The sequence below is a fragment of the Halichoerus grypus genome, chromosome 9 (genome assembly GCF_964656455.1).
Source record: "Halichoerus grypus chromosome 9, mHalGry1.hap1.1, whole genome shotgun sequence".
In the NCBI taxonomy this organism is placed as follows: Eukaryota; Metazoa; Chordata; class Mammalia; order Carnivora; family Phocidae; genus Halichoerus; species Halichoerus grypus.
The window spans coordinates 81,755,387-82,043,744 of NC_135720.1; the positions used below are offsets into that span (position 1 = coordinate 81,755,387).

At 41.2% G+C, this 288,358-nt stretch overlaps 8 protein-coding genes, 1 long non-coding RNA gene, 1 other non-coding gene and 3 pseudogenes across 20 annotated transcripts in view; 7 read left to right on the forward strand and 6 right to left on the reverse strand.

Moving 5' to 3' along the window:
- Positions 1–20,000: 20,000 nt before the first annotated feature.
- Positions 20,001–69,234, forward strand: SLC17A5 (solute carrier family 17 member 5). 5 transcript variants are annotated; one of them, XM_078055092.1, is made up of 12 exons: positions 20,001–20,195; positions 26,821–26,841; positions 27,632–27,828; positions 29,556–29,789; positions 33,640–33,727; positions 35,997–36,083; positions 38,116–38,234; positions 43,215–43,373; positions 45,517–45,649; positions 47,039–47,186; positions 64,236–64,326; positions 67,821–69,234. In XM_078055092.1, exons 1-12 carry the CDS (start codon positions 20,102–20,104, stop codon positions 67,956–67,958), a joined length of 1,509 nt encoding a protein of 502 aa, XP_077911218.1. In that variant the 5' UTR covers positions 20,001–20,101; the 3' UTR covers positions 67,959–69,234. The 5 variants fall into 5 exon arrangements, with proteins under 5 accessions (XP_077911218.1, XP_077911220.1, XP_077911219.1 ...); XM_078055094.1 differs by lacking the exon at positions 43,215–43,373; XM_078055093.1 differs by lacking the exon at positions 26,821–26,841.
- On the reverse strand, positions 39,726–113,307 carry LOC118519962 (uncharacterized). 2 transcript variants are annotated; one of them, XR_013441218.1, is made up of 7 exons: positions 113,162–113,307; positions 110,870–110,948; positions 104,896–105,055; positions 103,287–103,467; positions 86,376–86,509; positions 46,258–46,336; positions 39,726–39,764 (listed from the first exon to the last, which is right to left on the reverse strand). It is a non-coding gene; the product is annotated as an uncharacterized LOC118519962 (long non-coding RNA). The 2 variants fall into 2 exon arrangements; XR_013441217.1 differs by lacking the exons at positions 39,726–39,764; positions 46,258–46,336; positions 86,376–86,509 and adding an exon at positions 101,733–102,287.
- Positions 113,308–116,853: 3,546 nt separating this feature from the next.
- On the reverse strand, positions 116,854–117,812 carry LOC118519961 (RNA transcription, translation and transport factor protein pseudogene; annotated as a pseudogene).
- An 8,497-nt stretch (positions 117,813–126,309) lies between these two features.
- EEF1A1 (eukaryotic translation elongation factor 1 alpha 1) lies at positions 126,310–130,940 on the forward strand. Its single transcript, XM_036067704.2, has 8 exons — positions 126,310–126,333; positions 127,321–127,498; positions 127,770–127,949; positions 128,065–128,361; positions 128,462–128,612; positions 128,706–128,962; positions 129,049–129,283; positions 129,376–130,940. Exons 2-8 carry the CDS (start codon positions 127,355–127,357, stop codon positions 129,498–129,500), a joined length of 1,389 nt encoding a protein of 462 aa, XP_035923597.1. The 5' UTR covers positions 126,310–126,333; positions 127,321–127,354; the 3' UTR covers positions 129,501–130,940.
- Positions 130,941–142,152: 11,212 nt separating this feature from the next.
- MTO1 (mitochondrial tRNA translation optimization 1) lies at positions 142,153–173,483 on the reverse strand. Of its 3 annotated transcripts, none has more exons than XM_078055089.1 (12): positions 173,143–173,482; positions 167,677–167,876; positions 167,475–167,592; positions 160,436–160,725; positions 158,234–158,346; positions 157,956–158,146; positions 157,595–157,725; positions 156,213–156,417; positions 155,960–156,131; positions 150,679–150,797; positions 146,870–147,030; positions 142,153–145,899 (listed from the first exon to the last, which is right to left on the reverse strand). In XM_078055089.1, the coding sequence occupies exons 1-12, from the start codon at positions 173,357–173,359 to the stop codon at positions 145,738–145,740; spliced, it is 2,079 nt and encodes a 692-aa protein (XP_077911215.1). In that variant the 5' UTR covers positions 173,360–173,482; the 3' UTR covers positions 142,153–145,737. The 3 variants fall into 3 exon arrangements, with proteins under 3 accessions (XP_077911215.1, XP_077911216.1, XP_077911217.1); XM_078055090.1 differs by having other exon boundaries at positions 173,095–173,227; XM_078055091.1 differs by lacking the exons at positions 167,475–167,592; positions 167,677–167,876 and having other exon boundaries at positions 173,143–173,483.
- Positions 173,484–178,542: 5,059 nt separating this feature from the next.
- CGAS (cyclic GMP-AMP synthase) lies at positions 178,543–207,734 on the forward strand. Of its 3 annotated transcripts, none has more exons than XM_036101103.2 (5): positions 178,543–179,649; positions 187,648–187,867; positions 193,190–193,432; positions 203,208–203,310; positions 204,113–207,734. In XM_036101103.2, exons 1-5 carry the CDS (start codon positions 178,999–179,001, stop codon positions 204,462–204,464), a joined length of 1,569 nt encoding a protein of 522 aa, XP_035956996.1. In that variant the 5' UTR covers positions 178,543–178,998; the 3' UTR covers positions 204,465–207,734. The 3 variants fall into 3 exon arrangements, with proteins under 3 accessions (XP_035956996.1, XP_077911223.1, XP_035957002.1); XM_078055097.1 differs by having other exon boundaries at positions 204,240–204,428; XM_036101109.2 differs by lacking the exon at positions 193,190–193,432.
- LOC118541656 (small nucleolar RNA U13) lies at positions 187,955–188,057 on the reverse strand. Its single transcript, XR_004920211.1, has one exon. It is a non-coding gene; the product is annotated as a small nucleolar RNA U13 (small nucleolar RNA).
- On the forward strand, positions 207,683–208,369 carry LOC118541445 (sororin pseudogene; annotated as a pseudogene).
- A 10,299-nt stretch (positions 208,370–218,668) lies between these two features.
- DDX43 (DEAD-box helicase 43) lies at positions 218,669–235,098 on the reverse strand. Its single transcript, XM_036101137.2, has 17 exons — positions 234,849–235,098; positions 232,990–233,045; positions 231,240–231,369; positions 229,936–230,067; positions 228,722–228,803; positions 227,617–227,773; positions 227,054–227,172; positions 226,310–226,417; positions 225,786–225,927; positions 224,891–224,991; positions 223,350–223,437; positions 222,011–222,138; positions 221,700–221,809; positions 221,065–221,203; positions 220,466–220,553; positions 219,715–219,870; positions 218,669–218,751 (listed from the first exon to the last, which is right to left on the reverse strand). Exons 1-16 carry the CDS (start codon positions 235,096–235,098, stop codon positions 219,754–219,756), a joined length of 1,947 nt encoding a protein of 648 aa, XP_035957030.2. The 3' UTR covers positions 218,669–218,751; positions 219,715–219,753.
- A 7,943-nt stretch (positions 235,099–243,041) lies between these two features.
- OOEP (oocyte-expressed protein) lies at positions 243,042–264,703 on the forward strand. Of its 2 annotated transcripts, XM_078055098.1 has the most exons (6): positions 243,042–243,400; positions 244,108–244,158; positions 260,722–261,421; positions 261,646–261,825; positions 262,183–262,324; positions 264,140–264,588. In XM_078055098.1, exons 3-5 carry the CDS (start codon positions 261,232–261,234, stop codon positions 262,281–262,283), a joined length of 471 nt encoding a protein of 156 aa, XP_077911224.1. In that variant the 5' UTR covers positions 243,042–243,400; positions 244,108–244,158; positions 260,722–261,231; the 3' UTR covers positions 262,284–262,324; positions 264,140–264,588. The 2 variants fall into 2 exon arrangements, with proteins under 2 accessions (XP_077911224.1, XP_035957044.1); XM_036101151.2 differs by having other exon boundaries at positions 262,183–264,703.
- Positions 264,704–274,504: 9,801 nt separating this feature from the next.
- On the reverse strand, positions 274,505–276,150 carry KHDC3L (KH domain containing 3 like, subcortical maternal complex member). Its single transcript, XM_036101086.2, has 3 exons — positions 275,982–276,150; positions 275,645–275,824; positions 274,505–275,386 (listed from the first exon to the last, which is right to left on the reverse strand). The coding sequence occupies exons 1-3, from the start codon at positions 276,148–276,150 to the stop codon at positions 274,587–274,589; spliced, it is 1,149 nt and encodes a 382-aa protein (XP_035956979.2). The 3' UTR covers positions 274,505–274,586.
- LOC118541468 (myb/SANT-like DNA-binding domain-containing protein 4 pseudogene) lies at positions 276,149–284,137 on the forward strand (annotated as a pseudogene).
- A 4,087-nt stretch (positions 284,138–288,224) lies between these two features.
- The window catches only part of LOC118541507 (developmental pluripotency-associated 5 protein), a 1,114-nt gene continuing 980 nt past the window's right edge, over positions 288,225–288,358 (forward strand). The window contains exon 1 of the mRNA XM_036101169.2: positions 288,225–288,336. Coding sequence (XP_035957062.1) covers positions 288,225–288,336 — 112 coding nt within the window. The remainder of the gene's footprint in view (positions 288,337–288,358) is intronic.

The following is a 288,358-nucleotide window of genomic DNA, read 5'->3' on the forward strand; positions in this document are numbered from 1 at the left end:
TGACATAATTCTGCACAATGATACATAAAAAGAAGACTGCAGAGAATGCATTCTCTCCCTGAATAAAAAAGCAATGCCTCAAGAGAACAGGCCCTTGGCTCATCTGCTTCCATTCTGCCCAAAACACAGGCATTAGACCTTGCAACTCAGAGGTGAAGAAAGCAGAAGAAAAGAAAGGTAGAAGGTACCTGGATCTCGGAGTGCACTAGTAAGCAATGGAGCAGCCCTGAACGGCTCCAAATGCCCACTTCCCCATCAGTTCATCTCCCTGTTGGAGGGAACTCTGAGTCAGTGCCAAGCTGTCAAGCCTTTCCTATCTGGGACTCTCCCCTTGGGTGAGTTTAGCAAGCTGTATGGCGAGCCTACTATTGCCTCAAAGCTCTCCACTCCCCCTTCCCTCTCATTGCCTTTCCAGAACACAAAAGATGATCTTCCGCATCTTGTCCTGCCCTCACAAAACCAACACACCCTTCACCAAGGTTAAGCCATCTTAGAACAGAAGGCAAGTTCTCCACCCATTCTTCAATATTTTTTGAGTATGGCAAACCCTTCCACTGTCATGTTTTAATCATAAGTTTCATCCAATCAAGCTTCAGGGGCTGTTATGAGTATATTTACCTCCAAGTGCTAGAATGTGTCTGCTTGTTGACCTTCTGTCAAATCACAGATTTTTGCAAAAAGGAATTGTAGAACAGAAAGAGAAGAAAAAGTATATAAATAGTACTACATAAATCTGTTTCTAATATATTTAGAATATAAACCAAGTATTCAGTGTACAAAAATAAAAATGACTTGAAATGGAAACAAACAAAATAGAAATGAATCATGAATCCACCCATATCCTTGGGTTTGTGGTGCCCAGTTTTACTCTCTTTGCTGACCTGCCTCCAGATCTTTGACTCAATTCATCCATCATGGCTTGATTTGCTTGCCTCCAGACTCACCCTGAGCCTGTGTGCATTCATGCGTATTTAGCTCATTTAGGCTTCTGCTCCCCTCCCAGGGTGAGCTCGCCCCAGAGCCACACACAGTTGCTTTTCTCAGTCCCCTGCTTTCAAGGCACCAAATACACACTTTGACTTCTGTAGGGCCCACCACCTAACTAGTCTTGCATGTGGTCTCTCACAGAAAGGCGATGTTTTCATTTTCAATATGTTAAGAAATCAGATATTAAGGAGGACTTCATATCAGATGCATCTTTCAGTTACTGAAATAATTTATTATTGCATACTGCCTTTTTTTCCTCTTAATTTTTCCTTTTCTTTTAAAATAAGCTAGGCACAAGCCATGGATCAGGACCATCGGATACTTCGGATACACCAGATACTTGGGCTTTAGCTGGGAGAACAGCCTGCCAAGAGAAAGAAAATAAATTGACTCAGGTATCCTAAATGTCCCCAGGAGCCAGAGCTTAGCAGAAGCTTATTGAAGATGACAAGGAAAATGGCATGCTCTCCTTTTGCAAAATTAAGGAATGAGCAGGGGTCTTCCTCAAAAGTCAAGATAGGATTCCTGCATTTTCCTTCATAGAGATATGGCAGCAAAGAGAACTAGAGCTACAGAATTTTGCACAAATAATGGGCCACCCTCCTTAGCCATGGACTTGTAAGGGACCAGGACCAAGACAAATGCAGGGAGGACTGTCCCCTCTACTCTCTGTCATGTACACAGGGACTAATGGGTAAGCAGACCTCAGTACATCCCATCCAAGAATAGGCAAATGAAGTTAAGAAAAACTCAACTGAGAGGGCTTTGTGATTCGGCTTTGTTCCTTTCTTCTTTTTTTAACTTAAAGACTTTTTTTAACTTAGAGGAATTATGTGACAACTCCTAACAAGTGCAATGCCTCTTTGTTCTCTCCTCCATCCTCTTCCTCTCCCTCTCTAGATATTTGATATTGTCTGTCCAGAAGCAACCATCATTGCGATTTAGAATACATCCTTCCACTCAATACTTGTACTAGCAAGGTTGAGTACATTTTCACATATTAATTGCCATTCTATTTTCATCTTCTACAAATTGCCCCATGAGATCTTTTGTCCAGTTTGTATTAGGTTGTCCTTTTCTCACAGATTTGTGGGAACTTTATATGTTCCAGATTCTAAAATGTTATCCTAACACATAAGTTACAAATATCTTCCTCAGTCTCTGGTTTTTGTTTATTCTCCCCTTTGTGGTACAGAAGTTTTTAATCACGGTATGGGCAAATTTGTCAGACCTTTATTTAATGGGTTGCGCTCTCTGTTAAAAAAAAAATCATCTCTTCTGGGGCACCTGGGTGGCTCAGGCATTAAGCGTCTGCCTTCGGCTCTGGTCATGATCCCAGGATGCTGGGATCAAGCCCCGCATCGGACTCCCTGCTGGGCAGGAGGCCTGCTTCTCCCTCTCCCACTTCTCCCTGCTTGTGTCCCCTCTCTTGCTCTCGCTCTCTCTCTCTCTCTGTCAAATAAATTAATTAAATATTTTTTTTTTAAAATCATCTCTTCCTACTGCAAGGTCAAAAAGATGTTCTCCTATATTTTCTTCAAGTTGTCTTAAAGTTTTTTCACATTTAGATTTTTAATCCATGTAAATTTTTCTTTATGTACAGTGTAAGCAAGGTATCTGATTTTACTTTTCCATATGACTCCACTGTCCCAATAAATGTGTTAAATAATGAATCTTTCTTCAACTTATTTGTATTGCTCCCTGAGCAGAATCTTCTAGTTCTTCAATATTTTTTCTCCATTGCCTTCTATAGTAACAAAAATTTTAACTGGAAACCTGGGCACTCAGAATTAACCACATTTCCCAGCCTTCTTTGCAACAGAATATGGCCAGGTTCTAGCTAAAGAGTTGTTAGAGGAAGTACCGTATGCAACCTTCAGGAAATGTCCCCAAGGGGAGAAGACATACTTTTTTCCTTCCTAAACCTCTTTCCTTCTGGCAGAATACAGACAAGTTGGTTGGAGGTAGAGAAGCCATCCTGAGTCATTAGTGTAGTTTAGAAAAGTTGGCCATGAGCAATGGTATAAAAAGTTAGAAGGGGGCACGTTGGAGCCTCAGTCGGTTAAGCATCCTTCTCTTGATGTGGGCTCAGGTCATGATCTCAAGTCTTGAGATCAAGCCCTGCATGGGGCCCGGCACTGAGCATGGAGTCTGCTTGAGATTCTCTCTCTCCTGCTCCCTTTCCCTCTGCCCCTTCCCCAAGGGTGAGAGAGTGCTCACTCTCTCTCTAAAAAAAAAAAAAAAAGTTAGAAAAAGTCTAGGTTCTTGACTGCTCTGCATTAGTAGGTGAGAAAGAAATACACATCTATTCTGTTTAAGCTATTGCCATTTTGAGTGTTCTGTCACTCATAGAAAGAAATTCTAATATATGTGTATCGTTTTGCCATAAATGCTTCAATCTATTTCTAAGCTCTCGTTTCTCTTATATTGATCTATTTATCTATCATTGGACCAGACACCACATGCTTTATTTAATATAATTTTATATTAAGTTTTGATGTCTAATAGGTAAATCGCCTCTCCTAGTTCCTTTTCAGAATTGCTTTGGCAGTTCTTTGACTATTACTCCTCCATATTAACTTTAGAATCTGTCTAGTTCCATAGGGGAAAGTGTGATGGCATTTTTATTTGACTTTCCTTTAACATATAGATAATTTAAGGAGCATCAACACCTTTATGAAATTGAATGTTCCCATACATGGTCATAGTATAGCTCTAGATTTATGTTTTTATGTTTTACAATAACATTTTTCACTTTTTCTCGGTAAAGTTTTGTATATCCTTTGTCAGATTTATAGTCCTTGATGTTATTGTAAATGGTATTTTTTATTGCATTGCCTAATGGGTTACTGATAAAAGATACCATTAATTTTTGTATGTTGATCTTATATTCAGTAACCCTGCTAACTCTTATTTGTCCTAAAAGTTTGTCTACAGAGTCTCTTGCATTTCCTTTAATTAGCTTCCATCAAGCAACCACAGGGACGTGGAAAAAGCAGAGTTGAATTGACTCAACGGTGACGGCATGAAGAGTCTTGAAATAGAAGAGCAGTACCGGCAGGAAGTTTGGGTACTAACAGTGGAGACTAGCCAGTAACATGGTAACAGGACAAACAGGGCAGAGTTGGAATTTTGAAAAAGGGTACAAGCTAGCACACTTCAGGGGGATATGCTAACCCTGGAGCCAGATGTAGGGCCGTGAAACAGCGGAGCTGAGGGAGAGGAGAGTGGGTCTGGGAAGATAAGATTCAAGCATCAGAGACAGTCACTGAACCAAATAAAATCACGCCCATGGAGATCATTTAAGGCAGATCCATTTGGGCCAAAAATAGACTTTGTCCAATCTGAAGAAACTTGGGAGTAAAAGTTGCTTTGTCTTAGGTGAGACACTGCATACCACTACTGGAATAAATATCATTGCAATACACGAAGAAGTACGGTGAAAGAGAGAAGAACTGGATCCCAACCAGGCATGGACCACTGGAAGCCACCTTAGACTGAAACCTTTTGACTTCTCATAAACACTGAAAAGAAAGGTAATTTTGTCGGGGCAGCAGTGTCTCTCCGGGGATTGCAGTTAATAAGCCCTTCCTTACAATTCTCATCACCACTTCTGAATTCTGTGGTGTTTTTACATTTTCATTACAGGGTTATATGAGTTTTAATACAAGGTTCAGAATGTTAGAACTGCGACCCGTCTGAGTTCTAGGTGTCTGTCTAAGGGACCCTGAAATCCCATTAAGATAGGAAATAGCTCTATTGTCTGGAATAAGACCCTTAAAGGTCTAAAAGCAGAAATCAGAAGGAATCATAGGTCCATAAAGTGACAGATGCCTGAATTCACTTGACTTGCATTCTGAATCTAGGAAAAGCCTGCTGCAAATGGTCATCATCATCCCGCCAGTGGCCAGGGAAGTAGCCAGACTTTTAACAATGTCCAGGTACCCAGGGTGCCGCCATTCTGCCTCAGCCTGCCACCTAGTGGTCAGAGCAGTTGATGCAACATGTTCCTGGGGTCATCACACGATCCATATATAGCTTCATCCTTTTCTGGGCCTCTGAGTCCATGCTTACCGGGTCAAACCAAGGGAGAGAGGGAAGTAGACACTCCTGTTACAATGTGACAAGATAATGCAGTTAGTGATAAAATTATTATGAAAAGATATTTCCAATAATAAAGAAATATAATTCTTACACTTGTTATATAATTTGGAGTTTCCCTAAAACAATTGTTTTAATGTCACTTGCTTAAACATCAGTGAAATGGATCATCAATAACCTCAGCTTATGCCACAGTTAGATGATTGGATCAGCTATGTAGAATGCTAGGATGCATGAAAATAAGACCTCAGGGGTTTCATGATTACCACCCTGATCTTGAGTAGCCTTGTATTCATCACTGTAGACATCATGTGGACAAAAGAATTTCAATTTCCCTCAATAAAAATTGAAGATAATCTCAACTTAATGCCAAGCTCAATCTTAGGACAAATGCCATCCATCCTAAAACTACCTTTCACTTATACTTCTTGGAGAAGAGTTTCTCCAGGACCTAAAAGTAGGACTAGGTTGCTTATTCTAAAATATTTTCCGTTGTATTTAGACCTTTGCTCTGAAAAGAGGTTACTCTGAACCAACACAAAGACTCTCAGCGTAGACTTGAATGATCTCCCAACTTGAGGTTATCTCCAGAAGTAGCAGCTTTGGAGGACAGCAAGCCACCAGGCAGACTCTGGAGTAGAGCTGAGTAGCAATTTCAGGCCCAGGTCTAAATCTGGAGCCCAGTTCATACAAAGTCATCTGTGGCAAGGACCATTCACAGCCCATTCATAGCTCTACCTCTAGTTTATATGCATTCAAAAGGCATCATAACCCAAAACTCCATGATGATGCTAATCTCTAATTTGGAATTAATCAGTGCTATCCTCTCATATATTAAGGTTTTGTTTATTTTTACTTCTTTGTTTTGGTTTTAGACCATTAAAGTTCTTTACTTCTTGTTGACTCTAAATCATTTATTAAAATAAGCCCACTTTAGGATAATGCTGAATAACAAACTGATCTTACACCTTTAAGTGCAAAAAGAGGAGGAAAGGAAAATGCACATAAAGAGGACATTCCTCCTCCCCATAATTTAGGGGGATAGGAAAGGAAACAAATCAGCATTCAAGGAACACTACCCTGCTCCAGATATTTCACCATCTTGTATATTACTTAAACCTTCAGACAAACTTAGGAACTTGAGAAGATGGTACCTCGGTTCAGATCCTTTCTCTACCGCTTGTCGTCTGTGTCCATGAGCAAATTGCTTACCATCTCCAAGCCTCAAGGTCCTTGTGTGTCAAATAGAGAGAATACCTTGGAAGAGCCATAAAAATTAAATGAGAACCTGGCACAGAACAACCACATAACAAACTGTAGTAGCCATTCAACTGAAGCCAGGTATTAATTCCACTTTATGGGTAATAAAAAATCACTTCTAAATTGTTTTAAACTCACTGCAACTTAAAAAAAGAAGAAGAAGAAGAAGATGGGGCGCCTGGGTGGCTCAGTCGTTAAGCATCTGCCTTCGGCTTGGGTCATGATCCCGGCGTCCTAGGATCGAGCCCCGCATCAGCCTCCTGATCCACGGGAAGTCTGCTTCTCCCTCTCCCACTCCCCCTGCTTGTGTTCCCTCTCTCGCTGTGTCTCTCTCTGTCAAATAAATAAAATCTTTTTAAAAAAAAGAGGAAGAGAAGAAGAATATCAAAAATCTACAACTAGAGCCATTATCTAGAAACCATAACAGCTAACGTTCCATTGATTACTACAGAAAATAAAAAGAAGTGCTAGTGCATTTCTTTCTTTTTATATAGATTTATTTTTTTAAGTAATCTCTACACCCAAAGTGGGGTTTGAACTTACGACCCCAAGATCAAGAGTCACATGCTCTTCCAACTGAGCCAGCATTTCTAAAATCTACTTTCAGGAGACTCAGGTTTGTTCATTTGTTTTACACATACTGGGTTTAGAATGAACTATCAGAAAGGAAAAGATTTATCTTCTTTCTATTTTTCCCCAGCTCCTATCAGAAAGTTTTAAAGATTCCTAAACTTTGAGGAAATAATTGCTAGTACAATTTTGTTTCCTGAAGATAGCTAAATTCTCTCTAAATATCTCCAGCAATTCCACTCATTCCCAAGGATCCAATTCCAGGAATTCAGGGTTTCCTTAAGCAACGCTGAAGTCCCAAGTATATTTCTGTGAGATGCTCTGGTACTGCCTTTGTATCCCTTTTGAATTTACACAAGGTCCAAATTATTACATTGTTAATAAATTAAGTAATATACATCAACCCTGGTCAGGACATAGCAGAATGAAGGAGTTCTATCATTTGCAATGGGGAAAAGAACTTAAGACCCCTCATGTGTAGGAATTGATCTGAGCAGCACCAGCAAGTTTGCCTAGACTGAGGGACAGTTTCCATAGAAATACCAGGCATCTTGATAAAAATTTGTCAATCCCCAAAAATACATATGACATGGGAAGTTTGGTGATAAAAATAAACATTAGATTTTATGGTTTTCACCAAATGAAATCTTTTTTTTAAAGTAATTTGTTGCTTCCAATCAAATAAAATGTGTACTATTTAAAACAGAAAGTTTGCTTCTTGATAACTCCATTTTCAATCTATTATATGCATCAGTCCACAGATCACCAACAATACTGACAATTCTTTCCACATTGCTGTTTAAAACATAGGAATTAAAAGGGTAATAAGCCACAGAGGAGTAGTAGATTATTTTTTTTTTTTTTTAAAGATTTTATTTATTTATTTATTTGACAGACAGAGAGACAGCGAGAGAGGGAATACAAGCGGGAGGGGGGGTGGTAGAGGGAGAAGCAGGCTCCCCACGGAGTAGGGGGCCCGATGTGGGGCTCGATCCCAGGACCCTGGGACCATGACCTGAGCCGAAGGCAGCCGCTTAACGACTGAGCCACCCAAACGCTCCAATAGATACTTTATTTTTAAAAATTGCATTAATCAAGAGAAATTATTGCCTCAAAGGATAGAAGCATCATGGCCAGGACACAAACTATAAACCAATAAGTAAAACATTCTAAGAGAACATCCTTGAATCTATTCTTAATCAGATATTTCCCTTGAGTTCTCATTATTCCTGAAAAGAGCTGGAACATGGCTTCTTCAGAACATATACTTAGCCTAAAGCAATTTTAGAAAATTATATTTTCAAAATGTTTGTTGTTGTGCACTTTATAAAAGTCCTGGAAATGGACACCATTGAGTAGAATTGAAAAGCATTAACTCTGCGTTGGCCAGGGAATTTATTAACGTGTTTGAAGTTTTTCATAACAAAAAAGGGTTTTTGGCATGTACTTTGAAATGTTTTTAAGGATTGTGCAGATCTGTTCCCATCATAAATAAAGGGCATGGGAGACTGGATTAGAACACAGGCTAGGTTTTCAAATAGGACCATCTGCTGCACAGCAATGAAGGGGGACAGGGTGGGGATGACTGAGTGGTAACTAGAATACCCACTGGAACTAGGTAGTTACTGGAATTCCTTTTCAAATTTCACGTTGTACTTGCAATCTCATCCAAACGTAGGGGAATTTCCTTAAACCTGAGTCATAGCATTCAAATTATACCTTCCCTTGCCGAAGTAATCAGAAAAAGGCCAACAATAAAAAAAAAAAACAGTGACTCTGGGACACAGCTGAAGCTATCCTAAGAGTTCCTTCAAAGATTTACAAAGTTATGATAGTGTTAATTTCCTTAAACCTGCATCATAGCATTCAATTTACTCATTCCTGTGCCTTAAGTAATCAGAAAATGTCTACAATAAAAACAATGACTCTGAGATACAATTAAAGCTATCAGAAGTAATGAGGTCCGAGGACAGGCACCCTATCCCAGTCCAAACCTGCACCACTTTCGGACAGCCCTCTACATGTGAAGACTGAGTTTTGTTTCCAAAAATGTCCTTGCCACTTGGTACTTTTTAGGAGAAAGTGTCTTCAAAAGTTCTTTTATCCTTGTTTTTTTCTTATTTGTATCTATCTGCCTTCTAATCCTCTGGGGTTCCCATTTCCAACCCTTGGACTTGATAGAATCTGGCCTCCTTAGTTCTAAGGCTGTGCCTTCTCTAGCATAACAATTAACCCCATCCTCAGACCTTTCCCACTGATGATGGGTTCAGATCCTGGGCCAACAAACTAACCAACACCTAAGCCAGGCAAATTTTAGCACCCTGCAAATAAGGAGTTACATAGATGATCCACTGGAAGACAGCATGGGATCTGGAGTAAGATGAACACACGTTCTAATCCTTGTGCTTAAGAAAGTTACCCTCTACTGAGCTCAGGTTTCCTTAGCTATAAAATGGAAATATTGATACCAAGACCTACAAATGTCTTGATCATTAAATAATATGTGTGTTACCATCGTGTCTGACACATAACAGGTACTAATATTTTATTTTAATTTATTAATTTCTTCTATTTCCTATTACACTGGTCCAACGTGGGCGGGGGGGGGGTATGTTTTTACCAACAAGTTCTAGCTTGCAAGCACTGTTGGCACAGAGTTATTTCATTTCATTTTATTTTATTTTATTATTTTATTTTCAGAGTTATTTTAAAGAACTAATAACCTTATGGGTATTAAAGAGGGCACGTTCTGCATGGAGCACTGGGTGCTATAGCAAACAATGAATCATGGAACACTACATCAAAAACTAATGATGTAATGTATGGTGATTAACATAACATAATAAAATTAAATTTAAAAAAAACAGCAAGCCATTGAAGGGTATGGGCTCAATATTTAATGCTTGCTTAATTAAAATAAATCTATACATTGAAAACAAAAAACAGCTCTGCGGGAAGCCTGCTTCTCCCTCTCCCACTCCCCCTGCTGTGTTCCTGCTCTCGCTATCTCTCTCTCTGTCAAATAAATAAATAAAATCTTTAAAAAAAAAAGAAAACAAAAAACAAAAAACAAATAACCTTGGGGTGCCTGGCTGGCTCAGTCAGTAGAGCATGTGACTCTTGATCTCAGGGTCATGAGTTCAAGCCCCATGTTGGAGGTAGAGCTTACTTAAAAATAAAATTTAATTTAATTTAATTTAGCTTAATCTAAAAAGAAATTAATAACCTTAGTTTCTGGCTTTACTCTGATCATCTCTTCTCCTTCAGGCAAAAGTGCTCTCCACAGCCCCACCTTGTAATCTCTATGAAGGATAATTTTTTCCTTATCAACTCACTGGTGCCCTTCTCCATGAAAAGCGTTGTCTGGGGTCTGCCTCTGTTGACATCACTGTAGCTAAGCTGACAGCTTGGCTACATGACAGGGATTATGTGACAATAATGCAAGAGACTACTGGGATTCTTTGTTTCAAATAAACACACATTAATGGAAAAAGAAAGGTAAACTTTTCACAGATTAAAAACTTTTCTTCCAGTTTTTCTATCCCTCAAAACACTTTGGGAACTTTTCCCTAAAACTATCTTAAAAGCCTATTAAATCTTTCTCCGGGGGCGCCTGGGTGATTCAGTCGTTAAGCATCTGCCTTCGGCTCAGGTCGTGATCCCAGGGTTCTGGGATCGAGCCCCGCATCGGGCTCCCTGCTCCGCGGGAAGCCTGCTTCTCTCTCTCCCACTCCCCCTGCTTGTGTTCCCTCTCTCGCTGTGTCTCTCTCTGTCAAATAAATAAAATCTTTAAAAATAAATAAATAAATAAATAAATAAATAAATAAATCTTTCTCTTTCACACAATCTCATTAGTTTATAGCCACAACTTGTAAGTTAAACTGAGACCTGGTTTAAGTGCTTTCTTTGATGTGTAAAGATGATATGACACAGCTCATTAATTATGTATCTTACTGTGGGCTTTTATTTGGGGCTGGGGGAGTAAATCAATCACATCCTGTAGATGGGTTTTCTTTTTGTCGTTGGATTTCTATTCTTTGTTGTTTGTTTGTTTGTTTCCACAAAAAGGGGACTACTGACGGAATTGGAATCACCTCACCAACATGAAGTAACCAGTTCTTTCGGAACATTTTTAAATAGGAAGGATTGAATTTTAATATTCTGATTTATTAGCATTACAACTGATTTGCCCATTGCAATTTTTACTCCTGAGGAACTCAATTGGAAAGATAATCTAAACAAAACTGCTTCCCACCCCCCCCCCACCCGCCTTAAATTTCTGGAAGAGAAAAACCAGTGTAAGTGTTCCCTATTAATAGAGTACATAAAAAAATGAAAAGTCAGCTATCCCTCAACAAAAGGATTAATCATAGTTTCTCTAAAAATAGCAAATTCTCATGTGTCATCTTAAATATGGTTGACTTTGTATAAAACTTTAGAAATACATCCATTGGAAAAATACAGTATTGCTGTATTAATTAGCAGGTTATCACGATGCCCTAGCACTTTCTGCTACCAAGATTCCATTGATCTCAGATTTTCTTTTCTCTTATGAAACAACAAGTTATTTTCTAAGCCAGCATATCTTTCCTTAGTCAGAAAATATGAATGTATGTGTGGACAGAATTCTGACCAAAAGGGTTACCAGGAAGGGCTGACTCAACAGAGCTGTGGCTAGACATCTTAGTTAGAAGAATAGATTTGAACCTTAATCTTCTAATCTGCCTGAGTCATTCAATTTTAAGTTGCTTTGCATGCACTTTTAGCTTATTTCTGAAGGTCGTTCTGTTTCTTGTGCTTCTTGTGTGTTTAGCCAGCTGATTTATTATCTGCTTCACTGGTATTTCACAACATTTGCAAAATTTGGTCTAATTTCCCTGAAGTTAAAGAGACAAACTACGGCATATCTTCTTTCCATGTATTTAAATTTTATCTGTCAGTCTTTTCCAGGCTTTTCCACAGAGGCAACATTACTTATATCTTTTTTTTTTTTTAATAAGGCTGCTTTTTCAGCTCCCCTACAGCAAGTAAATGAAAGATTGATAAAGAAAATGTCATATAATTTGTAATCAGCAGTTGACAACTTCACATATTATATACTTATCATTGAAATGGCTCCTACAGGGATGCCTGGGTGGCTCAGTCGGTTAAGCATCTGCCTTCAGCTCGGGTCACCTGAGATTGAGCCCCACGTCCGGCTCTTTGCTCAGAGCACAAGCAGGGGGAGCTCCTCCCTCTCCCTCTGTCGCTCCCCCTGCTTGTGCTCTCTGTGTCAAATAAATAAATAAAATCTTTTTTTAAAAAATGACTTTTAGAACTAAGTGAAACTGTACTCAAAAGCTTTTTTTTTTTTAAGATTTTATTTATTTATTTAATTGACAGAGAGAGAGAGACAGCGAGAGAGGGAACACAAACAGGGTGAGTGGGAGAGGGAGAAGCAGGCTTCCGCGGAGGAGGGAGCCTGATGCGGGGCTCGATCCCAGGACCCTGGGATCATGACCTGAGCTGAAGGCAGACGCTTAACCGACTGAGCCCCTACAGGGGCACCTGGGATGCTCAGGTCATGATCCCAGGGTCCTGGGATCGAGCCCCGCATCGGGCTCCCTGCTCGGGAAGCCTGCTTCTCCCTCTCCCAGTCCCCCTGCTTGTGTTCCCTCTCTCACTGTCTCTCTCTCCGTCAAATAAATAAATAAAATCTTAAAAAAAAAAAGTTTTAAGATGCAAAGTTAACATACAAAGTATAGAAAATTAGGGAAATTATGGAGATACAATATCCTAGGATTTGAATACCTGAAAAGGGAATAAACTGGAATTGTAACAGTGGCTTTCACTGATCTTAAACAAATCATTTCATTCGATTGCCATCCGCTAGTTCCCCTCTTTAAAAGTGGTTATAATAATACCCACATCCTTGGGGCGCCTGGGTGGTTCAGTCGGTTAAGCGGCTGCCTTCCGCTCAGGTCATGATCCCAGGCTCCTGGGATCCAGCCCCGCATCGGGCTCCCTGCTCAGCAGAGAGCCTGCTTCTCCCTTTCCCTCTGTCTGCCGCTCTGCCTACTTGTGCTATCTCTCTGTCAAATAAATAAATTCAAAAAAATCTTTAAAAAAAAATAAATAACACCCACATCCTTGTGGATATGTTCCAAGAATTACCCAATTATTAGGTTATAAAGCACTGAGGAAATTTTAACTCTGCTGTGAAAACAATTGAGTGCATACTAGCATATAAACATGACAGAAAGCTGCACATTTACCTATCTTGTTTTGTTTATGTCTTGATCACTATCCGAGGACATCTGATAGTACAGCTGTTTAAAGTTAACAGGATATGGGAAAGTATGTCCAGACTATCCATTTTTTAAATTCCTTCCTAAAAATATTATTGCTCTTCCCCTGGAATATATTAATCATATACCACTTGCTCTCTAGAAAATATAAATAAAAACTATGTCCTCTAACTTCCATAATTGTTAGAGAAATATTTATACTTGTCTTGGACGATAATTAAGAAATGTTTCCTTCAAGGTACATTTTACTCATAAACTCCTTGAAGGCAGAAACCGTGTTTATACATCTTGTATACCCCCTTAGCAACCCGGACATAATATGAAGCTCCATAAATATTTTTTTCATAAATATTTCTTAGGCTGTTCTCTCTGCTAAGGGCTGGGAATGAAAAGTAAGTAAGTCAAGGTTCCTGTTCTCAAGGAATGACACACACTAGTAAACTTAGATAACTCTAGTACAATTTGCTTTAATAAAAAAGTGGAAAAGGGAGAGATTGTCAAGGAATCTTTAAAGAAAAGATGACATTTTAGTCTAAGGACAAATAAGAACTCATTATACACAGAAGAAGCAAACAGGTAGAGGGAACAACACAAGGTTCTGTGAGTAGTCTGATGTGTAAAGCACAGAGCAGATGGCGAGAAGTGCTGGAAACTGAGACTGGAAACGGGGCCAGTTTGTAAAGGTCTCGTGTTCTATACCAAAGAATTTGGATTTTATCCTAGAGACAAATGGTCTCCAAAGTGGGGTGCACTCGCCCCAGAGCATATGCAAAATTATTCCAGGAAAAATCATAACATCTCTATTTACCTTTTCTCATCCTTTTACATTTTGAGTGTTTGATGAGTGTAGCGTGTGTGTGTGTGATTCATAAAGAAAAATACAGGGGCTCCTGGGTGGCTCAGTCGGTTAAGCATCTGACTTTGGCTCAGGTCATCATCTCGGTGTCCTGGGATCAAGCCCTGTGTCAGGTTCCCTGCTCAGCAGGAAGTTGGCTTTTTCCTCTCTTTCTGCTCCCCGCAGCTCATGCTTTCTCTCTCTCTCTCTCTCTCTCTCTCAAATAAATAAAATCTTTTTTAGAAAAAGAAAATGAAAAATACACATGTTGGGTGCATATTCACAATTTTTATTGATGGAGTACACAATCAAAAAATGTGAAAGACCTAGGCAATAAGCTGCCATTGAAGAGGTTTTTTTTTAAAGGTAATAGTATCAGATCTATATTTTAGAGAGATAACATTGGGGTACATACAGATGATACAGGGAAAAGGAGAAATTTTTTTCAGCTTCATTGAGATATTGACATATATGTAAGTTTAAGGTGTTTAATTTTGATGATTTGATACATGTATATGGTACAGTTAGTTAACAGTTCTACCCTCTCACATAATTACCTTTGTGTATGTGTGTAGTGATAACATTTAAGATCTACTCTTAACTTTTAATTATATAACACAGTATTGGGTTTTTTAAATATTTTTTACAGATTTTATTTATTGGGGCTCCTGGGTGGCTCAGTCGTTGAGCGTCTGCCTTCGGCTCAGGTCATGATCCCAGGGTCCTGGGATCGAGCCCCACATCGGGCTCCCTGCTCCACGGGGAGCCTGCTTCTCCCTCTCCCACTCCCCCTGCTTGTGTTCCCTCTCACTGTGTCTCTCTCTGTCAAATAAATAAATAAAATCTTTAAAAAAAAAAAAAGATTTTATTTATTTAAAGATTTTATTTATTTATTTATTTGAGAGAGAGAAGGAGAGACAGTGAGAGATTACAAGCGGGGAGGAGAGGGAAAAGCAGCCTCGCTGCAGAGCAAGGAGCGTGATGTGGGGCTCAATCCCAGGACCCTGGGATCATGACCTGAGTTGAAGGCAGACGCTTAACCGACTGAGCCACCCCGGTGCCCCCACAGTATTGTTAATTATAGTCACCATGCTATACATTAGATCCCCAGAACTTATTCATCTTATAACTGGGAGTTTGTACCCTTTGACTGACATCTCCTCTATTTTCCTTCCTACCCCCAGCCCCTGGCAACCAACATTCTACTATTTCTAGGAGTTCAACCTTTTTAGATCCTGAATATATGTGATACAGTATTTGTCTTTCTCTGCTTAACTTATTTCATTTAGCATAATGCCCTCAAGGTCTATCCATGTTGTCACAAAAGGCAGAATTCCCTTCTTTTTACGGCTAAAAAATATTCCATATTCTTCCATATTCATATTCCATATTCATATTCCATATTCTTTTCCATATACCATTATATATACATGAGATAGATGATAGATAGATAGATGATAGATAGATAGATAGATAGATAGATAGATAGATAGATAGATATCACATTTTCTTTATTCATTCATCTGTTGATAAACCCTTAGATTGTTTCTAGATCTTGACTATTGTGAATAACACTGCAAAAAAAAAAAGCTGCAATGAGCATAAGGGTGCAGATATCTCTTTGAGATAGTGTTTTCACTTTCTTCAGATATACACCCAGAAGTGAGATTTCTGGATCATATGGTAGCTTTGTTTTTAATTTTTTAAGGAATCTCCATACTGTTTTCCACAGTGGCTATATCAGTTTGCATTCCCATCACCAATGGTGCATGAGGGTTCCTTTTATCTCCAATCCTCGCCAACACTATCTCTTGTCTTCCTGGTGATAGCCATTCTGATCAATGTGAGGTGATATCTTATTGTGGTTTTGATTTATATTTCTTTCATGATCAGTGATGTTGAGCATCTTTTCACGTACCTGTCAGCAATTTACATGTCTTCTTTGGTAAAATGTCTACTTAAGTCCTTTGTCCATTTTTTTTTAAGATTTTATTTATTTATTTGACAGAGAGAGACACAGTGAGAGAGGGAACACAGCAGGGGGAGTGGGAGAGGGAGAAGCAGGCTTCCTGCAGAGCAGGGAGCTGGATGTGGGGCTCGATCCCAGGACCCTGGGATCATGACCTGAGCTGAAGGCAGACGCTTAACAAATGAGCCACCCAGGCACCCCCTTTGTCCGTTTTTTAATCCTATTGTTTGGTTTCAGTTTTGCTATTGAGTTATATAAGTTCCTTTTATATTTGGATATTCACCCTTTACCAGATAGTTGGTTTGCAAATATTTTCTCCAGTTTCATAGGTTACCTTTTTATTTTTCTGATTGTTTCATTTGCTGTGCAGAGCTTTTCAGTTTGATATAGATCCACTTATTTAATTTTCTTGTTGCTTGTGCTTTGGGTGTCACATCCAAAAACCATTGCAATGACCGATGTCAGAGTTCTTCAAGGAATTTTACAGTTCCAGATCTCACATTTAAGTCTTTAATTCATTTCAAGTTAATTTTTACAAATAGTGTAAGATAGGGGTCCAATTTCATTCTTTTGTATGTAGTTATCTGCTTTTTCCAAAAACATTTATTAAACTATCCTTTTCCCCCTGAGTATTCTTGGCTCCCTTGTCAAACAGTAGTTAACCATATACATAAGAGCTTATTTCTGGGCTCTCAATTCTTTTCTATTGGTCTATGTGTCTATTTTTAATGCCAGTACCATACTATTTTGATTACCATCACCTTGTAATAAAGTCTGAAATCAGGAATTTCAAAAAGATAATGAAAAAGAGAAGTATTTAAAAAAAAAAGAAAAAGAGAAGTATTGAGAACAGAGTGGAGAGAAACCTTAGACTTAATGGAAATTATCTTTTAAAAATATTTTAACATTCCCCCTTAAATAATTACACTAAGTCATTGTTAATACTCCTGTATAAGTTACAAAGATGTTATGAGAAAAAAAAATGGTCAGTGGAATTTAACTCACATAACCATGAGGAAAAGATCTCCAGATGGAGAAGAGTCTCTTTACAAATAATGATGGGATACAATTTAAAGAAAATAATTATTAAATCCTAGAGATTCAAACCCATAAAATGACAAAGAATTTATAAATTAATCCACAGAAATCAATTCTCAGGTGATTAACTGTCAAGTTTGGCAAAAAAAAAAAAATTGAATAAAATATCTCAATAACCATTATAGCTCAATAATCATTATAATTTCTGATTTTTTATTTTAGAGAAAAATCTAGGATAAAGAAAGGATGATTTTGTAGGATCACATTGTTCATCCAAAAATTCCATTATTAGTTTTAATATTTCCAAATCTAGTGATTCAAATATTTGTCCTTCCATTCAGGTTTTTACTCCCTATATATTCCTGTCTATTTGAAATTCTCACCTTAGTAGTCTCACCAAGGCCAACATGATAAGACACTGTGAAACATGATAAGCACAGTGAAAGAACCAATGCTAGGAACTGCTCAGCCTGCAAAGATAAATAAGACTTGGTCCCAGGGCCTAGGAAACCCAAAGTCATAAAAGGGAACCAAGACAGTTACATAGCCAACTATTAACTACATAATTCCAAATAGAATGTGATATGTATTTTAAAAGAGGTATAATGAAAATCAAAAGGGAGTTCCTAACATGGGTAAGCTCATTTTGCAAAACAAACTTAACAATAAAAATTACAATAGCTGGGGCATCTGGGTGACTCAGTCGGTTAAGCGTCTGCCTTCAGCTCAGGTCATGATCCCAGGGTCCTGGAATTGAGGCCCGCATCGGGCTCCTTGCTCAGCGGGGAGCCTGCTTCTCCCTCTGCCTGCCATTCCCCCTGCTTGTGCTCTCTTTCAAATAAATGAATAAAATCTTTAAAAAAAAGAACTTTAAAATTTGAAGTATCTTTAAAAAAAATTACAATAGCTAACATATATTGAGACTTACTACCTACCATGTACTGTGATTTACATGCATTACATTATTTAATCCTTACAAAAACCCTTTGAGGTTGTTTCTACTATTATCTTCATTTTATGGAGGAGGAAAACAGCTAGAATCTTTCGAACTTGGCACTCTACCCACATGCTTTTTTTTTCCATCCAAATACAGGATTCTGGGGAAGAGAAATAAACCTTCCCATGGTCTAGAGCTGTGTCGTCCAATATGGTAGCCCACCGCCACATGTGGTAATTGAACACTTGAAACATAGCTGGTCCTAATGATGACGTGCTGTAAGTGCAAAATACACAGAGGTATTGAAGATTTAGTACTGGAAAAAGAATGTAACACATCCCACTAATAGTTTTATATTGATTAGATGTTGAATTGATAAAATTTTATATTATGTGTTAATTAATATATATTATAAAATTCATTTCACCTTTTTTTGTTTGTTTTTCAAGTTTTAATATTGCTACTAGAAATTTTAAATTATATATGTAGCTTTCACCATATTTCTATTGCACAGCATTGTTTTAGATTGTTGGTAAAGCAAAGAATTATTAACCAAAAAATAATAATGTCAACAACAATCTTCTATGGTAGTGAGCCATCAGGAAGTAAATGCCAGAAGTAAGGGCAAAAAAAGGTATCATCTTATGCTTTAAAAAAAAAAAATCCTCTTGGGACACCTGGGTGGCCCAAAGACCCAGGAGAGCACGTGGTTGCAAATCAAGTCTAAAGGCAGTCGCTGGACAACTCCCCCTTGGTTGGGGAGGGGGTCTTTTGTTCTATTCAGGCCTTAGACTGAATAAATTCAACCCACATTATGGAAGAGTTCTGTTAACCTCGTCCAAAAACACCCTCCGGGTTGTCAATGCCAGACCTGATAAATCAGAACCTGCATTTTGAAAAGATCTGCTGGGTGATTTCACGCATATTCAAGTTTAAGTGGCATTGCTGTAGAAGACTCCTAAAGGGCCAGAATCCCTCCTTAAAGAGCTTAAAATATACATGGTAATTTCACTAACTCAGAAACTAGGCTTGATTTGTTGTTGTTTTAACTTGATAACTCTCCTAGCATTTATTGATCCGGAAGTGAGGGATGCCTTCAGAAATCTCCACTCTCCGTGCTGGGTGAGGGTAACCCTCCCATTTGTTCCCACGTGGACCTCAGCAAGCTTCTGACCCGGTTTTTTTAAATTACTGTCCTGTGAGTCTTCCCAGCTACAATGAGCTCCCCAAGGGCATCTACCACATCTTATTTTTCCTATCTCCAGGTCTCTATTACTCACGATAACAGCCAAACTGAAGTCTGGCGTCAGGACTGCAGGCCCACATCTGTCCCGTTCCCACTGCCCCATCCCCCAACCCTCCCAAGAGAGACTGTACATTTTCCTCTTTCTCAGGCAGCACATGCCAGAAGTTACTATTCGAACTAGACCTGGGGAGACATTACACACAGATTACTCTATAGGTTGAAGCATATGAAAATGACAATAGTGGCTTTTTTGACCCACAAAATCAGCGATTTCCTAGGACTGAACAGTATGTTTCCATTTAGTGTTTTTCCTTCGCAAAAACTACTTTAGGGACAATATGGCTGCCACGGGTAGATAGTACCAGGATTGCTAATATTCATGACAATTTACTATTGATAAATTAACGTCAAATACACACCATCCACTTCCCAACTTCGATCCCAGCCCTCCCCTTAATTATGCGCGATTTAAGTCCTCGCAGCCGCCTCCAGGGTCCCACTCATCCCGGAGGGGCAGCCCCTACGCTTTAGAAGGGAGCACAAGAGGGGAGAGCGTTGTTCCTCAGAACGACGGCGATCTGGCATGCCCAGAACCCAAGGGGCGAGATAACTCAACTCCCACCGCGCCCCACCAGGCCACAACGCCCCGAATTCTGCCTTGCCCCGCCCAACCCCTCCACAGTTGCCCGAACCTAAGATGGCGGCGGGGGCGGAGTCGGTGCGGCCGCCTCTAGGCGGGACCGCGGTGACAGAACGCCGAGGGGCGGTGCCAGCGGCGCCACCCCGCCCCGCCAGCGCGGCCCGGGCCTTCGGCTGTCCGGCCCCCGCTCTCCTTTCTGCCGGTATCGCAGTCCTGCTTTTCGGAGGCGTCATGAGGTCCCCGATTGGGGGCCTGGCCTCGAGCGATGGCGAGGAGGGCTCAGATAGGACGCCCCTCCTGCAGAGCACCCCGCGGGTTGAAGCCGGTGAGAAGCGGAGCTGTCCCAGGGCGGGGGTGGCCAGGATACCCGCGCCCTTGGCCGATGGGACCAGAGCTGCTTAGGCGTGAGGGGTCTTGAGGAAGGGAAGCGAAGGCGCGAGGGAACTCGAGGAGGGGAGTCCGTTCAGGGCCCCGCTTAGCCCCCGTCTGCCCCGGTGCCCAAAAGCCGTTCTGGGGTCTGGCGGGGACCGTGAGGCCGGGCCGGGCTGGAGGCTTGGGTGGGGCCTCGGCAGGTGCAGCTCCGCGGGGTCTGGGCGGGAGCAGCTGGGCGCTGCCCGCTCTGGGCTCCTGGCAATTCTCGATGATATCGAGCGGGGAACCCCATGTTAGAATGTATTGTAGGAGAACCTGTGAATCAATGGGCAAAGGGCCGAGCGGAAGACCCGGAGTAAGAGCAAACTGGGAGAAAAACCTGCAGATCGGTGGGCAAAGGGTTGGACGGAGCTGCTAGCTCTTTCTGTCACCGCCAGGTTTCCTCAACTGCCGCCCGCCGGCATGTAATCTGGTAGCGCCTTGGGCGAGGAGCTGAGACCGAGGAGGACTGAGGTTAATTAAATTTGTGTGTATGTGGAGGAAAACTATTGCATAAGCCAGCGAATATCTTGAATTTTTTTTTCCGTATGGTAGTCTATGGTTACATCGTAGCAGGTCTACGATTTAAGTTAGAAAACAGTTATCTTCAAGATAATATCTTCAAGGTAATATCTTCAAGATATCTATAAAGTTCTAAGATAATTTGCCAAAGGTCTTGCAACAAATAGAAAAGGAAGTACTTCACAACGTATCTTCCCTGAATTTGGAGAAATTAAAATATATTGCTATTTAATACTTTTATAAATGTAACTTCTTTAAAGTAATTAAAACTAAAGAATAAATCCATTTGTACGCATTCTATAGTTTCAAAGATGTGTGCATGAGAAACAGTTGAATTAGAAATTTGACTTTTCCTGACCAAGAACAGGATCGTCCTGTGGTATCTTTTTTGTTTTTAACATTACCAGATGGTGGCAGTAGATGTGGCAACCTAAGAGCTCCATCCGGCAGCTGGGAGCTTATTTTAGAGGACGCTCAGTGTAAATACTGTACCAGTGACGTTAGACCTGGAAGTTGGACTTAGTTCCATAAACTGAGCTTTTTCTGTGGCATACACTGTTAGATTTCTAAAATCTTCTGTAAAATAATCTAGTATGGAAATACAGAAACAAATGCCATCAAGATATTCCCTAGAGACTACCATATTCTGTTGCAGTTGAGAAAATATATATAGCTGTACTTCATCCATGCCTAAGTGTATAGTTTTGATTTTTCAGGAGAGAAAGGCCAACAAAATGTCAGTGGTAACATTTTACAGTAGTAAAAAGACCTTAGAAACTAACCACCCTCTGGTGGTGCATCATTTTATACATAGACAACCAAGGGCCACAGAGATTACATTCCCAAAGGTTGCAGCATGTAGCCACATTTGTGTTACATTTGAGAAATTCCTATTTGAAAAATGCTTAATCGTTTTTACTTGATCCATTACAAATTTGAGAGTTCCCCATTCCATGGTGAATACGAGGACATGGTTTTATGTTTCTTTACTAAGAGCTAAACTTAAGATATATTTCTTTAGTGTTAAGAATTAATGCCTCTCAGGTTGATGTAATATGATGGAATTTTCAGTAACCCAACTATGGTTGCCCCTCAAGCATTTGCTTTTACTCAGCCTGGTCGATTTCAGAAATGCACACCAAAATGATGGGAGAAGGCTGGCTCAACACTGATAAACAATAGGAAGTCTATAGATTTTTCTGCCTAATTTAGGTAGGAGGAAGGGAGGGAACTAAGCAAGGAAGAGCAAAGCTTCCCCTCCCACACATAAAAATTCTTCATTCCTCACACTTTATACCAGTTGAAGGTTTGCTTTTGAATGAATGACATGTGTCTTGCATTTGATTAAGTGGATTTTCAAAATACTGTTGCACCAAAAATGTACTCATTTGTGTTAGGAAAAAAATCAACTGTAGGGCTTCTAAGACATTTCTTTGTGTTTAAAAACAGAGCATAGATTTGAAGCCAGAGTCCCTAACTGCCAAACCCAGCTCTACTAACTAGGTGTGTGAGCTTTAGCAATTACCTAAGCTCTCTGTACTTTCCTTATCAATAAATCAGGGAAAATAATATACCTAATTTACAGGGTTATTGTGAGGATTAAATGAGCTAATAGGAAGTGCTTAGAAGAGTTTGGCACATAGTAAATGTTAGTTACTATTACTATTATTATTATTATCATTATTTTCAACGAAGGCCATTTAGATTTTGCATTCCTCAGAGAAGCTGGGCATGGCAAAATGAGGTCCCCATTCTTCATGGTCACACTGTATCGGAACTTGTGATTTCTAGCTTGTAATATAGGTCATTCTGTGCTTTGTTTTCATTGATGGGGTGTTTTGTTTGTTTGGGGTTTTGCCTCTACTACTCTGTTGGGGATGTTACATTCAGGATTCAGTTACACAAGCATTGAGTTTCACAAATACACTTCTTGTGTGAATATAGTCTTAAATATAAGATTCGGAGTGCTGGTAGAGAGCAACCACATTACAGAACAAAGGCAAATGGCCTTGGATCATTGGATCATTTGGTCATATCACAATAGTAACTGAATCCATTTTAAGGGAATTTGGTGTTTTCACATAAACGGGTATTAATTTGGGAGCTAAGAATACATAAGGATCTATCAGGAACTAATTATCCATAAGACAGAGTAAGACTAGTTGAATATTACCCTTTCTTTTTAAAAAGATTTTTATTTTTTTTATTTATTTATTTGAGAGAGAGCGCACACAAGAGGGGGTACGGTCAGAGGGAGAAGCAGACTCCCTGCTGAGCAGGGAGCCCGATGCGCGACTTGATCCCGGGCCAAAGGCAGTCGCTTAACCAACTGAGCCACCCAGGCGCCCTGAATATTACCCTTTTTAAACACAAAACATATTGTATTCATGTTAGATAAGAAATCATTTTTCTTTTTTGGAAGATTTTTTTTTTTTTTAAGTAATCTCTATGCCCAACATGGGGCTCGAATTCACAACAGAGATCAAGAGTCACATGCTAACTGCCTTCAGCTCAGGTCATGATCCTGGAGTCCTGGGATTGAGTCCCACATCGGGCTCCCTGCTCAGCAGGGAGTCTGCTTCTCCCTCTGACCCTCCTCCCTCTCACTCCCTCTCATGCTCTCTGTCTCTCGTTCTCTCTCTCGCAAATAAATAAAATCTTAAAAAAAAAAAAAAAAGAGTCACATGCTATACCAACTGAGCCAGCCAGGCGCCCCAGTAGGAAGTCTTTTTTAATGCAATTCCTGGGCCAAGGGGGCTCACTATGTCCAGTGCCCACCCTCCTCTAGGAAAAATCATCATCTGTGTGGGTCAGTGCTCCTAACCATGGATTTTCCACCTCAGTCTCAGCCCCTCACTATTCAGTACTCCTTTCTCCTCCCCACTGCCAAACCCTTCCACAATGAATAAATACCCTGCATTCTAGGGTTTTCACCAGCCTTCCCTCCACCACATCATTGCTTCAACAGAAACCTGGCCTTCTGGGCATATCATTCTCACTCCTCACTGCTGCCTCAAGGGGTGATTATTTTCTCTTGCCCTGTGCTAATTGATGAGAGTGACTCTTCCTTATTCCACATGGATGATGCTTCCAGACAATTACCCCTCTACTCTCAATGCCTGGTGACTTCCTACTCATTGATGAAGACTCTATATAAATGTTCTTTCTCCAAGAGGCCTTCCCTGACCCCCACCCCACACATACACACACACAAGCAGTTTAATGTGACTCCTTTGCCCCTTGTTACATACATATATAGTAGTATTTTATCTTATTGGTATAAATTTCTCCAGGGTGAACAGGAAAGGAATTCATTTTTGCTGAGTGCTTATCATAACTGCCCTAGAGTATTTCATTTAATCTACACACAACCCAGTGAGGTGGTTATTGTTTGCCTCATTTTAGAGCCAAGAAACCTGAGAATGAAAACTATTTTTTTAAGATTTTACTTATTTGTTTATTTGAAAGAGAAAGAGAGGACGCGAGTAGGGGGAAGAGCAGAGGGAGAGGGATAAGCAGACTGTGTGCTGAGCAGGGAGCCCGATGCGGGGCTCGATCCCAGGACCCCGAAATCATGACCTGAGCCGAAACCAAGAGTCAGATGTACGCTCAACCCACTGAGCCACCCAGGTGCCCTGAGAATGAAAACTATTAAGTAACTTCCCCCAAAGACACATGGCCAGTGAGATTCAGGACTGAGATTCATTCCCAGGTCTGCTTCTCTCTAAATTAGCCTGTGTTCTTTCAACTACACCCACTCCACATTCCTAAATTTAAACCATATTTTAGAAGCTGATGTTTGTTTTGATGGGTGCTGTTCGTTATGCAAGCATGATTTTGCTTTGAACTTGATTTCAGTGTGACGGATGCTTGATGGATGTTCTCTGTCTTCATAATGCAAGCATTCTTTTGTTGGACCAATTTCAAACATTATCCAGATTCACTGGCACATTTTGTCTTAACACCATGCTTTTTTGAAATAAAATTTTTCTGACTGATTCTTAAGCAACAGCCATTTTTATAAAGTAGTGACCATATATTTTTAATATCTCTTACAGCGTCATAGCTATATACTTTGTGACATCTGTGTTGGCTTTTTATTTTCTGATTATTGACTGTGCCCCAAAAAGTTAAAATTGCCTGACCCATAACTTCTAGGTCAGTTTTTCAAGTAATATCAAGCTGCTTGCCCCACATCTTCATAGGGTAAGGTATAATCACAGTCCAATGAAGCATCTCATGGGGAGAAGCTGATTACAGTAAAATAAGGTAACTACAAATAGGATAGAGAGAAGTAATAACATTACAGGTCAGAATGGCATAAAATAAAGTTGTCTAGACTAGTAAATTGAATTACTAGTAACTTTATCCCTCCCTTTCACTTACTCCCACATCTAATAGGTAGGCAAGGCCTGTCAGTTCTGTTTTTAAATTTATCTCAAATCTGCCCATTTCTGGGGTGCCTGGGTGGCTCAGTCAGTCAAGCATCTGACACTTGATTTCAGCTCAGGTCTTGATCTCATGGGTCCTGGTTTGAGCCCCCGGGCTCCTCCTTGCTCAGTGCTTCTCCCTCTCCTTCTGCCTCTCCCCTGCTCATGCTCTCTCTCTTTGTGTATCTGTCTCAAATGAATAAATAAAATCTTAAAAAAAAAAAAAAAAAAGGACCTGCCCGTTTCCCGGGAAAACAATAGTCCCATAAATGATCTTTCTGAGTCTACATCTTCCACTACCATTCACACTCCTCCCCCTTTGTAATCTCCACACGGCAACCAAAGAAGCTCTTGAAACCATAAATGACCTACTGTCATTCCTCTGCTGAAATAGATAATGAACTCTGTCAATAGTACCTTGGCAAAGCACACAGTACATGTATCTGGAGTTTTCTTGTTCCAAGTTACTCCAAGTAACACACTTTGGTTGTCCAAATTTGGCAAGATTATGAGTCCACCATCCAGACTTCTGTGTATTACTCTCCCACACAGAGCGATGATAAAGAAAACACGCCTCACACTATCCAAAAGTCTCTTAACTAGACAGCAGCCCATATGGTTGGAACAGAAAGCAAATGTATCTAGATTCAGTTAACAGAGACAGCACAAATGGAGCCTTAGAAATACAGTTCTCACAGGTCAAGATCTCACTATGGCAGTGGTGCCATAATTCTAATAGCTGTACTCCTCCAAAAGGAGTCGAGAATGCCGCATGACAAGTTCTCTGGTAAATGATGTAAATCCTGCACAGAGGAAAAATTGATTGCAGTTGTTAAGTGTGTGAGGGCTCCTCGAAAAGTGAGGTGGATCATAATACGTTAATATATCCCTAAGTAGAGCTGTGCCATATTCACTAATGCTTCAGTCTGAATCAGTACTAAGACCTTTGTACTCTGAAAAACGTACTGTTGCTTGAGGTTGGGTCAATGAAAGCACCAGGATTCCTGAGCAGGGGAAACACACACACATATAGAGAGTTAGTAGGTCATTACCAAATAAAAGCATACATATATTCATGCATATGTATTTAACTTTAGATTGTCATTACCAAGTAAAATAGACATTCGTGTCTTTCGACAGCTATTTAGCAAACACTCAGTGTTTGCCAAATTTACAGGTGTAAAACCCTGGATTAGCCACTCTCTTTCTCTGTCACTAAGGGACCAATCAACCTTAACTTCCTAAATTCCTGTCCCCTCTCCGATTCTGCAACTCAGCAAAAGAAGAAAAAGACCAAATAATGTGCATACGCCTGTAATTAAAGTAAAAAATAGATCAAAACGCCTCCTCTCACATGATCTTTCATTGGTTCCTCCAACCAATTCCGCCTTCCCTTTTTTTTTTAATCCCTGTGTTACATTCACTTGCTTACTTTTTTTAAATGTGGGCCCTTTAAGCATGTTCAACTGAGCAACTGTCACAGATGCTGCAACTGTCATAGATTCTGCAAGTTTGCTTCTGGATTCTTAAATACATTTAGTTTAGGAGGGCCTTAAGTATTAATCATGGCTTCTGATTCAAACCCAGCCTCCGAGGATACTTTTCAAGGTAAGAAATTTATCAAGAGGGGTTTCATACGCTAGCCTTGGCAGGAAACTTTTCGTGCCGTGCTACACTTACAGTGAGATGGCTACTAATCCATAGTCCACAGTTTCGGTGCTTTGCTGTAGTCAGTACTCTAGTACTGATTGGCCATATTTTAGATAGTTTTTCAGAAGTAATGTACCATTAAACCCCTTAACTGTTTTTCTTGAATCTTTGTCAACTGACAGGGATTAGGGATTCAGTTTTGACTCTGTAATGGAGATTTTTCTTTTTTTTAGAGAGAGAGAGCAAGAACGCATGTGCACACAAGCGGGGGGGGGGGGGGGGGGGGGAGGGAGGTGGGGTAAGGGGAGGGGGAGGGGCAGAGGGAGGGGAAGAGAGAATCTCAGGCGGGCTCTGCGCCCAGTGCAGAGTCAACATGGGGCTCAGTCTCACAATCCTGAGATCGTGACCTGAGCCAAAATCAAGAGTCAGATGCTTAACCGACTGAACCACCCAGGCGCCCCTGTAATGAAGATTTTTCTGAGCAAAGTTGATAAAGCTATTGCCTTCATGTTTTAAGAAACTGTCTTACAGTTCAGGCTCTCACGTGTTAAATGTTTATCAAAACTACAGCTACCGAAGACAAATTCTCTTTGATAAATGTTTTTAGATATGCTTAATCTGAAAATATTCTCAGAAAACTATTCATGATTCATTAATTTGTGTACTTCTAAAAAGTAACCTTTTCAGTAATTTAGACAATATCATCTAAGTCATTCTACTGAAACCTGTCTCCCAATATCTGTTTCAGCTCCAGCGTGCTGCTCTGCTCGCTACAACTTAGCAGTTTTGGCTTTTTTTGGTTTCTTCGTTCTCTATGCATTACGTGTGAATCTGAGTGTTGCGTTAGTGGATATGGTAGATTCAAATACAACTTTAGCAGATAACAGAACTTCTAAGGAGTGTGCAGAGCATTCTGCTCCCATAAAAGTTCTTCACAATCAAACGGTAAGTGCTACTTTTTAAACAATCTTAATCCTTAAATACATCCAAGTAAAAATATTGAAAGGTCTTTCTTCATCCTACAGAAACCACAAACACTTTATGCATGGAAGCTCTGAATCTTTTTCTTTTGTGCTTTTTTCAGGAACTGGTTGAACAGTAAGGTAACTACAGCTACTGCTTCTTGGTGTAATACACTTTGATCTGTCTGAAAAGTAGTTTCTCAGTTTCCTCTATAAACATACCAACCATCCTTGAAGATAATTTGGAAAAACCTGTTTAGCATACCAGGAAATTTGATTGTTTTTGATGTTGCTGAATAGTTTTTATGGGACTATTCTGCAATAGCTATTTTACTTAAAAGGTTATGGTTGCAAGAGAGCTTAGGTCATCTGCAGGCTGAAGAATCAGGTCAATTTCTTAGGACGTTATTTTCCAAAGTTTATACATGCCTAACATAAGCTGCTTGAGTCACTTTGCCTGCTTCATGTTATAGTGGAATTGATAAGTATGTGTTCATCATTTGTTCATAATTGAGTTTTACATACATTAAATATTTTGTTTTGCTTATGACATGGGGAGATAGAGAAGGAGAAAAGGCTGGTGTCCTTTTTATGACTATATCTTCATCCATTTTCAGCGCTCACAAAGGAGCCAGATCACACTTGGGTTAGTCTCCTCTGCCGTTTATACACAAGAGCATCCAAGCTCAGAAGAGGGTTTCTGCCCAAACAACCAAACATACAAAATAATGACGTACCAAAATAATTTTTTATTTGACTTTAATAACGTTGCTGAATACATATTTGAGCACACATCACCCACTTTCCCTACTTCAACCTGTGACTTATAACTGCTGGACGGTTCATGAGGTCCAAGAATTCTACAGATAAGCCACAAATTGGTACTTCAAATAAGGGTAATTAGAGGGGTGCTTTGTATCTTTCCTTTTGGCAAATGCTTTTGTTGATCTAGCTAGTTATCTTCATCTGCCTTATATCAGCAGTAAAAAGAAATCCTGAGATGGTTCTTGACACATTGGCTCAGTGATACAACTATGTGAATTAAAGATGTCAGATATTCAGATGAGTCACTAAATCTTCATTATGACCTTACTATGTACTGCTACTAATTAAAAGACATCTCCTACTCACATGGAGTCTATGGCTTGGTTTAAATTCTTGCTCTTTTGTCTTGTTTAATATGCTTGTGCAAGTACTTGTTCTGAACCAGGGAGATATTAATGATCTATATTTGTGCATACTAATAACCAACATTAAGTGTGTGTCAGGCCTTTTTCATTTAATCTTCCCAGACCGCAAATCCAGTAAGTAATAGAGCTAGGCTTGAACCCAGCCATGGCTCCAAAGCCTAGTTCAGCCACTACAATATTCTGTTTGGTAGAATTTCTGGATTAAGTCTGTGCCTCTTTTTTGAGCTTTCTTAGTTATGATCATTACAAAGCCTCTACAACTCATCCTATAGTCTAGTTTCATAAAATAACAGGCCTTCTTGAAATTTATGGCTTTCAATTATTTTCCATTCACTTCTAGAAATTGCATGCCTATGCTGTGGTGACTCACCTACCTGATAGAAAGTTTGCAAGTTCTTCCGTCTAAAACAGTGGTTCAAAATTACATTTATATGTACTAACCTGCCAATTAGACAAAGGAGCTATTTAGTCAAGGTCTTAAAATGTTGTTGTTGTTGTTTTTTCCTCCTACTCTTTATAGGGTAAAAGGTACCAGTGGGATGCAGAAACTCAAGGATGGATTCTCGGTTCCTTTTTTTATGGCTACATCATCACCCAGATTCCTGGAGGATATATTGCGAGCAAAGTGGGGGGGAAACTGCTGCTAGGATTTGGGATCCTTGGCACTGCTGTCTTCACCCTGTTCACTCCCATTGCTGCAGATTTTGGAGTTGGAGCCCTCATTGTACTCAGGGCACTAGAAGGACTGGGAGAGGTAATTTTTTTTCTCTCTTTTATTTTTCCTCTTACCCTGTATCACTTTCTTGTCTTCTTAAAGATATCATTCTTTGGTATGAATATAAACCAAAAATTGACATCGGAAGATAATAGGGATTTATTTTTTAATTAGAAAGATCATTGGGGTGCCTGGGTGGCTCAGTCAGTTAAGCATCTGCCTTCAGCTCAGGTCATGATCTCAAGGTCCTGGGATGGAGTCCCGCATCGGGCTCCCTGCTTGGCTGGGAGTCTCCTTCTCCCTCTGCCTCTCCGCCTTGCCCCCTCTCGTGCTCTCCCTCTCTCAAATAAATAAATAATATTCTTTAAAAAAAAAAGAAAAGAAAAGAAAAATGATTAACTAGAAAATAACCTGAGTAGATTGCATATCAGTGAGGTCAATGAGTTCTCTAATGGGAGCATGCAGAAAATGGAAGATTTGCTAAAAGATCAGAGAAAACATTTTCCAGGGGACACTTCACAGCCCCTCCTCCTACTCACTCCTACTTCAGGAGATAAGAAAATAAACCACTGTTAAAACGGTTAAGATGGACAGACCATCCTTACCTTTGGAACTTGGCCACAGTTTATCTCTGCCTTATCATTGATTGCCCAGATCTAAAACACATTTTACACAATGGATTGTCAAGTTGCCTTGTTTTACTTTAGATGTGTTGTTATTCATAGAGCTTCCTCTTTGTTCTTTTTTCTGGTTCCCTAGCTTAGAGACAAATAATTTATCATTTTATATAACTATCTTTCTTTACTTTTGTGATTCTTCTGACCTTTCTGCTGCTTTGGGAATTGTTATCAATTTTTGTCTTTTTTTCCTCCCTCCTAAGATTTTTATCACTCGAAAATTTTAATTCCTTATCTTTCTTTTCCTTCCCACTTCTCTTTTGCATTTCATAATATGATTTCATTCATTTATTTATTTATTTATTTATTTATTTTAGAGAGGGAAAGAAAGAGAGGCAGGGAGGTGGGACAGAGGGAGGGAGAGAGAGAGAGAATCTTAAGCAGGCTCCATGCCCAGCACAGAGCCCAACACGGGGCTTGATCCCACGACCCTGAGATCATGACCTGAGCTGGAATCAGGAGTTGGACGTTCAACCGACTGTGCCACCCAGGTGCTCCCAGTATCTCTATCTTTAAATAGTGATCTCTTTTTGTTTCTGACTTTGAGCTTTACCTTTGAAACTGAGACATAGGTTAATTTTGCTCTTAACATTCCTGTAACCCAAGCAAATTGTTGTCCTCTGGGTTTGGTTTATAGCATTAAGCTTATGTTAGGTAGCAATGTATCATGCTGTGCTGGAAAAACACTGACCGGAGTCATAAGATCAGAGTTTGAGTAATAACTCCCCTGTATCTAATGGTGAAACCTTACATAAATCTCTAGACCTCAGTTCCATCATTTTTAAAATTGGGACTAAAATACCTGCCCCATCCTCAGTCACAGCTCAGATGTGATAATGATTGCTAGAATACTTTGGAAATTGCCAAGTACTACTTTTTTTTTTAAGCTTTGATCACTCATCCGAGCATTCTTATTTTGTTCTTATCAAATAGAGATGTACTAAATAAACTCTTTTGACTACAAAATAAAAATTACTCCCTTATTACCAGGTTCCTCTTATGACATAAGTAAAATATACTTAATTGTAGTATATTTTCTCTGATCCAGATATTGAATCTCCTTGCTGAATGTATTCCCATATATTAGCTTCCTGTTGGTTTATGCCACTAATATAGCATTATAGTATATTATCTTACTACTGCTATCTCAAGTAACTGTGTTACTTCTGAATAGAAGTTAAGTTGTGTTTATTCTTCTTTTATCTTTCTCTGTTCCTCCAGTATGTGTCACATGTACATTGCCTCATCCATAAACTTAGGTCAGCATCTTTCATCTCTAGCATCTGATTCACCATAAATATATCTACATGATCCCTAGGGTTTTATAATAAATTTTTTCACAACATAACCTCTGTGCATATTTCCCAACACCTTAATCTTTATTCTGTAATGATTCATCCTGTGGATGTCCCATGATACAGATTCTTATCAACTTGCAATGCTGCCTAAATAATTTTTTTAAGATTTTATTTATTTAGGGGCGCCTGGGTAGCTCAGTCGGTTGAGCATCTGCCTTTGGCTCAGGTCATGATCCTGGGGTCCTGGGATCGAGCCCCGCATCAGGCTCTCTGCTCATTGGGGAGTCTGCTTCTCCCTCTCCCTCTGCCTCTATGGTCTCTCTCGCTCTCTCAAAAATAAATAAATAAAATCTTTAAAAAAAAATTTTATATATTTATTTGGGAGAGTGAGAGAGAGCTCAGCAGGGGGGCAGAGGGAGAAAGAAAATCTCAAGTAGACTTCCCACCAAGTGTGGAGCCCAGTGCAGGGCTCCATCTCACGACCCTGAGATCATGACCTAAGCCAAAATCAAGAGTTGGACCATTAACCAACTGAGCCACCCAGTTGCCCCTGCCTAAATCATTTTTGCCCTCCGTTGGTATTTCTTTCTTTCTTTCTTCTTCTTCTTCCTTTTTTTTTTTTAAAGGAATCAGCAGAAGATACAAAGTGTCAAAGCATTTATTCTTGTCTCCATTAATAATAGCACTAGCTACCCTTTAGCTTTACAACAATCATGTGAGATAGGGAGTATTATCTTTGCTTTACAGATAAAAAAACTGAAGTTCAAGGAGGTTAACTAATCTTTGTTAGGCTGCACAGTTAGTGAGTAGCCAAAGACAGCTGTGAGTCCACTGCTTTGAATCCACCAAAATCTATTCCCTCCCACCTCTCCTCTGGCATCTCCTCCTCTCCCAAGTCTCTGTGACCCTCCTGCCTCCACAGCTCCGTTGACTCTTCCTATCAGTAATTGACATTTACTAAGCTAGCTATCACCAAGAAAAGGAAAAAAAAAAAAAAAAGACTATAAACACTCTAATTGAATTCATCAGGTTTTTGAAGGACAATTTTTCTTATTAAAGTCAATTTGAATTTTCTTCCAGTATCCCAAAGTATTAGCTCAGCATTTTTTTAAGTTATATATTGGTAGTAATATTCCCATTTCATTCAGGCTATTAATAAAGTGAATGAGTAAAATTGACCTTGAGAGAGATTCCTTTATGTCATCATGCAGTGTATTCTTTTAGATTTATTGTAAATCCTTACCTTGTAGTCCTCAAACCAGCTGACAGAACCCACAAATCTTTGTTCAGATTTTGGAAGTACTTCACTATAAGGTACTTTTACTCAGCACTGTGTAAACATCTCACCTCATGGAACCCAATTCTAGTTTGGTTCTTATCCAGAAATTTCTCTTACAGGGACACCTGGGTGGCTCAGTCGGTTAAGCATCTGCCTTTGGCTCAGGTCATGATCCCAAGCTCCTGGGATCAAATCCCGCATTGGGCTCCTTGCTCAGTGGGGAGCCTGCTTCTCCCTCTGCCCCTCCCCCTGCTTGTGGGCTTGCTGTCTCTCTCTCTCTCTGACAAATAAATAAGCAAAATCTAAAAAAAACAAAAAACAAAAAAACCACCAAACTCTAAAAAAAACTTTAAAAAAATTTCTCTTACAACAAAAGACTCAACTGAATTAAAACATTAACAAAACTACCTTGGGGCGCCCTGGTGGCTCAGCTGTTAAGCGTCTGCCCTTGGCTCAGGTCATGATCCCAGGGTCCTGGGGGCTCCCTGTTCCGCGGAAAGCCTGCTTCTCCTTCTCCCATTGCCCCCGCTTGTGTTCCCTCTCTAGCTGTGTCTCTCTCTGTCAAATAAATAAATAGAATCTTAAAAAAAAAACTACCTTGTATTTCAGCAGAAATATCTTTTTCCCCTCCTCAGGGTGTTACATTTCCAGCTATGCATGCCATGTGGTCTTCTTGGGCTCCCCCTCTTGAAAGAAGCAAGCTTCTTAGCATTTCATATGCAGGTGAGACAACTATTCTTGTAAAAATTTTGCTACAATTTGTTATGTATATATCAGCCTTAGATTAAAAAAAAAAAAAAAGGCTTCACACCAGAATGATGTCAGATGCCTCCTTTGGGTGAAAATCAAGTTTTGGAGGTATAATTTTATTATTAAATTTTCTCTTCAGCTCAACAACATATAGCAATGTGGCTTAGTTGACTCATGTCATTTTCTCCACTGCCATCATTTATTTCTTTTTTTTTAAAGATTTTTTATTTATTTATTTATTAGAGAGAGAGAGAGAGAGCATGAGAGGGGGGAAGGTCAGAGGGAGAAGCAGACTCCCCACCGAGCAGGGAGCCCGATGTGGGACTCGATCCCGGGACTCCAGGATCATGATCTGAGCCGAAGGCAGTCGCTTAACCAACTGAGCCACCCAGGCACCCCGCCATCATTTATTTCAAAACATGTTGCTTGTTCAGACGTTCATATAAAGAATGCTATGGTTTGTTTTTTTTTAAGGTCCAATAGCTGAAAAATTGAACACTTTTGTCCTTAAATTGTGATTTCTAATCTGATTGTCTAATGAGCATATCATTAGACAATCATCTCTTCATACATCTTTTTTCTATGCATTTATTTGCCATCATTTTAATCAATAGGTGAGATAGCATGAGCTTTATATGTGAATTATAATTTTACCAGATCACACACCGAATGAATACTTTTGGACCTGACTGCTTTTAAATACAGTGGTTGAGAAAGACCTCTCTGTGGTCACCTTTAAGCTAAAATCTGCAGGATAAAAATGAACCAGTCATGCAAAGAGCAGAAGGAGGAGCATTCCAGCCAACCAGAACAGCATGTACAAGGGCTCTCAGGCAGGAAATAACATAAGAGTTCAAGGAAATGAAAAACCACTGTGGGTGGCTAGAACTTAATGAATAAAGGGGAGAATGGCATAAGATGAGGTTGGAGAAATAGACAAGAGCCAGATTATATCAGGCCTTAGAGCCACAGGAAGAAATGTAGTTGTTGTTTTTTTTTTTCCAAAATACAATGAGGAGACATCAGAGGTGTTTAATCAAGAGAGAGACATGATCCAATTTACATTTTAAGAAGATGGTTCTTACAGCTATGTAAAGGTCAACATGAGAAATCCGATACAAGTTCATGAGCAGGTACTAGCTATTGTTCCCCTTTACCTATTGAGTGAAGCCTAAGCTAGAACTGGGGTCAAGATTCTTTACAGTCTTCACCACTTCATTTCAGCTAGCCTAATCCCTAGCACATAGTGCCTGAAGTGGAGTAGATATTCAGTTACTATCCAACCTATTTTTCCAGCCTTTATCTTCTGTTCCTTTCCTTCACCCAAGCAAAGTTCCCAAACCCACTCTCTGCTTCCCTACTTCATTCCTTTACTTGTCCTATTACATCTGCCTCTATGGGACAAAAATCTTACCCATCTTTCAAAGTCTATTGCTGCTTCTTATATCTTTTCCTGACCTCTGGGAGTCAGAGGTCATCTGTCCCATATTTGAACTTCCACATTGCTCTGTGACACTTAACACTTTCTAACACGTAATAATTATTTGTTTATTTTTATCTCCTCTAAAACTTGACACCAGAAACAATATCTAATTATTTTAACTGCCACTCGACCTACTAAGTTGTCTTCTATTTGGTGATTAAAATGAATTTCATTATGGAGCACCTGAGTGGCTCAGTCAGTTAAGCGTCTGCCTTCGGCTCAGGTCATGATCTTGGGGTCCTGAGATCGAGTCCCGCATCAGGCTCCCTGCTCTGTGGGGAGCCTGCTTCTCCCTCTCCCTCTACTGCTCTCTCTCTCAAATAAATAAAATCTTTTTTAAAAATGAATTACATTATTTATTTATCTGAATCAATCATTTGTAATATATTTTGGGCAAATTAGATTACTAAAAGCTTCATTCTTATCTCATCAATTGTACTGCAGTACGTTATGTTTATCAGCCTTAGATCTTTGAACCTTTCCCCAAACACCTGAATTTCTAACACATGTACTACTAATGTGGCATTTACTAGCTCATATTATAATGGGTCCTATATTGATTGATGCATTCTAATTCATCAATAGCTACATAGTTGTAACCAGTGTAATTACAAATTAATGTGTATGTTTTACATATTGTGGGTTTTCTAGCAAATGATTCCTTGAGAGAATCTGTTACCCATCTTCCTTAAGCAGTAGACCTATCCCCTCTTTGTTCATCTCTCTAGAAAGTTTACAAAGTCTTTATTGTTGTTCTAGGAGCACAGCTTGGGACAGTAATTTCTCTTCCTCTTTCTGGAATAATTTGTTTCTATATGGATTGGACTTATGTTTTCTACCTTTTTGGTAAGTTTTCTCAAAAATTTAACTTAAATCATAATGTAACAAATCCAAAATGTAATAGTAGTATAATACTTGGTTAAAAGTATATATTCCTAATAACTGAAGTTGCCAACTCCTAAACCACAAAGTTCTAAAATACTTACTGATAATCTATTTCTTAACTTTATATAGTTAAAATGATCTAGTTGAGTTATGATGTGATGTTAATTTTGGAATATTTCTCAATAGAAACTGCTGTTGAATCCAAGACTTTAATGCCATACTCACTATCAAAAATTACAGTGTTGGTTATTATAAAAATTTATATTTTGAGAAGATTTTTTCTCAAGCAAAGTAGGATGCCCTCACTTGGTAACTTTAATCTTTTTCTCTTTTTATTCAGTCCCAGGACCTTTCATTTCTCAATCTCACTAGCAGGATGATACATGCTTTTATTTTTTTTATTTTTTTTATTAACATATAACGTATTATTTGTTTCAGGGGTACAGGTCTGTGATTCATCAGTCTTACACAATTCACAGCACTCACCATAGCACATACCCTCCCCAATGTCCATCACCCAGCCACCCCATCCCTCCCACCCCCCTCCACTCCAGCAACCCTCAGTTTGTTTCCTGAGATTAAGAGTCTCTTATGGTTTGTCTCCCTCTCTGGTTTCGTCTTGTTTCATTTTTCCCTCCCTTCCCCTATGATCCTCTGTCTTGTTTCTCAAATTCCTCATATCAGTGAGATCATATGATATTTGTCTTTCTCTGATTGACTTATTTCACTTAGCATAATACCCTCTAGTTCCATCCACGTTGTTGCAAATGGCAAGATTTCACTTTTTGATGGCTGCATAATATTCCTCTGTGTGTGTGTGTGTGTGTGTGTGTGTGTGTGTGTGTGTGTGTGTGTGTGTGTATACCACATCTTCTTTATCCATTCATCTGTTGATGGACGTTTAGGATCTTTCCATAGTTTGGCTATTGGGGACATTGCTGCTATAAACATCGGGGTGCACATACCCCTTCAGATCCCTACATTTGTATCCTTGGGGTAAATACCAGTAGTGCAATTGCTGGGTCATACAGTAGCTCTATTTTCAACCTTTTTAGGAACCTCCATACTGTTTTCCAGAGTGGCTGCACCAGCTTGCATTCCCACCAACAGTGTAGGATAGTTCCCTTTCTCCGAATCCTCACCAACATCTGTCGTTTACTTGTTAATTTTAGCCATTCTGACTGGTGTGAGGTGGTATCTCATTGAGGTTTTGATTTGGATTTCCCTGATGCCGAGTGATGTTGAGCACTTTTTCATGTGTCTGTTGGCCATTTCAACGTCTTCTTTGCAGAAATGTCTGTTCATGTCTTCTGCCCGTTTCTTGATTGGATTATTTGTTCTCTGGGTGTTGAGTTTGATAAGTTCTTTATAGATTTTGGATACTAGCCCTTTATCTGATATGTCATTTGCAAATATCTTCTCCCATTCTGTCAGTTGTCTTTTGGTCTTGTTGACTGTTTCCTTTGCTGTGCAAAAGCTTTTTATCTTGATGAAGGCCCAATAGTTCATTTTTGCCCTTGCTTCCCTTGCCTTTGGCGATGTTTCTAGGAAGAAGTTGCTGTGGCTGAAGTGGAAGAGGTTGCTGCTTGTGTTCTCCTCAAGGATTTTGATGGATTTGATACATGCTTTTAATAAATTAGATTGCCACGTAGACATTTCATGCAGAAAATACATCTGCAATCTAAACAAAAAACGAATCAATGAGTGAAAACAGATATCTGTGGAAATAATAGATTGTGGAAATTTTTTTTTTAAATATTTGTCTGATAGACTCTGATAGGCAGAGTCATGTGGTTAAAGTTGTTCTATTCAAAACTGATAGGAAATAATGCAGATAGCAAATATCCCATTAGGAAATTATGAGTGGAACTTAAAATCAACACTAAGCTGAAACCAATTTTATGTTGATAATTAATAATTACATAACTTTTTCAAGACATGTAAAAGTTGTTGGTGCATTCTAATTTTATTTAACTTATTTTCTTATTTTAAGGTATAGTTGGCATCATTTGGTTTATTTTATGGATCTTTTTAGTTAGTGAAACGCCAGAAACTCACAAGACAATCTCCCGCCATGAAAAAGAATATATTCTTTCATCATTAAAAAATCAGGTATGGGGGCGCCTGGGTGGCTCAGTCGTTAAGCGTCTGCCTTCGGCTCAGGTCGTGATCCCAGGGTCCTGGGATTGAGCCCCGCATCGGGCTCCCTGCTCAGCGGGAAGCCTGCTTCTCCCTCTCCCACTCCCCCTGCTTGTTTCCCTCTCTCGCTGTGTCTCTTTCTGTCAAATAAATAAATAAAATCTTAAAAAAAAAAAAATCAGGTATGGACCTTGGCACATTTTTAAAACAACTTCAGGGGGCGCCTGGGTGATGGTTGAGCGTCTGCATTCGGCTCAGTTCATGATCCCGGGGTCTTGGGATCGAGCCCTGCGTCAGGCTCCTGGCTCAGCGGGGAGCCTGCTTCTCCCTCTCCCTCTGCCTCTCCCCCTGCTCATGCTCTATCTCTGTGTCTCGAATGAATAAATAAATAAATAAATAAATAAATAAATAAATAAATAAATAAATATTAAAAAAAATAAAACAGCTTCAGAACCTTTTTTCCTTCAGATTTGAGGTACCAATTTTTTAAAGAGATATTTCTATTATGCATGTTCTGGGCAAAGTAGAGTGCAGGCAAATGAAATAAATGAAGTATTGGTTTGTTTTATGTGAGAAATTCCAATTCTTTCAAGATTAAATTAATGGAAAAAGTTACTTTTATAAGTCACTTTAATTTTTATTTTTTTAAAGTAATCTCTACACCCAATGTGGGACTCAGACCCACAATCCTGAGATCAAGAGGTGCATGCTCTACCAACTGAGCCAGCCAGGTGCCCCTATAAGTTGCTCTAAACCTTCTAGAGTAATGGTTATCAGTAAGTCTTAAATTTGTCTTCTTAATTAATAGAAAATAAAATGTTAGTTGTTAGAAAACTAGTGTTTTTATCTGCATTTTATTTATTTATTTTTCTCTTTTCTTTTTTCCCCTCCCCGAACCCCTTATATGTATTTTAAATGAGTGTGATTTAATAAGGAAGACAGCACATTTGTTATGATATATAATATGACATACACCTACCTATTTGTTCCTCTAGAGTAGATCCTTGGAAAAAAATTTATGTTATTAAAGCTAGATTTAGCATGCCAGAAATAAAAGTCTGTCATAATTTAATACAGTAAATCTTCCAAGTCATGGAAACAAAATATTTGTCTTTTGGAGGGAATAAAAGAAGAACATGAAAAGTCAGGAAAAATTAAAATATATACAGTCTTGTTTAGCATTTTAATGCCTTCATAATTACTTTATTAGTTTAAGAACAAAATATTTTATATAAAACTTTTCTTACCCATTAAGTTGTTATTGATATTTTCAGTTTTTATATATAGTATAACAAGGCAGCAATTAAATACTTACTCATTCACCTTTCTTTTTAAGTTTTTAAATTTTGCTGCTCTATAAGCGGCTGAACTTTAAGAAATATGGCACCTCTTGGTCTTAAGGTTGGCAAAAACTCAGAAGAAATCACAATATAATAAATAAAGTTACTTTGAGATCTTGGTGTCCTCTGAGATGTTAATCAAATGAATCCCCCATTTTTTTCCCTAAGGAACAGATAAAAATAATTTAATGCATTGTGAGCAGATCTTGCCATATAAAACTTGATTCATCTTGTCACATTTCCTCAGCATTGACGGTCAACAGCTTACTTATTTCAATACTTCATTTTTATCATTATTTTTATGGACTTATGAAACCTTTTAGTTTATTTAGATTTTTTTTTAAAGCTTTTTTTCTCTACCTTGATATGTGTCTAAAGCTGTCCTCTATCCAAACTTAAGGTTAATTTGTTTTTCCATATGCTTCAGAAAATAGAATATTCAGAAGCAAGAGGAGTTATAGGAGGATTACGTTTCATAGAATTCCAAACCACACTCTTAAACCAGATGATGCTGTGGTTAAAGATGTCATAAAATAAAGGTGCCTGGCTGGCTCAGTTGGTAGAGCATGTGACTCTTGATCTCAGGGTTGTAAGTTTGAGCCCCATGTTGGGCAGAGAATTTACTTTAAAAAAAAGAAAAGAAATGTCATAAAATTACATGAAGCTCCACCTTTAAATCTTGCATCTAAGAAATGTGCAGTATCCGCTGTACTTAATTCATTCTTCAAACGTTTTTTGAGAATTACCATGTCCTAGGTTCTTTGTCAGGTACTGAGGACTTAAAAATTAATACGAGAAAGAAAATGAACAAGACAGGGTTCCTGTGGTACCTGTGATCTCCAGAGGGAGACAGACATGGGTGAACATAATTTCAATATGATATATGCTTCTATATAAAAATAAATGTTCCCTCTCCTTCTCTTCCCCCAAATCCCCTACATCTTTGATACAGAGTGGAGAACACAAGAGTGTATCTACCGCGTCAGATAAAAAGTTCCTAGGGAAAAAAGCCACAAGAAGGTTAATAATAGTTCTTCCCCTCTTTGAAATAACCATGAACCTTGGAAGCAGAAACATAGATTGCTCTGTTAGCTTTTGAGAAAGAAACCGTAACGCCTCAGTGTATACGAAATGTAATAATCTGATGCTCCAGGCTAGTGGATTCAGGCTTCTTAATCATGCATCAATAAAAAGGTGGGGACTAACACTCTGAATATATGTATATTTGTTCATGGTTATCTACATGTACTACTGTACTTATATGTATTATAAAACATGTCTAAAAATAGATTTTTTTAAAGAGTAAATAAAATGAAATAAACAGGGCGCCTGGGTGGCTCAGTCGTTAAGCGTCTGCCTTCGGCTCAGGTCATGATCCCAGGGTCCCGGGATCGAGCCCCACATCGGGCTCCCTGCTCGGCGGGAAGCCTGCTTCTCCCTCTCCCACTCCCCCTGCTTGTGTTCCTGCTCTCGCTATCTCTCTCTCTGTCAAATAAATAAAATCTTAAAAAAAAATAAAATAAAATAAAATGAAATAAACAGTATGTACATGAATTTGAAATTTTAATAGGAAAAACCTTTTTATCACTTAAAAATTAGTAATAATAATGTTTAATGGGAGCGGAGTTGAATATGTTGTATTTGATAAGCCTACCATGACTCTCCTTGGTGAGGTAGCTGACAAAGGACTGATGAGCAAAAGTGTCAGTTCCACTATTGTCTTAGTGTTCCTCTGTACCTGCCTTATTAGAATTCTCTTCCATGTACCTGCCTTATTAGAATTCTCTTCCATGACTTTCTCTGGTAGAATCTTTTGAAGATACTGTCAATTTTATAGATTTGTTTTCACTAAAGCTGGCTAATAAAATCCATAAACCCACTTAAGAAGGTGGGTGTAAACTGTACTATGTTGTAGTCTTGTAGTGAGCAAGCCGACAAGTGAGGACGCCATTGACCCCTTCGAACTGGGGAGATGATACCATATGTGACTGTCCAACATGCTCCAGGGCCAACCTAGTTATTAAATATTAATGGAGTTTAGTTTCTCTTATTTATTTATTTTTTTTTTTTTTTTACTAAAGATTTTATTTATTTATTCATGAGAGACAGAGAGAGAGAGAGAGAGGCAGAGGGAGAAGCAGGCTCCCAAGGAGCAGGGAGCCCGATGAGGGGCTCGATCCCAGGACCCTGGGATCGTGACCTGAGCCAAAGGCAGACGCTTAACCATCTGAGCCACCCAGGCGCCCTAGTTTCTCTTTTTTAGAATAAAAGTGAGTGTAGATAGAAATTCTAAAATGGGGATGCCTTCGGCTCTGGTCCTGGGATCAAGTCCCGCATCAGGCTCCTTGCTCAGCGGGGAGCCTCCTTCTCCCTCTGCCCGCCGCTCCCCCTGCTCGTGCTCTCTCTCCCTCTGACAAAGAAATAAAATCTTTAAAAAAAAAAAAAAGAAGTTCTAAAATGTCCTTCCATACAGCAAGGGGTCATCTTACATCCCCCTTGGGTGCTTACACCTACTTTGAAGACCGTTTTTCCAGATGCTGCATAAACAAACCTCTATTGCACCCTTCATATAAGTCATTGTAATTGAGTAAAGATTGGACAGTGAAATAGGAATTCTAACAGGACTTCCAGTCTCATTCCTTTGCCCTTATGTCAACCTCTGATTTTTATTATGAAACTATTCTCTATTTTATAGATGGAGAAATTAATACTGCAGGTGAATTCTGACATTCATAAGGAGTTATAAGATTACATTTCTGTTTTTTTCTTTCAACCTGAATCATGGACTCTCTATTGCTGTTTAATATTTTGAAAGAGTTGGTTTAAAACTCTGGAATTTAGGGCGCCTGGGTGGCTCAGTTGGTTAAGCGACTGCCTTCGGCTCAGGTCATGATCCTGGAGTCCCTGGATCGAGTCCCGCATCGGGCTCCCTGCTCGGCAGGGAGCCTGCTTCACCCTCTGACCCTCCCCCCTCTCATGTGCTCTCTCTCTCTCATTCTCTCTGTCTTAAATAAATAAATAAAATCTTTAAAAAAAAAAAAAAAAAACTCTGGAATTTACTGGGGCACCCGGGTGACTCAGTCAGTGAAATGTGTAAGTCTTGATTTCAGCTCAGATCATGATCTTGGGGTCATGATCTCAAGGTTGTGAGATCGACCCCGCATTGGGCTTCACACTCAGTGGGACATCTGCTTCTCTCTCTTTCCCCCTTCCCCTGCTCGTGCTCTCTCTCTCTAAAATAAATAAATCTGGGGCGCCTGGGTGGCTCAGTGGGTTAAGCGTCTGCCTTCGGCTCAGGTCATGAACCTGGGGTCCTGGGATCGAGCCCCACATTGGGCCTCCTGCTCCGTGGGAGGCCTGCTTCTCCCTCTCCCACTCCCCCTGCTTATGTTCCCTCTCTCGCTGTGCCTCTCTCTGTCAAATAAAAAAATCTTTAAAAAAAAATTAAATAAAATAAATAAATTAAATAAAATAAATAAATCTTTACCCCCCCGAAAAAAAAACTCCTGGAATTTACTAATCAAGGCTGGTAATGTGTTCTAGATGGAAGTTTGGCTGATAAGGTACAGATATAAACGTAGCATATACTCATTGTGCCTGTTATTTTTTTTAGCTTTCTTCACAGAAGTCAGTGCCATGGATACCCATGCTAAAATCACTGCCTCTTTGGGCTATTGTAGTTGCACATTTTTCTTACAACTGGACTTTTTATACTTTATTGACGTTATTGCCTACTTACATGAAGGAGATCCTAAGGTTCAATGTTCAAGAGGTAAGAAAAAATAATCATCTCCTTCTTATATAAAGAATACATTTTTAAACTACACCCAGGATTTGTTTTTATCTATATAAAATTCAGTCATTTTGTATCTTCGATTTTACAGTCACCTACTGAATTCTAGAGACTGCTCTTTTTGCTTCACAGTTGCACCTTCTTTGTTCAGTGTGTGTTCTTGATTCAAGGCATCTTTTGGCTGGTATCCCCCTTAACCGGAAAGGTCTTAGTAGGCCCTAGTAACATCCCAGAATAGCAGATGACAAATTGAAGCGTACCTGTCAAAGGGCTGGTGGTGGGACTCTGCTGGCAGCTGAGAGGGAACTTGGGAGACATGAGGTTCCCGTGCAGCTCTCTGCAGCGTTATTCAGGCGCTGGCAAGCTATAATTGCAAAGCTGTATGAGAAGGGCTTCCTGGGATGCCTGGGTGTTAAGCGTCTGCCTTTGGTTCAGGTCATGATCCCAGCAAGTGAGCATGAGCGGCGGGGAGGGGCAGAGGGAGAAGCAGACTCCCCGCTGAGCAGGGAGCCCGATGTGGGACTCGATCCCAGGACGCTGGGATCATGACCTGAGCCGAAGGCAGACACTTAACGACTGAGCCACCCAGGTCCCCAATTTTGAAGATTCATAGTAGTTTGCAGAAGGTAGTTTTAGGTTGTTAGGAGAGTTTTTAACATTTGAACCTTAAGTGGAAAATTTCAGTAACTGATGAATTATCAGTCTTATCCCATCAGGGAACAAGACCAAGATCAGAAATTTCACTTCTCTATTTGCTTCAGTTTATTCATGTGTAGGATTCTGTCACAAATAATGATAGACGTGATCCTGCTCTGCAGAAATCTAAATAGAATAAACTTTAAAGAAGAAATTACTCAGCTCAATACGAGAAAGAAATAAAAATCTTAGCTACAGAAGTAGAAATAGAAGCATACAGCATCTGAATATAGAGGACCACAAAACTATGATGAAAAAAACTGAATCTTTTCTTAAGCACACTTAAATTTAAAATATCAACAGATTTTGTTGGTTTGTACCATTCATGATGGTTAATGGAATTATTACCAGATTTAAATACCACTGATAAAATATCGTTCTACCTTTTTTGTAAAACACTACCTTAGTTGTAAAATACTAAAAGGTGTGCCCATCTTTCTCAGACTATAAAAACATTTGTTCTTATCAAAATTAGGCCATTTAGTTTTGGCACCCTAGCTTTATGCTGGGGAAAAATGAATAGAAGAAAGAAATGTCTTCTTTTTTTTCCCCAAGTATGTGTTCTACATTTTACAGAATTTGTGATTTCCTAAAAAGCTGACCGTTGAATCATTTCCTACAAAACAAATAGCACATTTCCATGATAAATTGTTTCATATCTCCTGGTGCTTTTATTTTTTTAGGTGGCAACTTAAAGGAAAAGAAGAGGGAAAAATAGAGGTCTATCACCTCACTACCTGTGTGCTCTGCTCAAAGCATGTGGTAGTGCACTGGGCACCTGACCTAGATGGTGTTCATTCTAGAATAATTCGTTAAGCTATACATTTGATTTATGTGGTTTTCTGTATCTGCATGTTATTTTACTATAAAAATATTTGTGTAAATACAAATATAAATATGTATAATTATATATACTATATAACAATTTTATATAATAATTTAGAAATATATTTTTAATATTTTCTATCTTTATATTTATATAAAATATAAATTGTTATATCATTTAAAATATAAATAATATAAATTTTAAAATGTAAATGAAAGTATAATTGTTTATATATAAATATATTTACAGTAATTTATATATTTTATAATAATTTTATATATAACAATTTAAATATAAATATATAATACATATATAATATATAAGGATTATATAAATATAAATAAATAAGTGAAAATGGACCAAAAACTAGACCATAGGGAGAATCTATAGCTAATAGACTTGTCCTCTCTTACTGAAGCTGCACCCCAAGTCCCAAAATAACGTGTAAGATTACCTTGAGCAGACTGGACTGTGTAAATACCAACAATATATTGCTATGAATTTCCTTTTTGAGGAAATTTTGGATGTGTGGATGTGTATGTTGTTTTGATTCTTCTTCCCCACCCCATAATTAATTCTGTATCTTCTTATTCCTTCCAGAATGGGCTTCTATCCGCACTGCCTTATTTTGGCTGTTGGTTATGTATGATCCTGTCTGGTCAAGCTGCTGACAATTTAAGGGCAAAATGGAATTATTCAACAATATGTGTCCGAAGAGTTTTTAGCCTGATAGGTAAGTGAAGTGAGTCAGGGTTTGTTTTGGTTTACAATTATTTACTCTGTTTATAATGCAAGGCAAAATAAAGATGATATTAGTCATTTATTTTGTTCACATATTAAAACACGATTTTTAATGCATGTAGTGCATTTCTGTACAGGATGGTTGGTTCTTTCTGAACCATGCATTTTGAGGGTTAATATTGATCATATCCTCTTATCTCTACCATAGTCTTATAACTATAAAAAATGGCTTGCTTTGCTGAATATCATTTCCAGAATTTTCTAAATCACTGTTTTCAGCTCTAAGTTTGTAGTGAAAATAATATTTTTAAGTCTCCATCCCTTTTCTAAATGAATACATTTTCAACTGCAATCCAAAAACATTTACTAACATCATTACATTAAATGAGGAGCTATAAATCAAAGAACTCAAAGGAACCTTCAATAATCATAAGTTTCAGACTGTTTTCATAAAGGTAAATTTTAAAACTATCTAGGACAATTGCTTCATTTCTTTTTTTTTAAAGATCTTGAGTAAGTAGAGACCCTGGAAGTCTCTGATGGCTATAGTTCAGAAATTACATTGTAAAAGGACCCTATTCAGGATAATTCTACAAATACCTTCTGAGCGGCTACTGCTGGAAGATGCTGTCCTGTTGTATTGCTTGCTTATTTCAACTCTCAAGAAATTTTTCCACACCTGCAAATAAAATAGATCCCATTAGAGTCAATCCAATTTTCCCTTTTTTGGTTTCCTGTTCACCTGCTCTGTCCAATATGGTAGCCACTATCCATATATGGCTATTTACATTTAATTGAAATACAAATACAAATATACAAATACAACATTTCCATCATCACAGAGAGTTATTGGATAGCACTGCTGTAGAACAGAGAAAAAATGGCAAACCTCTCATTAAGTCCCTTCCTGTTACTTGTATTTTGTGCTTAACTGCCTATAATAAAATACGTATATTGCTATGAATGCTAAAACCTAAATGGAGTGTTTTTCTAACTTTGTTCAACAGAGTTTATTTAGTTTATCTTCTTTGGTTATATGAACTTTAAATCTCTGGAGCTTCTCTCCAGAACTATATTTTTCAGTCATTTTCTTCTTGCTCTTTGTAGAACTTTAGCTGAGTCTTGGTCACAGGAAGATTTAATAATATTGCATAGTGATATTTTCCTTTTACTTTTACATTAGTTGCATTATGTCTATGTTTTTTCCGGCAGTTTTTGTTTTGTCATGAAAACTGTCATTTAAACTGAGTCTTTTATGCAGTACAGCGTTTCTACAGTAGGTGGCAGTGATACCAAATCTCAGATTTATACTATATTAAGGTAGTCCAAGCAAATATTCATACTGAGGCTTCTTTTTCTGTTTATAACTTTTTAACTCCAGGAATGATTGGACCTGCGGTATTCTTGGTAGCCGCTGGATTTATAGGTTGTGATTATTCATTGGCTGTTGCATTCTTAACCATATCAACAACACTGGGAGGCTTTTGCTCTTCTGGATTTAGCATCAACCATCTGGATATTGCTCCTTCGTGAGTACCAATATAAAGATTGGCTATGATTGACTTTAAATTCATTTTTTTTTAATTGTGGTAAGATATATATAACATGAAATATACCATTTTAACCTTTTTTTTTTTTAAGATTTTATTTATTTATTTGACAGAGAGAGACACAGTGGGAGAGGGAACACAAGCAGGGGAAGTGGGAGGAGAAGCAGGCTTCCCGCGGAGCAGGGAGCCCAATGCAGGGCTTGATCTCAGGACCTTGGGATCATGACCTGAGCCGAAGGCAGACACTTAGTGACTGAGCAGGGAGGCACCCCCCATTTTAACCATTTTTAAGTGTACAGTTCTGTGGTATTAACTATTCAGGTGTGAAGATGATATGCAACCATCACCACCATCCAACTCTAGAACTTTGTCATCTTCCCAAGCTGAAACTGTTCCCATTAAACACTAACTCCCCATTCCTCACCTCCCCACAGTCCCTGGCAACCTCCATTCCAGTTTCTTTCTCTATAAATTTGACTATTCTAGGAATAACCTTAAATTCTTAAACAAGGGGCACCTGGGTGGCACAATCAGTTGAGCACCCAAATATTGGTTTTGGCTCAGGTCATGAATGGGGGCGGGGGCCGCCATGGCATCAAGATCAAGCCCCACATGGCAGAAGACTCACCCCCCCACTCCTGCTCAGTGAGGAGTCTGCTTTAAGACTCTCTCTCCCTCTCCCTCTGCACCTCTCCTCCCCCCGCAAATTAAAAAAAAACACTTAAAAAAAAAATAAATTCTTAAACAAGATTTCAGTTTACCTGATAGTTAACACATGAGATTGTTTTTAAATTTAAACTTTTAACTGTCATCACCTCTGTACACAGTTTCCCATAAAAACATTATGCATAACCCATGATAACTTGTGTCTGTCCACCCAGCTAGAGTAGGAACTCTGAAGGCAGACGCTGTCTTACCATCCTCAAGGCTCACCATGGGGCTTGGCACATATTGGGCATTTAGTTGGATGGATGAATGCCCAAGACTAGACCAAGTTATTTGTCCAATTATTATCTTAGCTATGTGCAAATATATTTGTCTAGCACTTGATAGCTTACAAATCACTTTCGCAAACAGTACCTCATTTTATCTTTAAAGCATTCCTAATGAGATAGATATTCTTAACCTATTTTATGACTAAAGAGACTCAGATTCAGAGAAGTTAAGTGATTTGTCTTATATCACACAGCTAATAAATGATAGAGCCCAGACTTGAACCTAAAATTCTTACCTTTAAGCCCAGAATTCTTTTTTTTTTTTTAAAGCCCAGAATTCTTTTTACAGCTACCTCTCTGGAAATATTCTCTGGGCCACATACTACTAGGATTCTTTTGGTCCAGTTGACAAGGTGGAGGAGGGGGCTGTGTAAATATTTTAACCCAGAAGATTTGGTGCACTTAATTTTTAATGGATATGAATTTATTTTTGGAGAAAAGATAGGTGGTCTTGTACCCTCTTTCCCCTATCCCAAATTCTTCACACCTGGACTGCCACAGAATTTTCTGATTCCTATTAATCCTCAGTCTCCCATCCCTTCAATAAGTACCTTAAGTAAGAAGTCCAAGAAGGTTCCATAGATCAGACTGTAAGTGTGCCCAGCTCCCTGCTGAGTCCTATCTGCCACTTCGCAGTGCCTTCTCCTAAAGGTTCGTTCTCGGCCCCTGTGGCAGTATTGTTTCCTCTCCACGGCTCTGCACCCTTCCCAGTTCACACCCCAGTTCTTCATTAGGCCTTTCCGGACCATTAATGCCTACTTTTTTCTCTTCCTCTTCTCAGTGCATTCCAGTTATAATTTTATGCTAGACGCATTTATATTCACTGCCTTACTTTGATTTGTAATTATTTTAAATGCAAGTCTTATCTTTCTTATCTCTCCAACTTGGATGTAAACTCATCAGACTGAGACATGCTCTATATCCATATCACAGCTTCTGCACAAGGAGAGGCACACCCAGTCCATACTTGTTGAGTGGTTGATTTATATAATCATACCAAGAAAAGTAGGAACTGCAGTGCTACATATACCCTTAACAGTGGGGAACCAAGAAAGAAAACCAGCAACACTTAGGCATTGGACCAAGAAACCATTTGATATAAAAGGTAACCTAAGCAAAAGCTCTGGGAATATAAGCTCTGAGAGCACAGGGGCCAAGTCCATTTTATTGACCCCAGCCATACCAGAACTGGCCCTGTGCTGGGTCATGGTCAGTGCTCAATCAATGGCATGAATGGAAGAAAGAAAATAGCCTTTCACATATTCTAAAAAAATATTTGGGTATTGATTTCATTGTGTGTCAACACTTTGCTTTAAAGCTCTTTCTTTACTATTATATAATAAAATCAGTTTTTATATTCTCTATTAAATTTAAATACAGAATTCTCAGCCAACATGGAAAATCCCCCATATTATGGTCCCAATTTGTCTTTATAATTTTATTCCTCCCTTCCCTGCCTCATCTACTTTGTATTCTTTGCCCCAGGTGAACTAAACTGCTCTTTATTTTCAAAAAATATCCCCCAAGACACACACACACACACACACACACATACACACACTCTCTTTTCCACCTTTGGCCCTATGCTCATGCTGGTCTATATACCTGGAATGCCCACACTCTGGATTTTTCTCATGTCTTGTAGTGATTAGATTCAGATACTGTGTCCCTGACCAGATTCACTGGCCTGTGACCTCAAGGAATCCTATCCAGAAGCCCCTAGTAATATTAATTTTGATCACCCAGTCAAGATGTTATAGTTTCTCTAATAACTACTTACTTTTTTCCCCCTTCAACTAATAAAGCATCTCTGGAAAGATGCTTTGAGATCATACAAACATCCTGCTCCTCATCAAACTCCCCTCACCACCACCAACTTAGATTTAGTGTCCATTGTTGATCCATGCCAAACCAGTTTTTACCATTATGGCTTCAAAACAGTGGTATTTCCACCCTATCTTTCCCTCCACATTTATCAGTTGGCATTCTGTTGTAAGGAAGACCTTCCCTCCTCCTCCACTTGTTTATCTATCATCAGTGTGGACTCAGAGATTCCTAATTTATTTAATGAGTTATAATCCATTATTGTCCTTATCTGTTTTTATGCCCACATTATCTCAGATTTAGCCATAGGTGCCCCTTCAAGCTGGCTCTGTAGCCTATCGACATTCCCCCACCCCCTCACCACCCCCCACCCTGCTTCTTCTTTGACCACTTCTTTTTTGATGAAACAACTAGATGTTCCAGATTCATCTTGTATCTTCCCTGCCTTGAAATACCTTGGAATCAGTGATTTCTCCAAGGAACACTGGTTCCTTTTAGTGAAGAGTGGTGTTTAGAAACTAAGGGCCTGGCAAGAGATCATATGCTTTCATTACTAAGTTAGATTGCCTCTCCTAAGCAGAGGTTAGTTACTACTTAGAAATCACTTGAAGCATTGACTGTTGTCAAAGGTTTATTTACAAACAGAAACAAAAGTCTGCCATTTTATCAAATTATTTCTTTTACATTTTTGTATGCTGAATACCATGTACTAGACCTTGTTTTAAGCCTTTTTTTACTTTCTTATCTTTGGGATGTTGAAGTGATCCTTCAATCCTTCATAGAATTATAAAGGTACCAGCATAGACTTGTAAATCTTTTTAGAGTGAATTGTAGGGATGCCTTTCTCTACAAAGTAGCAAAAGATGACAGCTTTAAATGTATATTACTTTTATTATGATGTTATTATTTCCTAATTCTAGTAAATGAAACTTGTTTAGTTATCTCTTCATTTCTGTAATCATAACTGTTAATTAGAGAAATTGCTGGGTTAAAGCTGAGTTCACATATCAGCTACATTATATGTATTTAAATAGCTCTAAAAAGTATCTACAGGGGACCCTGGCTGGCTCGGTAGAGCATGTGACTCTTGATCTCAGGGTGGTGAGTTCAAGCCCCATGTTGGGCATAGAGCTTACTTAAAAAAATTAAAAAATAGGGGTACCTTGCTGGCTCAATCAGTAGAGCGTGCAATTCTTGTTCTTGGGGTCATGAATTCAAGTGCCTCATTGGGCATAGAGCTTACATTAAAAAAATAAATTAAAAATAAAATAAAATAAATAAATAAAAATTAAAAGTCTCTGCATAGGGGCGCCTGGGTGGCTCAGTCGTTAAGCGTCTGCCTTCGGCTTGGGTCATGATCCCAGGGTCCTGGGATCGAGCCCCGCATCGGGCTCCCTGCTCCGCGGGAAGCCTGCTTCTCCCTCTCCCACTCCCCCTGCTTGTGTTCCCTCTCTTGCTGTGTCTCTCTCTGTCAAATAAATAAATAAAATCTTAAAAAAAAAAAAAGTATCTGCATAATAGTGAATTCCACAGGGTACTATGTAAATTTGTATTGACAATAATATTGAGATTGAGATTGAAAATATAATATTTGCTGAGATTAGGAATAAAAGGAAATAGTATATCTAAATGAGATTTTACTCATTAAGATATTTTGTCCTCTCAATCTCTCTACTTTATGCCCAAAATAATTTAAATAGACATATTTTAATATTTAGCCATACTTTATGGATATGATGTTACATATTTACTTTTTTATATATGTATTTACTTTCACATAATTCTTTCATGGAATTAATACATTAACAATACGTAACTGCATATTATTTTATCTCACTAATTTATACCTTGCTAATCTAATCATGGGCCTGGGGTAGAAGGACCCTCAAGATTCAAAATTCTAACAAAAGTTAAACTGCATAAGCCTACAGAGCCTATCATTCTTTTGTGTAGTTTGAATCTGGCAGTTGCTTATTTAACTAACAATGGTAACTACTTGCCTTAAACAGTAATATTTTTGTTGGTAATTAGAAATTTATAGGAACAGGGGTGCCTGGGTGGCTCAGTCGTTAAGTGTCTGCCTTCGGCTCAGGTCATGATCCCAGGGTCCTGGGATCGAGCCCCGCATCGGGCTCCCTGCTCCACGGGAAGCCTGCTTCTCCCTCTCCCACTCCCCGTGCTTGTGTTCCCTCTCTCGCTGTGTCTCTCTCTGTCAAATAAATAAATAAATAAATCTTTAAAAAGAAAAAAAAAGAAATTTATAGGAACAATAATTGGATATATACTGACTAAATAGTCACCCATTTTACAGAGAAAGTGGTACCTTCTTGAGTCATTTATCTTCATAGTATTTCATATCATTAAAATCAATTTAAACTTTCAGAACCAGAAATAGATGTGATTAATTATTAAACCCATTAGTTACAATCTTGGCAGTATTTAAATTCTGAAGTTCAAACATCTTTTCCATAGTTTCATATGATTTTTATCTTTAAACTAGAAGTTTACATTAATCCCACTTAAATATAAAACATTTTGTGTTTTTAATGTAATGCTGAATTACATTTTTAAAAGTATAAGGACCTGATAATCAGTATAGTAAAAATATTACACTGTATGTAAAAAGTCTATCGTGATAAAAAAAAAACTCCGAATATGTCTTATCCTATTTAGCAATGTAATCATGTTTTCACATCCCAAGATTGATCATGCATGAAAGTTTTATTACAGTGCCTGTCACATAGAGTGTGCTCAGTAAGCATTTGTTGAAGGAATAAATCTCTGGTTTTATCACAAGACCAAATGTCTAATGTTGAAGTTGTTTACAATATACCAGAGTTTTTTGTCAAAAAAAAAAAAAAATCAAAACAGAGGGAAGAATTTTGTGAACCTTACAAGCTAGGAAATGCTTGTTGAGTATACTTATTGGTGAGTTAAGAAGTAAAGAAGTTTAGGGGCGCCTGGGTGGCTTAGTCCGTTAGGCGTCTGCCTTCGGCTCAGGTCATGATCCCAGGGCCCTGGGATGGAGCCCTGAAGGGCTTCCTGCTCAGACGGGAGTCTGTTTCTCCCTCTGCCCCTCCCCCTGCTCCTGCTCTTGATCATTCTCTCTCACTCTCTCAAATAAATAAGTAAAATCTTAAAAAAAAAAAAAGGAGTTTAACATAATGATGAAAGAAAGGAAGAATTTGAAAGGCAAATTCAAGAAAACTTTGTTCAATTTAGTGATAATTTGAAAGATGTGATACAGGAGCGCCCGGGTGGCTCAGTCAAGCATCTGCCTTTGGCCTAGGTCATGATCCCGGGGTCCGGGGATCCCTGTGTAGGACTCCCTGCTCAGTGGGGAGCCTGCTTCTCCCTCTGCCCCTACCCCACTCGTGCTCATGTGCTCACTCTCTCTCAAATAAGTGGGTAAAATCTTTAAAAAAGAAAGAAAGAGAGAGAGAAAGAAAGAAAGATCTGATACAACACAATGGAAATAAGAACCCCTTGAAGCTGAAGGAATAAAGGCATGAGAAGTCATTTCTGAGGGACAGAGGATAGAAGAAGCCTAAGCAAATTGCTGCATAGTGACCTGAGGCATGTATTTGAGATTTACAAAGTAGGAATGATGACTGATTACCCAAGAAAGGATTCAAAGAAATAGCAAATAATTACAGGACTAAAATATGTTCCTTTAGGCTACTGATTAGAGAAGGAATCTGGAAGGGATTTCTCTTGAAGTGCGTTAAACAAAATGACACTGTTCTGTTATGTAGTTTATAGAATCATAGAAAGTGAGAACCAGGATGGATTTACAGTAACTCATCCCTTACTCAAAGTGTGGTCCACAGCCCGGGAGCATCAGCATCATGTGGGAGCTTATGAGAAATGCAGAATCTCAGGCCTCACCCCAGACTTGCTGAACTGGAATCTGCATGTTAAAGTCCTCAAGTGATTCTTGTGCATCTTCAAGTGTGAGGCCCTGGCCTAGTCAAGTCCTGTCACTCCTACAACAAACACGTCTGGAGGACCTACTATACATGGAGCACACTCTACATGACACTACAAAAAATAACACCCAGCTCCTGCATGCAAGGAGATTAGTTTAGTTCAGGAAATAAGCAGCAAAAAAAAATAAACAATTGTAATATATTATGATAATTCATTCTTTCGACAAATATTTATCAAATACCTGCCAATTACCAGCCATGAAAGACAGCTCTGGCCTGTGAAGCTTTTGGTCTAGGGTGGTAGAAACAAAAGGTTCACACAAATAAAAAACTTTTTGAAGAAAAATGGGAGATTACAAATAAATATAATGTAGATCAAAGAGTAAGGGAGGGTCTCTCTGAGGAAATGACATTTAAGCTCAAGTCTGAGGAATGAGTAGGAAGTCAGCCAGGTGAAAAGGGAATAGGGTGTTCCTGAGAGAAGAATTTACATGAGTAGAAAAAGAAATCAGTGTGTGTCTTAGTCTACTTGGGCTGCCATAACAAAATACCATAGACTGGGTGGCTTAAACAACAGAATTTATTTTCTCACAGTTTGAAGTCCAAGATCAAGATGCCAGCATGGTTAGTTTCTTGTCAGAACTCTCTTTCTGGTTTGCAGATGGGCTGCTTTTTGCTGGGTGCTCACATGGCCTTTCCCCAGTGTGTCTGCAGGCATGTATGCATCTGTGCAGAGAGAGAAAGAGCTCCAGTGTCTCTCACTCTTCATATAAGGGCACCCATACAATAGATGGGACTTGACAATAGATTAGACCTGAAGAGTAAAGAGAGGTCAAGCATGATGATTTCCAGGCATTCTGCATCTGCAGCTGGATAGATGGATGTGCCACTTATTGGAATTGGGATACCTGAAGGAGGAAGAGTCTTGGGGGAAGATAAAAATTTCAGACATGTTAAATTTTAGATATTTGTGAAAACATCTAGAAAATTGTAGTTATAGGCAGTTGGATTTATGGATCTGGAACTCAGAAGAGCATTCTGATTGGAAATGAAAATTAGGGAATAGTAATCCACATTTTGAAGTATTGAAAGATAAGCATTGCCTTGGGAGAGAGTGACAAGCGATCCCAAGACTGGATCTTGGCAAACATTTAGCACCCAGAAAGAGGGGAAATAACCAGAAAAGGAAACTAAAAAGGAACAACAAGAGAGATAGAAGGAAAATCAAGAATGTGTTGTCAAGAAAGCCAAGATTATCCAGTCTTCAATTCAAGAAGGGGCTCTGGATAATAGATAAAAATTTAGGAGTCATCAACATATGAGTAGTAGATAAAGCCACAGCATTGGATAAAATTACTCAGGAAATAATGAAAACCTTGGGAATTCATCAAGAGAAAGAAGAACCTGATGCAAGAGTAATTGAAAAGATGCAACAGGAAAAAGAGAAGGAAAATAAGCTGAGATTGGGATCCCCAAAGGGAGGGCTTGATCAACAGTGTCAGATGCCACAGAGAAGTCAAGTAAAGCAAGAATGAAAATATTCCTCTCCATATGGAGAAGTTCTTTAAACATCTTGGTGAAAATGCTTCCATAGAACAAGGAGAAGGAAGCTAGGTTGCAGTGACTTATGAAATGAATGGAAAGATAAGGAAGTGAAGACCGCCAACATAAAGCAGTGATTTCGAAAATGGGATCCTTAGCCCGTCCACATCAAAATCATCAGGAGTGCTTGTTAAAAATAAAGCAGAATAATTGATCACAGGGCTAGGGAAGGACTCTGCATTTTGTTGCTCCTCCAGGTGGTTTTCATGGACATTAAAATTTGAGAACCACTGCCAATAAACAACTATTTCAAAACTATAAACTATGAAGGGAAAGAGAAAAAGCTAAAGATGGACACATACCGATGGAAGATTGTTTGGGGTTTTTTTTAAGGCAAAAGAGACCCAGGTTGTACATATAGTGAGAAAAGAAGTCCAATAAACAATGAAAGGTTAAAGCTGAAAGAAAGAAGTGACAGTTACTGATTGGTAGAAGTCAGGAAGGGATGAGAATCAGAGCCCAAGTGGAGGGATTAGCTTTCAAATGAGAAGAGATGGAAGGTAGTAAAGTGGGTTCAGTTAAAGAAAAGTTTTGAGGTGAGTGAGATGAGAACTTGAGGATTGTAGTGATTCAAAATATGTCCACACATTCTTCAACACTTGGAGGGAACACTCCTTTGAGTGTGGGCTAGATTTAGGGACTTGTTTCTAATGATATGGTAAAAGTAGTGATATCTGACTAGGTCATAAAAGGCCTCACAGCAGCTTCCTTGCTCTCTGTCTCAGATGACTCATCTGCCACGTAGGGAGGACACTTAGGAGCCCTGTGGCAAGGCCCACATGGGGGGAGCTGAGGCCATCACCTGCAGCCACGTGAGTGAGCTTAGAAGTGGATAATGCAGCCCCAGCCAACATGACCGAAACGTCATGAGAAATTCTGAGCCAGAGCCACCCAGCTAAACCACTTCTATATTCCTGACCCAGAGACCCTGAGAGATGATAAATATTTGTTGTCCACAGCTGCAAGGCTTGAAGTAATTTATAGTGCAGCAGTAGATAACTAATTGAAAAGTCTTTAACTGTTAGTCTTTGATTTCTCTGTGACATGGGACTCAGGTTCATTCTTAAGACTAAGAAAGAAGATAGGTGTGGAGAAAAAGACTCGAGAATCATAAAAGTTCAAACTAGCTACCGGGGAAATTTGTCACTAAGAACTCATTGAAGGGGTTTCTGGCATTGACGAGGATCAGCTGCAATTGGAGATGAGTTTTATACTTTCTCTATTTTACAGAGTTGTTCTTCCAGTGGTTTCAGCAGCCCAAGTATAGGATTGAAAATGTGCTGTAGAATTGATTTAGGCTTGAGATTTTAACAAGCTAAGGGTTGATGAACACTCAAAGGGATATGGGAATTGAGAGTTTGGGCACAAAAGATATCCTGGCTGTGTTATCTCTCAGATGCTTTTAGTTGAAATAATAGAAATCCTAATTCAAGCTGGGCTAAACAGCATAGTGTATTGATTCACTTTAGTGTAAAATCCAGTGACAGTTGGCTTCAGGCAAGAGTTGACATCAGCTGTCCACTAATATTACCAAAGATTCATTTCTTTTCCACTCTCTAGCTTTCATGATACTAGTTTTATCCTAAGACTGGGTGTGCTTGTTAAATCACACAATGAAATGATTGCCAGTAACTACCAGAATTGTGTGCTTCTTTACTCACATCAGTCAAGGAAGAAAAGGATCCTTTTCTCTCTCAACCATGGAAGTAAGTCCTGGGCTTCATTTTGACTGAAACAAAGCAAGTCACATATCCACCCCTGAACCAACCCCTATGGCCAAGAGAATACCATTTGACTTTAGGACAATTAGCACCCCCCCTAAAGTTAGAGGTAAAGGAGTCAGTATCCCCAAACCTCATGGGAATGGATGCTGAGGAGGCCACTGGTAATATCCACTACAACACATGAAGGTGGGAACACAAAGAACTCGTTTTGAAGAAGGAGAAACTCAGGTACAGAGGAATTATGTGGCTTCCAAAGTCACCCCTAGTAAATGGCAGACCTGAGATTTGAATCCAGGTCTCAGCAACATGATTCAGGGATCTTTCTGCTACATCAGGTTGTCTCTTGAAGATCTTAAAAATTGGTCATTGTCTAGTAGTTATTTTGAGAACTCAGGGTAAAGAACTCATTGCCAAGAACAGATACATACTCTGGTTGCCTCAGTTTATGTGAGTTTATTTTAAAACTAAGTAAATAAATATGAGAAGTAAAAATTGTAAGGAACATAAAATTGACTGACTAACCAAGCTAGCCAGAAAGAAGGTAGTAAGACACCCACTCCATTTCATGGAGCTGAAATGTAATTCAGGATTCATCAGGTGCCTTCAATCCTTCAGGAGCTCTGGAATCTGGCAAGAGCTTCTGGGAGGGGGAAAAACAAAACAAAACAAATATACATAGTACTTACCTTATAAGATTGTTGTGAGGATTAAATAGAACACATACACACTCACATATACACTTAGCTCATAATGTAGTAAGTTCATTTGCACATAACACAATAAACTATTATTTTCTGGCAAACTGAGTCAGGTGCCATGACCAGGGTCACAAATCAATCCAAGTAAAATATTAAAGGGCTGATTGGTGAGCTCTTAGAAAAGAAAATACTGATTACTGAGGAGTAACCGTTGGATCATTAACAGCCAAAATAGCAAAATGGTCTAATTTCTCAACATTTTTAGCCTCATACATAGAGGGAACACAGTGTATATGGTACATCAGGATTTCAACTAGATCTCCCATGATAACCTTTTGGATAAGTTGGGAAAAGATGAATTGGATGTACAATGAGATGGATGTGTAATTACTAAATTTCAGTGTCATAGCGTGCTGATTAATGGATCTAGTTATTTAACAAACAGCATGCCCAGGCACTCTACCAAATGTTGAAGACACAAACATGAAACTAACATGGCCCCTGTTTGCATCTGTAGAAGCTTCTGGTATCTTGAAGTGTGATAAGGTCACACGTCCTGAAGCATATACTGGATGATGGGCAGGCAGGATCCTGGAACTGGGCTTCAAGCACCAGCTGAGTGGTTGAACTTCATATCTTGAAGACTCTGTTCCAGCCCTGGCATTTTGTGAGTCATAAGTAAAAAAAAAAAACATTTATCTAGATATAGTATGAAACTAAACAGTTTAGTAACATAAATGATGCCAACAAGTAGTTGTAGAAGTTGGGAGAATAGTAAGTACATGTATGCACCATGTGCTTACCACCAGATTTCTGGTTGTGATCAACATATATATATATATGTGAACAACATATGTAACTTTTAAAAATATATCACTGTACAAATGTGAGGTAATCACATCAAAGTTAAAATTATTTCCCTCCCTTCTATTTTGATTCAACCCTTTAGATGAGCTTGCAGTTTTTATTTTCCAACTAGAATTTCTTGGTTTAAAGGATACTAGTTGTTTCTAGTTCTCCATGTCTTGGTTAACTAGGGGATTACATATCTTTTGACCATGTTGTTGCTTAGTTGCTTTTTCTTTGGTAAAAGCTGAGTGTCCACAGGGCGCCTGGGTGGCTCAGTCGTTAAGCGTCTGCCTTCGGTTTGGGTCATGATCCCAGGGTTCTGGGATCGAGCCCCGCATCGGGCTCCCTGCTCTGCGGGAAGCCTGCTTCTCCCTCTCCCACTCCCCCTGCTTGTGTTCCCTCTCTCGCTGTGTCTCTCTCTGTCAAATAAATAAATAAAAATACTAAAAAAAAAAAAAAAAAGCTGAGTGCCCATGCACTGGATAACACTCTGATAGTTAGAACAAGAACATTTGAGGGCCACAGACCTTTAAGCATTCAGCACTGAAGCTTATGGTGAAAAATTAAGCTCCAGAAAACTGGTATTTCCTACAGAATGAATTCAGTGATGACTATGGCAGTTTTATTAACAAGGCAGCATTATAGATTATAACCTTATAATACTAAGTACTGATTTGGAGTCAGACAAATGGGGTAACATTTTACAGTCTTTCTTCATCTGTAGTATGGAGATAGTAATCCCTACCTCCTGGAGTGGATTTTACTATTAAAATGGGATATATATATAAACTTAGAGCCATGCCTGACATAAGGTTTTTGAACAAACAATCAGTAATCCTATTAACATAAAGATGTGTTCGTGGTATTTTCCAAGGCTCTTTCTCTCTAGATTAAAATAGAGATTTTCTGTGGATAATTTTGTTGCCCGGATACAGGGGAATTGGAGAGATTTTTAACGATTAATCCCACAGCACTCCAGTACTCCCCCAACACAGAATGCACACTGGGTCTGTACAACATCCTTCTTCCCAGCAGTCATCCACCTCTCATGGCCCTTCCTGGCCAAGTGTAATATAAATACTTGAATGAGTTTCTTGGTGCTGACACTTAGGATTTCACAGCATTCATCTGCACTTAATATCTGTCACTGAAAAGGCCTGGCAACATTGCAGGTAGTTCCTCCTACTGCCAAGGTGTTAATGGTTTAAAAAAAAAAAAAAAAAAAAGACAGATTCTGCCAAGCTTGGTTAATTTAAGATACACTCCCTAAAGGGCATAAGCCAAAAAGACCTGTGCCGTGTGCTTTTGTTATTGTTTCCAGTACAAATGAGTTTTGAACATAAAAATTTGTGATGTTTGTAGATCATTGACTTAGGTTCAGCAGGATGTTTTATTTAGGCACTCGGGCTGCCATTCAGAATGCCATAGACTGGGTAGCTTAAAAAAATAGTTTATTTTCTCACAGTTCTGGAAGCTGGAAGTCGGAGATCAGGGTGTCAGCACGGTCAGGTTCTGGTGAGATCTCTTTTCCTTGCTTGCAGATGGCCTCCTTCTCCCTGTGTGCTCACATAGCCTTTCCTTGGTCAATACTCACAGAGATAGAGCGATTTCTCTCTCTTCCTCTTCTTTTTTTTTTTTTAAAGGTTTTATTTATTTATTTGACAAAGAGAGAGACAGCGAGAGAGGGAACACAAGCAGGGGGAGTGGGAGAGGGAGAAGCAGGCTTCCCGCTGAGCAGGGAGCCCGATGTGGGACTCGATCCCAGGACCCTGGGATCATGACCTGAGCCGAAGGCAGACGCTTAACGACTGAGCCACCCAGGCGCCACCTACCTAGATGATTTTTATGAAAAATAAATTATAGGGGCGCCTGGGTGGCTCAGTCATTAAGCGTCTGCCTTCGGCTCTGGTCATGATCCCAGGGTCCTGGGATCGAGCCCCGCATTGGGCTCCCTCCTCGGCAGGAGGCCTGCTCTCCCTCTCCCACTCCCCCTGCTTGTGTTCCCTCCCTCGCCGTCTCTCTCTCTGTCAAAAAATAAAAAATCTTTAAAAAAAAAAAAGGAAAAATAAATTATAAATGCCATTTACTTAGTTAACTAATTTTTAACTCCATCACCATCTTTAAATTTTCTTTTTTTTTTTTTTAGATTTTATTTATTTGACAGAGAGAGAGACACAGTGAGAGAGGGAACACAAGCAGGGGGAGTGGGAGAGGGCGAAAGAGGCCTCCCGCGGAGCAGGAAGCCCGATGTGGGGCCCGATCCCAGGACCCCGGGACCATGACCTGAGCCGAAGGCAGACGCTTAACGACTGAGCCACCCAGGCGCCCCCATCTTTAAATTTTCTTGCTAAAAATATCAAAGCTAAATCTAATGTGCCCTCTGTGATCTAGAGTCTAGATACTATCAGTGTACAGGAAATGCAGGGAACATAAGATTATGCTAAATGATATCTCAGGGATTCAGCCTACACAATACAGAATGTAGGACTGTCTATAGGATAAAATCCCAGTTTCTTCAATTAAAAAGAGAGAGAGCAATAAAAAACAAATGAACAATGGATACACACAGCAACTTGGGAAGATGTTTAGCAACCCCCCTATGTAATCCAAAAGGTTGCATACTGTGTGGTTCCATTTCTATGAAATTCCTGATCGGGAATCAGCAGCCTTTGGAGCCAGTACCCAAGAGAGGTGTTTGTGTCTGTGGGACAAAGCTCCAGCAGCCAGCACAGCCAGTGCCCCCGGGGTCTGTGGACAGGACCTGGCACAACTGCGGGTCACATGCCACTTCTCTGGTCACATGTATTGAATGAGCATATATGTACTGGCCCTGGAAATAATAAAGGGGAACAAAACATGAGTTTGCAGTGAGACTGTGGAATCGGAAATAGCAAACTTGAATTATAGAACAATTGCCTCTTAGAACCCATAGCACTAGCTTTAGGGACAATAAAGTTCTGGGAAGACAGAGCTCAATATGAGCTGAACTAGACAAAGAAAGCTTCGTGGAAGAGGTGCTAAGCAAGTGGTCTGGACAGAAAGAGTATGGATTTCAGATAGCGAGCAGGGCATGATGAGTACAGATTAGCTAACCGGAATGAGCGTAGCAGACGTGATTGGCTGGAATGAGAGCTCTCTGAATCTGAAGTTCCGTATCATGCAGCACTAAGACGAGGTACATGGACCAGGGCCAGGCCACTGCAAATCAGGCCAAAGATTACAATCTTCTTAGGGTAAGCATGAAACCATCCTTGTAAGTTTTTGAATAGGGGTGACCTCACAAAATTATGATTATTCAAATTAAAGCTTATACAGTTTGAGAGACAGTTCAGCCATATGTAAAATGTCCTTAAAAATGTTTATTCCGGTAGATTCTGTTTCTTGATCGGGGGCTAATGACATGGTTCTGTTCACTTTATAGAAATTCATCACGCTGTACACCTACGGTCTGTGTACATTTCCATATGTATGTTGTACTCAAAAATAATGTTTTAGTGTACTTGGTGGGTTGCGGGGGAACTCACATGGGACCAGCAGGTATGTTACATGTATACATCTATGAACCCATGAATGATAAGGGAAATAATCTATCACTAACTGGCCAAGGTCACATGGTAGAATTGGGAGTCACAGATCTTTAGGTCTCCTGATTAGCAGTCAATATGACTTCTTTATGGAAAATAAGCATTTCATTCAGCCTTCCTTAGTCTACATACATTCCTTATGTATTGGAGAAATCAACAGATCATTAGCACTTTCCAAATACAAGCAGGAATTCTTTCTTTAAAGATTCGCATCTAAACATAGCTAAGAATATTCCACTCCTCTAAGCTTTACCCTTAAAATAAATCAACTTTTCCTGAACTTATTAAAAATGCATTTTTTGTTATACACACACACAAACAGTGTATACCAAACTTGTCTATTTCTGGGAAGTATGCAAGGACTTAGCTATAAGCATATACATATAGTAAGTGGAACACGTAAGTTGCGAAATTGTTATGTTCAATATTATCTCATTTCTATAATAATATATTAGAAATATAGGGGCACCTGGGTGGCTCAGTCGGTTAAGCATCTGCCTTCAGCTCAGGTCATGATCCTGGAGTCCCAGGATTGAGTCCCGCATTGGGCTTCCTGCTAGGTGGGGAGCCTGCTTCTCTCTCTGACCCTCCCGCCTCTCATGCTTTCTCTCTCTCATACTTTCTCTCTCAAATAAATGAATAAAATCTTTAAAAAAAAAAGAAAGAAAGAAATATATACATATAAATAAAAATAATTAGGATATTTACCGAAGTGTTAATGTTGATTATCTCTATATGGAAGGACAAAGGTAATTTTTTCTTCTTATTTTTTTTTTTAATTTTCAACAATGAAATAGATTTTGTAATCAGGAAATAAATTCTTTTTTTTTTTAACTAAAGAACCTTAATACACATCAAACTTCCTATCTAATATAGTCCTGTACCCTGTACGAAAATCAGTCTCAACACTTTTCTTTTTTTTTTTTTAAGACTTTATTTTATTTATTTGACAGAGAGAGACACAGCAAGAGAGGGAACACAAGCAGGGGGAATGGGAGAGGGAGAAGCAGGCTTCCCGCTGAGCGGGGAGCCCGACGCAGGGCTCGATCCCAGGACCCCAGGATCATGACCCGAGCCAAAGGCAGACAGACGCCCAACGGCTGAGCCACCCAGGCGCCCAATCTCAACACTTTTCTAAATCACTATAAGAAAGATTTTCATTTGGGGCACCTGGGTGGCTCAGTTGTTAAGCATCAGCCTTCGGCTTGGGTCATGATCCCAGGACCCTGGGATCCCAGGGTCCTGCTCAGCAGGAAGCCTGCTTCTCCCTCTCCCACTCCCCCTGCTTGTGTTCCCTCTCTCGCTGTCTCTCTCTCTCTGTCAAATAAATAATAATAAATAAATAAAATCTTTTAAAAAGCTGATTCTTTAAAAAAAAAAAAGGATTTTCATTTCAGTGACTGCGTTCCCCTGTGTAATATTAGAATGCTTATTAACTATTGAAATGCAGGTTTTTCACCAGTTAAATATATTCAGTCCAACTTAGTAAGACATTTCATTTAGACATGAAATTTCACAAGAATACAGAGTGTTCTGGAAGTAATATAGCTATCTGTTGAAAGAAGCCACTTAGGGACGCCTGGGTGGCTCAGTCAGTTAAGCGTCTGCCTTCGGCTCAGGTCATGATCCCAGGGTCCTGGGATAGAGTCACACATCGGGCTCCTTGCTCGGCGGGAAGCCTGCTTCTCCCTCTCCCACTCCCCCTGCTTGTACTGTCACTCTCTCTCTCTCTCTCTAGCAAATAAACAAATAAAATCTTTTTTAAAAAAAAGCCACTTAAATGTGTAACATAATAATAAACCTCTATGAAAATGTTTCCGCAGGTATGCTGGTATCCTCCTGGGCATCACAAATACATTTGCCACTATTCCAGGAATGGTTGGGCCTGTCATTGCTAAAAGTCTGACCCCTGATGTAAGTAAATAATTTGCTTATAAACTGCAAAGGTCTCCACAGTTCACTTAAGCCTGCACATCTGTGTCAAAATTGAGCATATTTTAATTAAGAGTAAAATTCTGAATGTTTATTCTTATGTGGTTCTTTATGTCAACAAAAAGCTAAATGCCATAATGGACAGGAAAGTATATTTTCAAAGAACACTCTTTGGTTTTTAGACGAAACAATAGAACTAAGTTCAGCGAAGATGTTGTAGCTGACACCACACAAGTACTTAAAAGTGGTGATATTATACAAGATAAATAACTTGTGTCTTTGGTTTGAACAAAGAAAAACTGGCAATGTAAATTCATTCAAGAAGTGGATCCACAGGTGCACCTGGGTGGCTCAGTCGTTAAGCGTCTGCCTTCGGCTCGGGTCATGATCCCAGGGTCCTGGGATCGAGCCCCGCATCAGGCTCCCTGCTTGTCCCTCTCCCATTCCCCCTGCTCGTGTTCCCTCTCTCTCTGTGTCTCTGTCAAATTAATTAATTAATTAATTTTTTAAAAAAAGTAGTGGATCCACAAAGGTGAGGTATCAGGAAGTCATGTGGGAATGAGTAAGGAACAGGGAAATGAACACCACTGAGAGGAGCAGAAGACTCGCGAAGACACGGTAGATGTCTTCACATAGTGAAGGATGACTACACGGAACATGGTGACTTATTCTTGGCAGTTCCACAAAGACAGATGAAGAGAAGTAATGAGGACACAATAGGAAAATTCTCTGCTCCAAGCTGTCTACTATACGGAATGGGCTGTCTTATGAGTTAGTGAGCCCTGAAACAGTCAAACACGGATCTACGGGCATTTCATGAGTGATTATTAATATGCCAGATACTGAGGATCCAAAGGCAAAATGACAAGCTTCTACACTTGTGAAACGCATCATTTAGAGATCGCACATAATCGAATAGTTAAAGTACAGTGACGAATGCTGCAGAAAAGAATGTGTGCAGAGTGCTGTGGGCACAGGGGAGAGAGCACGCAATTTGTGAGGAGGGAGCCCTGGAGGAGTGAGCCGGGTGTGGGAAGGGCACTGAGCCTCCGAAACACCGTGGGCCCAGGGGTGGTCCCACCGCCAGCTGGAAGGCGGCGTGGTGCCTCATCAGTCAGCAGAGACTCAGCACTGTGCAAGTTGCCCACAATGTGTAAGAAATAAAAATAAAGGACCCCCAACTCCAATTTTCTACTGTTTAAAAAAATCTAAAGCCTGGTGAAATACAGTTTTCAAGAGGCTGACTTAAACCTCTAAGAGACTTAATTTTCTCTCTGTCTCTGTGATCAAATTAACACCATCTAATCCTTAGAATTTCAGAATATGCTTACAAACTTTCTCACTACCAAATATACTGATTTCGGCCGTATAGGTGTTTGCCACAGTGGGTGTTCCTGTTTCTTCTCTGCTCCCACCATTTCTTTCTTTTTTTTTTTTTTAAGATTTATTTATTTAAGAGAGAGAGATCATGCGAACGGGGGGTGGGGGGCAGAAGGAGACAAGCAGACTCCCCACTGAGCAGGGAGCCTGATGTGGGGCTTGATCCCAGGACCCTGAGGTCATGACCTGAGCTGAAATCAAGAGTCGGTCGCCTAACCGACTGAGCCACCCAGGCACCCCTGCTCCCACCATTTCTGATTCCTTACTTGAATGAATCCGAGCCTCCTTGTTACTGTTTTCTCTCACTTAATAGAAAGGGACATTGGGAAAGTTTTGTTTTGGTTTTTTTTCTAGAATTGTGTGTCTCAATATGCACACATCAGAAATGTTTAACCTTATCTTCATGGAGCACTGTGGCAACACAGGAACCTAAGTAAACCATGGGAACCTAAGTAAACCATGTATTAATTTCACTTATTATGGCTAATTATAGTATTTCTGCTAGAGATATCTGGATTCCTCAGTTAAAGTCTTGAAACGTTTGTAAAGTGGGAACCGAACTGGATTTTGGATATGGTATCATAGCATTTGTTTAATGTTATTAAAAGGATATTATTTTTTAAAAGGAAAACACAGGGGCACCTGAGTGGTTGAATCGGTTGAGCATCAGACTCTTGATTTCAGCTCAAGTCATGATCTTGGGGTGATGGGATAGAGCCCTGCATCTGGCTCTGCGCTCAGTGTGGGGTCTGCTTGGGATTCTCTCTCTCCCTCTACCTCTGCCCCTCCCCCTGCACGCACGCACTCACTCTCTCGCTCTAAATAAATAAAGAAAGAAAATCTTAAAAAAAAAGAAAGGAAAAACACACATTTGCCTTTACAATTGTAATTGCTCACAATTAAAAATTACTGCACTGCTTCAAAACTTTGCAGAATGAGCAGAGTACAAATAAGTAACACATTGTTAGCATATGAAAATGTTACTAAAATTACAATGGATTTCTAAGATTTTTTTTCACCGAAATACATGCATCTCAGATAAGCATAACTTAAACTTAACAAGAGAGTGCTCTCTTTCTCCATGCTTTTCCTTTTTTCCTAAATGAATGACCTCATACTAGCTTCCTAGTGCCTTTCCTTTTTCTTCCTCATTGCCAATTCCCCTGCTTGTTTTTTCTTTTCTACATGCTGTAGATGTAGCATTCTGGTTACACTGACATTGCAAAATCCAAAGAATGGTTGTTTAAGTTAGTCACATGACCCAGAAATTAGCTAGCTGCCTGATGTTTTTATACCACTGTACTATACACTAAACAATTGTGTTCTGTTGATCTCTTAACTGGCAGATCCCATCCATGTCCTGTTTTGTGGGCCATTCAGGAGCTCTCTGTGCCAGGCCTCAAACTTGAAATTCAAAGTCCATCTTAACTCATCCTTACTTGATCTGCCCCTTGTATCTCCCACCTAAGAACTTGGAAGATGATGGGCAAGCATACTACTTTCCTAGTAACACATGTTTGAAAGACATGCCACATGTTTTATTTGGAGTAAACCTGAGTAAACTTTGAATAAATGGTGTTGTAAAAATACACAAATCCTAAGTATAGGGGTGGATGAATTTTCACAAAGTTAATCCACTCGTGTAACCAACACCCAGTCCAGAAACAGAACGTTACCTCTCTTGCAAAGCCTCTGGGTGCTCCTTGCTGCCATTCCCCTTTCATCCTGGTAAGAGGAGCCACTACTCCGACTTTTAACACTGTGGATTAGTTTTGTGTAATTTTGAGCTTTTATATAATGGAATTTTATATAATGCAGTCATTCAATACATACTCATTTGTGTCTGGCTTCTTGGCATAACATTTCGTTTGTGAGATGCATCTGTGTTGTTTTAGCTCATTCATTTTAGTTGCTGTATAGTATTCCATGGAGCAAATATACCTCAGTTTCACTGTTGATGGACATTGGGTTGTTTTCAGCATGAGGCTTTTATGAATAATGCTACTGTTGTAACAGTCTTGTGACCCTACCTTTTCTATAAAGCGGACTATAAACAAAATTTTTTTTCATGTGCATGTTTTTCTTTCTCCCTATAGAACACTATTAGAGAATGGCAAACAGTTTTCTGTATCGCTGCTGCTATAAATGTGTTCGGTGCCATTTTCTTCTCGCTATTCGCCAAAGGTGAAGTGCAAAACTGGGCTCTCGATGATCGACATGGACACAGAAACTGAAGGAACCAATAAATAATCCTGTCTCTATTAACGTATTTTTGTTTATCATGTAACCTAAAAGTGCCTTTGATATTTTAAATGTGTATGCATTCTACATATAAGAAAAAAATTGGATGAAATTTTTAAGGCTTGTAATCATGAAATGTCACAAGTTGCCAGATTAGTAAAATTAGCTATTTTTAATCATTAATAACATGTATCCTGAAACTTAGACTTGAGGGTCACATATCCGGCTGTAAATCAGGCAATATAAAGTAGGGGAGTTCTATTTATTTTTAAGGGGCATCCTTGAAGGAATGAGCGGAAGTGGACCCTTCTATCCCTTTGCTTAATTACACTAGATAATAATTCTCAGGTCTTGGTCAACACCTGTTTTTGACCACTTTGCTCATACAAATTATGTCGGCCACAATCCCTGACACTTAGGTCTCAAATGGTAGCATCTCCACGGAGCTGCCAGCCACGGTATAATTTGGCCTGGCAACCACACGGAGGGAAGCATGCCCAGGAGGCTGCCAAGCATTCCCTCACTGGCTTCAGGGACGGTGCCCAGCATTTATCAGAGGCAGCATCCAAGACCAGGGTCAGCGCCAAGTCTTCAGATGGCGTTCTTCCCCTGGGCGCTGTTAACGTGTCGAGAAAGCCGCAAGTAGGCCCGGGCAGCAAGATCCACCGCTGCAGTCTCGATACAAATCCTCACACTTTTCCCTTCCCGGCACACTGGAATATTGATTGGCATGTAACCTGCAAGAGAACGGTGTGATGCCCAATTAACTACAAATAAAATCATCCTTGATTAAAACTACTTTCACGTGGATTAGAATATAAATTTCCAAGTCCCTGTGTTCTCTGGGCTTCACCAGAATAAGTAAAACAATTTTAAAACTCTCACATTTTTTTTCCTTTTGTCTACATGTAAGCTTCTGGTTGCAGTTGAAAGTTGAAGTGACTTTTATTTGGCCCCATCATCTACAACCAGTGGTGGAATAATCCTTACTTATGGTTCCTAAAATCATGTTTTCCAGGTTTTCCCCAAACCAGCTTCCAGTGGCTTTTGAGCATGCTTGGAGGGCATTTATGTGATTTAGAACTTGATTTATGTTTTGTTATGTTTGTTCAACACTACCTGTAACATTTTGAGTAAAACTGATTCATGTAATATGGTGTGGATACATTTCTGTACATTTCTTTTTTAATCTGTAAATAGCTTTAAGTTGCTATGGTGGTATTTCTTTTATAAATCATCAAAATAAACATTTTTGGGTTGGTTTTTGGATCTGACAGTCCTATGGTATTCTCTAGTGTCTCGAGTGGCTATTTAACATCTCTGCTGTCCTCCTCAAGCCACCAGGCTACCTCCACGGTCCCCTCCCTGTGCCACCACCAGGCCAAGGAGACTTAGGCCATCTAAGGGAGACAACATGAGGAAACTTTTGCCATCAAACTGCCCTTCCTAGCTCTGCAGAGGGCCCGCTCTTCTCCCGGAAGCGTATGCCTACACCACAAATTGTACCCTCTCCTGCCTCCTCTAAGATCTTGATTTAGTCATTCCCCTGTAATTTGGTTCTTCAATCTCCACCTCTCTTCTCTTTCTTTTCCTTCTGTCTCAAGGACACTCAAGTCTTCTCTAGCCTTTAAAAACAAAAATACGAAATTCTGGGGCGCCTGGGTTGCTCAGTCGGTTAAGCGTCTGCCTTCGGCTCAGGTCATGATCCCAGGGTCCTGGGATTGAGCCCCGCATCGGGCTCCCTGCTCAGCGGGGAGCTTGCTTCTCCCTCTGCCTGTCGCTCCCCCTGCTTGTGTGCGTGCGCTCACTCTCTCTGACAAATAAATGAAATGTTAAAAAAAAAATTTTTTAATTTAAAAAAAATACGAAATTCTTCTGGGGACATAAAACCACAGATACATACAGAGTATCTTTACCATGATATTCAAGAAACCAGAAACAGTGGTTACCTCTGGAGAGAGAAAAATAGGCAACCAAGGGTAGGAAGGAGAATTAATTTTCACGTTACCAAATGTGGCAATATAACTATTTAAATTAAAACATCGTTTAAAGAAAAAAACAAGGGTGCCTGGGTGGCTCAGTCGGTTAAGCATCTGCCTTCAGCTCAGGTCATGATCCCAGGGTCCTGGGATCGAGTCCCATGTCGGGCTCCTTACTCTGCAAGGAGTCTGCTTCTCCCTCCGCTGCTCCCCCCACTCATTCTCTCAATCTCTCTTTCTCTCTCTCTCGCTCTCGCTCTCGCTCTCTCTCTCAAATAAATAAATAAAATCTTTAAAAAAAAGAAAGAAAAAGAAATTCTTTAAAAAAAATTAAAAACTAAAGAAAGAAACAAGAAACAAAACACCTGTTGCTCAAGCTACTGTGTAATCACCGCCATGCCCGCTGGACATCCCCAACTGGCTATCTTCTCTACACTTGGGACTTCTTTAAATCCAACCTCTGTCCCCCACTCCCACCCCCACCCCCACACTAAAACCTGCTGTTCCCACCACTTTCCTTAGGAGCTGTTCCCCAGTCACTTCGACTCATTTTTTATTCCGTCCTCCTCCGTTCTCCTCCACCCCACCCCCAACACAGTGGGTTTTTTTTAATCCCTCTCCCATCTTCTAAATAAGATCTCTGTGACTTGTTTTCATCTGGAATAGAAAAGTTAAATGGTCTCACTGCCTGGAGTCTGATCTTCTGTCCACCTTCCCACCCGTGCTAGGTTATTGGTCCCAACACACCTCATCTGCCTGATCAGGATGCTCCCCGAAGCTGAAGCCCCTGGCTTCCCGTTGCCTACCTAGTAAACTACCCAGCAGCCCACCTTCCTTGCTCCTAGGCCCACCTCCTCTACCCTCATGCCCCACCACACTTGGTTGCAGCTACACCCAGCTACTTAACTCTCCCCCCACCCGCTCTCCATTGTCCCTCCCCTCCATGCCTGTACCAAATTCATTCCTTGGACCTGAAAAGTCACTCTTCATCCCCACCTCCTTCATGGCCCTTGACTTCCTCCAATCTAATCTAGATGCGGTCTCTTCCTCTGATCCACTGAAACATCGTATTATTTATTTTCAGTTTTCTCTTTATTTTTTTTTTTTTAAAGGTTTTATTTATTTATTTGACAGAGAGAGACACAGTGAGAGCAGGAACACAAGCAGGGGGAGTGGGAGAGGGAGAAGCAGGCCTCCCGCGGAGCAGGGAGCCCGATGTGGGACTCGATCCCAGGATCCCGGGATCATGACCTGAGCCGAAGGCAGACGCTTAACGACTGAGCCACCCAGGCGCCCAGTTTTCTCTTTATTTTAAACTCAAGGACTCAGCCTCAGGAAAAGATCATCATTCATTCAACAGAGAGGAATATCTACTCTTTGCTAGGCAATAAGGATACAGATATGCATTTGACACAATCCTTTCCTTCCCTGCAGGCCTTCCTGGAGCTCAGTCAGACTCCCTGGACCCCTTTCTTCTCCATGGCTTTTTCTTTATAATACCTATGTATTCGTTTGTGGCTAATCTCCCTATTAGATTCATCGAAAGCATCTTGAGGGCAAGGTACATTTGATTCATCTCAGCACGGTCTCCCTCATAAAAATATATACTTTGTCTCAATATTTTACTTGCTTAATAAATATTTAGTAAATCACCCTTTGGTTAAATGGACTATACATTGAATTTTTCATCTCCTGTGTTGTTTTTTTCTCAAAAAAAAAAAAAAGTTAAATGAATGTGCCAACACCTTTTAATGAAGAAATGATATGCTAGCCTCAAAATAAGTATAAGTGGCAGTCATTGGTAAATGCTTTTGAAAGTATTTGAGAATTGTTTAGTTCTAGATAAGCAAAATACTTCTCCCAGTTAATACAACAAATATTTATTGAGCATTCATTTCAAGCCAGGCTTTGTTCTTTGCACCCGGGATACAGCAGTGAAGAAAAGCAAATCCCTTCTCTCACCGAGCTCACGTTCTAATTTATCAAACATTCTCCTTCATGGGTTCCAGCCTTTGAAACCTTCCGTATAAAAATATCATTATCCACCCAACAATCAAATCCAGTGGGAATGAGCGCGCCAGCCGACCTTGAGAATCAGAGTTCGGGAAGAAATGGAGACAAAGACGGAAGTCAGCAGGTCTGTATTAACCATCGTCATGTCCCTCCTGCTGCAGCCTGTGTTTCATTTTCAAGAAATCAGAAATAGAGAGGTTTCAATTTAGACTCTGGTGCAAAGGAAAGAATCTCCTCGCTAAGGGCAGTTTATCGCTGTTCTAAATACAATTCCCTGAAGAGGAAAATATCGATAAAAGTATTGAGAAGGCAGGAAGAGCGCCAGAGGAAGTGGCCCGGTTCCCCTCTGCAAGAGCACCGGTTCCCGCCTGGGATGGACAGACCTGGGGTATATGTCGAATTTCAGGGAAAGAACGCATTATCTCTCTCATAGAAATGTAAATGGAGATGGATCACAAAGCCTTTTCAGGCGCCTCTGCCTTTTAGAGCAACCATAAGCAGGAGAGCGAAGTATAAAAGTTTGTGCTCTACGAGAGTAATTTCTAGAAGCTCCTGCTCTGGAAAGCTGTGAGGACACCCAATATTGAAAACAAATGACATGTAACAAATTCTCTGCCACCCTCTTTCATGTGCTCTGATGAGGAAAAACACTAGTAATTTTCCAAGCGCCTGTTTACTTTCACTTTATCTTGATGTTGGAGGAGGAGGAAACTTGGAAGCCCCACGTCACTGGCGGTCCTGCGCGGGGAAAGGGAGAAGCCATTGTTGCACAAGCCTGCTTCCCCTCCCGGGCCTCCACGCCAGGAGAGGCCGCACTTCAGGCAGGGGAGCCCTACCCTCCCAAACACAGCCTTAGGTCTTTTCCGGAAGTGCTCTTTTTGGCAGAAGCAACTGAAATGCGCCAGCTTGTCAAAAAAGTCACGGCCTCCCCGCATCAAGTGTGCATATTGACCCCCGTCTTCCTGGGGAGCCCCACCAATAGCCCCGGCTGTAAGCGTTTTAACAACTTCACACTCACTCCACGGTCTGAAACTTGAGCTTGCAGCCGGAGTTGGGTTGAGATTGAAGGCGAGCTGGATGGGATATGCAGTCTGGTCTTTTTCATGCTCAAGAACCGTTCTGGGTGAAGGATCAGCATGCAGTGACAGAAAATTCCAGTGTGCATATTGGATAAATTACCTACACGGTATCTGTTCTAACGCACTTTTTTTTTTTTTTTAAACACCAAGGAGCTCCTTCAGATGTCTGCTGGGCTTTGAATCGTCCTATCATCCGTGGCAGGAAGTTGATCCCGGGACATTCACCGGATTCTCTTTGTGCTCAGCACCAGCTACAGGGCAGCACAGAGAGCCGAGAGCATTTGCATAGCACTGTCACATACCTCCCCTCACTTCATACAACCACCTGGCAAAGGCAGGGACAGGACCTATTTAAAGCTGGGATCAGAGACACATTGTCTGTTAATGGAGAGGTCTTTGGCCCTTGCAGGGACTCAGCCTCCCAATGCCAGCTAAAACCAAATAAGTCCACTGGCTTTAATTATTACGGTAGGCCAAAGACAAATTCCTTAATATCTGTCTCTAGCACAGAATCAAATTATTATTTGGAGGACAACACTGTTTCTTTTCCTTTTTTTTAAGAGCGAGCGAGCACAAGTGGAGAAGGACAGAGGGAGAGAGAGAGCATCTCAAGCAGGCTCCACGCCCAGCACAGAGCCCGACGTGGGGCTCCGTCTCACGACCCTGAGATCATGACCTGAATGGAAATCAAGAGTTGGGCGCCTAACCGACTGAGCCATCCAGGCACCCCCAAAATTGTTTCTTATTAATTGAAAAGATTCCTCTAAGAAGCCTTGGACATAAGGGCACACTTAAGATTTCTACCTCCTCCTAGTTGTAAAATGAGCCCTGCCTCAAAGCGACTCCAGTTGGGAATCTCTTGTATCATTATCTTCGCTCTATGTATGATATTAGGGAATATTTAATTATTCTATATTTGTTTATAGGACTATGAATTTTTTCAATGTTTCCTATAAACCTAAGCCTCCCAGGACACAAGTCAGTTGCTTCTGTGAAAACACTGAACTCATGATTTCTACTGACATACTAGTTTGAAATTCGCAGTGACTAGAACACCGGTGTGGCGCGAGAGACCAGCCCTCTGGCTCTGTGCTGTTACTGAAAAACAGATGCCCGCCAGAAGAGCTGTTGATATTCCAGTCTTGCTTCCATAAACCTTGCTATTTCAAATTATGGGATGGGAAGCAAGAACTGGGGAGGATCTCGGTTCCCACTGGGAAGTGAAAGTTCAGAATGCAGGAGAGAAAAATAAGTCCGAAACCCCCCCTTGTGTTTTCTATACTTCCCCTCCCACACCTTCCTCACTTCCTGCCTCTGTGACAGGCTCCCCTCCCAGGGGAGCGCTCTAACCATCACCCATTTTTAGTCATTGCTGTTAGCAAGAACGGTAGCTGCAGAGCCATTGCCCATGCCCCGGGCCTCTGTTCTTTCTGAGAGGGTTTCTCAGACACCAGACCTTCTTTCTGCCCTTGCATTTTAACCCACACAATAAAACAGAATTTAACGAGGCTGATGAGGAACAATGGTGATTTTCTCTCACCAGGTTTAGACTGGCCAGAGGAGTGGGCAGGCATGAGGTACACATTATTAAATCTTCTGAGTCCCTTTTCTTCCACTGGAGGTCTGAGAAGATTGGAAAGAAGAAGAAGAGGGTGGGATGGATTGAACCAGGACTGAGACTGCCAACTCCATAAAAACTAAATTAGCTGAGGAAATAGTGAAGACCTGTTCAAAATTGAGTAGAGAAGCATCTAGTATTATAATATTATAAATAACAATATTTATAAATTTCCCAGAGTAGGGGCGCCTGGGTGGCTCAGTCATTAAGCGTCTGACTCCGGCTCAGGTCATGATCCCAGGGTCCTGGGATCGAGCCCCGCATCGGGCCCCCTGCTCCGCGGGAAGCCTGCTTCTCCCTCTCCCACTCCCCCTGCTTGTGTTCCTTCTCTCGCTCTGTCTCTCTCTGTCAAATAAATAAATAAAATCTTTAAAAAATAAATTAAAAAGAAAAACCATATTTAAAAAAATAATAAAATAAATAAAATAAATAAATTTCCCATAGTAGAGAATTGGTGTCTGGTACTTTATGAGGGCTCTACATTTAACATTGATTGAATTCTCCCAGCCCTATCGTGTAGGTATCAGAACCACCATTTACAGATGAGGAAACTGAGAAAGTCACACAGCTAAGTGGCAGAGATAAGATTCACACCAGATTTCTCTGATGTTACAGCAGGCTCTCTTTCGTCCTATGCTATGCTGTCTCCATTAGAAATCTTGTTTGAACACTGTTGCTGGGCATAAAAAACATTATAATTTTTGACTTACAATTGACTTACAATTTTTGTAAAGTAATTTGTAAGTCAAAATTAAATAAATATATTCATTGAACTGGCAATTCTACCTAGGGTAATCTAGCCTAAAAAATACTTGAACAAGCACTAAGCATTTTTTTTTAATACTGTCAATTTTCCATCAATAAGGAAATTGTTAAATAAGTTATGGTACATTCACAGAAGAGAATACTATGCAGTCATTAAAAAGTGAGAAAGATCTGAATAGAATCCCCAGAAAGGGAAAGAAATACAGAAGAAAGTCCATACGTTTTGTTGGAGGATGAAAAAGAGTTACCTAACAATATATATTGTTTTATCCTATTTTTGTTACCAAACAAATTATGTATGTGTTGACAAATACATAGAAAAGGTTTGTTAAAAACTAATGATGTATTGTATGGTGACTAACATAACATAAAAAAATTAAAAAAAAAAAAGGGATAAAAATAGCAAAAAAAAAAAAAAAGGTTTGTTAATAGTAGCAATGTAAAATTAGGAGATAAATAGAAAAAAAATGGAAAATATCCTTAGAGACTAGAAATAGGGGCAAAATTAGATGGATTTCACAATACTAAGTTAAGTACCTGTGTTCAGCAAAAGATACCAAAGTAAATGGATGACAGACCAGAGGAGAGATTGCAACATCTTGTCAGTACAAGAGATTAATATCTAGAATATTCAAAGAGCTCCTGCAGGTCAACAAGAAAAAGTCAGAAAACCCAAGAGAAAAATGACCAAGCAATGAACAGACGATTCACTTAACGGAGGACTAGATGTCAAACAAGTACATGGACAGATGATCAAACTCCCTAGTAATTACAGAAACAAACAGAAATGTAAACTAAAACTATAAGGAGTTATTATTTTAGATCCACCAGATTGGCAAAAATTAGAAAGTCTGATGCTACCAGATGTTAGCAAAGGATGTGGGGAGATGAAAATTCTTGTGCGTAAGGAGAGCAGAGAGAATATAAACTGGCATATCTGTCCCAGAAAGGGAAATGTTTGTACTTGCATAAGAATATGTCCTTTGACCCTGTATAATGCCCCACACCTGGGTATATGTCGAAGAATGATTCTTGCTCATACTTAAGGGAGCATATACACCACACTGTTTATTGTGATGGAGTTGGAGGCAACTGAGGTGTCCCTCATTAGGGAAACCTAAGTTAAATGTGGCAGATGTCTACCATGAAATAATAGCACTCGGGAACACGCCGAGACCTCAAGAAGTGTTGAGTAAGAAGATTTACAGCACAATACCACTTCCAAAAATTAAAAACCTTATACAAAAAAAAAGTGATATTTTGCAAGGATACTTGCATAATTAAGAACATACAATAAACACATTAGAGTGGAAGGAGCATGAGAGTAGAGATGGGGGGAAGGGGAAAATTAAAAATAAAACAAGAAAGGGGCGCCTGGATGGCTCAGCCGTTAAGCGTCTGCCTTCAGCTCAGGTCATGGTCCCAGGGTCCTGGGATCGAGCCCCACATCGGGCTCCCTGCTCAGCAGGAAGCCTGCTTCTCCCTCTCCCACTCCCCCTGCTTGTGTTCCCTCTCTCGCTATGTCTCTCCCTGTCAAATAAATAAATAAAATCTTTTAAAAATAAATAAACAAACAAACAAATAAATAAAACAAGACAGTGGGATTGCCCTGAACATAAACATCTGTGAACAGAAGAGAATGAGATAAAAGTGATTTTTAAGCAATACTCTGAAAGTGTTGAAGTTGGGCAGAGGAGGAAATACTTCACTTCCTAATTGTCACTCTTCTGCAATATTCAATTTTTTTTTTTTACAGTGACTGTGCATCCCTTTGGTAATTAAAAATAAAAATGTCAGGGGCACCTGGCTGGCTTGGTCCGAAGAGTATACAACTCTAGATCTCGGGGTTGTTAGTGTGAGCCCCACATTGGGTATAGAGATCACTAAAAAAAAAAAAAAAAAAAAAATCACAGAAGGGCAGTTATTGGGAATATTAGAGAAATATCCATAATATATTACCAGGTACAGCACAATTACATTTTATGCTAATTTTTCATTACAACTTTATTGACATAAAATCCACCTTTTTAAAAGTTTACAATTCAGGGCCTCCTGGGTGACTCAGATGGTTAAGCGTCTGCCTTTGGCTCAGGTCAGGATCTCCAGGTCCTGGCATCAAGCCCAGCATCCCACTCCCTGCTCAGTGCGGAGTCTGCCTCTCCCTCTCTCTCTGCCCCTCCCCATCTCATGCTCTCTCTCACTCTCTCTCTCTCAAATTAATAAAATCTTTTTAAAAAAAAGTACAATTCAGTAGTTTTTAGTGTATTCACAGAGTTGTGCAACTGTCCCATATCCAATTCCAGAACATTTCGTCACCTCACAAAGAAACTCAGTATACATTAGCTGTCACTCCCCATTTCCCCCACCTTCCAGCCCCTGCCAACCACTAATCTACTTTCTGTCTCTATAAATATGCCTATTCTGGACATTGCATACAAATGGAATCACATAATATGTGGTCTGTGTGTCTGGCTTCTTTCTTAGCATAATGTTTTCAAAGTTCATCCCTGTTGTAGTGTGTATCAGCACTTTATTCTTTTTATTCCCAAATAATATTCCCTTAAATGGATATACCTCTTCTTGCTTATCCATTCATCAGTTGATGAACATATTTTGGACTATTTCCATTTTTTCGCAGTTAGGAATAGTGCTACTATGAACATTCACATACAGGTGTTTTTGTGTGGGCATATGTTTTCAATTTTCCTGAATATAGTGATTCCATTTTTGTTTAAATAAAATATGCATAGGAAGAAAAAAAAAAAACAATGTTAACAGTAATTATTTCTGGAGAGTGGGATAATAGGCAACTTAAATTTCTTTTCTCTTTTGAGCTTTTTTATTTAAGTTTTTGAAAATGAAAGTCGATTTTTTTCAATCAGGAAAAAAAAAGCCACATTGTTTAGAAAGGAAGGAAGGAAGGAGGAAGGAAAAAAAGAAAAGAAAGAAAGAAAGAAAGAAAGAAAGAAAGAAAGAAAGAAAGAAAGAAAGAAAGAAAGAAAGAAGAAAGAAAGAGCCAAACAATAAACCACTCAGGGGTCAAGCGGGAATTGACTGTTCCCCTGGCTTTTCAACAGGAAACCCAGGGGCTCTGGCACCGGCTGGAGTACCCTGCCCCCAGCTCCCTCACCCTTCAAACTTCACACCTCAGCCTGGGCAGAAAGTGATTTCTGTGGCCTACAAAGTGGCCCTTGTTGATATTCACGTCAGGCCACAGGCCATGCCAAATGACCCATATTTGCTTGCCAAAAAACCAGACGCTGTGGACGATGCCGCTTAGTTCTGCTATGTTCTCCACTCCCTCACTCCAGGATAATGTCTACCATTTTCATCATAAGGATTTTATGTTTTTAAGAAATACTTGCTCAAAGAACTGATGCTTAAAGTGCACATACACACATTCATACTCCTTCTTCAGAAGCGTGCAATGCGCTGCAGTCGCGCTGGGCGCACGGATCGTTCCACCGCGGACGCCGGAGAAATCCTCCAGATGCGAGCCGCTCGCGGCCAAACGCGAGCCGGGGGCACTTCCCCTCAGGGGGCAGCGGCTATTTATAGCGCTCCGGAAACTTGGGGTTTGACTCATATTTTAGCTGACTCGTGAATCAGAATTACCAAAGACTAGATTTCTTTTGTCCGAGGAAAGGAGATGACAATTAGAGCAACCATCTCCGCGCGCTCACGGAGAGAAAACACAAAGAGAAGAATTTACAATGACTCAGCCCCGGCCCCGCGGCGGGCGCGGGCCTCACGAACAATGGAAAGTCACAGCGGGGCCTCCCAACCGCTCCCCAGGCCGCGTCTACACCCGCGGGGCTGCCCGGAGCTCGTGGCAGCGGGGACGATAAAAAAAAAAAAGAAAGAAAAGAAAAGTGATTATTTCTTAACCCTCTTTCCTTGCTTTTTAGCCTAAAATGCAGAACTAGCTCTTAAGATTACAGTATAATGATGGTGATTTTTGTGAAATCCACAGAAGCTATATGGGACCTGAAAGCAAAGGCTTTCAGGCTTAATTTTCCAGGGCGAGGGTCACCGCAGTCGCAAACACAGACACTAGGAGACCCCCCCCCCCGCAGTCAACTCCCCACCCCCCCAATCCCCCCTGACCCGTCCAGACAGGCGAGTGGGCAGAAACCTGCACATGTTTTCTTAACTCGTCTGAAAACTATCCTGAGGGCGCCTGGGTGGCTCAGCAGTTAAGCGTCTGCCTTCAGCTCGGGTCAGGATCCCAGCATCCTGCGATCGAGTCCGGGGTTGGGCTCTCTGCTCAGCCGGGATCCGGCTTCTCCCTCTCCCTCTCCCTCTGCCTGCCGCTCTGCCTGCTTGTGTTCTCTGTCTCTCTCTCTCTTTCTCTCTCTCTCTCTCTGTGTCAAATAAATAAATAAAATCTTAAAAAAAAAAAAAAAGATCCTGAAAAAAAACACGAGGGTCCCGCATAGCAAAACTTTGCTTCCAGACCAGGGGAGAAGGGTTAGCTCAAGTTGGGGGAGGCCAGCGTGGATCTCACGGGACACGAATTTGCCCTTGCAGCGGGGAACAGGGTCTCTGGGATGAAGCTGGCCCGAGGCCTGTTGGTTAGATCATTTCTGGAAACTTCGGTCGTCTCCTACAGGATGTGTTAGTTTGGGATTTCTTGTCCGGGACTCAGTTACTCTCGAGGAATATAGCAGCTCCAGCCAAGATTAGAAAATCAATAGAATGCTTTTAGTGCCCGGGTTTTGTCGGTGCGTGGGCTGTGAAGGGATGTGAACAGCTCCGCGAAGCCCCACCAGTACCCCAGGGCGAGCCAGAGCCAAGCCGCCCAGGGCGTTTCCAGCGCGCCCCGGGGCAGCCCACGCAGCTCCTGCGGGTTGTGCCAGCACCGAGTGTGGACTGGAGTGGCGCGAGGGCCCGGGGAGGACGTGCTGGAGGAGGGAGCCCTCGCCTCGGCGTCCAACCCGCGCTGGCCGGTGCCCTGGCCGCCCGTGTCCGGGCCACCCTGCGCCCTGCCCAGGAGAGATTCCTGGCAGCCTAGAGAAGCCCAGGATGCTCTCCAAACTCAAAAGTTACCCCTCTAAGCCTCCCTCTCCGCCTCTGAGAACACACTAACACCCATACACTAATACCCTCAAACCCAGATACGCTAATGATACATGCAGGTCCTCTTCTTTTCCTATAGATGAGAGGACCGTGCGGTTTACCATCCAAAGCAAGACTTTGGAGAGGGAAAGAGAGATTGCACCCAGACAACAGAAAAAAACAAAAACAAAAACAAAACAAAACGTCTGAGGCAAACCAGGATACTAGCAGGCATACAGGGTCACCTTGGGGGATTTGAGCAATTTATCTAAATTTATCCAAATTCAGAAAACATTCTGCACCCCTTACACTCTCCTAGTGAAAGGGAAGGAGAGAGAGAGAGTGAAGCACGTGGAGGTGCCATTTTAAAAGAAAATAAAGCCCAATTCAGCACTGCATTTTGAAAAATACCCTATTTTGTTAAGAACACTCGGAACTCCTCAGTGTATTTTGTACTGCTTTTGTTAAATACTTGAAAATTTATTTGTAAACGTTGCAATAATGTCTGTGGGCATCGGCAAAGCAGACTTAGCAAATGTTGCAGGAGATGTGGAGCTAGCCTCAGCGCGCCAGACTGCGCTGGTAACGCTATTTCTTCCCACGGGGTTCTCTCTGTGCATTTCCTTGATGTACATGTATGTATCGTTTATATCTTTATATATACCTATATAGTTACAGTTACTACTCACATATATGCAGATTTTGAAAATAGATTTTTTTTCTAGCAGTGGCATTCTTCTAGCTGCCTAGCTATGTGTAGTTAGCAATAGGCAACTAACTTTTTAACACACTTTCATAAATATTTTTTAAGGATTTTATTTATTTATCAGAGAGAAAGAGCACAAGCTGGGGGAGTGGCAGGCAGAGGGAGAAGCAGGCTCCCTGCTGAGCAAGGAGCCTGATGCAGGACTCGATCCCAGGACGCTGGGATCATGACCTGAGCTGAAGGCAGACGCTTAAGGACTGAGCCACCCAGGCATCCCTTTTTTAACAAACTTTTAAAGCACATACTTTGTGCACGCACCATGTGTTCTAAGAACTTTCCATATGTTAACACATTTAATCCTCACAACAACCCTATGAAGTAAGTATATTGTTATCATTCCCATCTTACAGATAGAGAACCTGAGGCAGAAAGGTTAGTAAAATTGCCCAAAATATCACCTCTAATAAATTGCACAGATGGGATGGGGACCCAGGATTAAAACCCAGGCCAGTGTCATCGCACCTAAGCACTACATTGTACTTGATCTGACCTGTGAAGGCTTTATAGGGGCACTAAGAGAGATGTGGCCTGGATTAATTCAGCTCATTTGCTAAGTGACTTAAGGATGTGTTTTACTGCTGCCCATGCCTCTTTAATAAATGTTTGCATCAGGCATCCCAAAATAAAGCTGCTACTAGGATTCACCCCAGTAGTGTAAGACTTTTAGCAGTGTAACTCTGTCTTCTTTTTCCGTAACCTTAAGCTTCAGCTAAACTAAAAAACCCTAGTTTAAACTTTCCTGCCTCAGCATTTTCTCTGTGCTTTTCCCTTTACCTAGAATGCCTCCCGAGCCAATTCTCACCACTTGACTTCTCTTATTAACACCCTACCTACCTTCAAGGCCCAAATCAAACTGGCATTCCATTGTCCCACAAGACAGAAACTCTCTCTCCAAAGCCTGAAATCCTACAGCCTTTATTATCTGCACCACTCACATGCCTACATATCTTATCTCCCCTACTCAGTCAGCAATTTCTTTCCCCCACAACACTTAGCACAGCACATTTTCACATAAATAGTTCTCAGTGAATGTATAGCCCCACATTGTTTGCCGTTCATCCATCCTCTCTGTTAAATATCTGCAAAGAAAAATGATGTATTATTTCAAGAAGACTTCTTCCTTTTTTTTTTTTAAAGATTTTATTTATTTATTTGACAGAGAGAGACACAGCAAGAGAGGGAACACAAGCAGGGAGAGTGGAGAGGGAGAAACAGGCTTCCCGCGGAGCAGGGAGCCCCATGCGGGGCTCGATCCCAGGACCCTGGGATCATGACCTGAGCCGAAGGCAGACGCTTAATGACTGAGCCACCCAGGCGCCCCAAGACTTCTTCCTTCTAGGAGAACCATGATTTTATTCAGATATCTGTCCCTCTCTAGTTCTAGAAGTAGACCCTGATCTGTCTGAGCCAGTGCTACCCAATAGAAATAGAAGACAAGTGGCACATATCATTTTAAATTTTCTAGCAGCCACATTTAAAAAGTAAAAATAAACAGGTGGATATAGACTTGTTGAATCACTATATTGTACACCTGAAACTAATCTGACACTGTATGTTAAAAGTTTGACTGGAATTAAAATTTTTAAAAATTTACTCAATGCGGTCCCACATTTAAATAAATAAATAAATAAATAAATAGCAGGTGGAGTTAATTTTAATAAATTTCTTAACCAAGCATACCCAAAATGTTATCTCACTATGTAATCAATATAAAAAACACTGAAGAGGTATTTTACTCATGAGAGAGAGAGACAGAGACAGAAGTGTTTGGAATCTCATGAATATTTTACACTTAGAGCACATCTTAATTCAAACCAGACACATTTCAAGTGCCCAGTATCCACATGTTGCCAGTAGCTCCCATACCAGACAAGGCAGGCTTGAGCCCATCAACATGTCATTCCCATGGCAATAGTATTGGTCCAGGCGTGTAGGCTCGAGACCTGAGCTGGGCCCAGGAGCCTGAAGTGGAAGATTTACAGTCTGTTCTGGAGATTGTCTGCCTGCTGGTAGTGACCAGGGAAGACAGTAGCTCTGATTGCCTGGAAGCTTTAGTGGCGGTCGTGTTGGCACCATGAAGGGGAAGTGGCCGGACTGGTGTTAGGATGGCACCAACAGCGGGGATGGTAGGAGTGGGCAGACAGAAAAAACCCTGTGTCCTTAATGACATCAATGAGCCCCTGAGCGATCACACAGGGCCCAGAGCTCAGCCTACTTCTGGTCATGAAAAATAACACATTTCCCTTTTGTGTAAGCCAGACCGGGTCAGTTTTCTGTAGCAACCAAGAACACCCCAACATCAGAGCCAAGCCTTGAATCCGGGTCTGCAGGCCTCTCTAGGCCCAGGCTTTACTACCAAGATGCTCCTCAAGAAAGATTTTTAGCTAATTCTTTTGGATATCTCTTAGATCTTCCAGGCAACTGCCAATGGATTCGAGGCAAAGATCCCCAGAGACGGTGGTGTTTGTGCAGGCCTCCCGCACCAGGTCGGTATTTGTCAGTTCAGCGGCAGGCCTCATCTGGGGCACAGAGGTCCCGTCCCTGGGCAGGTGCTGCCGTCCTGCGCTCTCCAGCTGGCCAGTGTTCGCCCCATCTGCCAGGGCTGGCATTTGTCACAGCCCTTCATCACCTCTCCTGGACCCCGTAGACCCTGGGTCTGGCCCAAAGCTGGACAAGCAAGAGCCTTTTGCCAGGAGGCAGCTCAGGAAGCCACGCTCTCCACTGTGATCTGGCAGCTTTTCCTGGCAGGGTGCTCAAGATAGGATCGGGTCTCCTAGGGCAACTGCTGGTGCGAGGAATTTGGAGGAAGGGTCAGAAGACTGACAGGAGCACTAAACACCACAGGGCCAGACACTGAAGAGGAGCACCAACAAGGAAAATGGACAGAAAAATGCCACCCTGGAGATTAAAACGCTCATGAACTCAGATCATCATGTGCGGCTTGTACGCAGCAGCAGCGTGTGAATGAACCTGCTCTGGGGCCGACTTCACAGTTCACTCACAGTGCACGGGTCCTATAGCCCCAGAACCAGAAGGGAAGGCAGAGCTACACGGAACCAAGCCTCCTCCCATTGCCTTGGAGGATACACACGGTGCACAGTGGGCAAAAAACTAGCAGCGCGGTGTGGTGAGGAGAATGGAGCTCCAGGACCAGAGATGGGCCACTCAGCGCTGTGCCCCAGGAGACAGGCCACAAGGCCTCTGCGAGGCTCAGTTTCCTCTCTGAAATGAGCCTTCGCTATCCATCTCCCAGCTTCGTAAGCCTTACATTCTAAACCACACGTGAAACCCCTTGTAAGCTATTAAGTGCTGTAAATGCTCACTGTTAGCATTTCTCTTACAAAAGAAAAACTCCGATAATTTTTTAAAAAGGTTTTATCTATTTATTTGTCAGAGAGAGAGAGAGAGAGCACAAGCAGGGGGAGCTGCAGGCAGAGGGAGAAGCAGGCTCTCCGCTGAGCAGGGAGCCCGACGTGGGACTCGATCCCAGACCTGAGCCGAAGGCAGATGCTTAACCGCCTGGGCCACTCAGGCACCCCTGAAGGCAGATGCTTAACCGACTGAGCCACCCAGACATTCCTATAGCATTTGTTCTTATCATTTACTTTCTCTCTGTGCCTCTGGTTCCTGATTTACAAAATGAGACCTCAAATATTTGTCCTGCACACTGCTAGGGACTGGAGTGAAGTCCAAATGAGGTTGCAGATCCAAAAGGCTTACTAAGATGTAAAGCTTATAGTCAGGGGTGTCATGCCCCCAGACATTTATAGCATCTAATTGCAAAGAGCTTGCCAGAGTGGAAGATCCAACTCCTGTTTTGTGAAACATTTCAAATATCGAAATTGCAGAAAATAAGCTGATACCCATATTACCATCTGTTAAATCTGGGTGATAGTCATATGCATGTCATTATTTTCTGTAGTTTTCAATGTTGGAAACATTTCATAAAACAACATTTATTTATTTATTTATCTATTTATTTATTTATTTATTTATTAGGATTTTATTTATGGGACGCCTGGGTGGCGTTAAGCATCTGCCTTTGGCTCAGGTCATGATCCCAGGGTCCTGGGATCGAGCCCCGCATCGGGCCCCCTGCTCCGCGGGAAGCCTGCTTCTCCCTCTCCCACTCCCCCTGCTTGTGTTCCCTCTCTCGCTGTGTCTCTCTCTGTCAAATAAATAAATAAAATCTTTTTTTTTAGATTCACCCATTTTTTTTTATTATTTTTATTTTTTTAAGATTTTATTTTGACAGAGAGAGACACAGCGAGAGAGGGAACACAAGGAGGGGGAGTGGGAGGGGGAGAAGCAGGCTTCCCGCTGAGCAGGGAGCCTGATGCGGGGCTTGATCCCAATCATGACCTGTGCCGAAGGCAGATGCTTAACAACTGAGCCACCCAGGCGCCCCAAAACAACATTTTTTTAAATGATATTTTTTTAAAAGACCTAAGTCAAGTATTAATATCTCTTGGATGCATTTTTTGCCTCCAAGCCCTCCATACACTTCATCCCCAGCATTGAGTTAGATGCTATTTCTCTGTATCTCTGGGACACCGTGAAGTGACTTCTGCTAAATTATTTATCCCACTTTATTGTAACTTCTTGTTACCCTAGGGTTTGAGTTTTCTGAGGGCAGGAGCCAGGCCCTTATCTCTGCCTCCTCATCAAGCCTCAGGCTTGGCTTATTGTGGGGCTTAATAAATGTTTCATAAATGTTAACTATTAAGTAAATTAATATGAACAGAAGAAGACTCTGGTCTCTCTAAGCCTTCACCAACTACCGGAACCTCTTCTCCACTCCAAGACTGGTTCTTGTCACTCTTTCTCTTTTGTGCTAGACATAACTTCCTCTGAATGTTGTAATTTTATGTGTGTAAGAAAAATCTGATAGCCACAGATCAGAGAAGAACTGTGCTTTGCTACATATTGCTATAGACCAAATAGTTGTGGTCCCCCCGAAATATAGCCAGTGTGATGACATTTAGAGGTGGGCCTATGAGAGGTTATTAGGCATGAAGGAAGAGCCCATGAATGGTATTAATGCCCTTATAAAAGAGATCCCAGAGAGCTCCTTTGCCCCTTCGGCCATGTGAAGACAGCAACGTGACATGAACCAGGAAGAGGGCTCTTACCAGACATCAAATCTGCCAGCATCTTGATCTTGGACTTCTACGCCTCCAGAATTGTGAGAAATAAAGGTTTATAAGCCATCCAGCCTATGGTATCCCATTATCTATAGCAGCTCAAGTAGACGAAGACACATATACTAAAAATGCAAAAGAAAAGGCAAACAATTAGAACATCACTCTTTCTCTAGATATTCAAGACCGTAAACACAAATTTTAAAAATATGAGAACTTTCCAATATGGATAATCCAACAAATCAGTCCCATGGCATGGTTCCTCTGCTGAGAGGACAAAGGTCTGTAGACTCAGAGAAGATTTATACTGTTTGGTCCAAGAAAACAAACTCCTTTTGTTAAGATCCTTGTCCTTTTTTTTATTACGGTTATACTATCCAAACAGTATGACTGAAATAAGATAGTAGAGTCTGTCTACCACCATCCTACAGAGTACTGAACTTTTTTGATCACTGAAACTGCCCTTCCTAATACACATTTAGCTGAATACTTATTCTCAGTTTCATTATAAACAAAGGCAATTGTCTTTAAGGTTAAAATTAAGGTTAAAACCTCCACAATTACTTCTCTCACACTTCCAGAAATTTCCCTACTTTTATTTAACCAATCTATTCCAAATTACATTATCTGGGACAAAAGCTGGTATATCTGGTTATGGGTGCAACTGTTTCATTTGATGTCCTTGCTTACCTTTCGGGGCCCATTTGCTGCCTCTGCCAAGCCACACCCTGCGAGGCAGCCATGCTGAGTAAGTCATTCTCTTTCTGATCTTGCCTTTACATGTATTGTTCCTTTGGCCTAGATTAGAACATCTCCACTCATCCCCTGAGACTCAGGTCCATTGTCACCTCCTCTGGGGGATTTCTCTGAGCACTCCTTACTCCATTAGTCATTGTACGTGCTTCCATTTCAATATTCACATCGTTGGGGGCCCCTGGGTGGCCCAGTCGGTTAGGTGTCTGACTCCTGATTTCAGCTCAGGTCCTGATCTCAGGGTTGTGAGATCAAGCTCCATGCCGGGCGTGGAGCCTGCTTAAGATTCTCTCCCTTCCTTTCCCTCTGCCCCTTCGCACCTTTCTCCCTTTCTAAAAAAAAAAAACAAAACAAAACCCTCACATCTTTGGAATTAGCTGCTTCCGTGTCTTGTCTCCTCTGGTACCCTGAAAGCTCCTAGCGGTCTAAAACTATAATGTACCCATTTTTGTGGTTCTAATGCTGAGTGCAGCACCTTGACACTGAATCAATGTTTAGCAGAGGAGTAGGTGAGACTGAACAAATGAATGTATATGATGCAACAAAGCTGTATTTTAAGTCATTGCTCATGTGACACTAGGAACTTACAGCCAAATGGTTAAGTAAAATGTGGACACCCAAAGAAGAAGAATTTAACCAAGTATCCATTAAGTTCAACAGGGAGACTGTTGGTTGTATCTGCCCAACAGAGGTGGGCCAATGCACTGGGGCTCTTGGCCCTGCTGAGTCCCCAGCACCGTAATTTTTACAATGATGGAGGACTTAAGCTGCTTGCTCATCATGCCTTGTTTGAATCCTGCTGTTCCATTCTCAAACTGCAATGTTTCCACAAGCTTTCCAGATATTGAAAGCCAGTGTGTATATTAAGTTGAGCAGAGGGGAAAACAGCAACACCCAGGGAACCAGAGAAAATGGTAGGTTACATAATGAGGAAGTATCCCAAGATTAGCTACACCTGGAATTCTACTGGAGCCCACGGGATTCAACCACCTGCTTTCAGACAGTAGTCCAATTAGGAGAACCGTCTAATATTCCACTTCATAAGTATGCATTCCTTGAAATTATCCTACAATCAATGTAGTGATATTCCTGGCTTCTAAAGACATTACTATATCTAAAAACATGCTTATTCAACTATTGCATTAAATATGCACGTAAACGAACTGGGAGACATAATAGTGCAAAATAGACTAGGAAATAACTTCTTCTCAATGATTTTTTTAAACCTGGCAGGATTCAGGGCAGGGAGAGGCTTGGGAGTATGTAGAACTGGCCCTGGAACATGCTTTGTGACTATTGGCAAGACTGACCATGCATTCTTAATAGTTGCATCTGATGATAATAAAACACTGTATGTTAACTACACTGGAATTAAAATTTTAGATATAGGGGCGCCTGGGTGGCTCCATTGGTTAAGCGTCTGCCTTCAGCTCAGGTCGTAATCCCAGGGTCCTGGGATCCAGCGCCACACTGGGCTCCCTGCTCAGCAGGGAGTCTGCTTCTCCCTCTCCTTCTGCTGCTCCCCCTGCTTGTGCCCATTAAAAAAAAATTATATATATATAAAGATTTTATTTATGTATATTATATATAAATATTTTATTTATATATTATATATAAGGATTTATTATTTATTTGAGAGAGTGAGAGAGCATGAATTTATATATATATAATGTATAAGGATGGGATATATAAGGATATATAATGTGTATATATATATATATAAACTATCTTTTAAGTAAAAAGAAAATAGTTTCATCTGATGGATGCATGCAAGGGAAATGGGGGGGCGGAATTATTCTCTCGTTTCTTCTACTTTTGCATGTTCAAATTTTTCCATAATAAAAAGTTAAAAGTATAGGGACACCTGGGTGGCTCAGTCAGTTAAGTGTCTGCCTTCAGCTCAGGTCATGATCCCAGTGTCCTGGGATCAAGTCCAACTCCTTGCTCAGTGGGGAGCCTGCTTCTCCCTCTGCTTGCTTCTCCCCCTGCTTGTGCTCTCCTTCTGTCAAATAAATAAATAAAATCTTAAAAAAAAAAGTTAAAAGTATAGATAGATAGATAGATGCTTTAAAATAAAAAAAGTTTCTCAAATGAATTTTCTGTATCTTTCTCAGCATTTCCATTCAGCACATTCTCTGTGCTGGTCCAGAATGTTGTTTTGTTATTTATTAGTTGACACGCTTATCTTCCCTTGAGACTGCCAACTTCTTGAATTCAAACACTATTGTTCTGTCTTATTTATCTATATATCTTGGGGTGTTGCACATTCTTCATTAGTTGAGCAAATGCAAAATTGTCCTTAAATATATAGTTTGTTAATTTCTAGAAGTAAATTGGGACTATAGTCTCAGAGAATGGAAATATTGTGATGTTGAATGGCATGTAATAACAGGGTATCGCTGTAAACTTCAGTGTGGTCTCAAATTAGAGAGCATTAAACTCTTCTTTGAATTTCATCATTAAAAAGCCAGTTAGAAAGCAGTCAGATACACTTTTCCCTGCAGAGTATGTTTGAGGGAAGATTGCAAGCTACACCAACTTCTTCACTATTCTAGCATTTGCAAAAATGCTTTAGCAAAATATTTGAGCTACGAGCTCTTGAAACTTCCCTACAGCAATGCTTCAGGCCAATTTCTAGTGGAATGGGCACTCCTGCTTTTCAGAAAGCCCCTTTTCTGTCTGCAAATCACAAATGGAGACTGGAGATGGGAAGTTGGATGCTGGCTAATTCGATTATCCTCCTGATCGGCTTTCTTCAAAATGCCATGGCAATACATACTTTAATTATAAGAAGTGGTGCAGATTTGTATGTTAACTTGCATATGGTTTTCTCTTCTCCACATATTTATATGCAGGAATCCCAAAGCCCTGGGGCAGGAATGTGTGGCTGCCTGTGCACAGTTAAATGGCAAACATTCTTTAAATGTCTGTCGACCCTGTCCCTTTCCCCTCTGTCTCCTAATCTTAAACCACGCACTGTCTTAGTTGCTAGACTTGCACTCCTCCAACCCTTCAGCAGAAACAGCACACTCATATCACAATGTTTCTTATACTTGCATGTGCATACAAATCATTTGAATCTTGCTAAAACACAGATTTGTATTCAGCAAGTTTGGGGTGGAGCCTGAGACTGTCCTTTTAACAGACTCCCAGATGATACTCCTCGCTCCTGGTCTAAAGACCGTACTTGGAGCGGCAAAGCTCTACAGCAAGAGTCAGCAGATTTCCTGTAAAGAGCCAGATAGTAAAATTTTAGGCTCTGCGGGTGATAGAGTCTCTGCCCAACTACTTGGATCTGCTGCTGTAGCATGAAATCAGACAAACAACATGTAACTGCGTGGGTGTGGCTATGTTCCAATAAAACTTTACTTAGGCCCTGAAATGTGAATTTCATAGAATATTTCATTTGTTAGGAAATTTTATTCTTTTGATTTTTTTCCCCTACCCTTTATTTATTTTTTTTAAGATTTTATTTATTCATTTGACAGAGAGAGACAGCACACAAGCAGGGGGAGCAGCAGAGGGAGAGGGAGAAGCAGACTCCCCACTGAGCAGGGGACCTGCCGATGCGGGGCTCCATCCCAGGACCCTGGGATCGTGACCTGAGCCAAAGGCAGATGCTTAACAACTGAGCCACCCAGGTATCCCAGGATATTAAAAAAACCTATTATGTGACAATTTTCAAAGCAGTTTCTTTGTTGAAAATCAAATAATTTAAAAAACTGATAGTTTTGGGGGCGCCTGAGTGACTCAGTCGTTAAGCGTCTGCCTTCGGCTCAGGTCATGATCCCGGGGTCCTGGGATCGAGCCCCGCATCGGGCTCCCTGCCCTGCGGGAAGCCTGCTCTCCCTCTCCCACTCCCCCGTTTGTGTTCCCTCTCTCGCTGTGTCTCTCTCTGTCAAATAAATAAATAAAATCTTTAAAAAAAAAAAAAAAAAGAATTGGAACACCGGAGTGTTCACTTTGAGTTCTTTTATCTGGAAAAAGTCAACATACAAGTTACTATTGATTAGAGAATCTGGTCTCACATAGGTTTTTTCTTTCGCATAAATGTAGCAAACAGCAAGGTTTCCAATCTATCTACTTTTGGTTTATAAGTATACTGGGCAATTCAAGTTAAAATACTCTTATCAACCTAAAACCCAGATTAAAACTTATTTTCTGTGTCTTACTGAAATCTCTCCCACTAGCCTCTAATGTGAAAGAGTAATCCCAAATCAAGAGAAAGTTGAGGGCAAGCATGGTTAAAGTCTACCCTGAGTGGCTTGATGGGGGGGGGGCTCTCTAAAGGGGTAACAACTATAATGTAAATGTACCCCACAGCCACATATCAGAGTGAAAATGCCTAAAACGATTTTCCCATTTTTCTGAAGACTCAAGGGACTTCTGCTGTTAGTACTAGTTTAAAATATTTCAATGAGGTTTTCACACTTCTAAGAAAAGCCTCGACTTGAGATAGCTAAAATAATCCCCATATACCTAAAAATGAGCACTGCCTTTAGAGTTCACGTTAATTTCCCTACTAGAGAGAAAGGCCCAGCAAAGGCAGCTGCGGCGGTTTCGGTTCTGGGGTGTTCATTTTCTGCTCTCAAGAGCAGCTCAAGGGCAGCCGGGAGCCCTCTTGGCAACAGTCTTGGCAACCAGGCCCTGCTCAGCGGCGCCTTCTCCAGGGGCTGATTTAGCTTCTCCCTCTGCACTCAGTGGACAATTACAGCCCGGTTTCAAGTACTGACTGAAAAATTAACAGTCTCCAGAGTAATGAGGGAAATTATCAAGGCCACTTGGACCGGGGATTGAGAGCCTGGAGTGCCTGAGCCTGCAGGGGTTTTTCCCTCCGCCAGAGGTACCATGCTGTTCATGCTCTGGGGCTTTCTTTTTTTCTTTTTTCTTTTTTTTTTTTTTTAAGATTTTATTTATTTATTTGACAGACAGACACATAGGGAACACAAGCAGGGGGAGTGGGAGAGGGAGAAGCAGGCTTCCCGCTGAGGCTTCCCGCCGGATGCGGGGCTCGATCCCAAGACCCTGGGATCATGACCTGAGCCAAAGGCACGACTGAGCCCCCCAGGCGCCCCACTCTGGGGCTTCCTTCATTCAGACTTAGAGGATGAAGATGACAATAAGACCTTTCCCTCCAAACAAATCAATAGACACCTGTTTTCCTGCTTTCCCCAAGCCCTTTTCATAACGAAGAGGTCTGGCTTCTTTAGGAGTGTAGAAAGAAATTATTATCTAAGACCACTTTCTAAACCGTCTGCAGATGATCTGTGTTATATGATCCAGGGGAAACCAGAGATTTAGGAAAACTTGGGATCGGCTCAAAGATACAGGGACTGGCTTTCTCCTTACCCTGTAGGGATGTTAAAAATAGCAGTGGAATTATAAAGAGGAATCTCAATCCTCCAGGAGAAAGAGGCTATACATAAATGCAGAGCAATTTATACTTACAGAGCAAGACCAGACAGTGGGTCTTTCATTCCAGCGAGTATCATCCAGCTGCTTCCCTAACACAGAATTCACAGTTGGGGGGAGAAGACAGGACCAGCAAGAAAAAGAGAAAAATAGGGCAGGAGAAGAAGGAAAAAAAAAAAAAACTAACTAAACTAAAGAAACAGTTCTAATTTTTCTTTGCTATTTTCAAAAAATACACCTAACAGGTGAAGAAACACAAAGATATAAAGTAATTAGTCTTGCCCTGCTCTCTCTCCTTTTAAGTGAGCCAGTGGTTTGGGGATTCCTTCCATAGATATCTCCATTCTCATACACATGTGTTTTGTTTTGTTTTGTTTTAAGATTTTAATTATCTGAAAGAGAGAGAGTGCCAGGGCCAGGAGGGGGGTGGGGAGAGCAGAGGGAGAGTAACAAACAACTCCATGCTGAGCTCTGAGCCCAACGTGGGGCTCAATCTTACAACCCTGATATCATGACCTGAGCCAAACCAAGGGTCAGGGGCGCCTGGGTGGCTCAGTCGTTAAGCGTCTGCCTTCGGCTCAGGTCATGATCCCAGGGTCCTGGGATCGAGCCCCGCATCGAGCCCCGCATCGAGCCCCGCATCGAGCCCCGCATCGGGCTCCCTGCTCGGCGGGAGGCCTGCTTCTCCCTCTCCCACTCCCCCTGCTTGTGTTCCCTCTCTTGCTGTGTCTCTCTCTGTCAAATAAATAAATAAAATCTTTAAAAAAATAAAAAAACAAAACCAAGGGTCAGACGCTTAACCAACTGAGCCACTCAGGCACCCCATCATACACGTTTTTAAATTTACTGATTGACTTAACATTGACAAACCTGAATGTGGAAAGTAGGGGAAAAGAGAAAGAAAATCCCCTGTTCACAGCCCTATTAACTAGAGACAACCAATGTTAACATTTTAGTGTATCACTTTCTAGGACTTCTAAACTAGAGAGGAAAAAGAGACCCGAAAGAGGAAGAAAAATGAAGGCAGATGAAAGGGGAAGGAGAGATGGAAAACATTTACATTATAGATAGCATTGATGAGTGTTGAAAGTTTCTTGCCTATCTAAGAAGGCCAAGTACATTCATCTATCCCGGAAGCCAACTGAAACAGGGTAAAAGTTAAGGAATTGTGTCGATTTGCATTTAAGAGTGATCTGTAATTCCTAACTCCTGTGACTGATACTATTTGCATTTCTAAAATGGAAACTCTTGCTTCCCTAGCAACCTGGAGTTCAATGCTGCCCACAAAGTCCCACCAAAGTGAAGTGATCGATGGTGAAAGTTCTTGGCAACAGAGGCAGGAGAGCATGAGTTTAGAAGTGTGGATAGAGAATTGAAAACTACCAACCGTTTTTTCATGCCTAAATGTCTATAGAATTACTTGGAGATGCTAGTTAAATGGGCAGATTTCCGGACCCCTCCCCAGAGATTGTTATCCAGTGGATCTGAGGTTGGGCAGGGCCCCAAAATTTGCAATGTTAGCCTATATCCTGGGTAATATTAATGCATATCAGTCATGGACCTCACTTTGAGAAACACTGCATGGCACTAAAATTTAGCAATCACCTAAGTGGGAGGAAGATTTTTTTTTTTTTTAAGTAAAACTGAGTTCAACAGATTTTTGACTACAGGACTTTTCAGAGCCTTTACTAATCTAATGTCCATGGCTAATATCCCAGTAGGGATCGTATGCCAAATTTCTCAGACTTATTTCACCAAGAAAGACTTTTTTTTCTCCCCCAAGGAACATCTTTGCATTAGTTTTCTGTGGGACATACTTAGCATTGCCAGTTTACTTGAGAATTACTTTCTTCCCGTTTTCAGTCTTGTGTAACTGCTGGGTTATTGTTGTTGTTGTTTTTCTTCTTGGATACTACGATAATAAAATATAAGAAGAATCAAGAACTTTCTCTTTAGTTTGTTTCCATAAGTACACCATTCTTTAACATATCCAAAAATTGCAGCATGATACCAATATATGGGAATCCCAATGTAGACACTGTAGGAAGAATATATTTTAGGTAAGGGGGGGGAGGGTGTTATGTTTCTTGCTAAGCCTACTGGGGTGGTGGCAAAAGGCTTTGGAATCTGTCAGACTGGGGATCCAAACTTGTTACTAGCTGCAGATCTATAAAAGGTTAATGTCCCTGAATCCTTGTTCCCTCACAGGAAACTGGAAAATAGCTATCACACTGTCAGGCCCTTTTGTGAAAATGAAATGAGACAGCATTTGTAAAACACTTGGGCCTCAGTAAATAAATGTTCATTTACCCTTAACAAAGGTTTATCTCTTTGTAAATCATTTACTGGGGAAAGAGGTGGATACTCTGGAAGGACTTCACTTTAGTGGTTAAGCTTTCATTTCTGTTAGGTTTGGATCTCAAAAGAAAAGTCAGATGAGAGGATATACTTGGGTTTTACATATGTAAGTCATTAGAATGTGTCTGATATAACGTGTATCCCTTTCCTTGTTATCATAAGGCCTGAGTTGTTTAAAAATGTAAATAATGGAATTTTTAATAGTTTATGTTTTACAGATGAGCTAGAAAAAGTTTATTACACTAACAATGTAAATAAAATTAAAACTAAAATTCATTCCCAAATGAGAACAGTTATTATTTATGTTTACACATAGGGTGGTTTACTTGTTGGGGTAATTTCCCAGTGGTTTTACTTCTAATGGTAAAAGACTGGTAGGGTTTCCTGGGCTTACAGAAACCATTGTTGGGGAAAGGAGTTACTTCCCACCTCCCAATCAAAATGCCATTAAAAGATTTTTTTTAATGGCATTTTGGAATAAATTTAGATTCACAGAAAATTTGCCAGGATAGTACAGAGAATTCCCATGTCCTCTCACTCAGATTTATTTTATTTTTTAAAGCTTTTATTTATTTATTTGAGAGAGAGAGAGAGAGTGTATGTGTGCACACGTGTGTGTGCGCGCATGCGCAAATTGGGGTGGACAGGGCGGGGGGGGGGGCCAGAGGGAGAAGGAGGAGCAGACTCCCCACTGAGCAGGGAGCCAAGGTTGGAGGCCAAAGCAGGACTCCATCCCAGGACCCCAGCGATCATAATCTGAGCAGAAGCAGACGCTTAACCGGCTGAACCACCCAGGTGCCCCAGAAGATCTATTTTTAAAAATAACCTAATGGGACACCTGGGTGGCTCAATCAGTTAAGCGTCTGCCTTTGGCTCAGGTCATGATCCCAGGGTCCTGGGATCGAGTCCCCGCGTTGGGCAACTTGCTCAGTGGGAGACTGCTTCTCCCTCTCCCTTGCTAGCTGCTCCCCCTGCTTGTGCACTCTCTCTCTCTTTCTCTCTCTGAAAAATAAGTAAATAAAATCTTTAAAATAAATAAATAACCTAAGTACCGGGGCACCTAGCTGGCTCAGTCAGAAGAGCATGCGACTCTAGATCTCAGGGTCATGAGTTCAAGCCCCATGTTGGGTGTAGAGATTACCCAAATAAATAAATAAACTTAAAAGAAAAATAACCTAAGTACTTTGTTATGTGTGAATCACAACATTGTAGTAACATAATCTTAATGAGTTCGTTGTTTTGCTGGCCCCCCTAAGCTGGGTTCTCTTCTTCTTTGTCCTTTCTGTACCTAAGGCATTATTTCCTAACCTCATTATTTCTCTGGACAAAGCTCTTAGGGGATGGTCATCCTCTGAGGGCCTTCATTCTAACTCCTAGGAGTTTGGGTATGTAGCATAGTCCTAAGCAGGCTGGTTGAATATCTTGGTGGCAGCTTGGCCTTGACCTACTATAGATAACACTATCAGTGCTGACCAACATAGACCTCAATGAAAGGAGCCAACACTTTAAAAAAATCTAAGTAGGAGACATTCTGGTTTCTTTCCATTTTCCCATAAACAAAACTTAGAGGCCTCTTGTCATGTTTTCTGGGGACTGACTTAAATGATCTCTGCAAACATGACAGGCATCAAATCACATGTCTACCTTCCTTCATGGATTCCAGCACTGTAGCTTTATTTTAAAATTGTAATTAAATTTAGATAAAAGTTTTTTTTTTTTTAATATTTTACTTATTTATTTGACAGAGAGACACAGCGAGAGGGGGAACACAAGCAGGGGGAGTGGGAGAGGGAGAAGCAGGCTTCCCGCTGAGCAGGAAGCCCAATGTGGGGCTCGATCCCAGGACCCTGGAATCATGACCTGAGCCGAAGGCAGACGCTTAACAACTGAGCCACCCAGGCACCCTAGATAAAAGTTTTTTTAAGTTTATTTATTTATTGAAGTAATTTCTACACCCAGTGTGGGGCTTGAACTCACAGCCCCGAGATCAAGAGTCACATACTCTTCCTACTGAGCCAACCAGCGAGGCACCACTAGGTAAAATGTTTTTAATTTTAATGTAAATATGTTTTCTTTACAGTGTTTAGGCCCATACAAAACACATTCTTGTAGGTCAGATTGTCTGGTATGAACTTCTTACATCAGCATGGCCTTTTTGCCTAAGCACATTATTCTCACTAAACTGAATCTAGCAATAGCCATTATTCATAGGTCATTGAATTAGGAAATAAGTAAGTTATTTTTCCCATGTTAACTCTATTTCCTTAATGTAGGAGATTGGACTAGATCATCTGAGTGGTGAAAGGGCAAAAGAATTTGCTTTGGAGTCAAGCAGTCACTTGTGAGTTGTCACTTTGAGCAATTTTTAAAAATTTCTCATTGCTGGGGCACATGGGTGGCTCAGCCAGTTAAGCGGCTGGCTCCCCCGTCCCCCACCCAGGGTCATGATCTCAGGGTTCTGGGATCTAGCCCCACATGGGGCTTCCTGCTCAGTGGGGAGCCTGCTTCTGCCCCTCCCCCTGCTTGTGTTCTCTCTAATAAATAAATAAAATCTTTTAAAAAAATTTCTCATTGCCTCATGTCCTCACCTGTGAAATGGTTACCATATCTCATTTAATACTTGCAAATGACAGGATTTAGAACATACTACCCCAAAATGTGGCACCTTAGTATATGGAATATTTCAAACTGAAGGAGTTCCAGAAGCAGCAGGTCTAAGAACTTTCTGACCAACACCTTCTTCCCTGAAGCAGGTCATAAGACCCTCTAGTGAGAGGCACCCTCCCTGAACTTGAAGGAAAAGAATATCTTTATCTTCAAAGGCAGAGGAATGTGGAGAGGAATCCAAAAGAACAGGCCTTGCTACATTTCCCCCAGTTTACTACCTTTAGTTCATACTCTTTAGTCCTATGACATTTTCCCACAACTTTCCACTCTTCATCAAACCTAGTATAAAAAGGCTTAGTTTTAATTGTTTCTTCAGGTCTTCATTTACTTATGAGGCTCCCGTGTCACATACAAATGAAATTATATAAATCTGCATACTTTCCTCCTGTTAATCTGCCTTTTGTCAGTCTAATTTACAGGGCTCAAGCCTGAGAACCTGGGAGGGTAGTAGGAAGAAGAAATTATCCCTCCTCTACCTTAGGACCAAATGACATAATATATAATGCAGTTACTTGTAGCAAATGGGAGTTCTCAATGAATTAATAATGAATTCATTATGGTTTCTTGTACATTCATCTTATCTTTCCCACTGAACTGTAAGCTCCTCAAAGGTACGGTTCTTTTCTGTCTCCACTGAACCTAGCAAAGCACTCAACAGGGAATAAACTCCAATTGACTATATTATTGTATTCTCATTCTCCAAGTTACCAACTGGTTTGAATTTTAATGAAAGCTACTCATGAGGTGATATTGACTCACCAAACTCTCACAGTTGCAACATAAGCCACACAAATTGAGTCATGTTTCAGCTTAAAAAGAAAACACCGCCAACAAAAACCCTAGCTCTTTAATGAGCTGATTACAAAATTACTTTTCCTGTACTGGAATAGTTCAACACTGATGATGATAAAGTTAAAAAGCGATTAAGTGGGTCAAAGTGTGAATGAATTTGGAGGGTATGGAGGATGAGATCACGCCTAATGTGGGACCCACGGTGTAACTTCAAAAAAGAGCTATTGGAAAAGAATGATTAGCAAGGCTATTCATTAAAGTGCAATTTATAGTCCTGTGTTAAAGAACAAGAACTTGAGTAAGATCTTGTTTTTTGATCAGTACTTTCACTGATCAAACATGAGTGGGACTTGACATCCTAAAGAAATGTTAGGATGTTTCATCAGCTGTGAAACTCAGTGGGTCTAAATAAGCTATCAAGACCTCAGTGCAAACACTGTATTAGTAAAGATGAGAGGCGGGGAAACTACTGGAGCCCACAGGCCAAATCCGACTGCCGTTTTGTTGGGCCTGAGAGCTAAGAACGGTTTTAGCATGCTTAAATAGTTGAAAATGAATCAAAAGAAGAATAACTTTTTGTGACATGAAAATTCTATGAAGTTTTACTCTCAGTGTCCTTTGGGACACACCACGCTCCTCATTCCTGTATGGCCTAGGGCTGCTAGGGAGCTGCAGAGACTTAGTAGTTTTAACAGGGGCCACGTGGCCAGCAAAGCCGAAAATACTCCCCATCTGGCCCTTTGCCAACACCTGGTAGAGGTTATAAAAGAAGTTTAAACTGAGCTCAATAAATGACTTTACTTAAAATGTGTTATTCTTAATACGTTATTAATACTTACTATTGAATTTCATGGAATCAGGTAAGATTCTGCATCCCCCACCTGCACGGCACCGAGGACGGGGGGTGGGGGGGCCCATCCCAGGGCCCTTGGAGGTGCAACAGGCCCTGTGAGTTTTGAAGATGCATGAAAGTTGTCATGATAAATGTTTTCTGAAAACTTCTCCTCGGGGATGGATGTGAACAAAACCACTAGAAGCACGACTGCATAGCACAAGCATGCGAGTAGCTGCCAATGAACGTCCACGCCCTCAGCTGCGGCGGTTAGACATTCTCATTGCCTTCAATGTGGTACGCAACATGTTACAGCAAAATGAAGGACTGGCCAAGAAGATATGAATAGAAGCAAATGATGAAAATTAATATGTTATTTGGCCTTGAACAGCCCACAATAAATTATATAGAAAAAAAAGGATTCCATATAATATGTTGTTTGTCGTTTTCATGTTATTTGATGTCTGAGAACAAATTCCCATTTTCCTTCACTCTCACACTGCATTTTCTTCACTCTGACACCAGACGTGTGGGTTTTCCCGACGCCCGCTGAGCGCCCTACAATTCAATTCAGTTCAACTCAGACGCTATCTACCTGGAGTTAGCATCAGATCCCACAATTAAGTGCTCAGTCTCACAAGACTGCCTGCCCCCAACTTCAGACGCCAACCAGCCAGAAGGGTTCCCATAACCTCCTCCTTGGGTTTGATAATTCGTTAAAATGGTTCAAGGACTCAGGGGAACACTTACTTAAGTTTACTGGTTTATTTTTATTTATTTATTTATTTATTTTAGTGTGTGTTTTTTTTTATTTGAGAGAGAGATAGAGGAGAGAGAGTGAGAGAGAACACACAAGTGGGGGAGGAGGGGCAGAGGGAGACAGAGAAGCAAACTCCCCAGAGCAGGGAGCCAGACATGAGGCTCCATCCCATGACCCTGAGATCATGACCTGAGCCAAAGGCAGACGCCCAACCGACTGAGCCACCCAGGCACCCCAGTATACTGGTTTATTATAAAGGCTATGATAAAAAATACAGATGAACAGCCAGATAAAGAGATTCATAGAGCAAGGTCTGGAGAAAGGGAGAGGAGCTTCCATATCCTCTCCAGACTGCCATCAACCCACCACTTCCATGTGTTCAACAACCCAGAAGCTCTCCAAACCTTACTTCTTGGAGGCTTCATCACAACAATCAATGATCAATCATTAACTCAATCTCCAGTTCCTCTCCCCTTCCTAGATGGGGGTGGGGCTAAAAGTGCCACCTTCTAATCGTGCTTTGGGCTTTCTGGTGACCAGCCCCCATCCTGAAGCTATCCAGGAGCCCACCACGTGTTGCCTCATTAGGAGCAGAAAACAGTCCTATCACCCAGGAAATCCCTAGAGATTTAGGAGCTGTGTCAGGAACCAGGACTGAAGACCAAAGGCCGACTGTGATACGGATCTCATGCATAGCCATTTTGCCAACTCTGATGTCAGAATACAGTGTATAAAAGACTTGGTAAGTGTCAGATTTATCCCTAAGGATAAGGTACATAAAAATGCTTTCCTGAACAGCTTTAAAACTTAAATTTTAAGAATCTAGTATTTAAGGAGTGCCTGGCTGGCTCAGTCAGAAGAGCATGTAATTCTTGACTTCAGGGTCATAAGTTCGAGCCCCACATTGGGTGTAGAGATTGCTAAAAATAATAAATAAACTTAATATTGTATTTAAAATGCTCTCAGATAGAAAGAATAGAGGTTACCAGGGCCTAGGGAGAGAAGGAGGGGGGAGAATTGTTGTTTAACGGGTACAGAGTTTTTGTTGGGGGATGATAATAAAAAAACTTTTAAGTATAGATAGTGGATGGTTACCCAACATTGTGGATGTATTCAATGCCACTGAATTGTATACTTATGAATGGTTAAAATGAAAAATACCATGTTATATATATTTTACCACAATAAACCCTACTCTCCCCACCCCTAAAAAAGCTCTCTCTGGACCATTTCAAAAATTTAATTATTTTCTATGAGGAAAGTACCAGACCGTATGCTTTGTGTACAGCACAGAAGGGAGACAAGATATTTGACCTCTTCAAACTCATTCTTTGTGGCTATTTTTGTCCTATTTGAGGTAGTAATCAATTACTCTTAAATTCTCAAACTCAAACTTCATAACCACAAACTACAAAACAAATCAATTACAGGCCAAAAAAAATGAAACCAAAAAAGCACACAATAAATAAGTCAGGAACTTGGAGAAACAAAGTAGTGGTCAGAGCAATGTGAATGATACTCTCTTTTCTCTACTGGATTCTAAAAATTTCTTTTTTACTATTGTGTCATAGAGAAAGGTTATTTCAGCTTTGGGAACTCAAAACTGATCATGTGATTTCTAGCAACATAATCATGATTTAAAATGTCACTAAAAATGACTGGATGCCCAATGTGTAAATCAAATTAACTGCATATGTGAGATAATGTATATTTTGTGCACATATTGTCAAAGACGAACAAAGCTGGACACTAATTAAAATGGTAAGGACAGATTTTAATCAGTGATATACCATTGCAATCAGAAAGAGCTCAGTGTGAAAGAGCTCAATGTGAACTGAATTCAACTTGAACTTGTACAAAGGTGACTGAGCATTTTAAAGGGAGAATGAAGGAATAGGGAGGGGTGTGAATGAAGATTCAGTAGAGTCAGAGAAATGAAAAATTACAAAATGTAGGAAAGGGGGTTGGTCTATGTGAAACCCCTCTGGCTTTGTTAACTGACTCTTACGGAAGCTAGGCTCCTACCCATCCGCAGAGGCTAGGAGACAGGGGACTGATCTTCAGGTGCTGGCTGGAACAAATAGTAAACTCTCTTAGCAGACTTGAGTTTTCTCAGTCAGGCACTTTAAGGGGAAGGTAAGGTCATCCTAAGGATGTGACCTTGAGCTGTTAGAAACATGTTAGTATTGGAGTGCCTAGTATTGTCAGTCGGTTGAGTGTGTGACTCTTGGTTACAGCTTGGGCCATGATCTTGGGGTCATGGGATGGAGCCCCACATGGGGCTCCATGCTCAATGCAGAGTCGGCTTGTCCCTCTCTGCTCCTCCACTCTTAAAAAAAAAAAATAGGAAAGAAGCATGTTAGTATTTTGTTCAAGCCTTCAACTTTTTATTTTTTTTTTTAAGATTTTATTTATTTATTTGATAGAGACACAGCGAGAGAGGGAACACAATCAGGGGGAGTGGGAGAGAGAAAAGCAGGCTTCCCGCTGAGCAGGGAGCCCGATGTGGGGCTCGATCCCAGGACCCTGGGACCATGACCTGAGCCGAAGGCAGACGCTTAACGACTAAGCCACCCAGGCGCCCCAAGCCTTCAACTTTTTAAAAAAAGATTTTATTTCTTTATTTGACAGAGAGAGAGCACAAGCACGGGGAGCGGCAGGCAGAGGGAGAGGGAGAAGCAGGCTCCCCACTGAGCAGGGAGCCGGACATGGGGCTCCATCCCAGGACCCTGGGATCATGACCTGAGCCGAAGGCAGACGCTTAACCAACTGAGCCACCCAGGGGCCCCTCATTCATTCATCTTTCAAAAAATAATGGAGGGCCTACTATGCCTCATAGAATATGAAGCACAGAGGCTTCAGAAACAACTGTAAATAAGACTGTGTGTGTAAAATACTGTCTACACAGATGGCCCCTACCTTTGTAGATTTTCTTTCTTTTTTTTTTTAAAGATTTTATTTATTTATTTGACAGAGAGAGACACAGCGATAAAGGGACACAAGCAGGGGGAGGGTCAGAGGGAGAAGCAGGCTTCCCGCCGAGCAGGGAGCCCGATGCGGGGCCCGATCCCAGGACCCTGGGACCATGACCTGAGCCGAAGGCAGACGCTTAACGACTGAGCCACCCAGGCGCCCCTGTAAGTTTTCTAATGGGCCACAGGAAAGTAAACTATTTTGAGGCATAAGGTAACTGTTTATTAACATACAATTTAAAGGGTTGTATAAATAGTATTCAAAATATGAAATTCAATAAGTGGTATTCGTCAGGTCAGGCTGCTGTAACAGCATACCATAACTGGGCGGCTTGTAAATCCAAGAAATTTCTTACCGGTGGGGTGGCTGGCAGTGCAAGATGAAAGGGCCAGCAGATCTGGTGTCTGGTGAGGCCCGCTCCCTGGCTCACAGATGGCCATCCTCACATAGTGGAAGTGGTGAGGAATTTTGGAGTCTATAATAATTGTCAAACAATTTCAGGCCTTCCTTGCTTTCCCTGCCATGCATTTATCAATCTGCAAGAAGAAACAAGTACGAATTCTATCACAAGGTGCTGAAAGTCATCCTTCCGGCTACAGAGAAGCCATACCGTACATTCATTCGCCTAACGCTCGCGACACACACCGTACCGTTCCTCCGCTCAAAATCCTCTCCTGTCTCTCTGCCTCGTTTGGGATAAAAAGCAAAGTCCTTACGTTAGCCATCAAGCCCATATGATCTTCTTTTCCCCCCCTCCCTACCGCCATCCTAGCCACCCTGGCCCCCTTGCCATTTCTCAAAAACTCCAAGGGGCTCCCACTTTCTGTTGTCTACAAGGAATGCTCTGGCTCTTCCCCACGTGGCTTGTTCCTTTGGGTCTCTGTGTATATGTCATAGTATCAGAGAAGACTTCCCTGGACATCCCATATGATCAACCCCAGGAGTTCTCAAAGTATGGTCCCTGGACCCACAGCATCAGCATCACCTGGGAACTTGTTAGAAATACAAATTTTCAAGCCCCCACCTGAGACCTACTGAATCAGAAACTCTGGGGTGGTGTACACCAATTTGTTTTTTTTTGTTTGTTTTTAATTAGTTTGTATTTTTTTTTTTTTAAGATTTTATTTATTTGACAGAGAGGGGAACACAAGCAGGGGGAGTGGGAGAGGGAGAAGCAGGCTTCCCGCGGAGCAGGGAGCCCGATGCGGGGCTTGATCCCAGGATGCTGGGATCATGACCTGAGCCGAAGGCAGACGCCCAACTACTGAGCCACCCAGGCACCCCAATTAGTTTGTATTTTAACAAGTGTCTTACTCCCAGGTGATTCTGATGTGAGTCACATCTGAGAACCCCCTCCCCCTGCCCCCATTGACCACACTCCCCTAGTCTCCTCTATAGGCTTCATCTCCATCTGCCAAGCTCTACCTTGACTTCTTTACTGTCCATCTCCCCTCTACCAGAAAGCAACCTCCAGGGGCGCTGGGGTGGCTCAGTCGTTAAGCGGCTGTCTTTGGCTCAGGTCATGATTCCAAGGTCCTGGGATCCAGCCCCGCATCAGGCTCCCTGCTCCGCGGGAAGCCCTCTTCTCCCTCTCCCACTCCCCCTGCTTGTGTTCCCTCTCTCCCTGTGTCTCTCTCTTTCTGTCAACTAAATAAATAAAACCTTAAAAAAAGAAAGAAAGAAAGAAAGAAGAAAGAAAGAAAGTAATCTCCAGGAGGACAGGGACTTGGTTTGGTTCCCGGCTGCGTGCCTGGCACCTAGAACAGCCTACCCATGCACACGGTAAGTGCTTAATAATCCATTTGTCAAATGAATGAGTGAAGTAGTTAGTGGGAGAGTCTGGAATCACTGACTCCCAGGCCCCAGCTCTTTTCATTAGATTAAGATGTTCTATTTATAAAAACGTGACTCCTGACCCCAGCAAGAATGAGGATTCTGTCTTAGTCCTAAAGAAGGCTTCAGACCTTGTTGAGGAGGGAGGTGGTGGTAGGAGAGAGATCAAAGAACGCATGTAAACTGCTAAGTGCCTAGATTGTCAGGAATGTGTGGGAAGTACTTTATCATTCCAAATTTGTTTTCTCAATTAATCAGCATCAGCCCTTCCTTTCAGGAAACAAAGACCTGCTGGAAAAGAACAGAAAATACAAAATCAATCTAGTTTAGCAGTTTGTTTTTGCCGTGTGTTACCCTGAACTTAGGGATTTTGCTCTCTGACCTACATATAACAAATATGAAATGACCCAAACCCATTCTCTCTTCCTTTTTTTTTTTTCTTCATATTCTCTCTTCCTGATAAGGAGTGAGTTACTTGGTGTTGACTCTGAGAAGAAGCCTGTTTTCTTTGGATGGGATGAAAAATATTTTTATTCTTCAGACCTCTAAATTGTGAAGGCTCCTATGAGAGACTCCTTCCCTTGCCACCTTTCAAAGTCCTGTAGTTCTTCCTGCCTGACTTGCTCATTCTGGTTTTCAGTCACATTTTGTTTGTTTGTTTTTAACTTTTTTTTATTTTGAGATTTTATTTATTTATTTATTTGAGACAGAGAGCTAGCACAAGCACGGGCAGGGGGAGGGGCAGAGGGAGAGGCAGACTCCCCATTGAGCAAGGAGCCTAACTCGGGGCTAGATCCCAGGACCCCCGGGATCATGACCTGAGCCGAAGGCAGACGCTTAACCGACTGAGCCACCCAGGCGCCCCCAAATTTTGTATTTGTACTTTGTTTTCCCAGATTAATCCAGTGTCAACCCTTCCTTTCTGGGAACATGCTGATAATTAAGAACATAAAACCTGCCTCTCGGCATCAAGCTAATAATCCAGCTTGTGTTTATTTAGGACAGTAACACTAGGAGAATTTTGTTAGAAACCATGGTACCAATCTCAAAAAGATTGAGCAAAACACATGGATCTTAGGGTTCATCTGGTCTAAAGCCTCATTTTACAGACGAGAGGCAAGAGCTACAGAAGTGTGAGACCTGCTTCCAGCCAGTCAGAGGACCCGGTAATCTAAATCCTCAGATGATGTTTTCTCCCCTGATGCTACCTACTTGCAGTGCTCCTGATAATCTGTGTGTCTATCATCCAGGAATTTATCTACACTCTTCTCAAACGCATTCACAGTTGCACATCTTGGCCATGCTGCATTATTAGGACGTATATTTACAACCATGGCAAAGAACTATCATTAGCCAAAATGGCATCAGTATAAACTCTGCTAGCTCTTTTGGTCTATGACCTGCATGAATTTTTTTAAATTTTAAAATGGAAATAACTTTAGGGGCGCCTGGGTGGCTCAGTCGTTAAGCGGCTGCCTTCGGCTCAGGTCATGACCCCAGGGTCCTGGGATCGAGCCCCGCATCAGGCACCCTGCTCCGCGGGAAGCCTGCTTCTCCCTCTCCCACTCCCCCTGCTTGTGTTCCTTCTCTCACTGTGTTTCTCTCTGTCAAATAAATAAATAAAATCTTTAAAAAAATAAAAATAAAAAAAAAATAAAATGGAAATAACTTTATATTCTTATATTCTTATATTTATTCTATATATTCTTATATTTTTATATGATAAAAAGTTGGTTACCAGGACGCCTGGGTGGCTCAGTCGGTTAAGCGTCTGCCTTCAGCTCAGGTCATGATCCCAGGCCCTGGGATCGAGTCCCACATCAGGCTCTCTGCTCTGTGGGGAGCCTGCTTCTCCCTCTGCCTCTGTCTCTCATGTATAAATAAATAAAATCTTTAAAAAAAAAAAGTTGGTTACCTTATGGCTATATTATTCCTGGAGATGCCTGGCTGACTCAGCTGGTAGAGCATGTGACTCTTAATCTCAGGGTCATGAGTTCAAGCCCCCACATTGGGCATAGAGCCTACTTTAAAAAAAATTAAAAAATAATAAAACTTTAGGGGATACCTGGCTGGCTCAGTCAGTGGAACATGCATCCCTTGATCTCAGGGTTATAAGTTTGAGCCCCACATTGGCTATAGATATTACTTTGAAATAAAATATTTAAAAAAATCTTATTCCTACTAACCATTGTTAAAATATTAGGGTATATCCTTCCAGACATTTCGAAGTACAAAAGGTGACGCATATTCTTCCCCCCAAATTCAAACATTACAAATATGTATAAAGCACAAAATGAAAATACTCCTCCTTTTACCTCCACCCCTGTGGAGAGCAAAATTCTTAGATAGCCCCCAAGATTTCCTGTCTCCTTGGTGTACCTGTCCCTGAGGTGCAAGAACGGTGAATAGGAGGGATTTTACTCATGATAGTCAACCTCAGCATAGATTACCTGAGTTGGACCTAATCACATGAGTCCTTTAAAATCAAAGTTTTCTCTGGCTGATGGCAGAAGAGGAAATGAGAAGTTTGCAAGATGAGAAGGATTAAGCACACCTGATGGAAGAGACCGCCTCACAAAGAATGCAGACAGCTTCTGGGAGCTAAGAGCAAGCAGCCCTCACTGACTGGCAGCAAGGAAATGGAACCTCAGTTTTACAACTACAAGGAACGGAATTCTGCCAGTAATGAGTCTGGTAGCCAATTCCCATGGGGGTAGGGGGTGGGGTGTAGTTTCCCCACACCACCAAGCAATTCTCAGACACCAGGGGGAGATCTGTCCTGCAATTCAACTCAATTCTTTTCTTTTTTTTCTTAAGATTTTTTTAAAGTAATCTCTACACCCAACATGGGGCTTGAACACACAACCCCGATCGATTGGGCTCCCTGCTCAGCAGGAAGCCTGCTTCTCCCTCTCCCACTCCCCCTGCTTGTGTTCCCTCTCTCGCTGTCTCTCTCTGTCAAATAAATAAATAAAATCTTAAAAAAAAAAAAAAAGAGTTACATGCTGTGGGGTGTGTGGGTGGCTCAGTTGGTTAAGCACCTGACTTTTGGTTTTGGCTCAGGTCATGATCTCCTGGTTGTGAGATGGAGCCCCGTGTCGGGCTCTGTGCTCAGATTCTCTCTCCCTCTCCCTCTCACTCTCTCCCTCTCTCTCAAATAAATAAATAAAAAAAAAAGAGTTGCGTGCTCCACTAACTCAGTCAGCCAGCCGCCCCACCCACTTTTTTTAAACTAAGCTCTACGCCCAATGTGGGGCTTGAACTCACAACCCTGAGATCAAGAGTCTTATGCTCTACAGACTGAGCCAGCCAGGCACCCCTCAACTCAATTCTGACACAATACATATATTGTGTATATACTATACCCTGAAGTAGCATCAAATCCCACCGGTTAGGGGCCCATTCCTACAAGACTATACCCCCCAACTTGAGATGCCAGTCCCAAACCCAGGTTACCACCTCTGCTTCTGACCCATGGTTATAGATTGGAGGTTCCAACAACCCCCACCCCCTCTCTGGGTCCGATCAATTTGCTAGAGGGGCTCACAAAACTCAGAGAAACACATATTAAAAGGATTACCAGTTTATTATAAAAGGATACAACTCAGGACAAACTAGATGGAAGAGATCCTAAGGACAAGGAATAGGGAAAGGATGCAGAGCTTCCATACTCTCTCCAGGTGCACCACTCTCCCCAAATTTACATGAACTGGGAAACTCTGAAACCTGTCCTTCCAGGTTTTTATGGAGGCCTCATTACATAGGCACAACTGATTAAATCCTCGGCCACTGGTGATTGATTCAACCTCCAGCCCCTCTCCCTTCTCTGAAGGTCAGGGCGGTGGGACTAAAATAAAAGTTCCAACCCTCTAAACACGTGGTTGGTTCTCTTGGCAACGAGCCCCCACCCAGAGGTGGGGTCCAAAATTACCTCATTAACATAATGAAAGACATCCTTACCGCTCTCATCACTTAGGAAATTCCAAGGGTTTTAGGAGCTCTGTGATAGAAATGCAATGGAGATCAAATATATATTTCTTACTATAGGTCACAGTATTGCAGCCAGCTTGAATGGAGCTTGGAAGTGGATTCCACATGAGAACTCCACCTGGGTGACAATTTGATTTCAGCCTTGTGATTCTGTGCACACAGAACCAAGGCACCCTGGGCCTGACTTCTAACCTATAGAAACCATAAAATAATGCACTAGGTGTTAGTTTCTGTCCCTGAGTTTGGTAATTTGTTACACAGTAATAGAAAACTAGTAAAACCCCAATCCCACTTCCCAGGAGGTAATCACTTAACACATTTTGGAGATACCCTTCCAGATAATTTTGGTTTTATACAAGTCTATATTTAAAGGGATCACTGCTATTATTGCAAATTGTTTTCTTCATTTAATATATTGTCAGCATCTTTCCATGTAGCACTTGTGTATTTTTTATAGGACAAATCTGTAGAAACTTCATCGAAAGATACGCTACTGGGTGGCTCAGCAGTTAAATGTCTGCCTTTGGCTCAGGTCATGATCCCAGGCTCCCTGCTCGGCGGGAAGCCTGCTTCTCCCTCTCCCACTCCCCCTGCTTGTGTTCCTGCTCTCACTATCTCTCTGTCAAATAAATAAATAAAATCTTTAAAAAAAAATTTTTAGAAAAGTCTTCCAAATTGCCTTCAGAAAAAGACTGCATGGATTCTCAGTCCCACCAAAAGTATGAGTCCCTACTTCCCCATATTCTCTCCCTTACCATATATTCTCACTCTTTTAATAACTTTCCTTGCCCATTGGTATTTCTTTTTCTTTCTTTCTTTTTTTTTTTTTTGTATTTCTTTTATATTCAACAGATTTAGAGTCAAGTAACAATCTACCATTGTAGTCTCCCTTTGTTTATTAAGCATTATCAAAACAGTCTAGCAATGTAACTTAATACTGATCTTTGTACTTAAATGCACACAAACTAGGACAAAACTACTGAAATGTGGCCTACTTGCTGATTAAGCAAGTGTTGTTTCTAGATATAAATATCTATTTTGGAAGAGTCTCAAAATTCTCCTGAGTTTGGCAGAATATCTTTTCAAATCCACTTGTATTAACTTTTATTTTTTACCTCAGAGACCCAAAATATATTTTTTTAAATCTCTAATGTTGCTTCCTTGGATTACTTATTTTTTAGTCCAAAGAGCATTGTCCGCCAAAACTTGGAAGAAACTAAGATGTCCTTCAGATAGTGAATGGATAAATAAACTGTGGTACATCCAGACAATGAAATATAATTTCCCTAAAAAGAAATGAGCCATCAAGCCATGAAAGAACATGGAAAAACTTAAATTCACATTATTAAGTGAATGAAGCCAACCTGAAAAGGCTACATACTGTATGATTTTAACTATGACATTCTGGAAAAGGCAAACCTATGGAGGCCGTAAAGAAAATCAGAGCTTGCCAGGGGTTGGGAGGAAGGAGGAATGAATAGGGAAAGCAGAGAGGATTTTTAGGGCGGGGAAACTACTCTGTAGGATACCATCGTGGTAGATATATGTCATTATACATTTGTCCAAACCCATGGAATGTGTAACACCAAGAATGAACCCTAATTAAACTATGGTCTTTGGGTGATAATGATATGTCAATGTAGGTTCATCAATTGTAACAAATGTACCACTCTGGTGGGGGATGCTGATATTGGGGGAAGCTGTGCGTGGGAGGGGACCATATATGGGAAATCTCTGTACCTTCTGCTTAATTTTACTGTGAACCTAAAACAACAATAACAACAACTGCTCCAAAAAAAAAAAAAGTCCTTAAAAAATAAGCATGGTCACATCACCAATCGAAGATGACACATATGTCATGATGAACTATGTGCAAACCTTAATGCAATCCAGTAGGGAGTCCAAATTTGCAAACCCTGTGTTGTAGGACAGAGTCTTTCCTGGGCCTGTTTGTCAATGCTGGGTAAGAGAGTCAAGGACAGAAAGCATTCATAAAAAAGAAAATCCTTTTGTAACAGGAGAGCCTGACTCTAAAAAGAGCCACCTATATAACTAATTTATGGTATGTGTAGAGTAAAAGAAACTCGGGTCCCTGAAGATGGTGTAAGGACTTACCCATTCCCTGGAGGCTCTACCTTCCCCAGTCTCTGTAGATGATCATCCTGTGTTGATCCGCTTCTAGCGTTAAAGCAGCCTTCCATAAGAAAAGTATTGTTTCAGGTAAAAAAAAATTATTATTTCAATATGTGCAATATCAAGTGCTTTCATTTGCTCTCACTGAAATCTTTAAACAGTATTCGGGGTCACTTATAAATCCCAAAAAGACAACATAGGAATAACCATAAGCCAGAACAAAGCAACCCATTTATGTTGAGATCAGTTATTTCATGCAGACATTTGCATTTCAGTAATCTGTGCTTTACATCGTATTGTGGTAAGACCATGTTCTGATTCTCCAACAATCAGCTGTGCGTTCTACCTGATGGAAATGTTTCCCCTTATTTCTAGTTGGGCAGTATAGAAGAAACTCTCTGTAGCTTTAAGAGTTTAACCTTGGACTTCAAAAATTTTTTTCAATAAATTAAGGCAAAAATTAGTGACTATAATTTAGTAGAGTTTTACAATTGCTAATCCTGTCCATTAGAACCTCTTAAGTGATGTGACCACATACTTCTGTATCTTGTTTGCAATTTTCAGCTTGACTTTGTGTACCTTTTCTACACTACTATATGTATATTTTGGTTGTTTTTCAATTCAGTAATCTATCTTTTTATTTCTTTTTTTTTTTTTAAAGATTTTATTTATTTGTCAGAGAGAAAGCGAGAGAGAGAGCATGCATGAGCAGGAGGAGGGGAAGTGGGAGAAGCAGGCTCCCCGCTGAGAAGGGAGCCCGATGCGGGACTCCATCCCCAGACCCTGGGATCATGACCTGAGCCAAAGGCAGAGGCGTCACCGACTGAGCCACCCCGGTGTCCCTATCTTTTTACTTCTAAAAGGAGCCCCCTGCTCTTAACCTCAGAGGTCCAATTCTATGCTTGCTTAGATAACTGCAAAAAATAATTTAAGAACAGCTAAATGTGCAACGACTTGTGGGAGTTTGGGGGGGGTTATGTTTTTGCTTTTTTAGAGAGAGTGGGAGAGAGAAGACAGTCAAATTTAGCTAGAAGTGAGGGGTTCACCCAAGCCCTGTTGGGAGCAGAGAACATCCTCAGACACTGTTGCCCTGAGGAATTTATAATGTAAGGAAGAGATGGTCCTATCAAAAGTACTTTCAATGTGGCAAACGACATGCAAGCATTGCTAAAGGTGATGGAGAAGCACAGAGGAGGGCACTTAGCCCAGTCTGGGGAATTCAGGAAAGACCACTAGAGGCTTTGTTACTTTCATTTCACAGGTATAAACACTGATGCTAATGCACCCTGCCCAAGATCACAGAGCTCAGGAGGAATAGAGACCTGATTCAATCCCAAGTCTCTCCAGCCCAATGCCATGCTCTTCCCACTCCTCTGGCTTCCTCCCTGCAGCACAGCACTTGGCTCATTTCTCCTGCTTAGCACTGACTTTGTCCTAACATGTATTATATGCAACACTTCCTCTAATTCTAGGACAGTATATATAATTTTGCTTAAATACTGTTTCATCATGATGACATATGTCAAAAATGATTTAGAAAATTATCATCATTTTTGGCACATTATCTATGTGACTCTAAAAAGATTGTCAGCTCCTTCTCAAAGACCACTGAGCAATAATGCTTAAGAAATGGTTATCAGTTTTCGTATTTATAAACCGGGTATTATAACAGTATGAACCCTTAGGGTAACCGTAATGATTAATTTAATTAACATGCATAAAACATTTTTTTTTTAAGATTTTATTTATTTATTTGACAGAGAGAGACAGCGAGAGAGAGAACACAGGCAGGGGGAGTGGAAGAGGGAGAAGCAGGCCTCCCGCGGAGCAGGGAGCCCGATGTGGGGCTCGATCCCAGGACCCTCGGATCATGACCTGAGCTGAAGGCGGACGCTTAACGACTGAGCCACCCAGGCGCCCCAGCATAAAACATTTAGAACAGTTCTGGTATAAGTCTGAGCTTAGTAAATGCTATGATTGCTGAAAGAAGGGATGATCGATGAAGAGGTTGGGGGGATAGATGAAGAAATAGGGACATGTCTTTGTTCTCAACGAGCTCCCTCAGCCCTTACCACCTTCTACTTGTTTCTAAGCCAATCTCAGTTATGGGTGCAATCAATTCCTTTTTTTTTAGGTCACATGAAAATGTCATTCTCTATTTGCTAAGCAGATATCAGGACAGTGATGTCTAGGGATGTTCCTTGCCCTTACCAGGGCTGGGGTCGACCTGTCACTCGTAGGCAAACCTGAAACAATTAAGCAAGAATGGCTCACCTGGCTGGCTCAATTGGTAGAGCATGTCACTCTTGATCTCAGGGTTGTGAGTTCAAGCCCCATGGTGGGTGTGGAGCCTACTTAAAAAAAAAAAAAAAAAAAAAACAAGCAAGAAAACATAGTGCAAGTCCAAACTCAAACAAGAAAAAGACCAGGGCACATTAGAAGGGCTACTGGAAAACAAGAATTTTGGAATGATTTGTAATACTAAAGAAAGGTTTTTATTGTTGATTGGTTAATTCTCAAACTGGATATAGCATACATGTGTCAGTGGAATAAATTTACTTGAGGAGAAGCAGATTGCAGGCCCAGATTTCCTCTTCATTTATTCAACAAATGTTTATTGACCATCTACTATGTGTCAGACACCAGATACCATGGTTAAAAAAAAAAAAGTCAGACAAGATTTTTGTTCTCATGAAATGTACATTCTAGTAGAGGAGACAATGCTGAAATAGTAGCCAAATGAATAAGATAATTACATGTTGCAATAAGCTTTAAGAAGGAAACAAAGAAGGGGCTATAACAGGGAACATTTTTAGATGTGATAGAGAGGACCCCTCTGGGAATGCAGTGTATGAAATGACACCTAAGCGAGGAGGTGAGCCAGCTGTGCTTGAGTCCTCTCCTCTGCTCATCTTATGAACTCCTGTGGCCATTTGTGCCATACAAAATGTTGTGTGAGCAAAATATTCATGTACTATTGCTTCATTTTATGATTAACCAAGACAAAATGCAGTGTAGAAGCTTCATAGAGTCCTGTCCTCTAATTCCAATTAAGCATTCTGACCCTGAAGGCTCCCAGGTTCCATTCTGTAGCTGCATGCTCTTTTATGTTCTTCCACAGTCCTGTCACACAGTGAACATGAGCACATCTAAAGAGGGTTTCTGCAGACAACTTTTGCTTCAGGTTAGGAATCTAATAATAGATTCCTTCTGCTGGCTGGCTCTCATTTGCTTCATTTGATTGCTGAAGTTTAGTGTCAGGATAAAATATTTTCAACCATAGGAAGACTTTGATGGAAGCCAACTTAATTTGGAGGCACCTGAGTGGCTCAGTCAGTTAAGCATCTGCCTTCAGTTCAGGTCATGATCCCAGGGTCCTGGGATCGAGTCCCGTTGGGTTCCCTGCTCAGCGGGGAGCCTGCTTCTCCCTCTCCTTCTGCTGCTCCCCCTGCTTGTGCTCTCTCTCTGTCAAATAAATAAATACAATCTTAAAAAAAAAAGAAAAAGAAAATGCTTACATTAAACATTGATGAGTTTGGGGCACCTGGGTATCTCACTCAGTTAAGCATCTGCCTTCGGCTCAGGTCATGATCCCAGCGTCCTGGAATCGAGCCCCGCATCAGGCTCCCTGCTCAGTGAGGAGCCTGCTTCTCCCTCTCTCTCTGCCTGCCTCTCTGCCTACTTGTGCTCTCTATCTGTCAAATAAATAAAATCTTTTAAAAACAGAATTTTACTTTATCTGGGGCATTTGGGTGGCTCAGTCGTTAAGCGTCTGCCTTCGGGTCAGGTCATGATCCCGGGGTCCTGGGATCGAGCCCCGCATCCGGCTCCTGCTCCTCCCTCTCCCACTCCCCCTGCTTGTGTTCCCTCTCTCGCTGTGTCTCTCTGTCAAATAAATAAATAAAACCTTTAAAAAAAAAAAGAATTTTACTTTATCTAATGGCTTTTTAGTACTATCTCTTTGAATTATGTTTTTCGTGTTTGCTCTAGGGGTTACAATAGACATACTTAACTTTTCACAATCCACACAGAGTTAATATCAGTGTACAGTGTAGAAGCTTTGCAACACCATAGGCCCATTCACCCCCAAACCTGTCTTTTAAGCTATAATTGCTACATGCACTCAATCTACATATGTTATGAACCCTGTAAGACAACATTAAAATTTTTGCTTTAAGTAGTTTTATGTATTTTAAAGAAATTAGGAGGAAAGGCAGTCTTTTATATTAACCTATATTAACCATTTTATATTAAATGATATTTATCATTTCCATTTTATTTCTTTCTGAAGATTCGAGTTTCCATTTGGTATTATTTCTCTTCAGCCTGAAGAATATCCCATAGCATTTCTCATAGTGCAAATCTGCTGGCAACAAATTCTCTTAGTTTTTATATATATTAGGATATATATATATATATATATATTTATATATACACACACACATATATATATTCAAAAACTTATCTATATTGTTTTCATTCTTTTTTGTTTGTTGTTTTTTTCTCTATTTTTCTTTTTTTTTTTTTTAAAGATTTTATTTATTTGACAGAGAGAGACACAGCAAGAGAGGGAACACAAGCAGGGAGAGTGGGAGGGGGAGAAGCAGGCTTCCCAGCTGAGCAGGGAGCCCGATGTGGGGCTCAATCCCAGGACCCTGGGATCATGTCCTGAGCCGAAGGCAGACGCTTAACGAGTGAGCCACCCAGGCGCCCCTTTCTCTATTTTTCTAATTTGTCATTTGATTAATTGCATATAAAGTATACAATTTGATAAGTTTTCACATATGTATACACCCATGAAACCATCATCACAATCAAGAAAATAAATATATTCATCATCCCCAAAAGTTTCCTTGCACCTCTTTGTAATACCTCTTCTCTATCCTCCTTTGTCCCCCTCCCCATCCCCTAGCAACCATTAATATGCTTTCTGTTACTACGGATTAATTTGCATGTTCTAAAATTTTATGTCGATGAAGAATGATTCAGCATGTATTCTTTTTCGTATTGCTTCTTCAATCAGCATAATCATTTTGAATGTCACTCATGGTGTTACATGTATCAATAGTTCATTCTTCTTTACTGCTGAGTAGTTTTCTATTGTATGGATATACCATGTTTGTTTATCAAAATTGTTGATGGACATTTGGCTTGTTTTCAGTTTTTGGTGATTACAAATAAAACTGCTATGAGTATTTGGCCCCACGTCTGTGTATGGACATGTGCTTTCATTTCTCTTGGGTAAATACCTAGTAGTGGAAAGGATGGTCATATGAAAAATGCATGTTTAACTTTTTAAGCGTTAAAAACAGTTGCCAAATTGTTTTTCTAAGAGAACATACCATTTCACAGGCTCACCAGCTGTGTGAGAGTCCCAAATGCCTGCCAAAAGTTGGTATTTTCAGTCTTTTAAATTTTAGCATTTTGGTGGGTATGTAGTGGATTCTCATTATGATTTTATCACCTTCATTCATAAAGGATATTTTCACTAGATATAGAATTCTGGGTTGACAGGTTTGATTATTTTTTTCTTTCAGAACTTTAAGATGATGTTCCTCTACCTCCTTGCCTCCATCCTTCTGATGAGATGTCCACAATCATTTCAGTTGTTGCTCCTTTATATGTGTTCCCCTATCTTTCTCTGAGCACTTTCAGTTTGTTCGTTTGTTTGCTTTTTTTAAACAAGATTTATTTATTTATTTATGGGGGGCTTGGGGGAAGGGGCAGATGGAGAGACAGAATCTCTAGCAGACAACCCGCTGAGTGCAGAGCTCAACGTGGGTCTCAATCTCACGACCCTGAGATCATGACCTGAGCCAGAATCAAGAGTCGGACACTTAACCAACTGAGCCACCCAGGCACCCCTAAAAAAAATGTTTTTAAAGCAACAACACCAACTACAAAAAGCAGATGGTACTAGAAAACAGAGATAACATAGCAATAATTTAAAAGATACTATACTAATGTTTTTCCACTTTCCTGAACTTTATTAAAGAAAAAGCAATGATGGTAAATCTCAAGAACATAGTCAATTTTCTAGGATTCTTCCCTTGAAAATGTGACATTTGATTTCCAAACACATGCCAGAGTGTACATGGTTCCCAATTGTACTAAGTAGGTAAGAATCTGAAATCCTAAAATGTTCATCTTCCAACTTTCCCCAGTCTGTGGTCTGTCTTTGGATCAGCAATAATTGCCTGAACAGCTACTACGGCTTCATTAATTTTTGTCTGTAGCTCTCTGAGCTCTTCTATATGCAGCAATCGCAGAATTTGAGCAGCTTCGTTAAGAACTGCATCTCCTGTGTCAAAACCAAGCATATGTTTGTCTAAAGCAACAGGCAAGCCCTCTTCCGTCTGGTTTGCTTTAGCACCTGCATCCTGGGTCAGGCGCTCCCGGACCAAAATGCGAATTGCCTTCAGCATTGCCAGGTAATCGTCATGACGCTCAATCTGAGGAAGGTCGGCCAAAGCCATTACACCAGCCTTAAAATCAGGATTACTTACATCCAAGTTGATCAATGGCTCTGCATTTTTAGCTGCATTGTCAGCATTTTTTGTATTATCAGGTACCAAGTCCTTGTATTTATCAGCATTATCTCCATATTCAAGTCTAACAGCTAAACCAAGAAGCCAGTCAATTGCTTCTTGTTGCTCTTGAACCTTGAAAGGACAGTTAACATCTTTGAGATACTTTTCAAAGAACTTGGGCCAGTCACTGCTGTGGATGTTTCTTAAATTATCTCTGTCTTCAATCTTGTAGTGTCTGATTTTCTGGTCTTCAAGCCAAACAATACAGTTTCTAAATTCTGTTTCATCTTTGCAGTTGAAGCCAGCCGGGTTGTGGTAGTCGAGGGCTGTCAGCTTGCGTCGGAACATGGTCCCCGTGTCTCGCTCTGGTCCCCCAGGCTTCGGCCAGGAGAGGACAGGCCCATACTAATTTTTTTTAAAGGATGCAGGACATTTAATCTTAGAAAAGTACAAAGATGGGGCGCCTGGGTGGCTCAGCTGTTAAGCGTCTGCCTTCGGCTCAGGTCATGATCCCAGGGTCCTGGGATCGCGCCCCGCATCGGGCTCCCTGCTCAGCGGGAAGCCTGCCTCTCCCTCTCCCACTCCCCCTGCTTGTGTTCCCTCTCTCGCTGTGTCTCTCTCTGTCAAATAAATAAATAAATAATCTTAAAAAAAAAAAAGAAAAGTACAAAGATATGACAGGGCTTTAGAATTAGGGGTGATGGTTTATGCTGCCTTTAATTTTAAGAAATCCTAGTTAAAGAAAAACTGTTTAACATTTCTAACTTCACAATTATTCAAAACATGGCATCTTTAAGATTCCAGAAAAGGGCCTATGAGAAAAATTAATAAGCAAACCTAAAATGCAGGGACGTTAAACACAGAGCTGAAAACAAGGTAATTGTGGCATTTTCTTGGAAAAGAAACTTCAGTCTATGACAAGATTCCAGTTAACGAGGACTCTCAAATAAGAAAAAATAAAATAACATCACGTTCTGCATGGAGCACTGGGTGTTATACACAAACAATGAATCATGGAACACTACATCAAAAACTAATGATGCAATGTATGGTGATTAACATAACATAATATAAAAAATTAAAAAAAAAAGAAAAGAAAAATAAAATAACAAGCAACAATTCAGATTTATTGAATGCTTACCAGGTGCTGAGGCACTGGGTTAAGTACTTTACATTGATTGACTTATTTAATCCTCACCACAATCCTCTGGGGCAGATATTATTTGTTATTGTCTGCACTTTATAGATAGGAAATCTGAAGCTTAAAGAGGTTAGATCACTTGCCAAATATCCCCATGCTAGCAGTGGGAGAGCCAACAGGGATTTGAGTGAAAGCTTTCTGACTTCAGAGCTGCCTCCCTCCGAAAGTGCTATACATTATAGACAATGGGTAAAAACAAACAAAAAGAAAAAAAACAAACAACTCCCTGACAATTACTGTTCTAACTTGGTGAAAAAAACATTTTCCTATCTAATTTTCATAGCAGTCTTATGTGGTAGGTATTATCATCTTCTTTTTTTAAATCTTTTTTTAAGATTTTATTTATTTATTTGAGAGAGAGAATGAGAGAATGAGAGAGAGAGAGAGGGAGCATGAGAGAGGGGAGGGTCAGAGGGAGAAGGAGACTCCCTGCTGAGTAGGGAGCTTGATGTGGGACTTGATCCTGAGACTCCAGGATCATGACCTAAACCGAAGGTGGTCACTTAGCCAACTGAGCCACCCAGGCGCCCTATCATCTTCTTTTTTATAGATGAGAGAGGTGAAGCTTAAAGAAACTAAATACCTTGCCCAGAGCCACACATTCAGTAAGGGATAGATGCCAGACTGGGACCCACATCTGTCTCTGAAGCCCCAGTATTCTACACAGGTTCCTCAGGGGCCTCAGTGAATACCAAACAGTTTTATCTCCATCTCTGCTCCTATCTGCGGAGGAGCAAACCCTTCCTCCCACCTTCTCTTCTAAGGCAGTCACCCAAAACACACCCTCTCCACCCCATGGCTTCCTTCACCGGCTGATTACCACAGCTCCTAACCAACCAAGGTGAGACTCGACTGAGAAGCTTTCCCTGCTGCTGTCCTCTTCCCCTCCCCCAGTCTGAGTCCCCTGTGGGTGCTCGCTCGTGGAAAGCACCTTAGGTTTTCCTGGTTCCCGCATTCACGCTCCCCTGGAGTCGACACTGTTAGTGTCCCCTCTCTCTTCCTGTCCAGGGCTCTGCCGCACACACTATCCAACAGTGATTGTTTTCTTATCTCCTCAGTGTCTAGCTAAGTGCCTGGCACACAGTTCATGCTCCGTGAATGCGCGATGGATGGATGAATAAAAACTGACCTCCGAAGTCCTCTACAATTACCAACATATAATGAATGCCATAATTCAAAAGTCCCTGCCACTTACAGAACACACACAGTGTGTGTCATATATATTGGTGAATCTATATAGTTCTTTTTTTTTTTTAAGATTTTATTTATTTATTTGACAGAGAGAGACATAGTGAGAAAGAGAGCACAAGCAGGGGGAGTGGGAGAGGGAGAAGCAGGCCTCCCCACGGAGCAGGGAGCCCGATGTGGGGCTCGATCCCAGGACTCTGGGATCATGACCTGAGCCGAAGGCAGATGCTTAATGACTGAGCCACCCAGGCGCCCCTATATAGTTCTAATATTTAAATGAAATGGACCAAATAGTACTCATTAGGATGAATAAAGACATGGGTAAATTTAAACAGATTTTTCTTGTTTTTTGAAAGAGTTAATGATTTTTTTTTTTTAAGATTTTATTTATTTATTTGACAAAGAGAGACACAGCGAGAGAGGGAACACAAGCAGAGGGAGTGGGAGAGGGAGAAGCAGGCACCCTGGGATCATGACCTGAGCCAAAGGCAGACGCTTAACGACTGAGCCACCCAGGCGCCCCAAGAGTTAATGATTATTTACTAATTATAATGAACATTTACATTTGTAAAAATAGTCTGCATCTTCAGATACATTATCTCATTTAATCCTTATGATCAGTTCTTTTTTTAAATATTTATTTGAGAGAGAGAGAGAGCACAAACAGGAGTGGGGGAGGGGCAGAGGGAGCAGGAGAAGCAGACTCCCCGCTGAGCAGGAAGCCCAGGACCCTGGGATCATGACCTGAGCCAAAGGTAACTGCTTAACCGCTGAGCCATCCAGGTGCCCCTCTTATGAACAGTTCTGTGAAATAGGTATTAGATATTGTATGATAGCATAATGAGCTCGAAGGTGATATATTCAAGATCATACAACTAATAAATAAAATTGCTAGGAATAGACTCCAGTTCTTTAGTCCAGTGTTCTTTTCACTATGTTACCTATGAAGACATAGACATACTGAAAGTGAATATTGCCTATAAAATGCAGATTCACAAAAAATAGTGAGTGAGGGAAGATTATCCTTTCTTTCATACTGAGAGAGCATTTATTCTGGTGGGCACTGGTCTTAGAATCATGAGAGCAGTCGTATAAATATCTTTAGTTAATTTTCCTGGCATAGTCTTCAGACTTTCTTTAAACTGATTATAAAAGAAAAAAAGAGTAACATTTCACTGTATAACATCTGTACAATGTTTCACCATGTACATGTATCAGCTATTTCAAAATTTTAACAAATAAAAAGATTCTAGTAAGTTTATATTCTTTACTGAGTCAAGTGAGTGTCATAACGCATACCAACTGAGGGCAGGTGTTCTCCAAAAAGCTTTTAGAAACACCATCTTTACTAGATAATTGAATGCCCCCATATATTTTCATGTCTTTGCATATTAGAATTGTGAGGTGCATATTAAATATAAATAACGAACAGACTCATGTTACAAATGCACTGAGAAACCAAGAACTGCTGGCTACCACAAATCTGTAAGCAGCAGATCAAGGACTGAATCCCTGATTTTCTGACTCCAAAGCCACTATTTTCCTTTTCTAGGCTGCCTAGACCTGCTCGTGAAAGTTACAACTAGCCCTCTGGTCAGATTACTGGGTTTCCAAGGTTGCTTTGCTGGGCCCTAAAGTACTCATAAGATCTGCAAGATGTATTAAGTGAAAGAAGCAATGTGATATATTTTATTTTATCACTTTGTACCAAAAAGTGAAACTTTTTTTCAAGATTTTTAAAATTTTGTTTTAATTCCAGTGTAGTTTACATAGTACAATATAGTGATCTAACAGTTCCATACATCACCTGGTGCTCATCAAGATAAGTATACTCTTAATCCCCTTTCCGTATTTCTCCCACCCCCCCACCCACCTCGCCTCTGGTGACCATCTGTTCTCTATAGTTAAGAGTCTGCTTTTGGGTTTGTCTCTTTTTCTTCCTTTGTTCCCTTGTTTTGTTTTAGTTTAATATTTTTTTATTATGTTATGTTAATCACCATACATTACATCATTAGTTTTTGATGTAGTGTTTAAAAAGAATATATGTTTGCATTTGCTTATTATGCATACACTATCAGTTGCCTACAGGTTCCCCATCTGTAAAATGTTGGTGATGGGATTTCATTAAATATTGCAAATATTAGAACAGTGCCTGGCACATGGAAATACCATTTTACTTGGATTCTCAATCCAAATAATTTCTTGGCTTAATCATATTCTAAAATACCCCTTTAAAGATCATTTTTTACTGGCACTGGCAAGATGAAAACGCGGCAAGCCACAGCAAAATGTAATTACTTAAAGCTGCTTTAAATTAGGCCCAATAGCAGAGTGATTAGCCAATACTGAAAGATGTTTGGTGAACCACAATTATAGATATCAAAGAACGATTGCAGTTCACCCTTTTACTAAGTTAATAACTAAAATCCTTTTTTTTCCCCCTTAAAAGGGGTCATGCAGATGTTTACTACAATGTATTTTAACAGTTTGCTACTCTAAATGGTATGAACAACTTTAAGGAAAATCTTAAACAAAATATGACCTTAGATTACAACCCCAAAATACATTTACAAGTCTCAACGTTACTGTTACCATTTTAAGTTAGTAAAAGGCACACCGTATCTGCTGTAAAGTCGTGGGGAGACAAACTGCATTAGGATTATGTTCAAAACACAGGGGCTAGGGAACAGGGCTTTTTAAAAACAGAATATTTGCCTCAGTGGCCTCTAAAAAGAGGCCATGCCAAGGTGACGAAAACCGACCCCCACCCTGAGCCACGTGGGGTTTTCTGTCTCCTCCTGCGCGCTTTCTTCCGCAGTCAGAGGACCCAAGAAAGTGACCTCAAGGTGGGGGCGTGCCCGGGGGCGGGCCGGGGTGGCCTCGGTGCTGCGGAGACCCGAACCCGGGGGTCCCGGCCTGCCTATAGGTGTCCCAGCGCACCACTAGCGCGGGTCGCTCGGACCCAGGAGTGGGCGCCGGGGAGAGGCGGCCGAGTGTCCTCCTCGCCGCCTGGGACCGCGGCATACTGCCGGCGCCGCCCCAGTCCCCCTTCCTCTGAATCTGGGTGCGCCCGGAGCCGCGCGCGACTTCCCCGGGACTCGCGGTCTCGTTGCGCTCTGACCCCGACCAAGACCAGAGGGGGACCTCTGCCCTCTGAGAAAAGGCATGTGGCTAGTATCTAAATCAAATTCACAATATGGCTCGAGATACCCCCACCCCTCAAAAGTCTGGACCATTATCGAAACATGAATAAGAGCAACTAGTCAGTGGTGCCCAGTAGGTTACTTAGATATAAATCAGGGATATGTATAGTTTTGCTTTTCCTTAGGTTCTATTTTTAAAAAGGATTCTCTATAAGGTATTATATTTTATATGCTCATCTGCAATCACAGGACCTTGGAGAAAACTTGCTTACAATCTGGGATGGCTTTGGAGTCCTACTTTAATTTTCCTTTCTCTTCTGGGCATAATAATGCAAGTCCGGCTGTCTTTATTTGCTCCTGGAACATTCTTGGACCATTTTGTTACTTTATTTGGAATACTGGATTATTTTTTTTCACCATCCAAAAGAGCTGTAAGGAGGAAGTACTAGAAAAATTAAGAGGTGAGATTTGAATCAGAAGTTGTAGTTTTTATAAGCTCCTGCGGAAGTGTTTGTGCGCATCTATTAAAGAATTCCAGTGTCCAGCATAGTGCTGAATATACACACATATCTATAAAAATTACTGTTAGGGGCGCATTCGGCTCAGGTCGTGATCCCAGAGTCCTGGGATCCAGTCCCACATCAGGCTCCCAGCTCAGGGGCGAGTGTGCTTCTCCTTCCTTCTCCCTCTGCCCCTCTACCTGCTCCTTCTCTCTTTCTCTTGCTCACTCTCTCTCAAATAAATAAATAAAATCTTTAAAAAAAATTACTGTTAGAATATAGTAGGCCCCTATTTTCAAACAATAATTCAACTGAAAGTACACATATCTCCAATTATTACAATTTTAGGATTGTATAAAAGTACTTAAGTTTGCAACGTCACATTTTAATGAATTGTGCAGATTTCACAGAGGTCACTTTTCTCACTTTTATTAAATGGAAATCATCTTTGATACTTTTCCCTCTTACCAACATCCACTTTCATTTTGACTTTTCTTTCTTAGATTAGATGTTAACTACAATTCTGGATTCCATGTAAAGCTTTCAAGTACTCAACTTTTAGTCTTCTTCAGTCTTTGCTTCCTTCCCTCATGTCACTTAACCATTTCTTTACGTTTTCAAAAATTTGCTATTCCTGTTAAAATATTTATATGACCTAGTATTATCTCCAATAATGTTCAAACCTAAACCATTTGAGGCTTGCTCAAGAAGGCCTGGGAAATAATAAATCTAGTGTGGCATCCTAATCTTAATCTGACATAATACAGTGTGCAGTTCATATTACTATGATGTACAAATATGACTGATTGTGGGAATCTAGTTTCAAAGAGAATAGTCATTAATGTTTCCAAGGAAGTAAATAAGAGCAGAGGTATTTGCATTGTTCTATTGGTAGTGACTGATTTTAATTGGTATCTTACATTTTTATTATATTACAAACATTGACTAGCATATCAAGATGATTTTATTCCATATGTATATGACTGGGTAAGGGCACCAGGACAATGCAATGTGAAAAAAGAATTTATGAAAGGAAAGAAGCTAGAAATATAGACATAGAAAAGGCTTTTTTGCTGGAAAAAGATTAGTTATATGAATTTCTAAGGAAACTTAAATATGGCCTAGTTTCTTTCATGAAAACTCAAAGTTAAAAAGAGAAGGCTAGAAACCTGCTAATGACGAAATTAAAAAAAAAAAACTTAATTTTAGATGTTTATATCTACAAAGAGTGGTAAAACAAAAAGATATAGAAAGGTTATTCTGAAAGACTTATTTCATTTACAAAGAAAAAAAAGGATTTGGGTTGTGAGAAGTAACTGAAAGCTAGGACTAGAACTGTATTCCACAATGAAACAGAAAGTAAGTAAGCACCATACAAGTTTGCCTTTAACTGCTTCCCAGTTGTTTTATATATTAGTTTTCCTCTTCCAATTTGATTGTGGGTTCCTCTCCAAAAGGGAGTATTTCTTTTGTACATGCCACAGAACTTCACTTAGCCCTGGACACATAGTAGGTTTCAAGTATTTGTTAATAGATTGGCTGGAGGAGTTGCAGTGATGTTCCACACATGGAAGAGACATACTGACAGAGTAACTAGCTCATTAAAAATAAAAGTTCTTTCTTGAAAGGAGTATTTTTCAGTCTGCCCTGATTGTCAACCAAAAAGGCCTTATCTGGTTTCACCCCTGATTTATGCTAAAATTTAGTTAAAATCAATGGGACGACAGAAAATGGGCCACTTTTTGGAAGCAGTGATTTCACAGCAAGTGTTGAGGATAGGAAATTGGGTGGATAAGCTTGCTGATGCTCTAGATCTTAGTTTCTGCATGAGATCATGTGGAAAGACTGAATTTGAAAAATTCTTTTTAGGTTTCTCATCCTAGCAATCAAATGAGTGTACACTGGAAAGAAAATGTACCACGAGAGTAGACACACACAGGGTCTTTTTATAGCGTAATAAAACTAGAGTTAAAAGGCAAACTGTGGGATTGAAATCTATTCTAAACTGAAAAACCAGACGTCTGGAGTACCATATGGGGTGAACGTGTGATACGGGCTTCGATAAAAGCAGCGGGCTTTGAATGGAACAAACCAAGAGGCCAGCCCAAGAGCATATTCGTCCTGGCCACGGCCACCAAGTTGAAACCATTACGGATTGTCGGGCCGTGAAGGCCGGCCTTTGCGTCCTCCGACCCCCCTCTGCCCTGAGTGCCGGGGCCTTGTACGCCTCTCCAGCCCGGAGGGGATCTGAAGGCAGAGACCGGGGAGGAGCCAGCCCGGGGCGGACCTGCGACGAGCGAAGGAAGCGGCTCAAAGGGGCTGTCCCAGACCTTCGGGAGGACTAGGCTAAGAACTGGAGGTATATGGCCGAGGGAAAGCATACTCCAACCTCCACACCACCTTTGCAGTTAAACCAGGAATCGTACAGGGAAGATTCTGTACTTCCCCGCCGGGCCGCCTCCTCGCCGCCCGCCCCCCGCCCCTTCCAGCTGGAGCTGAGAGTAATTCATACAAAGGAGGACTCGCCTCTGCCTTGGGGAATCCCAGGGACCGTCGTTAAACTCTCGCTAACCTAGAACCGAGGGATCGCTGGTCCCCGCCTCCTCACTCCCTCTCTCTCGTCGTCATCGGGGTCGAGAGGAGCATGCGCGAGGCGATGTGTGCTCTTCAGTGGGCTGAGCGTACATCGCCCACGGTCCCCGAGAAGTAGGGGGAGGGGACGGCAATTGAACGGGTGCCTGATGGAGTTGGCGCGGGGTAAACTGGGAAAGTGGTGTCGTGTGCTGGCTCCGCCCTCTTCCCCGAGGGTGGGGGAGGACCGTATATAAGTGCCGCAGCCGCCCTGAACGTTCTTTTTCGCAACGGGTTTGCCGCCAGAACACAGGTGAGTGCCGGGTGTGGCTTCCGCGGGCCTGGCCTCTTTGAGCCGGCTGCGGCCCTCGCGTGCCTTTTACAACTGCCGCGCCACCGAGCCACTTTACGATGTTCTTGACCCCGAATTTCGGGTTGTGAGTAGGTGGGAAGGTTCGAGGCCTTTCGCTTTTTTTAGGATCCCCTTCGCCTCGTGGTTGGTTTGAGGCCTGGCTTGGGTGCTGTGGCGGCCGCGTGCGAATTCCGCCGCACCTTATTGCCTGCCCTGATAACAGTCGTTTAAGTCTCCAAACAACGGAACTAAAAAAAAAAAAGCCGCTATGGTTTCCTCCGTCGACGTAGTTTAGCGAAGGTTGTTCAGGATTTCCACAGGGTGGGCTCTTTTGCGGTCGTCGGGTTCTTGGGGTTGTGGGGCCGCTGCGAGGCGCGGAGGGCGGCGGCGAGGCCCACTCGTCCCGGCGCACATGTCCGACGAGCCGAGGGGGGCCCACGAGCCGGACGCGGGAGAGTCCCGTGGAGTGGGCCGGGCGGCTTTGGTGGCCAGCCTCGCGCCGCGATATGCCATCCCATCCCGGGCGGCGAGGCCGGCCCCGCTCGGCACCAGTTGCGTGCGCGGAAAGATGGCCGCTCTCCGGCCCTGCTGCAGGGAGCTCAAAATGGAGGACGCGGCGGCCCGGGAGAGCGGGGCGGGTGAGTCACCCACACAAAGGAAAAGGGCCTTTCCCTCTTAGGCCGCTGCTTCCTGTGACCCCACGGTGTACCGGGCGCCGTCTTGGCACCTTCGTTTCTTCTCAACGCCTTGGAAGCAGGCCTTCCTCGGGGGAGGGGATTTTATGCGGTGGAGTTAACCCCATGCTTAGTGGGTGGAGACGAGAGTTGGGCCAGTTTGGCACTGGTTGTAATTCTCCTTGGAATTTGCCCTTTGCGAGTGCGGGTCGTGGCTTATTCTCAAGCCACTGGGACAGTAGTTTAAAGGATTTTTTTTTTTCCTTCAATTTAGGTGTCGTGAAAACCACCGCTCAACCTAAACCAAAATGGGAAAGGAAAAGACTCACATCAACATCGTCGTCATTGGACACGTAGATTCGGGCAAGTCTACCACTACTGGTCATCTGATCTACAAATGTGGTGGGATCGACAAAAGAACTATCGAAAAATTTGAGAAGGAGGCTGCTGAGGTAGGTCCAATAAAATAATGAGAAAGGTAGTTCAGATAAGTCAGCAAGTGTTAACACCCGCAAAACTAGTCACTAGTTTGTATCTGAATGTCCTACATAAGGCGGAATAAACTAGTGCATGCTGTTATCTATGTAACTTTGGGAACTAAGTTAAAGCCACCTAACAGGTGTAAAGTGGAATTCAGCGTTTCTGCTTAAGTGGGAGTAAGGGATTTCAAGTTGAAGTTTGATCATGTTTCAGTTACCAAGTAACCATTTTTAATCCTTACAGATGGGAAAGGGCTCCTTCAAGTATGCCTGGGTCTTGGATAAACTGAAAGCTGAACGTGAACGTGGTATCACCATTGATATCTCCCTGTGGAAATTCGAGACCAGCAAGTATTATGTGACCATCATTGATGCCCCAGGACACAGAGACTTTATCAAAAACATGATTACAGGCACATCTCAGGTTTGTAGGATTAATAACTTGAAAATAACTGTAGGCTTGCATTCTGCATCAGAAAAGGGGTGAGTTCATTCTTTTGAAGAACATTTAACAGGATAGGTCTTGTTGTGTTTTAAAGGCTGACTGTGCTGTCCTGATTGTTGCTGCTGGTGTCGGTGAATTTGAAGCCGGTATCTCCAAGAATGGGCAGACCCGTGAGCATGCCCTTCTGGCTTACACCCTGGGTGTAAAACAACTAATTGTTGGTGTTAACAAGATGGATTCCACTGAGCCACCCTACAGCCAGAAGAGATACGAGGAAATCGTTAAGGAAGTCAGCACCTACATTAAGAAAATTGGCTACAACCCCGACACAGTAGCATTTGTGCCAATTTCTGGTTGGAACGGTGACAACATGCTGGAGCCAAGTGCTAACGTAAGTGACTTCAAGACTTACAGAGAAAGCGATGGAAGGGGCAGATTTTGACACTAAATGACAACCGTTTGAGGAATGCTAATGGACAATCTTGTTTTAGATGCCTTGGTTCAAGGGATGGAAAGTCACCCGTAAAGATGGGAATGCCAGTGGAACCACACTGCTTGAAGCTCTGGATTGCATTCTGCCACCAACTCGTCCAACTGACAAGCCCTTGCGTCTGCCTCTCCAGGACGTCTACAAAATTGGTGGTAAGTTGAACATTACTATCAGAATGTAATTTGTATGGGTTGCAGTACTTTTTTCACATGAGGTATTTGACACCACACTTGTAAATATTTTAGGTATTGGTACTGTCCCTGTGGGCCGAGTCGAGACTGGTGTTCTTAAACCTGGCATGGTGGTCACCTTTGCTCCAGTCAATGTTACAACTGAAGTAAAGTCTGTTGAAATGCACCATGAAGCTTTGAGTGAGGCTCTTCCTGGGGACAATGTGGGCTTCAATGTGAAGAACGTATCTGTCAAAGATGTTCGTCGTGGCAATGTGGCTGGTGACAGCAAAAATGACCCACCAATGGAAGCAGCTGGCTTCACAGCTCAGGTAACACTTTAAAGTGGCAGTGTTCTCAACTCAACTGCCAGAATCTTGCCTTTAGAGATTTATTAAATGCAAATCTTTCCTCCAAGGTGATTATCCTGAACCATCCAGGCCAAATCAGTGCTGGATATGCACCTGTGCTGGATTGTCACACAGCTCACATTGCTTGCAAGTTTGCTGAGCTGAAGGAGAAGATAGATCGTCGTTCTGGAAAAAAGCTGGAAGATGGTCCCAAGTTCTTGAAATCTGGTGATGCTGCCATTGTTGATATGGTTCCTGGCAAGCCTATGTGTGTTGAGAGCTTCTCTGACTATCCTCCTCTGGGTAAGGATGACTTTGAGTGTATTAGGAAATTACAAGCTGGAAAATACTGCTTGTGTGGAGAGTTTCTGATGGTCTAAAATTTGTTTTAATAGGCCGTTTTGCTGTTCGTGACATGAGACAGACGGTTGCTGTGGGTGTCATCAAAGCAGTGGACAAGAAAGCAGCTGGAGCTGGCAAGGTCACCAAGTCTGCCCAGAAAGCTCAGAAGGCTAAATGAATATTATCCCCAATACCTGCCACCCCAGTCTTAATCAGTGGTGGAAGAACGGTCTCAGAACTGTTTGTGTCAATTGGCCATTTAAGTTTAATAGTAAAAGACTGGTTAATGATAACAATGCATCGTAAAACCTTCAGAAGGAAAGGAGAATGTTTTGTGGACCATTTGTTTTTTTTGTGTGTGTGTGGCAGTTTTAAGTTATTAGTTTTTAAAATCAGTACTTTTTAATGGAAACAACTTGACCAAAAATCTGTCACAGAATTTTGAGACCCATTAAAACAAAAGTTTAATGAGAAACCTGTGTCTTCTTTTGGTCAACACTGTAACCTTGTATAGTACTATTAAGGTAAAAGTGTTGTGCAGACCCTGTTTCTAATGTTAAAATAACACTGAAACTTAAATTTGGGTTAACGTTTTTTTCATGGGTGGGAACTTGAACATTTTTACCTTGTCTAAGGGAAAGAAACTCTTTAAGTAATAGTAAAAAGCTATGGGGAAAAGGGGTCTGTTGGTGCAACACAGAACAGATAAGCAAAGAGTAACACCACAAGATAGTTACAAAACAGGTTAAATTCTGTAATACCAAAGTCTGTTGCATATAAGACTTGTATTATATCCCATGGAGTAAACTTGATATATTGTCACACTTAGTTTCCCAGTTACTGGAATGCTTTGTCGCATAAATACATAGTTTAAAGTACCCTGAAACAGGCATTCAGTAATGTTTTACTTAATGGTAGAGTTAATTGTATCTAGGTTGTAGGAGAAGAAAGTCTACTGGAAGTTTACTGTCCCTTAAGAACTAGAAACCCACTTCCCAATAGGAATTTTCATCTTTAAAGAGCAAGGTTGGGTGAAGAGTCATCATTATGCACTGGAGATTATTAACCAAGGTTTGAAGAGGTGCAATGGGAAATAATGCGAGGACCCATTTTGGAGTGGAGTGTAGAGTAAGCTTTACTAGTTTGGAAATGTTTTGGAGGTCTTGGCTAAGTGTCACTCCAAAAACTAACAATAGGGAATATTGAAAGATCACAGTTGAACAGGATGAAAAGCAAAGAGCTCTTTAAAAATTAATTTTAGAACTTAAAGAATTCAGTGTTTGGTAAATCAACAGTATTTGGGCGTCAACCATCTAATTCTTGGCTTTGGATAGCTGGCAAATATCTCAAAACACTGGTGCATTTGATAATCTTGACCATTTGAACATTAATTCCCTGAATAGGCTTTTGCTTACGAAAGAAGTTTATCAGGCAAAAAGTAACAGGATGTGTCCTATTTTATAAGGTGAACAGTGCTAAGGGAAATAATCCATAGGTGAGAAAGGACTGCAGTTGAAAAAATTTTCTCATTTAGTTCTAAGTTAGGTAAAATGGTCATAACGGTACTACCAGGGGCACTGATGAGGTCTGTAAAACTAATAAAAGATTTTGTCCACAACTTCCAAGATTTTTCACTTCTTTGAACAAACGTGCTTACTGTTTATAGAGAAGATGATCTAGGTAAGGTTCTTAAAAATAGATCAATAAATGGTAGCTGGTATAAAAAGTTTTGAACTGTAATGTTAACTGTAAGGGATTTGTTCCACCTCCTAGAACTCAAAACTGCAGAAAATTGCTCCCACTAAGGGGAAGGGTAGGCAGGAGAGTGGGATAGTGTCCAGAAAAGCTTCAGTTTGGCTAGTTGGGATGCTTAACTCCATAGAATCCAATACGGATGTGCCATTGTCTGGTTTGAGCACCACCTACTGGTGTTCACTACAAATTAGTTTGAAACCTGAACTTAAGAATAATAGCATTTGTACTTCAACACTGAGTTCTTTTTTTTTTTTTTACTTATTTGAGAGACTGCATGAGGGGGTAGAGGGAGAAACAGACTCTACTGGGCAGGGAGCCTGATGTGGGACTCGATCCTGGGACTCCAGGGTGACGACCTGAGCCAAAGGCAGTTGCTTGACTGACCCACCCAGGGGCCCCTCTGCTGAGTTTTATATACTAACTGCATTTTGTGTTTGAATTGAGTAAAATTAGTGTTTTTATAAGACCAGAATGCTTCAAACTAGTGTTTGACCTTCATGTTTTAAATTGGCAAGCTGTTAAATTATCCATGTTTGTAAGGAATCTCAGATGGGAGCTTGTTGAAATTTGTCCCAGGAATTCTGGTGTGATTACAGAATATGAAACAGGAAAGGCTTTCTGGTTCAGGAGCTAAAACAGATTGTCAGTAGGGCATATCTGATTTTTTTTTATGATTATTCTGGTTATTCATCCAATGTCCAGAATAGGCAGTCAAAAATAAGTTTTCAGCCAGATCAGAACTCAATTGTATACCTCTAACACTTGGTCATTTTACTTCCCAGGAGCATTCTGCCCAGTAATGGTTATTGGCTGTACAAATGGTGCAGAGTCCTTGATTTTAAGTAGAGTTTAGTTACATGGGGTGTAAAAACTCTGATGAATATTACAAAAACTGTTTTATGTGTATTTAAATTGATTTACCTTGTTAACCTTTTCTGCTGAGTTGAGCATGGAGCTCAACCCAAAACAAACTTTTTGTGGCCATAGTAGTCGCAATACCTGAAATGGGCAACTCTAGAAAAAGGGTGACAACTAATTTCTTGTGTGTTAATGTGGCTTTACATATGCTTTAGATTGGTACTCAAATGTTTAGTTCATTTGTTACCACAAAATGCTGCAGAAATAGATTCAGTCAATTGAAAGTTAAGATACCATTCTGGAGTTAACAACCTGCAGCCTCCAGGGAGTGAACAGTGAGATCTAGGTCCTGCAAGGGAGCAGTGCATGATGTTTTGGATGAGAGGAGTAAGACCTGTTTCCCCCTTTCTTTGTTTACCTTCCTGAAGCTTTCCTGATCTGTTTTATCATAATGTCTTTTTTCACTACCAACCCATAGGTTCTTTTTCATCTAGGTGGTATCAAAGTCGCCTCCATTATTTGCAAGTCTCTAGGAATTTTCTTGATTTCTTGAAACTGCTACATGTTTCCTGAAAGGTAGTTGACCCCTGATCCAGTGGAAATCTTTGGGAGGGACCATATGATTTTTGTCCTTTTGTTTTCTAAACAGATAGGACCTAAATGTGATGTCCATCAGTCACTAGCAAAAAGTGAAATAAGGAAAATGGTATTGACTTTGGACTGCCCTTAAAGGGGCCCATGGGTATCTTAAGAGTTTAGAGCTCTGGTTTCTGTGGGAGAGACCTCATGATAACAAAGATAATGCTAAGTTAATGTTACAGTTACTTCCCAAGTAAGCAAAAAATATTAGGAAGCTTTTACTAAGCAATTTAAAGGTTTTTCCTTACTTTCTTAATTAAGGTATTTACATACAGTTAAAATTCACCCATTTACACAATTTTGTAATTTTTTTTTAAGATTTTATTTGAGGGGCGCCTGGGTGGCTCAGATCAGATGGTTAAGTGTCTGCCTTCAGCTCAGGTCATGATCCCAGGGTCCTGGGATGGAGCCCCACATCGGTTTCCCTACTCAGTGCGGAGTCTGCTTCTCCCAATAATGTTCCCCCTGCTTGTGCTCTCTCGCTCTCTGTCAAATAAATAAAAAGAAAATTTTTATTTGAGAGAGCAGGGGGAGGGGCAAAGGGACAAGCAGACTCCCCACTGAGCCCTGACCCAACCTGGAGCTTGATCCCAGGACCCTGAGATCATGATCTGAGCCAAAGGCAGATGGTTTAACCAACTGAGCCACCCAAGCACCCTTAAAAGTTTTGACAGATGTATAGTTTACCACAATCAAGGTATAGAATAGTTCCACCATCTCCCTCCCCACCCTCCCCCACCGAAATTACCCCGTGCCTCTTTGTAGTAAACCCACTCCTCTATCTGTAAGTCTTGGTAACCACTGATCTATTTTCTGTCCCTATAATTTTGTTTTGGCAGCAATGTCATACATGAGTCATACAGTATATAGGCCTTTTTTCTTTTTTTTTTCACTCAGCATGATGAATTTGATTAATCTCTTTCACATATATCTGTAATCTCTTCTTCTGGAAGATTCATTTGAGAGTGTGTGGGCACGAGCTGGGGGAGGGGGCAGAGAGAGGGAGAGAGAATCTCAAGCAGACTCTGCCGAGCACCAAGCCTCGTGACCCGAGCTGAAGTCAAGAGTTGGGCACTTAACTGAGTCACCCAGGCGCCCCTGTAATCTGTTGCTTTTTAATGGGACAGTTTATCCATTCCCAGCTGGGGGACATTTAGTTTCCAGTTTTGGAAGATTATGAATTGAGCCACTTTAAACATTCACATGTAGGTTTTGTATGACTATAGGTTTTCATCTTGTGTAAATACCTACCAATGAGATCACTGGATTGTATGGCAAATGTATGCCTCTTATAGGAAACTGCTAAACTTTTCCAAAGTGACTAAACCATTAGTAATCAATTTCTTAAGTGAAGTTTTTAGTTTTATTTTGCTGTGGTTAATTTTTTTAAGGAAGAAAAGTGTTAGATTCTATAGATCAGTGAAGGATTTTTTTTGTGTGTGCCTACAAAAGTCATATTATTCTAGGCACTGGGGATAGAGTTGTGAACAAAATGGACAGGTCTTCCCCTTTGAGTTTATAATCCAGTGGGGGAGGTAGAGATTAGCATAAAGTAATTCTGAGTTGTGATGATGTTATGAAGAAAAGGATACTATGAGGGGTGTCTGGGTGGCTCAGTGGGTTAAACATCTGCCTTCACCTCAGGTCATGATCCCAGGGTCCTGGGATCGAGCCCCGCATTGGGCTCCCTGCTCAGGGAAGCCTGCTTCTCCCTCTCCCACTCTCCCTGCTTGTGTTCTCTCTCTGTCAAATAAAATCTTAAAAAAAAAAAAAAAAAAGATACTATGAGGGAGAAGAGTAAAAGGGACACAATTTGGATTGGCTAGAGAAGCTACTTGTCAGGAATAATGGAGATCTGAAGGACAAGTAGGAGTTATTGGAGCATATGAAAACATTACTTTTTTTTTTTTTAAGATTTTACTTATTCATTTGACAGAGGCACAGCGAGAGAGGGAACACAAGCAGGGGGAGTGGGAGAGGGAGAAGCTGGCTTCCCGCGGAGCAGGGAGCCCGATGCGGGGCTCTATCCCAGGACCCTGGGATCATGACCTGAGCCGAAGGCAGGCGCCCCTGAAAACATTACTTCTTAGACATTTTTTTTTTTTTTTTTAAGATTTTATTTACTTGACAGAGTGCAAGCCCAAGCAGGGGGAGCTGCGGGCAGAGGGAGAGGGAGAAGCAGGCTCCCTGATGCAGGGCTCAATCCCAGGACCCCGGGATCATGACCTGAGCCGAAGGCAGACACTTAACTGACTGAGCCACCCAGGCGCCCCTATTTCTTAGACATTTAAATGTCTATATTTTAGCCTCATAACCGTTAAATAGACATAGAATCAGAAAACTTCTAAAGAATCTAAAAGGCTTTTTAAATCTCAAATCAACTTTGAAGTATATTCATTGAAATCTTCACTTGATTATGTCATCGCTGTGTATATCATATATTGGAGGGCAGAGACCTCATAACAGCTTTCTTAGGAGGGCAAGTACACCCTCATTAGGGATGGCAGACAGGTATAGAGGGTGGCTCCTAAATCATCCTATTGCTGAGGATTTTTTTTTTCTTAATTCATTATATTTCCTTGATGGTAACTTTTAATATAGTTAGGCTCTTATCTAGGATAATTGAACTATTTCATTCTATTTACAGGAACCACTAATTTAAGATGCCCTTTTTTAAAAAAAATTTTAAGTAATCTCTACACCCAACGTGGGGCTCGAACATGACCCTGAGATCAAAAGTCACATGCGCCTCCAACTGAGCCAACCAGGTGTCCCCAATTAATACCCTTTAGTCACTCTGAGCTAAACACTTAACAGCTGTTTCTTAACCTTAGGTCACATGGTTTCTAGATTCTTTCCATACCATTCTCCTTTCTAGTTTATAGCTTTTTTTTTTTTCCCCCAGTTTATGGCTTTTATTTTTTTATTTTTTATTTTTTTAAAGATTTTATTTATTTATTTGAGAGAGAGCATGAGAAGGGGGAGGGTCAGAGGGAGAAGCAGACTCCCCGCCGAGCAGGGAGTCCGATGCGGGACTCGATCCCGGGACTCCAGGATCATGACCTGAGCCGAAGGCAGTGGCTTAACCATCTGAGCCACCCAGGCGTCCCTCATCAATTTTTTTTAATGGCCTTTTTCTGTTTCAGGATCCAATCCAAGGCACCACTGTTTTGGTTACTTTTTTTTTTTTTTTTTTTTTAAAGATTTTATTTATTTATTTGACAGAGAGAGACAGCGAGAGAGGGAACACAAGCAGGGGGAGTGGGAAAGGGAGAAGCAGGCTTCCTGCCGAGCCGGGAGCCCGATGTGGGACTCGATCCCGGGACTCCAGGATCATGACCTGAGCCGAAGGCAGTCGCTTAACCAACTGAGCCACCCAGGCGCCCTGTTTTGGTTACTTTTAAAAACTCAAATGTTGGGAGTTTATATTTATCTCCGCTGTATCTCATCTTGAGGTAATTTTGAATCTGGAACCTGCTATCTAGCATGTTAAATAAAAATATGGACTTTGTTATTTATACATCTGATATTTATAATGTATTTCTGTAAGTTTTACGTAAATTATTGATAAATACTAAACAAACTAGCTCCAGAAACAGACCTGAGGTATTGCACTATAGAACTGTTCTTTGATTATGATGGTCCAGCCAATTGCAAATTCACCTAATATTTAATAATCCAGGTCATATTTCACCATTTTGATCACAAGATAATCATGATGAAAAATTTGGCAAATGCTTGGTAAAAGCAAGGTGAAATAGGTAATAGCTTTAAATTTCCTTTCCCTTTTTCAGCAGACAAAAATAATTGCTGTGCCACTTAAGGTCAGTCAAGGTGGGAGTAAAATCTGTACTAGGAATTTAAATTTCTTTTTTTTTTTTTTTTTTTTTTTTTTGTTGTTTTTTTTAATATTTTATTTATTTATTTGACAGAGAGAGACACAGCGAGAGAGGGAACACAGCAGGGGGAGTGGGAGAGGGAGAAGCAGGCTTCCTGCTGAGCAGGGAGCCCGATGTGGGGCACGAACCCAGGACCCTGGGATCACGACCTGAGCCGAAGGCAGATGCTTAACGACTGAGCCACCCAGGCGCCCCTAGGAATTTAAATTTCTTAACTAATCATGATTTACCTGAAAGAGTTCGAGTTGTTCTAGCTTTTGTCAAAATTTACATCCAGAAGTGATCAAAATAGCAACATATGCAGTCTGGATATTCCCTGTAACACAATCTCTTTTGAGACGTTGTCTAGTAGGTTATTGTTTGCATAAAGCAGATTAGATTTGAAAATAGACGTAAGGGGCGCCTGGGTGGCTCAGTTGTTAAGTGTCTGCCTTCAGCCCAGGTCATGATCCCAGGGTCCTGGGATCAAGGCCCACATCTGGCTCCCTGCTCAGCGGGAAGCCTGCTTCTCCCTCTCCCACTCCCCCTGCTTGTGTTCCCTTTCTTGCTGTGTCTCTCTCTGTCAAATAAATAAATAAATAATCTTTTAAAAAAAGAAAGAAAATAGACGTAAGTCAAAAGTAGGTAGTTTCATTTTTAGAATATTCTAAAGAGGATAATTGGCAGCTAAGACGAGAAGATTTTATGGTATGATCCTGCAAATGTGGTTTCTAGACGTTGAATGACTTGGTTAAATTTTTAGTAAAATCATGTGATTAGGGGAATATTCTAAGTTGGTGGTGTGATAAACTGTAGGGTTGCCACATAAGCAATTTGAGTTTTGAGTTCCTGGGTTGTCTGGAGCCACCCAAACTGAGGAAGTGGTTCTCTCAAACTTTTTTTTTTTTTAATTTTTTTTTTTTAGAGATTTTATTTATTTGTCAGAGAGAGAGTGAGAGAGCAGCAGGCAGAGGGAGAAGCAGGCTCCCCGCTGAGCAAGGAGCCCAGTGCAGGACTCAATCCCAGGACCCTGGGATCATGACCTGAGCCAAAGGCAGATGCTTAACCAACTGAGGCACCCAGGCCTCCCTCTCTCAGCTTTCTGATGAGAGCATCTGCAACATTTTCTGAGGCTTGGGCTGTAACCATTTTAGTATAAGGGGTGCAACTGGATCATTGCAACAAAGGAAGGGCGTGACCGAGACTTGACCTGCAGCCCTTCTCTTTAGCTATTGTCAAGACTTGATTGACCCTTTGGACATCTCTCTTGAGCCTCCTCAAGATCTGTGTAGAGCTGGCAACTCAGTAAATGTCTAACAAGAAATGAGGTGATTTTTATTCAGTTGGGTAGAGGGAACATTTTCTTATAGCTAAATCTTTTTTTTTTTTTTCTTTAAGATTTTATTTGAGGGAGAGAGACTGCGTGAGCCAGGGGAGGAGCAAAGGGAGAGGGAGATCATCTCCAGCAGACTCCCCACTTAGCCTGGAGGGCACGACCCAGAGAGATCACGACCTCAGCCAAAACCAAGAGTCGGACTCTTTTCTTTTTTTAAAGATTTTGTTTATTCATGAGAGACAGAGAGAGAGAGGCAGAGGCAGAGGAGAAGCAGGTTCCCCGCTGAGCAGGGAGCCCAATGCGGAACTCATCCCAGGAGCCTGGGATCATGACCTGAGCTGAAAGCAGACGCTTAACCAACTGAGCCACCCAGGCGCCCCAAGAGTCGGACTCTTAACTGATTGAGCCACACAGGCACCCCTGTAGCTAAATCTTTATATTGAGGTTAGAGAATGCATCTCTTGGAACTCAGTTTCTCATATTTTATGTAACTGTTGGTGAATGTTTTTCTTCAAAGCTCTGATATCTGTCTCTGAAATTTGTTAAACTGCCCTCCCTCCCACCTTTAGGTTCTGTGTGAAGTTGGAAATACAGAAAATTCAGTAAGTTTCCTTTTCGTTGCTTGAAACATGGCCTGTGTGCTGGTGTTGTCTTACATACAGTCTAGAACGTTTCCTTTTAAGTTTAGATGGTCCTTTTTTTTTTTTAAGATTTTATTTGTTTATTTGACAGACAGAGGCACAGCGAGAGAGGGAACACAAGCAGGGGGAGTGGGAGAGGGAGAAGCAGACTTCCCGCCGAGCAGGGAGCCCGATGCGGGGCTCGATCCCGAAGGCAGACACCCAGTGACTGAGCCACCCAGGCGCCCCTACACAGTCCATTTTTTATGTTTCTTAACATGTTTTAAATTTTGATTGTTGTGTTTTAAATAGTGTAGACCAACTCTGAAAGAGAATTCAAAGAGCAACCAACATAAAGACTAAATTTGAATTATGAGGCACTGGATTTGAAAAGTAGTTGTTTAGCCTAGCAAACACTAGAAAAGTATTATTGTCTTCAAGTACATGAAGAGTATTGTAAATCTGCAGAGAATGCTGTTCAGAGTGAAAATCACATTCTAAATTCCCCTATAGCCTCTAAACTCTGAGGTAACACTTAGATTGAGTGCTGTAATGGTTCATTAAGCATGGCAACTCCATAAATGCTTAGCATGAGATAGGCTACAAAGTGTGGGAGTGGGAGGGAATTGAAGGTTAAGCCCAGAGAAGGAGATTGTTTAGGAGGAGAGCTGGAGAAACATCATCTAGTGGAGGACTTCTGGTCCTTAGGAGGAAAAAAAGTCACTGAAAGTGGCAGAAAGGTATTGTGAAGTCGGAATAGCTGAGGTCCATGCCCAACAGCAACTTGCAATTATACTTTAATCATATCACCTAGCCATGCTATAGCATAGGGAGAGATCGATAAGTTTTTCCTACTTTGAGAAATACACACGTTAAAGAATCCTAATATAGGGGTGCCTGGGTGGCTCAGATGGTTGAACATCTGCCTTTCTCTCAGGTCATACTCTCCAGATCCTGGGAATGAGCCCCATGTTGGGCTCCCAGTTCAGCAGGGAGTCTGCTTCTCCCTCTCTACCTCTCCCCCTGCTTGTGCACACACGCTGTCTCTCTCTTTCTCCCTCCCTCCCTCAAATGAATAAATAAAATCTTAAAAAAAAATCCTAATATATTGGGGCTTTCCCAGTAGGGAGTAGTGCTGTTATTCAAACAGATTGGTCTTTTTCAAACCTTTTTGACTAGGATCCATAGTAAGAAATATATTTTCTATTGCAACACAGTATAACACAGTATTTCATTGCATCTAAGATGTTTTCAGTTGGAAGTCACAAATGCTGCCAATTTTTTTTTTAAAGATTTTATTTATTAAAAAAAAGATTTTATTTATTTATTTGACAGAGAGAGACACAGTGAGAGAGGGAACACAAGCAGGGGGAGTGGGAGAGGGAGAAGCAGGCTTCCCGCCGAGCAGGGAGCCCGATGCGGGGCTCAATACCAGGACCCTGGGATCGTGACCTGAGCCGAAGGCAGACGCTTAACCACTGAGCCACCCAGGCGCCCCAAATGCTGCCAATTTTTAAGATTCTATTGACTATAGAACATACAACAATTTAGAGATGATAAAAGGAAAAAAATAAGTCCTAAAATTGGTGAAATATAATTTGTATGTGAAGTACTGAAACAAAAGTGTCAGAGAATAGTATTTTTATTACCTATGACAAAAATTTTCATAGCTTGCTAATGAATTGCAGCTAGCAGTTTGAGAACGTTGATTTAGAAGTCAGTGACTGTCAAAATGAGGTTCTAGATCAAAATAAATGCATCCTTTCCCTAGGGCATAAGAGCATAGGGTGTCAACCTATACTTGTCTAGAGAGGCATTCAAGCGTGCCCAAAGCTTACTTTTTTTTTTTTTAAGATTTAATTTATTTATTTGAGAGAGAGAGAGAGCATGAGCCGGTGTGTGGGGGGGGAGCTCAGAGAGAGAGAGAAGCAGACTCCCCACTGAGTAGGGAGACCGATGCAGGGCTCGATTTTGGGACCTCAAGATCATGACCTGAACTAAAGGCAGACGCCTAACTGACTGAGCCACCCAGGCGCCCATCTCTTAGATTTTAGTAATAGGAAAACATTTTTTCTTGGTCTTTTTTTTTTTTTAAGATTTTTTTATTTTATTTATTTGACAGAGAGATAGAACAAGTAGGCAGAGAGGCAGGCAGAAGGAGAGGGAGAAGCAGGCTCCCCGCTGAGCAGGGAGCCCGATGCGGGGCTCGATCCCGGGGACCCTGGGATCATGACCTGAGCCGAAGGCAGCTGCTTAACCAACTGAGCCACCCAGGTGCCCCTTTTCTTGGTCTCCTTGATGAGACAGAACTATACCATTGACAGGAGGCTCAGAGCTGGAATTTAATATTTAAGTGTGATCTGCCTTTTCCTCAGCTGATCCTTAATTTTCTTCGCTTTAAAATGTCTCAAGTATATTTTCAGAAATAAGTAGGGGGTAAATGATCAGTAAATAGGTTTTAGAGCTGAGATACATACACAAATCCATTTAGCTTTTAAAAAAATTGTAAAATATACACAACAAAAATTCACCATCTTAATCATTTTTAAGTGTATAGTGGCATTAAGTACATTCACAGTTGTGCAACCATTACCATCCTTCTTCAGAAACTCCCATCTTGCAAAAACTGAAACTCTGTACCCATTAAACAATAACTCCATATTCCTCCCTCTCCCCCCACCCCACCCCACCAATCACCACTCTCCTTTGTCTTTAGGAGAATCTGACTACTCTAGGTACCACATATAAGTGGAATCCTAGGGGTGTCTGGGTGGCTTAGTTGGTTAAGTGTCTGCCTTCGGCTCAGGTCATGATCCCAGGGTCCTGGGATTGAGTCCTGTGTCAGACTCCCTGCTGAGCAGGGAGTCTGTTTCTTCCTCTGCTGCTCCCCCTGCTTGTGCTTTCTCTGGTCCAATCTCTCTCAAATAAATAAATAAAATCTTTAAAAAAAAAAAAGTGGAATCCTAGAATATTGTGCTTTTTTGACTGGGTTATTTCACTTAGCATAATGTCCTCTAGGTTCATCCATGTTGTAACATGTGTCAGAATTTCCTTTCTTTTTAAGGCTGAAAAGTATTTCACTGTATTTATATACATTTTACTTATCCCATGCATCTGTTGATGGACACTTAGGTTGCTTCCACCTTTTAACTATTGTGAATAATGCTACTATGAACATGACCCTTGAACAGGGTCTTTATGACCCTGCTTTCAATTCTTCTGGGTATATACCTAGGTGTGGAATTGATGGATCATACAGTAGTTTTTTTTAATTTTGGTGGAGGTAGCTGTCATACTGTTTTCCATAGCAGCTGTACCAATTTACTTTTCTACCAACAGTGCATAAGGGTTCCAATTTCTCCACAGTCTTGCCAACATTTGTTTTCTGTTTATCTAATAATAGCCATCCTAATAGGTGTGAGATGGCATCTCATTGTGGTCTTGATTTGCATTTTTTTGAGGACTAGTGATGCTGAGCATCTTTTCATGTGGTTATTGGTCATTTGTATATCTTACGCGAGAAATATCTAGTCAAGCTCTTTGCCCATTTTTTAATTGGGTTGTTTGGGGTTTTTTGTTGTTGCTGTTGAGTTGTAGGAGTCTTTTATATATTCTGGATATTAACCTGTTATTAGATACATGGTTTTTTCTTCCATTATGTGAATTGCCTTTTCATTCTCTTGATTGTTTCTTTCACCTGGTTCTTACCTTAGGAAATACTAAAAATCTATTTCATAAATAAAATGAGTGTCATAAAAATAAACTTCAATTTCATATTAGGAGCAGAAAAACAGAGATAGTACAGGAAGATAGGGAGGAAATGAAGCCGAAGACAATATGAAGATATAAGAGTTATGGAGACAAAGGCAATCAGAAAAGTATATAGTTCTAAATATTTGTGTCAAATATTTTTATCCCATTTAATTATTCACTTAAGTTTTAGTTTTGTCATCTATTGCCTTTAGTAATACTCATTCATTCAGAAAGCACGCCCTGAGTCCCTACAACTATGGCATTGCAAGCATTCAAGAGGTTTATATTTTGTTAAGAGATTAAGGTAAGACAGATATTAAAAATTAAGGTAGAATGAAAGAAGTGCAATAATAAAAGTATTGTAAAGAGGGAGCCTAAGAGGAACAGGTTATTTTCACTGTGCGCCCTCCAGGATAAGCAGCTCTGCCAGCTCAGAATGATCTAGTCTCTGTTGGTGACTTCCTATTATTTCACACCACTTCTGGACAGGGTATTCTTCTAGGAGTTGAAATTTCTGAAGTGAAAAAGCCATGGCTATTCTAATCTAGGTTGAAACTAAAAAATGACCAAATATTTTTAAAAATAATAAAATCCAAACTCTGGCTACAGGAGGTAACTTCACAGTTCAAGGTTATAACAGCTTAATTTAGCGGAAGTTCCAATCTTCAATCCTCCCTTCTCTCTCCCTGAACCGATGATTTTACAAATGCTTTGTGCTCCTTAGCTCTTTCCTCTTTTTTATTTTGGTGTTCCTGTTGAAATGAACTTTAGTACCTAGTTTTTCTAACTACCAGGCAGTGTGGTCTGTGGTGGGTAGAGGAAATCACAAGTGTGGCCAACTTCTGTTGGAGGCTGACTATTGTCATTGTTGGGGGAGATTTTTTTTTTAAGATTTTATTTCTTTGAGAGAGAGCACAAGCAGGGTTGGGGGGGGGGAGGGACAGAGCGTGAGAGAGAAGCAGACTCCCTATTCAGCAGGGAGCCTGATGCAGGGCTCGATCCCAGAACCCTGAGATCATGACCTGAGCTGAAGACAGACACTTAACCGACTGAGCCACCCAGGCACCCCATTGGGGGAGATTTCTATGAAGTACATTTTTAACTGATTTTTTCCTAGAGCATGATGGTCTATAGCATTCTGGCCAGCAGAACGAGAAGGTAAGTAAGCTGTTTTGGAACACTCTTTTTAAGCAAGGTAATTTTGTAAAAGTTAACACATTTTAAATTATAGATTTAAAGATCCTAAACCAAAAGGCAGAACCTAAAACAAATGTTTTCCATCATTTTTCAGTGAGTCAGTTACTATTATACTGGAATCACATTATAAAACTTAAATTTCTTAATATGTGTACTGTCAACTAGGCCCAAATTACAGCCATCAAGAACCTTCCAAAGCATTTAAGAACTTTATATTTCCTCAAGATAAATTTCAATCATTAAGCACCCCAAAAGCACCACTGCTTTTACTCTTGTATTTAACCAGAAAAAGTTTTTTTTTTGTTTTTTTTTAAAGATTTTATTTATTTGTCAGAGAGAGAGAGCACAAGCAGGGGGAGTGGCAGGCAGAGGAGAAGCAGGCTCCCTGCTGAGCAAGAAGCCTGATGTGGGACTCGATCCCAGGATGCTGGGCAGGCACTTAACCGACTGAGCCACCCAGGTGTCCCCTAACCAGAAAAAAGTTTTAAAACAGTGATTTCCCTTCCGGTGCTAAACAGGTAGTGCAAAATGGCCTTTTTAAAATGTAATATAGTATTGTAATCAATATTGCCTCTGTAGTAAGAATTCTGTCTAGGAATAGCCATAACTAAAGTAAAAGTTACCACTTTTTGAAATTACTAAATCAAGTATCAAAAAGAATTCAACATTGCTAAATGATCCAGCATTACAAATACTTTTTACTTGCTACTGATACTGACTACTTTAATGGAAAGACTAAAATTAGATGAAACAAATCCATGAAAACTGAGCTACATCCAAGTAGCCATATCTGATTATAGCAACGAGCTTTTTGGCTGCCTCTGACCCATAATCAGGCTTAACACATAGATCTGTTTCCAGAGTGACTTCAGGGCCCCTGGTATGGTCTTAAGTATCTGCTTTGGCCTGAAGCTGACATGGGAACTTCTCCTTAATGACCAACCAGAGATCCGAGTTGGCATTTCCAGGAACAAGGAAGGCTCTCTGACCCACTTGTCTGTATTCATCCTCTAGTCTATACAGAAAGGTTAAGGTGAACCAGCCAGCCAAAGGACCCAGGTGGTCATCCCACCCTAAACTTTGTGACAACATAGAATCGAAGTACTGAAGAGGAAGAGGAGAGCCAGCATCATTTCAATTTTTCTGTCACTTCTGACTTAAAACAGGGAAACACTAGTCACCAGTTACTATGGATTTGTCTTTATTGTTTAGAAATCATGGCCATAACAGTTTCGTAAGAAAATATTGTATGATATAAAATTTACCTTTATTCTCCCTTAACCAGGTTGCCAAAAAATTTTCTGTATTGTGGATCATAGGAAAGTATGATCATTTCCAACCTTTCTATTTTACAGGGTTTTCATTAATGTTCAAAGATAATTACTGGTGAGAAAAAAAAGATAATTACTGGTGAGGATTTCCTGCAGAAGTATAGGAATCTCAAAAGTCAACTTTCACCCTACATACTATATTCCAATGCTAGAAATCAGCTGAATGATTCTAGGTGATTTTGTATAGTTTAAAATTTGTAGCCCTAAGAATTTGAGGGCTTTGAAATTGCCTCATTAACCAAGCAAAAGACTACTAACTTTCAAAACAGTTTTGAACATAAGACTTTCACTTTGGGGGCGCCTGGGTGGCTCAGTTGTTAAGCGTCTGCCTTCGACTCGGGTCATGATCCTGGGGTCCTGGAATCAAGCCCCACATCGGGCTCCCTGCTCGACGGGAAGCCTGCTTCTCCCTCTCCCACACCCCCTGCTTGTGTTCCCTCTCTCGCTGTGTCTCTGTCAAATAAATCAAATCTTAAAAAAAAAAAAAACTTTCACTTTGGTAACATTTAATGGACAAGGTCCTTATGAGTAGGTAAATCTGCAAGCTGAGATTTTTCTTCAGGTTTAGTTGTGGGTCCACTATTATCTCCCTGATGAACACTGCAGTTATATTAATAGGCTCACTGTATTAGAGCACCTAAGAGAAAGAATATAAATCAAGACTTTATAACTTTTTTCAGCTACATAAAAAAGCACAGTTATGGTACGCCTGGGTGGCTCAGTCATTAAGCGTCTGCCTTCGGCTCAGGTCACGATCCCAGGGTCCTGGGATCGAGCCCCACATTGGGCTCCCTGCTCAGCGGGAAGCCTGCTTCTCCCTCTGCCACTCCCCGTGCTTGTGTTCTCTCTCGCTATGTCTCTATCAAATAAATAAAATCTTAAAAAAAAAAAAAGCACAGTTATAATCTCTGCCCTCTTCATAAATTAGTGACAAATCCATAATAACCTAGTAAGTTTATTTTATTATTTTAATAGGTGCTAAATATAAATACTTCTTATATCCTATCTATACTCTTGTACTACTTAAAAGTCTTCTATGAATATAAAGCTATAACTGGCTCTCTTCAAGGCTTTCTGTATCACATAAGGACTGATCAGCTTTGGGCAATTCATTCATAGCCATCTGTCTTTGCTGAGTGGTCTTCACAAATCGAAGCAGATTGATGATGGCAGCAGGTGTCACTCCAGGTATACGACTAGCAGCCCCAATCTAAGAATTAAAACCATAAAACATAAGTGAGCTATATCAAATCAAATCAAATCTATTTTGCTCCTAATAATCTGTATATTATAGTTTATAAAATATTTTCAGAACTTATCTTAATGTATCTTCAAAATAACTATAAAGTAGATAAAGGGAATGTGATTATTATTAATACCTTCATTTTACAAATTAGGGAAAATGAGGCTCAAAGAAGTTAAAGCGACTTGTCAAAGGTCATGTTATATTGATGGAATCACTCTTCCCTTTAAAAATAATTTTTTTCAAAAAATTTTACAGGTTATATTTTTGTTAAATGCCTTTTATTATATGAATCACCACTAAAAAAAGCCACTGTCCATTACTATGATACACCATCCATTTTTAAGATACAACTCAGTTGCAGAAATGTTAAATGGGCATCTCAGAAGGGATAAATATAGCCTATTAGTCTTTAAATATTTGTTATTAGAAGTCCAATACTATATGCCATATAATAAAATTTTTAATTTGTTTACAGACATTTACAGACACACATACACACACACTTAGACAGAAGCATGGGGTGAGGGACCTTTTTTTTTTTGCTCCCTTCTTCCTCCTAGTAGCTTCTAAGCCAACACTATGGAACTCCTAGGGAGGGAACCAAGTGGTGATTTGAAAACCACTCACATGTATTAACCTAATGTGCTTTCTTTTATGTCATGCATTATACTAGTTTGCACTGTGGTTTAGCACATAGTTGGGACTAGAGAATAATTTTAATCAACTCAATTCTTCTAGTTATTTATTTAGACTAAGTTTTTTTGTCTCTGAAAAACAAACCAACATCTGTCATACAAAGAGATATAATTATGAAAATAAGAGGTTAGATTTTTTATGATGAACTAAAACATTAATTATGTGACCGCTGTAAATCCAGGTTTAAAAAATTAAAGCACCAGCTCTTTATAACCTGCTCCACTGCCTGGTTTCTTACCGTTTCTGGGCGACTGAAATGTAGCTTCTCTCGAACTTCGTAAGACAAAGACACATCTCTGAGGGTTAAATAATCTAGGTCTTTTGGCAGTTGGAGCGCTTCATCTTGCTGAACTTCGTTTATTTGTTGTTGCTGATGGAACAGCACTGATTCATAAGTGGCTGGTGAACAGAATTAATTATGTTATGACACTCAGAGTATATTTACTTGTGTTTTTATAGCTTTTTACAATTTACAAAAAACTTTTGTATATATTATGTCATTCAACACTTTTCCTAACACCAGGAGATAAATGGGGTTAAGTGTTCCCTTTTGTAGATGAGGAAGTTGAGGCTAAATGAGAGAGGGAGTATCTTGCATACCAATACAGCATTCTGTTTGATAGTTTACTGCATGTCCTTTTCATTTCAAAAATCTGGAAAATTGGGGCACCTGGGTGGTTCAGTTGGCTAAGTGTCTGCCTTTGGCTCAGGTCATGATCCCAGGGTCCTGGGATCGAGCTCCAAGTCAGGGTCCCTGCTCGGTGGGGAGCCTGCTTCTTCCTCTCCCCTGCCGCTCCCCAGTGCTTATGCTCTCCCACTCTCCCTCTCTGTCAAGTAAATAAAATCTTTAAGAAAAAAAATCTGGAAAATTAAGGGGCTCCTTCCTGGATCAGTCAGTACAGCACGTGATTCTTGATCTCAGGGTTGTGAGTTCAAGCTCCACGTTGGATGTAGAGATACTCAGAAATTTAAAAAATCTGGAAAATTAAGATACTGCTTTTCCTCTCAGTGCAAATTTTCCCTCTCAGTGCAAACCCTCAAAAGGCTGTGGTTTGGAACGTTAGGGCCTAAAGATCAGCTGTTTCTTTAAGAAAATGGTTTTCAGAATTATGTCCATATAAAGCTATAATTTTTATTCATTTATTTTTTAAAAATTTTTTAAAAGATTTTATTTATTTATTTGACAGAGAGAGAGCGAGAGAGGGAACACAAGCAGGGGGAGTGGGAGAGGTCGAAGCAGGCTTCCTGCCAAGCAGGGAGCCTGATGCAGGGCTCAATCCCAGGACCCTGGGATCATGACCTGAGCCGAAGGCAGACGCCTAACGACTGAGCCACCCAGGCGCCCCTAAAGCTATAATTTTCAAAAGTAGAGATTTTTAGATGTAATACATAATTTAAGGTTTTATTCAGAAGTGAAGTTAGGATAATTTAGCAATTATTTTGTATAGCATTCTGTTCTTAGAAAAATAAACTTAAAACCTGTTTTAAAATCTAAATTGAGGTGGTTACTGTATTCTGTTCAAGAAAGCCAGTCTTCCCTAAAGGTTTTGGTAACATTTGCTTCTGTTACTTGACTAGCAGAAAATCTCAGCTCGAAGCCTGGCTCTACCAATGAATTATCCTCTGACTATGGGCAGGTCATTATCATTCTGGGCCTTAGCTTCTTTTTACCTTTTTGTTGTTGTTGTTGTTTTTTGTGAGTAGGCTCCACACCCAGCGTGGAGCCCAATGTGGGGCTTGAACTCACAACCCTGAGATCGAGACCTGAGCTGAAACCAAGAGATGGACACTTGACTGAGCCATCCAGGTGCCCCATCTCTAGAAATTGTAAGGGCTGACTCAGATGACTTCTGATGGTCTTTATGGCAACAAAAAGTTGTGAAGTGCACAGGCCTCACAGTTAGACAAGCTAGGTTCAAATTCCAGCTCTGCCACTCACCAATTGTGTGATCTTGGGCAAGTTACCACTTAATGTAAAATTAAGACAATAATGTTAATACCTATCTTTCACAGAACAATTCTAAATACCAAACAAAATACTGCATGTAAAGGGCTTAATACAAATTATAATATGACAAATTAGCACAAAAAACTATAATATAATTGTATGACTCATAAATAGACCCCATAGAGGATCATGGAATATAAATGAGAGATAATATATATTTAAAGGTATATTTATTTAAACTTCCAAATATATATATAACAAAACCTGAGAGAGAATACAAAGAAGAATGCGAAGTTGATTTCTGCCATCAAGAAACTTGCTATTTGGGGCGCCTGGGTGGCTCAGTCATTAAGCATCTGCCTTTGGCTCAGGTACATGATCCCAGGGTCCTGGGATTGAGCCCCGCATCAGGCTCCCTGCTCAGCGGACAGCCTGCTTCTCCCTCTCCCACCCCGCCCTGCTTGTGTTCCCTCTCTTGCTATGTCTCTGTCAAATAAATAAAATCTTAAAAAAAAAAAAAAAAAAAGAAAGAAACTTGCTATCTGGTGGGGGGGGTCCATGTACTGATTTGAGAATCACTGATAACAGCCTGAATGTTCAATAAGTAATTTTTACTCAATAGAGAAATTATGATGTTGAAATAAAAGGTCAACATTCTTTCTTTTTTTTTTTTTTTAAGATTTTATTTATTTGTCAGAGAGAGAGAGCACAAGCAGGGGGAGCAGCAGGCAGAGGGAGAAGCAGGCTCCCTGCTGAGCAAGGAGCCCAATGAGGGACTCGATCCCAGGACCCTAGGATCATGACCTGAGTCAAAGGTAGACACTTAACTGACTGAACCACCCAGGCATCCCTGTCAACATTATTTCTTATACATTAGTATAAGTATAGTGTTTGGTCATTTGGAATAATGATTCTAGAGTTTTGTTGAGTTTCCCTTTGGTGCTAGACTTCTGTTAACTTGCATGGTGGGTGATAGGTAGCACTTGGGTCACCCTGTATGTATAGCCAAAGGATAGCAAAGTGATAGATCTCTCTGGAACTGAAAGAAAATGCCATTGCTAGAAGGAATGCAGCATTCTTACAACCTTGGCTGGTCTCTAAGGAATTTAAAGTCCTTTTCCGTTTGAACAAAACATCATTATCCAACTTTTCCTACCCTTCTCCCCAGCTCTTTCTGTTCCCTGCCTTTTTCTCCACATAATTTGCCACTCCAGGAAAAAACATCTATCAAACTGCAGAAGCTGATATTATTTTTTATGTGTGAAATTTTTCATAATGAAAAACTTAAAAAAAATAGAGTACAACTACAAAGTCATCTGTAGCATTGATGGTCAGTACACTGACCAAGAGTATGAGAGCACGATATATGTTACAATGTACCAGGGGCAGGCTCAGATTTGCCTGATACAAAATAAGTATTTTCATGGTAGAGTATTCCGGTATGTTGTTGTTGTTATTGTTGTTGTTAAGATTTTATTCATTTGAGAGGAGAGAGAGAGCTGGAGGGAGAGGAAGAAGGAGAAAGAATCTGAAGCAGACTCCTCGCTGAGTGCAGAGCCTGACACGGGTCGATCTCACCACCCTGAGATCATGACCTGAGCTGAAAACAAGAGTCAGATGCTCAACCGACTGAGCCACCCAGGTGCCCCTATGCCGGTATATTGTTAAAGCCAAAGACAGTATTATTTTTCTCATCGCTAGAACACTAGATGAGGAAAATGTAAAAGAAAGTTTAAGGAAAAAAAGTTTTGTGTTTTTTTGGTTTTGGGGGGTTATTTTTGGTAAACCTTATAGCATTTCCCAAAACTTGAAATGTGCTCACAAATTACCTAGGGTTCTTGTTAAAATGAAGATGCTTATTCAGTGGGTCTGAGGAAGACTGTGAAATTCTGTAATCCTAACAAGCCCCCATGTGTTGCAATGCTGCTAGCCTGGGAACCCCACTCTGAATAGCACAGAGCCTAAGACTATGCTGGTTCTATGGTAATAATAGCTCCTCTTAACATAGAGCTCTTTCTCAATGAATCTGCTATCCATTCATAATTTGCACAAATGGAAAAGAGAATGTATAGGCATGTAAGTAAAAAATTATTTTCTACCTTCTATTTTCAGTCTTTCAGCTAGCTCTCTACATTTAATGTACTTCTTCAAGGGCTCTGGAATAGCCTTGGCTAACAACTTCATGTCAACTTCTTCGTACTTCAGAACATCTAGAGCTCTGCAAATATACAAAAGTTTCATTAGCATAGGGGTAAAAAAAAAACAAACCCAAAACAAAACATAGGGGTCTGTATCATATAAGCCAGATTAAGAAGAAGATTCCTTAGAAATAATGCCAAATCTCAGAATTAATACTAATATCAAAAGATATACTCCTAATTCTTTCCAAGCACAGTCAGCAAATGCAGTAGATTTGCAACACAGGAGAACCTCAATAAGACTAGTTTGTAATTCTCCCCAACTCCTCTCCTTTATTATGAGAAATAAGTTGTTGGTAAAGGTTGCATTACTATAATCCTTTTGTCCTCCCTTTCTTGTAAGGACAAAATATCCTCTGATAACAAGGGTTTGAATTCCTTAAGAATTTACATCTAAATCATGTTAAGCCCCATGTCCTGTGAAGGAGTCATCCTCTTGCATGCTCAAAACCACCTGAAGATCTCTTTCTTGCTTTTGCAGAACTCCCCAAATAAGAACAAGAGGCCCCTCCCTGTATGTTTTAAGGTTCTGCAAAACAAACTGATGAAAATGATGGTCAAGGGTTCCTATGTATTCTTCCAGTCAGTTATTTTCTAATTTAGTATAATCTCCATTTCAATTTTTACTGATTGGGAACTTCAAGGAGCTAATTCTCAGTTCTAATTCCACTACTCTGGTTAGGCTAAGGCCTCCTGAGCCAAAGCAAGGGGAGAGGAGAGCAATCAATACATGCAGCTAATAGAGACAATTGCTAAAATTCCCAGGCAACCTACATGGCTCACCAAAAGAACATGCCTCAGTATAAATGCTGACAGGTAGGTCAGATGAGATTTGCAATAACTTGACTGACTCATTGACACCTGTTAAGATCCAACTAGAGAGAGAAACTTTAGGTATGTTTCATCTCCAGAAGTTCTGGTGCTCCTTTGGACAGTTTAATCCCTTTCGTACTGATCTCAGATTCCTTCTTGTTCTCAGCCATCCCCACCCCCTAATCCTTCCCTAAGGTGAAGTGAACCACACCAGTTGTTGCTCTGTTAATTATTACTGACATCATTTACATGTGACTTTTTTGGTTATAACTTATTTAAAAGGAGAACCCTCCTACACTGTTGGTGGGAACGCAAGCTGGTGCAGCCACTCTGGAAAACAGTATGGAGGTTCCTCAAAAAGTTGAGAAAATAGAGCTGCCCTACGACCCAGCAATTGCACTATTGGGCATTTACCCCAAAGATACAAATGTGGTGATCAGCAGGGGTACGTGCACCCCGATGTTTATAGCAGCAATGTCCACAATAGCCAAACTATGGAAAGAGCCAAGATGTCCATCGACAGATGAATGGATAAAGAAGATGTGGTATATATATACCATGGAATATTATGCAGCCATCAAAAGGAATGAAATCTTGCCATTTGCAACGACGTGGATGGAAGTGGAGGGTATTATGCTGAGCGAAATAAGTCAATCAGAGAAAGACATGTATTATATGACCTCACTGATATGAGGAATTCTTAATCTCAGGAAACAAACTGAGGGTTGCTGGAGTGGTAGGGGGCAGGAGGGATGGGGTGGCTGAGTGATAGACACTGGGGAGGGTATGTGCTATGGTGAGCACTGTGAATTGTGTAAGACTGTTGAATCACAGACCTGTACCTCTGAAACAAATAATACATTATGTGTTAAAAAAAAAAAAAAAAGATAGTAGGAAGGGTGAAATGAAGGGGGGGAAATCAGTGGGGGAGATGAACCATGAGAGACGATGGACTCTGAGAAACAAACTGAGGGTTCTAGAGGGGAGGGGTGGGGGGATGGGTTAGCCTGGTGATGGGTATTAAAGAGGGCACGTACTGAATGGAGCACTGGGTGTTATACATGAACAATGAATCATGGAACACTACATCAAAAACTAATGATGTAATATATGGTGATTAACATAACACAATAAAAAAAAATTAACGGGGGGAAAAAAAAAGGTTATTGCCAGGGTAACTAAAAGTGGTACATAATGAGTTCCACTGTTGTCAAGACCTTGGTTCTACTTAGTTGAACTATGGTACTGCCCTTGGCTCACCTCATTCCTGTGGTCCCAAGACTGGGAAATATCCTGCAGTTTCCTTGTCATTTTGTTTGGTTCTCACAAGACTCACTGATCTGTATGATTTCCCCATATTTACTGCCTCAATTCGTTTTACTTCTATTTACTAATTTTGATCTATCCCTCTAGTAGATTATGTTTTTGATAAATTCTGTCCACCCAAAATCAATTAAATTAATTATCAAGTCAACAGAAAGCCAGATCTGTCCATCCAGGGTTGCCAAGTCTTCCCAGACCTCCCAACCAACCTTCTTTACTGTTAATTACCAGTCATGCATTATCACCCTTTGAGGATGCTTGACTCATTTCTTCCTCAGACCACCTGCTCTAGGAATGTCCAGAAATTCTGGGAAGTTTTGCTGTGATTCAAGAGACAAATTAGGTCAACTAATTAATTACAGAGGCCTCATCTCAAGCTATAATGAAACCTTCCTTAAGCGCCAAGAGAGAAATGGCTGGGTTGTCCTTTAAACTACAGAACAGGGTGCCTGGGTGGCTCAGTTAAGGTTAAGCGTCTGCCTTCAGCTTAGGTCATGATCCCAGGGTCCTGGGATCGAGTCTCACGTTGGGCTCCCTGCTCAACAGGGGGTCTACTTCTCTGCCCCACCCCTGGCTCATGCGTGTGTACTCTCTCTCTCTCTCTCTCAAATAAATAAAATCTTAAAAAGAAATAAACTACAGAACATACTGGAACACACCTAATGACTAACCAAAAAAACCATTATCTTGGAATCTAGCATGATGGTGACGACCTCAAAGAGAAGACCTTGACCATCCAACTTAAACATTTTTTTAAAAATAATTTATTTACAAGCCTTGGAACTGTTCTCAGGTCCAAACTTCAAGACCTGCTTTGAATCAAGCCTAAATCTCAGAGTTCAGAGCTCTGGCACAGAGAGGACACGTTAGCACACCTCAACAGAACACAAGAGAAAATCTAACACATCAGTGTACTTCCCTATAATCCTGACAGGAAATGTGTATGCAGTTACTTATGTATCTCTTCCGTTAAAATGCCTGTTCAAAGTCTGGTTCAACTTCTGAGTGCTTAGCACAGAGCCTGACATGTACACAGTAAATGCAATAAATGTATTTTGACCAATTTTTTATCTTTCTAGCTTTACATATCTAGGCATTGATAAAGTGAATTCATTTAGGGAGTCTGAATGCTAGACTGTAACTATTCTGCTGAAATAAAATATGGCGACTGGGACCCTGGTTTCTCCCGAAGGGAAAGATACCTGAATTTTTTAAAAAAGCATTTGGCTAAATTATTATTTTTTTAATCACCTTAATAAAATCACTCTTGGGATTAGTTTGATAAAAATGTAAAACTGCTAGCCTTTTCATTCATATTTTTATTCATCGATTAGCTTTTTAGACTGTTAAAAACAATCAATTACCCCACTGGCAATGTTACCTCATACACATCAGTTACATTTAATGCAAATTCTAGTTATATAAATTTGAAATATATAAATTCTTTCACAGAGTCTGAAATAATGCAAGCCTTCCTAAATTTAAACAAACACCTGGAATACTGAGTAGATTATAAACTATATACTATTGCCATCTCCCAGTGCCACTTAGCTGGTAAATATATCCACCGTCCTCATTTGTCAATCAGGCTGTCACTCCTGTGAATAAGATTTCCTGGTCTGGGTGACTACTATGCAGGTTCTTTTTTTTTTTAAAGATTTTATTTATTTATTTGACAGACACAGTGAGAGCAGGAACACAAGCAGGGGGTGTGGGAGAGGGAGAAGCAGGCTTCCCGCGGAGCAGGGAGCCCGATGCGGGGCTTGATCCCAGGACCCTGGGATCATGACCTGAGCCGAAGGCAGACGCTTAACGACTGAGCCACCCAGGCGCCTCTATGCAGATTCTTTAACACTTACTGTTACTATAATTAAAAAAATCTGCTTAATATCCTCTAACAGTAGTGTCAGTGCTTTGGGAAATTCCTGTGAAAATGAAAACTTGGGAATAGAAGTTATAAATGATAAGACACCATGATGAGATTAAAGTCAAACAAGGACTCATTTTGCCAGGCTGTTAGTCAAGGAGAGAGCATTGGAAGATTAGAGATAATAAAAAGCAGCATTAAAACGGGTACACCCTTTAAGTCCACAAAATCCCGCACAAGGAAAACAGGGTTTTAAAAAAAAAAAAGGAAAAATATAAAAGAAAAATATATTGGAGACACAGCTGCAAAATCAATGCCACCATATTTGCTTCTAAGCTACAATGATTTTAAGATTTATGCCTTCTGGGCACCTCCCCACCTGAATTAGCTTACATTTTTTTAAATGGGAAAAATGAGTGGTGAGATATGCAGATTTTGAACTATGCAAGGTCCTTAGGAACGTATCTATGAAGCAAAGCTCTATATTTATGTCCTTTAGATTCAGAGTCCATTTAACCAGAATGATAAAAGCAAGGACAAAAAAACCCCTAACATGTAGCAAGGAACTCTGCCAGTAAGTCCACAGAATTTAAAATACTCTGTTTAATCAAAGCGGTTTTTGGGGTGCCTTGGTGGCTCAGTCGATTGGGTGTCCTACTCTTCGTTTAGGCTCAGGTCATGATCTCAGGATCGTGAAACTGAGCCCTGAGTCGGGCTCCACACTCAGTGCAGAGTCTGCTTGAGATTCTCTCCCTTTGCCCCTCCCCACCCTCACATGCGCACACACCCTCTCTCTCTTTTTTTCTAAAATAAATAAATAAGTTAAAAAAAAGGAGGTTTCCAATTACTCCATACTTATAAAAGAAGGCGGATTAACAGTATTTCTTGGTTTGTACCCTCTAAATCTTAGGAAAGCCAGAAGAACTCAATGGGAGCCTCAGAAATATTATATAAAAAAATAATAATAATTTAGAATCATATATATTTTTAATCCTGAATAAAGAGTTGAGTTACATTTAAAGGATTTTGAAAAGAAGCCAAAAGTAAGCTAAATTCATTTAAAATACGGAATCCAAAAAATAAAAAAGAAATTAAAAAGGGAACCCACAAGTAATGTCTCTCTGAAACAATCTCACTTTTCTGTGAAGAGTGAGAAAAGTCTATACTAAAAGTGCATACCTGAGAGGCAGACTTTTACCAATACTTATAGAAGCCTCTGGAATTAATTTTTTCCATTTAGAACTTGAAAACTCAATGGATTTTAGCACAGAAATGCCTTCTTCCAAAGAAGACTTCATCCAAGAAGCTCTTTCATATCGTTGTTGGGACACACAGCCAACTTCCTTATACCCTAGAAGAGGGAGGGAAAGAATATAGTAAGAGAGGTTTTAAGGAAGAGTAAACCTGGTGAAGTAAACCAGTGAAGAGTTACCTCGGAACGTGAGCCTGCTGTCGGCATTATCAGGGCGCAGTGACAGACGGAACTCTGCTCGGCTTGTAAACATGCGGTAGGGTTCGTTGGTGCCCAGTGTGGTGAGGTCATCAATCAAGACTCCTATGTAGCCTTCTGTTCGGCTGACGACAAAAGGAGGCTTCCGTTTGACCCGAAGACTTGCATTGATTCCAGCTATCACACCCTACGAGAGGACTGAAATGTTTAAAAGGCCATTATGAACTGAAAAAAGAGCTACCTTAGAACACTACCTGGAAAAAACAGCGTCGGGTATTAAGAAAGCAGGCACTGCCCAGAAGAGAGAGAATAGACAGAGAAAATGTGATACATATTCAAAAACAAGACAGGTAATGTGCTGCTTTAGAATGCTGTGTTTCATTGTTTTCAAAAATATTTAACATTCCTGATAAGCTTTAGGTGGGCTAATATGTTTTTTAAAATCCACCCATAAAACTCTTCTAGCCTTTTCCCACTTACAAGTAAAAATAACACAACTTCTCACTTAAAAGGAATATGATAATTTGCAATAAAGTTATGTTGAAAGAACTAAATTTTCTTTTTCAAAACAATTCAGGGGTGCCTGGCTAGCTCAGTCAGTAGAGAATGCAACTCTTGATCTCGGGGTTATTAAGTGTGAGCCCCACTTTGGGTGTAGAGATTACTTAAAAATAAAATCTTAAAAAAAATTTTTCAAAATAGGGATGCCTAGGTGGCTTAGCTGGTTGAGCGTCTGCCTTTGGCTCAGGTTATGATCCCAGGGTCCTGGGACTGAGTCCCATGTCTGGCTCCTTGCTTGGCAAGGAACCTGCTTCTCCCTCTACTTGCCTCTCACCCCTGCTTGTGCTCTTTTTCTCTGGCAAATAAAAAAAAAAAAAATCTTTTAAAAAATTTCTAAATACAGTAAATCTAATCAAATATGATATCAGACCTAGGAGCTCAGAAAAGAGAATTAAAACCACAAGTGTTTAGCGCAGCATAAGGAATACAGTCAATGATACTGTAGTAGGGCTGCAACGGGACAGACGGACAGTAGCTACATTTGTGGTGAACACAGCAGAATGTATAAACTTGTCAAATCACTCAGCTGTACACTTGAAACTAATGTAACATTGTGGGCCAACTACATGCAAATAAAAACATTAAAAACAAAAACAAAACAAAACATAACCCACAGGTGTTTTTTAAATTCTCTTGTATATAGTAGCCATCCTTGTATACCCTGAAATAGAAATAAGTCTTCCATTACAGTTTATGAGTTGTATCTAAGACCTATATAGTTATCACAACAGAAATTAAAAGGAGGAACACCAGTTCTTTTCCTGCCCTTTTCTGTTTATAGTAACATTTGAACAACCACTTACTTGAGCTGCAGCTTCCTCATAACCAGTAGTGCCATTTATCTGGCCAGCAAAGAACAGCCGTTGCACCAAATGAGTCTCAAGAGAAGGAGCGATCTGACGGGGGTCTAAGTAATCATACTGAACACCATAGCCTGACCGAAGAATAAATGATACAAAATAAGTAAAAACTGAGCTGGATTTGTCTCAAACTAGAGATGCAAATATTATCATTAAATGCTCTTGAAAAACAAAGAATATTTTAAATGCACAGATGTTGGGCTTTGTCTTCTGAGGCTCTAGGCAACTCTAACTGTAGCTAAGACCTCCTCACTGCTAAAGCAATGCTGAGCTCATATGGAAGGGCAGCTGTGATTCTCTTTACCTGGCTGAATCATTTTAGCTTTCTCCAAGCCTTTGATGCATGTGATCATTTTCTCTTGTAATTCAGCTGGTAGTGTCACAGATAACCCTTGGGGGTAGATGAGGTCAGAATCCATTCCTTCAGGTTCCAGCCAAACCTGATGTAGACGGTTTGGAAAACGCAAAACCTTTGATTCAATGGATGGACAGTATCTGGAACAGGACAATTAAATTTAAAAATTTAATGAAGCAAACAAAAGAGGGTTGACAGCATTCCTTAAAGCGATGTTTTGTCCTTACCTGGGTCCTCTTGTAGTTTCCTTAATGTGACTATTAAGGTGAAGGTTCTCAAGGACAATCTCATCCACTCTAGGGTTGGTGTGAGTCAAGTAACATGGCAGCTGATCTTCTGGCTAAAATATAGGAACTACTTATAACAATCTTTGCTTCTTTACTAGTCTGTCTTTTACTCAAATAAATTACACACATGATATGCACTTACTTTTATAGACATTAAACCTATGCATAATGCTGAGTACTACTAATGAAGTATTCTTGCCAAAAACAACCCAGAAGATGAACCTAATTTAAACAAGACTGTAGATCTACCAGTTTACAAAAAACATAGAAAATGGAAGAAAATATTTAAGGCACCAGAAGGGAGAAATCTAGAATGTGGGAAATCCTAGAAATTCTAGAGAACAGATGACTCAGTTTCTTCCACATATAAATGTCAAAAAGGAGGGGAACTGTTGTTATAAGGCATATCATCCAACTCAATGTGTGGCCCTTATTTGGTCCTTATTTTCTGGGTGTGATAATGGTATTGTGGTTGGTTTTTTACAAAGTTCTCATCTGTTAAAGACATATACCAAAGTATTTATAAGTGAAATGATGTGATATTTGGGACTGTGGCTTTAAGATTTCACAAGAAGTCGGGATGCCTGGGTGGCTCAGTCGGTTAAGTGTCTGCCTTCAGCTCAGGTCATGATCCCAGGATCCTGGGATCGAGTCCCATATTGGGCTCCCAGCTCAGTGAAGCACCTGCTTCTCCCTCTGCCTGCCACTCCCCCTGCTTGTGCGCGCTCTCTCTCTCTGACAAATAAATAAAATCTTAAAAAAAAAGAAAAACTTCACAAGAAGAAAGTGTTAAGAAAAGATGAAACAAGAATGCCAGAAAATGTTACTTGTTGAAGCTGGGTGATGGACACAGAGATTCATTATGCTATTTTTTTCTACTTTCCATAAACTTGAAATTTTATAATAAACAGTTTAAAAATATACACACTAAGAAAGTAGCATCACAATTTACATTTTACCAATACAAAAATACAAGAGTGACTTGCTCAAGATCACAGAATATTTGGAGCCACTTATCATGATAACACTCACCAAGAACTAGGACCATCAATTATTAGTCCTCAATTCTAAACACACAATATACCTTTTTTTTTTTATAATTCCAAAGGTAGGCAAAAGTAGACTGTACTCTTCAAAAATACCAGTATCGGAGCGCCTGGGTGGCTCAGATGGTTAAAAGTCTGCCTTTGGCTCAGGTCATGATCCCAGGGTCCTGGGATAGAGCCCCACATTGGGATCCCTGCTCGGCGGGAAGCCTGCTTCTCCCTCTCCCTCTGCTGGTGCTCTTTCCCTCTCTTTCTCTCAAATAAATAGAAATAAAATCTTAAAAAAACAAAAAAACAAAAATACCAGTATCATGAAAGACTGAGGAACTGTTCCATATCAAAGAGAAATGACAATTAAATACTATATTTTTTTCCTGGATTGGAAAAAAAAAAAAAAAGGTTGCTATAAAGAACAATATTGGAACAATCAGCAAAATCTGACTATGAACTATATATTAGATAACAGCACTGTATCAATGTTAAATTCCCCGAATTTCATTACTGCAATGAGGTAATATAAGAGCACGTCTCTGTGCTTAGTTGAAATCCATACTCAAATATTTAAAAGTAAAGGGTCATGGTCTCTACAACTTACTCTCAAATGTTCTGGAAAAAGAAAAGAATAAGGATAAATGTCTATATTACTGTTTTATAGATTAAATATATACATATATCTCTATATTTCTATATAGAGAGATAAATATAGTAAAATATTAACAGTGGGTGAATTTCAATGGTTTACAAGAGTTTGTTTTAATGGTCTTGCAGTATTTATGTATGTCTGCAATTGTTTCAAAAAAGTTTAAATTGGCAAGATTACTGAAGTAACGAAACTTAAGAACTTATGGGGAAACACCCAATTAGCCAAATTAGCTAATCCTGTTAAACATCACTTTTTTGCACCCTAAGTAGTAGGAATGTAAGGTGAATTGTGAAGGAATGAAGGGAGGAAGCGCAGAAAAGAGAAAGAAGGAAGAGGGAGGGAAGGAAGGAAGGAAGGAAGAGAGGAAGAGAGGGATGGAGGGAGAGTTAGGCTATATGCTGCTGTGAATAGCCACCATCAACTGTAAAGTTAAGTTTTCATAAATTATCTTACCTTAATCCACACTGTCTCATTGATAAAACTGAATGGTATGGATGGATTATCTGGTGTCTGCTTGTTTAGAATGCTGAAATTAACCGACTCTTTGGCAATTCGGGGTGGAGTCCCAGTCTTCAATCTTCCCACCACAAACCCCAACTTCTCCAGAGTCTGAGCCAACCCAATGGAAGGCTGATCCCCTAAACGCCCTGCCGGATGCGTCTCCAGTCCAATTACAATCACGCCTCTCAGGAACGTCCCAGTAGTCAGAACCACACTCTCTGCATGTACTGTGCTTCCATCCGCTAAAGGATAAGAAAGAGTAAAAATTGTGACCTGTTACCATGGATCTAATTGAAATGTGACCATTTTACGTTAGAACTACAGAGAAAATTTGTCTTTAGAAACTTGAGAAAGAATTTTAAATAAGTTAGAAGACTGTATGTTATTAATACCAAGAATCCAAGACTGCTGGGAGAGAGAACACAGTAACATATAAAAACTAATTCACATGTTCCTAAAATCATGTCAGTACTGAAAAGGTAGTCTCAGTTAATTTTTAAAATTAATTTTAGACTCCTGGTTAAATATGACAGACTACCTCACATGATCTCTTTTCTTTTTTAAAGATTTTATTTATTTAACAGAGAGAGACACACAGCAAGAGAAGGAACACCAGCAGGGGGAGTGGGAGAGGGAGAAGCAGGCTTCCCACTGAGCAGGAAGCCCGATGTGGGGCTCGATCCCAGCACTCTGGTATCATGACCTGAGCTGAAGGCAGACGCTTAACGACTGAGCCACCCAGGCACCCCCCTCACATGATTTCTTCTCCCTCCTAAAACTCCAAGAAGATGAAATAAAGGGGCAAAAAAAGGTATAAACCCAAAAGGACAAGTAATGGGAGAGAACTTGTCAAAAGATGAGGACTCTCAAAATATTTTCAGAAGACAGAAAGCAGATGGAAGAGCAATAACTAATCCAGCAGAGGGGAGAAGGATGTAACTCAAGAATATGAGGAGAACGTACCAATGAGAATGAAATAATTTGCCCTCAAAGCCTGCAAACTGGAGAACTGAGAATGAGAACTGAGGAATGTAGGAACAAAGGTTGGGGCTGAAAACGAGATAAATAGTTAAGTCTCTATATAAAGGTTTTGTGTGTAGACAGACCTATCTTACAGGAAAATGTTAGGCTTAATCTTTGGGTAATGGGGAGTTACTGTTTAGTGGGTAGAGTTTCAGTTTAGGATGATCAAGTAGTTCTGGAAATGGGTGGTGGTAACAGTTGCACAACATTGTGAATGTACCTAATGGTACTGAATTGTACACTTAAAAATGGCAAAAAATGGCAAAAAAATTTTTTTAAACATTTTATTTATTTGACAGAGAGAGACACAGTGAGACAGGGAACAGAAGCAGGGGGAGTGGGAGAGGGAGAAGCAGGCTTCCCGCGGAGCAGGGAGCCTGATGTGGAACTCGATCCCAGGACCCTGGGATCATGACCCGAGCCAAAGGCAGACGCCTAACGACTGAGCCACCCAGGCGCCCCTAAAATGGCAAAGTTATGTACATTTTGCCACAATAAAAAACTGTATTGTTGTGCCTATAAAATATAAACAAGGTCAAAAAGTAATTTTAAATTTTTTATTTATTTGACAGAGAGAGAGAGAGAAAGAGAACACAAGCAAGGGGAACAGCAGGCAGGAGAAGCAGGCTCCCCACTGAGCAGGGAGCCCGATGTGGGGCTCGATCCCAGGACCCTGGGATCACGACCCAAGCCAAAGGCAGTCACTTAACCAACTGAGCCACCCAGGTGCCCCAAAAAATAGCATTTAAAGTTATTAAATTAAGTAACAGAAGTATAAACAAATCAAAGGTATAAAGGGCTGCACTAAGAAAAACAATATAATCATTAAATCTGGAGAGAAAAGGAGGAAGGGGAGAGAAAAGGAAATGAAAATAAAACTAATTCAGTAACTATTCAGAGAGGAAAGCCAGTAAACACTGACAGAAGAAAGAGAAGATAAAGCACATTATATAAAATCAGTTACTAAAGTAATCACCAGAACAAAAACACAAACTTAAGGGCGCCTGGGTGGCTCAGTCAGTTAAGCGTCTGCCTTCGGCTCAGGTCATGATCCCAGGGTCCTGGGATCGAGTCCCACATCAGGCTCCCTGCTCGGCAGGAAGCCTGCTTCTCCCTCTCCCGCTCCCCCTGCTTGTGTTCCCTCTCTTGATGTCTCTCCCTCTGTCAAAAAAATAAATAAAATCTTTTAAAAAAAACAAAACTTAAGAAATAGCTCCCAAAAGCAAAGACACAGATTAAGTGGTTAAAAAAAAACAACAGTACAGAACAGTGTGGATAATATGCTATTGCTATGTGATAAAATACAAATATATCCATATGCATGAAAATACGTATATATACAGATGGAGAGACTACACAAGAAACTAGAAATGTTCCTGAGGAAGAAAACTGATTGGCTGGGGGACAAGATGAGAAAGAGACCACTTTTCACTACACATTCTTTTGTCCCCTTTAAACTGTTTACCATGTGGGGCACCTGGGTGGCTCAGTCGTTAAGTGTCTGCCTTCGGCTCAGGTCATGATCCCAGGGTCCTGGGATCGAGCCCCGCATCGGGCTCCCTGCTCAGCGGGAAGCCTGCTTCTCCCTCTCCCACTCCCCCTGCTTGTGTTCCCTCTCTCACGCACTCTCTGTCTCTCTCTGTGTCAAATAAATAAAATCTTAAAAATAAATAAATAAATAAACTGTTTACCATGTATATGTATTCCCCATTCAAAAAAATTAATAAATCTATAATATAAATTACTTTCAAAACAGGGGAATTAAGTCAAGAACTGTATTTTAAATGATGAGATTTTCTATCACAGTCCTCTTACCATTTTGTTCCCAGAATGCCAGCAGGCAGCCATATTAGCCCCCTTGGCAGAAGACTGATTCTTTTACTAAATCAGTCATTGATGTTTGGTAGCTCACCAACAAAAAGGCCAGTCCAACCCCTAATCACCAGATTATAGAGTAGGGCAAGAAATAAAATTTAACTGTGCACATGCAAATCTTCCAGTGTTTTACTGTCTCATTTAAAAATCTGAGAGCCTAGGGGCTCCTGGGTGGTACAGTCGGTTAAGCATCTGACTCTTGGTTTCAGCTCAGGATGTGATCTAAGGGTCCCGAGATCAAGCCCCACGTCAGACTCTGTGTTCAGTGTTGAGTCTGCTTGAGAGTCTCTCTCCCTTTCCCTCTCCTGCTTCTGCTCTCTTTTTCTCTCTAAAATAAATAAATAAATCTTTTAAAAAATAAATAACAATAAAAAGAAATAAAAATAAAAACCTGACAGCTGAGGTTCCCCAGACACTTGAGGAAGGCCATGTACATGAAAATAAGCAGCCAAATAAACAGAATAAAGAATCTGGAGAAAACACCACATAGATCAAAGGAAACTTCAAAAATCGATAATTAAGGGTGCCTAGGTGGCTCAGTCGTTGGGCGTCTGCCTTCGGCTCAGGTCATGATCCCAGTGTCCTGGGATCGAGTCCCACATCGGGCTCCCTGCTTGGCAGGAAGCCTGCTTCTCCCTCTCCCACTCCCCCTGCTTGTGTTCCTGCTCTAGCTGTCTCTCTCTCTGTCAAATAAATAAATAAAATCTTTAAAAAAAAAAAAAAAAAAAAAATTAGGGACGCCTGGGTGGCTCAGTCGGTTGAGCGTCTGCCTTCGGCTCAGGTCGTGATCCCGGGGTCCTGGGATCGAGTCCCGCATCGGGCTCCCTGCTCCACGGGGAGCCTGCTTCTCCCTCTGCCTCTGTCTCTCTCTCTCTCTCTGTCTCTCATGAATAAATAAATAAAATCTTTAAAAAAAAAAAAAAAAAAAAAAAATCGATAATTAAAATCCTTATGTGGATTAAAGAAGATATTAAGTTCAGAAACAAAACAAGATGCTAAGAAACAATCAGAAAAAAGGACACTCTATAAATGAAAATACGGTCAAATTTAGAAAAATTCATTACAAGGATTCGGACAGTAAATTTAAGGAAGTCTTCTAAGAAAGTATGTCAAAATGACAAAAAAATAAAAATAGAAGAAGCCCAGAAGACCAATCCAGAAAGGGACAGGAGTTACAGAAAGAAAGCATGGAGAAATACTAGAAGAAAATATGCAGATCAAGGACAGATTACCAGATTAAAAGGGAACACTTAGTATCCCACCATAATGAATGAACAAAGAGCAGACTAAGGGACACTACTTTCAAATTTCAGAACACCAAAGACAAACACAAGATCCCCGCTTTTAGAAAGGAAAAAACCTTTCATATACAAAAAAATGTAAATATGCATTGAGCTTTTTTTTATTGTTGGTTTTTGTTTGTTTTTTATTAGGCTCCACACCCAGCATAGAGCCCAATGTGGGGCTTTGAACTCACAACCCTGAGATCAAGGCCTGAACTGAGATCAAGAGTCAGACACTTAACCAGCTGAACCACCCAGGCACCCAAAGCTTTTTTTCTTTTTTAAAGATTTTATTTTATTTTTTCTAGTCCATACTGATGTAAAAAAATTTTTATGTAAATTTTAGTTAGTTAACATACAATGCAATATTGGTTTCAGGAGTAGAATTCAGTGATTCATCACTTGCATATAACACCCAGTGCTCATCACAAGTGTCCTCTTTAATAGTCATCACCCATCTAGCCTATCCCCCACCCACCTCCCTCCATCCAACCCTCAGTTTGTACTGTATGGTTAAGAGTCTCTTGCGGTTTGTTTCCCTCTCTCCTTCCCCCACCACATATGTTCATCTGTTTTTTTAAAAAAATTTTATCTTATTTATTTTTTTAAATTTTTTTGTTTAAAGATTTTATTTATTTTTTAGTTTTTATTTATTTATTCGAAAGAGAGAGCAAGAGAGCCCAAGCAGAGGAAGCAGCAGAAGGAGAGGGAGAAGCAGGCTCCCTGCCGAGCAGGGAGCTCAAGGCAGGGCTCGATCCCAGGACCCCGGGATCATGACCCAAGCAGAAGGCAGACACTTAAACCATCTGAGCCACCCAGGTGCCCCTAAAGATTTTATTTTTAAGCAATCTCTATACCCAATATAGGGCTCAAACTCACAACCCCAAGATCAAGAATCGCATGCTCTGACTGAGCTAGCCAGGTGACCCAAATATACACTGAGCTTTTTAATAGCAAAACTGGAAGCTAAAAGATAATGGAACAAGACCGTCAAAATTCTCAGAAAAAAAATTTTAACTAAAATTTTATTCTCAGACAAATTAAGAGTCAAGTAAGGGGAGACATTTTGAGATATGCTTAAACACAAAAAAACCGCCTTCCTTGCCTCTTTTCTTAGGAAGCTACTGGAAAATATACTCCAGCAAAATGAGGCAATAAGAAAGAACAAGACTGAAGTCTCAAGAAACATGGGATGATATAACACAGCATAGTAGTAAAAGGAAGGCTCAAAATAACATCTGTGCAGAGGTCCTAGAGAGCAATTGTCCTGATTATAGCAGATTGCCTGCGGGGGGCGGGGGGGGGGGGGGGATTGAGGAAGTTGATGTCTCTGGGAAGGAGGTATCAAAGAAAAAGCAGAATTGACAGATTACTTGACTATTGAGAAAATGGCAGTTTTCCTTTTTTTTTTTTTTAAGATTTTATTTATTTATCTGACAGAGAGAGACATAGCGAGAGAGGGAACACAAGCAGGGAAAGTGGGAGAGGGAGAAGCAGGCTTCCCGCCGACCAGGGAGCCCCATGCTGGGCTTGATCCCAGGACCCTGGGATCATGACCTGAGCCGAAGGCAGATGCCTAACGACTGAGCCACCCAGGTGCCCCGACAGTTTTTTTTCCCTAATGAAAAAGCTGAACAAGTCCATAAGTAAAATAAGCAAATTAAAAATAAAGCAAATATTAACCAAAGGCAAAGAAAAGAGGTCTATGAAAGGAAACAAACATAGCACACTACTTGGATCTGTAGTGAACAATATTTAATCATAATATATAACAATATAATCATAATAATATAAATACCATCAGTCAAAATTGATAGCATAATTACATTAGAAGGATAGAGAGAAGGGTGCCTGGGTGGCTCGGATGGTTGGGAGTCTGCCTGTGGCTCAGGTCACGATCTCTAGGTCCTGGGATCAAGCCTCATGTCGGGCTCCCAGCTCAGCGGGAAGTCTGCTTCTCTCTCTCCTTCTGCCTTTTCCCTTGCTTATGCTCTGTCTCTCTCTCAAATGAATAAATAAAATCTTAAAAAAAAAAAAGAAGGATAGAGAGAATGAAAGTAGGGGATTAAAGAGAGCTACTATAAAAAATTAATAATGTCTAATACTGATAATTTAGGGAGTACAAATATAAGCATATTACTTAGAAATATGTAAGTACATATCAAAAGTGAAACTGAAGTGGTTAAGTCTATAAAGAGATAACTGTTTTTCATATGAACTTTTAAATTCTATTTGATTTTTGCAAAAGTTATGTGCATGTATTATTTTGATTAAAAAATTAATTCATGGGGCGCTTGGGTGGCTCAGTTGGTTAAGCGTCTGACTCTTGATTCCGGCCCAGGTCATGATCTCAGGGTCGTGAGATCAAGCCCCACGTTGGGCTCTGCACTGGGCATGGAGCCTGCTTAAGATTCTTTCTTCCTTTCCCGGTGCCCCTCCCCCTCTCTAAAAAAATTAATCCATAACTCCTTTAAATAAAAAATATATATATAACATTGTATAATATAAATTTAAAAACTTAAAGTCAGGACTAGGAAAAATAAAAATTACAACAGAAGGACCAGGAGAAAAACACATTTATGTAGGTTATAAAGTACTACACTAAGATGGTATAAAGGAGCCCAGAATTTGACTGAGCTTCATGAAGATCAAGATGAAAGGAGGAAAATAATTTTTTATGCAGTCTTCCTTTTCCACGAAGAGAAAACACAACAATTTCCTAGAATAAGCAAAACATCTCCATTCTGCTCTAAAATTAATTTTTCACATGGAGTCTGATACTGTTATTATCATCTATAACCAGTACACACCTAAAACCACACCACTGACACGGCATTTCCCAGTGTGCTCAGGCTCTGGTTCTGTAAGAATAAGGTCTTCTACAGCTCCCTCCTGAACAGTAAGCAGCGGTGTATTTAGGATTTCTTTCTGTCAAAAGAGAACACAGGTTGAAACCTAACAGTTAAATAAATAATCACTACAGTCTCTCCTGTTTTCCTGCCCCATCCTTACCTGCATGTTCTGCTTATAAAGTTTCCTATCAATTTGAGCTCTCAGACCCCAAACAGCCGGTCCCTTACGCCGGTTTAATACTTTGTAATGTACACCAGATTGGTCACAGATTCGAGAACACAGGCCATCCAAGGCATCAACTTCCCTCATTAAATGTCCCTTGCCAATGCCACCAAAGGAAGGATTACAGGACATCTGACCTAAGGAGAACAGACATAAAATAAATATATGAGCACCCCGTACGTAGTGCGTGTTTAATAGGGAAATGTCTGTACAAGTGATTAGAATCATCTCATGTAATACAATTGAAGCAATCGCCGGAGAGAAAATTAGAAAATCCCAATGGGATGTAAGAGTCATTCAGGGCATCTTGGGAGACAAAACATTGACTGTAGTTTCTTTTGAATCTTTTCCTTGACACATATTTTTACTGGTTCATTAGGTTGCCTTTTCCTTTAAAACGTTCCCCAAATGAAGCATACTTTTAAGAAGTCCCTTGGCTCTGATTCACTGTTATCATCAATTGTCTTCCATAAATGTCATCTGCTGTTTTCTTTTTGCTTATTTCATAAAAATAATTAAATTATAAGCTTCCTGAGAGTAGAAACCATATTTTATACCTTCTCTTTAAACTCCCCTAGTCTTATTTGGAGGTCTAAACTCATGTGGTTATCTCAAAGGTTTTTATGGGAGGTGGAGGGATAGGAAAGCTATGTCAACAGCTGTAGGTCCACCACAGCCACCACCAAGCCCTCTGCAAGTTTTTATAGTCTCCATAAGGAGGCTGAATTGTGCTGTGATTAGAAGCATGGGTCAGGAATGAGTGAGAAGAACCTGGCTCAATTCCTAGATCTACCACTTACAAGCTCTGTCATTTTGTCAAGTTATCTAATTTTCTCTACCTCAGTTTCCCTACTGTAAAAACAAGAATGACAGCTGCAGATTATTTCCCCCCTTCCTTTGATACAGAATCACAATTTTATTTAGGCAAACACTCGCCTAGGAGGCTTTGTGTTCTGGGAGTGTGACTTGAACTCAGTAGGAATAAATCTTTATTGATCTAAGTAATCATGGTAATCCTGTTTCTACTTGCCACTGTCTGGGTTAGGGATGGGAAATAAGTCACGAGGGGTGATCTGTTGGGGAGGGGGTCTCTAAAAATGGGTTGTTTTTCCTCTTCAAAGAGATACAAGGAGGGAAAAAAAACCCTTCTTAGGTTGAAGTTGTCATATCTGGATGTGACACCTGGAACTATTACAGCCATTTTGTAATCGTAAGGATAGCTAGCTTGAAGACAATTCAAGAATGGCGTAATGGAGATATTCAAGGAATGAGTCCTTAGACATTGTGGGCTGCTGAATTAACCAACCCTAAAACTGACCTACCTGCAAATTTCTTATTAAAAAATAAATTCTTGGGGCAGCTGGGTGGGCTCAATTGGTTAAGGGTCTGACTCTTGATTTGGCTCAAGTCATGATCTCAGGGTCGTTGAGATTGAGCCCCATATCAGGCTCTGTGCTCAGCAGGGAGTCTGCTTGAGAGTCTCTCTCCCTCTGTCCCTCCCCCCACTCACTTTCTTTCTCTCTCTCTCAAATAAATAAATAAGTTTAAAAAAAATAAATTCTCCTTTTTGTTTAAATTAATCGAATAATAAGGATTTGTTACTTGCAAATGGGAGAATGTACACAAAGCAATTAGCACAGTGTCTGGCACAGAATAAGCAATAAATAACATTTACTAATAATTGTTTTATTTCCCAGTGTAAAACATTTCTCAGTGTGAAATACTCTCTGCTTCTGCTTTCCACTTCTTCAAAAATCACATCATTTCTTTGAATTGGCTTTAAAAAATTTTAATCATAAATAATTTTCCATTAGCAGCAACATTTAAAAACTTTTATGACTTTCTCATATGTAAAATATTACTATTGACATAAGTATCCCTACATGAATATCTTAGAAAAGTGCTCCATACATTGCATAAAATCGATAAACACAGTGAATATCCTATCATTGAATTTATATGAAAGCAACCAACTTGCATTCCTGAGTTTCTAATTCAACATATTTCACATACAAACGTGAAGCTATTTCTTTCTTAAAGATTTATATATTTTTTAAGATTTTATTTATTTGTCAGAGAGAGAGAGTACAAGCAGGGGGAATGGCAGGCAGAGGGAGAAGCAGGCTCCCTGCTGAGTAGAGAGCCCAATGTGGGACTCGATCCCAGGACCCTGGGATCATGACCTGAGTCGAAAGCAGACGCTTAACCGACTAAGCCACCCAGGTGTCCCTAAAGATTTATTTATTTGAGAGACAGAGAGAGGAAGCATGAGTTGGGGGAGGGGCAGAGGGAGAGAATCTTCAAGTAGACTCCCTGGAGTGCAGAGTCCCATGTGGGGTCTATCCCACAACCCATGAGATCATTACCTGAGCTGAACCAAGAGTCAGATGCTTAACTGACAGAGCTACCCAGGTGACCCAATGTTAAGCTATTTTATTAAAGAGTAAGAAAGAATAGTATAATGAATTCCCAGGTATCGATTCAGGTCCAATCTTACATCTTTTATAGCTCTACACACTTCCTTCTCTTCCAGACATTGTATCAACTATAAATGTTTCAGACAAAGACCTTTTTTGTTTAGAGAAAAAAAAAACCCACAATAACTTAATCACACTTGAAATATCTGAATTATTAATGAATAATCAAAACAGCAATTAGAAATGTGAAATATCACCAAGTATGATTTTTTTTCTATTACTCTGTATCACTCTTAAGTAATCCTCTTCCAATCTTTAGACAGGATACATTTCAGATACTTTTATTTATTTATTTTTTAGATTTTATTTATTTGACAGAGAGACACAGCGAGAGAGGGAACACAAGCAGGGGGAGTGGGAAAGGGAGAAGCAGGCTTCCTGCGGAGCAGGGAACCCGATGCAGAGCTCGATCCCAGACCCTGGGGCCATGATCTGAGCCAAAGGCAGATGCTCAACGACTGAGCCACCCAGGCACCCCTCAGATACTTTTAGATCAGAGCTCATAACTCAGTGATTTGCTGGTGATGTTTTGCTTGGTATACATGAAGCTTTTATTAAAAACAAACAAAACAATGGATGAGGATATACTTTCCAGCTCACCACTGTTCCCATTACTCCATGTTGTTTTACTTACTTACTTACTTATTTATTTATCAGAGAGAGAGAGCGTGAGCAAGCACAAGCGGGAGAGCAGCAGGTAGGAGAAGCAGGCCCTTTATTGAATTACTGTACATTATATACCTATTTGTAAAACTTACACTTGTGAAAGTTACATGCAAAGAAATCCTTGTCTTTTTAAACTGCTGAAAACCTTTTCTCAAATATATTTATTAATGTTGAGCCCCTCTCCTTACAGGCATAAAAGTTGAACATGCCACTTTTCTTTTGCTTAGCCCTCAAGATCTTTCTCTACATAGAACTCCAGGAAACTATCCTTCATTCCCAATCACGTGGAGTTGGAACAGGAAAGTCTATTTGTCATCTGTGTTCTTAGGTAGAGACTACTAACATCCCAAGTGTGGTACTTGGGGTTGGCAATGGTAATAAAAATGTATAAATCAGTCCATTTTTCACTCTACTAAAAAATTTAAGTTGGCTATGTGGAAAAGCTTATGGTAAAAAAATAGTTTAACAGCTGAACCACTTAATGGGTCAGGCACTGTTTCAGATTATTTGCATGTATTTTCTGATTTAAACTTTACAGCAAACTGAAGTTGGTACTGTTATTTCTACTTCATAGAGAAAGAAACTGAGGGTTAAATAAATTGTCCCTTGTCCAAGGTCACACAGCTAGAACTCATTGAAGCCTGGATTGAAATTCAGAATGTCAAACAATCTCTTTAATGTTGAACATTTCCATGAAATGCATAGGTAATAAGACACAGAACAAACAGGTGCACAAGGCTTTTCTCTTTCATTGTGAAATGCAAAAATAGTTGGCAAAAAACCATTATTTTCCAGGTTAGTAGAAAATAAAAGACTTTCCGCCTCTCATTTCATTATTGGTACAGGATAATGACTAAATCACAACAGGACAATTCTTGCCTTTTGCATTCTTAGGTCCATTGAACCTTCTAAGTCAAAGCTATCTTTCTGAGGCCACGTAGAAATATTTAAGATACTCCACTATATTAAATTACCATACAAATGAGATTTTGATTCAAAACAAAATTGTCACTTACTAAGCTCATCTATAAGAGTTATTACCTCTGAAATGCATTTATTTAAAAAGAAAACGGATTGAACTGTGTTGGTAGAATAATATGAATATGGATTTTGGTAAGTATCCCTTTATCCCTCACAGAACTACATTACTTATATTTAATGACCTTAGTTCAATAATACTTTTTTCATTAAATTTTTAAGTTATTATCGAAAAGTAGTAGCCAGTCTTTTTTTTTTTTTTTAATGTAAACAACACTGAAATGTATAATAAACAAAGTGTAATCTTTTGGGTAATCAAATCACCCCCAGGGTCGCCTAGGTGGCTCAGTCATTAAGCGTCTGCCTTGGGCTCAGGTCATGATCCCAGGGCCAGAAGCCTGCTTCTCCCTCTCCCACTCCCCTTGCTTGTGTTCTCTCTCTTGCTGTGTCTCTGTCAAATAAATAAATAAAACCTTTTAAAAAAAAATCAAATCACCCCCCCCCAAAAGAATCACTGTTAACAGTGTATATTTCTCCACAGTTACAAGCTGAATGGTAATTCTTAAAAAGTATTTCAGTATCAAATATGTGATTTATTCACAATTTTTGCAAAACAGTTAATATTTCTACTGTTCACTCCTGAGCTAAATGCAGGAGGAAAAAAACAGGTTTGCATGATTTACAAGATGATGTTTCAGCTAGCATCTATTATGGTGCTAGAGAGAGGTCTTGCTTTAAATTATAGCCGTCCACCCATTGCCTATTAAGTGGGAAAAAGCACTGCCAGTTCCTGAGTACAAAATTAGGAAACAAACACCAAGTAGAGATATAGAATGCAATAAAAAGTAGCATCGTTCTTCAAAAGGGCTTCACAAAATCTCGAGAAAAACACAACAGTCGTTTAACAAGTAATTCCTAATAAATGTTAATGCACTCCATTTCCAAAGCAACAAGCTAGTAAAGGGTAAATGACAACAATGAAGTAAGAAGCTATCAGCTTCTTTTCTTAGTTTCCCCCTTTCCCAAGGCACGGACCCCAACTCCCTCAACTACTTCTGTCAGCAGCAGCACAATACATGGTCCACGTAACAGCCTAATCCAGGGTTCTGGGCCAGGGCTACCTGATCTGTGAAACTCAAATTAGGATAAAACCACAGACACTAGGATTCTCACTAGCTTGGGGAGAGGAGAGGCTGCCCGCATCAGGCCACCGGGAAGCGGTGAAGGGGCTTACTGGCAGCTTGCGTCCTACGCCAAGCTCCACGCTACCCGAACTCCTCACCGATCGTGTCCACGCGGTGGGTGAGTAGCAGAGTCCGGGAGCCGCAGCGAGCAGCAGCGGCGGCTGCCTCGGTCCCGGCATGTCCTCCGCCAATGACTACCACGTCAAAGTTCGCAGCCACGGGCGCCGCGCTGTCGCCGAGGAACCGGGCCAACGGAAGGTGCTTTTTGCTGAGGGAAGCCGCGACACAGAGACCACAACCTCGGAGAGAAAACATAGCTGGAGAAAAGGCAGAGTCTGACCCTGAACCTGACACGAACTAGGCGCAAAAACAGGATAGGAAGGAAAGGCTTCAGGGCGCAGCCATCTTTGTTCTGATGTCACAGCGTAGCAGTTTACGTCCAGCGTCAGCGCTGATTGGGGCTTTGGCGCGACTTTACTGGAGAAGCGAGACCGGGTAATTGTGCAGGTGGCCCAGCTGGTGTGAACCTTGTTTTACGGTCCCTGGAGGCCTCTGATTACATATGGCTGTGAATTGATGGCTCCTGCTTGGACATTTTCTGTCCTTTTCGGCGATTGGCAGCCCTAATCTCCAGTTGGTCACCTACAGACAATGATTTTAATCACTTTGCCTTATAAGATTCTTTGAATTTTCTGGTAAACTATCACCTGGACTTCTGTTTGTTTATAAAGACTAGCCTCTGAATAGGAGGAGATTTGAAAGCAGTTAAAATATATTTGTGGATGAAAGATTCATGATGGCCAATTAGGGGAATCAAATGGTTGAAGATTAAATGTCCAGCCTTTGGAAATTGACTTTTTTTGGGGGGGGGGCATTTTTAAAGCCTTCCTTAGAGAGGAAACCTTTAACTGGTTAGTGAAACAACCCATGTGGTAGTTTTAGTCAAATGATTATTAAAATCTATCAAATAGAAATGGAAAACTTTGAGACTTAAAGAAGCTATAACTTCGTCAGCCCTCCTGATCCCCACCTCTGTAATTATTGTCAGCATTTTTTTGCTAATGTTTCCTAGGTTTTTTTTGTTTGTTTGTGTTTTTTTAAGGATTTTATTTATTTGTCAGAGAGAGAGAGAGAGCACAAGCAGGGGATGGCAGGCAGAGGGAGAAGCGGCTAAGGGAAAAGCAGGCTCCCTGTTGAGCAAGGAGCCTGATGCAGGACTGGATCCCAGGAGCCTGGGATCATGACCTGAGCCGAAGGCAAATGTTTAACGGACTGAGCCACCCAGGTATGCCGCCTCCTAGTTTTTTTATACAACTACTCATGCTACTATTATTTTGCACATATAACACTGATTATATTATTTTTCAGTTTGCTTTTTTTTTTTTTTTTTAAGATTTACTTATTTGAGAAAGAGAACATGCATGCATGGGGGGAGGGACGGGGGGAGAGGGAGAAAATCCTCAAGCCGACTTCCTGCTGAGTGTGGAGCTGGATCTCACAACCCTGAGATCATGACCTGAGCTGAAACCAAGAGTCCCATGCTCAAACGACTGAGCCACCCAGGCACCCCAGTTTGCTCCTTTTTTTAACAATGTATTTTTTACTCTATGCCATATGTATATGAATCTATTACATTTTAGCTGTAATTTATTTAATCAACTCCCAATTACTGGGCATTTGGATTGTTTCTAATTTTTTTATATTATCATCATCCTTGTACATATATCTCTTTTTAAATTTATGGGACTCTTTCTATAAATGAAGATACTGGGTAAAAGGATTCCTCAATGTTTATATTTTTGATAACGGCTAAATTAGCTTTCTGAAAGCTTTGTGTCAGGTTGCATTAACAGTGTAAGACTATTTCATTATACTGTAGCCCAGACTGGATCTTTAATTAAGTTTTAAGTATAAATGTCAAGAAGATGGACACTTTATATGTGAATGCTTTTTTCCCTTCACAGCCCTTTCTTGATACACTTTCTTTACCTGTCTTCCAAGACATCATCAAGCTATTCTGGTTTTCCTCCTATTTTTTCTGGCTACTCCTTCTCATTTTTCTGGTTCCTCCTCCTTGAGTGCTCAAGCCCAAGTGCACAACAAAACCAATTCCCAAATCCCATCTTTAGGCCTCTATCTCCTGGGACCACCCAATACTAACTCTGTAGCAGTCTGGGTCCAGTCAGAATATGGAATCACATAGTAGGACACCTGGGTGGCTCAGTTGGTTAAGCCTTTGCCTTCACCTCAGGTCATGATCCCAGAGTCCTAGGATCGAGTCCCACATAGGGCTCCCCACTCAGCGGGGAGTCTGCTTCTCCCTCTGACTTTCCCCCGTCTCATGCTTTCTCTCTCTCACTCTCTGTCTCAATTAAATAAATTAAACCTTAAAAAGAAAAAAAGAATCATATTCTAGATATTTAATATAAGAATAATTAACTATTGGGGCGCCTGGGTGGCTCAGTCGTTAAGCGTCTGCCTTCGGCTCAGGTCATGGTCCCAGGGTCCTGGGATCGAGCCCCACATCAGGCCCCCTGCAGAAGCCTGCTTCTCCCTCTCCCACTCCCCCTGCTTGTGTTCCCTCTCTCGCTGTGTCTCGCTCTGTCAAATAAATAAATAAAATCTTTAAAAAAAAAAAAAAAGAATTAACTATATTGGGGTACCTGGCTGACTCAGTTGGTAAGAGCATGCAACTCTTGATCTTGGGGTTGTGAGTTCAAGCCCCATGTTACTTAGGGTTGTGAGTTCAAGCCCCATGTTACTTAGAGGTTACTTAAACAAACAAATACTTCACTCTAAAAAAAAAAAAGAATAACTATAATAAAAGAAATAACATATAAAGAAACTATATATGGTACCCTAGGGCTGAGGGAGAGTATCCAAGTAAGAATAAATTCAAAAGGGGTTCAGATCTCAAGTGCAGAAGGTCTTCAGAGAGTATGGGCTACATAACAGAGGGGGCTTGCAAAGAGAACAGCGGCTCTCTGTGGACCTCCTCGGCCACAGGCAGGCTGCACACAAGGCTTGTAGAAGGATCAACTTCTTGGTGTGTGACCTTCTGGACCACAGGCCGGGCAGGAATTTGATTTCCCTGTCTAGTAAGTTGTAGATGGGTTATGGCTGGGCCAAGGTGGCAAGGTCCCAGAGGGATCACTTTCTGGGCCTACAGTTGGGGTAGGCCCTACTAGACGTTCTCACATCTACGAGTCTGACCTTTGCCATGCAATCCCCTTCCACTCCTTCCACTATGTTGGAAATTGCAGGAAACCTCTTCCTCCTACATAGTCCTTCTGCAACCACTATTGAGAAAGGTTAACATAGTGGGCACTTTGAAAGAACTGCTTAAAGGAATTCTGTTGTTTATCAGACAGCATATATTGAGGGGTGTATTAAGTCCTTGTCTGAGAAGCAGTAAGTTGATAACTGACACAACATCTCAAACTTCACAAGCTCCAGCCATACTTGCTGTTGTTTGAACAACTAGGCATAGTCTCCCCTTAGATCCTTTGTATAAACTTTTCCTTTGTATTTACTTTTCCCTGAAATTGGTTTGCTTGAGAACAAGCCTGACTACACAATAGTCCTCCTTCCATTTTACAAAAAAAAAAAAAATACAGATTTCTCACATCACATTTCAAACTAGGGCTCATTGCCCTGGGGTGTTAAAAAAAAAAAAACAAAAAACCTTTGTATCAAAGAGGATATATCAAAATATTGGTTTTAGGAAAACCTTTTTAAAAGAGTAATCAAGGCATTTTTGTCCATTGACAGATGAATGGCTATCAAAATATGCTATATACTTTAAGTAGAAATATCGAGTCTTTTTTTTTTTTTTAAAGATTTTATTTATTTGACAGAGAGAGACACAGCGAGAGAGGGAACACAAGCAGGGGGAGTGGGAGAGGGAGAAGCAGGCTTCTTGCGGAGCAGGGAGCCCGATGCGGGGCTCGATCCCAGGACCCTGGGATCATGACCTGAGCCGAAGGCAGACGCCCAACGACTGAGCCACCCAGGCGCCCCGAAATATCGAGTCTTAAAAAGGAAGGCTGACAGGGGCACCTGGGTGGCTCAGTTGGTTGGGCGGCTGACTCTTGATTTCAGCTCAGGTTATGATCTCAGGGTCTTGGGATCAATCCCCGAGACAGGCTTGGTGCTCCGTGAGGAGCCGGCTTGAGGATTCTCTCTCTCTCTCCCTCTGCCCAACCCCCCCCATGCTCGCTCATTCTCTCTCAAATAAATAAATAAATCTTAAAAAAAAAAAAAGAAAAGGAAGGCTGACATATGCTACAATATGGATAAACCTTGAGGACATTATCTTAAATGAAATAAGCAGTCACAAAAGGACAAATATATCATTCCACTTACATGAGGTACCTAGAGTAGTCAAATTCATAGAGAAAGTAGAAGGGTGGTTGCCAAGGGAGAGCGAGGGAATGGGGAGTTATTGTTTAATGGGTAGAGTTTCAGTTTTACAAGATGAAGAGCTGGGGAGATGGATGGTGGTGATGGTTGCACAACAATATTAATTATTTAATGTCACTGGACTGTACACCTAAAAATGGTTAGGATGGTTTTTAAAAAAAGTAATCAAGGCATCTAAACCCAGGCGTTTCCTGTCTAATATGTATTTCTGTAAAGGGATTGGCTTTAGAAATAGATATTTGAAAGCCTATATGGAGAACTCTGGAATCACAAGGGCCAAAACAGCATGAATTATTTAAAATATAAGTGCCATTTTTTGATGGGCTTTTGAGAACCAATGGATAAAACTCACAGATAAGAACTTCTACACAGGGACGCCTGGGTGGCTCAGTCAGTTAAGCAACTGCCTTTGGCTCAGGTCATGATTCCAAGGTCCCAGGATTGAGTCCCTGCATCGGGCTCCTCGCTCAGTGGGAGACTGCTTCTCCATCTCCCTCTGCTAGCTGCACCCCCTGCTTGTGCTCTCTTTCTGACAAATAAGTATATAATGTTTTTTAAATCTTAAAAAAAAAAAACTTCTACACAATTTAAGACTGTATGTGCTTTTACAAAGTCAAATAAAATGAAATCTTTATTCCAATTGCAGTCAGTCCTCATTTCCGCCTTGTAAAAGTTGGACATTTTCTATTTCTCGTTAATTAAAAAAGTACCCTTACTTAAACTTACACTTAAAAAATTTCTCTGTCAGGGCGCCTGGGTGGCTCAAGTCAGTTAAGCATGTGCCTTAGGCTCAGGTAATGGTCTCAGCCTGGGATTGAGCCCTGCATGGGGCTCCCTGCTCAGCAGGGAGTCCGCTTCTCTCTCTCTCTCCCTCTGCCCCTCCCCCTGCTCTCTCTCTCTCTCTCTCAAATAAATAAAGTCTTTTTTAAAAAATATTTTTATTTATTTGACAGAGAGAGACACAGCGAGAGAAGGAACACAAGCAGGGGGAGAGGGAGAGGGAGAAGCAGGCTTCCCACTGAGCAGGGAGCCCGATGCGGGGCTCTATCCCAGGACCCTGAGATCATGACCCCAGGGGAAGGCAGACGCTTAACGACTGAGCCACCCAAATAAAGTCTTAAAAAAATTTTTTTTTCTCTGTCAACTTCAATGTGGGAGAAGCTCCGTAGTTTCCCAAAATTCTTTTAGGCCGAATGCCCGCAAATCTGTTAAGCTTTCAAAGCTCCTTGAGAGTGTTCTCTGCTGCCCTCTGGTTGAATTCAGTGTGCTTCCCCGCCCGGCGACGTCACGTGCACCGGAGGGTGAGAAAGTTAGCATCTCTCGGGCACCGTGGGCGGCCCGCCCCTTGGCGGCCGGGTCGTGGCTCCCCGTGACTTCCCAGCGTTCCGCCTGGGCGCCTGCTCCCCGGCCGCGGTCCCTGCGTTCCCGCCAGATATTTAAGTTTCATTTCCCGCTGCCACCGCCGGCTCCTCCTCCCGTGGCCTTCCCCCAAGCCAAGTCTTTCTTCTTTCGGGGAATAGAGAGCGCCAGCCATGGATCCCCGGCGCAAAAATGCCACGCGGACAGCTTCGAAGGCCGGAGCCGCCGCCCCCAAGGTTCTGGCGCAAGGAGAGAAGGATCCCCGGGCGGAGCCCAGCGGACCTCCGGCCGCCCTTGGGGCCGCCGGGCCCAAAGCACAGAAGTGCGACCCAGTCAGAGCATCTGGATCCCGGCGGAAGAATAGTGCCCCGGGCTCCACGGAGAGACCACAGGCGCGCGCGCGGAGTGTCCGCGCCAAAAAGGCGACTCTGGGCGCTGAAGACGTGGTGGAGGGGCTGGCGGTTCCGGCGGAGAAGCTGGCGTCTCCTGCGGCTCCGGGGCCGCACCTTCTCAGGACTGGATCTCGCCGCGGGAGGGACGCGCGCGCAGCTCAGGAGCAGAGAGACTTGCCAGAGCCCACGGAGGTCTCCGGCCTCGGGCAGCTGCTGCCAGCGTCGAGTCTGAGGCAGAGGGGGGCGGCGCCTGGCGCCTGGAAGCCCCGAGCGGTGCTGGAAAAGTTGAGGCTGAGGCGCCAGGAAATCTCAGTGGCGGCGGAGATTGTGAACAGGGTTGTGGACCACCTGCTGCGGAGATTGCAGAGCTGTGAGTCCGAGTTCAAAGGTGTCTCCCTGCTGCGCACCGGAAGTTACTACGAGCACGTGAAGGTGAGCTGCCCCGCGCCTCTCCTCCCGCTGACTCCCTTGCCCCTGTCCCCAGCCTGCCCGATAGTCCCAACTCCCGCGGGTCGCGCGGTCCCTCACTTCCCTTCGGAAGTAACTCAGGCTCTTGTTCTCTTGGCCTGTGACATAGTTCCAACCAAAAAGAGGATCGGTTGTTCGTTTATCCATCTATACATCCAACGAACATACAGCTAACCAATATTGGTTGCCAACTACTGTCAAGACACTCCTGTTGGGGGGAATTCAAGTGTATCGATTCATTCATGCAAGCAGATTTGTATGGAGTTTCTGTAACAGTGCTATACTTGGTGTGCCCTAGTCAAGTTCTGACTTGGATAATTAAGTGCGAAAAATTCCACAAAATTAGTGTATCTAGGAACATTTTTCCTATGGGAAAAACTCTATAGGAAGAACATCTTCAGTCAGTACCCCCAGCCCCTGCGGACTTCCTCTTTCCCCAGTTTCTTATACAGATGTCTTGGGAACCTCACAGTGGGTGATTTTTTTAAAAAATTAAGAAAAAATCTCCTACAGACTCTAAAAAGTGTTCCTCCTAAATACACATACAGTGTGATTGTTTTAGGGTATGTATTCCACGGCTCCGTTTGTTTGTGTGTGGCTGAGTTATTAAAGTCTTCATTCCAATATGAATTGAAGATTTAGGAGCAGGTTCCTGACTGAAGATTCTTTCCTGACCAGTGGTGGCCTTTTTTGTTGTTGTTGTTGTTAACATTTTATTTATTCGGGGCGCCTGGGTGGCTCAGTCGTTAAGCGTCTGCCTTCAGCTCAGGTCATGATCCCAGGGTCCTGGGATCGAGCCCCGCATCGGGCTCCCTGCTCCGCGGGGAAGCCTGCTTCTCCCTCTCCCACTCCCCCTGCTTGTGTTCCCTCTCTCACTGTGTCTCTCTGTCAAATAAATAAAATATTAAAAAAAAAAAAAAGATTTTATTTATTCATGAGAGAGAGAGAGATCGAGCGCGCGCGCACAACCGGGGGTGGGGGGAGGGAAAGAGGCGGTGGGGGGAGAGGGAGAAGCCGACTTCCCGCTGAGCAGGGAGCCCGCCGGATCCCAGAGCCCTGAGAACATTATCTGAGCTGGACAGACGCTTAACCATCTGAGCTGCCCGGGCGCCCCCAGTGGCAGATTTCTTTAGTTGTGTTTTCACCTAATCTGTCAGTTTTTTTCAGGGCTGGGCTGAGCACCTCCAGTAGATCTGTAAAATTTTGGGTGTAGCATGAACAGAAATACAGGCTGATAGCATTTAGGTGATCGTAGTTTATTTTATGTTACATATTGGCTTTATTCAATTAACTGCTCTCCTTCAGAAGTAAATGATTGTTAAACTCTAGATTTAGGTTTTTAGAATTATAAACTCTTAAGATAGCAGGCCAAGTATTATGCATCTTTGTATTTCTAAGCCTTAACACATAGCAAGTATTCAAATGAATGAATGTGCTCAAGAAGAAAGGATGAGTGATTTCTCTCAAGACCTCTGCTTTCTCAGGGTAGCAGATTCAGATTTCATTCCCATGATAAGCATTTAACCTGGTAGCTTTCAGTGGAAATTAAACCTTTCATATATATATGTTTTTTAATGTTTTATTTATTTATTCATGAGAGTCAGAGAGAGAGAGAGAGAGAGAGAGAGAGGCAGAGGGAGAAGCAGGCTCCCTGCCTAGCAGGGAGCCTGATGCGGGACTCGATCCCAGGACCCTGGGATCATGACCTGAGCCGAAGGCAGATGCTTAACCATCTGAGCCACCCAGGCGCCCACCTTTCATATATTTTTCTTTTGGCTTGCCACCTGGATTGTAAACTCTATTGTCACAGAATGTTTTACATAAACTGTAGCCTAAACAGCCCCCCATTTCATTGGTGTGGACTCAGTGATATTTATTTATTGCCAAAAAGACAGTGTATGTATCAGTCTTTGAATCTTCAACTTTTTTAGCACTGAAGACTATATAATTCCATCTAAAGTATTTTGAAAGCCAAGTGAGCAAAATTTTCATTAGATTGTCTGGCTTAAGTATGATTCTTATTACATAAATATCATTCAGTGCAGTCATTTGGAAGGAACAATAAGATGTTTAAAGAAGTTTCCAGTCAGAACCAGTCTCCTTTTTTTTTTTTTTTTAAGTAAACTCCACATCCAAAGTGGAGCTTGAACTCAGGACCCTGAGATAAAGAGTGGGGGCATACTCTATTGACTGAGCCAGGCCAGGTGCCCGAGAACCAGTCTTCTTTTTATTTTTATTTTTTACTTTTAAAAAAGTTTAACTGGGGCGCCTGGGTGGCTCAGTCGTTAAGAGTCTGCCTTCGGCTCAGGTCATGATCTCAGGGTCCTGGGATTGAGCCCCGCATCGGGCTCCCTGATCAGCGGGGAGCCTGCTTCTCCCTCTCCCACTCCCCCTGCTTGTGTTTCCTCTCTCGCTGTGTCTCTCTGTCAAATAAATAAATAAAATCTTAAAAAAAAAAAAGTTTAACTTACATAAGTAGTCTCCACACCCAAAGTGGGGCTTGAATTACAACCCTGAGATGAAGAGTCATGTGCTCTTCTGACTGAGCCAGCCAGGTGCCCCTCTTTTTTAAAATCATACACTGATGGAAGAAATTGAATGAAATTTGTTTTGCTTAAAACATATATTGATTTTTAAAACTGATACATTTTTATTGTAGAGTTGATTCACTGCCTGGCTCCAGCAGTTAATCTTCTAGCAGGCTCCCACAGCTACCCACCCCCCACCACTTTTCTCACCCTTTCCCATATTCGCCCCTTTTCCATGTTGATGTCCCTGGAAAGTTAGGAAAAGCATATAGAAGAGCAATATTATTCCTGTTTATTTTATTCACTGTTATCATTTTGGTGTATTTTCTTCTGTTATGTATACACTTGGATTTCAAAATTAGATTCCAAACTCTTTGTAACTGATAAAAAGGATAGACACACCTCTCAATAATTTATTTACTTAGTTCCACATTGACACATTTTTATTCATGTATTTTATTGTAATATTGTCAAGTTCTAGGTGAAAATTTGGAAGATTTCTTATAGAAATTCTCTGTGTAATTGCCATTCCATAATGTTCTTTTTGTCTCTTTGCAATTTACCAGTCATATAGTTTGGGCTAAGTGGAAGGTTAAATAGAAATCGAGTAATTGTAGTGATTTTAGCCAGTAGTACATTAACCAGTAAAGAAAAGAAAGAAACTACAGCCACATGCAACAATGTGAATGAATCTTATGATCATAATGTTGAACAAAAAAAGAGGAGGTAAAGGAATACACAGAGCCCATGTAACAAGGCAGGAAAAAGAAACAAAATGCGTAAGATCAGAAAAGGAATAATAAAACCTATTTATGCAGATGACTTGATTGAATTTTTATACAAACTATTAGAAATACAGTTGGCCTTTGAACAACACAGGGACTAGGGGCACCAACCCTTCCCCATCCATGCAGTCAAAAATCTGCATATAACTTTTTTTTAATTTTTAAAAGATTTTATTTATTTATTTGTCAGAGAAAGAGAGAGCACAAGCAGGGGGAGCAGTAGACAGAACGAGAGGGAGAAGCAGGCTCCCTGCTGAGCAGGGTGCCCTACGTGGGGCTCGATCCCAGGACCCTGGGATCATGATCCCAGCCGAAGCCTTCATGGACTGAGCCATCCAGGCTTCCTGCATATAACTTTTGACTCCCCAAAACCTTAACTACTAAGAGCCTAGTGTTGACTGACTTTTTGATGAACAGTAACAGTAACACATACTTTGTCTGTTATATGTATTACATACTGTATTTTACAATAAAGTAATAAGAAAAAGAAAATGTTATTAAGAAAATCATAAGGAAGACACAATACATTTATAATACTGTACTGTAAAAAAAACAACCATGTATAAGTGGACCCACCCAATTCAAATCTGTGTTGTTCAACTGTTATCAGTGGATTTAGCAGGATTGCTGGATACAAAGTCAGTAAACAAAAACCAAAATACTTCAACATATTAAAAACAAAAAAGTGTAAATGAAATGTAAAAATGCCATTTACAATAGCATCAAGAACATCAAATATTTAGGAATAAATCTTGCTAAAGATGATAAAAATTTCAAAACATTGCTGAGTAAATTTGAAAATGGACTAAATAAATGGAAATCTATATCATGTTCAGTTTTCCTCAAGTTGATCTATATAGATTCAGTGCAATTCAGTCAAAATCCCATCAATTTTTTGTTTAAATTGACAAGCTAATTATAAGATTTACATGAAAATGTAAAGGGGGGTTGCCTCAGTGGCTCAGTCGGTTAAGCATCTGACTCTTGATCTCAGCTCAGGTCTTGATCTCAGGGTCTTGAGTCCAAGCCCCATGTTGGGCTCCATGCTGGGCATGAAGACTACTTTAAAAAAATGAAAAGAAAAGAAATGAAAATGAAATGAAATGAAAGGGGCACCTGGGTGGCTCAGTTGGTTAAGCGACTGCCTTCGGCTCAGGTCATGATCTCAGGGTCCTGGGATCGAGTCCCATGCATGCTTCTCCCTTTCCCACTCCCCCTGCTTGTGTTCCCTCTCTCGCTGTCTCTCCCTCTGTCAAATAAATAAATAAAATCTTTAAAAAAAAAAAAAAACGAAAATGAAATGAAATGAAATGCAAAGAACCTAGAATAAAAGGCAATTCTAAAGGAGAAAATGTTGGAGGACTTACCCTATCAAAGAGCAAGACTTACTATAAAGCTACACTAATTAAGCAGTTATTATTGGTGCAATGATAGACAAATAAGCCAATTGTGTAGGAAGTCCAGAGACAGACCTGCATATATAATTCAATTCAGTACAAAATATATGCAATAGTGTAATTCAGTGGGAGAAAGGATGGTTTTTTCAATATCGATACTGGATCAATTGGATATTTGTGACACCCACCTACCACACGTCATACACAAAAATTAATTCAAGATATAAAATAGACCTAAAGATGAAGGGTAAAACAACAAAGCTCCTAGAAGAAAGCATAGAAGAGTATCTTCATAACAATGGGATGTACAAATATTTCTTAAATAGGACACTAAGATTGCTAACCATAAAAATAGATAAATTGGACTTCATTAGAATTGAATTTCTTCTCACCATTGAGAGAATGAAAATGCAAGCCACAGCCTGGAAGAAGTTACTCTCAATATGTATATTTGACAAAGGACTAGTACAAATCAATAAGAAAAAGACAAACCAATTTAACATTGGGCAAAGACTTGAATAGATGCTTTAGTATATAATCCAAATAACAATAAACGTGTTCAACATCATTAATCATCAGGAAAATGTAAATTAAAATCATGATGAGATTCTACCACACATCTATCCACTAGAATGGCTAAAATTTTAAAAGGCTTGACAATTCCATCTTAGGAGAAGATGTGGAGCAACTGAAACACCCTTACTTGATGAAGAGAGGATAGGTTGGTATAACCTCTTTAGAAAATTGACAGTTTCTTCTAAAGTTAAAGATATGCTTATTTTGTGGTCCAGCAGTTCTACTCCTAGGTACATACACAATAGAAATGAGTGCTTATGTCCACCAAAAGGCATATATGAGAGTGCTCAGAACAGTTTTGACTGTTAACCCAAATACTCAATAACAAAATAAGTAAATGTATTCTGATATATTTCATCAATCCAGTAGAATACTGCATAAGATGAAAAAGAACAAACTACCAATACACATAACAATATGGATGAATCTCACAAACGTAATGTTAAACAAAAGAAGTCAGATGTAATAGAATACATTTTATATGATTCAGTTTATATGGTGTTTCCAAACAGGTGAGCCTAATCTATGGTGTAAGAAGTCAGAATAGTAGCTACTCTCAGTGGAGGGTTTCTGAGAGGGAATGGGAATGAGAACCTTCTGTGCTCTGGGGGTGAGAATAGGGCAGTGCCCACAAAGCTCACAGTTCCTATTGGGATTCAGCCACTTTTCTGGAATAAATCCTCCTTGGATTGTTGCAAGCTCTTGGTTAATATACAGATCTGAAAAAGTTGAATTGACTAATCTGGTCCATGTTCTTGTTGCTTATGTGGAAGAGTGAATTTTCAGAGGCTCTTACTTCATTCCCACTGACGTCACTCCCAAGTGTTCGACTCTCATAGTATACCCTAGTCAGCTCAGGCTGCCATAACAAAAACACTATAAACTGGGTGGCTTAAACAACACAAATTTATTTCCTCAGAGTTCTGGAGGCTGAAAGTCCAAGGTCATAGTGCCAGCATGGTTAGGTTTGGATGAAGACTCTCTTCCTTGCTTGTAGACAGCCACCTTTTCCTTGTATCCTCACTTTATTCCTCAGTGCATGTGGGCAGAGAGAAAGGGATCTCCCTTCTTCTCCTTCTCTTCCTCTTCCTCCACCTCCTTCTCCTCCCGCCAGTCCTATCAGATTAGCACCCTGCCCTCATGATCTCATTTAACCGTCTAAAAGCCCTGTCTCCAAATACAGTCACTTTTGGGGTTAGGGCTTCAATATATGAATTTTGGGAGGACACAATTCAATATACAGCACAGTACATCTCAATTTGGACTAGCCACATTTCATACGGTCAGTAGACATATATAGCTACTAGCTACCCTGTTGAACAGTACAGTCCAATAGCTGTACTTGAAGCATGCTCCTGACTAATGAAAGATTTGTGCTATTTTTAATATTTATTTATTTATTTTTAAAGATTTTATTTATTTGACAGAGAGAGAAAGAGAGCACAAGGAGGGGAAGTGGCAGGCAGAGACAGAGGGAGAAGCAGGCTCCCCAGAGAGCAGGGGGAGCCCGATGTGGGACTCGATCCCAGGATCCCGGTATCATGACCTGAGCTGAAGGCAGTTGCTTAACCTACTGAGCCACCCAGGTGCCCTGTGCTATTTTTAATATAAGAAAAATAATCATTTTTGATTGCTGATTCATATATTATTATTGTGAGGATGAAAATGATTCTTTGAAGCTCCTAAAATGCTGTGGTTCAAAGACACTAATGTAGTTCATGACTTGGCACTCACAGTTACTTGGGTGACCAGCAGCTCTAACAAGATGGCCTTTGCTCAACTAGCCAGCCATGACTACACACATTGTTTTAGACCATTGTGACAGGAGGGTGGCTGCAGTATCTTGTGACATAAAAGATAGCACCTTATTGGTTTTTAATTTTATTAATTTTTTTTTTTTAAGATTTTATCCATTTATTTGACAGAGAAACACAGAGAGGGAACACAAGCAGGGGGAGTGGGAGAGGAAGAAGCAGGCTTCCCGCAGAGCAGGGAGCCCGATATGGGGCTCGATCCCAGGACCCTGGGACTATGACCTGAGCCGAAGGCAGACGCTTAATGACTGAGCCACCCAGGCGCCCTAATTTTATTAAGTTTTAAATTCAGAAAAAAGCTGGTGCGGATTTTAAAAGCTTGCATGATATTTAAAATTGTTCTAAATTATAAAAATAATGCATACTCTTGGTTAAAAAAAAGAGTGTGGAACCTACAAACCAAAACAATAATACTCTCTTAGTTCCACTAATCCCACTTCCAGAGGATATAAATCTTAGGAATCTTGCTTTTCTTTTTTAAGATTTTATTTATTTGTTTGACAGAGAGACACAGCAAGAGAGGGAACACAAGCAGGGGGAGTGGGAGACAGGGGAATGGGAGACAGGGGAGTGGGAGACAGGGGAGCGGGGGGGGAGTGGGAGAGGGGCAGTGGAAGAGGGGTGTGGGAGAGGGGGAAGCAGGCTTCCAGCGGAGCAAGGAGCCCAATGCGGGCCTCAATCCCAGGACCCTGGGATCATGACCTGAGCCAAAGGCAGACACTTAACGACTGAGCCACCCAGGCGCCCCAGGAATCTTGCTTTTCAAAGTAGGGTGTTAAGTGGACATTTCAAGAAAAAAATTTCAGTTGCTTGGAAAATACTCACAAACCGACATTTCAGTGCTATTTTTACTATTTCTTAGATTTCTGCTCCTAATGAATTTGATATAATGTTCAAACTGGAGGTCCCCAGAATTCAGCCAGAAGAATATTGCAACAGTGGTGCTTATTACTTTGTGAAGTTCAAAAGAAATCCCAAAGGAAATCCTCTGAGTCAGTTTTTAGAAGACGAAATATTATCAGCTTCTAAGATGCTGTTCAAGTTTAGGAAGATCATTAAGGAAGAAATTAAAAACATTCAAGGTAAGATTTTTGACTTTTGATTCTTAAAGTTCTAATCATCCCCATTAATTGCCAATGTACACTCCTCTCCTGATCTTTTTCTTTCCACATCAGACAGGTAAAGTGCTGAGGTCCTAACAGGGTTGAGGGAGGCGTATGTCACACAACAACGTGAATACCCGATCCTCACACTTATGAACTACAAAAGGATCCTCTTCTGATCTTTCTTGACCTCTCTGCAGCAGACTGTTGATCACTACGTCCTAGAAACAACTCTTCGCTCCTGATTTTAGTTTACTAGAATTTCTTGGCATTCTTCCTAAATGTTGAATAGTTCTATTTTGGTCTCCATTGATTATTCACTGGACAGCTGCCTTATGCCACTGGGTACATGTGGTTGCATAAAATCACTGGGATCGCCTCTGGAAGCTTGTAAACACAAATTGCACTGCGTGCTCTGAAGGGAATGAACTGGGAGAAGTAGTAGCAATTGGGGTGGAGTAAGACCCCAAGGCGGAAAAGAGCTTGGCAAGCTCAAGGAACAAAAAGAGGCCTATGTGGACAAGGGGAAGAGTGACATGAAATGAAGTTGAAGAGGTGGCCAAGGGCCAGACTGTGCAAGGACTTGTAGATCCTGGAAATGAATTCAGATTGATTTCATGTTCATTCAGGTTTTAATTAAGGAATAATGATTGGCTTTGTATTTTTAGAAGTTTACTCTGGCTTCTCTGGAGAATATATTCTAAAAAGACAAATAAGGAGGGCGCCTGGGTGGCTCAGTTGGTTAAGCGACTGCCTTCGGCTCAGGTTATGGTCCTGGAGTCCCGGGATCGAGTCCCGCATCGGGCTCCCTGCTCGGCGGGGAGTCTGCTTCTCCCTCTGACCCTCCTCCCTCTCATGCTCTCTGTCTCTCATTCTCTCTCTCTCAAATAAATAAAAAAAAAATCTTTAAAAAAAAAAAAAGACAAATAAGGAAAAGGAAAGAAAAAGGAAAATATTGAAGTAATTCAGGTGAAAGATAGTGGTGGCTTACATGGAGGTGGGGATGGAGAGAAGCAGACATATCCAAGCTTGTAGCAGTGCTTACTTCTGGATTAACTGTAGGGGTGGAGAGAAAGGACTGAATTAAAGAAGGCCTCCAGTCTGCTGACTGAGCACCTCTGTGGATTGATTGTACCATTTTCTAAGATGGGAAAGACTGAAGAGGAATGTATTTTGAGGTATGAATTAGAGGAGTTTGGCTTTGGATATTTTAAGTTAGAGATTCCTGTGATACACTGAAGTGAGTATGTCAAGTCTGTTATTGGATATGGGTTTGAAGTTCAGAGGATATGTTTGGGCTGTATGTAAACATATAAATGGCATTGACAATGGATGAGACCACGTAGGCAGAGAGGGTTGATTCATTTATTCATGAATCAATATCCATCGATCATCTAATGTGCCAGATGTTCTAGGTGTTTGGGATACAGTAATGAATAAAGAGATGAAGACCTTCACCCTTCTGTACCTTATAGTTATATAAGGGCAGACATACAATTAATAACAAATGGAAACCATAATTATCTTATATACTAGAAAGTAGTAAGTTTTATGATGAAAAAGTATAGCAAAGTGAGAGGGATCAAGAGTGTTGGGGATAGGATGGGGGAGGGGGAGTTGTAGTGTTAAGTAGAGTGGTAAGAAGAGGATCCCATTAGGGGTCGGGAAGAAGAGAAGGAGCATAAGGAGACTAAGTGTTTTTCAGAATGAGCGGTCAGTGTATAGAGTGCTACTGATGTCCAGAAACTATTGGATTTGGTCTACAGTTTTGTGGGGTTTTTTGGTAACTTTGACTTAGCAGTTCCAGTGGGGTCCTGAGCACACAAGAGACAAAGGGCAGGGAAGCAGTAAAGACAGCATGTGTTGTAGGCATATCTTCACAAAGTCTCAGCTGTAAAGGACACAGAAAGATGGGTCAGTGTGGGGAAGAGGCAGGGTGGGGTCAAGAGAGAGGTATATTTTAGAATGAGAAATACTGGAACCCTTTGTATACAGATAGGAATGATCCAGTAGGGAGGGGGCAGCCACTGATGACGAGAGAGGGAACAATTGAAGAAACAAGCTGCTTAAGAAGGTGAGAAGGAAGGAATCCAGACACCATGTGCAGGGGTGGCCTTGGAAAGGTAGATGGACACTTTTTTTTTTTTTTTTCCTAAAGATTTTATTTATTCGACAGAGAGAGACACAGTGAGAGAGGGAACACAAGCAGGGGGAGTGGGAGAGGGAGAAGCAGGCTTCCCACCGAGCAGGGAGCCCGATATGGGGCTCAATCCCAGGACCCCGGGATCATGACCGGAGCCGAAGGCAGACGCCTAACGACTGAGCCACCCAGGCGCCCCTAGATGGACACTTCTTACTAGGAATGGGAGGGTAGAAGTATATCATGGGTAAGAAGTGGGTTTTGCCAATTTAGTAATAAGAAAATGAGGGCGTTCTCTAGGATTTTCTCCTTTGTCCCCTATCTTCTCTCTCACTGTGGTCCCTTCCAGAAGTCTTATCTGGGAGTGGTCTTTAGCTACTGCTTGTACACCTCCCAATACCAAAGCCAGTATCTCTCCTCTATACTCCTTTCCCAAATTTCTGGCCACCACAGCCACCTATCCTATGGCCATCTTCACTTGGGTATCTTCCACACACCTAGAGCTCAGTATGTCTAAAGTGAAGTGCATCTCAGCCCAATCTTTCTTCCTTCTGATTATTCCATATTGAAGAATCAAATCAACATCAACCATTTCCCAGGTCAAAATCCTGGGATGGCATTTCAGACTTTTACCTTCTTTCTTACCTTACAGATTCAGTCCATCTACCAGTTTTGTTGATTTGGACCTCTTTAATTGTTCTCATTTCTGCTACTTGTGTCTTTAAAAAAAAATAAAAACTGTACAGTTGTTCCTTGAACAACAGGGTAGTTAGGGGCACCAACCTCCCCACATAGTTGAAAATCTGTGTATAACTTAACAAAACTTAACCATTAAGAGCCTCCTGTTGACTGGAAGCCCCACGGATAACAAACAGTTGATTAACACAAATTTTGTATGTTCTATGTATTATATACTATATTCTTACAATAAAGTAAACTAGAGAAAAAAATGTTAAAATCATAAGGAATGACTACATCAAAATAAAAAGTTTCTGCACAGCAAAGGAAACAATCAACAGAACTAAAAGACAATCTACTGAATGGGAGAAGAGATTTGCAAATGACATATCCAATAAAGGTTAGTATCCAAGATCTATAAAGAACTTATTAAACTCAACACCAAAAAAGACAAATAATCCAATTAAAAAATGGGCAGAAGACATGAACAATATTTCTCCAAAGAAGACATGCAGATGGCCAAGAGATACATGAAAAGATGTTTATCATGACAACGTCAGAGAAATGCAAATCAAAACTACAGTAAGAGATCCCCTCACACCTGTCAAAATGGCTGAAATCAAAAACACAAGAAACAACAAGTGTTGGCAAGGATGTGGAGAAAAAGGAACTCTTGTGCACTGTTGGTGGGAATACAAACTGGTATGGCCACTCTGGAAAACAATATGGAGGTTCCTCAAAAAGTTAGAAATAGAACTACCCTATAATTCAGCAATCGCACTACTGGGTATTTACCCAAAGAATACAAGAACACTAATTCAAAGGGATGCATGCACCCCTATGTTTATAGAGGTATTATATACAGTAGCCAAGATATGGAAGCAGCCCAAGTGTCTATTGATTGATGAATGGGTAAAGATGTGGTGCGTGTGTGTGTGTGTGTGTGTATATATATATATATATATATAATGTATATTATTATAAGTATATATATATTTATTTATATATACAATGGGATATTATTTAGCCATAAAAAAGAATGAAATCTTGCCATTTGCAATCACATGGATTGAGCTAGAGAGTATAATGCTAAGGGAAATAAGTCCGTCAGAGAAAGACAAATATCATATGATCACACTCATGTGTGGAATTTAAAGAACAAAATAAGGAGCAAAGGGACAAAAAGAAACAGACTCTTAGCTACAGAGAACAAACTGATGGTTACAGAAGAGAGGTGGGGGGAGGGATGGATTAAACAGGTGATGGGGATTAAGGAATGCACTTGTCATGATGAGCACAGGGTGTTGTATGGAAGTGTTGAATAACTATATTGTACACCTGAAACTAATATTACACTGCATGTTAACTAACTGGAATTTAAAAACTTAGAAAATCATAAGGAAGAGAAAATATGTTTACAGGACTGTACTATATTTACCAGAAAAATCTGCATTTAAGTGGACCTGCACATTTCAAACCCATCTTGTTCCAGGGTCAGCTGTATTTAAGGTGTACAACATGCTGTTCTGATATACATATACGTAGTGAAGTGATTACCACAGTCAAGCAAATTAACATACCTTCTCTCATAGTTGCCTTTTGTGTGTGTGGTGAGAGTACCAAAAATCTACTCTCTGAGCTCACTTCCAGTGTTCAGTGTAGTAGTGTTAATGACAGTCATCATGCTATACATTAGATTTCTATACTTACTCATCCTACATAACTGTAACTCTGTGCCCTTTGACTAACATCCCCCCATTTCCCTCACCTCCCCACCCCCGGTAACTACCATCCTATCCTCTGCTCCTATGTATTCTGCTTTTTTAGATTCCACATAAAAGTGAGGTCATGCAGTATTTGCCTTTCTGCATCTAGCTTATTTCACTTAGTATAATGTCCTCCAGATCCATCCATGTTGTCACAGATGGCAGGATATTCTGAGTTAAGGCTGAATGGTATTCCATTGTGTATGGTTACCATAGTTTCTGTATCCGTTCATCCATGCATTGACACATAGGTTGTTGCATGTCTTGGCTGTTGTGAATAATGCCGCAGGGAACATGGATTGCTCCCTGTCTTCATGCCCCCGCCTCTGTGGTGCCACACGCACACACCCTCTGGGTTAGACCGTTGCTGTGGTCTTCTCGATTGCCTGTCTCCTCCCTGCCACTCATCTGCTCTTTTCCCCAGGCTTCCCTCCATACATTTAAGTGAAAATTTAATCACAATACTCCCAAAGCTCAAAGTCTTCAGGGGCTCCTCATCATTTATACCAGACAGAATTTTGACAATGCTTCCCTATGGTAGGTATTGATAAATATTGGTTAAATGGGGAAAAACACTCTGCTTTTGGGGTCAGTTTCTACTTTAGAACTCACTTCACCTTACACTTAGCACTTTAGAGATCTCCAATGACGGATATATTATTTTCGCAGAAAATTGGATTGATAAATGCTGTCTTCCCCTTTTATGCGTTTAAACAGATACAGATGTCATTATGCAGAGGAAGAAGAGGGGGAGCCCTGCTGTAACACTTCTTATTAGAAAACCTAAAGAAATATCTGTGGATATAATCCTGGCTTTGGAGTCAAAAAGCAGCTGGCCTGCTAGCACCCAGGAAGGACTGCCCGTCAGTCAGTGGCTTGGGACAAAAGTTAAAACCAATTTAAGACGACAGCCATTTTACCTGGTACCCAAGCATGCAAAGGAAGGAAATGGTTTTCAAGGTATCTTGAATGGGAAGGTTAACTTAAAGACATAAAAGAATGGTCTGCCCTTTTTTTTTCTTTTTTCTTTTTAAAGTAAGCTCTATGGGGGCACCTGGGTGGCTCAGTCAGTTGAGTGTCTGCCTTCAGCTCGGGTCATGATCCCAGGGTCCTGGGATTAAGCCCCACATTGGGCTCCCCGCTCAGTGGAAAGTCTGCTTGTCCTTCTGCCCTTCCCCCTGCTCGTGCTCTTTCTCTCTTTCTCTCTCAAATAACTAATAAAATCTTAAAAAAAATAAAAAGTAAGCTCTATGCCCAACATGGGGCTTGAACTCACTACCCCAAGATCAAGAGTCACAGGCTCTAACCACTGAGCCAGCCAGGCACCCCAAGGGTTGTTAATATTATATACTAAAACAGTAACTAGTGCTATTGGCTTATCAAGAGCCATGAGGCTAAATAGACTATAAGATGGGAGTTTGGTGAGGAATGGAATTGAAAAAGGCATAGTTGTAGTAGTAATATCAAATACTCAGATTTCAAATGTCTTCTAACCCACATTTGAATGTTATTTTTTGCTTGTTTGTTTTCAATAGAGAAGGGCAGTACTGGCCTTGGAGTCAGACTACCCTGGATCTGAATCCTGAGGCTTCTTCTTCTACTAGATGTGTGATCTTGGGCTAGTTAATCAAGCCTCTCTAAACCTGTTTGCTCATCTCTATACTGGTTTAATCAAGCTACTTGAAAGTTTCTGGGGGTGGGGGCACGCCTGGGTGGCTCAGTTGGTTAAGTGGCTGACTCCTGGTTTCAGCTCAGGTCATGATCTCAGGGTTCTGGGATCCAGCTCCGAGCTCAGTGGGGAGTCTGCTTGAGGAGTCTCTCTCTCCCTCTTCCTCTGTCCCTCCCCCGCGCTCTCGCTTTCTTTCTCTCTCAAATGAATAAATAAAAAAAAAAAAAAAGAAAAGAAAAGAAAAAAAGTTTCTGGGAAGATAAAAATGAGACAGTGTGTGTAAAATCTCTAGTTTAGTACAGGCAGTTATAATTAATGTTATCATCAGAGCCTAGATTCTCGTTCCCAGCCATACTCCTTTCTTTCTTCTTCCCCTTCCTCTGTGCCCCATGCAGCTAGCAGACCTTTGCAGCTTCAGCTGCAGTTGGTCTTCTCACCTGCGTACTCTGCCTGACCGCTGAGGACAGGTTTTCAAGTGGTGCTCTTGGGTAACATTCACGTTCTGAGTTAGTCTACAGATACAACAGCTAAAATCAGTTTAGCTGATTATTTTATTTTTCTCTCATAAATTAAGGACTTTTGGTACCTACTACAGCTCGATTCCAGGGATATTGGAGGACACCATGAAACGTAGGAACCAAGTTACAAATTAGTATTGCTGAACAAATCCTGGAATTAGTCAATCATGCTTAGTTTGATGGCTTGTGTTTTGTAGACACATCATAACTTTTTATGTTGCACATATATAGGAGCCATTTTCTGTTAAGAGAGAATTACAAATATCATTATTCATAATTTTAGAAAAGGAACATAGCTTTCTGCAAAGGGGTTGCCACCACTGAATAATTTCTAGAATGGCTATCCCAAGAAACCCTCACTGTATGTAATGCAGAAATCTTAACAGGACCCATACCACCAGCTTGTTAGTCTACCACTGACTGCCCTGGGCAAGACTGGGAGATAAATCAGATTAGGGATGAGAGAGTCCTTCAGAGGCCCTGTGGCCATACAGAGGCCAGTGTGATTGGGTAGTTCTTCACGTCCTTGCATTAAGATGAAAGTGGAGGCTGGTGATGGGTGCTCAGTCTATATTTGCTCTCTGTTACCTTTGGCTGTTCTCCTATCGTTCTAGGTTATCTGTATTCAGGCAAGCCCCACCCCCCCGCCATCTCTGTATCCAAATGACTGAACAGAGGGGCATATTAGCAGTGAAAGTACTTATACTACATTGCAGGCATGTATAACACCTATTTTAGTTTTTCTCTTTCCAAACATTTTACTATAAATTTTCTGGTCTTACAAGCTATATTTTTAAAAATAGAAATCATTTGATTAATTAAAAATTTTAAAAATATTTCTGCGTATTTCAAAATAATACCAGCATCATTATCAAGAGTATAATTTAAAAAAAAACAGTTTAAGATTTATCTGTAGTTCTTTTGTTCTGAAGATAAAAAGACAGTCAAAATATCAAGCTTAAATCCACTTTAAAAAATTTCTCCAGGTGGTTAAGCTACCCAACTCAAAATAGTTATGTTTGTTTGTTTCATTATGGTTTTTCTTAAATAAAATTTTATTTATTTATTTGAGAGAGAGAGAGAGCAAGATCAGGGGAGCAGAGGGAGAGGGAGAAGCAGGCTTCCCGCTGAACAGGGAGTCTGATGCGGAGCTTGATCCCAGGACCCTGGGATCATGACCTGAGCCGAAGGCAGACGCTTAACCCACTGAGCCACCCAGGCGCCCCTCATTATGGTTTTAAATTTTAGATGTTGGATTTTCAATTTTGATTTAATTTTGTCTCATAAATTTATAAGGCATTCACATGGTTCCAATGTCCAAGCTACAGACAAAGGTATTCTTAGAGAAGCACAGCTGTCATTCATGCTCACTCTTCATTCTTCTCTCCTTCCCTGGTTGGAAACGCTCTTGTTTTTGATTTACCTTTCGTATAAGTAAATACATATATGCGTATATTTTAAGATAAAAAGTACACCTTCCTTTTATCACTTAGTAAGATATCTTGAATATAAAGCTGTGGCTCTGAATGGAGGTAGCACCCATTCCTTTTTTCAGTCTGTCTTCACAGCCAGTCGAGGAGTAAATCCATACGTAATTTTGCTAGACATTGCCAGAATCGCCTCCACAGGGATCACACAATTTGCATTCCCACACCAATGTACGAGAGGACCGATTGCACCCTCAGTCTTAGCAACAACCCTCGTTAAACTTTGAAATTTTTGCCAATAATACAAAAAGTGAGAAATGATAATACAGTTTTTTAAAATAAACTTTTAACTTTAAAATAGTTATAGATTTGCAGAAAAATTGAAAAGATCGTATGGAGTTCCCATATACCCCGTACTTATTTCCTTACTATTAACACGTTACATTAATATGCTACGTTGTCACAATTAATGAACAAATACTGATAATAGTATTATTAACTAAAGTCCATACTTTACTCGGATTTCCTTAGTTTTTACCTAATGTCCCTTTTCCCATCCCAGGATCCCATCCAGGACGCCACATTACATTTAGTCATTGCATCTCCTCAGGCTCCTCTTCACTGTAACGGTTTCTCAGTGTGTCCTTATTTTTGATGCCCTTGATGGTTTGGAGGAGTACCAGTCAGGTCTTTTGTAGAATGTCCCTCATGTGATATGTGTCTGATGTTCTTCTTATAATTAAAGTGGAGTTCTGGGTTTTGGGGCAGAGGACCACAGTGGTAATGCCATTCTCATCATATCCTATCAAGGGTACATGCCATGAGCATGACTCAGCACTGCTGTCGTTGACCTTGGTCATCTGGCTGAGGTAGCATTTGTCAGGTTTCTCCACTGTTAATCCTTCTACCCTTTTTCAGACTGTTGTATTTGGAAGGAAGTCACTGTGCACAGTTCACACTTAAGGATTGGGGAGTTATGCTCCATCTTTTTAGAGCAGAATATTTACATAAATTATTTGGAATTCTTCTGCATGGGAGATTGTCTCTTCTCCCCCATTTATTTATTTACTCAATCAGTCATATCAGTAAGGACTCATGGATATTTGTTTTTTATGTTGAGCTGTAACCCAGTACTGCTTTATATTCTTGCTTAAGTTGTTCTACCCCTTTTTTTTTTAAGATTTTATTTATTTACTTGAGAGAGAGAGAGGGAGAAGCAGACTCCCCGCTAAGCAGAGAGCCTGATGTGGAGCTCCATCCCAGGACCCCAAGGTCATGACCTGAGCTGAAGGCAGCCACTTAACCACCAGAGCCACCCAGACGCCCCTAAATTGTTCTAGCTTTTGCCTTTGAGAGTTCTTTCAGTTGGCTCCTGTATCCCTTGACATACACCCCATTGTTGGGGGTGGAGGTTGATTTTGTTTTCAGCACTAACTTACTTTCTGGCACTACAAGATGCTCCAGACTCATCTTGTGTATTTCCAGCTTCAGTCTTAGAATCAGCCATTTCTCCAAGAAGCCCTGGACCCTTTTATTGGGAAATGTACTAGAAACCAAGATCTGGGTGTTCTGTGTGCTCTGCTACTAAGGTGTCATTGCTCTCAGCTACAAGAGCGAGGAGCTATGTGTACGTATTGTAACCCCAGTGTATGCACATGTCTATAAATATTTCTATGTAATCACCTGTATTTATTTATATATATATATTTTTTTTTTAAGATTTTTTTTTAAATTTATTTATTTGACAGAGAGATAGAGAGCATAAGTAGGCAGAGCGGCAGGCAGAGGGAGAGGAAGAAGCAGGCTCTCTGCTGAGCAGGGAGCCCGATGCGGGGCTCGATCCCAGGACCCTGGGATCATGACCTGAGCCGAAGGCAGCCGCTTAACCAACTGAGCCACCCAGGCGCCCCTCATCTGTATTTATATTTTATATTAAGTTATACATGAGTACATACCGATGTCTCTAATTATAATCTATTACCACATGGATCATTCTAAACTTCTCTCCTTGCTATTTATCAGTCACTTCTCATTCCGACAGTGAAAAACCTGGCTCCCAGCATCTGTCACCTATTTACTTAATTGTTCAGTTCCAGTATATAGTATATATGTGTAGTTGTTTCAGAACGTAAACCGATTACATTCAGAATGAAACCCATTTTCCTGTGGGAAGCAAAACCAACTGGAGTACAGTGCTTATGTATAGTTTCTTTTGTTTTCAGTCTTAGAGAACACATTTCCAAAGTCACTTAGGTCAGCGCCTTTTGCTTCCACCACCACCCCTCCCCTTCAGGGAGGCTGTTTAAAAGAGTCCCTTTTGCCAGTCTGCATTATTTCCTGGGCTTACTTGACCTCCCAGTGACTGAAGTTTTCATACCTTGGAATGTCTGGGTGGCTTAGTCGGTTAAGCGGCTGCCTTCAGCTCAGGTCATGATCCCGGGGTCCCGGGATCGAGCCCGGCGCCAGGGAGCCTGCTTCTCCCTCTGTCTGCTGCTCCCCCTGCTTGTGCTCTCTCAGTCTCTGTCAAATAAATAAATAAAATCTTAAAAAAAAATAAAGTTTTCATACCTTAAGGTTCACAGTGCTATAGAGTTCTTCTGGTTTTGACAGATGCATTGTATCATTTATCTACCCTTAAATAATAGCTTCACTGCTTTAAAAAGCCCCCTGTGTTTCATTTTTCCAACCCTCCCCATCCCAAACCTCTGGAAACCACTGATCTCTATAGTTTTTCCTTTTCTAAAATGACATAAGTGGATTTCATAAATGGGTGTATACAGTAGCCATGAGTACACCTAGCTCAGTGCTATCATCTCCATATGTTCCTTGTCTATATATTGTGTAGCTATTACTAAACTATTCTATCACATTAAAACCTTTGTCTCTCCTTGTGCTATACCATATTGTCATACATAATGTAGCTTTGTAAGTCTTGGTATCTGGTAGGGCAGGTTCTCCCACTTTGTCCTTCTTTAAGAGTGTTTTAGATATTCTTTTTTTTTTTTAAAGATTTATTTATTTGTCAGAGAGAGAGAGCACAAGCAGGGGGGTGGCAGGCAGAGGGAGAAGCAGGCTCCCCACTGAGCAAGGAGCCTGATGCGGGACTTGATCCCAGGACCCCGGGATCATGACCTGAGCTAAAGGCAGACGCTTAACCGACTGAGCCACCCAGGTGTCCCTGTTTTAGATATTCTCGAGCCTTTGTATTTTCATAAAAATTTTGGTATCCTGTTGTCAGGTTCCACAGAAATGTTTTTTTGGAATTTTGATTGAGAGTACGTTGAATCTATAGGTAAATTTGGGGAGACTTGATATATTTACAATAATGAGTCTTCCAATCCATGTACAGGTGCACATCTCCATTTATTAAGATTTCCTCTAAAACTTCTCAGTGAAGTTTTAGAATCTTCCATAGAGGTTTTGTATGTATTTTGGGGACACCTGGGTGGCTCAGTCTGTTAAGCGTCTCACTCTTGATTTTGGCTCAGGTCATGATCTCATGGGTCCCGAGATTGAGCCTGGTGTCGGGCTCCATGCTCAGCGGGAGTCTGCTTGAGGATTCTCTCCCTCTGTTCCTCCCCCAACTCTCTCTCTCTCTCTCTCAAATAAATAAGTAAATCTTTTAAAAAGTTATATATGTATTTTGTTAGATTTACTCATAGGCACTTGTAAATTTTTATTATGAAAAGTTTTTTTTAATTTTTTTTAAAGATTTTATTTATTTATTTGAGAGAGAGACAGAGATAGCAACAGAGATGGCGAGAGAGCATGAGTGGGCAGGGGAGGGAGAAGCAGGCTCCCCGCTGAGCAGGGAGCCCAATGCGGGGCTCGATCCCAGGACCCCGGGATTATGACCCGAGCAGAAGGCAGATGCTTAACCGACTGAGCCACCCAGGCTCCCTATTATGAAAAGTTTTAAACCAAAAGTAGATTGAAGAATATATTGAACTTACACTTACCTGACACCCAGCTTCTTTTGTATTTTCTACATACCCAATTATATCATCTATCAATAATAATAGCTTTGTTTCTCCCTTTCCAATGCTATGTCCCTGTTTTTTCTTCCCTCACTGTGCTTGTTAGCATAACCAGGCCATGTTGAATGGAAATGGGGATAACTAACACTCTGCCTTCCTAATTTCAAAGGAAAAACCTCAACTTTTTACCTTATGTTACGTTGCTACTTTTTTTATTTTTATTTATTTTTTTAAAGATTTTATTTATTTATTTGACAGAGAGAGAGAGACAGCGAGAGCTGGAACACAAGCAGGGGGAGTGGGAGAGGGAGAAGCAGGCTTCCCGCTGAGCAGGGAGCCCGATGTGGGGCTCGATCCCAGGACCTCAGGATCATGACCTGAGCCAAAGGCAGATGCTTAACGACTGAGCCACCCAGGTGCCCCTATGTTGCTATGTTTTTTTAAATCTACCTTTTGGGGCGCCTGGGTGGCTCAGTTGGTTGGGCGACTGCCTTCGGCTCAGGTCATGATCCTGGAGTCCCTGGATCGAGTCCCGCATCGGGCTCCTTGCTCTGCGAGGAGTCTGCTTCTCCCTCTGGCCCTCCCCCCTCATGCTCTCTCTCTCTCTCTCTCAAATAAATAAATAAAATCTTTAAAAATAAATAAATAAATAAATAAATCTACCTTTTGTTATCAAGTTTCCATCCAGATTTAAATTACTGAGAGATGTTTTTTATTTAAATTATGAATGAATGTTAAGTTTTATTAGCTGCATTTCCTGCTTTGATTGAGATGATCATATGTTTCTCCTGTATTCTGTTAATGATACAGAGTATATTGATTGATTTTTAAATTATAAACCAATCATATACTTCTGGTATAAAACCAACTAGATAATAGAACAGTCAGAATGTCAAAGAGCTAGCCATGGTAAACTTGGGGAGAAGGGTCAGAAATCATTTTATTCTTATATAAAATCTCCCAAGGAATAGAAAAAAAGGAAATGTTTCCTTGTCCATTTTACATGAATACCAAAACTTGCAAGGATGGTATAAAAACAATGAACAAAAAATTTGAATCAATTGATTTAAATTATTATTGAAACAAAATATTTAAAAAACTGAACTTAACAATATATAAAAGGTACTACATCTTATTATGGCTAACTATATTAATAGCTCCCTGCCGTTCCCCACCATTTTTTCCTATCTCAGCCCATTGTCTGCTTCAGATCACTTGTTTTATTTTATTTTTTTAAAGATTTATTTATTTATTTTAGAGAGAGAGTGGGGGGAGAGGCCGAGGGAGAGAGAGACTCTCAAGCAGACTCTCCACTGAGTGTGGAGCCCCGTGTGGGGCTTAATCCCACAGCCCAGGAGATCATGACCTGAGGCGAAATCGTGACTCAGACACTTAACAGACTAAACCACTGTTCTGCACAGAAGATTCACAACTGCTGTGTTTTGGTTCCGAAAAGGAAAGAAAACTTTATTATTATAAAACCTAATAGAGGGGCGCCTGGGTGGCTCAGTCGTTAAGTGTCTGCCTTTGGCTCAGGTCATGATCCCAGGGTCCTGGGATCGAGCCCTACATCGGGCTCCCTGCTCCGTGGGAAGCCTGCTTCTCCCTCTCCCACTCCCCCTGCTTGTGTTCCCTCTCTCGCTGTGTCTCTCTGTCAAATAAATAAAATCTTATGAAAAACAAAACAAAACCTAATAGAAACAGGAGAGGAAAGGAATCTACACATAGATGAAGGTAATAGTAGGCAATAAATGAAAATAAGGCAACGGGGTGTCTGGGTGGCTCAGTTGGTTAAGCAACTGCCTTCGGCTCAGGTCATGATCCTGGAGTCCCGGGATCGAGTCCCACATCGGGCTCCCTGCTTAGCAGGGAGTCTGCTTCTTCCTCTGACCCTCCCCCCTCTTGTGCTCTCTCTCTCTCAAATAAATAAATAAAATCTTTAAAAAAAAAGAAAAGAAAAGAAGGCGAAATTACATCAAATCAGGTACTTACAGCAGCCAACCTCATCAGCTGGGGAATCTGGTGGAAACAGGCTAGAGTCCTAATTGAGAGGCCCGGGGTGGCTCAGATGGTTAAACATCTGCCTTCAGCTCAGGTCATGATCCCAGAGTCCTGGGATGGAGTCCCACATGCATGCATGGGGCCCTTGCTCAGCAGGGAGCCTGCTACCCCCGCCCCCCGCTTGTACTCTCTCTCTTTGACAAATAAATAAATAAAATCTTAAAAAAAAAAGAAAGAAAAGTCAATAATGCTGAGATGGTGTTCTGAACAAAAGATTCACAACAGCCGTGTTTCAGCTTTGAAAAGGAAAGAAAATTTTATTATTATTATAAAACCTAATAGAAACAGGAGAGGAAAGGAATCTACACATGGATGAAGGTAATAGTAGGCAATGAGTGAGAATAAGGCAAAGTTACATCAAATTGGGTACTTACAACATCCAACCTCAACAACAAGGGAACCCGATGGAAACAGTCAGGTTGGAGTCCCAATTGAGAGGCCTGGGCGGAGCATCCTCCCCTCAGGTGAGACTTCCAACTGACCATCCCCATAAGGGCCATATTTACAGGGCAAATAACAGGGTTTGAAATGAAACATTTGTTCGCCTACATGGTTTGGAGTGAGCTGCATTTCCATGTGATCATGTTTCTGTATTTTCAAGGAGCTGGGCTACGTGTATCTGCTTCCCTTCCCAGATTCCATTCTGGGGGGGCCAGCCCAGCCTGGAGCAGAAGGGGATGTGAGACAAGATTTGTAGGTCTTGGCGTCCAGAACAGAAGGGTCGGTTCTGATGTGGAGGCCAGATAATATAGTTTAAACAATTAGGCTCCCAAGGTTATTCACAGAGCACGAGTCTCACAAACAACATTCCTTAGCCTGCCTGTGTTGATGCACATCCAGGTGGTTGGTTATGCAGGACAAATCACAAAAACATGTATCCATACAGAACAGCTACCCAGGCGCCCTCAAGTCACTTGTTTCAATATGTAATTACATTATTTATCTATTCACTTCTTTTGGTCTGTCTCCCCCTAGAAATCTTCCAGAGTGATATTTTAATGAAGGAAATCACTTCAGTATTGTGTTGTTTATATATGAATGTTTTTGGTAAAGTGCTTTTCTATTTTTCTTTTGGAAATTAAGAAGAAACATGGCGGCTGTCCTTCTCTCACATTGAAAAGGACCTTTTGAAAAGTCATGGACATTCTAAAACGTGCTGTGAAACTGATGGAGTAAAATGTTGCAGGTAACTTCCTTGTTTTGTTAAATGGTAGATTGTCTATGGAACATTTAATTCTTTTTTTAAAGATTTTATTTATTTGTTTGAGAGGGAGAGCACGAGCAGGGGGAGGAGCAGAAGGAGAGGGAGAAGCCGACTCCCCACTGAACAGGGAACCCGACACGGGGCTTGATCCCAGGACCCTGGGATCATGACCTGAGCCGAAGGCAGACACTTAACCGACTGAGCCACCCGGGCGCCCCTGAACATTTAATTCTTTACTGATTTCATATCTCTAACCTGAAGATGATCATTGCTGAGTTGAGTCCTGGGGGCAGTGCGTGTCTGGATTGACCCTGGAGTATTATCTAGGGGATGAGCATGAAACCAGGGAAGCCAGATCCAAGAGCCCAAGGAAATAGCGTTGTTAGAAGGCAAGGCGAGAGCATATTCCTGAACCTAGATCAGATAGTTGTAGAAAGTATGACAGGGTGAGAGGATATGAACACTCACAATGGCTAGCCACAACAATTGGATGTGTCTTCGTATTCGGGTGGCTTTTTTTTTTTTTTTTTAAGATTTTTATTTATTTGCGAGAGAGAGAATGAGAGACAGAGAGCATGAGAGGGAGGAGGGTCAGAGGGAGAAGCAGACTCCCTGCCGAGCAGGGAGCCTAATGCGGGACTCGATCCTGGGACTCCAGGATCATGACCTGAGCCGAAGGCAGTCGCTTAACAAACTGAGCCACGCAGGTGCCCTCGGGTGGCTTTTTATAATAATAAAATCTTTAAAAATAAATAATAAGTGGTTTTCTTTTTTTATTCAATAGGAAAGATTGCTTAAAACTAATGAAGTATCTCTTAGAACAATTGAAAATAAAGTTTGGACACCGAAAGGAACTTGATAAATTCTGCTCCTACCATGTGAAAACTGCCTTCTTTCATGTCTGTACCCAGGACCCGCAAGACAGTCAGTGGCACACCAGAAATCTCGAGCTCTGCTTTGATAACTGCGTGACGTACTTTCTTGAGTGCCTCAGGATTGAACAACTCAAGCATTATTTCATTCCTGGATTCAATCTGTTCTCTCGGGACCAAATTGACAAAATAAGTAAAGAATTTCTATCACAGCAAATTGAATATGAAAGAAACAATGGATTTCCAGTTTTTCATGAATTTTGAAATTATATTTTTAAAAAGAATCAAGAATTTAGAGTGACTTTATAATAATTGGAATGTCTGAGGGGCGCCTGGGTGGCTCAGTCAGTTAAGTGGCTGCCTTCGGCTCAGGTCATGATCCTGGGGTCCCGGGATCGAGCCCCCTGTCTGGCTCTCTGCTCAGCGGGGAGCCCCTCATTCATTCATGTCAAACAATAATTGAGGGCCTACTATGCCTCATAACACTTTTATAGGTATTTCTGAAAAGGCAGTACATGCATACAACACTTAAAGGAACGGATGGAATTGCCCTTTCTCCTCTGCTCAGGCAGCATTCAACTTAGAGGCAGCTGCTGTTCGTTAACTTTTTCCTACTTGTGTATTTTGTACATTTTATTATTGGCTATTGTATTGTTTTCTCATTGTTTTGTAGAAGTTCTTCATATACTTTGGATATTTATGCTTTGTTGCTTGCCTACATAATGAATAACGTGTGGCATGTCTTTACCATTTTTGGTGTCTTTTAGTAAACCAGGGTGCTTTTCTTTTAAAGATTTTATTTATTTATTTGACAGAGAGAGACACAGCGAAAGAGGGAACACAAGCAGGGGGAGTGGGAGAGGGAGAAGCAGGCTTCCCTGAGCAGGGAGCCCGATGCGGGGCTCGATCCCAGGACCCTGGGATCATGACCTGAGCCGAAGGCAGACACTTAACAACTGAGCCGCCCAGGCGCCCCAGTAAACCAGGTTTTAAAATTTTAATGTAGTTGAATTTATCAGTCTTCTCCTTCATAGTTTGTGCACTTTATACATCTTGTTTAACAACCTACTTAAACATACTAAGAGAACAGTTAGACATTTGGAGGAGAGTTTTGGGGACAGTGAATGCTAAATAATAGAAAACTAGACAAAAAACAAAAAAGTCCAAACTTTTTAATTCCAGAGGAAAAACGAATGCGTGCAAGAAAAGTTCTGATTTGAGAATATTGCTCAGCTGTATTTATATATGAAGTCAAAGTAATATAACCATTGACTCTTAGTCTTATCAGAATTATGATGAGTTATTTGGGGAGGATAAGGGAACAGGCTGAGTGCTTGTATGGTGACAGTGGGGTACAGGGGTTGGATTCTGTAGTTTGCTATTGCTGCATAACAAGTTACCACAAACTTAGTGGTTTCAAACAACACACATTTATTTTCTCAGTGTGTCTGGGTCAAGGTCCTGGGCAGGCTCTGCACAGGGTCTCACGAGGCTACCATCAAGGTGTCAGCTGGGGCTGCAGTCTCGTCGGAGGCTTGGCTGAGAACGATCCACCTTCGCTGGCAGTATTTAGGTCCACACGTTTGTAAGACCGAGGACTTCAGTTTCTTCCTGACTGGCAGCCAGAGGTTGTCCTTAGCTGCTAGGAACTGCCTTGGGTTCCTTGCCATGCCAGCCTCCCAGCACTGGCAGCCCACGCAACGTGGCAGGTCACTTCAGAGCTCAAGGGAGGGAGAGACTCCAGCACGAGGCCGTGCTACGGTCTTATTTAACATAATTGCATGCCCATAATCGTGTACCCTCCATGTCCTTTACCATATTTAATTGGTTGGAAGCAAGTCACAGGTCCCACACATATTCCAGGGGAGGGAACTCACTCAGGAGGGTTGTGCCAGTTTAGGCAACTACACAGTTAGGGGAAAAACAACTCCCACAAGAGCAGCCTCACTTCTGACACCAATTGCAGTTTCAGGAGATTCCCACAAGCACTCTTAGGTTTGATAATTCGCTGGAAGGACTCTGAACTCGCTGAAACAGTTATACTCCTGGTTACTGGTTACAATTCATTACAGGGTAAAGATGCAGGTTAAAATTAGCCAAGGGAAGAGCACATAGAGCAGAGACCAAACAGAGCTTCTGTTCTCCCTTCCCTATGGGGTCATGGATGCATTATTCTCTTGCGTTGGCATATAACAATACACGTGGCATATTGCCAACCAGGGAAGCTCATCTGAGTCTGTGTCCAGCATTTTTATTGGAGCTCAGTGGTTGACTGCCTACATGTCTAACCTCAGAGTCCAACCGCTCTGGGCGTCATGACCCAAAGCCCCGCCATAAATCACTTTGTTAGACTTTCTGGCATGTTCCAAGGGCCTAGTGATTACCTGCCAGAAGCCAACAGCAAAGGCAAGACTTCTCTTTGAGTTAGGTTACTAACTTGAGTTACATGTTTGTGTTTTTATTACCTAGATACAAATCCCAGGAGGGTGAGAGTCATGGAACCACCCTAAGAGTATAACCATCACAAGTATGAATGAGCTGAATTCTCTCTCTTACAGTGGGAGATGAGTGGATAATAGCAAATTTGAAAAACCAAGAAAATGCAATATAAGCATGTTATTTAGAAATGGCTAAGGGGCACCTAGGTGGCTCAGTCAGTTAAGAAGTGTCGGACTCTTGATTTTGACTCGTGTTGTGGTCTCAGGGTCATGAGATCGGGCCCTGGGGCAGGCTCCACACTTAGCAGGGAGTCTGCTTGGAATTCTCTCCCTCTGCCCCTCCCCCTGCTCAGGCTTGCTCTCTCTCTCTCTCTCAAATAAGTAAATCTTTAAAAAAAGAAATGGCTAGGGGCGCCTGGGTGGCTCAGTCGTTAAGCGTCTGCCTTCGGCTCGGGTCGTGATCCCAGGGTTCTGGGATCGAGCCCCACATCGGGCTTCCTGCTCTGCAGGAAGCCTGCTTCTCCCTCTCCCACTCCCCCTGCTTGTGTTCCCTCTCTCGCTGTGTCTCTCTCTGTCAAATAAATAAAATATTTAAAAAAGAAAAGAAAAGAAAAGAAAAATAAAGGAGAAAAGAAAAATAAAGGGGAAAAGAACTGGGGACTACTTTATAAAAATAAGTCATGTAGGGTCTCCATCGGGCCTCTGGGTTGGTGTGAGCCCCAGTGATGGCCAAGACGGAGACCAAGGCTTATGTGTCTAAGAGGTGAATGTGGTCCAGAGGGGCTGCCCAGTGCTCCAGGGCCAGGGCCCCATTCCTACTCAGTCTCTGTAGAGGTCCCAGCAGAAATCAGGCCCTGATCGAGTACCCTTCCTGAAATCTGGCCAAGGCACCCCATGTGGCTCTAGTTAGAAAGCCCATCGTTTTAAGGGGTGCCTGGCTGGCTCAGTCGGAAGAACGTGTGGCTCTTAATCTTGGGGCTGTGAGTTCTAATCCCACGTTGGGTGTAAAGATTACATAAATAAATAAAACTTAAAAAAAAAAAAAACAGATTGAAGATTGTGGTCCATACTGTCCACATGCCTCAAAGGAGTCCCAGGATTGCTTTTTTCTTGGAGAAGGAAACCAATCCTCCTAGCAAGGAGCCTGCTAGGGAGGATCTCTTCCAGACATGTAATATCCACGTCACCCCCACCACCACTCCTGTGCTGTACCCCCTGAATGTTGAGTCCGACTCCAGGGAAGAAGACCTGGGCGCCAGAGACTTGGAAATGTCCGTCTCTGTGCAGGCGGTCCTCCAGCCTGCTGGAGACCCTTGGCTGTGTCTCCACCTCCGCCCCAGGCTGCCGGTCTGTCTTGCTTTGGTTTCGAGGGGCTGCTGGGGTCCAAAGACTTGGCCAGAGTCTCACCTGTGGTGTGTTCAAAGTTAACCGAAATCCCCAGGGTCCCTGGGAAGCCCTGGGCCCCAGATACAACTCCCAGGAATTCCCCCACCAGCCGTGAAAGAGAACGGAAAGAAGAAGATGCCGGAGATCCTGAAATCAGAGCCAGATGAATGGGCTGCGTCCATGAATGCTGAGTTTGGAGCTGCTGAGTTTGATCTTTTGGTTAAATGAGATGGCAGGGGGGTGTACCTGGCTATCCCCGCCCCCACCCTGTACATAGCGCCCCCTCCCTGTGGAGAAGACACTTGGGGTCCCCTCCCCTGGCCTTGTTACCTGTACACCTGCTGTTGCTACGGGAGGCCTGTCCTCCGAGGCCTCGTGCAGCCAGAACAGCCAGCTCAGGAAATGGGTCTCGCCTGGCCTGGCCACACTGCTGTCCAGTGTCTAGGAAAGAGCCTTGGCTTCCCTCTTAGGTTCTGTAGGTGGTCCAGGAGAGAATTCACGGACTGGGGAGAGTTCGATCTGTGAGGAAGAAGCTGGACACTTTTGAAGGAGGGAGGGAAGCCTTGGTTGGGTCTCAGACTATAAGCGTTTACTAGGAGAAACTGTGTTTTTATAACTGTGTTCTTCTGTTGAGATGTTCCGTTCGGTGCCAGGCTGGTGGAGCACTGGCCACTTGGGGGCAAAGAGAGTGCCCTGGACACCTGCACGGGGCAGGGAAGGAGGCTGTGGCAGGAGGGGCCTCACTTGTCGCTCACGTCTCTTTCTTACAAAGTAAAGTGCACAGAGCCTACTCTGCTCTTGGGGGGAAAACAGGGTCGAGCAGTCCTAGTCCTAGTCCCGCTAGTGTTCTGCAGCTACACTTGTGACGTGCTAGGAGGTGCTTTTCACCTGCCAGGAAGCGGCAAGAGTGGGTAGCAGTTTTAACCTTTAGCTTCCCTAGGGTCCTCTCACACGAGAACACTGCCTAACGATGTGCTAGGAGCAGACGTGGGCGGGGCGGGCCGGGAGGGGAAGGGGATGTTGTCTCATTGTCTCTGGGGGAACCCTGCCCCCCCTCTTTTAGAATTTAAATTCAATTTAGTTAACATATAGTGTATTATTAGTTCCAGGGGTAGAATTTAGTGATTCATCAGTTGCATATAACACGCATGCTCATTACATCACGTGCCCTCCTTCATGCCCATCACCCAGTTACCCCATCCCCCCACTCCCCTCCCCTCCAGCACCCTTCAGTTTGTTCCCTATAGTTAAGAGTCTCTTATGGTTTGTCTCTCTCTCTCTGTTTTTTATCTTATTTTATTTTTCCTTCCCTTCCCCTATGTTCCTCTCTTTTGTTTTTTAAATTCCACATATGAGTGAAATCGTATGGTGTTTGTCTTTCTCTGATTGACTTATTTCACTTAGCATAATACCCTCTAGTTCCATCCATGTCGTTGTAAATGGTAAGATTTCGGTTTTTTTGATGGCTGCATAATATTCCAATGAATATATATATACCACATCTTCTTTAACCATTCATCTGTCGATGGACATCTGGGCTCTTTCCATAGTTTGGCCATTGTGGACATTGCTGCTATAAACACTGGGGTGCAGGTGCCCCTTCAGATCACTATGTTTGTCTCCTTTGGATAAATACCTAGTAGTGCAATTGCTGGGTCATAGGGTAGTTCTATTTTTAACTTTTTGAGGAAACTCCATACTCATTTCCAGAGTGGCTGCACCAGCTTGCATTCCCACCAACAGTGTAAGAGGGTTTCCCTTTCTCCGCATCCCCGCCAACATCTGTCCTTTCCTGACTTATTAATTTTAGCCATTCTTACTGCTATGAGGTGGTATCTCACTGTGGTTTTGATTTGTATTTCCCTGATGATGAATGATGTTAAGCATCTTTTCATGTGTCTGTTGGCCATTTGTTTCTTGCTTCTTGAGGAAGGCCTGTATTGCTATATACTTCCTTTTAGGACCATCTTTGCTGCATCCCAAAGGTTTTGGACTATCATATTTTCATTTTCTTTTGCTTCCATGTATTTTTTTAATTCTTTAATTTCCTGGTTGACCCATTCATTCTTTAGTAGGCTGTTTTTTTTTTTTTATTTTTAAAAAAGATTTTATTTGAGAGAGTGAGAGAAAGAGCACAAGCAGGAGGAGGGGCAGAGGGAGAGGGAGAAGCAGGCTCCCCACTGAGCAGGAAGTCCAACATGGGGCTTGATCCTAGGACGCTGGGATCATGACCTGAGCTGAAGGCAGACACTTAATCAACTGAGCCACCCAGGCACCCCAGTAGGCTGTTCTTTAACCTCCGTGATGTGTTTGTGGTCCTTCCAAATTTTTTCTTATGGTTGACTTCAAGTTTCATAGCATTGTGGTCTGAAAACATGTATGGTATGATCTCAGTCTTTTTGTACTGGTTGAGGCCTGATTTGTGACCCAGTATGTGATCTGTTCTAGAGAATGTTCCATGTGCACTCCAAGAATGTGTATTCTGCTTTAGGATGAAATGCTCTGAATATATCTGTTAAGTCCATCTAGTCCAATGTGTCATTCAAAGCCCTTACTTCCTTGTTGATCTTCTATTTAGGTGATCTGTCCATTCCTGCTGAGTGGGGTGTTAAAGTCCCCTACTATTATTGTATTATTATCAGTGAGTTTCTTTAGTTTTTTTATTAATTGATTTATATATTTGGCTCCTCCCAAGTTAGGGACATAAATATTTACAATTGTTAGATCTTCTTGTTGGATAGACCCCTTTATTATGATATAGTGTCCTTCTTCATTTCTTATTACGGTCTTGGTTTAAAATCTAGTTTGTCTGATATAAGGATTGCTATCCCAGCTTTTTTTTGATGTCCATTGGCATGATAAATGGTTCTCCATGCCCTCATTTTCAATCTGGAGGTGTTTTTGGGTCTAAAATGAGTCTCTTGTAAGCAACATATCAATAGGTCTTATTTTTTTTATCCATTCTGATGCCCCATGTCTTTTGATTGGAGCATGTAGTCCATTTACATTCAGAGTCATTATTGAAAGATACGCAGTTAGTGCCATTGTATTACCTGTAAAGTTGCTGTTCCTGTAGATTATCTCTGGTCCTTTCTAGTCTTTTTGACTCTTGGTCTTTCTTTCCACTCAAAGGGTCTTTCTTGCATGGCTGGTTTAGTATTCACAAATTCATTTAGTTTTTGTTTTTTCTTGGAACCTCTTTATCTTTCCTTCTATTCTGAATGACAGCCTTGCTGGATAAAGTATTCTTGGCTGCATACTTTTCCCATTTAGCACCTTGAATACATCATGCCAATCCTTTCTGGCCTGCTAGGTCTCTGTGGACAGGTCTGCTGCCAGCCTTATGCATCTACCCTTGTAGGTTAAGGACCACTAGTCCCACGCTGCTTTCAGAATTTTCTCTTTCTCTTTGTAATTTGCAAGTTTCACTATAATATATCGTGGTGTTGACCTATTTTTGTTGATTTTGAGGGGAGTGCTCTGTGCCTCTTGGACTTGAATGCCTGTTTCCTTCTCCAGCTTAGGGAAGTTCTCAGCTATAATTTGTTCAAATAAACCTTCTGCCCCTATTTCCCGCTCTTCTTCTTCTGTGACTCCTGTTACCTGGATATTATTTTGCTTTATGGAATAGCTGAGTTCCCTAAGTCTACCTTTGTGATCTGATAGTTTTCTTTTCCTCTTCTTTTTAGCTTCATTATTTTCCATAATTTTATGTTCTATATCACTGATTCACTCTTCTGCTTCATTTGTCCTTGTTTTTATGGCCTCCACTTGGGACTGCATCTCAGTTACAGCATTTTTAATTTCAGCCTGAATAGATTTTAGTTCTTTTATCTCAGTACTAAGGGATTCTCTAGTGTCTTCTATGCTTTTTCAAGCCCAGCTAGTATCTTTATAATCATTGTTTTAAATTCTAGTTCAGACATCTTACTTATATCCATATTGATTAAATCCCTGGCTGTGAGGGACGCCTGGGTGGCTCAGTCATTAAGCATCTGCCTTGGCTCAGGTCATCATCCTAGGGTCCTGGGATCAAGCCCCACGTCAGCTTCCTTGCTCAGTGGGGAGCCTGCTTCTCCCTCTGCCTGCCTCTCTCTTTCTTTCTCTCTCTGGCAAATAAATAAATAATGTCGTTATTTTAAAAAAAGACAAATTTAAAAATAAATAAGTAAAAAATAAAAATAAATATCAATCAATCAATCAATTAATTCCTGACTGTGAGTACTACTTCCTGTTCTTTTTTTTGGGTTGAATTTTTCCATCTTGTCATTTTGTCCAGAAAAGAAGAAAGAGGAAAACAAACAAACAAAACAAAACAAGGGGCACCTGGGTGGCTCAGGTCGTTAAGCGTCTGCCTTCGGCTCAGGTCATGATCCCAGGGTCCTGGGATCGAGCCCCACATCAGGCTCCCTGCTCCGCGGGAAGCCTGCTTCTCCCTCTCCCACTCCCCCTGCTTGTGTTCCTTCTCTCGCTTTGTCTCTCTCTGTCTAATAAATAAATAAAATCTTTAAAAAACAAAACAAAAAAAAAAACAATAGCAACAACAACAAAACAAAAAAAACCTAAATCCCGGGTGTGTTTTGGTTTACTTATTAAAATGAACTAGATCCCAAAATAAGAAAGAAAGAAAAATATATGTATATATAAAATAAAATACATTGAAAGAAAACAAAAAATTGAGAAAATATATATAAAGTATATATAAAAATTTTAAAAGAATAAAAAATTGAAAAAAATAAGGAAGTAACTGAAAAATAATAAAAAACTAAAGAATAAAAGTACAAAGATGCTAGATACTATTTTCCCCTATTGCTGAAGCTTTGCAGCCCTCTGTGACCAGTAAACTTGATGTGAGCGAGTTGTTTGTGCTGGTCTTCTGGGGGGAGGGGTCTCTTGCACTGATTCTCAGGTGGACTTGCCCTAGTGGAAATGCGCCTCCAGTGCACAGGGTGGCTGGGCTTGGTGTAAGCAGCGCCGGACTCCACTAGGTGGTGCTGTTTTGCTCCCTGAAGGCTTTTAGTAATGATGCACCGGATGAATATGGCAGCGCCCAGCTCTATAGCCCCAGAGCGGAAAATTCGGGACCCCACTTTTCAATGAGCCCTCACAGAAGAGCAATCAATCACTCTTGTCTTCCCGGTTTCCGTCAGAACTCTTGTGCTCACCCTGCGTGCATCTGAGCTTTTTTATCTCAGGCCCGGGACTGAGTTAAAACCTCCAAATTTTAGGGACTCCGCTGTTCGTCCCGGAGGGGAGGGAGTCTCACCACGCTTCTACCTTTGGCTGGACCCATCCCAGGAGAACGGTGGCATGACCACACAGCGGTTCGCAGTTCATGGCAACACAGAACAGAAAGCCGGCACCTAGACTCGCTATTCTCAGCCAGCTCCCCCACGCTTATGCCTGGTAACTGCATTGCTTAGGCACCACCCCTTCTTCTTGAGACTCAGGGGATCCTCAGATCAAGGTATTACACCTGGGATTCTGCCCTGCTTCACCACCAGAGCGCCTTTAAGCCAGGCACACCCTCACTGTAGTAGCCTTCTAAAAGTTCTGACTTTGTGCTCTGCTGCTTATTAATACTTTGCCATAGCTTCCTTAAGCAGGCTCCCTCCCCACTGCTCTATCCCCTCAGCTATATCACACCTGATTCAAGTCTCTGCGTCTCCTACCTTCCAAAAGGGTTGCTTTTCGACCTGTAGACTTGCAGTATTTGTTTTCTCAGACCTCCAATTGATTTCTCGGGTGTTCAGAACGATTTGATAACTATCTGGTTGTATTCCAGGGACAAGACAAACTTAGGGTCCCCCAACTCCTCCACCATCTTAACTCCATCCCCCTCTGCTTTCTTTTATCAATACTCATTAATATGGTCTCAAAGGCTGTCCCACTACAACTTCTGCCATACCCCAGGCTGGTGCACCTTTTGACATTTATAGGGTCATGGAAGTAGGCTAAGAGGAGTATGGCAGGGCTAGTGGGTAGCGGAAAGTCAGGGAAGATGAGTGTGTGCTTGGTTAGGGTACTTGATGAACTGGCACAGGCCTGGTGGGCACTAATGAAAGCCTTTACAAGGCTTGGGAATCCTGGGCTACCTGTGCAACACGTCATGCTTTGTCAGACCCTGCAAGCAAGCCCCCTTGCCGGGGCTCAGATGCTTCTGGAGCACAGCTGAAGAATTCTTGTCCTCAGTGGCTAGTGAGGTAGAAATCCTCTTAGCCTTGCAGCGTCAGGAGCAGCCAAATGACATGCAGTTGATGTCATCGCTACAAATTCTCTCTGTCCCTGAAAAACTAAGACTGTGGAGTTTAAGGAAAAATCGTGTTGTTTCTAATTTATAAAATCTGATTAAAGGGGTGCCTGGGTGGCTCAACTGGTTGAGCTGCACAGTCTGCTTGAGATTCTCTCTCTCCCTCTCCTTCTGCCCCTCCCCCTGCTAATGTGCGCACATGCACACACACTCTCTCTCTATATATAAATAAAATCTTAAAAAAAAAAAAAAGATTACATCTAGAGCCTTCTTAGATCACCCAGGCGATATGAACTTAGTCTTCACGTCTGTGTAATCAGGGCTACAATTCTCAACGTCATTTTTTACTTTTCATTTTGACTCCTATTCTCCTAGTGCCAAGGCCATCTTGTTTGCAGAAAGTTGGAAGTGGGTTTCCTTTTGGTTTACCTTAACTTAAGGTAATAGCCCTTTGGTGTCCTCATTTAATGTGAGGAGAGTCTTAAATTCTTCACCTCTAGTTGACCTTGGTCCTTGATTTTTTGTCACCAAAGTAAAAATTCAGTTTTTCAGTATGGGAATCTATGCCTGTGAAGTTTTTACTAGAGGTAAATGGACCTCAGACCCACCAAGGTGGATCTAGTCTCTTGCCCCTGAACTGTCATCTGGGAGTGCCAGTGATCCTAGCTCCAGGCTGGTCATATGGACTTCTGCAAGGGCTCTTCCCATGAATACCAAACAGTGCTTTGCTGGCAAGCTGAGATTCCTCACATATGCTCCTGAGTCTCATGCTAAGTAGGGTGGTTGGTGGTATTGAGTATGTACATTTAGTTTAGCCTAAGAAGTTGTCACTGAGCCTCCCTCCCCACTGATCTAGCAGAATAGGGTCATCAAACCTCATCAAATCCAAAAGAGGTTTGGAGTTGCTGGTGCTCTGCTTCACGCTCTTGAGTTCCTTACTATCCTACCAGCTTTTTGGCTTTTCACGAGACTTATAAAGTAAGTTCCTTACTATCCTACTAGCTCTTCTGTTTTTAAGGAGACTTATAAAATAAGACCTCTATGGGCACCTGGGTGGCTCAGTGGGTTAAGCGTCTGACTCTTGACTTCAGCTCAGGTCATGATCTCATGGGCTGTGGGATTGAGGACCTTTTCAGGATCTGCACTCAGGGCGGAGTCGGCTTGGGTTTCTCTCTGCCATCCTTCCCTCCTCCCCCCACCCTGCCCCACAGTCACTCACTCTCTCTCTAATCTTTTTTTAAAATTTTGTGCTTTGCTTTTAAAAGCTCTTACATCTTTTTAAAATTTAAATTCAATTAATTAACATATAGTGTATTATTAGTTTTAGAGGTAGAGTTCAGTGCATGGCACTTTTTTTTTTTTTTTAGAGAGCGAGAGAGAGAAACAGCATGAGAGGGGAGAGGGTCAGAGGGAGAAGCAGGCTCCCCGCTGAGCTGGGAGCCCGATGTGGGACTCGATCCCAGGACTCCGGGATCATAACCTGAGCCAAAGGCAGTCGCTTAACCAACTGAGCCACCCAGGCACCCCTGCTCATTACATTCTAATAAATCTTTAAAAAAGAGAAAGAGGGGCACCTGGGTGGCTCAGTCGTTAAGCGTCTGCCTTCGGCTCAGGTCATGATCCCGGGATCCTGAGATCAAGCCCTGCATCAGGCTCCCTGCTCAGCGGGAAGCCTGCTTCTCCCTCTCCCACTCCCCCTGCTTGTGTTCCCTCTCTCTCTGTCTCTCTGTCAAATAAATAAATAAAATCTTAAAAAAAAAAATTATAAAAAAGAAAAAGATTCTTTCTTTCCTTTTCCCTCCTCCCTCCCTCCCCACTCCCTAAAAAAAAAAAAAAGAATCTCTGCCCCTCACCTCCATTCCCACTCTGAAAAAAATAAAGAGCTCTTTTGAAATATAATTCACTAACATAAAATTCACCCATTTAAGGTGTAATTCAGTGGTTATTAGTATATTCAAATATACTAATAAGCAGGGAGCCTGATGCGGGACTCGATCCCAGGACCCTGGGATCATGACCTGAGCCGAAGGCAGACGCCTAATGACTGAGCCACCCAGGCACCCCAAGACTCATCCTTTTTAATGTTCTGCACAAGATTTAACCCTCTTGAAGGCCCTTGATTACCATTCATGTTTGTCTAGTCAGTGGTGTTAAACAATCACCTCTATGGGGACACCTGGGTGGCTCAGTCCTTAAGCATCTGCCTTTGGCTCAGGTCATGATCCCAGGGTCCTGAGATCGAGCCCTGCATCGGGCTCCTTGCTCAGCGGGAAGCCTGCTTCTCCCTCTACCTGCCGCTCCCCCACTTGTGCTCTCTGACAAAATCTTAAAAAACAAAAAAAACCCAATCACCTCTATGTAATTCTAGGATACTTTCATCACCTCGAAAAGAAACCCTGTATTTAAGACTTTATATATAGGGCGCCTGGGTGGCTCAGTTGGTTAAGCGACTGCCTTCGGCTCAGGTCATGATCCTGGAGTCCCTGGAGTCCTTGGATCGAGTCCTTGGATCGAGTCCCATATCGGGCTCCCTGCTCAGCGGGGAGTCTGCTTCTCCCTCTGACCTTCCCCTCTCTCATGTGCTCTCTCTCTCTCTCATTCTCTCTCTCTCAAATAAATAAATAAAATCTTTAAAAAAAAAAAAAAAAGACTTTATATATAATCCTGCATTTTGGTAAGGACAGTTTAGCTATTAGCCTAGGCCACCTTTGCTGAAAACCTGTCTATAACCCATATTAATATTAGCCATTTTTTACTTATTTTAATGCTTGTTTATAATTTTTATTAAAAAAATTAGTTCTTACACACTTTGATAGGTGTTTGCACTATTATGAACATATTTCATTACTATTCAGTTTTTTCTGACAGGTGATACATGCAAATGCCAAAAACAACTCAAAAAGTACCTAAGAGCAATGAAAAGTATCAATTGTCCAATTACTCAGACATACATTTGCCTTCCCAGAGGCAATTACTAATACTTCTTACATATCCTTCTAAGAATATGCTTCTGTGCGTACATATAGTCTAATAAAACATTTTTCACTTTGAGATCATTCTATCTGTATGCATAGAACTGCCTCATCCTTTCTAGCGTGTACATTTTATTCCATTGCAGCATTCAGACTGCAGTTATTTTCTAGAGATTTATGCACAGCATTGAGAATGGCTTGAGATAATGCTATTTCTCAGTTTTGGTATCAGTTATGCTAGCTTTATAGAATGATTTGAAGACTCATCCTTTTTTTTTTTTTTAAAGATTTTATTTATCTGACAGAGACAGCAGGAGAGGGAACACAAGCAGGGGGAGTGGGAGAGGGAGAAGCAGGCTTCCTGCCAAGCAGGGAGCCTGATGCGGGACTCGATCCCAGGACCCTGGGATCATGACCTGAGCCGAAGGCAGACGCCTAACGACTGAGCCACCCAGGCACCCCAAGACTCATCCTTTTTAATGTTGTGCACAAGATTTAACCCTCTTGAAGGCCCTTGATTACCATTCATGTTTGTCTAGTCAGCTTAACTACTTGGGTTATTTTTGGTGACTTAGGAAAATATAGTCAAGCTGGTGAATTTTTTGATATAGGGTTATACATGGCCTTTACAATTTTATGCCTCTAGATCTCTAAAGGTAGCTAGACCAGGAGAGCTGTTTTCTCCTCCCCACTCAGACTTACTAGAAACTTAATTCATCAGTCAGCTTTAAGAATCAGCTGTTCGTTTTCACTGAACTCCATTTTGATTCATTTCTACTTTTCCTTTTTCCTTTCTGTTCTTATTAATCTTCCTATCCCTATGCCAGGAAGCTATTATTGTGTAAGATGAGGTGAAGCCCTAATCAATTATATACAAATAGCTATATAAATATTAAGTGTTAATACAAGTAACTATCATGTATAGAACAGAAAACTACTCAAAACTGAAGTTGGAGAACGCGATTAGTCAAAGAAGCTTTCATGAAAATGAGATTTTCCTAGTATTTATTTTAGCCTATGGGCTGCAACTTAAGAGCCGTTGCCTATTTGTCTAATGAAATCCTTTTATTGTTTCATTTAGAAGTAGGTGAAACGTAATCCCTTAAGAAAAGTACTCCCAAATAAAATACTATTAACAAAATTAAAGGGCTATTCAAAAAGACAGTGATCATCTTATCTTTTTATCATAAAAAAACATTTATTTGTTAATGGTATCTTTCACTGCCATGACATCTGAACAGGCTTTCAACTCTTAAGACTGACCTTAATATAACAACATTACAGGAGATAAAATTTACATTCTTAAATAAGGATAGTAAAAAGTGAAAAAATGCTACATTCCTTAATATCCATGAAAAAAAATTTAACTCAAGTTTAAATACTTTTGATTTTATTAAAGAAAGTATAAAATACTGAATTCTACATTTTTAAACACTATTATTTTAAGAATCACTTATTTCTTCATAGTGCCAGCATGTTTCCCATACTTCCATATATCTTGAGATCTGAAAAAGAAAAAAATGTCAATTGTTGTTCCCAGGCCTTTGAATTTTAAACTGTGATAAAATTCACATAAAATTTGCCATCCTTCAAAAACTAATGATGTAATGTATGGTGATTAACATAATAAAAAAAAATTGCCATCCTGACCATTTAAATATAGTTTGGTATCCAGTATATTCATTGTTCCACAACCAACCTCCAGAAGTTTTTCATCTTACAAAACTGAAAATCTATACCCATTAAATATCTCCCCATATTCCCCCTTTCACTGGCTCCTAAAAACCACCATTCTACTTCTGTGAATTGATTACTCTAGGTACCTCAGGTAAGTGGAATTACACAGTATTTGTCCTTGACGGGCTTATTTTACTCAGTATAGTGGCCTTAAGGTTCACCCATGTTGTACCTTGGGTCAGAATTCCCCTTGATAGGCCCATCTGTTTATCCATTCATTCATGCCTGGTGTGCCTTCACCTGTTGGCTATTATGAATAAAGATGCCACGACCATGGATATACGAATATCTTAGGGACCCTGCTTTTAGTTCTTTTGGATTTATACTCAGAAGTGGAGTGCCTGGATTATATTTAATTTTTTGAGCAACTGCTATATTTTGCATAGTAGATGCACCCCTACATTCCCACCAACAGAGCAAGAGGCTTCCAATTTCTCCACATCCTTGCCAAAACCCATTGTTTCATAGTAGCTATTCTATAGGAGCCATCCTAACGTGTGTGAGGCAATCTCATTGCAGTTTTTTTTTAAAGATTTTATTTATGAGACATAGCGAGAGAAGGAACACAAGCAGGAGTGAGGGAGGGAGAAGCAGGCTTCCCGCTGAGCGGGGAGCCTGATGTGGGACTCGATCCTGGGACTCCAGGATCATGACCTGAGCTGAAGGCAGTCGCCCAACCAACTGAGCCACCCAGGCGCCCCAAAAGTCCAAAATTTGAAAGTGTTATTTACCTCCTCTCAGGAGGCTGGTACCACTTTTCAATAAGGGCATTAATAATAAAACTTCTGGGGTTTTCTTTGGGGTTTCCCCAATTTTTTCTCCATTTCTTTTTTCAGTTTATTCACCTCGTACCTCTTGGCCATTGCCACAAGATCCTCTGGGATACTCTGAAACATTAAATGTGTTATTAGGAATGAGATTTTTCTTTCAGAGTAACAGCTTTTCTACAATATGCTAAAATACCTCCAAATCTCAGTCACAGAACCTTCCCAATTCTATGACATCTTTCCAACAATGAAGTCTATTTCCTTGCATGTTAAACTCTGAAATCTATCTTCAAGCTCGAAAACCAGACTGATCTTAAACTTCCCTGATGCTACCACTCCCTGCTCATATGTATGGCCCTTCAGTTGCTTCCCAGTGCCCTGAACATGCCTTAACTGGTGCCACGTTCTGTGGCATTCTGTCCCCAGGGCCTGAATGTGTTCCCCAGCTGGAACGTGCATCCCATTCTTGTACAATTCTCCCAACCTCCACTCCACCGGCTTCTTCCACAGTACTATTTCCACTGATGCTTACCCCCATTAGATTGGGTTCCCCAATTCTGTATTACAGCTCCTTGTCTTTGCCACGCTACGGCCCTCATAACATGCTTAACATCTGTCTTCCCTGACACACAGTAAGCCCTGGTACTTGGAGTCAATGAAATTATTTGAACTTTAGAAAAGTGATACAAGGTAGAGTTCTGAGTTGTATAATCACCTGTCGCGCTCTTTCCAGAATATTAATTAACTCTCCAGCAACCCTCCAGTCATTTCTAGTGAGGAGAGTAATAGATATCCCAGTTCTCCTACAAAAGGGTGGGGTGGGGGGAAGGAATTCATATGTTAATTTGATTTTTGATTTATACTCATGATTCATTAGCAAAACACTAAAAATAGCCAAACCTCAACTTTTAAGCCCAAATATGTTATTATGTATTAGAAGTTAGCATCACTTAAACAGCTATTTAGAATCTCAATAATCTGGAGCTGTTTAAACAGCGTGTTTGCAGGGGATTTGATAGTAGTGCTCTCAATGAGAAAGGCCCTCTTACGCGGGGACAATAGAGGAACCACTGGGCATCGCTCCGTGTGACTCTGCAGAGAGAAAGCAGAGTGGAGTAAGAAACAGCTGCAGCTAATCAAGAGGGGTCTGGCTGAATCTGCAACAGGCCAATTAAGACAGGGATAAAGGAGCAAAGCGGGTGTCACAGACAATTCATGAGCAATAGGAAAAAAAAAACGTTTTCTAGCTAAGAATAGTCTGTGAAGGGAGTTATGATAGTTGGCTTCTTTCAGAGGTAGACTATGCTGACTTACCCTGCTCTTCCAGTGCGCCCTACTCTGTGCACGTATTCTTCGATGTTCCGGGGGAAATCATAATTATAGACGTGTGTGATATCAAGGACGTCAAGACCCCGAGATGCTAAGTCGGTGGCAATCAATATTCTTACTTTACCTAAAGAATAAAACCAAAAGAATATACATTCTGGCATAAACCAACCCAAGACATAGCAGAAAAGTATAATTTTCCCCCACTATCTAGGTGAGCCATTATTACTTTTAGTATTAAAACACTTCAGAGAGTGAAAATGAGAAAGGGGCATTTCTAGCCTTTTAAACTGCTGGTGAGTTACAACACAATATACACCCTGGCTCAGCAACCAATCCCTGAATCATCTGAACCATGTCACAAAGATCTATGCCTCTCAGGTAAATTAAAGAAAATAACCCCCATTGCAAATTACCTTGATATCCAGGTCTAAATATTTGCTCTTTGAGTTTGGATAGTTCTGGAGATCTGATTAATATTCAAAGTTCTAACAAGTATAGTTTTGGGATCTGCAAGCTGAGGACAGATCTTACAAATAGGCTCCATGAAAAGGTGTTGTCACTCAGCCATGCCCAGGCCTTGTACCCTTTAACAGCAACCAATACTACTTGTATAAATGTACCTGTTTTAAAGTTTTCTAATGCCCTCTCTCGGTCACTCTGCTCCCTATTACCGTGAAGGGATTCCACTGATACATGTCGCAGAATCAGGTCGCTTGATAGGTGGTCAGCACTGAAGCAAAAGATGAAGTCAGTGATCTGAAGTGCTTCTTCTAATATCACTATCAATCCACTAGTTTTACTTCTATTAGCAAAAGACCGGATTAACATACTATAAGACATACATACCCCTTTTGAAATTAGTATGCAAACAGAGCGAATGTTAAACAAATCAATTTGATGATTTAAGGATGTAAAAGAAAAAAATACCTACACAGCTTTTCTGCTGACAAACACTATGACTTTGTCTCTGGGAGACATGCTTTCTAGAAAAGTTTGGATATGAGAGCGTTTCTCTTCTTCGGTGGTGACAATTACGTTTTGTTTCACGGTACTTACTGCCTAAAGGAATAAAGATCACAGTACATCAAAATTGATAGGCAAACCCTACACATTGGCTCAGAATACATCTATTTCTATCCCTGGTTAAGTTTTAATAAACTGCTAACAAGAAAGAGGCAGGTCCTTGCAAGATGACCTCTACTCAAAGATTCGTAGCTCAGCCTTTCACTTCTTGCTCATTCACCGAAGCGGAGTTGGAAATGAATGCTTGGCAGTGTGTTAAAAGTAATTGGTTACTATTGTTGGAAAAGAAAACTGAAGTAAGGCCAAAATTTCATCATGAATTTGGGTACAGTCCTTTCAATAAAGGAAGATGATTAGCTTAGGACACAAGAGTTCCCATTTATGATTTTGACAACTTAACGCAAATTTTCATAATATCACTGATACAACTTTTTAACCCAGAGATAAAATAGGTTTTAATAGCATTCAATGAAAGTAAAGAATGACATCTATCCTCACTTTTCATGAAATTTAATGAAATGAACTTAGGCAATGACCTATCACTATTACTGGTGATTAAGTAAAAAGGTCATTTTTTCCAATAATGATTAATTGAAAGGTTGATTTCAATTAAGTGAAAGGCCAGATAACTTTGTAATGGAGGAGATACATAATAGAGACCTTCATAAGTTGTATAATTACTGACATCTGGACCCAATGATCCATCATGACTTCACCAAAAGAGAACACCAGAATTACATACATGCATCTGTGTTGCCCTTTTAGAACCTGATTTTTTTTTTTAAGATTTTATTTATTTGACAGAGACACAGCGAGAGAGGGAACACAAGCACGGGGAGTGGGAGAGGGAGAAGCAGGCTTCCTTGAGCAGGGAGCCCGATGCGGGGCTCGATCCCAGGACCCCGGGATCTGACCTGAGCTGAAGGCAGATGTCCCAACAACTGAGCCACCCAGGCACCCGAAGAACCTGATTTTAACAGGATTAAATAAAATGAGATATCAGGAAAATAGGAACAAGGAATGAATATTTGATGGTATTAAGGGATTATTAAAATTTTAGATGTGAGATAACAGTACGGTAATTATGTTAAAGTTAGTCTTAATGTATACTGAAGTATTTATGAATAAAATCATATGTATCTAGGGTCTTCTCTATAATTAGGGAGGGGGCAGAGTAGCTATGCCAAAACAAAGTAATTAAAACTTTCATAAATATTTTTTATAATAGTAATAAAAAACAAGCTTACCACTAGATCCAAAGTACCAACATATACAATCATTGGCTCTTTCAAGTAAGTCTGTGCAAGTCGACGGACAGCATATGGCCATGTTGCACTGGAAATAAACATGATATAAAAATTAAAATTTTATTTGTAAATCAAATATTACTAAGTTTCCCTAAGAATGCTATGAACTGGATTACCCATGAAAGACAAATTGAGTACTTTTAAATAAGGGAGACTTTACAGAAAATGTATACTTCACAAAGAACTGCTCAACTATAGCAAAGCTACTACATGAAACCTTTAAGTTTAACAAACAGGTTTAGGGGCACCTGGGTGGCTCAGTCGTTAAGCATCTGCCTTCGGCTCAGGTCGTGATCCCAGGAGTCCTGGGATCGAGCCCCGCATCGGGCTCCCTGCTCAACAGGAAGCCTGCTTCTCCCTCTCCCACTCCCCCTGCTTGTGTTCCCTCTCTCTGTGTCTCTCTCTGTCAAATAAATAAATAAAATCTTTAAAAATACAACAACAAAAACAAAACAGGTTTATAAACCAAAGGTGAAGGAGATATATACCTTAAATTCTAACCTAAATTCTAATCTAAAATGAATTCAAGGGTTAGATTAGTTTTTTCTTGGCCTTCATAAAAGAAAAACCAAAAAAATCCCTACTATTTTTGGTCAGCATTGTCAGCAGGCAAAAAATCAAATGCTTATGCGAAATAAAAGCATATTAAGTGTACTGATGAAAGGACATGTAAATTCAAGTGTTTCTTCATCCATATATATTATGAAAGTAATCACCTACCTTTACACTTTCACAGTAATTACAATAATGGAAAGATTAGTAAAAAAACAAATGAGGGTGGTATTAAAAAGAAAACAAATGAGGAAATTTAATGTTATTTCCCCAATTATATACTATTTTTTATGTTAATGACATGTAGGATATATAAGCCCAGGAGACAATAGTCTATAGATCACTCTGCATTTAAATAACAATCATTGTTTCTCAGTTTTATCTTGGGCAAAAAGGTACTCAGTCAAAGGTTTATCTCTAAGGGCAGGTGATCATTCAAATGTGAGGCCACCACTACAAAACAACACAATCTCCCCTTGAGGGAGAGGTCCCCCTTAAGTTTGTATAGAAATCTCTGTGGGGTGCCTGGGTGGCTCAGTCAGTTAAGCGGTTAAGCCTTCAGCTCAGGGTATGATCCCAAGGTCTTGGGTTTGAGCCCCCCATCGGGCTCCCTGCTCAGCTGGAGCCTGCTTCTCCCTCTCCCTCTGCAGCTCCCCCTGCTTGTACTCTCTTGCTCACTCTCATTCTGGCAAATAAATTTTTTAAAAAATCTGTTACAAAAAAAAAAATCTCTATCTGTAACTTAGGAAACCCAATAATCATTGTTACAGTTACACCGAGTTGCTATACTAAGTGATGACGTGTCTTTCACCTGAGGATCTCAAGATACCTTCAGGTAATGCTCTAAAATCCTCTGGGGAAATAAAAAAAAGGTGGAGTCCAGTCCACTGATTTCTATTTTACAAACTAGCAGTTAGGCATACACCTACCTTGTCATAATAGTCTGCCTGTCTGGGCGCACATCTAGTAAAATCTTCATTATCTGGGGTTCAAATCCCATATCTAGCATCTTGTCGGCTTCATCTAAAACCTGCATCAGAAATGATAGTGGCTACATTAGATATGGGAAGTACGCTCTTTATGAACATAATACTATGGTAAGGTAACTTTTTTCTCATTTCCCCTATTTAAGCCACTATTTTCATTTCTTCAGGACAAAGTCATCTGGAGTTGTAACAGACTGACTTGATTTTTTAAGTTGGCTAACAGTTTCTAGATCCATCTAATGAAAAACTGTTAAGTGTCTAAAATATCCACGTGGAGGGGTGCCTGGGTGGCTCAGTTGTGTGAGCATCTGACTCTTTGATTTTGGCTCAGCTCATGATCTTGGAGCTGTGGGACTGAGCCCCACGATAGGCTCTAGGCTCAGTGTGGGAGTCTTCTTGAGATTGTCTCCCTCGGCCCCTCCCCTCCCCCTGCTTGCATGTGCTCTCTAAAGTAAATAAATCTTAAAAAAAATAAAAGTTAAAAAAAAAACAAAAACAAACCACATGGATTTTAATCTTTTATACTTCTCTATATTCTCCAACATTTATAAAAAACATTAAAACAGAATTCTTAAAATCCTTATTTTAACATACTAGAGGGAATGCAAAATATCCCTAGGATTTGAAAACATTATAAAATGGACAACCATTCTAAAGGACTGTTTTAATAAGAATTCAGTTCTGGAGTGCCCAGCTGGGCTCAGTCAGAGCATGTGACACTTGATCTCAGGGTTGTAAGTTTGAAAACCCACGTTGGGTGCAGAAAAAAAAATAAAAAAGAATTTAGTAAGAGTTCAGTTCTTCCTCCTAGTATCCCAAACCCTTACTCCATGATTACCAAGTAGGTTACATTTCTGAGGTTAACAAAGTTATTCATTTGTAGATCATTCAGTCTTCCAGGAGTTGCAATAATAATATCTACTCCTTTCTTCAGATCTTGTATTTGTCCATTTCTATCTCCACCGCCATATATACACACACTTAAAAAAAAAAGAGGTTCATGTTCAGGCAAGGAAATGTCCCATCACAACGCAAAATCCCAACCAACCAAAGTATTTTGGGTATAAAATAAGAGTAAAAAGTATGTAAGTAAGAAAGTATCAGATACCTTCTGGGTAGTATTTGCTCCATTCTAAGAACTATCCACACCTGTCAACCCACAGTGATGTGTCCTATAAAGAGCCATGTTTGCATCACTGTTACTTGACCTCACTGCCCTGGCTACCATTGATTTGGACTGGGGTAATGCCTGACCCATGCTAAGCCATTCAGATTCTCTACGTATGTGAAAAATAATGGGGAGAATGTATAAAACTGACTTATTAAATAGCTGATGCAAGAATGGACAAAGAAATGACTTACCTTTTGAGGCCTTTATATGAATACTTAGAACATTCAGCTTCCACTTGAAGTGCTAACTCGCGCGTAGGTGTGAGGACTAACATGCCGGGTCCACTCTTTCCTCTAATTCTTTAGAGAGAAAATATTAAAGTACCTGACTCAGATACATAGCATATTCATTCAGTACTTTCAGAATTTGTAGCAATGAATGTGAAAAGTCACACGCATTCACCACAAAACACAGAAAAATACTGAAGAACGTTGCACACAAAAAAATCCCAAGGGCCGATACCAGCCTTTTCATTTAAAACGGCCAACATTCTCTCACACAATTGTAATGGACGTGATAATTCAAACATTTCCAGTATTCACTATTAAGACTAACTATTGTGGGGTGCCTGGGGGGCTCAGTCGGCTTAGCCTTCAGCTCAGGTCATGGTCCCAGGGTCCTGGGATCGAGCCCCGCATCGGGCTCCCTGCTCGGCGGGAAGCCTGCTTCTCCCTCCCCGACTCCCCCTGCTTGTGTTCCCTCTCTCACTGTGTCTCTGTCAAATAAATAAATAAAATCTTTAAAAAAGACTACCTATTGCTTCCTAAAAATGCTTTGACAATTTATACTCTCACCAGCATGGTACAAGTGCATTTCCCTGAGGCTTGGCATTATTTTTTGACCAATGCAACAGACCAAAAAAAAAAAAATTTGCATTTATGGTATCCATATCTATTAACCCCCTATAAAGAGAACCCAGCTGTAGAAATTCTTACACAGGCTGTGAATCCAAGTGTATAAATCCGGGCATTAAGTAGGACAGTGTTTTCCCGGTTCCAGTTTGGGCTACTCCTATAAGATCTACACCTTGTAAAACTATCGGCCATGACTGCGACTAAAAAAGAAAAGATTAACATTAAAATTAAAAGCTGCATCTTTTAGTCAAGCGCCCCCTCCTCTCCTAAGCCCAAACTTCTTTCAACAAACACATTTTGAGTGCTAGGCACTGGTGGTACGGGGGGGGGGGGGGGCCTCTAGGGGAGTGCTCACAAGGGAGAGTTCCTCCCTGGGGATTTAACTTTTAATAATCAGATCTTGTGGCGCCTGCATGGCTCAGTGAAGGGTCTGCCTTGGGCTCGGGTCATGATCCTGGGGTCCTGGGATGCAGCCCCATGGTGGGCTTCCCGCTTCTCCCTCTGCCCTCCCCACCCCCAAACCCCCACACTTGTACTCTCTCAATAAAATCTTTTAAAAAAATCAGATACTGTTTGGGGGGAAAAACTGTCAGTAAAATATTGGAATTAAAGAAAAAAAAAAGCAAGAAAGCAAACAAGCATACCTGGATCGGTGTTGGCTTTTGAAAGCCTGCCTTTTTAATGTTTTCCATAACCTCAGGATAACACTGAAAAGCATCCTCAAATTTACAAGTAGGATTGGGTATACGACGCTTCTCCCCTTCTTTCAAGTCATCACACATTATATTATAATTTTCTTTCCTTTAAGGAAAAATAGAACAAATCTTAGCGGCTTTGGTCACTTTATTCCCTAAGCCAGAAATTTTTGCCAGCATTAATTCATCATATCAAGAAATCCAACTACAACTGTAACTGTAAATCTACAGTAAAATGTAATAAGAAATAGAAGTGAGCCCATCTTTTTTTTTTTATCAGAATAGTTATCAGAAAGGGAAAAAGTTACATTGTATGAATGGGCCAATGAAATTTCATGGAAATGTGAAGAATAGAGCCTGAAAATCACACACTTCATGATTCAAATCAGACTTGGCTGACACAAAGCTCTACAATGTTCCATACATATTTTCTTAACTTATCCTCAACAATCCTGCCAAATGGGAATTATTCTCATTTGACAGGTGATCATTAGTTGCTTATCCAAAGTCTGAGCCCTACCCCAACCCTAGCATAACTGTTCTTTCTGCTATACCATACTTTTTTTTTTTTTTTTTTTACCATACTTAGTTTTATAACTGACTTTAATAGAAAAAAAAAATGTTGCTGTTAGGACCTTTAATTCCAGATAGTAAGCACTGAAGAATAAGAAATGCATCAAATCAACTTATGATTTTCAACAGTTGTAGAATTCTAAAAGTGCTGTCCAATACAGTGGGCACTAACCACATGAGTCTTTAAATTTTATTTTATTTTTTTAAATTTTAAATGGGAAACTTAGTTCCTCAATTATACTAGCCATATTTTAAGTATTCAATAGCTATATATAGATAGTGACTACTCTATTAGACACAAATATTGCCCTTTTTCCATCTTTGCAGAAAGGTTTATTGGATAGCAATGCTCTAAAATATCATGTAGGATGCAACCAAGTTCATGTGAATACCAGAGGTGTAGTCTTCAAATGCAATCACTTTGAATGTTTCCCTAATGAGTAACAACTATACAAATACTTAAAGCAATAAAACTACCCACCTCCAAATGTCTACTTGCACTTGTGACATTGAACTTGTTGCTTCTGACTCCACGTAAAGGTTTTTCTTAATTGGTGGTAAATCTGGGACAAAGATGAAAATTAAAACTTTGATAAATTATCAGAATTTACATTTCATTGAAACTTATTCAAAGTAACAGAAATCAAACTAAAGTATTTATTAAATTCACCTTACAGTTTTAGATAGTTGTTCTTTGCCAGTCAGGCTTATGCTAGTCTCTAAGAGATCTCCTGTTTTGGTTTGCCTTTTGAGTACATTTTTTACCCAAGAAAGAGACCCTTAATAATTTAAGTTTAATATAAAAGAAAAGTATGCTTTACAATCATCCCAACTGATGAATCTCTCAAACACGGTAGACTGATTTTTTTTCTTTGAAGGTCCATCCCATTTCTGTTTAGGAATAGAATATTTCTTATTCCACTTCCTGAGACTACTTTGTTTTCTTATATGCCTAGCATACTTCCTCCAAACTTAAATCCGTTTTCTGGCCCCCCATTCCAAATCTCCCCACTACATGTACTGTCAAGGTGGCACTGGTAACAACATGCAGATAGAATGACCACTGAATTAATCATTGTTAATATCTGTCACTGTTTTAATAAATGTATTGCTGCCTCACTTTGATAGCCAGAATTAGCACCTGAATTTACCCTGAAAATTAGTGAATGTGACATGAAACATTACACTCCGCAATAATTCCAGGTGAGACTCTCATTTAAAATTAAAGCAAATGAAAAAACCCCGCTCTTCTCAACTACATATTTCTTTCTTATTAAATGGTTTTCCCTTTTTATTTTGCCCCTATCAGCCAGGACACTCCAGGATCAATTTTTGCTCAACCATAGCCAATAATGTTAAACCACTTATGGTTGGCATGTTTATTGCCTTCGTTTTCCCCTTATGCTCGATTTTCTTTCAATTTTATTAAACTCCTGCTGTGAGTTACCTCAAATAAGACAAAATATAAGTATAATATTTTAATTTCCCACTTATAGCATAGATTACAGCACAGACAACATAGAAACAAATCTTGCCCTAGAGACTAATTGCAGCACATATTTTACTATCATTTTTCTAATCGATTTCATTACTAGAAATAAGACAACATTTTAAAGAATAAAAAACTCAAGAGGTTAAAAAACACCTCAAGAGGTACATCAATACCACGTGTAAATGTTAGGATATAGCACTAACCTTCCCACTTTTTTTTCCCCCATTTCAAAGCATCTTCTCGAATTTGATCCCAATCAATCAATGGCTGATTCTCGGTAACATTACTATCTGTCTTTACATCTCTTCCAACAGAAGGTTGGAATGCAATAATATCTGTTAAAATATTTTTACAGAATTAGTTTCAAAACAAATCCTAATTGTACAAATTTCCCCCAAACCACTTTATTCTTTTGTGTTTAAAAAACAGACAATAATGCTTAAAATAGAAGATGTGGGTTTTAGTACTACAATGCTATGACAATACCAGATTTGTCAGTTACCAGATTTAGGAGATGGAAAATACATTTATTGAAGAGAAGAAAAATAATGAGAGCCTAGTGTTTGCTAATAAATCACATGTTAATCTTTACAATAATCCTGTGAGGCAGATGTCACCCCAGGTTAACAGATGAAGAGTCTTAAAGGCTTCCTAGAGTTCCTTTCCCAAGAAACACTAAGAGGTAATGCTGCCATCTGAACCCACATGCTGTTTTTACTTCCACATTGCTTCTGGAAATGACTCAATAATGGCTTTTTCTCTAGTCCAAGCAGGTCTGAGTTTTGGGTTTGTTGTTTTAATTAAAACTGAGATTTTTTTAAAGGGTAGATTTATTTATTTTATTTTTTTAAGATTTTATTTATCTGACAGAGAGAGACACAGCGAGAGAGGAAACACAAGCAGGGGGAGTGGGAGAGAGGGAAGCAGGCTCTCCGTGGAGCAGGGAGCCCGACACGGGGCTCAATCCCAGGACCCTGGGATCATGACCTGAGCCAAAGGCAAATGCTTAACAACTGAGCCACCCGGGCGCCCCTAAATCTGAGATTTTTAAAAAGTAAACTATGCCCAGCCTGGGGCTTGAACTCATGACCTGGGGAAGATCAAGAATCTCATGCTCTGACTGAGCAAGCCAGGTACCCCAGAGATTTTTTAAATACTAAATAATTAGACAGTTTTCAAAGTCAGTCACATTCCAGGGGAGAAGACCATAAAATCAGAAGGCCAGGACTAATCCTTCTATCATTAATAGTGAGTGTATTAAAAGTTTTTTTTTTTCACCTATCTGTGGCTAAAAGTGAAACTGCTAGGCTTAATCACAGAAATTAAGCATTTTTAATTTGAGGAAACAGTATTTTGGGATTTCAAAGAAAAAAAATCCCTAACAGACAAGACTTAATGATGGCAATCTGAAGCTCTGTTGTCAGGAAAAGCATCAACTATAATGCCTTATAACACTGAATGCAATTTTTCAAATTTTACAAGGCTGTAGTAAGCAAAAATTACTTACCAGTTCTGAGTTTTGAATTGTAATTTTCTTGTTTTTTAACAAGATTATCTATCACTGTTTTGGCCTTCGCCTGCATCACCTTGTTGCCAAAGATTCTGACCTCCGCTTCTTCTGAGTGACCTTTTATTATCTAGATGCAGGGGAAAAATAGGTGAGACTGAAGTCCCCTTACCATGCCCCCCCCTCCAAAAATCACTCAACTTCAAACACTATAAAAATTTAAAGTAAATATAGTATTGCTATCTATCAGTGTCTTAAGTTCTAATTTTTGAGGGCATTCTACATTCAACAAATTTATCCTGAGATTCACCCCCTGGTTGGATGAAAAGGAGCAGGACAATCTACATTTAAAAACTACCATGACAGGGGCGCCTGGGTGGCTCCGTCAGTTAAACGTCCCAACTCTTGGTTTCAGCTCAGGTCATGATGTCACCATTGTGGGATTGAGCCCCACGCCAGGCTCTGTGCTCAGTGTGGAGTCGGCTTCAGACTCTCCCTCACCCTTTCCCTCACTTTCTCAAAATCTTAAAAAAATTAAAAAAATAAAAATAAAAACTACCGTGACCACTAGGGAATAAATTCAGCAACTAGTTTTAGAAGATCAAGGCGTTAATCTGACCTCTTAACTGTAAAACAGTGCTTTGGCAAATCTTACACAACTGTAGGGCTTAATCTATGTGCTATATAAATACCGGCTGATTGCGCTGTCAGGTTACTTACATGAACTTTTAACTTGAGGGGATGCTCTACTTCCACCATGTATATGGTAATGGAAGCAACTTACAACAAGGCTGAGACGACATTTGGAGGACAGAATCTACAAGTCACATCTTTCAATGTACATAATCTCAGATACCCACATTGATTCAATAAAAACTAGAAACTGCTACACCAAATGCTGTCTTGGGCTGGTGATTCAAAGCTTGCCATTTGCACTGTTTAGACAACTCTGTAGAAGTTCTTAAATGAGGCTGAAACGGATGCTGAGAATATGGAAAAGAGAGACCTACATAGAATGGGGATGCAGGAGGTCTTAGACAGGAGTTCTATCAGCTAAAATAGGAGGGAGTGTGGCAGGAGTCCAGCTGCTGACATTCAAGAGGAGTTCGGGGAGGGAGTGAAGGAAAAGGAGCCAGATCAAGTGGACCATGCTAAGAAGTCTGAACTTCTTAAGAGCCTGAGATATTATGAAAGATTTTTATGCAGGAAAAGAAAACAAATTATGAACAAAATTTGTGTTTTAGAACTATTGCCCTGGTCATAATACAGAATGGTTAGAGGGGGTAAGACTGGAAGCAGAGTGGATGGTTAGGGGAGAACACTCCCAGATGATGTGATTCTCCTTAAGAAATACAGGAAATAGAAAGGACTCAGTGACGGACTGGTTGCAGGAGAAGAAGTAATCTGAGACTTCCGGCTTGGGTACTGGGTGAATGATGTTGCTGCTGAGACTTGGGAACACAGGAGCAGGTTAAGGTTTGAGGGATGAGAGTCGGGAAGTGCATGATGAATATTCCCCCAAAGATCTCATTTGTCAGTGGAGATTATCTCTATAAAGATTTTTACCTCCAGGAGTCACAAAACCTAGACCTGGAATGGACCACAGCATGTAACCATTCCTGGAAAAGAATAGCAGTCTGAAGAGCTTTGGCGACTTCTCTAAATTACCATAGTATGTTAACAGCTAAACAGAAATTAGAGTTAGAAATGAACTATGCTCTTTGAGGATTTAAGATCGCAGACCACTTACCTGTATTTTCGTGTTTGTTGTAATTTGGATGTCTTTTATTTTTGACCCTCCACGACCTATTTTTAAAAATAAAAATTTTTTAAAAGTTGTAATCAAAATCACAACTGGGTATTGCTTCATACTTAGTAGAATGGCTATCGAAAACACAAAGAGGGGCGGGGCACCTGGGTGGCTCAGTCAGTTAAGTGCCTGCCTTCAGGCTCAAGTCATGATCTCAGGGTCCTGGGATCGAGCCCCCCTTTGTCTGGCTCCCTACTCAGTGGGGAGTCTGCTTCTCCCTCTGCCCCTCCCCCCCCCCATACGCACTCTCTCACTCTGCTCTCACTCTCAAATAGATGAATAATCTTAAAAAATATATGAAAGTGTTGGTGAGAATGTGAAGAAAAGGGAAGCCTTGTGTACTCTTGGTGGGTATGTAAATTGGTGCAGGCATGGAGGTTCCCCAAAACACTAAAAATAACAACTACCATATGATTTAGCAATTCCGCTTATGGATATATATCCAAAGGAAACAAAACCACTATCTCAAAGAGCCATCTACACTCCCACGTTCATTACAGCATTATTCACAATAGTCATGAGGTGGAACCAACCTAAATGTCTACCAACAGATGATTGGACGAAGACACATGGGATAAATATGCTAGAGAAGATTTCAGCCTTAAAAAGGAAATTCTATCATTTGCAACATGAATGAACCTTGAGGACGTTATGCTAAATGAAATAAGCTACTCACAAAAAGCAAATAGAGCATGACCTTCTTTGAGGGTCTAATGTAATCAAACATAGAAACAAAGTAGAATGCTATTTGCCAGGGATAGGGAAAGGGGGAAATGGGGAATTGTTTAACGGGTAGTTTCAGTCATGCAAAATGAAAACATTCTAGAGATGTGTCACACAACATTGTTCTTATAGTTAACAGTACTGTACTCACACTGCACACCTAAAATTAATAATGCTTAAATTTTTATTTTTTACCACACTAAGGAAAAAAAGTGGTTCCAGACCAACATTAAGTGGGTGCTCTCTAGCACAGGGCCTGCACTGTCACAGGTGCTGAATTAAGTGTTGAGAGTGTGATTTTTAGTGCAAACCTAGTGGCTTTCATTTATGGAGCATCACTCTTCAGATCTTTAGCCTGAGCCTTCTTGAGGGAACAATGAATCTCTAGCTGGTCTAGCAATTAGTCTCCTAATGTTCTATTTAATAGCTGCCTAAAAAAATGTGGTCATCGTTTTTCAAAATAGGTTTAAAAAAGGGTAAACAAAATTTTAGCTCCCATTCCTAATAGGTAAAATGTTGGAATTTATCCTCAGTTTTAATGGCCACAAATGGGGCAAATCTCTATTCCTATGGTTTCTAAATGTTTTTCAAAAATGAATTTGTAAGACTCAAGATGTACTAAGAAAAAGATCCTGTTTTTCAGCAGATAAAATTATATTCAATAAAAGAAACTAAGTGCAAGATATGGTCAATGCTCTGAACAACCCTATAATATCCTACACCTTCTTTAATGGCTCTAAATGGTGCTCAAAGACACAGATTGTACTCAGCACTGCTTTGTTGTTCCTTTGGGGTAAGCTGTGAAAAGACCTGACCTTTCATCACAAAGATTTCCTAAATCGAAGTTTGTTCTCCCAAAATATCGTCTCCACGAAATAGCAAAAGGTGCGTTAAATGACTAATTATGGCATCAGAAGGTTTTACGAATATCACAGGTAAAGTCCTGAATCTCATTAGGTGGCAGCTGATTGGAGGCGAGGAGAGTGGGGCGTGGATGCCCTTGCCCAGGCCCCGCCCCTGGCCCCACCCATTCTCCGCCCCAGCCCTGCCCAGCACACCCATCCTCTTTCACTCACCGATCACAGCGCCGACCCACACGTTATTCAATCCAAAGCAAAGCGGCGGTTCTTGGAGGCCAGCGGCCACAGGTTGCTGGAGGCCAGAGGGGTTCCTCCAGCCGCCACCTCTGCCGCCCCTACCGGCCTCCTGACCTCTTCGATTCGGGTCCTCCGTCGGCCTCCTTTCCGGAGCACGGGACACCGCCGAGTTTCGCCGGGAAGTAACGACCCATGAGGAGGCGTTGGCGCCTCCTTCTTGCTTCGACATGGTTCCGTGAGGAAGATCCGGCGCGTCCGACGTCGCTCGCGTCTGGCTCTGCACCACTCCACGGTGCCGTCGTAGAGTCTTCTACTAGGGCATCCACGCAGCCGCTACTTAAGGAGCCCGCGCGAGGTTCGTCCCGCCCCTTCCCCGCCCCGCCCCGCCCTGGCCGCACATCCATTGGTGGATGAGGCGTTGTGGGCGGGACCTTTACGGTTTGACCAATCCACTCTCTTTATCGTGTGGGCGCTCCTTGAACGAGTCAATGCGCCGGCTTTAAGTTCTTTTTTAGGTGTGGGACTCCCCGGTCTCTTTGTGCTTTGCCCTACTGAACTCCCACCCCAATACCCCCATCTCAGTGACTCATAAACATCAGTCCCTTTTACAACATGACCCAGTACATACATAAAAAATTTGAAACAGAAGGTTGACAAAACTGCATTTACTATTGCAATTAGAGCAGCACTTGATATACTTAAACCTACATTCATTTTTTTTTAAGATTTTATTTATTTGAGAGAGAGCACATGAGAAGGGGGAGGGTCGGAGGGAGAAGCAGACTCCCCGCCGAGCAGGGAGCCCGATGCCGGACTCGATTCAGTGACTCCAGGATCATGACCTGAGCCGAAGTCAGTCGCTTAACCAACTGAGCCATCCAGGCGCCCAAACCTACATTCATTTTTAAAAATATTGGTTGTAATCCACAAAATAAAATGACCCACAGCTTAAAAATCCCTGGGCTGAAAAATGTTGCTTCAATGCTTCACACAACACTTGACCTGAATGTTTGCTGTAGTATTCGAGCTAATGAAATAAACTTAATAAATGCTTAAAGAACTCCTATCATTGCACGGTGGCTCTGTGGCTGGACATAATATTTCAGTGATGTAAGCCAGCTAGGAGTGCCCCTACTTTGATTAGGATCTCTGAATTGTCTAAACAAATCTCAGTTCACTCACCCATCAAACAAAGAAGTTACCTAGTATGTTGTGCTGAGGAATGAAAAAAAGGAAAAGAAAAAACGTAACTAAACCTGGTCCATACAGGTTGAATGGGTTAACTCACATGGGATTAACTGTAACTTTTAATGTAATCGTCTCTGGAGAAATAGGATTACAGTGCTATTAAAGCACCCAGAATATAGATAAAAACATAAATGTGTCTCGTATTTAATATCCATTCTCTAATCCTTAATCTGAAATGGATAGTATTAATGATCTTTAGAGAGGAATTTTGTTGGATTAGATTTCTAATCCAATCTATTCTATTTTAGTCCAATCTAATCTAATCCTAATATTCTGTTGAGGATTTTTGCACCTAGGTCCATGAGAAAGAGGTCTGTAATTATGCAGTGTCTTTGGTTTTGGTATGGGGTTAATGAGTTAGAAAGTTTTCCTTTATCTTCTATTTTCTGGAAGAGATTGTAGAAAATTGGTATATCTTCTTCTTCCTCTTTTTTTTTTTTTTGTTTACCCTATACTCTTACTGATTTTATAGTATTTCATAGTATTCCTAAACATAGATGTTATTAATTTTAGCTACTTTTATTGTGAAATATATTATACATACAGAAAGTACATAGAACAAAGATATAACTTAATAAATAACTATCCAGGGGAGCCTGGGTGGCTCAGTCGTTAAGCGTCTGCCTTCAGCTCAGGTCATGATCCCAGGGTCCTGGGATCGAGCCCCACATCGGGCTCCCTGCTCTGTGGGAAGCCTGCCTCTCCCTCTCCCACTCCCCCTGTTTGTGTTCCCTCTCTCGCTGTGTCTCTCTCTGTCAAATAAATAAAATCTTTAAAAATAAATAAATAAATAAATAAATAAATAAATAATAAATAACTATCCAGTGAGGGGAACCTGGTTGGCTCAGTCGGGGGAGCGTGCGACTTGATCTTGCAGTCATGAGTTTGAGCCCCACATTGGGTTAGGGGTTGCTAAAATAAATAAAACTTAAAAAAATAATTATTATGCAATGAATCCTGTGTAACCACCACCCAGGTCAAAAAAATCAAACTTTGCAAACACCCCTGCTACCACTTCTTTAACCAGTCCTTTCTTTGAGCGGAATTTTATATATCTAATTTTTTTCTATTTTGAACAATGCTACAATATGGTATATCTTCTTCTTTAAATGTTTTGTAGAAATCACCAGTGAACACATCTGAGCCTGGTGCTTTCTGTTTTGTAAAGTTGTTAAGTGTTGATTTAATTTCTTTATTTCTTTCCTATTCAGTTGATTTCTTCTTATGAGTTTTGGCAAATTGTGTCTTTCAAGGAATTGATCCCTTCCATCTAAATTGTCAAATTTGTGGACATAGAGTTGTTCATAGTACCCCTTCATTATCTTTTTAAAGTCCTTGGGATATGTAGTGATGTCCCCTTTTTCATTTTTGATATTAGTAACTTATGTCTTGTCTCTTTTTTTCTTTGTTGGCCTGGTTAGAAATTTTTTATTTTATTGCTCTTTTTTTTTTTTAAAGATTTTATTTATTCATTTGACACAGAGAGGGAGACAACAAGAGAGGGAACACAAGTAGGGGGAGTGGGAGAGGGAGAAGCAGGCTTCCTGCTGAGCAGAGAGCCTGATGTGGGCTCCATCCCAGGACCCTGGGATCACGGCCTGAGCCGAAGGGAGCTGCTTAACTGACTGAGCCACCCAGGCGCCCCTTGTCTTTTCACTTCCTTAACAGTGTCTTTCACAGAGCAGAAGTTTTAAATTTTCAGTATTGTTCTATTTTGTTTGTTGGGGTTTTTTTGTTTTTGTTTTTTATTTTTATTTTTTAAAGTAATCTCTACATGCAATGTGGGGCTTGAACTCACGACCCCTAGATTAAGAGTTGCATGCTCTATGAACTGAGCCAGCCAGACGCCCCCCGAATTGTTCTACTTTCTGAAGGACTTCCTTCACTTCATCCTGCCCCATAAAGGTGAATTCTACCAAATATAAGGAAGAAATTATACCAATTCTCTACAATCTCTTCCAGAAGATAGAAGCAGAGGGAATACCTCCTAACTCATTGTATGAGGTCAAAATTACCCTAACATCAGGAGTGAACCTTAAGGTAAACTGTGGACTTTTGAGTGATAGTGATGTGTCCACGTGGCTTCATCATAGTAACAAATGTACCAGTATGCTGAGGTCGGATGTTGATGATGAGGAAGGCTGTGTATTGGGGGTTGGGGGAGAGGAGGTGGTTGGAGTATATAGGAAATCTGTGGACTTACAGATCAACTTTGCTATGAACCTAAAACTGCTTTATGAAAATAGTTTATTTTTGAAAAGAGGAATTTTGTGTCACGCTTTTCATTTTAGTTTTGTTTTTAATTTGATTGGCTAATTTTTGCCCCTTGGGCACTTGACCAACAAATAATTTAACATTCTAATATTCTATTTTCTCACTTGGTGAGAGGTACTGAGGAAAGGCATAACTAAAATGGTAATTACAGGGGGGGCGCCTGGGTGGCTCAGTCCTTAAGCATCTGCCTTTGGCTCGGGTCATGATCTCAGGGTCCTGGGATCGAGGCTCCCTGCTCAGCGGGAAGCCTGCTTCTCCCTCTCCCACTCCCCCTGCTTGTGGTCCCTCTCTCTCTGTGTCTCTCTCTGTCAAATAAATATAAAATCTTAAAAAAAAAAAACTTTAAAATGGTAATTACAGGTACTTTTCTGTATTTTAAATTATTCCTAAATTAGAGCAAAATGCATCCCCTGTCCCCCAAAATCTGTGACATTAAGTCTTTTGCGATGGGAAAAAAAAAAAAAAGTGAAACTTTTTACTCTAGATCCCAACTAGAATTTAGAACATTCTCTAAGCAAGTAGAAAATCAAGATGGTGTGGGGCTTTCAGGTCCCGCCTACCATCTACTTTTCCCCTCCAGGCACGGATAAAGATAAAAAGGCGGAATTCAAGTGCGACTTTGACTGGAGGGCCCCTCGAGCTGGCGATTTCTTTCTTTAGACTGAAAGGTTTGCACTCGCTCCCACCTTTACCTCCGGGAGGGGTGTGCCTACCAGCTCTGGAGCAGAGAGGGGGGCCTGCCCCCGCTCTGGAGACGGAAGCTGAATCAGCCCCAGTCCGCAGCTCTATTTCCTCTGCACCCCGCCAGCCTCAGAACGCGAGCCCGGACCTTTCCCCGCGGCCAGCGGTTGCGGGTGGGCGTCGAAGCTCCCGGGTCGCAAGCGGGGAAGGCGCTCAGTGGCCCGCCCTCCCTTCGGCGCCGCTTCCCCGGCAGTGCGACCCAGTAGAGGCCTCCGCCCAGGTCCCTACCCGGCGGTGGCTCTTTTTGTTGCAACGACGGCTGGGGCACGGTGGGGGTGGGATTAGAGGCCCCCGCGGTCATCTGAGGAACGTGCCATGATCCCCACCCCACCAGGCAGGGAACTACCATCCCGCAAGAAGGCAGCAAACAGCTCCCTTGGCTCTGGAAGCAGCTGGATGAGCAAATTCAACTTGAATTTAGGCACTTATCAAGGTGTGAATTCAGTGGGAACCCTACTTTTGGAAAATAGACCCTGTAGGGTTTGTCACCTGAGTCAGGGAGGGTGGCATTATCTTATGTAGAACCCCTACAACCAGCCAGGGTCGTCTTCTCATTGAATTTTTAGAAAACTCCTGTAAAGTGGTGTGGGTGTCCCCATTTCACAGAGGAAGAAACTGAGGTCAGGGAGCCACTGTGCTTGGGAACCCGGGTAGATGTGATGCCAAAGCCAGGCATATTCTGCTGCACCAGTTGCCTCTCAAGGACCCAGGGTCGCATTTCCAGGAGGAAGGGGATTTCAGGTTCCAACTGCAATCCCTACCAAGAAAAAACTATTTCCCCATCAGTGAGTATAGTTAACTTTAGCTTCAAGATGATTATAAAATTAATATGTGTTCACGTGATTTCAAAAAAATGAAAATATAACCTAGATATAAATTTATTCCTCCCAATTTTTTTCCCAGGGAAAATTGTTTAAGATTTTATTTATTTGACAGAGATAGCAAGCGGGGGTGGGGGGGTGGGGGCTGGGGGGGTGGGAGGGTGGGTGCAGGGAGAACAAGCAGGCAGAGCTGCAGGCAGAGGGAGAGGGAGAAGCAGGCTCCCCACTGAGCAAGGAGCCTGATGCTGGATTCAATCCCAGGACGCTGGGATCATGATCTGAGTCCAAGGCTGGCGCTTAACCATCTGAGCCACCCAGGACCCCTACCATGTGTTGTTTTGTAGTCTGACTTTTACCCTTAAATTTTATAAAATAGGCACTTCCCTATGTTGTTAAACATATATTTCTTTATTATATACTGTATGTTCTCTGTTTATAAGTTGTCTTTTTATTTCACATTGGTAGGGCAAGGCATAGGGGAATTTTTTTTTTCCATCAAAAGAAGCTTTCATTCTAATTCAGCAAAAAGCTATCATTGTTCTTGGTGACAGCATTCGGTGCTATGATCTGGTTCTATTTACCCTAAATTATATAAACATTGATCTATATATTCTAACAGCACTGCCTTTTAAAAGATGCAAAATTTGGGGGGCACCTGGGTGGCTCAGTCAGTTAAGCTTCTGACTCTTGGTTGCAGCTCATGTCTTGATCTCATGGGTCTGAGTGAGGTTGGCTTTGTGCTCAGAAGGGAGTCCGCTTGAAGATTCTCTCCCTCAGGCGCCTGGGTGGCTCAGTTGTTAAGCGTCTGCCTTCAGCTCGGGTCATGATCCCAGGATCCTGGGATTAAGCCCCTAGTAGGGCTCCCTGCTTCTCCCTCTCCCATTTGTTCTCTCTCAAATAAATAAAATCTTAAAAAAAAAAAAAAAAAAAAAGGGACGCCTGGGTGGCTCAGTAGGTTAAGCAGCTACCTTCGGTCCTGGGATCGAGTCCCACATCGGACTCCCTGCTCGGCAGGAAGACTGCTTCTCCCTCTCTCTCCCTCTGCTTGTGCTCTCTCTGTCAAATAAATAAAATCTTTAAAAAAAAAAAAGATTCTCTCCCTCAGCCCCTCCCCACACTTGTGCCCTTGTGCTCGCTCTCTCTCAAATAAATAGATAAAACTTTTTTTTTTAAAGATTTTATTTATTTATTTGACAGAGAGAGACACAGCGAGAGCGAGAGAGAACACAAGCAGGGGGAGTGGGAGAGGGAGAAGCAGGCTTCCTGCCGAGCAGGGAGCCCGATGCGGGGGCTCGATCCCAGGAGTCTGGGATCATGACCTGAGCCGAAGGCAGATGCTTAACCACTGAACCACCCAGGCACCCCTAAATAAATCTTTTTTAAAAATGCAAATTTTTTATTCTCTTTCTGGAAATTTTTTATGTGCATGTCAGATAGCCATCCAAATTTGTTTTCAAAATACCCAGTGCCCTGTTACTGTTTTGAAATAATAATTTTATTAGATACCATACCATTTTGTATATATATGTTTATGTTTGTTTTATTTCTGGACTTCCTCTTCAGTTCCACAAAGACAAGGAGACTGACATGAACTCAAATTTTCAAAAGACCACTCCGGCCCCTGTAAGGAAAATAAATGTTAAAGGGGAAATATTTTGATCTCATGGAAAAGTTATAACTTAAGCAGCTGTAAGACCATTTGGAAGCTATTACAGAGGCAAGGGATAGTGATGGCTTGGACTGCTAGTTTCTTAGCAGTGCAGGCCATAAAAAGTAGTTCTATTTCAGATATATTTTGAAGGTAGAGCTGACAGGATTTGTTTATAGGTGTAAAATGTGACACAAAGAGAAGAGTCAACCAGGTGAATGGTTGTGGCCTTTACTGAAAGGGAGAATACTAAGGAAGGGGAAATGTGGGGAGTAGGTTAAATGAGAGATACCTATTACAGTGCAGGTGTCAGGTGGGGAGTTGGATATAGTAAATATTTTTCTTCTCTATGATTCTTTGTACAAATAAAGTTGCAAAAGAAAAAAGCAATCTCTAAGAAGAATAAAAAGTTTGTGATCTTTGAACTAGGAATTCTACATCTGAGGTTTTTTTCCCTGAGGTTCTTTTTTTAATGGAAATATTTATAACGTGAAAACAAGTTTATGTATGCAGATAGTAACAGCTGATATTTATTATTGAGTGTTTTCTACTTCCTTGGCACAATTAAGGGCTTTATTATGTATTAACTCATTTAAACAGTTCTAGGATCAAGGTACTATTATTATCATCCCCGTTGTACAGATGAAAAATGAGGAACTGAGAGGTTAGACATCTTGCCCAAGGTCACACACAGCTAGTTAGTGGTGGTGGAGGAGGGAGTGTAGAAAGGGAGAAAAGAAAGGGAGTAAAGTAGGTTCCCGAATTCAGAGCAACTAGTTATTGTTGACGGCCTAATGTCGTAGACAGCCTAAACGTGCCAGTGCATCATGGTGTATAATGCTAATTGAATTAGGAAAATACTATGAGCCGGAAATTGTCCTGAGCTCCTTGCATGCATTCAATTAATTTAATCTCTCGAGCAATCCTACAAGTACTACTATTTTTATTGGTTCACATTTTATAGATGAGGAAATCGAGGGACAAAGAAATTACGATAAGCAGCTCAGAGCCAGAAATCCAGTAAGTGGCAACGCTGGAGCTGAAATCCATAGTTCTCTATTCCTCTATGTTATTCCATAAACATTTTGTGCCAGGCGCAGTACTCTGTGCTAGGAATAGCTAGAGAAAGAAGACTTGGTCCCCGTTCTCAATGAATTTGAGCAAACAAAAGCAGATCGAACCGTTCTTTCGATCACTTTGCCTTCGGAGGTCCCAACTGAGCCTGTGAGCCTTGTCTGTGTCACGCTACTTTACGCTGAAGGTGCGGCGCTCCGCCGGCGCCTGTGGGCAGAGGGGAACCCAACGGTTGGAAAGCCGCCGCAGCCTTCCAGAGCACCAGATTGGGCCGCTCGGGCCGGTCCTCGCCGCCAGCGTCGGGGCCCCCAGGGCCGCCCCTGGCGGCGGGCGCGTGCGCTGAGCTGCCCTCGGGGAAGCCTCCCGGCAGCGCGCAACCCGACGCAGCGGCGCGCCCTCGGCGAATCCTGGCCCCCGGGGCGCGCCGGGATCTCGCCTGCAGCCCCCCCCCCCCCCGCTGCGGGATTGGGCGGCTCCCCAGCACCGCCCTAGCCTACCGCGCCGAAACGCGCCCGGCCGCTCCCAGGGCTTCTGTTTCCCGCGGGCTGTGGCTTACAGCTTCCTCCGGCCTCTGACGGCGGCCTCGCCCCGGAGGACGGGGAGGATTTACCTGTAAGGCCCTGGACGCATCGATCTGCGCATTTTCCCCGACTGGTTTCAAGAGGAGCACCTGCAACGCCGGTGGTGTTTGACCTACCCCTAGAGCAGGCGTCAGAAGATCTTTGGTGAGTGCTTGGATGGGGTCGCCCCCCACCAGGCCTCCTTAGGCGCTCTCCCTCTCCTCCGGCCACCTTTGGTATTATCGCTCAGCCAGCTCGGGCCTAGCCACTCCGTGCCCCCAACTCGCCGCGCGCACAACCCGGGCACCAGATTCCACACTTCTAGCAATGGACCGAGCTCCTGCTGCAAGCGCAAATTCTGGACCCCAAGGTTACGGCTAGGATCTCCATCTTCCAACCGCCCTCAAGGAAAAGTTTTAAACCATTATGCTCTGCAGAAGAAGGCCAACTCCTCATCCTTGAGTCGCCTGAGGATAGGAGGGACCGCTGCGGGTCCCGGGCGGCTGGGCAAGACGGAGTACTAGGGCAGGGTGGGGATGGATCCAGGCACGGGCCTGGGTGGGGAGTGCAGTTTGCCTTTCCGCAAGGCCTCGGGAGCTTTCTAGAGCCCGAGTCCCGCCCACTCTGTATGGAGAAATCGCAATCCTTCGGGCCCTCAAGATTTTAGCGAGGTTAGATGGAGGGGGAGAAATCGGTGTCATCCTCCGCATCCCCTGTACCCGCCTAACCTCAAGGGGTTCCCAACACATGCCCAACTTAGCCCCAAGAAAAAAGAGCAGGGCAGGCTCCCTCTGGTTCCACTTATGATGGTTCCAGGATTGTGGGTGGCCCTGTGAACTACTGAAAATCCAGTTGGATTTTTTTCCTTTCAGAGGCAGAGAAGAAGCTAATGGAATCCATGAGGATCACTATATCAGCTGCTGGTGAGAAAACCCTAGGATGTCGGGGCCTTTCCTTAATCTGAATGCTCACCTCAACACAAAGTGAGGGTGGGTGGGCCGTGTGGGTGCACAAGTGTGGGCACCAAGAGGCCTAGAATCAATTTGGAGTTCTGTCACAGAATGTGCCTGTCCTGCTTTGGTGGGGATAATTGGCCCTCTCCTCTTTCTGAGTTCTTGGCTGAGACCCCTGTAATAAAAGATTAACAAGAGAAAGCTATCCAGGGAAAAATAAGCAACGCTCCCCGCCCCCCCCCCCCTTAGGATTCAGGTTTAATGCAATTTTAATAGGGAAAGAGAAGGAATGTAAGCCTCTTAGGGGAGAGTTAAGTCATTTTTAGGGAAGATGAATGGGCACTTCGAAGAATAGATGGGAGGTACGATAATTTGTGACAGTTTTTCTGGGTGTCATGTCCATTTTTATCAATCTTACCTGGTTGAGGAACCTTGAAAAGAGGGGATTTATGCCAGTTGAGTTCCAGGCAGAAAAGAGGAGTTCAGAGAAAGACTCTCCCTGCATTTGCTGTTTTTCAAGCACCTACAGCTCAAAATATATCAAAGCAGCTTATTTGGGAATGGCACGTACTGAGCTCCTGCAGTCATTTTGGGGTGTCATTCTGTTACCTTTCATTTGCTATTAACAGAAACTTGTTTTAAAGATCACAAATGGGGGAGGGGTGCTTGGGTGGCTCAGTCGGTTAAGTGTCTTCTGCCTTTGGCTCAGGTCATGATCCCAGAGTCCTGGGATCCAGCCCCACATGGGATTCCCTGCTCAGTGGGGAGAGTCTGCTTCTCTCTCTCCCTCTGCCGCTCCCCCTGCTTGTGCACGCTGGCGCACGTACTGTCAAATAAATAACTAAATAAATAATTTAAAAAAAAATCACAAAAATACAATTGCACTTCTTTAATACTGAGTGAGAAGATAACTCTTGTTTTGCCAACATACTTATTAGCACAGATATTTTGGACTGCAGTTCTTCATGAAATATATAATGTAATATAATTTTAGAACATTTCCATTACCACCAAAAGGAAACTTTCTGCCCATCTGCAGTCACTCCGAGCTCTATTCACAGGCAATCTTTCCATCTCCATAAAGGTTTTATATAAAAAAAAATTTTTATATAAAAAAGATTTTATATATCATATAATACTTATCTTTCTGTGTCTGGCTTCTTTCATTTAGTGTAATGTTTTCAGGGCTCATCTCTGCTATGGCATTCAACAGTATCCTCCCTTTTAATTGCCAACCAGTGTTTCATTATATGGATATAGTACATTTTGTTTATACATTAACTAATTAATGGACATTTGGGTTGTTGTCATTTGGATGTCATGAGAAAATGCTATGAACATTTGCTTTTAAGATTTTGTTTTCATTTCTCTTGGATATCCGGGAATGGTCATGAAGAAACAGGCAAACGTTCCCAAGGTGGCTTTTGACATTCCCACCAGAAGTGTATGATGAGTGTTCTAGTTTCTCCACATCCTCAATACTTGTAATTGTCTTTTCTTTTTAAGATTTTATTTATTTGAGAGAGAGCAAGAGTGGGGAGGAGAGGGAGAAGCACCCGCCAAGCAGGGAGCTCGAGGACATGGGGCTCCATCCCAGGACCCTAGAATCATGACCTGAGTGTAAGGCAGACATTTAACTGAGCCACCCAGGCGCCACTGTAATTGTCTTTTTGGTTATAGACCTTCTTGGTGCCGTAATGCTATTTTGTGCTTTTAATTTGCTTTTCCTTAATAACTAATGATATAGAGGATCTTTTTATGTGCTTATTGACCATTAATATGGTGAAAGATCTATTAATATCGTTTATCCATTTTTTTCTTTTATCCACTTCTAATTGGTTGTCTTAATGAGTTGTAAGATACATATATATATACACATATACATATATATATGTATATATCCTTTGTAGAACATATGATTTGCAAGTAATTTCTCCCAATGTGTGGCCTGTCTCTTCACTTTGTTGATGGTGTCTTTTTTTTTTTTTTTTTAAAGATTTTATTTATTTATTTGAGACAGAGAGAATGAGAGAGAGAGCACATGAGAGGGGGGAGGGTCAGAGAGAGAAGCAGGCTCCCTGCCGAGCAGGGAGCCTGATGCGGGACTCAATCCAGGGACTCCAGGATCATGACCTGAGCCGAAGGCAGTCGCTTAACCAACTGAGCCACCCAGGCGCCCTTGATGGTGTCCTTTAAAGTACAAAGTTTAATTTTGATGAACTCCAACTTACCAACTTTTTATCACTTTTGCTTTTGGTATTATGTCTAAAAAAAATCTTTGCCTAGGGGTGCCTGACTGGTTCAGTTGGTAGAGCATGTGACTCTTGATCTCGGGGTTTTGAGTTTGAGCCCCATGTTGGGCTTAGAGCTTACTTAAAAAAAAAATCTTTGCCTAAACGAATGTCATGAAAGTTTACTTTTATGTTTTCTAAGAGTTTTTATAGTTTTAGCTCTTACATTCAAGTCTGCAGGCTTTTTCCAAATTAATTTTTGTGTATATTTTAAGTTAAGGTAAGGGTCTAAATTCATATTTTGAGTTTTCTAATCTATGCACGAAATACCTTCATTTATTTAGATACTTAAATTTTTTTAAAGATTTTATTAGAGAGAGAGAGAGAGCAAGTACAAGCAGGGGGAGCTGCAGAGGCAGAGGGAGAAGCAGACTTCCCACCAAGCAGGGAGCCCAACATGGGGCTTGATCCCAGGACTCTGGGATCATGACCTGAGCCACCCAGGGCGCCCCTAGATATTTAATTTCTTTAAGCAGTGCTTTGTAGTTTTCAGTATACAGGTCCTGCACTTACTAAATTTATTCCTAAGTATCTTTTAATGCTCTTTATGACTGGAATTTTCTTAATTTCATTTTTAGGTTTGTTGCTAGTATATAGAAATATAATTGACTTTTGTCCATATCGATCTTGCATCTGTAACCTTATTGAACTCATTTTTTATAGTAGTGTGTGTGTGTGTGTATTCCTTAGGATTTCCTACGATACAAAATCTTTTTGTTCGTGAGCAAAGACAATCTTACTTTTCCGGTATGCATGCCTTTTCTTTCTTTTTGTTGCCTGATTGCACTGGCTAGAACTTTCAATACAATGTTAAATAAAAGTCAGAGCAGCCATCATTACCTTGTTCCCGATCTTTGGGGGGAAAAATCAGTGTTTCACCATTACTTATGATATATGATGCTAGCTGTGGATTTTTTGATAATGGCTTTTATTAGGTTGAGGAAGTTCCTTTCTATTCCTAGTAGTATTCTTATCATGAATGGATGTTGGATTTTGTCAAATACATTTTCTGCATCTGTTGAGATGATCATGTGTTCTTTATTCTATTAACATTGTATATTACATTAATTGACTTTTGAAAAATGTTTTTATTTATTTAAGTAATCTCTACTTCCAATGTGGGGCTTGAACTTAAGACCTGGAGATCAGGAGCTTCACGCTCCTCTGACTGAGTCAACCAGTTGCCCCTACATTAATTGACTTTTGAGATAAATCTCACTTGCTCGTGGTGTATAATTTTTCAGTGTTGCTGGATTTATTTGATTTGCTAGTTTCCTGTTGAAGATGTTTGCATCTATATTCATGAAGTATATTGGTCTGTAGTTTTCTTGTGAGATTTTTTTTTTTTTAAAGATTTTATTTATTTATTTGACAGAGAGAGACACAGTGAGAGAGGGAACACAAGCAGGGGGAGTGGGAGAGGGAGAAGCAGGCCTCCTGCGGAGCAGGGAGCCCGATGCGGGGCTCCATCTCAGGACCCTGGGATCATGACCTGAGCCCAAGGCAGATGCTTAACCGACTGAGCCACCCAGGCGCCCCTCTTGTGAGATTTTTGATTATGGTACCAGGGTAATGCTGGCCTCGTAGAATGAGTTGGGAAGCATTCCTTCATCTTTTTTTCTTTTTTTAAGAGTTTGCTTAAGTATCGGTCGGTATGGATTCTCTTTTAAATATTTGGTAGAATTCACTAGTAAAATAATCTGAACTTGGTCTTTTCTTTGTGTGAAGTTTATTTTTTTTCCATTACTAATTTGGTCTCTTGTTATAGGTTTATTCAGATTTCGGGGTGCCTGGGTGCCTCAGTTGGTCAGTTGAGCGTCTGCCTTCGGCTCAGGTCATGATCCCTTGAGTCCTGCATTGGGGTCCTTGCTCAGTGGGGAGCCTGCTTCTCCCCCTGCTTGTGTGCATTCTCCCTCTCTCTAACAAATAAATAAAATCTTAAAAAAAACCCAAACAGATTTTGTTTATCCTGAGTCTGTATCAGCAGTTTGTATTTTATTTATTTTTAAGTAATCTCTGTGCCCAATGTGGGGCTCATGCTCACGACCCTGAGATCGAGTCACATGCTCTACCAACGGAGCCAGCCAGGTGCCCCAGCAGTTGTAGTTTTCTAGGACTTTTTCCATTTCATCCAGGTCACTTAATTTGTTGGCATATACTTGTTCATAGTATTTGCTTACAATTATTTTTATTTTTGTAAGGTCAGTGATAACATCCCTTCTTTAATTTCTGATTTTAGTAATTTATTTTTTTTTAAATATTTTTTTCTTTTCAAATTTTTATTTAAATTCCAGTTAACATACAGTGTAATTGGTTTCAGGGGTAGAATTCAGTGATCATCACTTACATACAACACCTAGTGCTCATCACAAGTGCTCTCCTTAATACCCATCACCCATCTAGCCCATCCCCTACCTGATTTTAGTAATTTAAATTTTATTCTTTGTCAATCTTGTTTTTCTTTGCAAAGGGACCCACTTTTTATTGACTTTTTCTGTTTTCTATTTCATAGTTTTTTCACTCTTAATCTTTATTACTTCCTTCCTTCAGCTTGTGTTACTTTTACTCCTCACTAATAAGATCATGCCCCTCCCCCCAGCTCATAGGTGATTTTACAAACTACTTGATCAAGAAAACAGAGGCAGTTGATACAATTCCCTTAACATTCCCACCCTTAAGAAATGTATTGGGCATATCGTTTCATATAGATGGTTTCTTTTACTTCACGATTACAGGTGTCCTTCCAGGTTTTCTTCAGCACTAATCGAGCCACCTATTTCTGATCAACTTGACCCAAGTCTTTCCATTAATCTCTTGAGTGGTGGGCCAAAGAAAATCTTTCCCCTAAAAAAGTCAAAACCTTCCCTGGCCTCAGGTGCTATTTGCCCTGTCTCTTTCCTTGAACACCCAGGCTACCGAGAAGTCTGCAATGGCAACCCCAAATTCCTCAGCCCATGCTCACCCTTAGCCTTCTTCGAAGTACATTCTGCTGTTTTACTGGACCACTGCACCCTTTGACAAAGTGAGAATTCACTTTCTCAACCTTGCCTCCCTCCCCTAAGACCCGTTTTCTTTAATGATTTTCAATGGCCAGATTTGCCAACGTGTGGTTTTGGCCTTCAGCTCTTCCCACAGGCTATTTTTACCCTACATATCCAGAGTGAAGTTGTCCAATACCTGAAGGCAGAACTCAGACTCAGACTGAAACCCAGCAGACAGATTTCCAAATCTTGTTTGTAAACCTGGGTCTACTTTTCTCCTTTTTTTGATCACTGCTATCTCTTGTGTTCTAGGCACTTAACTCTGTATTCTCTGGCCTCTGTGCAATAAAGTTTTAACTGTGCAATAATGTTTCAACTTTATAGATAAGTCAGAATTTATTAAGACTACATGCTAATTGTTTTACATTTTTTTAAAGGTTTTATTTATTTATTTAACAGAGAGAGACAGCGAGAGAGGGAACACAAGCAGGGGGAGTGGGAGAGGGAGAAGCAGGCTTCCCGCTGAGCAAGGAGCCCGATGTGGGACTCCATCCCAGGACCCTGGGATCATGACCTGAGCCAAAGGCAGATGCTTAACAACTGAGCCACCCAAGCACCCTGACTACATGCTAATTTTACTTGATCACTAGATCTCTAAACTTTTTAAAAAATTAATTTACCTACTTACATGTATAAATCACGAGGCTGAAGCTCAATGAATTTTCAAAGTAGCACTGCTGTAAATACCATCCAGATCAAATGAAAGAATATTACCAGAGTCCTTTGGACCTTTCCTTCTCTTGCATGTTTTTTTTTTTTTTTTTTAAAGTATTCACACAGAATTTTCTTTTTTTTTAAGATTTTATTTTATTTTTTTATTTGAGAGAGAGAATGAGAGAGAGAGAGAGAGCACATGAGAGGGGGGAGGGTCAGAGGGAGAAGCAGACTCCCTGCTGAGCAGGGAGCCCGATGCGGGACTCGATCCCGGGACTCCAGGATCATGACCTGAGCCGAAGGCAGTCGCTTAACCAACTGAGCCACCCAGGTGCCCCTGTTTTTGAACTTTATATAAATGGAATCATACAGTATTCTTTAACTTCTCATGTTGTAGTAGACTTAGGAGTAAAATTGTTGAATCACAGGATGCAGGTATGTTCATAAAATGAGCAGGCATGTGGTTTCCATAAAGAAACTGCTAATGTGTCAAAGAACTGCAATCAGTGTCACCACATCTAGCCTTTTTAGATGAAAGGGGTCACTTATATGCCATCATCTGCTTCTGAAGGATTGCTAAGAATTCCCAGTTTGAGGTCTCCAGCTGATCCGATCTTCCAGTGATTTGAGGGTGGTAAATATATTTAAATTGAGACATGGATTCAAGGATCAACACTGGAGTTTTACTGTTGTGGTAGTTGTTAATGGTGTGTGGTAAGGTCTTTGGATCTCTGATGTCTCTTTTAGAAGAGGATTTAAATTGTGAAGTGGCTGTTTGAGAGGATGTTGTAGAAATGCTTCTGGTACCTATTGTCACAATGTGTACTTGTAATATTTAGTTATGTTAGCCTAAATACAGTAAACACTGAGATTAGGGGCAGTCTTTCCAGACACAAAGGAAAGCCTGGTTATCAGTTCATAGGGAGAAAATCAGTGAGCTCCTAAGGGAGTTGTCCTTATCATTAACAATTTATACCAAAGAAATTTAGAATTTTCTGAAAGTTTGCCTCGCTTAGGTTTGAAGGTTCTATTTATCCTTTCTTTTTACTTTAAGTTTTTTTACTTTTATTTATTTATTTGACAGAGAGAGACACAGCGAGAGAGGGAACACAAGCAGGGGCAGTGGGAGAGGGAGAAGCAGGCCTCCCGCCAAGCAGGGAGCCTGATACGGGGCTCCATCCCAGGACCCTGGGATCATGACCTGACCCGAAGGTAGACGCTTAATGACTGAGCCACCCAGGCACCCCTCTGTTTATCCTCTCTATCATGCCTGAAGAGTGAAGGTGGGATGGACAGGGAGATCATGAGTAAAATGTAGTATCTTACAAAGCCCCTTCATAATGATTCTAGTGTCTCTATCACTGGAGATAGAACTCAGGATTTCCTAGGCAGGAAACACAAAGTCAAGCATCTTCACACACACACACACACACACACACACACACACACACACACACACACACACCTACTATTTTTGGGAAAAGCTTTGATATGTCCTAAAAATAGACATGTAATGACTAAACATTAAATCCTAGTGCTGCAGGAAGCATAGTAAAAACCATATGGAGATGTTTAAAGGGGTCTTGATGTTTTGGCTCCAGGTTCTGTTTCATTTTTACAGTTTTTACTGGATTATGTTGTCAGCAAGGAGGACATCACTAGAAACTTCTTTGGATATGTCTTTAAAACGTCCCACCAGGGCTGGTTTAAGACTGTAGTTGATTGGGGCACCTGGGTGGCTCAGTCGGTTAAGTGTTTGCCTTTGGCTCAGGTCATGATCCCAGTGTCCTGGGGTCCAGTCCATCCAGTCCCCATTGGGCTCCTTGCTCAGCTGGGAGTCTGTTCCTCCCTCTCCCTCTGCCCCTCCCCTGGCTTGTGTTCTCTCCTCTCTTGCTCACTCTCTCTCAAATAAATAAATAAAACCTTAAAAAAAAAAAACACTGTAGTTGATTTATCTCTGCCATGAGAATAAGGGTAAATACATCTGGAAAATGGCATTATGTTAATCAGCGATATCAGAATGGAAGAAACGGGGCGCCTGGGTGGCTCAGTCGTTAAGCGTCTGCCTTCGGCTCAGGTCATGATCCCAGGGTCCTGGGATCGAGTCCCGCATCGGGCTCCCTGCTCTGCGGAAGCCTGCTTCTCCCTCTCCCACTCCCCCTGCTTGTGTTCCTGCTCTCGCTATGTCTCTCTGTGTCAAAAAAATAAATAAAATCTTTAAAAAAAAAAAAAAAAAAAAGAATGGAAGAAACGGAATCGTAATGGTAACACAATCCTATAAGATTGTAGTCAACATATTATGAACAGAAAGGATACTGACAAACCTCTAGGACCTTTTGATTTAGATTTATATCATAAAATATACTATGATTATTCCTGATGAACAAAGTACAAAAGATAATTGGGCTTTTTCAATGATAACTTCATATGTATCTGAAACTACTCTCTTCCTTTCTCTCCCTCTCTTTTCCTCTTGCTTGGAAAAATTTAAATTTGATCAGTTAGGAAAAAACTACATTGTCACTGCACTTACATGACCCTAAGATGATTGCCTCCTTAAATTCGGCATCCTAGGCACCTCACTTAGCTCATTTTAGTTCTGGTATGCCACCCCAGCTGCTGGCCCGAGAAATCAGCATCCTTCTAGGAGGCAGAACACTGACAGAAGCTCTTTCCCAAACTAATTTCTCATGCACAGACAAGACTGAAGAAATATAGAGAGACAACATACAAGATGGTAGTAAAGCACATTGAAGGGAGATGAAGTTGAAAGCCATACTTCACCAGAGGATGCCCCAAATCTCACTAGATAAATTTGATATCGAAGTGCTAAATAGATAATCAAGAGTCCAGAATTAGGGAGAAACAACAAATACACAGTTGGGGAAAGAAAGTCCTCAGGAAGTGAAACATAAGGGCCTCGGTCTTGGAGTTACACGTCATTACGGAGTGGAGGGGAGGTTTCCGGTCTGTGGCAGTGAGGATCTCAGGCAAACCTCAGCAGACCCTCCAAATTATCCTAGTCCAAATACTAGTCAGTATAAGGCCGTTGGGGACAAACCTGTAGTCTGACAAAGCCAGTTTTATTGACTCATTCCTGTGAGGAACAGTGCATAACAGAAAACCATGGTGCATCTCACCAAAAAAAATTTTTTTTTTCTTTTTGTAGGATTTTGGGGAAGAATGAAGTATAGCTGATCTTTAAATAAAACTGTTGCTTTGGAATGTGGGTGTAAGGTCAACATCAGATCTTAACTGTGGAGTCCTATTTCCTTGGAAACTACAAAATTGAGATACACCTAGAATGTTGTATCCAGTAACCCCTTAACTGAAACTCTGCAGCTGAGTTGTAAATCAAGGCTGCTTCTCTGTCAAAGTGAAGTAGTTTCTCCAGGCAAGAGTCGGATGTTCCATTGTTAACTTACCAGATTTCAAATGGCAAAGTTTCTGAGTCTATAATCTCAGAAAACAAAGTTTCTTTTTTGTTTGTTTTTTTAAAGATTTTATTTATTTATGTCAGAGAGAGAGACAGAGCACAAGCAGGGGGAGCTGCAGGCAGAGGGAGAAGCAGACTCCCCGGCTAAGCAGGGAGCCTGATGTGGGGCTCGATCCCAGGACCCTGAGATCATGACCTGAGCTGAAGGCAGACGCTTAAGCCTAAGTGACCGAGCCACCCAGGCATCCCAAAAACAAAGTTTCTGATTTAGTAAGAATGCAGTAGTCATTCAAAGGAGGGAGGGGAGATCATTATGACAATTTATGAATTTATGTGTGCAGCATGTCTTTGGGAGAAACACTGTTGTTAACTCGGCAGCTCGCTTTATCAGTGCCTGTCCTCTTGGCCTGCTAATTGGCAGGGCAGACTTTCTTTCTCATACTAAGCTAACCTTCTTTTTCTTCTCCTTCCTCTTCCTCCTCCCCCTCCCCCTCCCCCTCCTTCTTCTTCAAACGAAGCCTTGAAAAAGGCTGTTTTTTTCTGTAGAATCTCAGTCTGCCTCAGAAATGAGACACAAAGTACCTCTCAAAGTGAGGATGAGGGAGGAAGAATTAGTTGAAAGTCTGTATAAGGGGCAGAAGCATTGCCCTCCTTCTAGCATTCTGTTCCCGACACTGATTGAAGGCGTATTTGAGATTGGTATAGATCCAGAAAGGTTCTGGACTCTGGGCCAACAGATGCTAGAAGAGTAAAGACGTGCAAAAGCAAATAAGGAGTTTAATACAACTCCTCTGTCCCTATTTGACTCACATAATCCTGGGACACAGGTTTGCACCTTCCAGGCAGAAACGTGGATAACTCCTCTCAGGTGAAATTGATTAGTTCAAGAAAACGCAAACACAAAACCCTGATACTGAGGAGGAAGGACTTGCCCACTGAGTTTCCTATGTGAGGAGCAAGCCTTAGAAACAACTACCCCACTCTGGAGATAAGGAGTTGGTGGTGGGGCAGTAATGTGTGTTTTAACTTGCCCTCTAGGTGATTTTGTTGTAGTTAAAGTTTACAAACTATTGAGACAGCTTATTTTACAATGAAGCCCTTGAGTAAACCCCTGATCATAAAGCTGCCAGTCAGGTTTTTTAAACAGGAACAACCATACATAATGAGCAATGTTCCAAGAAAATCTCTAATATGAAAGAGAAAAAGATAAAAAGAAATCTGAAAACAGAAACAATGTAGTAAACAGAAGAAAACTTGAAAAGGCATTAATATCATCTGAAAGATTAGAGAAGACATTAAATTCAGGAAATAAGAACAGATTATAAAAAGAATATTCAAAGACTAAAAGAGGTTTGTCAAATAGGAAAGAAAGTGTAAGAAAAATATGGGAAGAGTCTAGAAGATCCATTATAAAATGTAGCAATCAATTAACAGGTTTCAGGAAATAATAGAGAAAATGTTGAGGAGGAAATTGTCAAAGAAATAGTTCGAAAAGGGGCGCCTGGGTGGCTCAGTCGGTTAAAGTGTCTAACTTTTGCTCAGGTCATGATCTCAGGGTAGTGGAACTTAGCCCCGCATTGGGCTCCCTGCTCAGCGGGGAGCCTGCTTCTCCCTCTCCCTCTGTGCCTCCCCTGCTCATGCTCTCTTTCTCTCTCTCAAATAAATAAAATCTTAAAAAAAAAAAGTTCAAAAAACTTCCCAGAACTGAAAGAGAAGGCACACTGAAGGCACACTGACTGATCAACACAATGGATAAAAGAAAATTACACAGAAAAAATTACACTTCATCAGGACACTAAAGGACAAAGAAAAGGTCCAAAACACCTACAGACAGAGACAGAAAAGAAAATGACATGCAAAAAGAATGGAACCTATTCTGTGTAATATTGTAATGGTGGATATCATACATTTGTTAAAACCCATAGGATGTACAAGAGTGAACACTAATGTAAACCATGGACTTTGGGTGATATGTCGTTGTAGGGTCACTGATGGTTAACAAATGTTAACAATGCAAGATGTTGCTCGTGGGGATGCTGTGTTGTGTGAAGGTGGAAGGTGGTATATGGGAACTCACAGCTCAATTTTGCTGTGGACCAAAACCTGCTCAAAAAGATAATCCTATAAAAAGGAATGAAAACCAGAATGGCATCTCAGTTCTCTAGCAGTGTTAGAGGCCAGAAGACAATGCAGAATTGCCTTAAAAATTGTAAAGGAAAATTATTTAAAATTCAGAATATAACCCAACCAAACTATGAACAGATGGAGAATGTTAAAACATTTTTGGGCATGCAGACTGTCAAGAAATCTACCTCCCAGGAAGAGGAGAATATATTCCACCAAAAGAAGTCAACTGATAAAAGATTCCTTTCTGAGAATGTGCAGCCAATGCATTGCAGTCTCTGCAGTGAGTTGCAGTCAAGGACTCGGGCCCTTCCAGACCCATCAAGCTCTTTTGAATATTTACATTCCTAGGTCTCTATCCAAGGTCTTGGTCAGAGATCTTTTTCAGTAGGAGTTGAAGGGGAAGTGAGAGGAAGGAGGAGGAAACCATGAAGAAATTTTTCCCCCCTCTGACTCAGTAGCTAGTACTTTCCCACCCTGAGCCCTTCCTTCTTCCCCTCCTCCTCTGCCCCCACCACCTCAGGATCCATAAAACTGCCAGAGCTTTTTGTTTTCCCTCAACTGTGAGACACCTATGTCCGTGTTTATGTACTGACCACACTCTGGGAGAGAAAATGGAACAGAGAGAGGCAGCGCTTCCTCTGCTTCTAGCCTCTTGCTCATACAATTGCAGTAAGTGACTAAAGGTTTAACTCTTTCATTTTTGGCTTGTGGCTTTAATTGGCTACTCCGTCACCTGGCAGCTCAGTTCTCACTCCCTGCTAAGCTGAGCTCCTGACAGCCTCCTTCCCTAGGTTATCACTAACTGCAAAAAGTCATTTCATGTAATTTTGCATGAAGGATCCGGACAAGCTCATGGTCTACAGGATCCATTCTCTTGGCCTGGGTGGGACAATTAGGATTCCTGATTCCAAAGTATTTCATAGGGATCACTAATTGTTCTTGTTTTTGTCATAATGGCCCTGCAGATATATTGCGTTTGTTAAAGGAGGCCACAGTTTAAATATACCTCTACATCTCATCGTCACGTCACCAAAACTTAAAACTATCCTGATTTCCCTGAAACAAAACCTAAGCTTTTTTTTCATGTCAGATAACCTGGTAGCTTCCTAGCTAATCAGGTACAAACAGGTAAGCTTATGTAGTACTACTATCCTAAAAGGAATGTATGTTTCTAGTAGCCAATCATAACACAAAACAAGGTACTTCATTCATGCTTTATAAACCGAGTTTCAAGCTACTTTTGGTTTGGAAGTCTCCCTATTTTCCAATAGTTTGTTTCCCACTCAAAATATTTGTCCCATGTAAAGTTTTCTGAATTTTCTTTTGACACATTCTACCAGGGTCCTGTGCTTCTACACACTCTCTCACCAGATGATCTCCAAGATGATCCCTGAACAAAAAAGGCAACAAGATCTTGCAATACAGTTGATTATGAAGACAACGGAAGGCTTTCCAAACAGTGATCTCTAGTTTTCTCTGAACTGGTCAGCCCCTCAAAAATGAGAGAATGGGGTGCCTGGGTGGCTCAGTTGGTTAAGTGTCTGCCTTCGGCTCAGGTCATGATCCTGCATCGGGCTCCTTGCTCAGCGGGGAGTCTGCTTCTCCCTCTCCCTCTGATCCTCCCCCCACTCATGCTCTCTCAAAAAAAAAAAAAAAAATCTTTAAAAAAAATGAAAGAGGGCACCTGGGTGGCTCAGTCGTTAAGCGTCTGCCTTCGGCTCAGGTCATGATCCCAGGGTCCTGGGATCGAGCCCTGCATCGGGCTCCCTGCTCCTCGGGAAGCATGCTTCTCCTCTCCCACTCCCCCTGCTTGTGCTCCCTCTCTCGCTGTGTCTGTCAAATAAATAAATAAAATCTTAAAAAAAAAAAAAATGAAAGAATGGCCAAAAGTGGGAATTGAGAGACTGAATATATAAATGAACAATGGCCAGATATACTTTTGTATATGTTTAGAATTTTTCACAATACAAAATTTAAAATATTTTTAAAATGTCAGTGTCATTAAAGATTAAATTAAACAACAGAGAGTGATTCTAGATTAAGAGACTAGAGACATGATAAGTAAATGCAGTGCATGCTCCTTGATTGGACTGTAGATTTTTTAAAATTAACTATAAATTACATTATTGGAAAAATTGGGGACATTGAAATTGGACTGTATATTAGACAACAGTATTGAATCAATGTTATATTTCCTGGATTGAATAATTTTTATATGGTTATGTAGGAGAATGTCTTTGTTCTTAGGAGATAATGTTGAAATACTTGGGGTAGAGTGTCATGGTGTTTGCAACTTACAAATAGTTCATGAAAAACTATATGAAGGTAGAGAAAAGATAAATGAAAGAAAATGTTAGTGAAACTGAAAAGTATAGAATGTAAATTTAATATTCTTAAAATTTTCCCATAGGTTTCCCATACGTTTTTTCAAAGTAAAAAGTTGGTGGGAAAGGAGTACAATAAAATACATGTAATATTACAAAAAAGTAAAAAGCAAAAATTCCCAAATACTTGTATCTACATTTGTTGCAATGGAAGGATAATCCAAAAAATGAATAATAGTTGTTGGGGAGGAGAAGACAGGATTAACAAGAGGGGACTGAAAACTAGATTTTTCTGAATGTACATTTTCCATAATGTTTTTGAAATGTACTTTTAAATTAGTCTTATATTCTAAATAGCCTATCAGTGATGATTTTCATTTCTTACTTTATTTGAATATTATTTAGTAGTGTGGTATAATGTCTCCTTATCTATCCAGCTATCCATCCATCCGAGGGAACTGGTATATAATTACTGTTTGTAAATGCTCCTAAACATTAGAAAACTGTCCTATATTCAGAACTATTAGGCCTTTATTATATTCTTTTTCTGCATGATTGCTCCTTGTTTGTGATTTGTTAAATATCTCTTTACTAGTTTATTTTCCTCATTTTAACCATTTTTCCTCTCTGTGACCTATATTTTGATGTTATTTGATGCAAAAAATCAGTGTTATGTTTTCATTAGGCTTTGTAATGTTTTTCATTGTACAGAGATTTCTTAAGATTGAAGATTACAAGAAGTGAAGTTATGAAGAGTGAAGTTTCTCAATGAGAATCAATTCACTCACATACTTTATTGTCTGAACCCAAAGGTCCTCAGACTGGTTCCTCCAGGGCTAAGCAAAGAAAGTAAAAGCATGTGGTCTGCTGACGTCTTCTGGGTAGTATTTTTTTACTTTATGGGGTGCAGAGAGCTTAAATAACTTGCACTCAGCCCCAGAGCTAGAAAATATTGGAGCAGTATTCAAATCATGCCCTGTCCCTGTCAAAGTTAAATTACCTTGGAGGTAATAGAGTGATTCATCTTGGCAGATTCGCTAAATTTCAAAAAATTCCGTTTGAAGCTGGCATGAGGTCAGCAAATAAAACTCAAGGCTTGCTAGATGTACGAAACTTAATATAGAGTTTCTGCATAAAGCTAAGACCCCTAATAGCTATACTTCCAAAATAAAACTAAATCAGAAATAAACTTTGCCATCTAGATGGGAATGGCAAAGGAACATGTCTAGATCTTGCCTTTCTCTTGATCTAATAATTAATCACTACAAACCAGCCTTGTGGCTAACTCATGTTATATGTAGGAGTCTGAAAAATTTCAAGATCATTTGAAGTGGCCTCAGGTTGGATGCATCCTCAAGAGAATGGCTGAAGGAAAAAATTATCAATTTATGAAATGATGAAATTATATCCCTTATGCCAAAGTTTAAAAAATTAACCCCAGATGGTTCAAGGATTTACATACTTAGAAACTTCAGAATTCTTAGTAAAAAGTATAGGAGTGTCTTTAGACCTCAGGGCAGAGAAGGATTTCTTTCTTTCTTTTTTTTTAATATTTTATTTATTTATTTGACAGAGAGGGAGAGATAGAGCAGGAACACAAGCAGGGGGAGTGGGAGAGGGAGGAGCAGGCTTCCCGCTGAGCAGGGAGCCCAACGATGGGCTTGATCCCAGGACCCTGGGATCATGACCTGAGCCAAAGGCAGACGCTTAACGACTCAGCCACCCAGGCGCCCCCAGAGAAGGATTTCTTAAGCAAGACACAGAATGCACTTACTATAAAGACTTACAAGTCTTGACTATATTGAAATTAAAAATTTTATTTAACAAAAGACTCCTTAACGTGAAAAAACAATTTAAACTAGAAGAAGACATTCACAATACATACAATTGGGAAAAGATTACTAAGAGAGTGAGGGAGAATACTTGAAAGGGAGAACTTTCATATATTATTTTATATCCTTGAGAACTTTTGTTTTGCAATGTGCATATATTATGTTGATTTTTAAAATTAAATTGAAGAAATAAAAATATCCACTTAAGTTAGAGTCAATATCTCCTCTTATAGAGATTATCTGATAACCTTCGAAGCCTAGATGACGTGGATGAGGGAATTCAGGATATTAATACTATCAGCCTTCTGTAAATGATCAAAATTTTCCATTAAAAAGATTTTTAAAACAAACACACCATAGCTAATTGTAAGAACAAAATAGTTTGCACAGCATATGCTATCTATTCTAGAACAACTACCAAACAAGATTTCTAGAAATGCACTAGAAAAAGTAGAAGAACATGCATGGGATAATACACACCAGCTTCAGGACAATGATTTCCTGTGGGGAAGGAAAGGAAAGATGCTTTAAGTGCTATCTATTTTAAAGAAGAGAGAAGCGAGGCAAATGTGGGAAAATGTTAACATCTTGTTAAATGGGGCGATAGTGGGGTTGTCACATAGGTATTGGTTATATAACTTTTTGAATGTGTGAAATCTTTCCTAATTTACAGTTTTAACTAAAATTAATAACATTGAGAAGATATGTGCATCAACACTAGTTGTTTTAGGATGTTGGAAATAAACGGGATTTGTCTAGAGTCCCTACGTGTTCTATAATGACCACCTCTGACGTTTATATTTTAAAACACGACACACTTGCTTGAAGGATTTTGAAGTACTAACCAAACGGAGAGTTGGGAGACAACGGAGCAGAAGGAAGAAAATGTAGATTCGACGAGCCTGCCCTCAGCCTGATCCACCCACCTCTGGAAGGTAGCGCAGAAACCTTAACCCAGGCACGGAAAGTGAGTCCGGGTCAACGAGGCCTCCAATCCAAACCACGCTGGCAATCAGCTGTGTGCTGGGGCAAGGACCTTTGAGGCTAAGTGCCACCTGGCTCAGCGGAGATGATCACGGATAGCCTCTGAGAGCCGGCTGAAACTCAAATAAATGCTAGTTCAGGATCCGGGACGAAGCCCGGGTGGCTGGCTCCCCAGCGCCAGCAGGGAAGGGCGCCCAGCGTCAATTGGGTCGACTCACCCGGAACGGACGGCGAGGAGTCGCAGGAAGAGGCGGGGCTGGCCGGAAACCGTAAAAGGGGGCACAGGCTTCGCGCCTCGCTGGAGTTCCGCCGGCGCTCCCTGGACGTTGCTCTGCTTGGGCTGCGGGACCTAGCATGGTCGACGACGTAGGTGCTGCTAAGGCCCAGGGGGACGAATGGACGCCCGCCCAGTCCCTGGACAGGCTGCTCAGGTCACCACTTCCACCACCGCGGATTCGCACCCGGCCGTGGTGGTTTCCTGTGCAGGAACTGAGAGACCCGCTGGTGTTTTACCTGGAGGCATGGCTGGCTGACTCGATCTTCGGTGAGCCACCCCAGGGGTGCTGGTGGTATGACTCCCCTCCAGTCCAAGAGGAGAGAAACCCCGCAGAGCAACTCTCAACAGTCTCTGCCCGATTTGCAGGCCACCTTTGACGCCACGATGCCCACCTTCCAGCTCTTCCCTTCTCCGGCCAAAATTCCCTTCAAATTTAGCTCCTACTCACCTTCGACCATGCTTCCCCTCAGAGTCTCTCTTTTCCTGTTTAGGCCCAGACCGAGCCATAATTCCAGAAATGGAGTGGATGAGCCAAGTCCTGCTGACGGTGGACATAGTTAACTCTGGGGATTTGGTTGAAATCACCATCTTCGGACGGCCCCGTGTACAAAATCGGGTGAAGAGCGTGCTCCTGAGCCTGGCATCCTGGCACCAGAAACATCGTGCCCGAGGTGAGGGTCTCTAAAAACCTGCATGTGGAGGGAGCCACCAGTGAACCATCTGGCTGTACCGGGCTTTCTATCAGCCTTTATTACCTTACCAAAACTTTTTGCAGTTTTCTAACTGCAGTGTTCTGCATGCAGCCCCTGGGCAACCCTTTGTAAGAGGAGTCCCAAGTGGGACCTTGGCAATGTAAACAGATCTCACACATTCACTGCCCATGCAGCCTCAGCTTGGTTTCACCACTGTTTCCAGATCTTAGGTTCAGAGCCTCCACCTGAGAAGTGATGCTGCTAGCCCCTCCCCTCCTCCCTCACTCCCTTCAATGATGGAGTAGTTTGGAACAGAAAGCATTTTTCCTTATCCAGCTGAGAAGATGAAACAACTTGAGGAGTTCTTGAAGGCGGGTGCATCAGGTCCCCAGGCCCCCCAGCATCCTGTTGCATCAGTATTTTCAGGAGCATTGTGAGAAACAGTCCTGCTTCTACTACTAAAGTTGGAGAGAAGCAAGTATCCATAAATCTCTGCATTCTTTTTTTTCCTGTGTCTTGATGGGTAGTGCTTTGATTATTTTGATGCAAAAGTGAGTTTGTAGTGCCATTCTAGTAAATGAATTTCCTTTTTGTCCAATGGCATAAAGATCTTTGATCACTTAAAATTAAGCAAATATATAAAAGATTGATTCTGTTCATTCATGCCTTGATGTGAGGGCTGGGTAAAAGGCTGATAGGTAGTGGTTTTATTTTTGTTTTTTCCTTTGCCTCTATCATTTTGAATCTACTAACCCTTTTATGATTTTATGGCCAGAGTCAGGCCCTCAAGCACAGGCCCATGAATTTGCATTTCTAATAAGCTCATAGGTAATGCCAGTGTTTCTCCTCTGAGGCTCTCACTTTGAAGTTGGTGGTTTGGCCTCTGGGTAGCACCTAGTGTGAATTTTCTTCTTGGAGTGGAGGCTTCCTCCCTGCACATGGGTGGGTGCTCCAACACGAAAGCTGAGGCAATCAGTTATTTATTCTGTTAGCATTGTGATTCACCAGAGAGCAGGCAGGGTCCTTGGCAGCTTGGCTGTTGGAAGGCATCCTGCCACCAAGCCAGCTGTCTCATTTTCCTCTGAGGCCTGCACAGGTGCCCTGCATGAACTGGGCTGTTTTTCCATTACTCATTACCATGCTATGACCAATTTGTGCAAAACAGCCCCAACCTCTTGCTGTCTCCACTTTCAGGAAGCAGGATTCTTGGGACAGAGGTTGTCAAGAGCTCTATGGCTTCAGCACAGAGTTGGAATTGATTTAACTCATGAAGTTTCTTCACCCCTATACATAATAGATTCTGTTTGCAAGGGTTGTAAACACACATGAACAAGTCTTTTAATTTTAAAGATTTTACTTATTTATTTGTTTAGAGTGTGTGCACAGGTAGGCGGGTGCAGAGGGAGAGAGAATGAATCCCAAGGAGACTTGAGTTGCGCAGAGACAGAATTGGGGCTGGATCCCACTACCCTGAGATCACGACCCGAAATCAAGAGTCGGAGGCTTAACCAACTGAGCCACCCAGGTGCCCTGTACAAGTCTTTTAAAATGTGCTGCTTTGATTACAAGTGATATTGAACATTTTCCTATTTTGCTTCACATTTTTTTTTTATTAAAAGATTTTATTTATTTATTTATTAATTTGAGAGCGGGAGAGAGAAACAGCATGAGAGGGGAGAGGGCCAGAGGGAGAAGCAGGCTCCCCGCCGAGCCGGGAGCCCGATGTGGGACTCGATCCCAGGACTCCGGGATCATGACCTGAGCCGAAGGCAGTCGCCCAACCAACTGAGCCACCCAGGCGCCCCTTTGCTTCACATTTTTATAAAATCCTTTTACATTTTTCTTTATTCGTTCCTATATTCTTTAAACTTTGAAGATATGGATTTTTATTATCTGTACAAGCTTTTGTAACAACTAGTCCGTTATAACCGGTATTTTCTACCCCATTCCTTCTCAAATTTTTTATATATGAGAAATTTTCATTTTATGTAGTTAAACTAATTATGTTTTCTGTGTCATTTCCCCCTCCTCCCAACCCCTTACTTTTAAACTTAGGTACTCCTGCTTTTTCTCCTTCTGCAGAAATTTGACAAAATATTCCTACAGGTTATTTCTAGTGGGAAATCTACAAAGCCATTGAACATTGTTTTACTGTTATTTGGAGGCAGATGGTTATGCTTAAAACATTCTAATTTTCTAAAAATTATCCAGAATTAAATTACTAAATTATCCTGCATGTTTTTCATCCTTTATATGCACTAACATGTTGAAACCCTAACCCCTAGTACCTCAGAATGTGACTGTGTTTGGAGAGGCCTTTAAAGAGGTAATTAAAATGAAATAAGGTCCTATGGGTCGGCCCTTCTCAAATATGACTGGGGTCTTTATGGGAAGAGGAAATATGCACACAGATAGGTGGGTGCATGGAGAAGATCATGTGAGGAGACAGCAAGATGGCAGCCATCTGCCGGCGAAGGGGAGAGGCCTCAGAAGAAACCAACTCTGATGACATCCTGATTTTTGAACTTCCAGCCTCCAGATCTTTGAGAAAATAAATATCTGTTGTTTCAGCCTCCCAGTCTGTTACTTTGTTATGGCAGCCCTAGCAAACTAAAACAACATTTAGTATGGTTTTTCTGTGTTCCCTTTCACCATGTGCTGATACAGCATTTTTACTACCTTCATAACTTTTTTCTTTAAGATTTTATTTATTTGGGGGCGCCTGGGTGGCTCAGGTCATGATCCCAGAGTCCTGGGATCGAGTCCCACATTGGGCTCCTGGCTCATCGGGAAGTCTGCTTCTCCCTCTGACCGTCTCCCCTGTCATGCTGTTTCTCTCTCTCTCTCTCTCAAATAAATAAAATCTTTAAAAAAAAAAATTTTTTATTTATTTGTCAGAGAGAGAGAGAGAGCAAGCGCACAAGCAGGGGGAGTGGCAGGCAGAGGGAGAAGCAGGCTCCTTGCTGAGCAAGGAGCCCGATGTGGGACTTGATTTATATGAGAGAGAGCGTACAAGCAGGGGAGGGGCAGAGGCAGAAGGAGAAGCAGGCTTACCCCCTGAGCAGGGAGCCCAATGCAGGATTCGATCCCAGGACCCTGTGATCATGACCTGAGCCAAAGGCAGACGCTTAACCAACTGAGCCACTCAGGTGTCCCCCTTCATAACTTTTTAATAAAAAGAATAGCGCAGTCATTCTACTTTTCAGAATTTGGGGGTAATATTAGCTAGTTATTTGAATTTGTATCCCATACCAGGCCCTGTGCCAAGTACCTAAATAGGACATGATTAGCTTGCTAAGGTCACAGAGCTAGGATGTGGGGATGGATGGGTGAGATTTGAACCAAAACATTGATTCCAAGATCCAAATCCTTTATACTTTCCCACTGGCTCTTTTTTTCCACACCCAAATTTAGACTCATTTCTCATAGTTTTTCTTTTTTTTTTTTTTTTTTTAATTTTATTTATTTATTTGACAGAGAGAGACGCAGTGAGAGAGGGAACACAAGCAGGGGGAGTGGGAGAGGGAGAAGCAGGCCTCCCGCTGAGCAGGGAGCCCCATGCGGGGCTCGATCCCAGGATGCTGGGATCATGACTTGAGCCGAAGGCAGCCACTTAATGACTGAGCCACCCAGGCACCCCAAGTGTTTATTTCTTTTTAAGAGGAATTGGAATAAACCTCTTAACTGTAAAGAATGAACAGTATTTGTTCTTCTATTAAGGGATAAGACTTTTTTCTATTCATGATTCTGGGGCTCTGATGAGGTAAAAAAACAAATACATAACAGGACAGATTTATTCATGATTCTGGGGCTCTGATGAGGTAAAAAAACAAATACGTAACAGGACAGATTTATTCATGATTCAAGACTTTTTTCTAACAAGTTGCTAGAATAGAGCTATTTATTGGTACCACATCCAAAATAAAAATAGCATTATTGACTTTTCTTTTTTTAAATAACTTTTTTGCTTTATTCTGTTCACGTGTGACAGCTCCAAACCCACAACTTGGTTTTTCTCTTTTGACTTTGTTATTCTTTCATTATCTATGTCAACAGAAACTTTCTCCCACTAATATATGCAATTTGATCCTCATCCCATAGATCCTCAAAGATCATGGCTCTCCAGCACCAGCACCTGGGTCCTCCCCTTTGACTGTACCCATGTCTGTCTGTGCTGGGGCTCTGCCCTGGTCCCATCACCCCTGAGGTGCCTTAGGCCAGAAATGCCAAGCAGGCTCGATCCAAACTGCACGTAGGTGAACAAATGTTTCATTTCAAACCCTGTTATTTGCCCTGTAAATATGGCCCTTATGGGGATGGTCAGTTGGAAGTCTCACCTGAGGGGAGGATGCTCCGCCCAGGCCTCTCAATCGGGACTCCAACCTGACTATTTCCACCGGGTTCCCTTGCTGTGGAGGTTGGATGTTGTAAGTACCCAATTTGATGTAACTTTGCCTTATTCTCACTCATTGCCTACTATTACCCTCATCCATGTGTAGATTCCTTTCCTCTCCTGTTTCTATTAGGTTTTATAATAATAATAAAGTTTTCTTTCCTTTTCAAAGCTGAAACACGGCTGTTGTGAATCTTTTGTTCAGAACACCATCTCAGCATTATTGACTTTTCTTTCTTTTTAAGATTTTATTTATTTATTTGTGAGAGAGAGTACAAGCAGGGGGGTAGCAGGCAGAGGGAGAAGCAGGCTCTCCACTGAGCAAGGAGCCCCATGCATGCATGTGGGACTCCATCCCAGGACTCTGGGATCATGACCTGAGCCGAAGGCAGATGTTTAACCATCTGAGCCACCCAGTAGTCCCATTATTGACTTTTCTGATGGTAAATGTACTTACATGCTCAATATTTTAAAAAAATAAGGCAATATATAAAGTATTAAAATAATTACTTAAAAATCTCACTGCCCATGTTACCTTCAAGTAGCTTTCCATTACTCCAAATATTTTTCTATTTTATTTTTTTCTATTATTTTAGTAAACATTTTATGGATACATAGCATTCATACAAAAACACACACATTCAAAGTGTGAAAAAATCCATCAGACGATATAAAGGGAACACATCCATTTAGCCAGCACCCAGAGAAGAAACTACCAGTACTCCAGTAGCCTCCATTTGCACCCTCCCCAGGGATAACTACTATTTTGACTTAAATATAAATGGAATTACTGTAAGATTTATCCATGTTACGAGTGTTGTATGAGTAAACCATAATTTAGTTTTCTATTCTGTCTGTGTACATTTTGGTTGTTTCCTGTTTAGGCTTATAATGAAGAGTGCTACTCTGAAAGTTCTTATACATGACTTGGTGCATGCATATATGCATTTCTATTGAGTATATATCTAGGATTGGAATTGCTGGGTTATAGGACGTGCACAAGTTCAAATTGCCAAGGTGATTGAACCAATTTACATTCCTTCTAGCAATGTATGAGATTTTGAATTGCTCTACATCTTTGTCAACTGTCAGAATTTTCATTTTGGAGAATTTGGGTATTAGTGCTATTGCACTAAATTAAAAAAAAAATTAGTTGCTTAATGGTTACAATTTACATACTATAAAATTTTGAATGGACAACTCAGTTTTCTTTAGTAAATTTGTGAGTTGTTCCACCATCACCACAGAGCAGTTTTTGAACATTTCCTTCACTCCAGAAAATTCCCTTTTGCCCCTTTGTAGTCAGTTATCACTGTCTCTAGCCTCAGACAAACAATCTACTTTCTGTCTCTGCAAAGTTGCCTTCTCTGAACATTTGGTATAAATAGAATAATATAAAATGTAGCCTTTTGAGTCTGGCTTCTCTAGTTGGAATACCTCTGAGTTTTGATTGGAGGATTTAGTCTACTTAAATTTAATATAATTATCAATATGATTGGATTTATGTCTGCCATTTTGGTATTTATTTCCTATGTCTTTGTTTTTTTCCTCCATCTTGTGTTATATAAATAAATTTTGATATGCCATTTAAATAACTTTTTAAAAAATTTTTATTGTTGCCTTAGGGGTTATAAAATCCCAATTTATTCTACTTCAGATTAATGAAAATTTATTTCTGAGAAAATGAGAAACTTTATTCCTTTAACTGACATATCTATGACTAAACATAAAAAGGACAAAACCTAAAATCAATGACGACACTTGGAGGAGAGGGAAGGAAGGAGGAAGGAATAACGACTGAATAAATAGAGATGCTACCTTCTCAGATAGCAAAATCCTAGTGTTGATAGATGTGGTCAGTTTTCAGATTAATCTAAAAATGCAGGGGCGGGCACCTGGGTGGCTCAGTCGTTAAGCATCTGCCTTCAGCTCAGGTCGTGATCCCAGGGTCCTGGGTTTGAGCCCCACATCGGGCTCCCTGCTCAGCGGGAAGCCTCCTTCTCCCTCTCCCACTCCCCCTGCTTGTGTTCCCTCTCTTGCTGTGTCTCTCTCTGTCAAATAAATAAAATCTTTAAAAAAAAAAAAAATTAAAAAAAAAAAAAAAGAAATGCAGGGGCGCCTGGGTGGCTCAGTCAGTTAAGTGTCTGCCTTCGGCTCAGGTCATGGTCTCAGGGTCCTGGGATTGAGTCCTGCATCGGGCTCCCTGCTCAGTGGGGAGTCTGCTGTTCCCTCTCCCTCTGTCCCTACCCCCTGCTTGTGTGCACACGCTCTCTCTCGTGCTCTCTCTCAAATAAATAAAAATCTTTTAAAAAATAAAAAACCTAATGCAGTTACAATTATAGAACCACTTTTTTAGGGGGTGATACTGTAAGGTGAGAGTTCTTAAAGCCTGGTTATACAGGTGCTTCAGAAGGATCTGGGAAGGTTGTACATAAGGTTTTTCCTGCCTGTCTAGTGAAAAATTCTGATGAGGTAAATAGTGAAGCTATATATTTACTAAGTTTAAATTACTAACAGAAGTATATAGGCAGGTATAACAGAGATAGCCTGTTTCATATGCTCCACAGCTAAATTCTCAAGGTTTTCCAGAGAATCCATAAACAACTGAAATTGTATTCTTTTATACCTTAGTGAGTTCACTCAAAGACACTGTCCAGGCTAAACCACTTGCTGTCAACCAGTTTATCCTGCCCCCAAAATGTGTGAGCAGGATTCACTGTTCTCAGACAGTCTGCAGTTTTCTCTTTCTCTCGCTTATAAATCCTGCTTTTGTTTTTGATGTTTCCTCATGTGAGCTCTAGATTATGTATTTTTAGCAAAAATACTAGATAAATCAGGAGGCACATGTTTTGTTTTGTTTGTCCCACTCTTAGTGATGTTTAAAAAAGCATTGTTTTGATCAAAAGTGTGAAATTGAGAGATTCTGATCAGTAGTGCCAACCTGGCTTAACTAAAGTGGAGCTGCAGGAAGATCTTGCGATAGGCTACCCCACAGCTAACCTCAAAAGTTTTCTACGGATTCTATCAACAATGAACTTTTTTCTTTGATGTCTCTAGTCAGCCTATTCAAAAACTGTACAGACTGATCTCTTTACTGGCCCTCAATAGGTTTACCTGCAAAAATGTACAAACAAATGTCACTGTTTCCAGACTTCTGTAGTTTTGCTTTTGTTCCTTGACAACCTTTTCACTGACTGCCTTGGGTCTCAGTTTCCAAACGATCTTCCCTTCCAATTCACCACCTAAAATATACTCTTTCATGCAAATATAATGTGCATAGAGTTTAAAGAAAGAAATGAGCACTCCAGTGTACCTTAATAGAACAAACCCAGTATTTGGGAAGTATACGCCTTTTCCCTCAACCAATTTTCTATGTTTTTTGTAAGTTGCTTCATCTTCAGGAAAGAATATCCAATGGCAAAAAGACAGTCTCGGGGGCGCCTGGGTGGCTCAGTCGTTAAGCGTCTGCCTTCAGCTCGGGTCATGATCCCAGGGTCCTGGGATCGAGCCCCGCATCGGGCTCCCTGCTTGGTGGGAAGCCTGCTTCTCCCTCTCCCACTCCCTCTGCTTGTGTTCCCTCTCTCGCTGTCTCTCTCTCTGTCAAATAAATAAAACCTTTAAAAAAAAAAAAAAAAAAAGACAGTCTTGTCAACAGATGGTGTAGCGAAAACTGGACAGCATCATGCAGATGAAACTGGACCACGTTCTTACACCATACACAAAAATAAATTTGAAACGAATGAAAGACCTAAATGTGAGACAGGAAACCATCAAAATCCCAGAGGAGAATACAGGCAGCAACCTCTTTGACCTTGGCCATAGCAACTTCTTACTAGACACGTCTCCCAAGGCAAGGGAGATAAAAGCAAAAATGAACTGTTGGGACTTCATCAAGATAAAAAGCTTCACAGAGAAGGAAACAGTCAACAAAACTAAAAGGCAGCGTACGGAATGGGAGAAGGTATTTGCAAATGACATTTCTGATAAAGGGTTTGTATCCAAAATCTGTAAAGAACTTCTCAAACTCAATACCCCAAAAACAAATAATCCAGTCAAGAAATGGGCAGAAGACATGAACAGACATTTCTCCAAAGAAGACATACATACAAATGGCCAACAGACACATGAAAAGATGCTTAACATCACTCATCATCAGGAAAATGCAAATAAAATCTACAATGAGATATCACCTCACATGTGTCAGAATGGCTAAAATTAACAACACAAGAAACAACAGGTATTGGTGAGGATGCAGAAAAAGGGGAACCCTCTTGCACTGTTGGTGGGAATGCAAGCTGGTGCAGCCACTCTGGAAAACAGTATGGAGTTTCCTCAAAAAGTTAAAAATAGAACTACCTATGATCCTGCAATTGCACTACTAGGTATTTACCCAAAGGATACAAAAATACAGATTTGAAGGGCTACATGCACTCCAATGTTTATAGCAACATTATCAACAACAGCCAAACTATGGAGAGAGCCCAATGTCCACTGACAGATGAATGGATAAAGAAGATGTGGTATATATACAGAATGGACTATTACCCAGCCATCAGACTGAAATCTTGCCATTTGCAACAACATCGATGAAGCTAGAGTGTGTTATGCTAAACAGACTACGTCAGTCAGAGAAACACAAATACCATATGATCTCACTCACATGTGGAATTTAAGAAACAAAACTGATAAACATATGAGAAGGGGGGGAAGGAAAAAGAGAGAGAGAGGGAGGGAAACAAACCATAAGAGACTTTTTTTTTTTTTTTTATAATTTTATTTATTTATTTGAGAGAAAGAATGAGATACAGAGAGCATGAGAGGGGGGAGGGTCAGAGGGAGAAGCAGACTCCCTGCTGAGCAGGGAGCCCGATGTGGGACTCGATCCCGGGACTCCGGGATCATGACCTGAGCCGAAGGCAGTCGCTTAACCAACTGAGCCACCCAGGCGCCCCATAAGAGACTCTTAATGATAGAGAACAAACTGAAGGTTGAGGGTTGGGAGGGAGGTGGTGGAGATGGGGGATGGGCTAGATGGGTGATGGGTATTAAGGAGGGCACTTGCTGGGATGAGCACTGGATGTTTTATGTAAGTAACGAATCACTGAATTCTGAAACCAACATTGCCCTATATATTAACTAAAATTAAAAAATAAATAAGTTGCTTCATCTGGAAAACAAATGACCAAGACTGCAAATTGAACAATGAGAGTAAGCTTGTCCTTTCAAATATTAAAACATTCTATAAAGTTACATAGTTAAAACAGTGGGATAGGTATTGAAAAAAATAGAAAAGTGACACATGTGTACATAAAATAGATTGGTAACATTAAATTTGGGTAAATATAGTGAAAATAACTTCATAGCTTGTAGTGGGAAAATAAATTGGTATGGTCATTTTGTAGGGCAGTTTGGCAATATAACAATTTAATTTTATTTATAAATAAATAAGATCAAGATCAAGACCTGAACTGAGATCAAGTGAATGATCTCAATTTTAGAAGTGCTCATTCTTTAACCCAGCAATTCTATTTCTACAAAGATTTCTGTAGGAATATTCCAACATAAGGGAGCCTAGGTGACTCAGTTGGTTAAGTGTCTGCCTTCATCCCAGGTCGTGATCTCAGGGTACTGGGATCAAGCCTCACGTGGGGCCCGGAGTCTGCTGCTTTTCTCCTTCTGCCTCCACTCTCCCCCCACTCCCACTCGTGCTCTCACTCACTGTCTCTATCAAATAAATAAAATCTTAAAAAAATATTTCAACATAGACATGAAGACACAAGTAGAAAGTCAGTGCAGCAGTTTGTAATTGAGAAATTTGGGAAACTAATCAACCAGTAGCAAGGAAGGGGTTAAATAAGTGTACACTTACTGAGGAAAATCAAGTTGCTGAAAGAAAAAAAAAAGTATGTGCAGTTATGTAAAAGTACTAGTGAAACTGTTAAAAGTGTTTTCCTGTAAGAGAATAGGTTGAAAAGAGCAGATAGGGAGCTCTGGGAACCTTAAACTGGGTGAAAACTCAGGTGGCACTGCTTCACGCCCTGCTTTGAGAGGAGTCTAATAGGTTTCTTCCTTTTTTTTTTTTTAAAGGTTTTATTTATTTGACAGAGAGAGACACAGCGAGAGAGGGAACACAAGCAGGGGGAGTGGGAGAGGGAGAAGCAGGCTTCCCCGCAGAGCAGGGAGCCCGATTCGGGGCTCGATCCCAGGACCCTGGGATCATGACCTGAGCCGAAGGCAGACGCTTAACGACTGAGCCACCCAGGCGCCCCCTTCCTTTTTTTAACTGAACATTTGTTCTTTATTTACTCTGATATTGCCCTTCTGGATTAAATAATAGATTTTTAAAAAATCCAACACTTGATATGCAGAGAGAATTTTTTTTTAAAGATTTTATTTATTTGACAGAGAGAGACACAGCGAGAGAGGGAACACAAGCAGGGGGACTGGGAGAGGGAGAAGCAGACTTCCCGCAGAGCAGGGAGCCCGATGTGGGGCTCCATCCCAGGACCCTGGGATCATGACCTGAGCTGAAGGCAGACACTTAACGAATGAGCCACCCAGGCGCCCCGATATGCATAGAGAATTTTACATAAGTGTCATCACACCTAAATGCTTTTATTTCAAGTTCAACCTCCCTTCTTTTCTTGGTTCTAATCTCCATCTTACCATTTTCTTCTTTCACAAAATCATCTCAGACAAGTCTCTGTGTGTATGTATAGGATATTTTTGTCTCAGTTTCAGAATAGTCATAGACTCCTATGGCTTGTATCTGCTGCCAGTAATCTTTCTTGTAAAGGAGAAAATCTGACGTTGTGGTCCTATGGGTACTACTTAGAGGGGGAGAGTCAACATCGAGTCTTCGTTCTACTCTGATGTGACTTCAACTGAAACTGAGTCTGCATTGTTTTTGAGTCTTAAATGTTTGAAGTTCACTCTACCTAGGCTTTTCTTTGCTTCTTCTAAAAATAGTTAATAAACTGTTATAAATTCAGCTTTGCATTTTATTTCTAAGTGCTTATTTAAAATTGGATGGTCATCTATTAGTGGTGATTAAAGGGTATATGATATACTCCATTCCCTTGGTCTTTAGATTTCCTTGAATTTTTTAAAAAAGATTTTATTTATTTGAGAGAGAGAGAGCAAGAGGGGGGGGCAGAGGGAGAAGGAGAAGCAGATCACCCCTCCACCCCCTGCTAGGCAGGGAGCTGGAGGTGGGGGGGGCTTGATCCAAGGACCTGGAGATCATGACCTCAGCCTAAGGCATACCTTTAACCAACTGAGCCACCCAGGTGCCCCAGTTTCCTTGAACTTTTTAAATGAAAATATTCATAACCAAAGATTGCTGCATGTTGGTTCTTTATCCTAGCACCCAGCTGTTAACAGTTTGCTTCCTTCTGCGAGCCTGGCACTGGAGTCCCAGCTGCCAGGAGTAGAGCAGGAAGCCAAAATGATAGAGGTGCTAATTATCACTACAAAGGCAATCATTATAATATGTAAATATATCAAATTAACATGTACAGCTTAAATTTACACGATGTTATATGTCAAATATATTTCAGTTAAAAAGAAAAAAAAGTGGCAAAGAGGACTAGCCATCATCCCGCGCCAGAACTCCCCGCTGCTGCGGTTACTAAGGGAAGAATTACCAGCGCTGCTGGTGTCTCACTTGCAGCAAACCTCGCTGAAGGTGGGATGACCCCCGCAAGACTTGAGGACAACAGCAGGACAGTCCTGGCTCCTCCCAATTTTCCCCTTCCTCGCCGTCAGGTGGACGAGCTGGGAAGTCGGGGGCTGCTTCCGGTGCCACGATATATCCAGCCACGTGGATCGGGTTGGAACTAAGTTTTCTCATCCCACATCAACTAGAGTAGAAACACCACACGCTTTAAGAAGTTTTCTATCGAGGACGGACTCGATGGGCTGGAGAAGCCTCTTAACCGGCAAAACCAGATTCTTGCGGTTAAAGAGCACGAGGGAAGCACCAGCCGGTGGCGGGGAAGAGTGCTGCCTCGGGCGGCTAGAAAACCAAGAGGTCTCACCTGCATCTAGGTAGAGAGCAGCCTAGCGCAGATATTGGCTGCTGGAGGAAAGGCCTCTCCCTCCCCTTTTACCTGCCAATTAGTAGACGCTAGAGAAATTCAATTATTTATTAGGGAACTTCGATTCTTTATTAGAACTCTTTACATCAGTGTTTGCAAACATTTAACATGGGGGCGGGGACCAATAACTACCCACACCATTCTTTCCCCAGCTTCTGCATGAGGAAGCAGGACTTAGATGAATAGAGCAGCAGTATGGCCTTACACTTTATCCTTGCCTGGCTCCTGCTCCCGGGCCCCAAGTGCTTTTATGACCTGGTAACCGGGCCCTGGGTAGCGTCCGGGGACCGCTGAGTCGCCGCCTCCCGGGCAGCCTCTGGGGACCGTTGGGTCGCCGCCTCCCGGGCAGCCTCGGGGGACCGCTGGGTCGTCGCCTCCCGGGCTGCGCCGGGGGACCGCTGGGTCGCCGCCTCCCGGGCTGCGCCGGGGGACCGCTGGGTCGCCGCCTCGCGGGCAGCCCCTGGGGACCGCTGGGTCGCCGCCTCGCGGGCTGCGCCGGGGGACCGCTGGGTCGCCGCCTCGCGGGCAGCCTTCGGGGACCAGTGGGTCGCCGCCTCGCGGGCAGCCTTCGGGGACCGCTGGGTCGCCGCCTCGCGGGCAGCCTTCGGGGACCGCTGGGTCGCCGCCTCGCGGGCAGCCTTCGGGGAACTCTGGGTCGCCGCCTCGCGGGCAGCCTTCGGGGAACTCTGGGTCGCCGCCTCGCGGGCAGCCTTCGGGGAACTCTGGGTCGCCGCCTCGCGGGCAGCCTTCGGGGAACTCTGGGTCGCCGCCTCCCGGGCAGTGTCGGGGAACTTCTGGGTTGCCGCCTCCCGGGCAGTGTCGGGGAACTTCGGGGTCGCTGCCTCCCGGGCAGTCTTCGGGGAGCTCTGGGTCGCCGTCTCCCGGGCAGTCTCCGGGGAGCTCTGGGTCGCCGTCTCCCGGGCAGTCTTCGGGGAGCTCTGGGTCGCCGTCTCCCGGGCAACGTCGGGGGACCGCTGGGTTGCGGCCTCTCGGGAAGCATCGGGGGACCGCTGGGTCGCTGCGTCCTGGGCAGGGACCTTCTCTGAGCCTGGAAGAACAGTGTGGAGACCTTACCTGTGTCCCCATACTCTTTCCACAAAAGGATTCATCCGTATGGGCTGGGGGGTTGGGGTCCGGGATTTGAGGTCAATTTGGCCTTCTAGATCCCCTTGCAAGAAGAAATCTCTCTCCTGGACGGACTGAGAGGATGAGACCGCTGCTCGGTTTCATCCAGAAAGCATCAATCAGGATCCCTCCCAAGGAACCCTGGCCTGCCCGGGGTGCCCCTATTTATCTGGTTCCGTACTTTGTGCCCGGAGTTGGCGGTGATAGTCAGCCAAATTCATGATCATCTTGGATACATCTTTCTGGTAATAAGGCCGACCAAATATCAAGATCTCAGCCTCGCCCTCGGGGTCCCACCGATTAACGTGAAGCAGGGTCTGCGACACACACTCGACGTGTGGGATGTGCTCTCCTCCCCGGCCTGCGCAGGAAGCAAAGAGGCTGTGAGGGGTGGGATTTGGGAGGAGAAGGCGGCGGGAGGAGGCAGCGCTGGATTGCGGCTAGGGCCACTGGAGAGGCTTGCCCTGGGGAGAGGAGAGGGAAAGACCGCATTGGGCACCCCTCTCGGACCCACTCACCGAAGATCGCTTCCACCAGCCACGCCTCGAGGTGAACTGCCTTCGGACTCTTCAGGTACTCGGAGTGGAACCAGTAGGGCTGCTTGGTGAGGTTACCGAGCACCGTGAACAGCGTCCCTTCTCGCTGCTCCAGCTGCACGAGCGTCGGAAACCGCCTGGGAGTGGCCATGCTGCAGCAGGCCTTGCTGGTAGCGGCTGTGCGGCTGCCAACCCGAAGGCCGAGGTTGGGACCAGCTGCCGCAGTTGCGGCGGGGCCAGGGCCTCATTTCAAGGGCTTTTGGCAAGCCCCTCCCCATCCGCGCCCTTTTCATTGGATTCCAGCCCTCACCTCCCAAACTCCGCTGCTGGGGCTTCTTCTCGAGATCGCCCGAGTGCGCTGAGCCGAGCACCTGGGCGCTCTAGGAGGGGCCATTGCTCGGGACCCGCCCTTTTCCCAGGCTCTGGAAGCCAGAGGCGGAGCGGCCGCGTGGGAGCTCTGTCTGGAAAGCTGGCCTCTGGGAGGTGCGGGCAGCCGCAGAGAGGTAGGGAACATCCAGCGTCAGGACAATACCTTTAAGAGAAGCGAACTAGTCTGTGCGGAGACACACGTGCCTTCCCGCGGTTCTAAGGGGACCAGCATTCCTGAGGGGTTGGAATGACTTTTTCGTGGAAAACCTAATGAAATATATGGAAAAAGTCAAAGCTTAAGGTATTCAAGGGCTAAAGTAAGTCCCACTTCCTCCTGAACCCTGACCACTGAGTTGCCTCCCCAGAGGCCATCACATTTCCAGCTTCTTCCTTAACCTGTCAGAGACAGTTGAGCACACCCAGCAGTATATGGTCTATGTGGTTTGGGCGCCACAGAGGAATCCATTGAAACTTTTTTGAATCCATTGACACTTTTTTTAATTCTCTAAGTAATACAATATTTCTGTGTCTTGGTTTTTTTGTCCAGCTTAAAGCATTACCCATTGATTGCTACTCAGGAAGATAAAGCTGTATTGCTCTTGAATCAGTAGTTGGGGTGTCATGCCCAGACCCAGCAGTGAGAGATCCCCAGAACTCAGGCTCATCCTTGTATCCTCCATGGGAGTTCTGTAGGCCAAAGAAGTGAGTGAGAAATTTGTAGGTGTGTGACAACATCAAAAGTCTTGAGAACTAAGCAGAATATGAATTGAGAGCAAAAAAAGGGCAAAATCCATTCAAAGGATCACAGGATGGAGTTATAAACTTCTGTGGTAGGCAGAATGATTGAATGTGTGTATAACTGACACCCGGGGATCTGGGCTTCATAACTGTCCCCTCTGGAGGTTATGGACTCACTAACATAGCAACTATAAATTGAATTTTAAGGTCCCATCAGTGTTGCCAACAAGAATCCAATCCAGGAGGTATTTCCATGAAAATCTCTAGTCTGTAATCTCTTTGATGATATAGGATAACATATTGTTTCTTAGTTAGCATAAGAAAACACTTAGGGTTCTATGCATGTTATTGTCATTTATGTGTATGCGTGTGGAGTGCATGTGTAGAGATCTTTTACTTCATTGAAGTTTTAGAGTTGGGTATAGAAATACTTGAGAATTAAAACCATAGTGTAAATAATTTCGTTTAAAAGGAATCTCTCATTTGTGTAGAACTCATGGTTTTTACTATAGATATCTTTCCTACTTTGTTTCTGATTAGCTTGCAGGAAGCTGAGGATGAGGTAGCTGAATTCCAGGAAGGAAGGAGAAAATTAGAGGCAGAGTTGTGGGCACAATTAGTTCAGGCCGAACGAAGAAATAGAGACTTGCAAGCTGGTAAGGAGACCGAAACATAAAGTGGAAGCATTGAAGACAATTGTGGCAGGAGATGCTGATGCCTAATGTGCTAGGTTTATTAAAATGAGAAATATATTTTTTCAGGTGGAACTTAAGAGCAGTAGTCCACAACAACAGAATAAGCTTCAAGTGAAATTTTGAAATAAAATGTGTTCTTTCATGGAACCAAGGGAAAGGTGGTTTAGAGTTTAGAAGTTCACTTATAAACTTCATAGGTGTCAGTTTTCTAGCTATAATGTTCCTTTAATTTTCAAAGGCTGTCTGATTGTTTTGACAGATAGATTGCCTCTTCTACAGGACTTTAAAATTACATATATAACATACACAGTTATTTCAGTATTACTCATTGTCCCTTCAGTTTTGGAGTCTCGTTTGGGTTAAAAAATTAGCTTTAAAAAGGCGTTTTCAGGGTGCCTGGGTGGCTCAGTTGGTTAAGTGACTGCCTTCGGCTCAGGTCATGATCCTGCAGTCCCGGGATCGAGTCCCGCATCGGGCTCCCTGCTCTGCAGGGAGTCTGCTCCTCCCTCTGACCCTCCCCCCTCTCATGTGCTCTCTCTCTCATTCTCTCTCTCTCAAATAAATAAATAAAATCTTTAAAAAAATAAAAATAAAAATAAATAAAAAGGCGTTTTCAGTAGTAAAAAGATTAACCCTTTTCATTGCTCTTTACTACCTGCCTTAGACAAATGCTTGGGAGTGTTTCTGTGTCTGGGGAGTGAATGGGTTTGGGGAAGGTAGTGAGAGACTTCAGGTAAGGGGTAAGGAATTTGGACTCTTGGTGGTAGTTTACACTGGCCTTACCCTGGGCTGCATTCAGCCTGAGAACCCAGAGGTTCTCTCACCAAGTTCATGGTATTTGAGGCAATGGTTTCATTATTTTACTTCTCTTCAGAGAGAGACTTCCTTTCATTTTGATAGAGCAAATCTATTGTTTTCTGAGGAAGAATGAATATTTTGAGGCCTTGCATGTTGGAAAATATTTTTTCTTTTTTTTAAAGATTTTATTTATTTATTTGACAGAGAGAGACACAGAGAGAGAGGGAACACAAGCAGGGGAAGTGGGAGAGGGAGAAGCAGGCTTCCTGCTGAGCAGTGAGCCCAATGTGGGGCTCCATCCCAGGACCCTGGGATCATGACCTGAGCCAAAGGTAGACGCTTAACGACTGAGCCACCCAGGCACCCCTGGAAAATATTTTTATTCCATCCACACAGTAGATTGAACATTTGGTCTTAGAATTCTTTTTTTTTTTTTTTAAGATTTTATTTATTTATTTGACAGAGAGAGACACAGCGAGAGAGGGAACACAAGGAGAGGGAGAGGGAGAGGGAGAAGCAGGCTTCCTGCTGAGCAGGGAGCCCATGCAGGGCTCTATCCCAGGACCCTGGGACCATGACCTGAGCCAAAGGCAGACACCCAACGACTAAGCCACCCAGGCGCCCCTGGTCTTAGAATTCTTGATTGAAATAATTTTTCCCTCAAAATTTCATGCTTCACTTAATTGTCTGCTAGCTTCCAGTGATGCTTTTGAGAAGTTTAGGCCATTCTGATCTTAATCTTTGGGAGATATTCTTCGATTATTTTATTAAACATTTTTTTCCTTGTGTTTCCTCTTACCTCTTTCTAGAACTCCTGTTATTTAAAAGTTGGCCTTCTGGACTGCTATTCTTTTTCTTTTCTTTTTCATCTGCCCTATATTGTTTTTGTCTGTCTAGTAAAAAACTAATTGGAAGCTCTGAGCATGTATGTTTGTCTACATCCAACATTCACTGAGGGAGATATGAGTAGAACTTTTTCTTGAGAACCCTAGTGCAGTCTCATCCGCTTCCCCCCACCCCCCACAGGCCAACATATTCATGATCATTAACATGGCAGGCCCTCACAGCCAGTTCCTGGCACAGAGTGGGACAAGGGAGGGAATGGCTCCCACAGGTAGTGAAGTGAAGGGAGAGAGGGGCAGGAATTGACCCACTGCAGCCTGGATACCTTCCACCCCAGCCCTTGAGCTTGCACCACAAAGGGCCAAATTGGCCCGGCTAGGTTTTTGTGATAGACCCCAGATTCTGGGCAACTGCCCTGGATCCTACCCTCTACCCCGCATTAGGTGATTACTGTACACGTGGGAGGGAAATGGCGTGCCTTTCTCCTTTCCTTCTAGGTGCTACAGTAGGCCCTGAGGAAGAGGTGCTGCCAGAGCTCACTCTAACCCCAACCACATCCCCAAGTCTATATTGGCCCCGTAGTTGGAGTTGAGCAGATCACAGACCAGGAGCAGGATCCCAAAGTCTGAGGTGGCCCCTGAGGTGGGGACATGGCTGGACTCATTTGGACCTAGCTTGCCTCATCTTAATGCTTCTGCCGCCAAGAGTGTGGCCAGTGACTTTTCTTTCTGCCCCTCCATTTCTTTCCTTTTTTTTTTTTTAAGTTTTTTTGTTGTTGTTGTTTTTTAAAGATTTTATTTATTTATTTGTAAGAGAGAGAGAGAGAGCACAAGCAGAGAGAGCGGCAGGCAGAGGGAGAAGCAGGCTCCCCGCTGAGCAAGGAGCCTGATGCGGGACTCGATTCCAGGACCCTGGGATCATGACCTAAGCCAAAGGTAGATGCCCAACCAACTGAACCAACCAGGCATCCCAGTCCACCCCTCCATTTCTTTTCCACAGCCTTTAGGCTCTATTATTTTTATTCTAATAGATTAGTTTCCCTTATTGTTTGAGATTGGAAGAAAACACTTCTTCGTTAAGTTTGTACTGCACGGGCAGGATGCGGGTTTTTTCCCCACTCTTAACAGAGGGCCAGCTTAGAGGGGGTGGAGACATCACAAAATCCAGCAGGTTTCCCTAGGGAAGAAGGAATTCTGTCACATCAGCTCCTGTCCTAGCCTTTCAACCATTTGTAACATGTACAATTCAGTGGCATTATATGTATTCACAATGTTCTGGAATTATCACCACTCAAAACTTTATCATCCCTGCCAGCCTGCCCTACAAATTTCAGACTTGCCAGCTACACAATCCCATAAGCCAGTTCCTTGAAATAAATCTCTTTGTGTGTGTGTATCTGGTTCTGTTTCTTTGGTGAACCTTGATTGATAAACTCCTTGAGGACTTGCTGACTTTCTTTTGTTCTCTAACTATATCCTCATGCTTACCCCATCCAAGTACTTGTGACATCATATTACAATTGCTTCTTTTGTTTTTCTTCTCCTTTTGGGGACGGAGATTGTCTTTCAGGAGTGTACCCAGCATCTTTCAAAATGTCTGTCATACTGTAGGCACTTACTCTTTGATGAGTGAATGAATAGTTTTAATTTCTTCTATATGGCTGGTGGTTTTTAGGCTGGAAGTGAGGACTTGGGCATGAGGGAAATTTAGGGAGAGCTAGGGCTTTAGTCCTTACCAAGTACCCAGTTCTGTCAAAGGCTTGACTTCTCCTGAGAGAGGGATAGACAGACAGACAGACACACACACACACAGAAGGAATGTGTGTGTGTGTGTGTGTGTGTGTCTTTTAATGGGAAAAGCATGTTTTTATGTGAGTCTGTGGAAACTAGAGGATGATAATGAAGTTCCTGTGCAATTACCAGTGATGGTTCTAGAGAAGAGACTGCAATGACTAGGCATTTCCAGATGATACCTGGTATAGTGGAAAGAAGCAAAAAGTTCTAAGTGAGACAAACTTAAGCCTTCAAGTTTAAAAACACATTATAAAGCAATAGTTCTTTCTACAGTGGCCTCATATTTAGAATGCCAGAACCTTGAATTGTGTGTGACTTTAGTGAAAAAAGAAAAAAAAACAACCAACTAGAAATTGCCAGCTATGGGAAAGAGCAGAGAACTTATAAAAAGTTCAATTATATGCAAAAATATACCTGTAAGTGATTAAGTAGACAGCATTAAACAGTAAGTTAGAAAATATTTAATAAATGGAACTAGGTGGTGACTAATGATGAAAAATAACATTTACATTGGTTTACATCTTAAAACATAAGTGAAACATTCTTGATCAATTCAAATAAATACAAGAAGAATGATCAAACTTATACAGCCTTTACTGAGTCCCTGCTCTTGTGGACAGTTGGGGAAAGGTGATGGAAATGGGATGTCAAAGTCAGGTGTAGGGGTGCCTGGGTGGCTCAGTCGTTAAGTGTCTGCCTTCGGCTCAGGTCATGATCCCAGGGTCCTGGGATCGGGTCCCGCATTGGGCTCCCTGCTCAGCGGGAAGCCTGCTTCTCCTTCTCCCACTCCCCCTGCTTGTGTTCCCTTTCTCGCTGTGTCTCTCTGTCAAAGAAATAAATAAAAAATCTTTATAAAAAAAAAGTCAAGTGTATACCCTCAGGAGTATACAGTAGGTGCTATAAAGGTGACTAAAGGATAAAAGGTAATTTCAGTTGGTTAAATAACTTACCCAAACTTGATTTTCAGGAATTATGTTCTTTTCTTGAGGTTTTTTTTTTTTTTCCTTTCTTGAGTATTTCTGACCCACCTTAGAGGCAGTCTGGCAGAGGTGCGACGGGGTTGCAGGAACTTCATTCTCAAGTATTAGTCCTTGAAAAAAATTGCCCAGGTATAATATGCCATTGGTGCTATATCATCTTTACAAGGATTACTCACAGTGTTGTGTATTGAACATACGACCTTTGGAGCAAGTGGGCTACCATCTCCCAGATCCTCATAGAGGCAGAGCAAATACTAGAGGAAGGAAAAAGCCAAGTTTTCACTTCAGTAATTCCTTGAAGTGTGCTGCAACATAGGAATGATCCAACCTGCCTGTGTTACTAGATGAGCGGAAAACTCTGATTTATTTTTTATTTTTTAAAAAAGATGTTATTTGTCAGAGAGAGAGAGAGCATAAGTAGGGGGAGCAGCAGGCAGAGGGAGAAACAGGCTCCCGCTGAGCAAGGAGCCTGTTTCAGGACTCGATCCCAGGACCCTGGGATCATGACCTGAGCTGACGGCAGACACTTAACTGACTGAGCCACCCAGGCATCCAAAAACTCTGATATAAACAAAGTGCCAACAAGGGATTGCCTTTGATTCTTGTTCTTTGTAGCATTTTTCACTTTTCACCTCTTTCCTTACTGTAAAAACTCTGCATTTAAGTTAGGAAAACGAAGCAGTTGAAAAAGAAAAGGAAAAGCAATTTTGATGTTCAAGAAACTCAGACCCTTTTGCAAGAAATTGCAAAAAGAAAAGAAGTAATTTTTTCCAAGCAGTTCAATATAACAACATGATGAAGTGGCTGGCTTGAGAGGAGATTGTGCAGGGTGTCAATGCCATAGGAGAAGGAGAACAGAGGACAGGGAAGGAAGTGAAAATAAGGTACCTTGACCTTGACTGGCGGGCACCTATGAAGAGGAAGAGGATGAAGCGAACAAGAACATTAAGCTGGCTGGTTCAGGATGTCTCCTTCCCACATCTGATTTAGATGACTCTCTCACTGAAGAGATAGATGAAAAGATTGGATTCTGAAATGATACAAATTTTGATTGGTAAAATGTGGCAGATTTTAGGGATGCAGGTGGATCCTTAACTGAGGTTAAGGTGCAAGAGGAAGAGAGAGATCCCCAGAGCCCCGATTTTGAGATTGAGGAGGAAGAAGTGTTGTCATCAGTCATACCAGATTCCAGGAGGGAAAATGAACTTCCTGATTTCCCCCACATCGATGACTTTTTTACTCTGAACCATTTAGGTCTGCATATGATGACCCCCATTTGCTGGTAAACATAGAGAAACAGAAACTGGAGTTGGAAAAACGACGCCTGGATATTGAGGCTGAAAGGCCGCAGGTAGAAAAGGAACACCTAGAGATCGGCAAGGAGGGGCCACAGAATGGGAGAGAGAAGTCGAGGCTACAGATTGTCAACTCTGACAACCCCTCTTTGGAAAATGAACTTGACCAAGGACAAAAGTCCATACTTCAACCACAGGACATAGAAACAGAGAATTGAAACTTGAGAGAGAACACTTACAACTGGAAAAAGATAGGTTACAGTTCTTAAAGTTTGAATCAGAGAAGCTGCAGATTGAAAAAGAACACTTACAAGTAGAGAAAAAGAGACTGCAAATTCAGAAGGAAGGACACTTGCAGTGATTTAATTTGGTCTCCATTTAGCAAATGTTTGTAAACCATAGGTTTTTCTCTATATTGGGTAATATAAAAATGGTTGCAAGATTAGCTATGTTTTTTTTTTCCTGTTTAATGTCAGTGTTTTCAATAGGAAAAAGATAGCTATGTGTGGGTAACTGTATACTTAAATAGTACATTACATAAAAACTATGTGCCCTAGCATAAATAGTATAGCAAAAACTAATGTGCTGTACTCTTTGAATTAGTAAAATTGCATAGAATCTTGTATAATCTGTGCACTCAGTTTACAATTATGTCTATGTAAAATTCTAGCTTGGCGGTTCTTTTTTTTTTTTTTTTAAGATTTTATTTATTTACTTGACAGAGAGAGACACAGAGAGAGAGGGAACACAAGCAGGGGGAGTGGGAGAGGGAGAAGCAGACTTCCCTCAGAGCAGGGAGCCCGATGTGGGGCTCGATCCCAGGACCCTGGGACCATGACCTGAGCCGAAGGCAGACGCTTAATGACTGAGCCACCCAGGCGCCCCCAGCTTGGCAGTTCTTGATGGTGGGGGGAGGGGTAATTCTGACCCCCAAAAGACATTTGGCAACATCTGGAGACATTTTTGGTTCAAAATGGGGGAGTGGAAAAGGTTGCTTCTAATATGTAGTGGGTAGAGGCCAGAGATGCCTACCTATATCCTACCATGCACAGGACAGCCCTCCACCAAAAAGAATTATCCAACACAAAATGTCAGTTTTGCTGAGGTTGAGAAACGCTTTCCTAGCGTGTGTACCTCTATAGCTTAGGTTTATAATTTCAGAATATTAAAGCCTCAGATATTTAAGATATTAAGGTAGTTACATAAATGGCCAAAAACTTTAACCATGTAACATTACTGTGTAGTATATTGAACATAGGAAGTGATGAAGATTATAGGTATTTTATTGCCATATTTCCATCTATAAATAACCTGAGATTGAGAAAATAATACAGGGAACATCAGAGATCGTCTAAAACGGGTCACTTTGAAAAGCAGTTCATTCATCTAGTTATTGATGCTTTAGAAGCAACACATACTTTTTAAGTTTTAGTTCCCTTTTTTCTTTGACTTCATCGTCTTAGTTTAGATAGAAAAATTGTCATTTCAACCATGTACTGAAATCTTAATATAAGTGAATGGTTGAAGCTAGTAAAAATGGTACCAATATAAAAATGGTACTAGTAGTCCATGAGCTTGAAATCAGCGAGTTATTTTTTATTTTTAAAAAATATTTTATTTTTATATTTGAGAGAGAGAGAGAGACAGATATAGCAAGAGAGAGCAAGAGTGGGGAGGAGAGGGAGAAGCAGGCTCCTCACCGAGCAGGGAAGCCGACATGGGGCTCCATCCCAGGCCCCCGGGATCATGACCCGAGCCACTTAACCAGCTGAGCCACCCAAGTGCCCTTAGTGGTTATTTTTAAAATAAATATTAATAGCTATGTGGGAGTCAGAATGGGGGCTGGGGGAGGATGCCCTCTCTATAAGATGATGATGATGATGATGATAATGATGAAATAATGATAGTAGCTGATGAATGAGTTAGGGAAGCACTTATCACACACTATCTGATTTAATCTGTAGAACAATTTTGAGAGTAGCATTATTTTCCTGAATCTGAGGCTCAGAGAAGTAACACAGTAAGTGAAAGCCTGATCTCATATCATGGTGTATTTTGTCTTTGCCCCTCTCTGAGGAACGGAGTTTGTATCTTCGGTCCCTTTGGTATTTATTCTGAGATCAAGGGCTTGCTTAACCGGGTGATTTGCCTTCAGTCTCCTGAAGGTGCTTTTTCCACAATCCCGGTGATTCTGATGCACAGTAAAGTTGAGAATCACTGCAAGGGATCACTTTGAATTTTCTGATTTCTAGGGCTGATAATGTAGCTTTAATACAGCTCTTCTGTTGACAGATACTACTTGGATTCTGCATTTGTTCCTTGTTAATTTAAGAATGTCTTGAAACCATATGTGATATTTGAGTATGGACATATGAGAAAAAAATATATTTCTGCTTCATTACCTTGACTTTAAAATAGTGTTATTTTTCCATAACCAAAATAAATGCTACCGTAGAAATAAAATTTCCCTATACTAACAAAAAAACAACAACAAAAAAGAGTATTTCTAATTGCATCTTTAGTTCTATTTTAGGTCTTTCTATTCCTGCTTTGTATCTCCTCTTATGGTCGAGATTCAAAAACACCAAAGTCCACTCTAGAAAGCTTTTTATCATCACCCACACATCCCACTTGAAATAATACAAGTAGTAATTGTCAATATGGATGCATCTGGCTCCAGTGTCCATATAGTATGTTATAGGTCTGAAAAGTAAATCATCAAAATTAATTATTTTTAAGGTAAAAGGAGCCACCAGCTGCTCTGGAATGCTACCAGGAAAACTCTGATTTCAGCTTTTTGGAAGATATCTGTCACCTTCCCATCCCCTGCATCACTCCCATCCCTTCTTTAGTCAAGAAAGTATTTACTTTTATAGCTAGTGACAAGTGTTGGGGGGTAGGGAGTGTTTAGATGATGGAAAAGCCTAGCCTAATAACACACTCAGATGATTTAAAAGTTTTCAGCCAAAATTAAACCTGAGTGGATTAAAATATCCAAGTATTTGCTACTTAATAGAGACACTCAATGCAAAAGGACATAATCATTCTCTAAGAAAAGAAAAGCAAATGAATTAAGACAATAAGAAAGAAACAAACCTGGAGTGACAGTGTTTAAATAATATCTAGTAGACTTTAATGTGAATGGCATTAAGCAGGAAAAGATCTTTATGTGAGAACATAATATAAATCATTTTGTACCACAATGTTCTCTTTAAGTCTCTTAAATATCCAGCTTTCATTACCAACAGAACACAATGGTGTATGGCAGCTAGAAAGGGGTCCCAAGATGGCAACTGAAATTCAGACAGATTTTGAAATTTTTAAATTCTGACTTCATTTTTAAAATTAAACTTTTTTATTTTGGGATAATTGTAGATTCACATACAGTTGTAGTTTTTTTTTTTTTTTTTTTTAAGTAGGCTCCACACTCATGGAACCCAATGCAGGGCTTGTGCTGACAACCCTGAGATCATGACCTGAGCTGAAATCAAGAGGTGGGTGCTCAACTGACTGAGCCACCCAGTGGCCCAAGAATCCACAGTTCTTTGACTGAATGTGAAGAAGTCTGCCCTAAGAGATAGTCATAATAGTCAGCTGATGGGATTGGAGGTTATCAGAACACAGTCTTGGGAAAAGGCAGCTTCATTTCCACATCTGTGAAGCTATAAAACATTGAAATCACACTCTTAACGTCTGAATCTAGTGCATCACTTCAAGCAATATGTTTTTTAAATGAATAAAACTGTTTAGAAGCAGAAACCTGGCCTATACAGGGGTGCCTGGGTAGCTCAGGCAGTTAAGTGGCTGACTCTATTTCCACTCAGGGCATGATCTCAGGGTCCTGGGGTGAGACCAGCATCAGGCTCCATGCTCCTCAGGGAGTCAACTCGAGGATTCTCTTTCTCCCTCTGCCCCTACCCATGCTCACTGGCTCTCTCTCAAATAAATAAATAAATCTTAAAAAAAAAGTCTGGCCTATAGAGTTTGGGCCCAAGTGTCCAGGTGGGGCACTCATGAGTTCTGAAATTGGAAGAGACTGAAAAGTTCCAGACTTTGGGGCTTCAAGGACGGCGAACAGTAAGGGCACTTTAGTGACCCCATCACGTGCCTTGCAGATAAGGAATTTCTGAATTTCCTTTTCGCCTTCGTTAAATGGCAGGAATTACTCCCGAGTCCCCGGAGGTCGCAGGGGTCTCCGTGAAGTGAAGCCTCGGGGTTTAGCTCCCTTAGGCCCAAGGGAAGTGGGACCCTCCTTTGGAACGTGGGAGGCAGGAACTTGATTTGGCAGCTCCCCGGTGGGCCTCACACCCTCAAGGCTTGGATTTTCGTCTTTCCGGGGTTCAGGCCCAATCACTTATTCCCAGGGGAAGAGTTGACGTTGCCCTCTCCCCATGCACTCCCAAGGCCAAGAGATTCCGGTGTGGAAGAAACGAGTCAATACAGGTGGAAACCCTTATAAACTCGGAAATGGCTGGGCCCACCGGTACTGGGGAGAGGGTAAAGTGACGGAGATGGTCACGTGCAAGACCAAAGCGCAGGCGGGCTAGCGGAGCGTTCTGAGTGGGAGACCGGACCGCCAGGCGGGGGGCGGGGCTTGTTGTGAGCGGGGCTTGTTGTGGGCGGGGCCCTCTCCGGTGCTCACCTCTCGGCGCGGTGGCCCGGGCGACTCAGGCCTAGCTTAGGTTGGAGCGTGGTTAGTTTTGAGGCAGTCCAGATGGGGACGCTACCAGAACGAAAAGATATTCCACCGTGGGTGAAAGCTCCCGAAGACTTGAAAGATCCCGAGGTGTTGCAGGTCCAGACGCAGCTCTTGGAAGCTATGTTTGGTGAGTGAGCCCAGTCCTGACC

Excerpts from the sequence above, each read along its gene's own strand:
- SLC17A5 (XM_078055092.1), top strand. The coding sequence starts at position 20,102 with ATGAGGTCCCCGATTGGGGGCCTGGCCTCGAGCGATGGCGAGGAGGGC. Across the intron at positions 33,728-35,996 it reads TCTTAGCATTTCATATGCAG|GAGCACAGCTTGGGACAGTA; the intron begins GTGAGACAACTA and ends TTGTTGTTCTAG. Across the intron at positions 38,235-43,214 it reads TTTCATCATTAAAAAATCAG|CTTTCTTCACAGAAGTCAGT; the intron begins GTATGGGGGCGC and ends TATTTTTTTTAG.
- EEF1A1 (XM_036067704.2), top strand. The coding sequence starts at position 127,355 with ATGGGAAAGGAAAAGACTCACATCAACATCGTCGTCATTGGACACGTA. Across the intron at positions 128,613-128,705 it reads GGACGTCTACAAAATTGGTG|GTATTGGTACTGTCCCTGTG; the intron begins GTAAGTTGAACA and ends TAAATATTTTAG. Across the intron at positions 129,284-129,375 it reads CTCTGACTATCCTCCTCTGG|GCCGTTTTGCTGTTCGTGAC; the intron begins GTAAGGATGACT and ends TTGTTTTAATAG.
- MTO1 (XM_078055089.1), bottom strand. The coding sequence starts at position 173,359 with ATGTTTTCTCTCCGAGGTTGTGGTCTCTGTGTCGCGGCTTCCCTCAGC. Across the intron at positions 156,132-156,212 it reads CAGCAGGCTCACGTTCCGAG|GGTATAAGGAAGTTGGCTGT; the intron begins GTAACTCTTCAC and ends TCCCTCTTCTAG. Across the intron at positions 147,031-150,678 it reads TGAAAGACTGAAAATAGAAG|CCACTTATGAATCAGTGCTG; the intron begins GTAGAAAATAAT and ends TCTGTTCACCAG.
- CGAS (XM_036101103.2), top strand. The coding sequence starts at position 178,999 with ATGGATCCCCGGCGCAAAAATGCCACGCGGACAGCTTCGAAGGCCGGA. Across the intron at positions 187,868-193,189 it reads AGAAATTAAAAACATTCAAG|ATACAGATGTCATTATGCAG; the intron begins GTAAGATTTTTG and ends GCGTTTAAACAG. Across the intron at positions 203,311-204,112 it reads GATGGAGTAAAATGTTGCAG|GAAAGATTGCTTAAAACTAA; the intron begins GTAACTTCCTTG and ends TTTATTCAATAG.
- DDX43 (XM_036101137.2), bottom strand. The coding sequence starts at position 235,098 with ATGTCGAAGCAAGAAGGAGGCGCCAACGCCTCCTCATGGGTCGTTACT. Across the intron at positions 225,928-226,309 it reads TCATATAAAGGCCTCAAAAG|TGTGTGTATATATGGCGGTG; the intron begins GTAAGTCATTTC and ends TTTTTTTTTAAG. Across the intron at positions 219,871-220,465 it reads TTCTGGAAAGAGCGCGACAG|AGTATCCCAGAGGATCTTGT; the intron begins GTGATTATACAA and ends TTAATGTTTCAG.
- OOEP (XM_036101151.2), top strand. The coding sequence starts at position 261,232 with ATGGTCGACGACGTAGGTGCTGCTAAGGCCCAGGGGGACGAATGGACG. Across the intron at positions 261,422-261,645 it reads GCTGGCTGACTCGATCTTCG|GCCCAGACCGAGCCATAATT; the intron begins GTGAGCCACCCC and ends TTTCCTGTTTAG. Across the intron at positions 261,826-262,182 it reads CCAGAAACATCGTGCCCGAG|CTGAGAAGATGAAACAACTT; the intron begins GTGAGGGTCTCT and ends TTCCTTATCCAG.
- KHDC3L (XM_036101086.2), bottom strand. The coding sequence starts at position 276,150 with ATGGCCACTCCCAGGCGGTTTCCGACGCTCGTGCAGCTGGAGCAGCGA. Across the intron at positions 275,825-275,981 it reads GCTGGTGGAAGCGATCTTCG|GCCGGGGAGGAGAGCACATC; the intron begins GTGAGTGGGTCC and ends CTTCCTGCGCAG. Across the intron at positions 275,387-275,644 it reads CCGCCAACTCCGGGCACAAA|GCTCAGAGAAGGTCCCTGCC; the intron begins GTACGGAACCAG and ends CTGTTCTTCCAG.